The sequence below is a fragment of the Phalacrocorax carbo genome, chromosome Z (assembly GCF_963921805.1).
Source record: "Phalacrocorax carbo chromosome Z, bPhaCar2.1, whole genome shotgun sequence".
Taxonomy (NCBI): Eukaryota; Metazoa; Chordata; class Aves; order Suliformes; family Phalacrocoracidae; genus Phalacrocorax; species Phalacrocorax carbo.
The window spans coordinates 31,617,541-31,859,534 of NC_087548.1; the positions used below are offsets into that span (position 1 = coordinate 31,617,541).

The window sequence follows — 241,994 nt, forward strand, 5'->3', positions numbered from 1 at the left end:
ATCTTGCCACAGTGCGGCAGCCCCGGTGGGTTTGTGCCTCTGCGCTGCCAGTTGCTCTGCTTCCACTGCTGTAACCCCCTGCACAGGGCACTTGCCACCATCCGTGGGTCAGTATAGAGATAGAGCACTGGCCACTTTTCCCGTTCAGCGATGTCTAAGGCCAGCTGGACAGCCTTTACTTCTGCAAACTGGCTCGATTCACCTTCCCCTTCAGCAGTTTCTGCTACTTGTCGTGTAGGAGTCCACAGAGCAGCCTTCCATCTCCAATGCTTTCCCACAAGGCGACAGGACCCATCAGTGAATAGGGCATACTGCTTTTCATCTTCTGACAGTTTGTTATAGAGTGGGGCTTCTTCAGCATGTGTCACCTCCTCCTCTGGTGATAATCCAAAATCTTTGCCTTCTGGCCAATCCATAATCACATCCAAGATTCCTCTGGGACCGGGGTTTCCTACCCGAGCCCACTGGGTGATCAGTGCAACTCATTCACTCCACGTAGCATCAGTTGCATGGTGTGTAGAGGGGACGTTTCCTTTGAACATCCAGCCCAGCAGTGGCAGTTGGGGTGCCAGGAGCAACTGTGCCTCAGTACCAACCACTTCTGAAGCAGCTCAAACCCCTTCATATGCTGCCAATATCTCTTTTTCAGTTGGAGTATAGCGGGCTTCGGACCCTCTGTATCCCCGACTCCAAAACCCTACGGGTCGACCTCAGGTCTCCCCACGTGCTCTCTGCCAGAGGCTCCAGGTCGGGCCATTCTCCCCAGCTGCAGTGCAGAGCACATTTTTTAAATCTTGTCCTGCCCGGACTGACCCAAGAGCTACTGCATGAACTATTTCTCGTTTAATCTGTTCACAGGCTTGTACAGTGAAGAAAACTAACTCTATCCCAGCCAAAACCAGGTCAGCATCCACCCCTTGTTCCGTACCATTTACGTCACGCTCAGGTCCCACTCTATCCAAGAAAACCTCATTAACCACCACCTCCCTTCCCACCCTTTGATATCATGTCATACACAGATATATAATTTCCTTAGTCTATGGACCACCCCTGTAAAAAGTCTTTAAAATATCCACTGAGTTCATTCAGTCCATGACTTTGGGCTCCGTCCACCTGATGTGGTGGCCACTCAGAGCAGGAGATGTGGTGTGTTGCGTGGAGTTACTGGGCACCAACGACAGCTGAGGCTGGGTCAATGCTGCTCTTGCACTGCTTCTTGTAAGGCTTGTCCTCCGCTAGTTCAGGTGGTTCCTGCTTTAGTAATTCCCATAACATGAAATTCAAATCCCAGGTGTGGCCTAATCTCTGGAGGTGACTTAGGAATTAGACCTATGTTTTTAGAAAAGGTACAGCATGGAAGAAGCTTTCAGGGCAGAGTGCAGCTGACAGGTGAGAAATCCATTCCATGGAAGTTCCCTAGGCTCGTAACCTTAGATGTCGGCAGTGCCAGATGAACTTGTGTACTGACTCTAAGTGGATTTGTCCGGAGGGTGGAGCGGTGTGGAGACACCGTGGCCAGGCTCTGGGACCACGGAGCTGGTACATGGCACACTTGGCCAGACCCTGTGTCCATGGAGGTGGTACACGGCACACTTGGCCAGACCCTGTGATAAACGGGAACTCGAGGTACCATGGAGCTGGTACACGGCACATTTGCTACCCTGAGCCAACAGTCTGTCATGCTTTTGACAAAGTGCTGTCCTTTTTATCATTATAATACCAAAACACACCTCCACCCAAAAAGCTACCTGCCTCTAAGGTGCAACCACCCCTCACTGGACAAAGCAAGGACATTTTACACCAGTCATAATAAAGGTATGGAGTCACTCAAGCTCCACCTGAAAGATGGAAAATAGTATAAAATAGGTTAAGAGAAAAAGGATGTCAGGAAAGATACCATCACGTAGCACTCTGACTTCTGGGACCAGGCGATGGGCTGAGCCTCTCTTCCCCCACACTAGGACGCCTTTGGATAAGATTTGAGCACTTGGCTATACCAAGTGTTTCCCTGGGAAAACTTAGAAACCTCTCTATAGCTTCACTTCAAATCTCCAGTGCATTAGAGTCGCTTCATATTTGCTTAACGCACTTGTAGCCTAGCAGCGTTACTCATTTTCCTAGTGTTTGTGTGTGTCTTGTAACCAGCAATTCTATCACTGGTAATCCAAAGAGCCTGTGTAACTGTTGCTTTAATAAATTGTACTACAGATTATTGCAGCCGTGATCGTTCTCACTGAACGTGACCGGCCTGGGCAGCTGCCAGATTAGTTACTGACCACAAATACTCTGATGAGTGGTTGCATCTACAATCCGTAGAAAATAAACCGTTGACCAAGTCTGAGACTAAGACTGGACTTAGCTGCACCTAGACTCCTGTCTGAGAAGGAGTTTAGCAAGCAAGGGGGTCCTGTCTGAACCTCGTGACTCAGCGGTAGGGTCTCTCCCTGGCCACTCCTCAGACTCCCACCATTAACGCAACAGAGAATTGGCACAGTCGGCAGGATTACCATGGGTAAATTGCTGCAGAAACACAAATGTGCCCCTTCCCAGGCTGGGAAGGAGTGGGCTCAAAGATGTTGGAGGGATGAAGAGAAAGTCGCGGAACGCATTGAGCAGTGTCAGGCTGCGCAAAGGCTGGGAGCAAACAGTAAGAGCGTAATTTGTGTGGTGCTAGGAGCCCGTTGGTCTTGCGCTCAGCAAGAAGCGAAGGAATCCCCTGCCCCCCAACACATTTCAAATGCAGAATAGACAGCTTTAAAATCAGAAAATGAAGTATTAACATCATCATTGGCCTTGGAGAGGGAGACAGGCAAAAAACGAGGGACCCGAGCTGATGAACTTGCGAGTGAAAATTATCAACTTCTGAGGAAAAATAATTATGTTAAACAACAGCAGAAAAGGTTGAATGGGCTGATAGGTAAAGTGCTACCTTCCGCCCCAGTTAAGCAGACTCGCAGATTAATGCCCCGTACAGACCCTGAGACCTGGGACGGGGATATTTGGCTAGATAGCGACGATGAGGTTGCAGAAACCCCTGATCCCGAACCAGAACCAGTTCCTTTAAGACCTTTGATTAAAACGAGACCGCTGTCGGTGTCGATGACGGAACCCGCATCGCCGTGCGAACAATGCCATGGTCACCAGCGGAGTTCCTGAAAGTACAGGAGAAGTTCTCGAGGCGGCCAGGAGAATCAAAAGTCGAGTATGTGTGGCGAGTTTCTCTTCAAGGGGGAGGCCAAATTACGTTAAGCGAGGAAGAAGCTGGAATCTACTGGGGGCCAGGAGTATTCTTAACCTCCAGCCGGAAGGTGGTAGCTATTCCTTAACTGCACGGGTTGCATACTGGGCAGGTGGTGTAGACCCTCAGGAGAGAGAAGAACCGCTGGCGATTGACGGTACTGGCTTCTCCGATCTGGCTGCGTCAGTACAGGAAGCAGCCTGCATCCAGGCAATGTACGAAAGAGGCAAGTTAGGGAAATCCCTGATGCTAGCTCCTGTCGACCCGGCACGATTAACCCCTCTTATGTGCGGTCTTCCTGATAGTCTCAAACTATAGGCAGCAAACACCCAAGATCGCATATGACCTGCCCAGTGCAGGGTTAGATTCACTGGAATTGATGGTGTGTAAAAGGAATGCGCTATGGGGAAAGCTTCGCTCTGGCTGCCAGGAGAGCAAAGGCGCACCAAGGCGAGATATGAGTTGGTGCAGCACTGACTGACGTTCTGGGATTTAACATACTGCATGGACGGGTGTGGAAGCCCCCAGGCGGGCAGTGTGGATGGAGCTTTGCAGGAAATGAAATAGGGTCAGACTTAGTGAGATTAAGTTTCCTAGAAACACCTGTACCCTTACCCACCTCTCGTACCACTGATGATTGCAATACGCGTTACCAGCAGCAGCAATTACAGGGACTGGCGGGGTGGTAACAGAATTGGCGGGGAGAGGCATCATCAAAAGGACTGATTCACCTTATAACTCACCAGTGTGGCCAGTAAAGAAGCCAACTGGGCGATGGCATTTCACAGTGGATTACCGACAGTTAAATGCTAATACTGCACCTTTAACTGCCACAGCTCCAAATGTTGCTGAGATTGTGACACTGATACAGGGAGCTGCCCAGCCTTGGAGACAGCTGCCCCAAAATGAAAGCCTCTTGTGTATCTGCTAATACCATTGCCCCAAAGGTTCCTACTGAGCCGAGAGGATATCCTATGGGATTTTACACTGGGAAACAAGGCAATAATAACCCTGTCGGCTGTATACTCAGCCGAGCATGCTTCCTTTCTTTTTATATTTACAGGAATCACCGTTGGTTATGGCATAACCTGTCTGGGAAGGACTCCACCAGGACCAGTTTCCTTCTAACCAAAATTAGTACATTCCTTCTGGTCCTGAGACACGATCTTTGGAACCATGCACTTCTCACCAAATTTTGTCCCTGCAGGCCACACCAGGAGAAGAAATACAGGTGGGGTGTTGAACAGTCAATGACTGTACCCACGGCAAACCCTCTGAAATTTGCATTCTGTCTCTGGGGCAAATGTGGTGTAAGAATTATTATTTGACTTTACGATTACTGAGCGTAATATGTGGAATCCGTGTGTGACGGGGCGGCCATGGGTTGAAGCGCATGTGCTTTTCTTTAGCTTGGGCTTTCGATTCAAAATTGACCATATCCACACCCCCGACCTCCTGCTGAATTGTCTCCTCACCTCAGTAACATTGGTCCCGATGTAATTAAAAGCATAGGGCAACAGCGAGTACTCTTTAATCCGTCATACTCCCTCAGACGGGTGGAATTAGCAACGCAGACTGACTTCTCTGCAGTTAAACCTACCTGTTCACCATTCCTGGGTACATCTTACGCAGGATGGTCAGCATGGTTGCACGGACGGACCCTCGCCTCTCAAAAATGACCAGAGAGGGACGTGACCGGTGCCTTAGGGACGGGACTGGGAGTGCCCTTTACAATCTTCTCTTCCAGCTCTGGGAAACAACCAATGGCGTTTATCGGATCTGTTGCCTCAGTGGGGAAAGGTAAATGAGAAAGACCACCAGCTGATTACAGATGCACTTGGTGCTGCCCAAAATAATTCTTCTCTAGCTCTTGGTTGTATCCAGGCTCAACTGTGGAGACCATCTGTAGTCGCTGCAGTTATAAGAGAAGGTGAGGGAGGCACCCTGCCCACTGAAATGTGAAAGATAATTTGGGATAATGCAACTAAATTTGAGAAAGAATTCCAGTGCTGGTGGTATCCAGTTAATTTTACCTAGAACCCTGCTGATGGCAATGTCACAGGTTTGGTTTTGATAATATGTGATGTTTTGGTATATACCATATACCCAATCATTGTGCTGTGGTTGAACCACAATGGGGCCGTACTCTATCCATGGGAACATTGAGCATGGGCCCAATGAAGAGAAGACAAATGGGAAACCCTTGATGTTACCGCGTGTGTTGTGTGGTAGCAACAAGGATTTATTTATGAGAGCAACACCATCAAAGCCCAAGACCTTTGTCTCGGCGCTGAACAGGATGTTTGTCGTTTTGAAATACAACCTGATGAAACCTCTAAAACTGTACTTGAGTATAATGGGAAAGATTGTGCTTGTAACAGAACCCTTTGCGATTCTATACTTGTAGACAGCACCATTGTAGATATTCATAATGATTCTAGTATTTTTTTTTTTGTAACTTTACTAACATACTGGGGTGTGACTTAATTATTCAGCTCCTGTCACGTCCTACTAATTGCTACAATCTAACTCCATGTCATATCAAGACTTGTTGCCTACCCCCATTGGAATGAATCTCACATTGGTGAGAAAACTCTTGCAACACGATGATCCGAACCAGTTGCTGCAAAGAATTTCAAACAACGGAAAAGGAACTCTAATTACTGCCCATCACGATGCAGAGGAGATACACCGTGTCTTAGAAAGAGTGAAGAAGGATGAAGAACATGACTGGTGGGCCACTTTATTTCGATGGTCACTGACAGCAACAGGAATCTTCAACAAGATGCTTCACCCTGTCGAGGTTTTACTGATGCTTACCGTATCGTGTTGTATTTTAACAATTACCTTGTATGTTAAACTTTGGATTATGATGAAATGTTTGTCTCACCAAATGTCACAACAAGATATATATGTCCTTGATAATCCTCATCACAATAGTGCATGTGATACACCCAATGCCTTTCAAATCTCGTGAAGCTTGAGTGACTACAGTCACGGGGTGGATTATGTGGAATAATCTCTGGAGGTGACTTAGGAATTAGACCTATGTTTTTAGAAAAGGTACAGCATGGAAGAAGCTTTCAGGGCAGAGTGCAGCTGACAGGTGAGAAATCCATTCCATGGAAGTTCCCTAGGCTCGTAACCTTAGATGTCGGCAGTGCCAGATGAACTTGTGTACTGACTCTAAGTGGATTTGTCCGGAGGGTGGAGCGGTGTGGAGACACCGTGGCCAGGCTCTGGGACCACGGAGCTGGTACATGGCACACTTGGCCAGACCCTGTGTCCATGGAGGTGGTACACGGCACACTTGGCCAGACCCTGTGATAAACGGGAACTCGAGGTACCATGGAGCTGGTACACGGCACATTTGCTACCCTGAGCCAACAGTCTGTCATGCTTTTGACAAAGTGCTGTCCTTTTTATCATTATAATACCAAAACACACCTCCACCCAAAAAGCTACCTGCCTCTAAGGTGCAACCACCCCTCACTGGACAAAGCAAGGACATTTTACACCAGTCATAATAAAGGTATGGAGTCACTCAAGCTCCACCTGAAAGATGGAAAATAGTATAAAATAGGTTAAGAGAAAAAGGATGTCAGGAAAGATACCATCACGTAGCACTCTGACTTCTGGGACCAGGCGATGGGCTGAGCCTCTCTTCCCCCACACTAGGACGCCTTTGGATAAGATTTGAGCACTTGGCTATACCAAGTGTTTCCCTGGGAAAACTTAGAAACCTCTCTATAGCTTCACTTCAAATCTCCAGTGCATCAGAGTCGCTTCATATTTGCTTAACGCACTTGTAGCCTAGCAGCGTTACTCATTTTCCTAGTGTTAGTGTGTGTCTTGTAACCAGCAATTCTATCACCGGTAATCCAAAGAGCCTGTGTAACTGTTGCCTTAATAAATTGTACTACAGATTATTGCAGCCGTGATCGTTCTCACTGAACGCGACCGGCCTGGGCAGCTGCCAGATTAGTTACTGACCACAAATACTCTGATGAGTGGTTGCATCTACAATCCGTAGAAAATAAACCGTTGACCAAGTCTGAGACTAAGACTGGACTTAGCTGCACCTAGACTCCTGTCTGAGAAGGAGTTTAGCAAGCAAGGGGGTCCTGTCTGAACCTCGTGACTCAGCGGTAGGGTCTCTCCCTGGCCACTCCTCAGACTCCCACCATTAACGCAACAGAGAATTGGCACAGTCGGCAGGATTACCATGGGTAAATTGCTGCAGAAACACAAATGTGCCCCTTCCCAGGCTGGGAAGGAGTGGGCTCAAAGATGTTGGAGGGATGAAGAGAAAGTCGCAGAAAGCATTGAGCAGTGTCAGGCTGCGCAAAGGCTGGGAGCAAACAGTAAGAGCGTAATTTGTGTGGTGCTAGGAGCCCGTTGGTCTTGCGCTCAGCAAGAAGCGAAGGAAACCCCTGCAGCAAGAGGGCCAACCATGTCCTGGGGTGCATCAAGCACTCTGTTGTTGCCAGTCGAGGGAAGGGATTGTCCCACTCTGCTCTGCATTGGTGCAGCCTCAATTTGAGTGCTGTGGGCAGTGTTGGGCCCACGGTACATTAAGGATATACTGCAGATTTTCCTTAGAAGGGCCACAATGTGAAGGCTTTAGAGGAGTAACTGTAGAAAGAGCAGCTAAAGTCACCTGGTTTATTCAGCTTGGAAAACAGGAGGTTGAGGACAGAACTCGTGGGGGTCTGAGGCTTCCTCACAAGGGGAGGAGGAGGAGCAGGCTCTGATCTCTTTGGCAAGAAATGATAGGACATGAGGGAATGGCAGGGAGATGTGCTGGGGAAGTTTAGGTTCGATATTAGGAAAAGGTCTTCATGCAGAAGATGTTCGTACATTGGAACTGGCTCCCCAGAGAGGCAGTCACGGCTCCAAGCCTGGTGGTATTCAAGAAGCACTGGACAATGCCCTCAGAGATATGTTGTAAATTTGGGGTTGTCCTGTGCAGGGACAGTAGTTGGATCTGATGATCCATGTGTGTTCCTTCCAAGTTAGGACATTCTAGGATTCCATGAATCCACTACAGTCTGTACCCCTGGTCCCTTTGGACCAGACCATTGGGTTTAACATTGTAATGACCTCCTCCCCTTGCCCCAACTCCAGTGTATATGTTCTGCATATGGTGGTTTCTGCCTGAGAGCAAAAAGGGGCCTTTGGTTCTCTCAAATGTCAAGTTATCTTGTTGGAACAGGATGATGTGGAACTTAAAATCACTACAGCAATCAAGCCAGCAATGTTTTTAAATTCAGAAATAAGGGACTCCAAACCCTTGCGCCATGACTGTCTGCAAACGATCCAACACGTATATTCCAGCAGGCAGGATTTAAGAGATGAACCATTAACTAACCCTGATTTGGGGTTTTTTACAGATGTAGCAGCTTCGTGTGATATGGGAAATGGCTGGCCGTATTTGTGGTGGTTACAACCACACAGGTAATAGAGGCTGAGGCCCCACCTATCACTATGTTGGCTCAGAAGGCGGGTCTAGTGGCATTCAGACAAGCCTTCAGGGTAGCTGAAGGGAAAAAAGTAAATATATGGACTGATTCAAAATATGCATTTGGGATAGTCCATGCACATGGGGCTATCTGGAAAGAAAGAGGATTATTGTCAGCTCAAGGATCACCTAATAAATGCAAGGAAGAAAGTCTCCAACTTCAACAGGATATTAAAAAATCTAAGGAAGTGGCGATAATGCATTGCAAAGTACATCAGTTTGGACAAACTGCAGTAACTATGGGTAATTAATTGGCTGATAAAACTGCTAAAGAGGTGGCTGACCAAGGCATCCTTGCACTGGTACCAGTAAAACAGGTGAAGCTCCCAAGTTTGAAACCTAACTTTAGTGAGACAGACCAACAATTAGCATCATTGTTGAAAGCAACCACAGAGATAACTCCCACAGGACAAGACATTGTCACGCCACAGGTAATGAATGAAATTGTAAGGAAGGGACACGAGGAAACACACTGGGTTAGTGAGGCTATGGTTTCTACCTTCAAATTTTTATTTTATGTGCAGGGATGACCGGAATAGTAAAGTCTGTAACAGCAAAATGCCCCATTGGTTTAAAAAAATAATCCCATGAACAGGAAAAGGCCCCCCACAGGGACCACTAGGCAAGGAAATTCCCCTGGAGGTATTAGCAAGTTGATTTTTCTGAGCTATCAAAATAAAATGGTTATAGATATGGCCTGGCCTTGATTGATACTTTCTCAGGATGGCCAGAAGCTTTTCCCTGTCGCACAAGCAAAGCCTGGGAAGTAATGAAGTTATTGCTTAACTTATTATTATAATCATCTTCGTAACTTGTATATTAATGCAATGTATTTCTATGATTAGAAACTTGTGTGAATCCAAATACATAAGGTATTGAGGTCTCGCTAATGAGACAGACAAATCTCAAAAGGGGTGAACTGTTGTAAGGGGCCTTAGGCAAGAATGCACTCAAGGACATAATGGTCGCAAGTGTGATCAGCACATTCTGGAGGAATGCAAACAACCTAACAGCAGACATTAGCTGAAACCAAAATAAACGGCACTAAGGACATCTACACCTAGATAAAATTCAGAATACCTGTTGAAACTGACACCTCCTGCAACACACTGTGAATGAATATGTATGGCTATTCCTGGAAATTTAATGCATAGCTATATAACTGAGCAATACAAGCTTTGTCTGTTGCATACACACTAGGAGGCATTATCCCCTGCGCATCCAGTGCCATAATAAAGAATGCCTGCTTCTTAATACTGTATTGGTGTTAAGGAGTTTTATTCCTGATTTCAGTAACACATGCATCTTGTCTAAGACTGTTATTTTATGGCTTACATTATTTGCGGAGAAGCAGACAGTTCTGCTGTCCATGTAAATGCACTGAACAGCATGCCTTTCAGCTGGTGATCCTCTCTGTTAAGAACACCACTCTTGCACAGCCTTTCAATTCATTATCTCCCTCTACACTTCCTACAGAATAGAACTTAATTTTTTAATCTTTCCCATCATCACAGTACAGACTCCTGACCTACAGACATGGCCAAAGCCGTTTGTGTCTCTGCTGCTTTAGTTGCAGTGTGCCAAAGACCTTTTCTCGCTATCGTTTTATTTTAGGCACTGCAGGAAAGATGGTCATGAAGTTGGCCAGCAGCACTGTTATCCCAAAAAGCAGGTTCGTTCTCCCGGTGTGCAAAATGCCAAACTATGCACAGAGCGCAGGTATTTTATTCAAGTCATTTTTGTGCAAAGATTGGTGCTCGGTGATAGCCCAGAAAGCTAGCACCCCACACTGAGAAACTACAAGACATTTATACAATTAAATATGTCAATCACAGCTAATATTCACGAGCCTCAGCTAATATTTGGTCAATTTCTTTCTCGCTTGGATGTAACAGTACAGCTCACTTATAATTTACCACGCATGCTCATAGATTAAGGGACTTACTAGAGGGTGGGTGGTTCCTGGCCTGCGGGCCTGATTTTCAGTATTATCTCAAGGACAGTTCCCCTACTGGGCACTTTGTTTTAGTTCTTATCCGCATTCCAATTAGTCGTTCTTGTTGACTACATACTTTATTGCCCTGTTCTCAGCGGCTTCTGAGGTGGGATGTTTGCTTTAATCTGTCTCTCAGCTCTTCTCAAGGATATTGCAACGAAACAGGTGCTTCCTTATCTCTCAGTTTCTGTTTCTGGCCCTCAAATTCTGTTTTTCCAGGCTCGCATAGTTTGTTGTTATGGCATTAGCAGCCAATTCCAAAAATTCCATTTTCTTAAGGATATCAACACTGGGTATACTTTGCTCTAAGTATATCCAACCATTTCATAGTGGAAAAAAACCTTATTTTTTTTTCACCATCAGCTGATGTGTAGGTATAACTGCCCAAAATTTTGCTGCCCAAAAGGATCCCCAAAGATCCAGATCTAAAAACAGCCTGGAACTGGTCACTCCTGAGTGATGAGCAATGAAGAGGCCAGTTACTCCTGGCTGGTAAGGCAAAAGCTGAAAAAGTCCTTGACTAGTTGTCCTGGTTTCAGCTGAGATACAGTTAAATTTCTTCGTAGTAGCTAGTATGGGACTATGTTTTGGATTTTTGCTGGGAACAGTGGTGATAATGTGGAAATGATTTAGTTGTTCCTAAGTAGCGCTTACACTGGCCAAGGACTTTTTCAGCTCCTCGTGCTCTGCCGGGTGCACAAGAAGCTGGGAGGGGAGGGGGCACATCTGGGACAGCTGACCCCAACTGACCAATGGGATATTCCATACCATATGACATCTTGGTCAGCATATAGAGCTGGGGGAAGAAGGAAGAAGGGGGGGGGGACATTCAGAGTTACCACGTTTGTCTTCCCAAGTAACCCTTACACGTGATGGAGCCCTGCTTTCCTGGAGATGGCTGAGCACCCGCCTGCCAATGCGAAGCAGTGAATGAATTCCTTGGTTTGCTTTGCTTCTTCGTGCACCTTTTGCTTTACCTGTTAAACTGTCTTTTTCTCAACCCATGAGTTGCCTCACTTTTACTCTTCCAATTCTCTCCCCCATCCCACCAGGGGGGAGTGAGCGAGCGGCTGCGTGGTGCTGGGTTGCTGACTGGGGCTAAACCACGACAGTCCATTTTGGTGCCCAATGTGGGGCATGAAAGGTTTGAGATAACAAGATTTGACTGGCATGTGCTAGATGGAATTTATAGATGTTATTGCTGTTTAGCTATTAATTGGCAGGCTTCTGTGCTTGCTATGGGGCTTGCCTGACTTACTGCATATATGTACTCTATGCCTTTAAGTTTAGTGCTCATTAGTGGTGCTCTTTGCTTTTGCTGCTTGCTGTACTGCTGTACTGCTGATCACCTTACCCTGCTGGGCCTGGGAACATTCTGATACCAGCCATGGTGATGCGCCTGGCCCTGGTCAGGGCCCAGCTGCTGTTTCTGTGCTGCTGCACTGGACAGGCTGGAACTCCAGTGTGAACTCGAGTCAAAGGGACTGTGGCCTGTGGGTGAGTCCATGGGGGAGCAGGACACCCCAAAGCATCTGTGTCTGTGTATAAGCCTATGCCAGAGCAGGTATATCTCGAAGCATGTGTGGCCTTGGTTATGTCTGTGCCACAGCAGCTGTACCTCTCAGGCAATTGTGGCCCAAGGATAAATCCGTCTTGGAGAAGGTACACTTCAAAGTGTTTGTGGCTGTAGATATGTCCATGCTGCAGCAGGTACACCTTGAAGCATCAGTGGCTGTGCATGAGGTCATGCCAGAGCACCTCAAAGTGCGTGGCCATGGATAAGCCCACAATGGAGCAAGCTCAATTCTGGAGGGACTGCAGCTGTGGGTAAGGCCATGCTGGAGCAGGTACAGCTCTGAAAGCATTGAGGCCCATGCAGAAGGCCACACTGGAACAGGCGCGCCTCAAAGTGACTCTGGCTCTGGATAAGTCTATGCTGCAGCAGGTGTGCCCCTGGAGAGACTGTGGCTCCCGGGTAAGGCTCCACTTGGAGCAGGTACAACCCTAAAGGACTACAGCCTGTGGCTAAGCCCAAGCCAGAGCAGAGGCAAGGGGAGGAGTTCATTACAATGTTAAACCAGATAGTCTGGTCCAAACGGACCAGGGGTGGAGATTGTAATGGAAATACCTTTAAATTGTTGTAACCCAGGATTTGAGTTACATATTACGGAAATAACTGTAGCAGAAACCCCTTGTTGCTAGCCAGGCTGGGAGCAAGGGGAGGAATTCATTGCAATGTTAAAACCTATAACCTGGCCCAAAGGGGCCAGGGGTGGCAATGGTAATTGTTCTACCTTTAAATCATTGTAACCTGTGATTTGAGTTGCATGTTATGGGAATTACTACAGCAGGAACCACCAGAACCAATGGAGGACAAGCCTTTCAAGAAGCCGTGTGAGTGCAGCAGTGACCCAACCTGAGCTGGCTTTGGTGCCCAGTAATTCCACGCAACACACCACCTCTCCTGTCCTGCATGACCACAAGAACAGATGGAGACCAAAGTCATGGACTAAATGATATCTGTATATTTTATCAAAGGGTGGGAAGGCAGGGGTGTGGAGGTTAATGAGGTTGTATTGGATAGTGTGGGTCCTGAGCATGATGTAAATGGTATGGAATATGGAGTGGATACTGTCCTGGTTTCATCTGAGATAGATACAGTTAAATTTCTTCGTAGTAGCTAGTATGGGACTATGTTTTGGATTTTTGCTAGGAACAGTGGTGATAATGTGGAAATGATTTAGTTGTTCCTAAGTAGCGCTTACACTGGCCAAGGACTTTTTCAGCTCCTCGTGCTCTGCCGGGTGCACAAGAAGCTGGGAGGGGAGGGGGCACATCTGGGACAGCTGACCCCAACTGACCAATGGGATATTCCATACCATATGACATCTTGGTCAGCATATAGAGCTGGGGGAAGAAGGAAGAAGGGGGGGGGACGTTCAGAATTACTGAGCTGAGCACCCGCCTGCCGATGCGAAGCAGTGAATGAATTCCTTGTTTTGCTTTGCTTCCTCGTGCACCTTTTGCTTTACCTGCTAAACTGTCTTTTTCTCAACCCATGAGTTGCCTCACTTTTACTCTTCCAATTCCCTCCCCCATCCCACCAAGGGGGAGTGAGTGAGCAGCTGTGTGGTGCTGGGTTGCTGACTGGGGCTAAACCATGACAGTAGTGCAGGCACTGCTTACTAACAACTAAAACATCTCCACATTACCAGCACTGTTGCCAGCACAAATCTAAAACACAGCCCCATATAGCTACTAGCAAGAAAATTAACTCTATCCCTGCCAAAACCAGGACAACTTCCCACTCCTTTGTCTTTGGTTTTCTTCACTTTACTGAAAGAAACTAATGTTCCTTTTTCTTCTGTAAATCAAGGTATCTGAATTTCACTAAAATCAGCATGGGTCAAACCTGGTGAGCTGAACCTGAACAGTTAATGTCAGGTATTTAATACCTTCTGGGGCACGTACAGGAAGAAATCAATTTTTCTGCCTGCAGTCTCCCATTGAACTGCTGTCATCCATTCTACTGACTCTTCAGCTGCATCTTGACAGTGTATCTTACCCCAGTTTTAGCTATCAACTTGAATCAGTGTAGTGGTGTAAATATGTGTTTTCTAATCAAGAAGAGTGAAAACCTGTATGCCACATGCCAAGGTGTAAGGAAAAATACAATGCATGCTGTCTAGAGTCTTATTTTCCAACCTCTAAATGCCTTTCTCTTCCCCCCAGCTCTTTTTTTTTTTTTTTTTTGCATCTTGAGAAAGAAGCACAACTCATAGAAAGTTAGCTAAGCAAACCAACACCAATTCCATTGTGTTTCACTGCACTTACACCCAGATTGCTTTTGGATGTCACAGTTGTCATAAGTATTATGCAGAATGGTATCACAAAGATTTCTGTGGGTCTAGTGCACACAATGTGCAGTAAATCACTACTTCTCTTAGCAACCACTACACTAATAGTAACCACATTGAATTCCTGTACTATTCCTAAGGGCAGAATATTCTAATCATCAGTTCAGATGGGAGAACTCATCTAGACAGACATTCAAAAGGAAAGTAATTACTGCTGAAAATGCAACTCCACATGAATCGCTGTGCATATATGACTGCTTACAAAATTTTAAATGCATCTCCCTGGGGTGAAAGCAAAAGAAAATAATCATATGCAATTGCTGAAAAATAAGCTGTTAAAAGCATTTCTTACTGCTTTAACTTCTTGAAGATGAACCTTCTAAATGACCATAGATCCAAAGCAGCATAAAAATTTATAGCTCCTATGATATTCCTTGTCTTTCCTATTGTGCCTTTTGAGTCTATGGAATGCAAGACATTATGCCATTTTTCAACAGGATTAATATAGCCTCTTCAGCTGTAAATGAGGAAACACTACCGTTCGTAATGTGGTCAAATCTGTTCAAGAGTCTTACACTGTAGAACTACATCATCACTGTTTGCTCCAGCATCCCCACAGTTCTGCTTTCATTTCCCTACATTCTCTAGCATTCATTATATTGCCTTTATTTAAAAAAATCAGAAGAAAACACCAGCTTTTCTAGCAATAAAATGTGTTTATTAACTTATTGTCTAAAAATAGTTTAGAAATATATTCTCATGTTTATACATAGAAAGTCGTGTAAAGTGAAAACAGTAGGTTATAGTCTTTGAAGGTATACTCCTTTATACTTAAATCAGCAATGTTTCAAAGCAGGAAAGCAGAAAATGTTAAATGATAATAAAAATAAGACAGTCATATGACCTTATTTCAAACTGCAAATGGTACAGTATCTGATGTCAATCTTTTCTTCGGTTTTAGCACACAATCTGGAATAAGGTGAATTTGTGAAGTAGAGAGAAATACAAATACCAATCCTGGATCATCCAAATCACTTCAAAGTAGCAATCACTGTGAAATATTCTTCAAACCTCTTAGGGTGTAAGGAAACAATCTTTTCTGAACATATTGAAGGTGCAGTAATTAGATACATACACCTGTTGCTCTGTAATTAAATAAAGATACAAAACTTGACACTGCTGTCTGCTGCTGTTGTTTTTCCTCCCCTTTATTTACTTTATTCCTTAAAAATAATTCAAGTTGCTGTATCAAATTCACAATGTAAGGTTTTTCCCTGTAAAAAGTATTAGCCTTTGGTATACAGATACCTTTTTAGAAGAGGTTTGAGGCTAAAATGTGATCCAGACAGACATGCAGGTCAATAGGAGATGTTACAAATCTGTAAGCTCAATTCAGATTAAAATTTCGTATGCTGCTTTCATAATTGCTGAGGAAAACCTGCTGACCTCTAGAAAATTCTGAACTACAGCTGCATGGTATTTGGATTTGGACATTCCTGGATTTGTTTCTTTCTCTCACATAAGCATAAAACCGTCAACCACTGTACAGACTAAAGTTAGGATGGATATATACCCGACCATCAGACACTGCATCAGAAATCAAATTGCACTGCTTGTACAGGTTAGAATGCTAATTTCTGTTACCATTCTGAGAGAGCAACCTACATTAAATACTATTTTTAAAATATATATTATATATTTGTGTGGCAAAAGAGTCTTTTATTGTGCAAACTACGTTTTAATACTAAAAGTCTATCAACTGCTATAATAAATTCTACTGGAAATAACAAGGCAATCATCTTCCGACACTAACTTCGATGTTTTCATGGCCTTGGCTGTGAAGTTCATGTTACTTTTAGATGTTTCACTGTTTTAGGCATTACTTTCCAAAACCTCACAAACTATCTTTAAATAGCTGCAAATGACTGTTGACTTGGAGAAAAACCTCTGAACTACAGCTGTTTCTTAATTAATCCCAGCATGGTCCCCACCTGTTCTTTTGATCAAATGTGGCATGTAACTTCCTGAGAGAAGGTTCAGGTTTTGTGGGGGGTTTTCATTCAAACCAGCCTTCCAACAGTGGAAGACTAAAGGCTGATTATATCTTGCTAGAGGTATCACTGTAGTTATGTTTTTGGAAGTAAGATGAAGTATACATTTCTGTTTTGAGTCCAGCTCATTAATTCAGCCTAAGGCATACACTTTGAACGTCAAAAAAGACATTCTGTGAAAGTCGTTATGTGCTTTTTATGGATAACATTGCCTGTAGAGAGATCTCACTAAAATCTGTACTATAACTCTATAGACTTCTTCATTTGCTAGGTACCTAAGCCAAAAATACTTATTGATATAGCTTGGACTATCAAAACTTCTTACAGAGCTATGGAAAAAGTGAAAGTCACATGTACCCTGTAGTTCTATATCACGCTATGGTAAGAGAGAGTTACAGCTGTGTCCTGTAAATTCTATAGGCATGGGGAAATCTCAGAACATTTATGAAGTATATGCAAGATGACTTTAGGTTTATATCTCAAGATTGACCAAATTAATGAGACCATTGAGAGAAAATGGAAGTATGTAACACACTGCTCTGGTGAGCTAGATGATTAACACCAAACTTTGAAATATCTGGAAAAAAGTGCTGAATGTTTAAAGCACGGACATGACATACTGCTCAAAGATCTTTTGGTGTGTTACATATATAAACATGAGGTAGGTTTTCTTCAATAACCTAGAATATTGGTAAGACTATTATTAAAAAAAAAAAAGACCAGCGAACCAATGCAAGCTCTACTGTAAAACATCAATAGAAAGAAACAGAGAGAAATAGTTCTTGTTCTATAGTAAAAGACTTTCTGGAATGAAGTTGAGTCTGCTGCAACACAATTCTGTAAATGTGAGCACAGACTAAATTTCAATTAAAATAAGACGGCATAGAACCACAATATTCCCTTCTCATGTGACTTGCATAAGATTAGAGATAGGTACAGTTATAAATAGATTTTGCAAAACTACCAGTAGGCCAACTAAGAACTGAACTGATTTCAGTCTCACTGGTTACTCAGCTTGGTGAGAATCTCACTTCTGTTTTCAGGTGCATGTTACAATATATTCTAGGAGTACCTAAAAATGGAGAAAAGAATAAAATAGTTATAAAATACACAATTCTTTGATAGCTTACAGCAGTAGTTGAACTAAGCAAACTTACTGAATTCTAATATACCTTTTATTTTATTCTGGAGTAAAAACTACTGACAGCTTTTTGATATAGGGCTTTTATGAATTTGAAAGTGTTGTAAGCACAATACTTAGGCAATGTACATCAGATAAGTCTCATTGGAATCAGGCTAGGAAATCAGCCCCCTGTGCAGTTACGGGACTTATTAAATGCAGTGTGGTTTCAAATTTAAATTATAAGTCTTTTCATCTAGATCTGCAGCTGTGCAAGTGAGAGTAAAACACTACCAAATCCACTATAGCTTATTTTACAAAAGCAGATGGTTTCTTTTGCTCTTATATATAGCGGCTCAGGCCATTTTCTTCACAGAAATGAAAGGCTTCCCATCCCAGTCTTTTATTTTCACCTTATGCTATAGAATTAGTATGGAGTTGTTTTACATGAGCAAAAAAATGTCCAGAATTACCCCTTCCCTCCTACCCATCTTTGTGGTACAGAATCAATGACACTACGAAGCAGTGATGTAGGAGAGACCTAGACTGTATGTGTTGGCATAATGTCCCACCAGGCACAGTAATTTGCACGTCCTAGTCTAAAACCTGGGTTATATTTTAAAAACCTTACGAATGCTCACGTATATAAATAAGCATTTTTCTTTTGGGAAGTCATCTTTGCCTTTGGTTTTTCAACTCTTCCAGAATTCTAGTAATTGCTATGGGATGGCAGGGGCAGAATGGAGAAGAATCAATAAACAAAAACCACTAATGGATCCTCACAGGGGAAGCCTGCTAGATAAGGTCAGTGTGTTGTGGCAGGATTCCACAACCAAGCACTTGAAGAACTAATGTATAAAAGAACAGCAGTCTAAATTATTGAACTCAATAGCGTTATTTGGCTAGCAACCACAAAATCACAGTGACATCTTTACATTCAATTTTCAAACTAGAATACTACGTCATATAACTCAAAGTACTTGTACTTCTATATGTAACATACAACTTGACCATTTTCCCCCATGCTTTCTTGCAAACGAGTGATAGCCTTCTGAAAGTGACTTCTACATTTTATGTAAATTAAAAACTCTTAACAAAAGCTTTTGCTTCTAAATAAGTAGACTCGTATCATCTTTAAAAAGTCACACAGACTTATGCAATTGGTGCTGAGAGTAAGTATGGAGATTTTAGAAGACCAGTAAGCTTACTCCATCGTCCTCACAAAAAGCTTTTAGATTTGAAACTGGTATTGGCCAAACCAAAAACATAAGCAAGGTAGACACTGTCCATGTCAAATCTGAGGAAATCAGTCTTTTCCAATGCATGATTTTATTTATAGCTATTGCAATTCTTCCATGAACGATCTTTATTACAAAGGCATTTTTACAAATGTAGTCAAAAGTGCCCCACTCTAAAGCCAAAATGACTGATGTGCTGCACATTTGATGTGCAGGTGAAAATAAGTTAATTTTAATCAGGCACAATGGATATTTTGTTTTATAGGATTACTGTGGAATTGCCATATAGGTCTGAGTCAAAAAAATAAGAAATGGGAAACACATAATGAACAGGGGAAGCATTTTCCATGTGTACCTCTGTTAAAAATAAATTCCACCAGTTATATTTGCCTATGTTTATGCCAAATGCAGTATAAGGATGAGAACTGAACACAGCCAGCCTGTTTTTCTCGAAAATATTTTTTTTCTTTTGGAAAAATTCCCAAAATACAGTGCTGTAGCAACATCTAATGAAGGTCCCTGCTTGGTTGGAAAGGACTGCAGCAAGTAGATTTTTTTCCCTCCCCTTACATTTAATACAGAAAGGACAGGTTCTTCATGTCAAATAGTATTATCAATACAATGTACATAGCAGAGTGTATCTTGGCATATCACCGATTCCTTGAGTCACAATGATGCACATCACGGAAGAGGAAACAGCAAAAGATTTTAAGTACACATTAGTTCAAGTAGGTAAATGTCTACTATTTTGTCACAGCACTAAATCAGTATAGATCTTAAATAAAGCTTTCTTCTTTTGCTCTTTGTCACACAGCCTAAATAGAATATTACCTTATATAAGTAACTACTGCTAACAGAAAACGCTGCCCTCATATCTGTAGAAATAAACTGTAAGAGGTCAGAAACTTGTTCTTCCACAGTAGGTGTGCTTTGCTCCCTGTCTATAAGAAGTTACCACTCTAGAATGGTCAAAAGCATTTTAGTCAAAAGCATTTCTTACCTAAAAAATGGAGTCTTTAGGTCAAGAACATTGCCAGATTTAAATCCTGTCTGGTCCACCATAGCCACAATCTGAATGTCATAACTTTGTCTGCATCAGAAAGAGAAGTATAAAAAAGAGCTAATGCAACTAAAACAACTATAACATCTTGTGTCAAAAAAATACCAGTGTAGTTACTGTCTAAGTAGCAAACATATAACAAGCAAAGGAAATTTACTTGCACTGGTGTCAGAGCAAGGGCATGGTTATTTAATTATCTCTAAAGAAAAAGTTACAAAATGCTTAAGTGATTATAAGAGTCTGCATCTGAAAAAACCACAATTTTGTGCTGATACTATTCAGTAGTGAAAGGTCTTTTTCCTCCTGTGACAGAAATACTGTAAATTTCAGCATTAGTTAGTACAATCAGAGTATTAATTACAAAAAATACCTAACTGGCCAAACAGCATTAGGTCCACTCTTGTCATAATCCTGAATTTCACCAGGAAGGTTATTTTTCACAGGACTTTTTGCAAGAAAGTGAGTTTAAATAGAGAAGTAGAGGACCACCTGAGCAACTGAGAGCATACCAAAACACTGAAGCTGATCAAAGCTGGTCCTCCTGTTTGGAAGAGTAACTGCAGAGTTACCTAGAGGTGCTATGTTGATCCCGAAAGCAGAGGAGCAAGATTTGTTAGTTCAGTGCTAACACATGGTTAAAGTGCTTCTCATTCTCAGTCTGGCAAGGTCACTAGCTCAGGTGTCTCTTGAGCTAGTTGTAGCTCATATCTCCGTTGTAGATATGCCTTACGTATTGACATATTTACAGCAGTGGCCATGTAATCACTTTGTGGCATACAATGTTTCTTTCATATATTAAAATATGAATACGTTTTACATGTGATAGAGACATATCAAGATCTGTATTATTGATTTTCTCCGTAAGGAGTACCTAAGCAGAAAATCTGGAAATTTGACGAGTCCCATATCAAGTTGCTGATGTGATTAAATTGCTGAAAGTATTACTGACAGCTTTGATGTCACTGGAATCACCTGACTGGTAAGCATGTTACTCAAAAAAAAAAATAATTCACTTTCCTACACCAAGGAGGCTTTTCTTAAAACTACACATACACAATAGCAAACCAGGCTGCAACTTGCATGACTCAGTCACTTGAGGATTGTTTTCAAAGCAAAGCAAAGCGAAGCAGTGGAGTTGCCAAACATTTGACAGACAGCAGGAACAGCAGAAAAGTCTGGTGAGGAAATATGCCCTTCCAAAAGTAGTCACCTTCATCAGCCTCAGTGGAAGGACAAACAATGCATGAAAAGCGCTATTCTTAAGCAGGGGAGCACGTGCATAAGGGATTTTTTTCGGAATTAAAAATATAATGGATTTGGGATCAACCAAATCCAGGCTTCTCCTGTCTCTGCATAGGACTTGCTGAGAGACAAGGGGTGTTGGGACTTCAGGCAAACAACCAGGCTGCTGACAAAGACAATGGCCAGAGGTTACACTACCAGAACAAGGTGTGGAAAATTACTGGACGTGACCTGAAAAAATTGCTGTGTGCAAAAGACAGCAGAGTGGAAAGCTGACCAAAGCTGCAGTAGCACCATGAGGGAAGGCAGGATGTGACAGGTGGTTAAGAAGAAGGTATGTGAGAAGGAAGTCACAGGTAACTGGAGTGGAACGTGGACACCTTCTGGTGAGCAGAGTGTCACAAGGTCAACAGTGCCTGCATAACTGTATCAGTGATACTATGTAAATTGGTAATGGTACCAGAAATAACAAACGTGTGTACAAGTGTACGCAAAATTAACTGGGGTCTTTTGGGTACCTCTAACAAGAACAGCCACACTACAAAACCTACTTGGAAAGCATTCACACTTACCGCTTATTGGCAACAAGTAAGACTTTCCCTGACAGGGTTTCCCCCTCTTTAGCAAAGAGGGGCGTCTGAAGAAGGCAGCGTACTTGATACCAGTGAGTGAGAGGTTCTGTTGGAGCAGTGGACAACCAAACAGTAACCCTAAAACAAAAAAGAAAAACTTTCTCTCCCATCTTCTCCTTTTGGAAACAATTTTAAGTTCTTAGACTTTTATGTATGTGAGGCCTCAACTGCTTATAATAAACTGTAAATTGCCTTCAAGTAAGTTGGGAGACTGATTCTACCCTATGTTGAGAAATCAATCTGTTATGTCTCATTTTCTTTCTCTATCTATTCTGTGCCTGTCACCACCAGATCTGTGAACCTAAACCAATTACTGAGATTAAAAAAAAGAGACTCTTCAGACTCCTGTTTTCTCTTCTTTCCACACTGCCAGGACAGAGAATACTAATTTATCTCTCCTCGTACCACTCATGAAATTTCAACAAATTACAGGAGATGAAGGTTTGTCCTGAATGTGGCAATGTAATTCTTCACAATGGTAGCTTCACCCTTAAACAACACCCCACAAGAAGGTCCTCTACCTAGTTCTCACTTGCAAGAGATAATTTATTAATATATTTGAAGGGGCTCTAGGTGTAAAGAAAGGTATAACACAGATAATACTGTGAGCCCCATCCACTGACATTTCAAGTGCTACGACAACTACTAGAGTAGCAGAAAACCAGAGAGCTGCTGATTAAGCAGTTACCTGCTCCAAAATGGAGGCTTTCTCAGTGGAGAATTTCAGTCAGTTCCTACAAGTCTGCCCTTTTCTCTACTGTTTTAACTCATGTGGAGTTTCTGATTCCTTTTTTAAGATTAAAAATTTTACTATCAGCTGATAAAGTAAATACAAATTCACATAGGTCTATTTTCTTTCAACTGATAAACTATTCTGAATTCTTGACAATCCTCATTTCAAAGGCTAAGAAAAGGCATTTTTCTACACAAATAAACAGAAGTGCATTTTACAATTTACTGAAAAAAATCACCTCATCTAAAACTAGACCAATTTAACTGGGAAATCAACCAATCTTATCTAAGAGCTAAATATAGATAGCTGAAATCTAAGCAAATTTATCTAATTTTCACCTACTTACTATACCAGATGAATGTCCCCATTTTGAAATAAACGCCTGGTGCTGCAACAAAAAATTTTCCCAAGCCTGGTGAATTTTTCTCCGTTTCCACTTTGTTAGCTGAACTTGCAACCTGCTCTCCTTTTTGCCCACAAACAAGACCAGCCCAAATGGGAAAATCCAACTTATGTTCAAATGCTGCTGCTTTACTTATAATGCAAACCAGAAAGTTATATAATATTGCAAAGAATCAGCATTGTGTGGAACAGTGTGTTTTGACCCTCAACAGCTCCTGGAGGTGGTCTACTATAGATAATGTGCACCCCAATCAACTGGAAGCAAGAGCACCACCATCTATTCACACTGCTAGCACAAGGTTATCACACTTATTACCTCTAGAAGACATAATTTCTTTAATAGGATGGAATTACATTACAGATAAGGTCAGCACCAGATAAAGGTCTAATTCTGGCACACCTTTATGAAAGATGCAATTTTCCCCCCGTATTTATATTTCATAGGATGAAGGAAAAAGTACTTACAATGATCCTACAAATGCCACATCAAACCAGAAGGCCAGGCCATGGATTAATCCAGACCGCATCATTTTGAAAACAAATGGGATTTCCACTCTGCAGGAGAAAAAAAATATGCTGCCAAAGTAATTTCCAAAAAATATGGGATATTCCACCAGAAACTTACCTTGTACTAACTTCTGTATTTCCATTCTTATTCACCAGTTTATGTCTCCACTTTCCAAATATTTAAAAGGATATGCTCTTTTTCTTTGTGTCAATAGAATTAATCAATGGCACTGATTTAGGTGGTAGCTTTTTGTATGCCTTATTTCATAGTAGAATCAAATATGCCATCACAAAAGTGTTAATGCATCATTTGTTGTAACACTGTAGACTTATAAATACAGGGGTTCAGTCTTTCCAGTGGAAAATTTCCCATTCCCACTGAAGCACTTGGATTTAGTTTAAATACTGTTTTGAACAGGAAAAGGTTGCACTACAAATCTGACAAACAGAACTACTACTGGAACCAGAAGGAAAAATTGAGCTGCTTGAGAAAGAGCTGGAATATTTTCCCTTCCAAAAGAACTATTACTGGATAAGTAGTTGAACCCAAATCTAACCCACTCTTGCAGAAACATAATGAAATTAGTATTCAGGTATGAACATATTAGTTCTGGGAACCACTGAAGGAAGTCAATGCTAGCCAGCTGAAACTGGAAAGCAATTCTCCAGCTGTTTCCCCTTCTTAGAGCAATTCTTCTTTCTCACTAGACCATGTCATTTATATAATTAGTTGTGAGTCTTGTTGAAACAACAAGGGTTCAGAGTTTCAAAGACAGTCTGTGATATTTTCCCCTTATGACAGTGTCTTGCAAGGACTTGAAGTACTCCCTCAAATTCTCCCATATGGTACACTTTATTTCACAGATGTACTGAGAAGGAGGCTTCTCTGCTGTCATTCTGGGACACAAAGGATGCAGGCTGGTTTATATGTAAGACTTCCCAACTAAAGATTTGAAGGAGCTCTGGAAGGAAGCAAAGAGGTACTGCTGACTCCTGTTAAACTGGAAAACATTTAAAGAAAAGAGATACACAAGAGTTCAGCAATGCAGCTTGTAATGACACCATTTGACAAGGTCTTTTAGGATGTCTACACAGAAAAACAAAAATTGCCTTGTAACTAGATTTAAATGTGTCCCAACATATAACACTAAGAAGTAAACACTGCCATCCAGAGTCCATTTTACCCTTTCAGCAGCAAAATTTTGTGAAACAATCTCTGGTGTTTCACAGGCTCACAAACAAGCTTCTCTGCTAATACCAGACAAATCGTCATGCAGATGAACGCTCCTGTCTATTACAAGCGGTGTAATTATTCCGGCATGCCACCTTCCCTCCTCTGTGTCCACCACCAAAGCTTCCTCTCTCGCTAAGCACCAATAATCAACAGCCAGTTACAAAAATGTAAGATTAAGAGTAGGTTGCTGGCGTCTGCTGACCTATGGAAGTCTTCCTCAGTAGCTTCCATGAAGTTAACAGTGTACTTCACTGTGCTGGCCATCAGAATTCTCACATCAAAGGTATCCTATGGGGGTAAAATAAAATAAAACAAAATAAAACAAACAAGAGTTTCAAGTGTTAAAATTTTGTCTTGTCAGTGTATAAACTTGTTTTCTGTTTAAAAAAACTGGTAAAAAAGACAAAAATCAGCCTCCACCCCAATAAACTTATTTTACATGTTTCAGTTTTTTATCATCCCTTAGAACACTGTTAAATTTTGCAATATTAACAGGATTTAACATATTTGATTGCTTACATACCTATCAAAGCCTGTTTATTCAACCTAGAAACAATAAAATTTGTCCAAAATTGATCACTTGTAAAAAAATATGGTGGGTTTGTTTGGCTGGTTTATTTGGGGTTGTTTTGGTTTTTTTTTTTTAAACTACATGCATTTTAATGTGCTCTTCTGCACTGCAGTTGGGTAACCTGAACTAAGACAGTATGAAAATACTTGAAAATTAAATTATGAAGTACAGGAAGAAAATTACTTAATAGAGATTGCCCTCTAGAAAAAAGTTAGGAGTAGTCAGTCAGCAAATGAAAACTTCTCCCTTCATTTTTCTTTCCTTAATCACATATACTAATCCTAATTTATCACTGTTAGCAAGCTCTTTCATAAGTAAAGCAAACCCTTAACATAAAGGCTTGTATCACATGCCCCCACAGTGAACCCATCTAAGAACTAAAATCTATCTGCAGAGTAAGGGGAAGCCAAGGAGATATGTGATTTTTTTAAAGAAATAAGTTAATGTAGCTTTTATTGGGAAATGTATTTCTGATTTTCAAAGGATGAAGAACCTCAGCTGAGAAATCAAAGCCAAACATGTACTCCATACAGGATGCAAGTATGTGCCACAGTCCTAAAGATTACTCTGTTCTCTAACTGAAAACCAAAGAGACAGCACTGAGAATGACCATGCTATAGTCAAAGATATGACTGAAATTTATGACAAAAAATGAGAGCTTTCTCTTATCCGCTTCAAGTACTAAAAGCAGTCAAGTGCAGAAGGTCACATCAGTAGTCTGATGGTCCTTCCAGATTTCTGGACAGGTTGTAGGGTCTGCATGATACAGCAGCTACACTGCTATCGCCACTTAAACTAGTTAGCCTAAAGCTAGCCAAGATTTACTGCGGTCGCATTTCTGAGAGTGAACCTTTCCATTGCACTTACACTGAAGTATTATACTGGGGGAGGGTGTAGCAGGGTGAGGATGGTTTAGGTTCCATCACCAGGGAGGTGAGGATGTCTCCTGCATTCTTTCAAACTAGATACCACCTAGAATTTTACTAAAAAGAATGAAGGAGAACAGGAGGTGCTAGATCCAAGTTACCAATAAAATAAGGACATCTACATATTAAAAAAAGGCTGTTTCATAATACAGAAACCTGTTTGCCTCGCTGCTTTCTCCTTTCCTTTAATTTGTGGTTCACAAATGGGAAGGGAAAAATTGAGATCAAGACACGTGTTTAAGACTGGAAACACTCAGGGAAGCTAGTTGCATGTTAGGAAGACAGTTGTTCACATGCTGTGGCTTCCTAATGTGTGTATATCTATAGACATCTGTTATTCACAGCAAAACCAGTAACATTACATATAGCAGTTAACCTTTGACAGCAGCATTGTTCACACTCACAGCATTAGTTCCTGGCTCTCTACTCAACAGTCACAGAGCTCTGTTAAACAAGGAGGCTACTGTACCTTTAGGATTTTGTGGAGGGATTAAATAGGAAGAGGGAAAAACACAAAAAAATAACCCCCAGACATACAAACCTACCACAATAGGTTGTCGGAAATACTCATTCACCGCTGCATTGCGCATGCTGGACAGGTTGACCCCATAAAAGCATTCTTGGCACCTAGAAAGAGTAACACATAAAATGTTCAGGACAAAATGTTTTTTTTTTTTTTCCTGTATTCCAACCGGACCCAGGCACAATAACTGTAAATGGCAGGTGAAGTGCAGCTAAGCACCTCTTTCCTTTTCCCCTGTCTGCCATGAAGCCAAATTGCAGAACTCCTTTGCTTACTTTATTCTCCTCACCGACCACCTATACAGCACTGAGGTGATATGATCCCCTCAGATGGACATATAGAGACATTTCACACTATGCTTCTGAAAGAATCCATACAGCAAGCAGAGAATAGGGAGGAGGGCTGAGGCACTCTTAAGCTTCTTTTCTTAGCTTGAGCTATTCCAGAATGGGGAGTGGACCTTGTATAAATCAAAATAGTGACGAGGACACCTGCATTACAGGTCTGTTTTCCCTCTTCAATGTCAATAAAAAGGAAAAGGTCATCATATACCAACTGAATGGGAAAAGAAATAGTATTTTTTATCTTACCAATTTATGCAAATGTACATTTAATGTATATTCAGACTATTTCCAGTATGAAATTTGAAATTAAAATATACATGCTTGTGTATAACACTCTCATCAACTCATTGAAAAGTTTAATAGGTATTTTTACTTCCAGATAACATAAACAAAAGAGCATGGAAAGGGGAAACGGCAAGGAGGCTCAACTCCTTGTGATGGAAGTATCACCTAGATACAAAACCATGGTCAAGCCTTCCAAGTCTTCAGAAGAACTTAAAAAAGGAAACTTTAAATGTTTGTCCTCATTGTTACAGCATCATACAACTCCTAAACGATCATAACTTTTTACTTGGATGAGTTAGTCTAAACCAATCTGGCAATATCCCTTTAATACTGATAAATTCTGCATTATTGCTTCTGTGCTAATTGCATAAAGGGAAGATGCCCAGATGTCTCAGAAGATTATCTTTAAGGAAAGAACTCAAATAAGCACAACACAGGAAATCAGCTGACACCAGTAACTGCAAGTGATCTTTTACCCTTTTCCGTATGTTTCCTGTAGTCTATAATTGAGTTGCTTATTTATCACAGATGAGAAAGACAAAATGTGCACTATAAGTGTATGAGAAACGTAGCCTTTCCTTTGTATAGTAAACAGGCTATGCTAACTGCTGCATCTAAAGTTTGAACACACAGCATGATTTTTGCATAGGATTTTGAAGGTTTTTTAAAGTCATAGTGCCCCTACTGGATGAAAGTTTGAATTGCAAATCTATGTATTTCTTTCACTCTTTTGCTCAAGTACTATCATCCGACTTGATCCAAAACCATACCCAATCTCTAAGACCCAGGATATAGATTTAACTAAATAGGAAAGGATTTATTATACACAAAACACATCTGTCCTGACTAATAAAGCTGGTCAATGAATGAAAGCTGTTTCTTGAGGCCTGGAATTTGAAGCTTAGCAGATCAGATGCTATCACCAGTTAGTTCCTGATGGCTTACTTCTAACATCCAAGAAAGCCCTGAGGAAGCGGTTTGTCTGAAATAGGACTTTTATAGCCTGGATCTATCAGGACATCCAGACCTTTTATTTTAAGAACATGAATGTCCTAGAGTGATGCAGAATCAGAACTACTGCACTCTCACCCAGCATATTTTCTTCCCGCATTTGCTTGAAGGCATTAGAAGGACTTATTTGTTGGTCTTTAGAGAACTTAGTAACCTCAACAGCATTTAATCCTCTTGCACAATCAATGTCCTGGGTATACATCCATACAAAACTACAACTACGCAGATAGGAGGACTGATACTGTTGTCCTCTGCTCAGGAGACATCTCGAGACAGCAATAAACTATCTTGTAGGCAGACAAACTATTCTGTTTAGGAATATGCTAAACAGTACCTGATATACAAGGAGTATCATCAAGGTCAATGGTGTGGCATTTCTGTGGTTACTTTGGTTGAAACATTCTCATAAAAAATTAAAAGTAGGTAATAAAAGAACTGTCAAAACTGGGAGACAGATGGGTGGAGGGAAGACTGCAATATGTTGCCCCCTGATTGCTATCCTAATTACAAAGTATTACTACAGTCGGTGATAATAATGTTAACAGCAAAAACATTCTTGGTGCAAAGAGAAATTAGTTACTAAAGCAAACTTGAAAAATCAGATTCTCTGCTTGATGCAATTCTCTGAAAGCTTTGCAGTGGTTGACAGATAATTCAGCTTATTAAATGTATGCATGCAGACTATCTGGAATCAAATCATGCCAGCTAGATACAGATGAAGTTCTCTTTTCCCTTTTTTTGAGAATGCAGATGCTGTATTTGTGTTAACAAACTATAAGAAACTAATCTAGCTGGACTATTCAGTCCCAGCTGTAAAACTCTTAAACAACAAAAGGCATGAGATTTTTTCCCACCATTAATAACATTACCATATATGTTAGTGTGCATGGAGATATACACGCATACACTGTAACTACCCCACGGGTATTCCACAGAGGTCTTACATTTATTACAAATGAAGATGAAGCATCCCAAGCAGTGTGAAATGAAATGCTTTCAGATTGGCAGTAACATCCAGTCCTGTATAGACCTGGGGAAAAAAACCCTGTATTTCTGCTTCAAACTACTAAGTATGTATCTATTTTCTTTACTGAGTGATGAAGAGTCTTCATCGTGGTAAAACATTGTGCTTTAGTCTTGTAATTCATAGTCTACTATATATAATTGACATGTCAAGTATATAAGCAAAAGTAACATCATCTTTGGGAAGAGGGACCAGAATGACAGTTGAAATGTGAAAACTTATTGGAAGTTACTTCTACCTTCTTTTTTTCACTTTCTTAACATAAAAAATTACTGTTGCAGCTTTTGTGGTTGTAAACATACAATGCAAACATTTAATAATAGACTCAACCTACACAGTGAGACAAAAGAGCACAAACTGGCTGTATAAAGTAACATTGCCAGCAAAGGATTCAGCATGTAAATCACTCAAATTTCTCTCACTCCTTTAATCGCTACAGAAATATTAAGATTTTGTCATAGCTCTATTTCAGAGACAGACAGAAGAAACCTTTTAAGTATGAGCAGTTATACCATAACCTGGGCATGGAAGAAAATGTTGTCTTTAATCTAAGAAACCAACAAATAGGTTTGATGAAGACCACTTAGTGTTCACATTCCACATCACAAGCTGAAACAATAGGTGAAAGACTGCATTTATCATCTTCCAGATGATGTAAAAATAGTTAACCCCAGCGTTCCACAGTACCTTTTATATAAAACCTTTACATAATTATAATCTATAAATGGCTAATTTATAAAGTAACTGATCTGTATCATATGTAGGACTAGAGATGTTTAAAAATAAACCTGCCATTTGCTGAAATGGAATCACCTCAATTTCTCCTCATTAGGATATCAATGTAAATGTTTCCTCCTATATCAAGCACAGCAACAGCTCACCAGTGGGTAGTAGCAGCACACTCCAAGTCAAAAGGAGTACAACAAGAATTTAGGTGGACAGAAAGTTACTACGAAATTCAAAATTGTTCAAGACGTGGGAATTTATACTGATTCTCTGTGAAGACTGCAAGGGAATCTCTCCTGTGCTTAGGTATCTGGGACTTCAGCCAGCACAATGATCACCATCTACAGCATACTACACTTCGGTGTAGCAAAGGAAACACTAGCACCTGATTCACATTCAACTCTTTCTCCCAATGGATGCTCACTGGAGTAAATTTCTCTTTCAAAAAGAGACCGAATCAGCTCTGGCACTTCCTGAGAGAACCTTCCAACTTGCACAATGAGCAGTATGACTGTAAGCCAGAGCAGAAGTGAACACTGAAAACATAAAAGCATTCTCTTCCAAGGTTGACAGACAGTTTATACTGAATCAAAGAACTGATTTAATTTTTCACCTCTACTGAATCTTTGATAAAAATAAAATAACTTAAATAATCTTTACCAAAAATTGGCTCTGGAGTAGTGTTCCATGTAGAGCTGCTCATCAGAAAAAGGAGCCAAATAAACATCACTGAAAGTTGGGAACATCATTCCTAGTAAACAAAAGACAATATAAATTAGAAAGGCAAGTGTTCAAGAACCATTTGGACAATGCTCTTAAATACATGGTTTAATGTTAAGGTTGCAATATATGGAGTAATGAGTTGGACTTCATGATCCTTGTGAGTCCCTTCCAGCTCAGGATATTCTGTGATTCTATAGTCCGAGACAACCCTACAGGAATGTCTTCACTAGCAAGAAACCACCAGTTCAGAAGCAGCAATTTTCATACACTTCAGATATCTTAGCATTTAGTTTCATTAATGTATGGGTTACTGAAATGTGAGTATGCTAGAGCAGTTAGCACAAAAACCAACCCAGAACATCTATAAGAACAGACCAGAATACTTCATAAAGTCCTAATAATTTTATGGTTCTATATCAAATATTTGAATTATTTAGCTTCCTTCAAATGAAGTGAAATTCTTGCTGCAAAATACCTTCTCAACACTCTCCAGTGAAAATACAGCACCTTCTTTGCTTAGAGCTAACCTAATAAATATAACATCTGTGCAAGGGATTTGCATTAAAGCTCAGACTTGATCTTGAATTAAAGTGCTGCGTATGGTTTTGGTCAAATTTGGAAGAACAGATGTTAATGAATGAAGTACTTATATGCACTTCACTCTTAAGACTTTTATCCAGGAAAGATACAGCACTTTAGAGTAAATACTGAAATTTTTACAAACACAAAATTGTATACTACACCTTTTTCTTTTTTTAAACAGATGCTGAAGTTGAGGAAGAGAATTTTGTTTGCATGAAGTGGCAAATCGGTGGCAAAGCATGGAATGAAATCCTGATCTATTAGTTTGCAAGAATGCATTTTCATTAGAATCTCAAACTCTAATGGCTCAGGAAACCAGATGAATTACCTTCCATTATTTTCTATGGACAGTGCATCAGACTGCCTAGCAGCTTAAATGAAAGCCCTTGTATTCTATTGTGCATGTGTCAATGGAAGCAGGAAACAAAGCCTGTCATTTTAAACTATACTTGAGCATACTTCACCATTTTTTAATCTGGTATAAAACACAATGTACTGTGAAACAGCAAGAAGTCACAGAATAGTACAATAGCAATGGTGGCTCCATCATTATATTAATTCCCCTGGGCCCCCTAGATGGTGGTAAAGCTAGAATGTGGGTATAAAACCAGATAATTCTGGACTACCAGTTCAAGTCTTTTTCCTTCTTTCAGAAACTTATCTTCCTTTCTCTATGCAGGGGGTAATTGTGGTGACACACTCACCATTCGACTTCAACCATTTTTTGGAATGGACGTAACTTTCCAGCATCCTTTCATTGAACAGCATATAACCCATCGGTTCAGAAATGACCACATCAACACTCTCAGGCAGGGATATCTCCTCAATTTTTCCAGACAGAACTGTGATCTTATCAGAAATGTTGTTGCTTCTCACCAACAGCTGGAGGAAAACCAAAAGCACACAGAAAATGCAACTCCTTTGATTAGCACAATTTATGTCAGACATCTTTAATTAGCATTAAACCCCCTATAGTGTAAACCAACTATCTCAGTCTGTTAATTGGAATAAAATAGAAAGGTAAAATATTTTTCCTTGCCGCACAAGTATTTCTAAAGACTGGAGCTTACTGGAGCACGTTCAGAGAAATACATTGTGTGCAATCAGCAAGTGATAGTACAAGTACTGTTGTCCTGTAAGAGATAACTGTAATCAATATCTACCTGAAAAAATATCTACCAGGAAGAGGTGGATATTTTCTTTCAATACAGAAGATTAGGAAGAAAGTGTATTCATAGTTCTCCAAATTTTTTAAAAATACTGTTCTTGGGTGAGTTACATAGTCATGACAGAATGAAGAAACTCAATAGCTGAAAAGTTTGAGGTGAGTAATTCCTAAGCGTAAATGGAGCATAGTGCTATATTCACATAAACGTGTTCAAATGGGCCAGTACTTAGAGACAGGATACTGGAGATTTATCCACTTCTATGTGCATAATGAACCTTGGAGCAAAACACTGAACAGAAGAAATGGACCTAAAATTTTATGTTCACTACAGCAAGTTATTAAGGAAAAGAACAACCTTTTCAAAGCCTCTATGTATCTACACACAGATGCATATCCTATTCAGCTGTACTGTACTCAGATATATGGAGAAGTATCTAAATTCTTATGTTTAAATAATGAGTAGAATCTGGGTTCTTCTGGCACAAACTTATAACGTTAAATAGTTGCTGCTTTAATCTGAGGTGTCCGCTGGGAGATTCTATAAAATGAAGCATCCTTTGCAACAGCACAGTAGATTTGTATTGATGTCCAGAGATACCAGGAAAAGCAAGTATATACAATGCAGTAAGTAATAGAAAACACTCCCTCACAGATGTACTTGCACTCATATATAATTGTAACATCAACGGAAGTGCATAATTACTTCAGCAAACCTTTTCCAAAACAGACTGGGCTTTAGGTAACAGCGATAAAACTTATGACTCATTCTAACTAGAGAAAGAGATACTAATGTTGTTAGTAGCTAATTCACCAAAATGTGAGTATGCTAAAGCAGTTAGCACAAAAACCAACCCAGAACATCTATAAGAACAGACCAGAATACTTCATAAAGTCCTAATAATTTTATGGTTCTATATCAAATATTTGAATTATTTAGCTTCCTTCAAATGAAGTGAAATTCTTGCTGCAAAATACCTTCTCAACACTCTCCAGTGAAAATACAGCACCTTCTTTGCTTAGAGCTAACCTAATAAATATAACATCTGTGTGAAGGATTTGCATTAAAGCCTGAATGAGTGATACAATCAATGATTTTCAGCCATTACCTGCCAATATAAACTACATGTCAGAATGATAATAAAACTATTAAACTAACAAGCTATCAATTAGGCAAATAACATTGCTGCTTCTTTTACTGACAAGTGTTTGTACCCATTTCTAAGAAGAGGTTGACAGATTTTGTTTTAAAAGTTCTTCAGACCAGAGGCTCTGTGAGCAGACACATGATGTGATTTCATTTGGAAATGAAATTACCATTTTGCTCACAGGTGAATTCTGAATCTAAAAATAACTAACTAAAAAAATAACAGCTCAGCAGCAGCATGGATGTACAAAGCCTAAACAATTTCAGACCCTCACGGACTGTGACATATAACTCACATAGTTAGCTAGAGGGCAGCAGAATATTACAAAATCTCTATCTCATGCAGTGGAGAAGCTTATATTACAAAAATTTTTACTTTTACCGAAGTAGTAGCATGGAGACAAATAGAAAAGGTTTTTCATTGCTATTCTGTATTATTATTATTATTACTGGCGTTGGGGAAAAAAATCATCAATGCTTATTTGCTTTCCTACTCTTAAATACAGCAAAAACAAAACCAAAAAAATTTAGAGCAATGCTGTCAGTACTACATCCTCTCCTTCAGAGTGTAGCTGTGACTTGGGAAAGCTGAAGTTCCCTGTGCTTTTGGCCTTCTGAAGCTTAACAGATAGAATCTGCATTTTTAAAAGGAATTTAGCTGATGGCAGGTTTTGGCCACAGAGACTCAGGGAACAGAAGAAACCTCTGCTTATTCACACAAGATTCTTCTCAGTGTCAATTCACTCAGTTCAATACACTGACAGAGGTCTGAAGAATCAAGGCAATTCTGCATCTGCCAAAATCTCAGTCTGTGTACCAAGATTGTCAGGAAGACAATGAATGCCAATTTAAGCAAGAATTTTTGCATGCATATCTGAGACAGACTAGATTAAGACAATTTATTTCAGGGAGAAGATCACTTGTCCTATGGCAGATATTTTTTGGTCATTTTTACAGCTGTTTAATTAGAGTTATTTAACAGTTCATATCTAGCCAGGTTGGTGGGAATGAAAAGCTAGTTTCAAAGTTTTAAACATTTAACTTTTTAAAAATTATTTTTTAAATGCAAAGATGATTTTTCTAAAACTGAAATTTACCATGCATTGACAAACTCTGATTAGTGGTTCATTATCACATGAACAGAAGCAAAAATCAATTAATCGACATTAAATATTGGAGACCTACAGTCTCCCACAAATTCCATGCATCTCTTTGTACAAAAAGAAAATTCTACAGAAGTAACAGAAATAATTTACAAGAGATACAGAACACAAATGTATTATATCAAATGCACATAAAATACTGCTAACTCCTACTCCTAGGCAATACTAGTCCAAAACTGAGATTTAAAAATAAATTAATAAATCAATCACTTTGAGGAGCTATAAGCTAACAGCTATAAACTAACTTTTGGTCCCAACTACCTCCATCTTGTTTGAAGTTATCTTATTTTTGACAGGATTATGAAGTTAATTCACCCTCTGCAGCACTTTCATGATGTGAGGGTTTTAACTTTCTTTGCTTATTTCTGCCATCACAAGTACGACCTTGCTGCTCAGGCAGGAATATTGACCATGCCATTTAAACAAATACCTTAAACTCTTTCTTCATGTTCCATACTGAAACCCCCAACGCATATCTTCATCTTGACAGCTTGCTATTCCTACTAATCTAAATTGAAGTTCTTGTTTAGAAATTAGCAAATTTTGTGCCTTTTAAAATATATCTTATTGGCAAATTAAGAACAAGCAGCTAAGGGTGATGGCAGTAGACACTTTTGACTCAGTGCCTTTGAGAATCAGTAGCGAATCTGTGGCAAAAGGACAGTAGGTATATCTGAGTGGGTGGGTTGACAATGTTTTCACCTCCCACACAGTACTTCATAAATTCCTGCAATCACCAAGTTATGGTCAGCACAATATGTCTGAACAAAAGGAATGAAGTAGTTTCAGTATTTCATAGCTTTAATGAAGGGAAAAAAAATGGAGGAAAAAAAATAATTCCACACAGTATCTTATCATTTTGTCAATAACTGAAAGGCAGGTGTTGTTTTGAAGAGCCACGCTCCCTCGTGATTCTCCTGGATTTCAGAAGATTTTGAAAGTAGGGCAAGATTATATTGGTAAGGATAAAACCGATACCTTAAAATGAAATATAAACAGTTAAATTTGTATCTGGTATATGCACTCACTTCAAATTAATTGCATCAGTCTGTCACCAAATGTGGCCATGTTGGTGTTCTGGATATTTTTTCCTTTATCGTTTTTCCATGCAGCATTCATGAAAGTTAAAAGCTTAAAAGTCTTTGGTAAAATAGTAAGGGTTTGTTTGACAAAATACAGATCAAAACTGAACTGTGTAATACATACAGGTAAGCAGAAACTTTTCATATACATCTCTCCTCATGAAAGGTCCAGTTTTATGTCCAGACACAGCAGATCTCTCACCCAATGAAACAGAGACGCAAAAAGAGGCCCAACTGTTCCTTAAGCCTGACAATCAATGTCATGGATTATAAAAAGCTCTGAATAACTCAAGCCTTTTCCATATGAGTTCCCCCCAAAATATCAAGAAACACTATAAAATATCATAAAATGTTTTACATTTTGACATCAGGATCCATCCCTAATGAAAACCAAGAGTGTTTTCTCTGGAGAACAAACAAAACTCTGCAAAATTCCTCATGGAACAAAATAAAACCTCTGAAAACAAAGAAATTTACTCCCAGAGGACTCCCAAAGTTGGCAAACACATCGAAGTATTTCACAGAGATTTAAAAGATAAGCTGTGCTAGCACTGCTATATGAACCCTGCCAAAACTGTAAACAGCATGACAGCATCCTTAATACTGAAATACAAATAGTCAAAAGGCTTTCTACCTAATTGTGCAACTACATACTTTTTAGAGATGCCTAAGAACTACATGTTTGAATGTTCTGCTGTAATTAAACTTATTAACATCCTGAACACTGAGGGATACAGAGAAAACAGAATAAATTATTCCTATCACATAGAAGTCTCAGAGGACTCAGGTAGGGGGAAATATGTATATGTGTTAACAACATGCCATTGTGCAACACTTCAAAAAACCCAAGTAGAAATACAAAGTTAATCTGACACACACATTCTCTGCATTTTTCAAAAGTAAACAGCAAGACTGACATATGGCCCACCCAAACCCCTGAGCAAAAATGTGAAGGGGCCTTTAATTGACTGTTATCATGAATTGTCATAGACAAGAGTACAGTTATGCAGCTGCAAAGGAAAATCAGGTTAGTAGAGCTAGTCTATCAGGAAGCTTTATACAACCTCACCTGCTCAGATTTTGCACATCAGCAGCCGCATTTATCCAAGATCATAAGTCACTTTTCTGACTTTGCCTACAGGAGCTCTCAGAAGTAATTACACTTACATCACCTAAAATATAAGGCTTGATCTACACGTTAGATTTCATTTGAACTGCCAAGCCTTTTAAATACAGAAGCAAACTAAGAGTGTATGAACAAGATGTTTATTCTACACTAGTTCCAAATAATAGAAGGAATCATAGTATGGTTTGGGTTGGAAGGGAACTTTAAAGGTCATCTAATCCAACCCCCCTGCCAAGGGCAGGGACATTTTCCACTAGATCAGGTTGCTCAAAGCCCTCTCCAACCTTACCTTGAACAGATCCAGGAATGGGGCAGTCATAACTTCTCTGGGCAACCTGTTTCACCACCCTAATCGTAAAAAAAAAATAATTCTTCCTTACGTTCAATCTAAACCTACCCTCTTTCAGTTTAAAACCATGGCTCTTTGTCCTGTCACTAATACAGTGGTAATGTATGTATTACCATTGTAATTTGTAATTTTGTACTGTACCATATAAATGGTCCAGTAACACAGCCTCTGATAAAAAGTCTTTCTCCACCTTTCTTCTAAGCCCCCTTTAAGTACTGAAAGGCAGCAGTAAGGTCTTCCCAGAGCCTTCTCCTCTCCAGGCTGAGCAACCCCAACTCTCAAGGCCTTTGCTCATAGGAGAGGTGTTCCATCCCTTTGGTCACTTTTGCAGCCCTCCTCTGGACCTCCTCCAACAGGTCCATGTCTTTCCTGTGCTGAGGGCTCCAGAGCTGGACGCAGCACTGCAGGTGGGGTCTCACCAGAGCAGAGCAGAGGGGCAGAATCACCTCCCTCAATGTGCTGGCCACGCTTCTTTTGACGCAGCTCAGGATACAGTTGTCTTTCTGGGTTGTGTGTGCACGTTGCTGGCTCACGTCCAGGTTTTCATCCACCAGTATCAAGTTGTTCTCCACAGGGCTGCTCTCACCCCATTCATCTCAGTCTGTACTGATATTGAGGACTGCCCCACCCCAGGTGCAGGGCCTTGCACTTAGCCTTATTGGACCTCATTAAGTTCTCATGGGCCCACTCCTCAAGCCTGTCAAGATGTCTCTGAATGGCATCCCATCCTTCAGGCATGTCAACTGCACTTCTCAGCTTGGTGTCACCTGTGAACTTGCTGAGGGTGCACTTGATCCCACTGTCTGGGTTACTGATTAATATATTCAAGTTTGGTCCCAGTACAGACCCTTGAGAGACACTGCTCATTATTGGTATCCACTTGGACATTTAGCCATTGACTGTAACTCTTTAAACACGGCCATCCAGCCAATCCCATATCTATCTAACAGTCCATCAATCAAATCCGTATCTTTCCAATTTAGAGTTAAGAATGTTGCAAGAAAGTTCTGGACTGGAGAAATCTACATGTAAAGCTCTGTACTTCCATTATGTTGTTTCTGGTGACCATTTCACCAGATTATCAGGAGCAGCTGTTGTGTTTGTTTTTTTTTTTTTTTAAGTGACTACTTAATATTTATACATCTGTATTCAGCTTAACAGCTGACATCCACCACCCATCTTCCCTGAGAGAGAAACTGATACACTCTCAGGTTTTTACACACTTGCCTTTTGTAATGGTGACATATTGCAAATGCTTTGTTTTCCTTTTTTCAGAGTCACAGAATCATAGAAAGGTTTGGGTTGGAAGGGACCTTTAGAGGCCATCTAGTCCAACGCCGCTGCAGTGAGCAGGGACATCTTCAACTAGATCAGGTTGCTCAGAGCCCCGTCCAACCTGACCTTGAATGTTTCTAGGGATGGGGCATCTACCACCTCTCTGGGCAACCTGTGCCAGTGCTTCACCACCCTCATGGTAAAAAATGCCTTCCTTATATCTGGTCTGAATCTAGCCTCATTTAGTTTTTAGTCAGCATTATCACCTTACCATACAAACCCCACCACACAGCATCTGACACACCAGATGCGACGACAGACATTAAATTACAATTAAATTAAATACTGTTAAAGTGTTTTAATCTAAATAACAGAAAACAAAACAGGTGCAGTGTGTTTATTGCACAGAAGATAGTAAGGTGCACAGAAGATAGTAAGGTGCACAGAAGTATCACCTAAACACTACATAGCAAATAAATGCAAACATTATGGTGCTTAAGACAGAATCTCTGCAAGTGCACATCAGATGCTTTTCTAAATTCCTGCATAGTAACTCTTTCTTTCTGTTTATTGAAATGCTCTACATAGATGCTTTTTCCATTCTGTTAATGTTAATGTCTCCCCTTGGTCCTAGATAAGCTGCTTAGAATCACATTTCCTGTTTAGACAAAACTACCAGTACGAGTCATTTTCAGATTTATTTCTTCTGTTACCTACCATTTTCTTGGCAAAGTATTTACTGCAATAGTGAAATTAGCAGATGGAGAGTGCTTTCATCTCACATCTCATGCACACACCACTGAAAAGCACTGGCTACCATTCACTCTACACAGTTTTCTCCCTATTACAAACTCATTTGTGAGGCAAGATCTGTTTCAAATTCCTTTCTCTACCACAGACTGCACATGGCAGGAGCCAGCTGCCAGCAGTTTTATGTCCAAAACATGGAGTCTCAGAACAGAAGAAAAACAGGTGCAGAGTCATGGTAAAGGTTCACATGGTTTCTCTCTCCTCTGTTGAAGTTTTTGAAACAGGAAAAAAAGATAGCAGGTAAGCCTTGGGTACAAAAATGCCAGGCAGAAACTATTGTCTGTGTTAGTAAAAAAACTATATCCAACAGGTAGACCAGATTGACATGAAAGTGAACAAAAGGCGACAATAATATTCAGAATTCCTTTGAATGCTATTCTTTTCAGTATAGGGAAACAGCAAAGTACTAGAGGGGAGAAAAAATATTACAGTCCTTGGACTGTAATAACAAGTTGCATTTTAAAATAATATATATTACAAAGTAATATTCTGTTGTCATTTTTAGTTTAAATGCAAATAAAACTTGTCTAATGTAGATCTGTATGGGCTTCACTGGAATTATGTCAAACATATAGACAACCATAACCAAGAGGCTCAGATCTGTCTAGCCTTTCAAAATAGCTTAATGAGGCCATAGAACAAAACAAAAATGGAAGCATATTACAAACCAATTAAAAAGCCACCCAACTACTACACAGAACACAGTAACGTGAAATACTCTTCAGCAAATATCTAAAGGAGTGACTAAGCAACAGCGATTATGTTTGCTAATACAGCAGCTGCTATGAATTTTCCCTCCAACAAACTTTGCAGCTATTCTACCATTACACATCTGTACATAGTATACAGTTTTGAACACTGTCAAAGAGAGATCTGATTTCTGGTAACTGCATTGTAGTGCTAAAATCTTAATGTCCTTCTTTCAAAATAAACCTCCAACCATAAAGAGGAGCTTACTGTAAACTCAAGAAATCTCTCAGTAAAAAGCATTACAGCATTAATTTGCATGTTCAAATATAATTTCCCTTCAGTCAGTAGTTCATTGTATTGGTTTCAAGTATTTTGTATTAAAATAGAAAAAATAAAGAAAAAGGAACAAGACTCTTTGATCTCACGTTCAACACCACTACACATATCTGGAACAGATGAAAAATATAATAAATCCATGCAGAAATGAGAAAATAAATGGATGGAAAGTAGTACTTTGCATAATCCAGATACTTGATAAACCATACTAATGAAATCCCACTGTGGAATATTAAGAGATGACAAATAGTATACCCAAGGCTAAGCATCTTCAAAATAAACAAACTGAAATCCTTAAAACATATCATGTCTTAATAGATCAGCTGATCTGCAATATAGTTCATGAGTGAACAAGTTTTCTTAAGAAAATACAACTATAAAAGTCTATTATGTTTCTTATGAAAACCGAGTACCATTTGGGTAAGTAGAAAGAAATGACAAAAGATCTATGAATTAGCAAACTGACATTTTAGCCAATATTCCCCAGTATCTACAGCTGCTTAATGTTCTTTATTTTTCTTTATCAATCAAAGGTTCTTTACTACTCTTAATCAATCATAGTTTTAAGAAGTTTAGCCTTTCATCCACCCTAGGAGAAAAGAAATTTAGTTTCTTGTAGCTGTATGCTTCTACGGGAGAACAATGGAGGATGCTGCAGTTTCTAAACCCAATGGATTAATGCTACTTTCTAACAGTAAGTTACCAGACATATTACTCACATTTACATTGCAACCAAAAATACGCAATTTTTGATAGACTACAGATGCAGCATGTGCTGTTTCACAACTAGTGATTTTATATACTTATGGCTGGAGTCAAGTTCTAACCTGTGACTAAAAGGTTAAAAAAAAACATATACATTATACTCACTATTACAATTGTACTACTACTACTGTTTACAATATCCTGTGTGAAATAAGAACCACCTTTCACCCTTCCCCCTGAGAGATACCTTCCATATATTAACATTTTTAATGGTTTGGATAGGTCTGACAAAATTACAGGCATCAGAAAAAAATTCTTTTCAGTTACAAAGAATCCTTCTAATTATTCAAATTATAATAAGAAAACAGAAATGCTGTTTCAGTACATATATGCTAAGTTAGGCTAGTACATCCTCGCCAATTCCAAAAGTAACACACACATAATAAGAAAATATTTGTTAATGGCAACACAAATATGGTGGAAGTAGAAAATTATTATATGAAAGAACACCCTTCCTCGATATATAAGTTAATGAAAAATCTATATGGGGAGATTATGGAGTCCTATATTTGAGCTGGAATGAAAAATAAAAAGAATTCCTATATTAATAACTACCTCTATTTGGAGAGATATAAAAATGTCCAATATTCATATTTTTTTCTTTAAGACCAAGACAGATTATCTCAGTTTCCAATAGCAATGCATTTCCTTCACAATGTTACAGTTGACAACTGGTGTTTGCCAGCCTATACCAAGAGCAAGGCTGGATTGCTGCATGAGGACATGCAGAAGGAACTTTCACTGAATTGCTGCCTGCTCATTGTGTGGACTTAGAGGAACCATGGACTCCTAATATCGCTTATAAACATTTATATTCTAGACCAGTGAAGCAAAAGAAAAATTAACAAGTAGATACTGCAAACAGTATCTACACAAAAAAAATCCTCCACTTCACCACTTTTCACCCTCTTCCACATTAAAAGTATTTTTAAAGCTCAGCTAGAGGTGATCAGTGTTGAAAAAATTTATAAAAATGAGGCTCACAATTCTCACACAGTATGATGTTCACCTAAATAAGCAGAAACTGTGAGAAAAAAAACATTGAGATTTTTGCTGTTGCTACTATTTAGGACTAGTACTTTGTAGGTAGTGAACTTCTCCTAAGGCATTTAGTTACCAGTACTGCTTTGACCACTTGCTTTTTTTTAAATCATATTAGAATGCTTAGTAAAAATAACACCTGAAAAATATCTTTTAAAACTAAGCGCACTCTTTGGACATGTCATTTTTAAACCCTAAGAACACAGTTTCATAAGAAGGTTGAAAGACCTAACTGATCACATTTAGCAGGAAACTAACACAACCATCTGATCACGTAGATGCCCAGGAGTCTTAGGAAAAAAAACACCCAAATGTGTTTGCACAGAACTGACAAAAACAACATCTGGGGTTTTTTAATCACAGTTGTGACTGCTCACCATTTTTCACAGAAAGAGTAATCATATGTTTTGACACATCAGAGCATTTAGAACACCTTCAAAAATTACCTTCCCAAAAGTGTTGCCTATTAGAAACCTGATGCCTTAGATAAACCACACTTAGGCCTTCAGCATTAGCCTTTTTGAGGCAGAGTTCTAGATCTCTTAACATTTTCACTCTACACCATTCTAACACTTGGCTCAGGTGAAAAACACTTACCTCTGCATATCTCACCATTGAACTGGCTTCAACTGCATAGACTTTTCTAGCTCCAGCCTGCACTGCAAAAAATGAAAGGATTCCTGATCCGCAGCCAACATCTAGGACCACCTTGAAAACAAAAGGCAGACGAAAAGGAATAAAATTATCAAGAAGTCACTTCCTGACACCTTTTTTAAGCAACTAAATTTTCATAGCTGTACGCTGCATTAGTAAGCCTGGCATCATGCAAAAATATTCCTAATTTCACTTGAAAAAGTGAAAAGAATTGCTAAAGAAGAGTTTTAATGTCCTTAGTCTTTATTTTAGGAGCCACAGCATACTTTTAGAAGACCGTGGATTATTTTCATGTGTAAATACATTGTTACGATTTAGAGGAAACAGATTTTTGTAACAAAGTTTCTTTTGTAGAAAAAAATTGAAAGAGAGTAGTCTGAGTACACTAGGGAGGGAGGGAAGACTTGACAATAATAGTCTTTGAAGGACTACAGAAACATGTCTTTCTGAATGAAAAATCATTCTCTGATGTGGAAGTATCTCAGATAAAACCAAACTATGTATCTTTGTTCAAATATTGTTTCTGCTTGCTGACATATTAGACCTTTAATTGCACGGCTTGATGTGGTGTCTCTCAAAGGCCCTCAGTTAAATATAAATCCCAATGCCTCATCTTCTCCATCGCTCTAGGTGGCTCACTTGTTGCAAGCCAAAATGTTGACTGAAATGTTTCAAAGGGTCAAAAATTTTGCTTCAACACATATTGTAATGCAAAGCCAGAGACTTCTGCAACAATCCAGACAAGCCTGTAGTTCCTAGCTTCATTCTGTTGAACAGGTCACTCACAGCTGCAGAGGCATAAGGACAGAGAAAAAGAGGCTAACTACCAGAGAAATTATTAAGATGGTGTGACTGATGTCAACTCTGATGTGAAGTTCACTTTTATACTGCCCAACAGAATTAGGCTAATACCAGTACCGTGCTTCCCCAAAATTTTAGTAAGAAAAATCTCACAAAACAGCTCACCATGCAGGTTCCTCCTATGGGTTTGTGCTTGACTGAAAAAAAAAAAAAAACCAGTTTTCCTGTCCCTGTGGCTGGAATTCTTACTAAACTTTGGTCCAAGATACAAAATTCACAAGTTCTTTAGGTGATTTAAGCCACCTGGAAGCGGAACCTCATAAGATTTCAAAGCACTTCAACCATGAAACCAAGCTACAGTCCTGACTGAATCTCAAGAGTCAAGAGCAGAGAAGCTTAAATACAATATAGACTCAGAGTAATATTGCAGCTTAGTATACCACCAACTACCCCTGTTCTTTATTGCTTCTCTGCCTCAACTTCTCATATGATGCACATTGCTTACCAGCCTTGAAAAACACAAAGGGAAAATATTGTGTATTCAAACAGATTAGTTTTCACAGAAAATAATTTCTTAGAATGAAGGGCACATTCCATCTACAAGACATTTAGATTATGTATTAAAGAATGCAGTCTAATATATATGGCTTGAATCTGTTGTAGATTATATGAATCTGTGTTACAAAAGTACTCCACTGCAGAATAAATTAACATTGCTTCTGATATTGCACATTGTCTCAAGTTTGGTGTAGAAGCCAGAACTTTGCCTTTAATAATTTTCTTTCCTAGTAAAAGATTTTATTAGGCTCATTTTTTTTATGTCTCGGATGACAGGCTGTTACAGATCCAGTTTTGTTTCTATGCTTTGGCAGGTGTTAAAATATGCTCCTATGTCCAGAAGAACCTGCTCTCCAGAACATCAAGAGACAGTATCAGTTCCGTAAGTAGGGAGGGAGACAATGACAAGTCAAGGCCAATGAACCATAAGTCCAACAGAAGGTTTGGTGGGCTATTTCTCAATACCCAGTGGGAATCACAAATACAATAATGCTTTCTCTCTGCATATGTGGAAAGTACAAGGAAGAGTCAACTGCTCAAGTTCAACATAAAAGATCCAGTGGAGGACTATGGCTTTTGCACCAGACCTAATTCTGATGTCATTTTTTTGCACTATACCTGTGTCTACATCAGCAGGTACTACAGCTGTATTGGGACATTGTTTCTGGATGATTTACTACGACTAACCCTAGTCTGATTTTCTTCTAGCTTAGTCCAGTTCAGCTTCATCCAAAATTAATCCACCTTGCTTACTCTGAGACCACAACATGAACTGAAGCACCCTCAGTGGCTGCGATAGAAATTTACTTCAGCAGCTCACTCCTAAACCAACATTAAGATGCTAATGAAGACACAAATGAGCACAGCAAAACGAAGCAGCTGACAGAGGTAGCATTTACCCAGTAATTGGTGAAGCAAGGGGGAAAGGGGTTCACAAATCATAGGTGACACAGTGTGGGAATCGCTGGAGGCTGCACAACAAGGCATAGGCATGCCCTGTAAGACTTGCTAGATCGACAGTCCTTGACACACCAGAAACCTTGATCCAGGGCAGACTGGTAACGGAGGATGTTGCTGTGTGGCTGCTCTACTGCACAGAATGGATGATGGCTCTCCCTGAGGCTGGAATCAATGGTGACCTGTTGGGGAGGTGGACTCTGGCTGGGGAAAGCCACCAGGTATGAAGCAATGAGTGGAGAGGAGCAGACAGTGAACCACTGGGGAGGCTGAACAGGAGATAGTCAGGATCCTCATGGACAGTTTTAGAGGCAAAAGCCCTGAGCATCAATACCTGACTGTGCAGCTGGTATCACAGACAGAAATTCAGCTTTTATGAGTGCAGTACCTTCCTGAGGAATGAATACTGCTAGGGAGAGACAGGGCCATCTAAAAAAGCAGGGCAAGAGTATCTTTGCCATCAGTTTTCCAACCTAACAAGGAGGGCTGAAAAACTAGGTACTTGTTGTTGGAGGTCATCATAGTCTGAACAGAGGTAAAGGCATGAGGGAAAGTGTTCAGGAGACAGCACAATGGAGGGTCCCCATGCACCCCTTGTAAAAGCAGCACAAAGGGGAGTCATCTGAGATGCATGTACACAAGCACGCATAGCATGAGAAACAAACATGAGGAATCTGAAGTCCATGCACAGATGCACACCTTTCATTTCATAGGGATTACAGAGACGTGGTGGGGTAGCTTGCACAGCTAATGCTGTGATAGATGGCTACAGCCTGTCAGAAAGGATAGGCTGGGAAGGTCAAGTTGTACTCTATGCAAAGAATGATTCAAGAGCATGGAGCTTTGGTAGTAGTCAATGAGGTAGCTGAGAGCTTATGGGTAGGGATGAGAAGACACGGGTAGGTATACAGATATTATTGAGGTAGGCATCTGTTATAGACTACTTACTTGATCAAGAACAGGAGGGAAACAATGCCTTCTGGAGGAAGCCTCACGACCATAGGCCCCATTACTTACCAGGAAATTCGACCACCCCAATTCCTACTGGACAGGTGGTACAGTAGGGCACAAACAATCCAGGGGATTTCCAGAGTGTCTTGATAATTTCCTGTTAGTAGTGATCAATAAGCTGAGCAGGGGAGCTGTTCTACTGAATCTGCTGCTAAAAAACATACCCAGGCTCTAGTGAGGGGATGACTGCTAGAAAGCAGCTTTGTAAAAGAAGAGACCTAAAGGCCGTCCTGCTGGACAACAAGATGAATACAAGTGAGCCCTTGCAGCCAAGGCCAGCTGCATACTGGGCTGTATTAACAAGAGTGCGACCAGGAGAGGTCAGGAAAAGGCCGTTTTTAAGGTAACATTTGGGGAACTCTGCCCAGTTTCGATCTCCCCAGCACAAGACAGACACTGATTTATTGCAGCAAATCCCATGGAGGTCCACCAAGATAATTAGGGGGCTGGAGGACATGACATATGAAGAGAGGCTTGAGAGAAGTCAGTTTCCCTAGTTTTAACAAAAGGAGGCAGGCTAGTGGGAGAGCTTACTGCTGTCTTCACCTGCCTAATGATTCCTCTTGAAGGAGACAGACAGTGATAGGACAAGAGGCAATGGATACAAGTTGTTACAGAAGAAATTCCAACAGCTATAGTAAAACTTTTTCACCGTCAGGGTGGTCAGACACTGGAATAGGTTGCCTACAGAGCCTGTGGCATCTCCATCTCTGGAAACATTCAAAATATACCTGGACAGACCTTAAGCAACCTGATCTAGTTGGTCCTGCTTTCAGTAGAGCTTTGGACTAGAGATGTCCTGAGGTTCTTTCTAACCTAAATTACTTTAATCCAATGAATTTGCAACAGCACACCTTGCTCCCCAAGTGGGGAGCTGTTACAGCTGGCATCTCTTCCAGAAAGTTATGCTCCCTCTAGACAGGAAGAGCAGCCTGACTGAGCTGTAAGAGCAGTCATTAAGATGAAGTGCTGTGAAATAACAAGACATGGTACTAGTATGCTTCCTTCTGAAAAGTAGAATTTTAAAATAAATAACAGACAGATAGCTGGGTGATGATGATGTCGTGCATATTGAAAGGAAGGGTAGCAGATGGTATGTGCTTCAGTATTTATTTTGAAATGTGAATGCAGCTACTTCAGCAATTTTCAGAAATCAGAGTCAGGAATAACCTATACCCTACCCCCTTGACCACAGTTCAGTACTGCTTCTGCTTTCACCTACACAGATGAATATATTTCTTAGTGTGAACTTACTGGGAATTACTCACATGTGCAAATATGCTTGTATGCTTGAGTACTTGCACAATTAGAGTCCTGAAAAGCACTTTTGAATAAAAGGGGTGGGGGGCAGAAGTCAAACTAGGAAGAGTAACAATAGCGCACACATATAAAACTAAAATAAAAAATGTCATATATCTACAATGACACTTATAATTCAAAATTACTGTATATCAGCAAGATTGTATACAGAAAATCTCTTTTTTTAGCATGTACCTTTGACTGCACTATGTCAATGGTTAATTCGTGTGATCCTTCATCCAGGAGCACTGGAGATATGCTAGTTGCTTTGCTTTTAAGTAAACTATTCATAAATAGACTACAAACAAAAAAATTTTCAAAAGAAGTAGAAATGTATCAGCCTTTACTCAGTTTGAAACAGCATTATACATTGCTACTGTAAAATTTAGTTATGAGCCCTTTTTCTAGTATAACCAGTTAAAACACTTTGACCTCCCCTTTTTGGCTCTATAACAATTAAAAATCTAAGACAAAGTTCCACTAAAAAAACTAGTGAAAGCTCTAAGGTGACTCCTTTAAGAGCAAATATAAAGGGGTATATGCCAGTAAGAATTACCGTATTAATGTGATAAATCCAGCCTCAAACTCATTAGATTCTGAATGAGTTCTCCTTATTTTTTTAAGCTTTAACAGACATAAATCGTCAATTCAAACACTCCTCCCAGTTTGTCCTTAAAATAGCTTACCTCTGACAGACAGTGCTTGAATTTATCGCTAAGAACCCTCTCAATGGGTCCAGAATTAATTTTGTCCAGCACAACTCAGATAACCTGTTACACTTTCTCATACAGATATTTTTTTCAAAACAAAACCAAGTCAACAATAAGAAAAAAAATACTTGATCACCAGATATCCCTTCCCTATAGGCAAAAAAACCCACATTTGTATAATAAATCACTACAGAATTTAGGGAAGGAGGCAGCAAAGGTAAAGAAATATATTGGGGGGATGCAGAATAGGTAGAAAACAACAAGACAAATAGCAATTGAATAAAACATCATCCAGTAATGCAGGTCTTAAAATAATTATGTCTTTCTTGCCTTTTTCATCTCCTCATTGCCATCATTAAATGTTTCTGTCTGTCTTATAGTTTCTGGATGTAGGATAAATATAGTCAACGTGTTTCTGACACCTCCACTCTCAGCACAATGGGTTTCTCAAGTTCTCATGGGAAAGCATTTTGCCACAATGTAGATAGTTCAATTTTTTTTCTGCTACATTTATTCTAAAAATTGCCGTTTCTCAACAGAATCAGGAAAAAGAGAGATCATTTTCTAGGTGGGTGGCTAACAACACAGCCTGTAACAGTCTTACTATTAGGTATGCTGAAGAGAAGGCAAGGCACCTCTAACAGTTGTGAAAATAAATACACCAAGAGCAAAGCAAGCAAGCTGTACCACTGCACAGCAGCAAGATTTCCAACAGAGGCAAAAAATATGCAAAATCTGAATTCCTTACTGCAGGCAAAAAATTGAATGGATATGTTAGCTACAGATGTAAGTCTACCTTTTGCATTATAACAGGGGAGCATCCTATTTGGGAAGAAGCCAATGGAAAATAAAATCCTCTCTCTGTGGTTTCTTTCACCATATATTCAAGTTACATATTCCAGTACAAACTCTAATCTGTTAATGATACTGTAGCTTCAGATACCCAGACGGTTATCATCCAACATCACATGCTTTGGGATTCTGATGCCTATGGTAAAAAAAAATAATTGTAGCTTCGTTTTCTACATCATTTTTTTTTGCAGTCTGCTACACAAACATAAACAGAGCTCAACTGGTCTCAGCTGACGTTCTGAGACCTAGAAAAGATTCCTGTTAGGGTGCTAGACTGCTACTTACAAACTGCCTATTTGTATACAGAAGATTGTGTGTAGTCTAATATTTTGGCTGGGTTTTATTATTTTATTATAAGAGGTGAGCAGTGTCATAGTAAGTTATGCAGATGACACAATGTCCAGTGACTGAAGAGCAGGGAGAGCTAGTGCAGGTAGGCCACTGGACCATGCACAGATAAATTAAATTCAGTGCTGATTAATATAACTTGTGGAAAATTTGAGCTGTTCATATACCATCCAAGCTGTAAATGTCTCTGGGTTAAATTCAAAGGGGTCATCTCCAAGCAGCACCTCACAGTGGGCATCTGCTATCAACCTCCTAACCACGATGACGAAGCTGATGAAGTGATATTTGGGGCACTAAAGCAAGCTTCTGGCCAACAGAACCTGCTCCTGATGTGGGACTTCAACTACCCAGACATCTGCTGGAAAAACATAACGGTAGTGTATTGTTCCTGAAACGCATAGAGGACTGTTTCCTGATACAAATGTTAGATGTGGAAACCAGGAAGAAGGCACTTGCTGGACTTGCTATTCACAAACCAAGAAAGCCTGCTTTGTAGCATCTCAGTTAGTGATAGCCTTGGCTGCAGTGATCACAATATTGTGTGTGGAGTTCGGGATCCTGCTGAGCATGCTGAAGGTTGGTACTAAGACAAGGGTTCTGGATTTTAGAGAGCAAACTTCTGTGCACTCAAGGCTCAACTTGGAGGAATCCCATGGGAAGCTTCCATGGAAGATAAAGGAGCTAGTGAGTGCTGGGAGTTCTTCAAGAACTCCCTCTTGGAAGCACAAAAACAGTTTATCCCCTACAAAGCAAAGAAAAGTAAGCAGAGCAAGAGGGCCCCTTGGCTCAAACATGACCTCCGGGGTCTACTCAAATCCAAAAGGGAAGCATACCAGAGATGGAGAAGTGGAGGATTACCCGCTGAGAACTACAAGGGCATAGCCAGAGAGTGCAGAGATGCAGTTAGAAAAGCAAAAGCCCAGCTTGAATTGAAACTGGCCATAGATGTCAAAAATAACAAGAAAGGTTTCTTCAGACATGTCAACCACAAGCAGAAACAGAAGGAGAACACAGGCCCACTGTTAAACAGAAGAGAAGAGTCAGTCACCAACAATGCTGAAAAGGCAGAGGTTCTCAGCACTTTCTTTACCTCTGTCTTTACCAGCACTGTAGCGTCCCAGGATTTGGGAACAAAACTGCCATATGATCCAAACACCGACCCACCATTGGTGAAGGAAGAGTTAGTATATGAGCTACTACGGGAGTTTGAGCCCCCCAAATCAATGGGCGCTGATGGCATCCACGCGAGGGTGCTGAGAGAGCTTGCTGACATCATCGCAAGGCAGCTCTCCATAATCTTCGAGAAGTCTTGGAGAACAGGGGATGTCCCAGAGGACTGGAGGAAGGCAAATGTTACCCCTATCTACCAGAAGAGCTCAAGGGAGGAACCGGGTAACTATAGGCCCATCAGCCTTACTTCAATCCCTGGGAAAGTTAGGGAATGAATCCTCCTGGGGGCCATCACAAGTCAAATGAAGCAGGTGATTGGGAAAAGCCAACATGGCTTCACTAAGGGCAAATCGTGCTTGACAAACCTGGTGGCCTTCTACGACAAAGTGACTTGCCTGGTTGACATGGGCCGGGCAGTGGACATTGTCTATCTGGACTTCTCCAAGGCCTTTGATATGGTCCCCCACAGCCTCCTCCTGGAGAAATTGGTGTGTTATGGCCTAGACAAGTGGTCTGTGCAGTGGGTGGGGAACTGGCTGACAGGCTGCACCCAAAAGGCGACGGTAAATAGATCTTTTTCAAAGTGGCAACCTGTCGCTAGTGGAGTCCCCCAGGGATCGATATTGGGCCCAATGTTATTCAACATCTTTATAAGTGATCTGGATAACGGCATCGAGTGTAGCCTGATGAAGTTTGCAGATGACACCAAATTGCACAGGGAAATAGACACTCCAGAAGGGAGAGCTGCTTTGCAGGAAGATGTGGATAGGCTGGAAGAGTGGGCCAGCAAGAACCTTCTGAAGTTCAACAAGGAGAAGTGTAAGGTCATGCACCTGGGAAAACATAATCCCGGAGTGCAGGACAGACTGGAGAGCACCTGGCTGGAGCGCAGCTCTGTGGAAAGGGACCTGGGGGTCCTGGTGGTCAGGAAGCTCCACATGAGTGCACAGTGTGCTGCTGCGGCCAAGAAGGCCAACGGGATGCTGGGTTGCATCAAAAAGGGCATCGTCAGTAGAGATAGAGAAGTCATTATCCCACTCTACTGAGTGCTTGTCAGGCCACACCTGCAGTACTGTGTGCAGTTCTGGTTCCCGCTGTACAAAAAGGATGTGGACAGGCTGGAAGGAGTCCAGAGAAGGGCCACCAAGATGATCAAAGGCCTGGGAAGCTGCCATATGAGGCTAGGCTGGGAGAGCTGGGTTTGTTCAGCCTTGAGAAAAGGAGGCTCAGAGGGGATCTCATCCCCATGTACCAGTACATGGAGACTACCTTTTTGCAAGGAGTCACATGGAGAGGACGAGGGGGAATGGACACAAGTTTTTCTTGTGGAGGTTCCGACTGGACATGAGAGGAAAATTTTTCACAGTGAGGACAGTCAACGATTGGAATAATCTCCCCAGGGAAGCGGTTGACTCGGCCACCTTTAAGAGTCGTCTGGACAGGGTGCTGGACCATCTTGTCTAGCCTGTGCTCTTCCTAGAAAGGTTGGACTAGATGATCCCTGAGGTCCCTTCTAATCTGTGATTCTGAGAAGTAATAAGTCTCAATGTACTAAGTACAGTAAAGAATAACTAGGAAGTTAGAAATCTGTATTATAAATCAACTGTATGATTATGCTGCATCTCCCCAGCATATGTTTTCTTTTGGGTTTTGTTTAAGTAGCTGGTTTGGACAACGTGATAGGCAGAGAACTAGTAATAATCATTGCTGCATTCATTATAGTAGTCTTCAAGATCTATATACATGTATAAGAGGTGAGTTTGGCATCTGAAGTTCTAAGTTCCTGCATTGTTTCCAAATCTTTGCCTTGTAGAAATGGAGTCACAGCAGCTACTTATGTCCTTGCTCAGTTTGTAGTGACTGGGGGGTGCGACCTCCATGAAAGAGATGTAAACTAGAAAACCTTTGCAGGTATTTGCAAGAGGTTATATGGCACGATAGCAAATACACAGTCAACAGTTAAGGTAAGGAAGCTAATATTGTATATGAGCTCCATGATGCTAAATGGGAATATAACAGCTCAAAATGTCAAGAAAAATATACGTCTGTGTTCCCAGATTGTTCAGAGAAGACAGCAGAGGAATTTGTAGCTCATGTTTGGATCCATGTTTGGCACCATTCATCCTGAGGATGTACCATGTCATCCATGCTCTTGACAATAACATTAATAATATAAAGCACATGTGAATTAGTATATTCATGCACAAAGTCCCAGGTGAGAAAAGGCTCCAGTCTGATCAGTGTTGCTCTACAGGGCACATTGAAATTTAAAGCCTAAGCAGCATACTGGAACATTTAAGACTGTTAAAAGAACTTACCTTGTCTGTAAAATCTATGTAGTTTTGTAGGATAGCTCTGTGGTAAGTGGCTGTCCTCACAAAATCCTGCATCATATTCTGCTGCTGAGACAGATAGCCATAAAACTAAAAGGGAAGGAGGAGAGGAAAAATAGAAAAAAGATAAAGCCCACCTTGTATCAATCTTAAATTACTTGGTACTTAAATTACTAAGGTCCTCACCAACCTCTGAATAAACCTAAGGTATCTTTCTAACTTACCTGGTGACTAAGATTAAGCAAACAAAAGCAACTTAGATTTCACAACTGGCACTGAAGTTTCACTACCTGAAAATACTGAGCAGCGGATGTTTCATCTGTTCGCTCACTGAACACAGAGTCCTTCTGGCTACGGCATCTCTTCAGTGCATTTGAAAATATGTTGCATTCTGGGAAATAAAAATAGAAAAGACACATAGCAAAAACCATAAGGACAGTAAATTAACATCAACATCCAATGACAAGATAAGAACACATTCAGACACATTTGAGGGGAATGCTTCATCTGGCTTATGGTGTTCATAAATAAACAGTAAACAGTTTCAAGTTTTGTTAAACAGACAAGAGTTGTTGCAAAGATCTGGCCAGCATCGAAAGATTTTAAGAAGCACCAGGATGCATGCAACAGTGCTGTCAAGCATTGCCCACTCAGGTTAGCTAACTCCTGCAAATATCTGTGATGGTGAACTCTAACAGAGGAGTGGCTGAATGTAAGCCTCAACCTACCTTTTCAGGTTAATCTATGCTAACCCAAACTCCACACAGAGAACCACCTAGGTTATCATAAAATGCATGGATTTGAGTGAGGAGGTTTACAAAACACTCAAATTTAATTATTTAATTGGCCTAAAAGACCAGGTTGAGGACTACGTGTCCTCCTTTAGAAGCAGTCTAGCTAAAAAGCTCAGTTATAGGCCTTTGGCTCCTGTAGGCATAATCCCATCTGACATTAGATAAGTAACAGGATGTCTTGGTTTCAGCTGGGGTAGAGTTAATTTTCTTCCTAGTAGCTGGTATAGTGCAGTGTTTTGGATTTGGAATGACAATAATGTTCCTAAAGTAGTGCTTATACTAAGGTGCACAAGGCGCTGAAAGGGGGCACAGCCAGGACAGCTGACCCAAACTGGCCAAAGGGCTGTTCCATCCTTATGTCCTCATGCTCAGTATATAAACTGGGGGGAGTTGGCCAGGGGCAGCTATCACTTCTTGGGGACAGGTTGGGCATCGGTCAGCAGGTAGTGAGCAATTGCATTGTGCATTACTTGTTTTGTATATGCTATTATTATTATTTTCCCTTCTGTTGCTGTCCTAATAAAGTCTTTATCTCAACCCTTGGGTTTTACTTTTTTTTTCTCTGATTCTCTCTGCCAGGTCACTGTGGGGTGGGACGGTGAGTGAGCAACTGTGGGATACTTAATTGCTGACTGGTGTTAAATCACAACACAGGAAAAATTGTGGACCTAAAAAACAAATAACCAGTTCATGCAAGAGCGTTTGTCTCCATCTTTTAAGATCAAACCAGCCCTCTAAGCATAAAGTAATTCCTTGATGTCCAAAAGAAAGGTACATGCCAGTAAGTGGTGAAAGCATCTAGAAAAAGCACTGTAAAGAAAAATTATCAGGGAGGAAGCATAGATGACGACAATAAAATCAGGGGTGGAAGTCTTGCCTATTCTGTTCATAGAAAGGCAAGGGAAGATAGAGAAATCAGACCACACCATATTCATAATTTGTGAAACCAAAGACATAGGAAACTCCTATACCAGTTCACAGATTTTCAAATAAAAATAGCAATTGTCTGAAGCACGTAACTGTGCTCTAGGAAGTACATGCTAAGTGCTCTAATCATTTGGAGATAATTCAATAATACAATACTTTGAATGGCCTTTGAAATAAAGGGTCTGAAGATAACAGAAAGAAATAATTAATAAACTTCTCAGTACAGCAACTAAGGAGAATTTCCCTCATCATTTCAGGAAATGTTGAAATCCTCAAAACAGATTTTTGGTTGCATTGATCTTTTTCCACTGCAGAAAGCTGGCATATCCAAAAGGGAAGAGACATAAAAGATAGCAAGTGACTTTCCCTTTAGCTTTGGAAACTGGGACAAGCTCAATGTCAGGCTCTTTGGTAATAAAAACAAAGACCCGTGTTTACACAACCCAGTGTAAGCACTGTTGCTGCAAAGTTACCTTTTAATGGGCCGAAAAATATTTAAGTAAGGTCTGGAGAGAGAGATCCTCAGTTGAAAATTTTAAATTATTGGAAAAAGTGTATAATAAAGACAGCATAGAATTCAGCAAAAGCATCATAAATTGCTATTATTATTATCCAAGCTTTCTAGTCTTTATACAGCTAGAAACCACTAAAACTGGAAAACTGGATGGTAAAGCTCCATCTTTGGGGAAGTCATATATTGTTTCACTGTAGGAATTTCACACCAAAAATGTGTCAGGCAGCCATACTTCCTCAGAGAAGTCCAAATCAATTGAGGGCACAGCCCCTCAAACCTCTTAGCTATCCCACATAATGAAGTCCACTTGTAAGTGTCCAGAGTTCAAGCCATTTCTCTCAGGTGAAATTATGAGCAGTCTAATGTATGTAATGAAATAATTTTGTTGAAAGCCTGGAACAATAGCTCTAAGAAGCATCACAGCCTTTGCTGTGAATGAACAGGTCAGTTTAACCTTACTCTAGTAGAAACTGTAAGGGTGGCAGAAATGGTAAAATACAACTCATCAGCTTACTCAAATGGACTTCACCTACTGAGGAAATCTGCCAGAGAGCTGATCTGTTGCCACTCTGCAGAATATTCCCATGTAATTTCCAGGTGGGAGAAAGTCTCACTTTGTTACTTCTGGCCTGTCAGCTCCAATGGGAAGAAGACAGCACATTCAACATCTGAATTGGCAGTGATATACACATCTTAAAATAATTAAATTGTTTCAGAAATAATTGTAAATTTCCATGAAAATGTACAAATGTCATCAACATGCCCTTTTTACTTCCACACGGGGATGATGGTCAGAATAAAACAGTAAGTGACTGGATCATGACTATGAAGAGTAGCCCAAATTACAGACAATGCCAATTTTCTGCTGGAAGATGCAGAAATCAGCTTAAAACTGATCAGTCCCTCTGTTCTTTCTCTGCATGAAGGGACAACACCAGACAAAAGTCTGACACTGGACAGTGGAGATTTTTTTCCACACAATCACCCATTGTCTTACACTTCTCCCATTTTTTTGTTCTATCTGAAGGTAAGAAATGATGTTACAGATTCAGTGACATGCATGACTCCTTTCTTTTCTGGTCTCTCTTCACACATTATTTTTATACCTCTGCAGAGACTTTTTGGTAGCTCAGAACATCTTTGGTGTCTCTGGTGTCCAGGAATGAGAATGGATTTCAAAACCACAACACTAAGAAAAATTGGAAAGGCTTGCCTAGAGAGGTTATGCTGTAGAAGTTTTTATCATTGGAATTTTTCAAAACACAACGGTACAAAGCTACAAGCAACCTGGAGTTGAACCTGCTTTGCAAAGGAGGCTTGACAAGATGACCGTATGAATTCTCTTCTAATTAAATTAATCTTGATTCTATGAAAAAAAAGTATTATTTCCTTGTGATACAGTACTACTTTATACACAAATACATTTGTGCTGGAGCTCTCCAGGGTGCTGGCAAATTACAAAGCTAATACTCACTGAGTTGAAGGGTATATCAAAATAGAAAGAAAGAACAAGAGGTTCCTCCACAATCTTTCATAATGGACCTCAGGTGTCCTTAAAGTCTACCTAACAGAGTACTTTCAAGATTACAAGAGGCTCTGGTAGACTATGGAAAGGAAAATTGTCCCATTTCATTCATCAACCTCAAAAAAAAACCAAAACCCCAGAACTGAAATAATCTCTATTAGATGGCAATAAAGATTCATCAATAAAAACAGGAACAGCATTAGATCTAATACATCTCAATGTTTTCACAAACTTTAAATCCCAACTCCACATTCTACACATTCATTAGTGGCTAACACTGCGAGAAAAAACACCTGAGCATAAAAACAAAAATTTACATTTAGTTGTACACATGTATAGTGTATACCATAGTACTCACAGGAAGTGAAAAATACACTCTTGTGAAAAAAGTAACAGCTACTAAGATCACTGCTTTACAACTTATCCATGAAAACTTAATGATTCCACCTTTGAGAAATCTTCATAACCTTGTCTGATCCTGCACTGACTGAATAAATATACTGTGAAAAGTCCCCTTACAGCATGAATTTGCTCCTCTTCTTTTTCCCACCCGTTCAGTGAATGTTAGTTTATCCTCACCATGTATAAATAAAACATTCACCAAAAATCTTTTAGTTGCTTCTACTTACTATTTGAGGGAAATTATAGATAAATTGCTACAAACTAAAGATCAGGTTGCAAGGAAGGAATTACTATTGCAGATGCGAATTTGAGATTTCATTTTTCTTTTGAATGAAAACAAAGGATTCTAAAGGGAAATCTCTTAGGAAATGCAAATTGCCTAGTAATTATTCATAACAATTGCTACCAGTTTCAAATATTGTCTGAGAGTTCAGATACACATTCATTTATGTGGCAGGGCAAAGTGACAAATAATAAATCTTTAGCATCTAATATAGAAAAATGGAATTATTGTGAACACCCTGTACATGACAGAGACACAAGAAATAAACTAAAAAATAAGTCATGTTGAAGCTTTAAGAAACCCTCCCAGATAAGGACCCCCTATGTAGAGAAGAGAAACAAGTTTGTCTTTCTTTAGCATGGACAAGGAACGCCATGCTTTTGTAGGCTGTCCCAGAAGAAAGAATAGAATGTATCTCGAGTCCATTTTCTGTATCCAGCAAGTCTATTTTCTACAGCCAAAACCAATTTACAATAGCCTCTCTTCTCTCCATTTGCTTCTGCATGCAAATACACTAAGCTGTTTTCTTCCTATATTTTCTGTAAAGGAACTTCTCTTTTTATTAGCCAATACCTCATCCTGCTTGTGATATGAAACATGGCTTCACCTGCATATTGACCAAGGTTATTAAATGAAATTTAATCCTTCCTGAGAATCTGGGAACTTAATCTGTCATATGTAGAAATATATCCAGAACTGACCTTGGTTTTTATGAAAACTGGATTATCTTCTATAGTTAAAGTAAGGGTAGATCCAGAAAAGGATTGACACCAAAACCAGTTTGGCTCACTGACAGCCAGGCTAGAATACTGGCAGGTCACATGCTTTGGAACTCTTAATTTTGCAACCAGGAGTCAACCATACAGAACTGAAAGTCAGTAAAGTATTTTTCAAGAACAGACAGATTGTTTTTATTAATCCTCAGCCCTCTAATCTTCATCAAGGTTCTAGTACTCTATATATCTTATTTTTATGCTGTAAGGAATTGATTTTCTCATCTCAAATCTTCTGTCATCTTTTCAAAAGCAAACTCAACTATAATGCTTTTTTACTGAAGGGTGTTGCCTAGTAATTTGAATGTAGTGTTTTGAATGTCACCCCTTCAACAGTCATCTCTTCAGTCTTGAGAGATTCCTTCTATTACCTTGAACAAATCATGCAGACTTTTTGCCTGTTTGTTCATCTATAAAGAAAAAGGTCCTGCTTGCTTACAATATTTTCTGGGTTATCAGGGTTTATATAAAACAAAAATTAATCTATCCTGTAAAAGCCAAAATTAATGTGCTTGGGGAGAGGGAGAGCCCAAGTGCTTCTTGATGAAGTGCTTTATGCTATGCATAGCCATCTTCTTTCACCCACTAAACTCTTTCTCTTCCTTTATTCTCTGAAAAAATTGCAAATTGGTAAGATGGCCATGACTCTTCTTGAACAGTTTTGGCTGTCTTCAGAGAAATAACTTAAAATTTTCATCGACTGAAGAACAAATCCTTGTGCCCCCACCACCTCAATCACTCTAAAGTTTTCCACTAGTAGGTTGAAAAAAACCTCAAAACTTTTACAAGTGTTATAAGCATGTTCCAAGAGTGACAAATTAATGAATCGAGGTGTCCTGGTTTCAGCTGTCACAGAGTTAATTTTCTTCACAGTAGCTAGTATGGGGCTGTGTTTTGGATTTATGCTAAACACAGTGTTGATAATGCAGAGGTGTTTTTGTTCCTAAGTAGCGCTTACACTGGTCAAGCACTTTTTCAGCTCCCCGTGCTCTGCTGGGTGCACAAGAAGCTGGGAGGGGGCACAGCCAGGACAGCTGACCCCAACTGACCAATGGGATATTCCATACCATATGACATCATGCTCAGCATATAGAGCTGGGGGAAGAAGGAGGGGGCGGGGGGGTGGGGACGTTCCGAGTTACCACGTTTGTCTTCCCAAGTACCCATTACACGTGATGGAGCCCTGCTTTCCTGGAGGTGGCTGAGCACCCGCCTGCCCATGGGAAGAAGTGAATGAATTCCTTGTTTTGCTTTGCTTGTGTGCACGGCTTTTTCTTTACCTGTTAAACTGTCTTTTTCTCAACCTACGAGTTTTACTCTTCTGATTATCTCTCCCACCCCACCTGGTGGAGTGAGCAAGCAGCTCTGTAGGGCTTGGTTGCTGACTGGGGTTAAACCATAACACAAGGCTTTAAAATGTAACTCTTACAGTGCTTTTCCTCTTTCCCATGCATTGTAAGACCTCCAGGAACTACTCCAACAAGAATGACCTGATGTTCTTTAGGACAGAGGTAAGCAGACATATTTATTGCCTTTTCATCTATACCTTCTCAGTTTCTCAAACTGCCACACAACTCAAAACTCCCCTAATAAACACAGATGTTTCCCTTTCAAGGAGCCTCATCTGGATGCTTTCTAAAAATAATGGAAAATATTGAAATGAAGACCACTACGAGTATGCAGCCTAATCGAGTTTGTATTAGCTAATCTGGACACTAGTTTATTTCCAGCACAGTGGAATAGGCTGCAAAACATGCCCAAGTGCTGGGTACATATAATAGACATATAGTCACTGCAGTAAATACAACACAGCACTTAAACCTGTGCATTTTACCTGCTAAAATCAACTGGTTTTAAAACAACTGTATTTTTAACTGGATCCAAAGTCTTCCTTAAACTCTTTAATGTGAATTAAAGCTTGCGTTCTACCATCCATAAACCAGAAAAAAATGAATTCCAGCAAGTCAAACTATCTCTGTTTAAAAGTTAAAAAAGAGACGTAAAAGGATTTAAATTTGTTAGGCACTCTTCAGTAACTACTTGTGTGCAAGCTTACTCCACAAAAATTAAACCTCCTTCTAGTAAGGGATACAATTCCTAACATTTATTGTACATCATGTGATAAAAACATTCATGCAAGCACTACTAAGAAACAACAAAAAAGCCTAATTTATATTCTAGTGTACCCCATAATAAAAGCTTCTTTGGAGCACAACTCATTTTGCAGAAGGAATTATTAGCTTTTAGAATAAAAGTGTCACTTTCTCCTTTTTTTCTTAGCCATAGAGAAGGCAAGGAAAACTCTCACTTTTGTGGGCTGAAGTGGTTTCCCAAGGATGTTGTTGAGGAAATTAAAAAAAAAAATCCCCTGCAAATAACTTCAAAAAATACAAGAAGTGTAATTCACAGATATTTTCTTTGAAAGCCAAGCTTGTTAAAATTTTTATTTATCTGTGATTCCCCCCCCCCTTTTTTCCCAATTAAAATTTGAAACAGAAATTCATTTGAAAACTTCTACCTTGACAGAAAGCTGTAACTCGCTGAAAAACTGAGGAATTTGGCTGTAAAGTTTTGACTAGCTATGCAACTCAGCTAACTAACATTTGCTGTTGGACACCAAACCCATGTTAATCAATTATACAGTTTGATGACTTGTCAGTGATATTCTACATATAACTACTGTACTGGTAGCCTACAGACTGAACTGTGTGGAACCTGAATAAAGGCCAGCTAAAACTGAGTTCTGTGAACAGGAACATCTTTCCAAACAGCCCTGCTTCTGGTGTCTCTTTTGCACTACTCCCTTCCCAAGAAGGACTGCAGAAGCCCCAGGCCCCTGTAGCACTTCCTGCAGGCACATTCATACTCCATTTCTGGTTAATCGTCATTCAAATGGTTGCATTCTGCGTAAGCAGAACTGCTGTACTGATTTCTCTTTACAGAATGCTTATCCTCACAGCAGAAGACACAGACACACAAACACAAGCTATTAACATAGTACACCTCACCCATCTGCTCAAAACAGATGGAGTCTCTCACTACTCCAAAGGGAAAGAGGGTGGAGAAGGAATTTAAAAAAAAGGCTCCAGTAACAAACCTGGATGGTTGTTGGGGGAGAAAAGGAAAAAAAAAGAACACAAACTAATATACACAGAATAAGGGAAAGAAAACTCAGTAGGAAATAAAAACCCATAAACTCCACACAGCAGCAAACCAAAATAATGCTACTTTCAATAAACCACTAAATAAATATATTTTACCAACAGCTGTTAGATTTTCTGATCTAAGGAGATTAGCATAACAGCCATGGATAAGCACTATTCCCACATTATTTTGCATTACCTGCTGCAGGCTACTATTAAAATGCAGTACCTACATTAAGCAGTAAATTTAGCCTGTAACTGAAGGGAATTGTGCAGTCATAACTTCGATTACATTTGAAAAAAATGAATGGAATTAAGTCCATAACTTATCACAAGACTATATGAAATGATCAGACAGATCAGGCTGTCTCCTGTTAACAAGTGGGACAGCCTTCTATTTGGAACAGCAGAACTGCAAAATACCCAAATAATAAAATGCCTACTTTGCAAAAAAGTGAAACAAGCAGTAAAAATACAGTAAGCCATACATACAAGGCCAGATTACTATCCAAGATGTCTGAGGTTGGAGTATGATTTCCAAATGAGAAAGAAAATCTTTTTGTTTCCATTCAATTTTAAGTATTAGACTTTAGAAATTCACAGTGACACCTATTACAAGTACCCTAGTAAAATTCCAACAGCATTCATGACACAGACACAAAAGAAAAAGCTCCCAGAATTCCTTGGGTTTATAGCAGTTTGACAATATTTATCCAAAATATTTTTCTCTATTTTATACCTTTCAACCAGTTATACAGCTTTTCACTGCCATAAACTCAGATTAGACTAATAGGATTCTGTTAATTTAACAGCTCATTTACTAATAATTCAATATGTACTAGATCATTTTGTTGTAAACATTACTGAATATTAAATCACAATTTGCAGACTAGGTCACTTACCACAATGCTACCTCATAAGTGAATTTCTGCAGCCTTCTTTCAAACTTTTTTATGAGTCTGGGTTTGTGCAATGGGAATGATTTTGTTCCAAACACAATAGTGGGTGAATCATTTCAAGTGTCAGCACAGGAGAACTAGATGTTTAGAAATTCAGTCAGTAAGCACTTCATGAGCACACAGGGGACTCAATCAGTTGTGCATTTTAACAGGAAACACAACTGACGGCCTCGTGTCACAGAATCACAGAATGGTAGGGGTTGGAAGGGACCTCTGGAGATCATCTTGTCCAACCCCCCTGCTTGAGCAGGGACACCCAGAGCAGGGGACACAGGAATGCATCCAGGTGCGTTTTGAATGTCTCCGGGGAAGGAGACTCCACAGCCTCCCTGGGCAGCCTGTGCCACTGCTCTGGCACCCGCACAGTAAGTGTCATTCCACATTAGGAACTGGATGCCACATGTTCTAAATCTCATTAAGTTTCCTAAGTCATACTTTTCCCAAAGCAAAACCTTTCCTATTTTTATCACTAATAATATATGCTTTCTTTTATAAGCAGAAAGCAAAAAATCTGTGTCACCTCCAAGCTAAACATCTAAAATCGGTTTTCTTCTAATAGAATACTGCACCCATTAGTAAGTGATTCACACTGATATAAAACAAAAGTGAAGCCACATTGATAAATCAGGCAGTTATTATCAAGACTAATATTAAAGTACCTTTAATTTCAAGCTGCAACCACACTCAAAAGCAATGTGAACTAGCAGATGTGAAAGCTTCCCCCACTGTGTCAATCTCACACTAAAAATGTTACAAAAAAATAGTAATGATTTGTAAAATGGCATTATAAAGTATCTAAATATAAATGTTTTGCTTTCTTCAGGAGAGCCATTAGAGCTGTATTAGACAGAGAGAAATGGATTTTTAAGTTGTAGTCAGTTTTACATAAGGTTGTACAAATTATTGTGAAACTGCAAAACATTTGAAGTTAAACTATAGTTTGGGAACTATTAAACTAAGAAGCATTACATCCTTTCTTCTATTTTTCCTCAAAAGAATGGATGATTTTTTACATAAACAAGCTTCCTCAGAATACAAATTACACTATAATGAAGGAAGCACAACAGGATGAAATGGAAATATTGAGATGGATATGGTTGATGCAGGTATTTCACTTGTGTCTTCTAGTTTTAAATAGCCAGAATGCTGAAAGTCTTGGTGCATAAGAAGTCTAGTAGTGCTTAGAGAGAGCCTCTTCTGAACTGGTGGCCACAGATGTGCCTCACATGAACGCACTATCTGGTAGCACTGAATTAATGGCTATTAATTTTCAAAATACTGCCAATATTTTCTAAGACATACCCTCCCTCACTGGAATGAAATAATGTCTGTTTTAAACAACTATCCACACACCCACCCTCGATCTCATCCACTTTTACCAGAACATAAGGCATTATTGCTAAATGGATTTTTGAACACACTAAATGATTGGACAAATTCCCAATACAAGCACGTTGTTACCTTCAATGCAGAATTGGCACTGCCATGTTGTAATTTACAGTCAGGCAGATCTAGCAGTACTCAGATCTAGCAGATAGGAGTAAAAAAAAAAATCTAGAAATTTAGAATCTTTCATATAGTCACTTTTTCTAAAACTGTAGGAAAACTATGCTAGATTAGTCACCTATAGAAGAAAAGGAGAAAAAAAATATCAGATCATATCTGGAAAGCCAAACACTAATATTAAGTAGCAAGACAACAGCCCAGAACAATTCCAATGAAAATAAGAGAATGTTATGGGTTACTAAAAAAAATGGGGAGAACAAATTAACCTTTTCCTAGTCCCCTTTATTTTGCCTCCCAGGAATCAGAATCAATCAGTACTTTAAAATGCTAATGCTAAAGGGAGAAATGTTCAGGTAAAGCCTGGATAACAACAGGTACTGAAAAGAGTGCCATAAGTGATTAGGTCTTGATCTTCCCTTTAGATCAGACCACCTTGAACACACTCAGTGATTCAGGTCAAAACACTACAAAACTTGTGAACATCTGCCTGTGATGGAATCAAGAAAAGTAATGGCACAGAAAACCACAGAGTGAGACAATGGCAAACACAGAAGTTTCAACAGAGAAACTAATGGATATGGACACAGCAGAAGGCAAGGTCCTTTAGTTTGCATGACTGAGTGGTCTCAGTACACACTAACCTGAATCCTTCTGGATGAAATTAAATCAAAATATGCATTCCAGGAATAAACTTTGGCACTCAATGGTCATTTAGTCTATTTGATCAGACTAGATCTAGTTCAAAGTAAACACACCCTCCATTCTAACCTCTTTCCCAAATGAGTACAGTTTGCATACCAGGGCCCCAGCACCAATTGTTCTGTTCTACTAACTTGTTCCTTCTGGACTGTGTGACTTGCTAAAGCAATCATAGCTCATTAGATCCATATGCCATTACATGAAATAACAACTTTTGGGGAAAAAAACACCGTAAGACATACCATATTCCTTTGCCTTTAATGTACTTCACATATATAGAGAGATATAGAGATATCTATATATCTATATATAGATATATATTTGAAGACACACACTATATAGATATATAGCTCTATACCTATACAGATATAGATATATATATCTATACATTTTATATAAATATATTAAAAAAATCTACAGACACAAGCGCTCATATGTCTCTAGCTCAGTTCTGTATGTGGACATCCACAGGTACTATAGGCTATAAATAACTGGAAATGGTAAATAACACTTTTTTTTTCACCTGTAATGTACTTCTATGTAAGTGGCACAGCTATTAGAGCTGGCAGACAACTTTCAAGGTGATATGTGCTAATAAAACATCTACAGACACCAACTATTGGCATGTCCAATGCCTGGATGCACTGTGAAAGTGGCTGGACACCAGGGTCATGAGGTTTGAAACAGAAGAAAGGAACCTGCATTCTACCACAACCCCAAAAGAACAATTCATCCTATGCTCATGAACTAATTCTGTGCTAAATTAAGCAGGCCATTTCCACCAAGGAGTAGAGAGCTACATACCAAGTCTGCCACAGATGAGTTACTGACTGTTTGGTTGGTCTGTTACAGAGAAATGATCTTTGTTTTGGGAGAAAAGCCTGTAGGCTACTAACTTTCATTTTTATTGCCTGCTTGATCCTACTCAGATGTTTAACATATGTTCAGCAGGAAATGAAAGATACAGTCTATGATTTATGACTGTCTAAATGCTGGATCCAGGACAACAATGCTCTGTGTGGGCACAAGCAGGGCATGAATTTAGCTGTCCCTCCATTCCTCACTCTTCATCTCCCTCTACCTTCCTAAAAGACAGAGGACTTAAAAAACCTAGGACTTTTACAATACATTTTCATAACTAATGCTTTTAATGGATGAAAAAAGGAATGGCCACTCCATTTTTTAATAACAGCATTATTTTTATTATACACACACACTTGCAAATACATTAAAAAGTAACATCTACATTTGTACTCAGCAAACAACAAAAAGTTTGCTTCTGCTTTATAGCCTTTACTTCTTTGTAATAATATATAACTTTCTCAAGAGTAGGTGCTATTTGATATACCTAACATGTAGAAGAGAGTACCAGCAAGCTATTCTTATGACATGGGGAAATAATATCCTATGAGTAACTTTCAGCTTAATGCAGCACCCAACACATTCCATTTAATATCAACAGGTTTGTCATTTAATCTGAACAGACTTTACTTAGACCAACCCATTACACTCTTGTCATTTTATGAGTTGTTGCATAGACTAACAGGCCATTTCAATTTATTTTCCCCTGAGTTTTGAAGGTGGAAAAAATATAGAAAACACTCAATTTTGTCATGTTAACAAGCAATCAGTAGTAATAAATTAAGGGACTTACCTATACTGTTCTTACCTATTTCACAATATGTAGCTACATAAATAAACTAAACACAAATCATCAAGAAATACAGCTGAAAAGAGGACTGAATTTACTACTTAATCTTCAAGGCATTCCTCTCTGGAAAAACACCAACCTGTGCAGAAATTAGCTGGACCTTTTTTCAAATACTTGTTTGTAAAGGTGGGGTAAAGCACTAAGAAACTTCTTTTGCCTTGGTATCCCAAACAATCAGTGCCTTTTGGAATCAGAACCTTCCTAGGTAGGCAAGAGGTGGTAGAGAGTGCAGACCAAAGAGCACTGGAAAACTTACCTGACTCCTTAATTATTAGTTATTAATTATTAATTATCTCAGCAGTTAACTAATAAATTGCTAAACAACCTAATCTCAATTATCACTTCTGTTATGTGGGTCTCTGTTAAGAGACAATTCTGTATTGTAGTTTCAAGAGATATAAGTTAATGGAGGCACAATATTGAATTGTAACACTCAGATACATAGCTAGAAAGCCAACAGACACAGTCATTCTTAGATCACATTCATATTGTTTTAGTAAGTTAAGAGGTTGAAAATGTAAATAGTTTTTCTTGATGGATACAGATGAAAGGCTGTAACCAGGTAGGACTTCAAAGGCTACAAAGTTTTGACACGCAACTGAAAAAATCAGGTTAATCTAAAAACTATTTTCTAGTAGAGGGCAACTCGAGAGTTCATGTATTGTGTCTACATGATACACGACTAGCAACTCATTGCACAAACAAACCCATCTACATCCAAATTCTCATCCCTTAATGCTTTGAAACATGTATGTGTCTTTAAATAAGCTGCCAAAACCCAAATCTAATTGCTCTGTGTCTCAGGTTCCACACAATATAAAATGGAAAGAACTATAATGCCCCCCTGGAAATCATCAGGCCTACTGGTGTAGGCTGCTATGTAAGAACCCCTGGTTCTTGTTAAATTGTGGCCAAGCTGCACACTACTCAGAATAAATTGGCAGCTTTCTGAATTTCCTTGCATAAAAACTAAGAATGCTTTTCCAAAAGCCAATATGAGGACATGAGGATAGCACATATTAAAAAGTCTCAGCTGTTGAATTTACAAAAACACAAGTCAGGCGGAAGTATAAAAATACAGATCTCAACAGTTTACTAAAATACAGTCATGCTTCTACAGAGTTTCATTTTCAGCATCACTACACACAAAGTATCTATCCTAAGAACTGACTGTGTGTGTTAAACTACCTCAATTAACTATCTGCAAGACAATTTCTGAACAGGGAACCACTAGTGGCTGATTGCCCACAGAAAGCATTACATTTACCAGTCACTAGAGTTTATGAAGTTGTCATATGAACGTTATCTGCATTTACTGTCTTCACAAAATTAATCTGCAGGTTTTTTGCAAAAATGTTATGTCCACTATGTGAATGGTCTGTACTGCATACAAGGCTGTTGGAGTAGGTTAGAGGCAAATGAGGTTGCACAAATCATCCTAGCAAAACGTAATATTTAAATAGCCAACCTGAAACAGAGGTAGAAGACAACATATTTTAACAGAAATTTAGCAATAGAGTAGATTGGCAGGAAGGAGAAGATACTCACAAACACAAGATGTACTTACCAGCTTGTGACTTGAACTGGAGCACGGCACTGTTGTATCCCAGTGTAATTAACACAGACTGTTTTCCCACGCGACAGTATTCAGTGTCTTTATTAACTGAGCATTTAAACACACAGACTCCATCAACTGAAGGGGAAAAATATTTTAGAAAACCTTTAGCACTTAAAAACAAAACAATATAAAAAAATTAGATGTCTCTTTTGATTAACAATATACATAAGCATGTATCCGAAGTACACACCTTGGCGAAAATACATTTTCTCTAACATGTTGTTTCTTAAGCCAATTTTCCAGTGTCCTACAGTTTCCATCCCACTTACCATCCATAGTTTCTTGAAGCTGCCCTGGCCTCAGAAGAGAGTTGACTAAATTAATTTTTACCCGGATCCTAATCATGTCTTAAATTAAGATTTTTCCTACTACTTTTGCTTCCATAATCCTATGTGCCAACATCCTGATAACCTCCAGAGATGCTGCTCTGGCAAATGAAATGGCAGGGTAAAGAGTCAGGGATCAATTATGTTGACTAAATGAGGAGAAGTAAACTAGCTTTTTCTGTAAGCACACGCTACGTACCACACCATGTATGACACCTATCAATAAACCTACCATCTGAGAAAAACTAATGCAATTTTTCAGACAGTGAAGAACACACAAGTACTTTAGAGCTAGGAACAGGAGTAGCAGAGGGCAAGCCTGCGTGCTGTCCTTCTTGGGGAGGGGGATCCAGTATCAGAGGCTTAAGTGGTGCAGAACACCAGTATACACTGTCTCACTATCAGCCTTGCAGCTGCATGGAGACAACTGTGTGAGCACATCAAGCAAGGTGCACATTATCACTTTTAGAAACCTGAAGGGGGCCTGAAAAGGAGCCTCATACAAATAGCAGCTACGGACATGGGCTACAACAGGTAAAACTTTGAAATCACGTGGGCTTTGTGTTACATATATCTTCATCACCCAAGCAGCAAAGCTCCAGGACTTAATATTCCTGGGCCCTCCTTTCATGCATTTTATTCCACTTTGCCGACAACAAGTGTTCATTATGCTTCGCCCATGCATATTTTATCCCTCTGGATATAAATGACAAACCAAACAAAAAAAACTACCAGAACTAGAAGTAGTAAAATGTTTAAGGCAAAACAGAAACAAAAAAAGAACTAAAGTTCACAAATTGGCAGTAACACAGAAAAGTGATACAGTGCAATACATAAAAATCACAGACAGAACTGTATGAAAGCCAGAATGAAGGGGAAGAAAATACACACCTTGAAAAGCAAGAGACATAATAAAAAATGTATTACTAAAAGCTCAGTAGAAAGCTAATTATACACTGCTGAGCTATGTTATTCTGCTAGCAATGTTTGAAGGACTAGAGTGAGAATGCATACATATCATCATATCACACAGGCACACAGTGTATTTTTTTTAAACCTTACACTTCACAGCATCTGCTGCGATGAGAAGTGAACAGAAGAGAGAGGAAGACCATTATATGATGTTCCACATGACAAAGTTTGATCAGGCAAAAAATGTTGTCAAGAAAGTGGATATGTCCCAGCTGGGCTGGCACACTTTTACATCTGCACGCTCATTTGTTTTTGTAACCTCCCATAATTTAGGCTTGTGAACAAACTGAAGGCAGACAACTGGGCTTGCTACAATCTGTCACAACTGCCTCTTTAAAGGAAGGCATGCTTACCCTTTATACTCCCTGGGCTGAACAGACATCTCCTCTGGAATACTCCTTTTGTACGCCACATACTGCAGTTCCCGAACTATCTGGGCTTACTACAGCTTGCCAGCATCATTTCATAGACTTGCAAAGGTACTGGCACATGGACATCTGGTGTTCCAGAAGTCCCAGCTAAAGCATGCCTCTGCACATTTCACAAAATGCAAGCTTTTCTTTCTTCCACCAATAACCATCAATACCATCTTCCATATAACTTTTAAATGTGTCAGCTATTTAGATTAATGGGTACTAATTGAGTATACAATACTGTGGAGTTCAGGATACTGCTGAGTGTGCTGAAAGTCAGCGCTAAGACAAGGGTTCTGAATTTTAGAGACCAAACTTCAGTGCACTCAGGCCTCAATTGGGAGGGGTCCCATGGGAAGCTTCCATGGAAGATAAAGGAGCTAGTGAGTGCTGGGAGTTCTTCAAGAACTCCCTCTTGGAAGCACAAAAACAGTTTATCCCCTACAAAGCAAAGAAAAGTAAGCAGAGCAAGAGGGCCCCTTGGCTCAAACATGACCTCCGGGGTCTACTCAAATCCAAAAGGGAAGCATACCAGAGATGGAGAAGTGGAGGATTATCTGCTGAGAGCTACAAGGGCATTGCCAGAGCATGCAGGGATGCAGTTAGAAAAGCAAAAGCCATCTTGAATTGAAACTGGCCATAGATGTCAAAAATAACAAGAAAGGTTTCTTCAGACATGTCAACCACAAGCAGAAACAGAAGGAGAACACAGGCCCACTGTTAAACAGAAAAGGAGAATCAATCACCAATGATGCAGAAAAGGCAGAGGTCCTCAACACCTTTTTCACCTCTGTCTTTACCAGCACTGTAGCATCCCAGGATTTGGGAACAAAATTGCCGTATGATCCAAACACTGATCCACCATCAGTGAAGGAAGAGTTAGTTTATGAACTACTACAGAACCCCTATGAGGGGTCAAGCTATCCACTGGAGTGTGTTGAGAGAGCTTGCTGACATCATCACAAGGCCACTCTCCATAATCTCCGAGAAGTCGTGGAGAACAGGTCTAATATTTTTCTGATACACAAGCCACTTCATCCAAACACCTACCTCTGCCTGTAATATCACTAGTGATACCTGCTCTAAGTATTAACTGCATCATTTAAAGCCTCATTCGTAAGTAAAACTGGCACCCAGAAGGTGTAAAGAATCTCTCTGACTTGGATTGACAATGGCGATGATTTAGGACAACTGCCCTCTTGGTAACCTGACTGTCTTGGACGTAATTTGTAAGGCAGTCAGAGCTCAAGCAAGTATTCTGAAATAACTAGCATGGGAGTGTGATTTGAGGCGCAGAATAGGAAAGCGACACTAATCATACTACAGCAACCTGGAGAAAAATCAGATACTTAAAAATAATTAATATTATTTAGATAGATATTAAACTAGAAGTGTTTTGTGTCTGAGAAAATTATTTCTCAATTATACACTAGTATCTCTAAAAGTATTAAAGAATGTCATTTCTACTATAAACAGGCACAGTTTCATTAACTTCAAATCAGCAAGCATTAATCTCATCTATGGTGGTAGATCACTGCAGCTTAGAGACACTACAGCAATAGAAGACTGGGTTTTCAAGTAAGATAGGATACAAAGAACACAATGGCAGCGTATGAGCTATTTCCTTGTGCTTTTAAAGGACTTAGAGTAAAAAAAAATCAAGAATGGCATTTCATAATACCTCATACTGCTAGCTGTAAATTGATTTCACACTGCTGGTGTCTACTCAGCTTGACATTTAATGAGTCAGTGCATCTCCTCTATACAAAAACATCTTGGAGGAGAAGGGCCTGGTGTAAAGTTACCAGTTTTACAGAAAGAGAAGGCTACTGCACTTGTGTTCTTACTTCGCAACTCCTTCTCTTTTCTAATCACAAAATATATCTACTTTTACTTTATTTTTGCTAATTTTAAGTCCACACATTTCTGAAGGCATCATTACATTTCAACTATTGTTTTACATAAATAAGACAAAAAGAAGCTACCATAAAACTATCATGGCAAAGTTGTGATGATACATGGCTTTCGACCATTTGGATTTAAATTAACAAAAAAATGTGATTGAAAAGCACAATATCCTCTGGACTGAGAAGCCCAATATACTCAGCAGCAGTATTTTTTAAAGAATTGGTGAGAGCAGCACAGTAAAAAATGCCAGCAGCAATTAATCTGTACCACTTTGAGATACGAGCTTCTTTCATTCTGCACTGAGGACTAAACTAACATGTTAAGCCTAATGTCTAAATATTTAGCAGCTATGCAAAGCATCATCAAATGTATATTTAAAAAATGAAGTTTGTTTCCCCCAAAAAATAATCTTTTAATAATGAGAAAGGAAAGGACAGCAGTAAATTAAGATTCTCTTATCCATGTATAACTAAAGAGACTAGCCTTCTTTTTATGACTGACAATTTTAAAATAGGGAAATTAAGAAGTTGTAGTCACTGACCAGTACATATAAGATTCATTAAATTTTAATGAACAAGTCAGATGTGTTTTATCTTTTTAAGCAGTGGTGAAAGGGAGCAGGGAAGAAAAAAGCAAAAGATGCAGACAAATCTTCAGTCATCACTAATCTTTACTGCCTTACCTCAGTAGACTGTAATATTCAGCCATCTCCTTGTGTTGCTTCCAAAACAGCAGAAATATTTTATTACTTTCTTATGTTTTAATTATACCTGATGTATTTGAATTCACTTTCCCACTTCAGGAATACTTTTCTTTGCTTCATAAATGTTTTTAATACATTATTTGCCACACATTTAAACAGACAACAGTCTTACTTCCTTTCTATTCAGGAACGCACAGCTACTGTGCATGGTGGAGTCCCAAAGTATTAAAACCAGAACATAGTAACTAATAAAGACTGAAGAATTATAGATTTGGACAAAAAAATATGAACATCTTTCCATCAAATATTCCCTGCACATGTTTGAGCTTATTATCACTGTCTGCACCAACACTGCCTTGCACTCGTTTTGTATTGTGCTACTTTGGAAATCAAATAAGCAGACCAGCCTTTAGGAAGACTAAGTCCTTAATACAGCATTTCTGCTATAGTTTTGCAAGCCACTGTAGGGTCCAGGGCATATTTGGAACATCCCATACATGTGACAGTGTGAAATGAATGGAAAGCCTCTCTCTAAGGCACACTCTTTAGTTGCCAGAAGAACCTGGCATAAAAATAGCTGGCACCAAAATGATCAGGCCATCACGACCTCAGTGCAGATAGTTTGCTTTCCAGGTGTCTATTATTAAACAGTTGTAATTTGTTTTCTGGATAAAAAGAACCTGATCCTACAGACACATGCAGATATAATGCCACCCATGCTACTTCTAGGAATACTGCCAACTAAAGTCAATGGCAATAAATCACAGAAGCAAAATTATGAGTATACATTTTTGCAGAATAAGGATTAGTGCCTGACTCATTCGAAATTATATAGCTAAACATAAATGGATACAAGATTTTCAAGTTACACATTCAGATACAGACACCTTGATTAATTTACAGGTAGCATGCAAGATTATTGAAAGGAGAAAATAATTTATGTTTAGGTTTACTTACCTCAAGATCCAAATATATTTACACACAGATTTAGTTTCCCCTGCAGACTAAATGATTTAAAATAACAGAAAATTCAAGATAGAACAGGAAAAGATCATAAAACTGACAGAGCTAGCAATGGGACTCTTACTATGCTAACACAAACATGGGCAAGTGTCCTGTGAGAGTAGGATTACCACACTACTACTATATAGAAATCCTTCCCTGTATTAAAAAACTAGTTTGGTCACCTGTAGTACACAGAAAAAAACAGTAGTGGCTTTTGGGGTACAAGAGACAGAAATGCAAGTCCACTGCACTAAATGCATTGTTGAGTACAACTTCTGCCAGCTATGAAAACATCTCAGTGATGCCAGTTTTCAGTTGCCATTTTGCTGCCTTTACAATGATCCCTTTAATTGGCTTTAGTTGGAGAAAAGAGACAGGCAAGAGCTGATCCAGGCTGCCTTGAAGTCAGTAAAAACCTTTCCGCTAACATCAGTAGCCTTTAAATAAAACTCTCTTGGCATCTATCCGCTTTCTCTGTGCATGCAATTTCGGTAATTTGGCAAAATAATCCCATGCCCCTACAAACCTGAATTGCCCCCCTTCTCTCCCCAAAACACACCCAGAAAAGTAAACCTATTTCAGAGGGCAGTACTTTCCCCCCTTTAATTAAAAACAACCGTAACCTCAATCTAAATATTTACTGTGGCACTTAGTGGCTGACCCCTAGATTTAAAAAACTTTCTGGTAATGTCCTCCTACTTAGCTTTGTGATCTAAAAAACAAAGATGATTCGTCTTTCTTTCTTCTCGTATTCATCTCTATGCTCTGAAAATCCTCTGGGAACTCCCCTGGGAACTCCTTAAGAAACCACCGCTTTATTAAAAATACCTGGGCAGCACTGCAAGACACTTAAAAGCAAACAAGTTTAAGCAGCAATTTTCATTGATGTATGTTGCCTACATAGAAAGTAAATGAGGGAAAAAAGCATACAAAAATGGAAAATTGTGCATAGTTTTCCATTGTACCTATTTCCATCCACACTATCTCTTCTTGACATAAGCACTGAATGTTCAAAGTCCTAATTTAGTACAGATCAAGTTGCAGCAGAAGTAACAAAATCCAAAAGCACCCCTATTCAGCAAGGCATTGAATGTTTTCTGGTTCATTTATTCATTCTGATTCATTTATTATCTGATTCTTAATTTATTGCTGTGAAAAGAAAATTTCCAGCAGTTTCATTTTACTAGCACATATTTAGGGTTGAGAATTTTTACACTCTTTCTTCAAGGCCCTGATTCAAAGTTTAAGTTCAGAAAGAGCTGGAGTCATTTTACAAACTCACTCAAGAAGTCTTTAAACCTTTGCAAACCAGTCAAAGAAAACTGTGGAAATTCTTCCTAGAAAGCTGTATTACCAGTAATAGTAAAAGGGCCATCAAACTGCACCTTAAAACTTCAAGTTAATTTGTAAAAGAGATGCAATTTGTTCAAAGGACAAAGACAGGGAAAGGATGATAAGCCCAGGCAAATCATAAAGTCATAGAACGATTAGGGTTGGAAGGGACCTTTAAGATCATCTAGTCCAATCTTTCTGCTATGAGGATGCACATCTTCGACTAGATCAGGTTGCTCAGAGCCCCCTCCAATCTGACCTTGAATGTTTCTGGGGATGGGGCATCTACCACTTCTCTGGGCAACCTGTTCCAGTGTTTCACCACCCTCACCATAAAAAGTGTGTTCCTTATACATAGTCTGAATATAAACTAGGTTTTTAGTTTAAAACCATTACCTCTTGCCCTATTGCAACAGGCCCTACTAATAAGTCAGTCCCAGTCTTTCTTATATGCCCCATTGAAAGGTCACAATAAGGTCTCCCTGCAGCCTTCTCTTCTCTAGGCCAAACAACCCCAACTCTCTCAGCCTTTCTTCATAGCAGAGGTGTTCCATCCCTTGGATCATTTTTGGTCCCTCCTCTGGACCTCCTCCAACAGGTCTTTCCTGTGCTGAGGACCTCAGAGCTAGACGCAGTACTCCTAATGGGGTCTCACCAGACCGGAGTAGGGGGGCAGAATCACCTCCCTCGACCTACTGGCCACGCTTCTTTTGATGCAGCCCAGGATGTGGTTGGCTTTCTGGGCTGCAAGTGCACATTTCTGGCTCATGTCCAGGTTTTCATCCACTAGCACCCCTAAGTCCTTCTCTGCAGCCGGGCTGCTCTCAATCCTTTCATCCCCCAGCCTGTATTGATACTGGGGGTTGCCCCAACCCAGGTGCAGGACCTTGCACTTGGCCTTGTTGAACCTTATGAAGTTCACACAGGCCCACCTCTCCAGCTTGTCCAGGTTCCTCTGGATGGCATCCCTTCCCTCAGACATGTTAACTGCACCACTCATCTTGGTGTCATCCACAAACTTGCTGAGGGTGCACTTGGTCCCACTGCCTATCATTGATGAATACATTAAACAGTACTGGTCCCAGTATGGGCTCCTGAGGGATACCACTCATCACTGGTCTCCACCTGGACATTGAGCTGTTGACCACTACTTTCTGGATGAGATCATCCAGCCAATTCCTTGTTCACCCATCAAATCCATACCTCTCCAATTTAGAGAGAAGGATGCTGTGGGGGACTGTGTCAAAGGCTTTATAGAAGAAGTCCAGATAAATGATGTCTGTAGCTCTTACCTTGCCCACTGAAGAGGTCACTCCATCATAGAAGGCCATTAGTTTGGTCAGGCAAAGCCATGCTGGCTGTCTTGAATCACCTCCCTGTCTTCCACATGCCTTAACATAGCTTGCAGGAGGAAGATCCAGGAGGAGATCATGTTCCATGATCTTCCCCAGCACAGAGGTGAGGCTGACATGTCAGTAGTCCCCAGGGCCCTCCTTTCTACCCTTTTTAAAAATGGGTGCAATGTTTCCCTTTTTCCAGTCACAGGAACTTCATCTGACTGCCATGACTTTTCAAGTATCATGGAGAGTAGATTGGCAACTACATCAGACAATTCTCCCAGGGCTCAGGATCATCAGGGATGCATCTCGTCACATCCCACAGACTTACATATCTCCCATATCCCATATCTTACATATCCCACAGACTTACATATCTTACAGGTCTCAAACATGATCTTCCCTTACAGTGGGAGGGACTTTGCTTCACTAGACCTTACCTTGTGGTCCATCCTCTCGAGAGGTGTGAGAAGAGAGGTTGCCAGTGAAGACTGAGGCAAAAGAGTTGTTGAGTATCTCAGCCTTCTCCTCACCTGTTGTCACCAGTTTGCCAGTCATGTTCCTCACAGGGGGTACACTTTCTTTGACCTTCCTTTTCTGGTTGACATACCTCTAGAAGCCCTTCTTATTATTCTTTGCCTCCCTTGCCAGGTTTAGCTCCAGCTGCACCTTGGCCTTCCTGACGCCATCCCTACGCAACCAGGCAGCATCCCTATACTATTCCCAGGACACCATTGCCTCTGCAGTTCATTCTTGCCCTTTAGTTTGACCAACAGGTCTTGATTCATCCATGCTGGTCTCTTGCCATCCTTTCCTGATTTCTTACACCTGGAGATCAAAAGCTCTTGTGCTCTATGGAAAGTGTCCTTAAAGATCTGCCATCTCTGTTCTGCTCCGTTGTCCCTGAGGGCAGTTTCTCATGGGGTCCTATTGACTAACTCCTTCAAGAGCTGGAAGCTTGCTTTCCTAAAATTCAGGGTCCCGACTTTACTCCACCAGTGCATGACCACTGCTGTCTCCAATTTTGACATCACCGCTTTGCTCACTTGCGTAAACCAACCCTCCCCTGCCACCACCAAAACCAAAGCAAGCCACCCAGCATACACTGTCATCTCTTTCAGGCTAGTTACTGAACTTCCTGATTCAGTCTTTAAATTATTATCTCTACATATATTAATCTGCCTACCCATATAAACTCATATATGTGTGGACATATACTTACACCTCTCTATAAAAAATGAATGCTAATTACCAAACAATAAATGTGATGCATGCTCCTACTGCAAAACCTGCACTTCTGCTTTACTTGCTTGCTCTTCCAGGGTAACAAAAAGCAGCGGCTGTTTAGCAAACTACTTACATATTGCAAAAGTTCTTCTTGGAAGAAAAAAAACTAGTACTTGGGATATAATTAAAAAAAGACCCTTGTGAAATGTAAGTTTAAGAATTTACCTACTCAACTAACCACTGGAATACTTAGTACTATGACATGAAACAGTTAAAAGCAGATTTCAGGACTGCTGTTTCTATTCATACCTCCTTCAACCACATTACTATTCCTTCACACAAACTATTCTGCCTTAAGAATTGTCTGACCTGCAATTTCCTCTCAGAATAAAATAAGAAAAAGACAGTAAGTGCTTTGTTTATTCCCCCCGACAACCTTTGTTCTGCCCTAAAGGTGTAGAAAGAAGTCAGAAAGGACAGCTAAAAGCCTCCATGTCACCTGCGTGTCAGAGGTGACATGCATTATATGTTTAAAATATTAACTATGTTGTCTGCTCAAACTTCCTCTAGCAACTGATTTTTCCTCACTAGGAAAATGAAGATTTTCACAGCAAAAAAGAAATGGTGAATAACATCAGTTCTGTTGTTTAGAACTATTGGCAGTGATTGCCCTCCACCAGCACACCAAGGCTGCTGATGGTAGTACTATCTGTGCAATGCACATGAAGGTACAGTATTAGAACATAAGCATTCATACTACTAATACATTTTCCACCACATCCAATTCTGATACTTTTGAATTTCAGCAAGTAAGTGATTTATTTTACTTTCTAAATCTCCTAACATTTTAGGATTTAAAACTGGTCTTAGTATGGGATAGGAAAAAAATGACGCAATTATATCCGTTTGCAAAGTACTGCATGGGGGGGGAGGGTTAAGGGGAACTAAGCAAGGGCTAAGTAAAACGATGTGGAGTTTGTTATGGTTAATGGTTGGTATCCAGTCCAGCTCAATAGTGTCTGAAGCTGACTACCACGAATGTTTTGTTACCACTGAATTGGTGGATCTGGACTAGCAGTGATGAATTTTCCAAGCTGTAATGTTCTAACTAGTACCCTTGCTCTCGAGCACAAATAGAACACATTCTCCTTGAGTCTAACAATGCAGCATACCTTCTCTTTGATGTAATTTAAAAAATGCTAAATATATGACCTATAATACCAGTACTCAATAAGACAAAAGGCAGCAGGGATTCTCTACAGCTATCATATCCTGTGGGAGCTGGTACTTCTCACTGCCCATCCAGTTCATCTGCACTTCGTTTTCTGTCAAGCTGGGACATGAAAAGTGTATCTGAAGTCAGTATGAATTTTCCTCCTGCTTCTGGTGGCACAGAACTACCTCCTGAAGAGTAGGTGACATCTTTAAACAAAAAATAGGATTTTGTTAACAACTCGATCAAAAATTGGGTATAATGTCTCCTAGAGTTCAAAAGTTGGAACTCTGAGAGGCAACTCTTAAGGAAGATGTGAAAGATCTTAAACAAATATAAATAGTGATGCAAAAATGTGGTAAAATACAATAGACTTTCCTTGGGGCTTTCACTTATTGTACTGATTCTTCCAAAATTCACAGCCATCCATAGAAGCTCAAACTTTCTGATCAGCAATAATTAAACAGTAGTTAAAAAAAAAAAGCGTGAGTGAAAAAACTGTAACAACAATCTAAAAGGATAGCATATACCATGTAGTCTTTCCTGTGCGTGTAGTGCTCTAGTTTTTCTTCTATTTTTTTCACTTCACCTACCACATGTAAAGAACAAACCACAAATTTATTACAGACTTACTAACTAACCCATGGAAAAACAAATTAATGAGTGAAGAGATGGTATAATATGTGTTCCTACAGAACTTGCACTTTCATGCAGAAGAACATGTTGCTGAAGCTGTTAGCTGCCAGGTTCCTGTTCTCAGCTTTAATAGCTCTAAACCTCATTTCATATTAAAAGCACCATGACCAAGCACAATGTTATCTACTTCTGTTAGGAAAAGGCAAGTTGGATGTGTTTAGTTCTTTGGAAGCTCAAATCCTGGCTGTGTTTATATCCCTGATACCTGTAAGGGGAAAAAAAGAAGTACAGTAACACAGCAACAGAAGGAACCAAAATCAATACATGATTCCAAGGTTTTTATAGTATTTTTTAAAGTATTCAAGGAACTTTCTTTTAATGGTCTAAAGAGCTGTCATATGAAGCGGGGAAAAATATTTCAGAGAAAGAGTAGCTATTGATCTCTCAGAGCAAGTAAACAAGAATATAACAGAATTAAAGTAGAGCTTCTGTGGTTATGCAAAACCTCCAGATATTGCCAGATTTTGAAGCCTTCAATTAGAACTTCACTGGCCTCAGTTTAAGATCACCACCTGTTTACAAACCAATTATCACAGAAAAGGGAATCCGAAACACCTCTCCCAGCCCTGGAGAAGCGACCCCACTGCTACATTTGCATCTTATGACACTTGGACATCTGCTTTTAAGCTTCCTTTGATCCAAGTAAGCTGCAGCCCTGGATTTTTCTCTCTGTCTCCTGGGACCATTTCCTAGACACAAATTTTCTACTTTCTTTCCAGAAGTTCTCATTATTTATAACACAACTTTTGCAATTCTGTTATGATTACTCCATAAATCAGCTACAAATTACATTTTGAATATCCAAACCTTCCAAAGCAATGCACTATGTCAGCCAACAAAATTTCTCCTTCTGTTCAGCACCCTGAAAAATATTTTGAGCCAAGGTCAGACTTCTCTCAGCAGCAGCAGGCTACCTTTCAAGAGTAGTTTCACAGACATTTTCATTTCCAAATCAGTGGTTAAGAACTGTCAGAGAAAATACGTAGGGCCCAGTGATCACCTATCTTACTGACAACACCTTTACTCCACAAGAGGCATAAGCCTCCAGCTCTCCTTGGGTGCACAGCTCACCAAAAACCACTGCCTCCCTGATGGACACTTCTCCCAAATGGTTGTAGCTCCAGCTCAGCTCTGGCCCCACTGCACAGCACTCAGAAGTATACTCACCTGCTACCTTTGGCACCTGTACTTTAGAAAGCCCAGTGTTTCTTCCCACTCTACATATACCAACACTGCATTGTAGAGATTCTTGCTTTCTCCTGTCCCACAGCTAAAACAGATCCATTGCCTGATACAGCATAATCCTTTAATCTTCCTTGTTTTAACGTCATGTATTTATTTGTCAGTTTCTGCATCTCTCAGGATCATAACCAGTTGTTATGGAGAACATGGAGAAGTTCTACTGCTTCACGCTCCTTTCTGGGGAACAGAGTGTTCGTATTGATATTCCTTGACTTTAGACACTGTATTGCCCCAACATGGATCCACTTGAGGGGGAAATTTTAAAACTTGAGTGTAAGCTTTACTGGCTTACACTGTTAGTAAGGAGTGTGAACTCCAGGAGCTGATCAACCACAGCTCACACCTGTGCCTTTAAAATGACTCTCAGTGCCAGCAATACACTATATACTATACGTTATGCTATGCAATGTAGCCTACATGCTTATCTAGCTCTATACTCAAATACTATTATTACATAACAGACATACAAGAATAGAACAGGTGCAGACAAATTCAGCAGTGATAGGTGAAGTATAAAAACTACAGAAAAACTGAATGCTACAAGGGTAAGAATGCAGTCTTGATGGACAGCCTAATCACAGATCTGCAGAGTAATTTTTGAACAGGCAGTTTGACCAAAGGTATTTTATCACTTCAAAGTGCACATAAAAAGTGCATCCTTCAGTCTCTAGAAGAGTACTTCCTGAACAAATAATCCCTTACCAGTGAAGAAAGTAGACGGTATCCTAAACTAGAACTGGAGTTGTTTGTTGCTGTTGTTTTGGGGTTGTGTGTTGGTTGTTTTTTTTTTTTAAGTAGTCAGAAAAGAAACAGCAACCCCCCTTGAAGATGTGTTTAAAGAATCACAATAACTACAACCAAATTATTTTTTCCAAATATACCAAATACATAGCTTGTGGAGATGTATTCAGGTAGAAAGTTTGAAAAGAAAGTAGTTTTCATCACTTCAGTGTGAAGTATTGAGGAAAAAAAAAAGTAAACACTTCAAACTATGCCAATGTATTTTAATGCTTAAATAACCTGTGTCTTACCACCAATGCCAAAAGGCACCACAGTGTGATCCATTCTATTCAAGATTTGTAAGAAACGGATTTTTCTTTTCACAGCAAAATTGGCTATCCTAGGTGACAAAACATCAATAATGGTAAGATCATTCAAATGAGAAGATACTAATGCTAGAAGAACACACTGCATTGGCAGTAGTAATAATAGGGTATGTCATCCAGCTGTTTCCAGACTTTTTCTCTCACCTAATACACAACGTATTCAAGCATCAAGTTACTGAACTCCCAGGTACCACTAAAAAGATTTGTGTTATGCATAGGGTCTGATAGGCACAGCTTGAACATCTTCATATGAAAGGAAAAAGATGAAAGAAGACAGCTTCCACCTCAAATCAAGTTTGCAAAGTTCCCCTCTCTTAGCAACAATACACTCATGCCCACTGATGCACTCTCATCCAAAACTTACCAAACAAGTCTTTAGTAAACTATGCTCTAGTGTTATTGGGCATTTTTAATATATATATATGTAACTCCCCTCTATATCTTCAAAGTTGTCTGTTGTGTCCCATGTGAGCCCTTCTAATAAAAAAAAAACAACCCACAAACTAAACGAAAAAAAAACCCCACTGCTAACTTTGAATTTCACTCTGCTTCCAGCCGGTCTTTCATTCACATGCATTCAAGAATGAGCATGTAGGAAATGAAAGACCAAGAGAACAGTAACTACAGGCCAGTCTTCAAATTAATACAATGTAAGACAGAAGCAGGCTCAGCTGTCATTAGTGGTCAGGTTTTGTTACTCTTGCTTCTTTAAACGACATGTTAAATGACTGATAGCACAAGCAAATACCCAGTATCAGCTGGCATGTCAACTGATTTATTTACACTGCTGAACAAAAACCAAATATGGCTGTAATCCATCTATTCCAGAAGTCCTTTCAGAAGTTACTGAGATCACTTTTGAAATATCAAAGCTACGACAGTTACTGTGTGTCTAGACCTGCTTAGGGTTGGTCTCATACCCACCCACCTCAGTGAGGGCATTTCTAGTTAACTTTCTATACCTATGGCAATTTCATTTTCCCAGTCTTCCCACCACCCAGATTCCAGAAGTTTGTTTTATTTTAGAATGCCAGCTCTGCTACCCTGTAAAGACACAAGTCCGAAAGAAGTATTACTTTTGGGGAAGTCAGTAAAGTATGTGCATGCAGACGTCACCTGTGCATCTTAACACAGACTATGTCTAAGTAGCAGAGCCAGAGAGAATTACTTCAGGGCTAAGCGCTGCCCTTCTAGACTGGTTTGGATTTTTCTCAGCAGCACAGCACATCCCGAGACACTGCTGTGTTCTGCTGCCCTCTCTGCACAGCTGCCCAACTGGCAGCAGCAGAAGAAAAGCAAACATAGTTCTGTTGATGCAACTCGAGTGGCTCCTTTATCTCCTTCGCCTTCCAGCTCTGTTGTTTTGCATCTTGCAGTTGGCTCCGTAGGAAGAAACCAGGACCTTATCTTATCCTTCAGCTAAGAGAGGAGGACCTCTTCTATCCATCACTGGCTAAAGTTACAAAAACTGAACAACAACGAAGAACAGATAATAAAAACAACCTTGACATGCCAGTTTGCACCCTCCCACCGAGGAGCAGCTGGACATCGACAACCTTGTAACAACAGCGGGGGAAGCTGTAGAAAGGGCAGCGCCTTGCGGGGCCGCGGTCTGCAGTGCGGGGCCGCGCAGACGAGACCGGTTCCCGCCGGCCGCTTCCCTTACCCCCGTCCGGAGCTCAGGCTGCCCCCTCACCAGCCGTTTTGTTACTGTTCCGTTCCCACCCTCCACCCCACAGCCCGGCACGGCCGAGGAAAGCACCTCCAACGGCCACCTGCCCCAAGGGCTGCTGCCGCCGAGCCCGGCGCCCACCGGGGCCGCTGCCCTCCCCCCGCCGACCCACACCGGGACGAGCGCGCCCGCACCTCCTCCACCCCGCACCTCGCCCTGGCCCCTAACGGTCCCCAGCGTCTGCTACCGGCCCGGGACGCGCCGCCCGCCCGTTGCCGACACCTGGGCCCCGCACAACCCCGCCCCGCCCCGGGGTTGCTTTCGGCGCTGACAGCCGGGCGGGCCACGGAGCCTCTCCCCCCTCCCCGAGCCCACAACGAGAAGCGCCGGGCCCCCTCCGGGGCCAGGCGCTTCCCGGCGGACCCGGTGTCCCCTCGCGAGTAGGAAGCCGAGCGGGGCGGCCGGCAGTGGCGCGGCGGGGCTCGATACTTCACCGTCTCTCACGGTCACGTCCGCGTCCTGCTCTCCCAGCTGCATCTCCAGCCGCAGGATGTTCTGGATGGGGCTGGCGATCTGCAGCCCCGCTAGCAGCTCCTCTCTGGCGAGGAACAGCTTGACGCCGCACCGCAGCATCTCCCGTGCGTGCGAAGACGAGGCGGCCATGCTCCTGCTACCCCCCGCTCTCTGCCGATTAGCGCCTGCCGCCCGATGAGCCGAGTACCGGAGGACCCGCTGCTGCGGCGGAGAGAGACCCGCTAAGGAGACTTCGCGGCTTCCAAAACGACGGAGCGCTTCCACGCCTACTGAGACACAGGCACCTGCACCTGCACCTCAGCCTCGCGCCCGCCTCCGGAAAGCTCCTCAGCCAATCAGCCGCTCCCGGGCGGGGCGCAGGGCGGGCCCCGGCGGGCCGCGACGCCTCCCGAGCGCGGCGCGGCCCCGCCGGCGGCCGTGCACTGGGCGCCCCCTGGCGTCCGCGCCGCGGCAGCGGGCCGGGCGCGGCGGGGCGGCGGGGCGCCGTGGCTCCCGCCCTGCTGCCGGCCCGCGGCGGCTGGCGGAGGGCAGGGGGCCCGGCACGGCTGCTGGGGAAGGGCCCTGCCGGTGCGCTGACCGGCGGCGCTCGCCTGGGCGTAGGGGCCAGAAGCCTGTAACAGTGGTTTAAGGAGGGGCTTCAGTGGCACCCGGATAGTTCGGCTTTTCCCGCCCTGGTGTTTCCCCTGACACTCACTCTAAGAGCGTAAGGGTCTAACTGTAATACGAAGCTGTAAGCGTCGGTACTTCGCTATAAACGTTTTCTCTGCTGGTATTGTTTGTTTGTTCATTGTGCTTCTTTCGTTGGGGTTGGGGTTTTTTGGGGGGGTTTTGGTTTTTTTTTTTGGTGTGCGTCTGTGTCCGCAGTGAAAGGAAAAACAAAAATTCACCCCATCAGTTACTTTGTATGCCCCTGTGTCAAAGAGGCATGGCGAATTAATGAATTTTTGAGAAGTGGTCTGAGTTTAAAAGTATTGTATGAAGTTTAAACGGGCCTCAGCCTCAGCTCATTGGTTTCCAGACATTCTGTAACATGTCAGTAATATTCTCTGGACCCAAATGGTGACTTGGGCTATCCTTTCTAGCTGGCTGGGAAGGAAGCGAATGCACCCACCTTTACTGTGTTAAAAGGACTGTCTTGTTCAAAGAGGCGATCTCCCAACTACCCAGAGACTTGTTCCTCCGAGCCACATAAGCCACAAATGTACCGAAGTGGTGCGCATGTTGCTGAACCTGTGTTTGCACTAATGACCAGGATGGTGTGCCAGTAAAGGCAAAACAATTCTGTCACTGCAATAGCACAGTTCTCTGCTTGGATTTAATTACCCCTTCGGAGAACGAAAATGAGGTATTGCCTCTTGATTCTTCTGTGAAGGAATTTTATTTTATTTACCCCTGTCTGAAGGAGGAATAAGGCACTCTGCATTTGCCATCGGGTGTTTATGCACAGCTCACTGGATGCAGTAGGTGCTTTGGCACTCAGCTGGATTACTTATACCCAAAGCCAACTCCACAGCCACTTAACTAACCTCTAGGCCAAAGAAGCAAGACTGCATTTGTTGAGTCCAGAAGAAAGGATCTATAGGTAGCTGAAATATAGGGCAAATTCCAGAATAAGAGCTGTAGAAGTCCAGTGGATAAGCAGGGCAGTGTAATGCAGATAGATTCTCCCTTTCTAGATGTGAGAGCCTGATGATACACCAGTCCTAAAATGCAGCAAGAGGCAGGATGCTGCTGTTGTTCACAATGCTCTAAAAAAGAAAGTGGCAAAGGTAGTTTGGAGGACTAAATTTTTTCACATGTAGAAGGAGACAGAGAAGTATCTGTTTTTTATACCAGTATATTTTTTATACCACTGCCCCAACCAGGAATGAAGCACTGCTGGACTTGTTGTTCACAAACCGAGAAAAACTGCTTTGTAGTATCTTGGTTAGTGATAGCCTTGGCTGCAGTGGTGAAAATATTGTGGAGTTTGGGATCCTGCTGAGCATGCTGAAGGTCACCTCTAAGACAATGGTTCTGTTTTTTAGGAGAGTAAACTTCAGTGCACTCAGGCCTCAGCTGGGAGGAATCCCGTGGGAAGTTTCCATGGAAGATAAAGGAGCTAGTGAGTGCTGGGAGTTCTTCAAGAACTCCCTCTTGGAAGCACAAAAACAGTTTATCCCCTACAAAGCAAAGAGAAGTAAGCAGAGCAAGAGGCCCCCTTGGCTCAAACATGACCTCCTGGGTCTACTCAAATCTAAAAGGGAAGCATACCAGAGATGGAGAAGTGGAGGATTATCTGCTGAGAGCTACAAGGGCATTGCCAGAGCATGCAGAGATGCAGTTAGAAAAGCAAAAGCCCAGCTTGAATTGAAACTGGCCATAGATGTCAAAAATAACAAGAAAGGTTTCTTCAGACATGTCAACCACAAGCAGAAACAGAAGGAAAACACAGGCCCACTGTTAAACAGAAGAGAAGAGTCAGTCACCAACAATGCTGAAAAGGCAGAGGTTCTCAGCACTTTCTTTACCTCTGTCTTTTCCAGCACTGTCAGGTCCCAGGCTTTGGGAACAAAACTGCCGTATGATCCAAACACTGACCCACCATCAGTGAAGGAAGAGTTAGTTTATGAACTACTACAGAACCCCTATGAGGTTCACACACACCGGAGTGTGTTGAGAGAGCTTGCTGACATCATCACAAGGCCACTCTCCATAATCTTTGAGAAGTCTTGGAGAACAGGAGATGTCCCAGAGGACTGGAGGAAGGCAAATATTACCCCTATCTACCAGAAGAGCTCGAGGGAGGATCCAGGTAACTATAGGCCCATCAGCCCCTGGAATAATCTCTGGAGGTGACTTAGAAATTAAACTTATGTTTTTAGAAAAGGTACGGCATTGAAGAAGCTTTCAAGGTGGAGTGCAGCTGATGAGCGAGGAATCCATTCCGTGCAAGTTCTCTAGTAACCTTAGATGTCGGCAATGCCAGGAGAACTTGGTGTACTTGACTCTAAGAGGAGTCATCTGGAGGGTGGAGCGGTGTGGAGGCATTGCAGCCAGGCTCTGTGATAAATGGGAACTTGAGGTACCATGGAGCTGGTACATGGCACATTTGCTACCTTGGGCCTACAGTCTGTCATACTTTGGACAAAATGCTGTCCTTTTGGTGAACTTTGCTTGTTATAATATCATTATAATACCAAAACACTCCTGCATCCCAAAAGTGATCCACCTCTAAGGTGCTACCACCCCTCACTGGGCATGTGCTTTGAATTTCTTAAAAGTAAAGCGAGGAAATTTTACACCAATCATAATGAAGGTATGTATGACTAGAGTCACTCAAGCTCCACCTGAAAGATGAAAAATAGTATAAAATAGGTTAAGAGAAAAGGGGTGTTAGGGAAGATACCATCACGTAGCACTCTCACTTCTGGGACCAGGCGATGGGCTGAGCCTCTCTTCCCCCACATTAGGACACCTTTGGATAAGATTTGAGCACTTGGCTATACCAAGTGTTTCCCTGGGAAAACTTAGAAACCTCTCTATAGCTTCACTTCAAATCTCCAGTGCATTAGAGTCGCTTCATATTTGCTTAACGCACTTGTAGCCTAGCAGCGTTACTCATTTTCCTAGTGTTTGTGTGTGTCTTGTAACCAGCAATTCTATCACCGGTAATCCAAAGAGCCTGTGTAACTGTTGCTTTAATAAATTGTACTACAGATTATTGCAGCCGTGATCGTTCTCACTGAACGCGACCAGCCTGGGCAGCTGCCAAATTAGTTACTGACCACAAATACTCTGATGAGTGGTTACATCTACAATCCTTAGAAAATAAACCGTTGACCAAGTCTGAGACTAAGACTGGACTTAGCTGCACCTAGACTCCTGTCTGAGAAGGAGTTTAGCAAGCAAGGGGGTCCTGTCTGAACCTCATGACTCAATGGTAGGGTCTCTCCCTGGCCACTCCTCAGACTCCCACTATTAACGCAACACAGGCTTACTTCAGTCCCTGGGAAAGTTATGGAATGAATCCTCCTGGTGACGAAGCATCTAACTGGGAAAAGCCAACATGGCTTCACTAAGGGCAGATCGTGCTTGACAAACCTGGTGGCCTTCTATGACAAAGTGACTTGCCTGGTTGACATGGGGCGGGCGGTGGACATTGTCTACCTGGACTTCTCCAAGGCCTTTGATATGGTCCCCCACAGCCTCCTCCTGGAGAAATTGGTGTGTTATAGCCTAGACAAGTGGTCTGTGCAGCGGGTGGGGAACTGGCTGACAGGCTGCACCCAAAAGGCGACGGTAAATAGATCTTTTTCAAAGTGGCAACCTGTCGCTAGTGGAGTCCCCCAGGGATCGATATTGGGCCCAATGTTATTCAACATCTTTATAAGTGATCTGGATAATGGCATCGAGTGTAGCCTGATGAAGTTTGCAGATGACACCAAATTGCACAGGGAAGTAGACACTCCAGAAGGGAGAGCTGCTTTGCAGGAAGATGTGGATAGGCTGGAAGAGTGGGCCAGCAAGAATCTTCTGAAGTTCAACAAGGAGAAGTGTAAGGTCATGCACCTGGAAAAACATAATCTGGGAGTGCAGCACAGACTGGGATGCACCTGGCTGGAGAGCAGCTCTGTGGAAAGGGACCTGGGGGTCCTGGTGGTCAGGAAGCTCAACATGAGCGAACAGTGGCTGCTGCGGCCAAGAAGGCCAATGGGATGCTGGTTTGCATCAAAAAGGGCATCACCAGCAGAGAGAAAAAAGTCGTTATCCCACTCTACTGAGTGCTTGTCAGGCCACACCTGCAGTACTGTGTGCAGTTCTGGTCCCTGCTCTACAAAAACGATGTGGACAGGCTGGAAGGAGTCCAGAGAAGGGCCACTAAGACGATCAAAGGCCTGGGAAGCCTGCCATATGAGGATAGGCTGGGAGAAGTGGGTTTGTTCAGCCTTGAGAAAAGGAGGCTCAGAGGGGATCTCATCACCACGTACCAGTACACGGAGACTACCTTTTTGCAAGGAATCACATGGAGAGGACAAGCGGGAATGGACACAAATTGCTCTTGGGGAGATTCCAATTGGACATGAGAAGGAAATTTTTCACAGCGAGGACAGTCAATGATTGGAATAATCTCCCCAGGGAAGTGGTTGACTTGGCCATGTTGGGCACCTTTAAGAGTCGTCTGGACAGGGTGCTGGGCCATCTTGTCTAGATTGCGCTTTTTCTAGAATGGTTGGACTAGATGATCCCTGAGGTTCTTTCCAACCTGTGATTCTGTGATTTTATTAGTTTTTCCTTATGATCCTCCTCATGGCTTAAGCCAAAGTACCACTCTCCTTGATCAGGCACAACTTCAAGGGGTCCATAAACTACCCAAACCATGAAAGTTCAACAGAAAAGCTCAAATGATTTTTAAGGGCCAGCTTGCACCTGAGGAAATACCCTTGTAGAAGCTGTAACTTCAAAGCATAACAATTTCTCTTTGCTTATTTATACCCTGGTGATCCACACCAGCATCATCCCCCCCAGCCCTACATATTTCGTTGTGTTTCAGAATGAATGAAAAAAGGATGACAGCAACAACAGAACAACATCAGGAAACAAATATTGCTAGCCTTTTCAGCTGTGGACAGGCAAAAGAAGATGACACTCTAGTTTCTGTAGAGCCATTCAAAAAAGGTCTATAGAGAGCCTTTTTTGTCACTCAAGTGTCACAAAGAGAGATCTGAACAAAAAATACACACCTTGACAAATTGGAAATGCTAAAAGAAAATCAGGTATCGCTTCTCAGCAAATAAACGTTCTGACTTCCTCAGAGTGTCTGCCTATCTCTTTCCTTGAGACGATAGCTGGATGAATCATAGAATCATAGAATATCTCAAGGGACCCATAGGATCAAGTCCAACTCCCAGCTCCTTGCAGAACTACCTAAAACTAAATCATATGACTAAAAGCATATTCCAGACATTCCTTGACTCTGACAAGCTGTGATCACTTCCCTGGGGAGCCTGTTCCAGTGACTGACTACCCTCTCAGTGAAGAGCCTTTTCCTAATGCCCAATCTGAACTTCCCCTGACACAGCTTCATTTCATCTCTTCATGTCCTATTGCTGGTCACCAGAGAGAGAAGAGCAGCACCTCCCCCTCCATTGTCCCCCCTTGAGGAAGTTGTAGACTGTGATGAGGTCACCGCTCAGTCTTCTCCAAGCTGAGCAAATCAAGTGACCTCAGCCACTCCTCATAATCTTGCCCTCGAAACCTTTCACCACATCGATTGCTCTCCTCTGGACACACTCTTAATAGTTTGAAGTCTTTTTTACAACGAGGTGTCCAGAACTGCACACAGTACTTGAGGTGGGGACACAGCAGTGCAGAGTAGGGTGGGACAACCACCTCCCTTGACCAATACCTACACTGTGTTTGACCCTCCCCAGGACACAGTTGACCCTTTTGGCTGCCAGGGCACATTGTTGACTCATATTCAACTTGCCATCAACCCAAACCTACAAATGTCTTTCCATGGGGCTGCTCTCCAGCCCCAATTTGTACATATAACCAGGATTACCCCATCCCAGGTGGAGAATCTGGCACTTGCTCTTGTTAAATTTCATACGGTTGGCGATTGCCCAGCTCTCTAGTCTATCCAGATCTCCCTGTAAGGCCACTCTACCCTTAAGGGAGTCCACAGCTTCTCCTAGTTTACTATCATTGGCAGACTTCCTTATGTACATTCCAAATAATTTATAAAAACATTAAAGAGCACTGGCCCTGAAATCAAGCCCTGGAGAAACCCATTAGTGACTGACAGTGAGCCTGATGTAACCCCATTTACTACAACTCTTTGAGTTGACTTGTCAGCCAGTTGCTCACCCACAGTATTATGGACTTGTCTAGCTGTGTGCTGGATGTTTTGTCCAGAAGGATACTGTGAGAGACAGTATTGAAAGCTTTGCTAAAATGAAAATGATCCACATCTACTTGCTTCCCTTGGTCAGCTAGGTGGGTGTCCTTGTTATAAAATGAAATGAAGTTAGTTAAACAGGACTTTCCCTTCATGAACCCACACTGGCTATGACCAATGACTGCATTGCTTCTCAAATGTTTTTTATTAATTCCCAGAACAGTCTTCTCCACAATTTTATTGAGCACAGAAATGAGACAGGCCTGTCATTACCAGGGTCTTCCTTCTTTCCCTTCTTGAAAATTGGGACAACCTTTGCCAGCTTCCAGTAGACTGGGACCTCTCCAGTCTCCCAAGACCTTTGAAAAATAATAGTGAGAGGTACCACCATGACATCAGCCCGTTCTTTCAGTACCCTAGGATTAATCCCATTGGGCCTCATAGATTCATGTGCAACTGTAATGCAGTTGGTGTAGTAGAAGCATGAATTTTATTTGGATTTGCCAAAATAAGTGGAAGGAGGCAAAGTGTACAGATAGAAGGATCTACTTTCCAAAGACACACCAAATGGACCCTCTACCAGAAGTCCACAGGAAAGGATTGGTATCTTTTATGTGGTGATGATTAGCTATATTTATGGATAAAATGGTTTTGTATTTCACACATACAGCCAAAGGAACTTCAGAACTATTCAGCTTTTCTTTCCTGTGGAAAAAAAAGCACCTTTGAAAGCTTTGAGGGTACATATGGTTGCAAAAGCTATTGTGTGTCACATCTGTTACCATAATACTTACACACTCCCAAAGTTCTTTCAGACAATTCTGCTTTGATACCATAGCAAGGAGACAGCTGCACCAATGTGAGATAAAGCATCAGGCAGCTCTGAGCTCTAAAACGAGTAGCATTTGGGGATGTCTCTTTCATGCAGAGATGAGATCCATGAGTTAGGTGGGAGCCTTATTCCAACAGTTGAGCAACATCAAAGTGACAGCTTTCCTACTTGCTAGCCATGCTATCAACCTGAAACAACGGATATCATGCTGGTCACTGGCAGATGCCAGAGAGAAGTCTTTCTTCTGTGACCCTGAAGCCCATGAAAAGATCCATCAAGAACTGGGGAGCATGCCATGCTACTTCTGCTCCAGTCCCCCCTTTGTTGGTGAAAGTGGGCTTTCCAGGCTTGGGCTGTCCCATTTCCTTGCTATGTTACTACACCTTTTGATTTTGGCTGTTTGGCTTCCTCGGATGACACTGGAGGAAGAAGTGGAGTCTAAACTTTTCATTAGAAACCGCTGAAAACTAGGGAGATAAAAGGATAAAGTGATTGCTACTATTCTTAGCAAAAGTCACCTTGTCACTCACATGGGCCACTGAATTCAATGCCTGGGTTGCAATTACATTATCCTTTGTGACCCTAACTTCAGTTGATGTGCTGCTATAGCAGCTTCTTCAGGTGTTTCTGCAGTCTTTCAATATTGGTGGAAAAGAATACAACCTCAAATTACAGCTTCTACAAAGGACAAGTTTGCAAATCCTTCTTCTAAGGTGCATACCAAGGGGTATTCAGGTATTCCTGTTCACAATAATACTACTACTTAAACTGTGCTTTAACAACCCAAGTATTGTAAATATACTTCTGCCAGTAATACTTCATGAAAGAAGATAAAGAATCTGAGCACTCTTGTGCTTTTGGCAAGTTGTCAGGGCTTTTTAACCAACAAATGTCTCCAGCAGTGGAGACATTAGTACGGACCACTTTTAGCAGCAGTTCAAGCAAAGGTGGCTAAACCAGAACTGTGCCATCTGTTAGCGTGGCTTCATCGTGCGGAAAGGTAACATCCACCTGCAAAGAGAGAACAGCTTGAAGCAGCAAATTTTTTATACCACTTCTAGCTAGATCTCCAAAAGTACATCTCATTTACTAACTACTAGTTACTAAACAAGTACTGACATACTATGTCTGCCCTAAACTCTGACAGTGAAAGTAGCAGCAGATTTTTGTGCATTGTGCCCGTGGAAAATATCTGTATACAGAGTGATTCTTACTAGAACAGTTCTGCTTATAAAATTGCTTAGAATAAACCGTCAGCAGCAGCACATTGTGGTCAAGGAGGAGTTGTTTTTCGAATAGAAAAGGACTACTGGTTAGGTTAATTCAGGTATTGGGGAAGAACATATACAACAGGATTTAGCAAAATTTGGAACGAGATCAGCAGAATCAAGTCAGAATAAAAACTGTCTGTAGCATACTGTTAACAGTGCAAAAATGGATCAAGGTTTCTTCCTTGCTTTGGTCAGATGCCTTTGTGGAAAAATAACTGGGTTATATTTCAGGTGGCTTTTGACATAGGCCTTGATATGGAACTAAACAACTGGTGCACACTGGATTGCTGCAGACTGTGTGTCATTCTACATAATTGAAGTGAGTGCTTTAGGTAAGTCAAATTAAATGCACTTAAAATGAGTTATTTATCAAGTGATATAGAATGTATCTTGCTTACTTGACATCATTAACATTGTGCAGAAAATGACCTTACAGAAGTAATAAAAATAAGCTTTACTTACAGCCCTTTTTACACTTGGGTTTTCTTACAGTACCCAGTATTTCCAAATTCCTCCTTCATTTCAGCTATGCTTCATGCTTTGAAGTCTGGATCATAGGACTTTGGGATGCTGAACTAAACTTCTGTAGGTTAACTAATTAAACCACTTTAATTAACATCAACAGCAGCAGAGGCTGAATTCTGCAGGGTCCTTCTGGTGACACTGTCAGTGGAAAAGAACTGAGTAATGTTGCCCGTTGGCTAGATCAACTGGTAGTTGGTCTGAGATCCCTCTAGAGGGAGATGTCCCTCTACAGATAGTTCTCTTGTGCACGTGTGCTGGGGTAAGACCTATTCAGCCTCAGCAAGGCACCAGTTAGGCAATTAAGTCTTAGTCTTGATTAGCAAACCAATCAGGAGTATTCTGTAAACATAGGTGTGGCTGGTCACTGTTGTAGAAAATTTATAATTCTGTTTGGCAGGATGCGTTGCAGGAACCAGTATGCTAAGCTTTTGGTCTTTACTTGAAATTGAATGATAGGCAATGAATGACTGGACCGTAACTTACAGCTAAACTTCCCGAGAAAAATGAGCTTTAGGATGCAGCTTTTCTATCTTTACCACAGTTTTGTGCGAACTACCTGTTTTAATCTCGGTAGCCAATGGTCATTTTGATATTCTAGCATCTATTGGTGGTGCTCTTAGAGGGTCCTCCCCAGTTAAAATAACATTCTGCATTTCTTTATTGAAAACAGTGCCTGCAACACGTACTAAAGACCCTTAAGATACATGACCCGATAAGATTAGGCCTTTGTCTATGTTTTGTGAAATTGCCAAACATGCAATGCATTAGCATACTGCAGAATATTTATAGAAAAACTTGCAGAAGTAGGTTCTGCTGGTAATGAATTGACACCACTAATTCCTGGAGGCCTAAGTCTGCATGTCCCTTTGCTGAGAGCTGTAATGCGAATCTGTAATGGGAATGTAATCTGTAATGGAAATTATTGCTAATATTGAAATTAATAAGTATATGACTATCTTTACTTACTGGGAATGTGACAGCTACTTAATTGAATTGACACTTCATAAATATTAGTTTCTTTTGCAGTCCGAGACACACTTGGTACCTAGCTCTGCTGCTGCTAAATAAAAAATTGTGGTCTTACTTAAAAGCCATAAGTTGAAATAATTTTTCTCTCAAAATCAATAGTACCACAATCCAAAATATCCGGATATATAAAAACTGAAGCAATTCAGATATGTTTGTAACAAGAAAACAAATTTATTGATTTTAAAAGACAAGACACAATTTTGTTTTGAAAAACACAAGAAAGCTAGCCTGAGTTCAAGTCTGAAATATTCAGAAAAATCCTACTGTCTTTAGTATGTTCCAGTCATTTTTTTAAACAACACACTAAAAGTTAATATATATTTTTATAATTATAAAAGTTCCCCAGTTATTGTACAGTACACAATACAAATTGCCCACAAACTATTATTTAGCTCCTGCCAGTTTTGAGAGGACATGATATACTAAAAGATTTAGCATTTCTCACAAAAATCACATCAGGAAATACCTATTTACAAAATCAAATACATTATACAAAAAAACCATCACGTTATTCTGTAAGATGTCTTCTTTAAATAATCAAAAAGTATACTCAACTGTAGTCCAAAAACTGGAAAAGAACATTACATTATCTCACACATACAATCTACAAAAAGTTGCTTACCTCATTTACATAATATATGCAGTCAACAGGAAAATAAAAGTTTGAATATGTCCTAGTGTTATGTTTCTGTGCTGTGGGACTGAATAATGTAATATGCCACTTACTAAGTGAAATTTAAATGATGGCACTTAAAAAAAAAGACAGTATAAAATAAATGCAACAAAGGAAGTTTCCTAGAAGGTAAGAAAGCCCTGAGTGATGATAGAATTACTGATTGGTAGCTCTAGAATTAACCTAATTAAAGTTTACCACCTCAGGCACAATTTTCCAAGTTTTTCAAAGGCACTCAAAGTTTCTTTAACAGCCTCATTGGTTATTAACTGTAAATCCAAATTTTCAGTGAAGACGAGTGGAGATGGGCAACTTGCTTTGGTACAAAGTGGTATTTTCCTAGTGTATTTTAAGTTGCTTAATTGGGTTATTTTTTAAGATGGATATTTAGTATTTAAATACAAGGCAATTGCTTTAATAGTGTGTTGAAGGAAACTTTACTTGGGGAACCCCTTAAGTGTTCTTTGCGTAAAAAGCTCTTGCTGGTATAGTGAGTCAAAAAGAATTGAACTGAGTTCCTGGTAAATACCAATCCATGCAAGGTTGTTCCTCTGAAGTCTGAATTCCTCTTACCAAGACATTTATTATTTCAGAGTAAAACTCATCCAGAACTGAAAACTCCTTTAAGATGTTTGCACCATAATCAAGAAATTGCTTAAGAATATACAAAGAACATGTTCCTGATTTAGATTTAAGTGAGGCTCATTTGATGCTCATAGGCGTGTTCTGGGCCTTCTTTTCTGCAGTGAATTTCAGCCTTAATGAGCAATCTACAAGAACAATTCTTGCCAAATATTTAACTACTCAGGGCTTCCAGTCTCAAAATGCTGATTTATTTTTTCAACAGTAAAAGAAAAAAAATCAGAATAAAACAACAGTTAAAATGATCTTTTTCAAACTAAGGCATTTTTTTTACTTCAAACAAACACTAGGCAGTTGCTTTGTAAGTGGCTTTTACTATTTCTCAGTTAAACTGGTAAATTAAACTCAGGTCTACTGGCACATAAAATCACTAGCAGCAATGATCAAGGCATGCAAACTCAGAAGCATTTACAGGAAATTATGAATAAAAAAAGTTGTTAAATTAAAACCCTTTGAGTATTGCATTTATGTTAAGTAATTATGCATGAATTTGCATTAACTGACTAAAAATGTTTACAACTTACTTGCACTATACTACTGATGTAATTCAACTAAACTTAAAATTAGACCCCCTTTTTTTTTTTCCCTCAGTTAGACTTAAGTAAGTACAGCTGCACCTAGTGTTTGCTGACCAACTGATATTGCAAGAAACAGGTAGAAAATGTTTTGTACTCTCACTTAGTAAGGTGGCATTTCTATCTGTAAGTTCAAAGAATCTCTACTTGCTACTACACTGTTCCTTTGTTCTTGTAAGCAGTATTTGTAAGAACAAAGGGGCTTTTTAAAATGGCAAAAGGCTTGTGCAATTTCTAGGTTGCTTTTAAAATTCTGACATACAATCAGGGCCACCCAAACTGTAGCCCTGTAGACTAATATAAATAGAATACCTTGATATTTTAGCTAGTCATTATTGCAGTGAGTGATTTTTAAAAGGAATATCAATATAATTGTTTACTTTTTGTTCATGTTTATCAAAAACATTGCCAAAAATTTCAATGCAAACACATCAAATATTCTGCAAAATTTACTCTTCACTAAGCCTTCTTTTAATCCTAAAAATTCTCTTTTACAGTACTGGAATATTGCAATACTATCCTACCTCAGGAGATTTTCAAAATAGTCTGAACATATTTTCTAAACCTTTATCTTCTAAAGGCATCTTAAAGTAGAGAACTTAAGATCTGTAGAAACGTAGTTTGATTTTCTGTAAATATTTATGCAATTATGAAAACAAGGGAGCTGAAGTACTGTTTTCTATTACACAGTACACATCAATGGCAGTGAATATTTTGTCTACATGTACTGAGCCTCCTATAACAAAACCATTCCTGTATAGTATGCAAGTATTAACTTTAGACATAATTAAAAAAAATTCTACAACACTATCAGCTATTTCAAAGTATATGATCAATGAACTAATTAAATTATCTAAAAAGCTTTGTTCCCATCATGTTACTTACAATGCTCAAAGGGTTAATGCAAGGCATTATATCAAATTAATTTTCTAATACTAGATCTAGCACTGTGTGTTTATGCTTCTATTCCAGTTTTTATTGTATTAAATCACCAAACATATTAGCAGAGATACTAGAATTCTATTTATTCATTTGTTTTAAACCATATACAAAGAGAATGTCAGAGAGACAAGGGCCCAATTTTCAGAAATTCATACTGCTCTCAAATGAATGTTTTAAACTCTGAAATTATTGTTGTATACTTATATTACTAATAAATCTATTTTTTGTCAGCACTTTTATGGCTATCAATGGTTAGTTTTATTTTGTAAAAACATTCTGAATTAAATCGGATTGCAGTGCATCTCTAATATAAAATTATTTCTAAACGGTGCAGATGTCAATTGGTGAGAAATGACAAAGATTACCAGATCATTTCTCCTAGGGAAAACAAGGTGAACGGAAGAAGTGTTATAGATATTTAAAAATACCTCGCTTTAAATTAAATTTGTATATAGACCTATACATTCCTGCATGACAGAACATTATCTATTTTCTTATTTTGAACTAAAGGCAGTAATGCTGTAAATCATCATTTTATAGGTAAATAATTTTAAATCTATTTTCCAGATTTTTATGGAACTTTTTTTTTTAAAAGAAGGTGCTTAGAGCATGCTACAGTACAAGAACGAAACACAGAAATAATAATTGAAAACAGGAAAAAAAAAGCGCTTAAAATTGATTTACCATGAGAAAGATGAAAATGTACCAACAGATTTTAATAAATATAAAACTTTTGAAAATTGGGCCCCGTGTTTTAAAAGGTAGTTCAACAATACCCATTTGCCCACACTGTTCACTGCACTATTTGTGCTAATGGGGGAAATGCCTCTAAAGTAAGTATTTTGGATTCCATGTCAAGACTAGATAAAACACATAAACCATATCACTGCTCATAATGTCTACCCTGTGGATACCTGCTATACCTCTCCAGAGCACTAGACTTCAGAGCTGCTGTGGCAATGCAACCGCATGCTACACATTACAGAATATGGACTGAGGTATTTGTATCTCTGTAGTTTAATGATTACTAAAACCCAACTATTAAATAGCAAGAATGTGCAAAATGTTTTATCTAAGTGTTTGATTAAAATTTCAGTAAATGTAAAAACAAAAGAGAACATCCCCCAAACCTATAAGTATACAATGCAGCTTACAGTAACATAATCCTTCTAAAAAAATCTGGTAAAGTCTTCAGAATTTAAGCATAAGAATACAGACTCCATTCAGTTTTCTGAACCTGGGATAGTTCCAATTTGTTTTGATAACTCATTGTTTTTAGAAGCTATGAAATACATTCCATTTTTGTATTCAAGATTTTTGCTTAGTGTTTTTTTGCACTTTGTGAACAGTGAACAACTGAGTGGAGTGGGGAGCTCAATAATGGAAGATACTCAGGTCCCACCTTTCTTAGCAATCTAGATTTACCTATTACAATCGTACTCTTCTCAGCAACAACAAATCCAACATTAAACCAAGAAAGGACGATAATAAGAAAACATTGTAGATCCACCAACACAAAAATTGAAACAAGTCTTACAGTATTAAAAAAAGCTGAAAATGAAAAAAAAAAAAAGGTTGAATTATTTGACTTTATTTTACTTGTAAACATCTTATAATGCACAATGAAGGGGAGTAAATATTTATCACAGCTTAGTTTTAGCATTTTTGGTGAAGGGTACAGATGTGCTGATTTCCAAGGAAAAATCAGGACACACTGAGCAATACATGTGAGAACAAAATCTATAATGAAATTCAGTGCATTTATGAGTTTAGAAATAATGAATATAAACCTCACTCTAAATTTTACTGAGGCAAAAGCCATCTACTGACATTAGTAGGAATTATGCCTACATAGAACGAGCAGGATGGGTTTACCTCCGAATTCTGCAAAGGAATTAAAATTTAACTTTATACACCAATAATGTTAGGACACTGTAGTTGATGTGCAGCTGTATTTGGAGCATATGTAAACTCTAGCAACAAACTTGTTTGCTATAAATACGCTGTTCATTTTACATGCTCTTCTCCCATTTGGTACGTATGACTTTAAAGTCATTTTCACGCACTCCAGATAAACCAAAATAAAAGAATCCCTAATTTTCTTACACAGTCTTTTCTGTAAAGTTGATCTTTTTGTGCTCTCCTTCACTTTTTGGCTTTTTTTGCTTATTTAATTCCACTATTTTAGTGTAGCAAATTCATGTGTCTGCATAATGAAATGTTTAAGAAGAAAAATTTGAGTTGTTTAATGTCAATTAGTATGGTCTCTATAAACTGTCATTACTTAACCATTAAAATGTAATATCTGGCTGATACCCCACAAAATATAGAAATCGAAAACATGCACTGCATTATGTACCTGCTCTTTTATTTCTTTTTCATTTTTAAAATTAAAAGTAGACAAGGGTTTAGAAAATATATAATCATGCTTGGGGCTATGGTCAATCTATTTTGACATTTGAAGTTGGTATTAAAGCTAGTTTTGCTTTCCAAATTCCCAAGCAAATTTTATTTGTAATAAAGTGAAATCCAGCTAGAAAGAAGAAAAAATAGGTTTATTGTCATTCTAAGAGGGATATTAAAATCATTTAATAATAAAAAAATCCTTTTATTTTTTTGAAGGCTATGTAACCTGTCCTTACTTCTTAGGGAATTTGAAAATGACAGGCACACCTTGTTGAATTAATTTAAGAGTTAAGAATAACAAAAAGTAATAAGTCTTAGCTTCAGTTCTGTTTAAGGCACCATGTAATAGCCGAGGTACAATGATCCCTGATGTACATTCTTAAATGGCAATGGTCCATCTAGCCACCTATTCAAATTCTACACAACTGGGAGTAAGTACAAGTGAGGTGTGCCAGTTACACTGCCTTATCTAATTTTTGTAAAAATTTAAATCCACTTTAACAACAAGGAAATATTTTTTGAAAGGAAAATGATGCAGGTTGCTACATTCCTTGCATTCTATAAATCATCTTTTCTAAGAGCAGCAGATTGAACCACTAGTAGGAAAAGACCTGGAATAGAAGGAAGTCTTCCAAATGGAATGTTTTCCTGTATGTCCAGTTCAGCATAAGTAGCACGTACACTTAAAATTAATAATAATAAAGTCACTTCTTTTTTAGCTTCAGTTTCTAACAACTACAGTACCACTCGACAGCCGAAAGCACCTGTTTAGTGGCCCCACATATATAGAATCAGTAGTCTTCAAAACAGAGGAACTGGTATGCAAATAATATCTGGAACTGTTGATTTTAAAGGAAGCTTGCATTGTTTATATGATGGTCAGATAATGAGGTACGTTTGTGACGTACACATTACCACATTCTGTCACAATTCTGTCATTTAAACTCGCTTCTTGCTCACAGAAAGAAACCAGGAGATCTTCCCAACCCTCCAGCATTATTTAAAAAATCCCCCTGAATGCTCACAATTTTATCAAAATAGTGTCTTCTTCTTGTCCAATGAAAAGCACCTTTTATAACAAATTTGATACATCTGCTGTCAAATAAGTATGCCTCCAGTGTAAATCAAAGAAAATAGTTCTTTTGATATTTCACAGAAGTGCATCTAATTAAAAACCTATCTATATTAAATCATCATCATAACTAATAATTAACATTAAAAATTTTTTTAAAAACTATGAAAAAATTTAAATTATTATAAGAGGACAAAACCATTAACATTAAGCTTTGCAAAAATCTTCCTTGCATTTGATACTAAGAAAACTCTTCATATTGAGTGGCCAATGTAAAATGATTCTGTTTACAAAAAAACTCTTTTTTTTTTTTTTTTTTTTTTTAAACAGATCTGGCAAAATACATACACCCATTCCATTTAACAACTCCAATAAAATAATGTTCAGCACAGCTAAAATTTGACAACAGTCGACCTTCGGACTTAATTATCTTTATTTTTTTTTTTATATTAAACCCAAAGGGCTAACATAATGGGGGGTGTGTCGGGAGGAGGAGGAGGTTTCATATTACACCGCAGTATATGTATTTCCAGTAGCACTGCATTGTCTAATAGTCTGAGTAGTTGCAACAATGTGCTCGTTATGAATTGGGTTCAGGAGGTTCTGCTGTACTCCACTCTCAAGCACTGGCTGCATGCAGCCCACCTGGAATGCCTGGTTTAGCTCTGTTTTCTCCCTCTTGGCTTGTGGCTCTCCATTTTCATCCAGCTCTTCATCTATTTCACTTTCAACTTCGCTGCCCTCATCTGCACAAACAAACCACCATGAAACTAGCACAAAGGAAAAAAATTCTAATACAAGGGCCTTTATTTTACAAATAATAGTTGAAATACAAAAATACAGGGAAGACTAGCAATCTGATAAAGCACAAACTGAAAATTTAAAATTTTAATGGAAAAAGTAGATTATCTCAAATAGGTAAACAGACTCAGCTTTGATCACCTGAGTTACATTCTGTTGATTACAGCATGTGGAAAAAAACAAATGCAATCTTGAAAACAATCTTTAAACAACTGTGTTAACTTCATACTGCAAAATGTCTCTTATCTCTAAGAAATGATGAACAAGAGCGTTGTTACTCTCAGTTACAGATAGGGAAACTGAGGTGAAGAGATTTGGGATTACTTGACCTTAAATTTTGACATATATTCAGATAGTCACTAGTTGAGTTATCTGGGGTCAAGTCACCCTGAAGCGCTCAACTAGTCAGTATAAGAATGTATGCCAAAATATAGAATGAAGAGGTTATAAGGAACTAATTTCTTTCTATCCTTTCACTGGCAAGTTATGACAACTACCTGCATGCAATGCTGCCTTCTTCACTTCACAAAACTTTTACTACAGATAGACATACATAAGCATACTCCTGTCCTTCTTCCCACAGCTATTACCCTCCTCTGTCCTATCAGAAACAACTACATTCTGCGTAAAAAATGGGAATATTTCTTGTGTTAATAATAAACATCTTTAAAATATACTCTTATTTTAAAACAAGCCTACAATACTGTAGTCATTACTATAAGCTGCATATTATGCAGATAGCTTATTGTATCTATATATTAATGTATCTGTATAACATATACATGCACTTTAAAGCATAATATAGCTCTGAATTCTGTTTTACTGTATTTTTAAAACATAAGGACTTACTTTGCTCAAAGAGACACATTAGCTCTATTCAGACATATACCGGAGACATTAAAATGCTTACCTTTGTCCATATTTCCAGGGGACACAGCATTTAAATCACCAAACTGCAAAATAAACAATACAAAAACTGGACACGGTCTTAAGCAAATGTGAACTTGAGAGTATCTGTGATGGAGCAGATTTGTGCTCCCCTGGTTTGAGGCCAGCATTCAAACACATGAGTTTGGCTGCAGCTACATCTGTAGTATAGCAATTAATTTTCCATTCCATCCTAGTCTTGTGCTTATTAAGACAATTATCACTAAGTAAACCCTCAAAAATTAAAATGGGGAAGTACAAACTATTTAAGATTACTTCATCAGGGCCTTTGTTGCTTGAAGTGAGCTACTTCAGTGTTGTATAGTGCATAAATTATGATGGATATACATTCTAAGCTGCCAATATCTTAACAAAAAGCTCTTTTAAAAATTTCCCAGAGACAACTTTAATTGTGCTGGAACAAAAATGAAGGTGTGTCACAGTGTTGCAAATCTACCTGTAAAGTAGATGAAAGGCACTGCTGAGAACGGGTTTACAATCTGGTAACAAATTTATTTAGATCATAAAAGACCTTTTCAAAAAAGTTGTTCACAAGCTAGATGTACAACCTTCACAGAATCACAGGATGGTAGGGGTTGGAAGGGACCTCTGGAGATCATCTTGTCCAACCCCCCTGCTTGAGCAGGGACACCCAGAGCAGGGGCACAGGAACGCATCCAGGCGTGTTTTGAATGTCTCTGGGGAAGGAGACTCCACAGCCTCCCTTCCTCCCTTTCCTTCCCTGAATCCTCTGTCTTAAATAAGAATTGGCAGAGTGAAATGTCATCAATGAATCTCAAATGAAAGGAGTCCATTATTTAGATGAATACATTTCTAACCATAAATGATGACACCAGTCTTTTGCAGAAGAATTTTGCCAATACCTGTGTCCAAAGCTGGGAGAAGAGGAAGGGAGAAAACTGAGAATGCTTTTCTCAGCCATAACACCAGTTTATACTGTCTTACGGTGTTTGTCAGACCATAGTCTTACAGACCATAGTCTTAGACTTCCTCATTTTATTTCAGTCATAGTCATTAAACATACAGAAACATGGAAAGACGTGCATTCAATGAATATTTACTACTACTATTCTGCCCCTCACCTCCAAAAGTTTTGGGTTACTTACTTCCTCATAATATCTCCACCTTCAGTCTACATAAACTTTTTAGAAGACCCTGCACTCCATTTATGCCTAACACACACAATGTCTGTTAAGAAGACAAGAATGTAGTAACCGTATACTTGTGTAGTACCTTACTGCAAATATAGGCCAGAGATTAAGCAAATACACTATTGGTGGGTCACTAAGCAGAAACCTTGTTATTTAGTTTTCCTGAAACATGTTATGCCACATGAAATAAAATAATTTGACAAATAAAGCCGAGATATTTCCAATTTCTCTTGAAAGTATAGCATCTATTTATAGTATTTAGTGAGCCTATCAGTATATCTTGAGGGAGGAATGATACCTGATGCCAAATCAACTCACAAAATGACTTGCAATTTATTGGTAAGACGGAATACAACACAGTGACTCCTGAGTGTAAAAATATAACAAATCTGTCCCATTAACTATCTGGCATATTTTCAAATATATCCATTTTCCAGTACTTTTGAAGAGCAATTCTTTGATGACAATTCATGCATTCCTCACCATGTCACTCAAAAGGCTAGATGGAACTATTGGGGAAAAAAAGGGATGAGGTAAACTTTGCCTTGCAGATGCCACAGACGAGTTTAAAAAATTGGTTATGAATCGAGACTCTTCTTCTGTTTTTTAAACCAATAATCTTTAAAACACATGTATGAAAATCAACTGTGTTGCAAACCTCTATGTATGTCTACGCTGGTTTTATCACACACATGTGAACAGTACTGTACAAGCCAAAATTCTGCATGTAAGCCATCTTTCTCAAGTCAAGGCAGGTAGCCAGCTCACTTGTGCTAACATTTGTGTGGGAATTAAAAATGTGTGCAAATACATGTAAAGAGCTCCAGGAAAGCAGCTTTCTTACTACTCTGTTCTTTTTTTATTTTCACATAAAATAGTCAGTTCTCAAAAACTGGAAAAATGTTGTATGCTGATCAATATTTTTCAAACTGTGCGCATGAATCTGTATGCAGGTTTGTAAAGGGGCAAGCTCATTTGGAAATCATTGGTTGTTAGAATTCAGTGTGATTTTATTACTCAGTTTAACGCTGTTGTATGTATTTCTAACCCAGTCTATTGTTATATTGCAAAAGATCCTACAGCTCCACATAGATGTTTAAAAAATTTGCAAAGACACATACCCAAATTCATCACTAAATCTATCAAGTCTTGTCTCTTACGTATTATCTTACCTCTCCCATAACTGCAATAGGTGTCTCTCCTGTTGCCTGAGCAACACGATGTTCTACTAAGTAAAACATGTATTCATCGTAAAGCAAGCGGATCAGATGAAAAGAGCCAAAGCTAGCAGCACTGCGCAAGGTTAAATCTCGAATCACCATTGAGCTATTCAAAAATAGAAAAATATATATATTTATGTATTATATGTCATAGTAATTTTAACACTTATCCATGTAGACATTTCACCTCATAACCAATATTCTCAAAAGTAATGCTATCCACAAGTGTCTGATTTATGGCATCTTCGGAAAGAAATGTCCAGAAAAGGCAATCCTTTGCTGCTTTCCCTTCTCTGAAGGTATTGTTGGACACCACATTACATATGAAATAACCAGATTGTTCTGTTTTCAATTTTTTCTTTGTTTTGATATATGCATAACTAGCAGAACCTAACTTGAAAGAAAACTTTGTTGAAAACACAAACAACTAAAATGGTAAGAAAAAAATTCTATTTTAAACAAACTAATTCTTAAGTAGTGTCTGTTGTGTCCATCTTCCCAGTACAAAGGTTTTAAAAGCCACAATTTTAAAACTTTGAAACCCAAAATTACAAAAAGATATGTTTGCCTGTAGATATTGTAACAACAAATTCCAATACCTTCAGCAAGGAGTTGCTACAGTCCTTTTCAAAGGACAAGGTTTACTCTGATAACTGTTTCAATAAGCAGCTAACATGGAATGCTTGGTTTTTTTACACATTAAAACCAGCTTTTATCTCCCTTATCTAATAAACATAGATACCACAGTGTTTTACTAAATAATATTAAAAATAGCCACTTAATAATTTCTAGTTACTCAACCCCAAAATTTCATATTAAGTTTCTAACTCAGGACAAAATTCCACCTGCATCCATTTGCACATGGCCTTTAAAACAATAAACACGGATCATTTAAGGCCCTGCTGATTTGCGAGTAGCCCTGAGTTTAAGGTTAACAACAATAATTTTCAGAAAAAAAAATCCAGATTTTTCATGACTTAGTGAGCCACTGTGTGATATTACATCTCTCAACTTCATTGCAGTGAACACTTCAGCAAATAATAGAATAGTTACAATATTTTAGAATTCTGTTACATACTACCTGTAGAAAGACCATTTCAACAGAAATTGCCGTGCTGCTTTAGGAAAGCTGGGTCTTCCTTCATATGGTTTCAACGCTTGCATCATTACATTATCAAGCCAGGCAGCCCACTGCTCCAGAGTGCTCTGCTGTTGAAGAGTCATCTTGAAATCTGTTTCTAGTCTCTGAACCATGTTGTCATCACACTGGCACACCCAGGAAGCCTGCTCCTGTTACAGCACATGGCAACTTTTGAATTAACCATACGTAAGACAAAGCACAGAATGTAACTCCTTCTGAAAGATTAAGCAATTCAATAGATGAAAAGGACAAAATCCACTTACTAGACAAACTAAGAAGCAGTTAGTATTTTTGTATTTTTATGTCTATTATTATTTGTTGAAAGCAAATGTGTGGGAAAAATGTAACAAGGAAGAGGAGGCATTAAATAAAGAAATGAGAACAAACAATGGAAACGACAGAAGTATGTTGTAGTTTTTCCACATTAATTTTCAAAAAAAGGCTTCTACTTTCCTCATTTGTGATTATTCTACTGGAACAATCAGGACTTGTCAGATTTTTTGGGAATATAGGCAGGGCAAGAAGGAAGAACAGTTAAATGGAAGGCTAAAGTAATAAAAGAAGCAGCAAGAAACCAACTGCAAAGTTCCTTTCGTTCTGAAGAAGTTAAGCTTAAAGACAATTTCTGTTATATTGTAAAATAAAGGTTTGTATGTAAACACTTTATATGACTGGATTGTTTTGTTTGCTAACCATAGACAGTAATAGCTTACACATTACTTGAAATACAACATAAACTGGATGCAAATGAAAAAACACACCCTGCATAAAATAATAAGCAATTTAGTCAATGTTATCAAGTTTACATAAGTCTAGCTGGTCAATTCAGAAACTAAGAGACAAAACTGAAGACTTGCTAACTGGCAGCCATGCCCTTAAACTCTAGTTATCATGTGCCAAGTTAACACCTCATTCACAGACTCTGTATCTCTGCTAACATATTACAACACTTAATCTACTCTATCTTTGGTCAAGTACTCTTGATTGCCTTTTGTTAGGATTATTAACACATATATTAAACCACTCATTCACAAGGAAAAGAGATAAACATAGAACTACCGGTAATTCTGGAACGTTTCACTTTGCTGGGCAAAAGGAAGAAAATTCTTTTCCTCAGAGGAGCAGAAACGTGGAGAAATTAAGCTTAGCGAAAATACAAACTTACATTCTGTAGCTAACTGGAAACTAGTTCTAATCTGCACTTATCTAATCAATTACTCAGGGCATCTTGTAAATTTAAGCATAGGCACTTAGATAATGTATACTAATGGTATTGTCTTTGAAATAATGAAACAGTCTCTACTAAAAACAATGCTGTGCATTTAATAGCTTTTAGAGACATGCAGAAGCTACACTACTGAGATCTAATTCGAAGATATCATTTATGCTAATACTAAGACATCATTCATGGTACCCATTCTAAGAATGTATTTGCTCTATATTTGCATAGAAGTTGGAAGAATATGTGCACTTCAAGACAGTAAACAGAAACATTACCCAGTTCTGATCTCTTACTTTCCTCAAGTGTAAGCTGTCACATTTGAACTGAATCACTGTACATACGAACCAGCAAAATATTCTCACTTCACTTTCTTGATAGAATAATGACAACTAACAATAAAGTTTAAAATCATAGAAGAAATGACTGTTGTGTTTTTTTTTTTAAAAAAGCCTCTTATTTAAAGCTACATTTTACCTGAACATTGGCAAAATCAACACGGTTAAGATCATTGAGCATCTGGTTGATTTGAGAAGTATTCTGAAGCACAGCCCGAGCTGCTTGAGCCAGGTGATTAAGAGATGTGTATCTTCGCAGAGTCTGGGCAAAGGCACTTACAGCGGCAACCTGTGAAGAAATTAATTTATTTTAAAATATTGTACTCTTTATCTGTAGATCAATTCTACAGATTGAGTCTACCTTAATTTTAATACTCTATATTAATGAGTCCTCACATGTGAATTACATCCTTGTAGCAGATCAGATAATGTCTTCCTTATAATTTTTTGACAAAGCTAAGTTATTTCCTCTCACATTATTTGATGCTTGAGGCTAAACATGAAATTTAGCACTGAAGTTAAAATGCTACTGCTTTTAGATGCTACTGCCCACTTGGTTTGCCATTGCAACAATAATACTGCAGCAGTTTTGTCTACCTTGGTTTGTATCATCCTCTGTGGAATATTGTTCATGGCATTTGAAAGCCAACCTTCAAGGCTTTTTGCAAAATTGCGAATGGCTTGGGTCAAGGCACCTGTGTATTAAAGAATAAAAACAGAATGAAAAGAAAGCAATGTTCCTGTCTTGAAATGTTTTTCACCCTCAGTATTTATGTACCCAGTGTCCAGTTCCGCTGTTTTTACTTACTAAAAGACAAATCCAGTCTAGGTTCAAAATGCCTCATTCAGATATAATTATGCAATAATGACTTCAGTTTGGGTTTAATAAACAGTTCTGACTTCCTCACCTAACAATCCTTCAAGAAGTTTGTGACCAGCAGTATTGTTTTGGGCACTTGTTTACAAGAACATCAGTAATTGCAGCAGTTGTTGTGATAGGAATTTCCATCACAAACTTTCTGCTTTCCATTTCATATAAGCACCTCTTTTAAAGAGCAAAACTCTGGAAAAAATTCCAGTTATTGGAATACTGCAGTTTTCTCAAACAAGCTGAAAGTAATCTTAATCCATCTCACGGTGCTGCTTACTTCAGTTTTAGGGAACAAAATCCAATATGCAGTGCTTAAGGATATCATCAATAAGCAAGATATAGGTGTGTCTTTCATGGACAGAAAGTGGGATTATTCAAATGGCTGTGGAATCTGTGTGCATTTTTGTTTCTTTAGTAAGGCACCCACAAAACTGCTGAGTGGCTGACAGAGATTTGGAGAGAAAGTGAAGAAGTCCTTACAGCACTCTGCACTGCTGAAAAATACAAGTTTTAGTTTTTCAAAGGAGAAGGACAGGAATTATTTTCCCAAGTAACTGCACCTGGAAGAAAGAAAATCGTATCTCCTGAGTAGTACAAACCTTGCTTTCCCATACCTACCACTTGCTCATTGACATAACAGCATCCACTCAAAGGGCTGCAAAAAGGAGGAGACAAAAAGGAAAAACTACAGGTTTCTAAAGACTAGTAGAGAATGAACACAGCTGCAGAAGTGAAGAGGAAAAAACTAGAAAAAGGAAATGATACTTATTTTCAAACAGTTTTAGCTATACATGAGAAGAAACTGTCCAAGTAAACACTGACTGGATTCTGTTTATAAGGCTGAATATTCCAGTAAAGTAAGAAATTAATGCTGATATAACTTATCTTTGAGAAATATTTTTTTACAATTTGAATTACTGATGATCCTTTTTTTAATAAAGCTTTCTACTAGCAAAGAAAATTTACGAAAAGAAAAAAAGTATTATTCCTGGCTTGTTTTTCACATCTCTTTAAATTTGCAGTGGAATCTGTATCAGTAATTTATATAACTCACCACACATTTGGACACTTAGCTGAACATAATTTCATCTTATGAAGTATCTGTATTAGCTGAACATTCTATGGTAACTGGTTTTTTTTCCCCCTTGAGGTTTCCACATGAAGAACAAGCTTTTTTCTTCAATCCTGTCAATCACCTAGCTCACTAGTGAGGCTTTGTAAATTATCTCTGTGCTCTTACTAATTAACTATGTATTCACTCACATTTTCCTACCTATAGAAAAAGAAAGTGCAAGTGGAAGAAATTGTAAATACTATATGAATGATACTTAGCTGTTTAAGGAAAATATTACTGCTTTTTCACTTCTAATTTGCTTATTAATTATTACTCTTTTCCAACTACATATTGCAAAATTATTTGCATCACTGTAATGCTCATCTCCATTAAAAATATGGAAAAGCAGCTCAGGCCTTAAGAAAGGCCTTTAACTAGGAAGAAAGAGGGGCAAATGAAAGGAATTCTAAGTTCTGAAGAAATAAAATAGCTAAAGTAGATAGATAATCAGGCATCAGCATTGTATAGAACAACCATGAGCTTCTCATGAGCTCTAGAGGTATCATATTAAACACAAAATTTTTCTCATACTCCATCCTTAGCCATTACCAAAACCTTAAGTACCTACATCCTCAAAACCTTTTAAGTTCATCTGCCATAGAAGAACAACAAAACCGTTTCAGAGAATTACATGATGAGTATGGTGCAAAGTAAATGGCCTGGGATAGTTACATGTTACCGGACACACACTAAATGATGTTGCAATGGCAGTTACCAATAGAAAGTTTGATTTGGTTAAGCACCTTAAAAGCTTGAGTTCTCAGCTGAAAACCCTCTGACATGCAAATCTCAAAAAAAAGTAAATTTTTGTCTGCCTGGAATAGTGTAATACAGTGTGGAAATATGTATAGCATAAATCTCCACCTATGATAGAAACTAACTCAGACAAGTTTTGTACTGTCCATTCTGTCACTTGTAAAGGTACAAAAAGTCCATTCTAAAACATAATAGCTCTGGTCTATTGCCAAGGACGTTAGATAATTACGGTCTTTATTCCTGACTCAAATGGACAGCATTTAACTTTTCTTGGAAAAGGAATTTTGCTGTTTTATACACAGCTATTCTTCATTCATTCTGTGGGTGCTAAATATTTTAGCTGGTAGATTTAACATAGAGGTTAAAAATAAAACATTTTTTTCCTTAATGTTTTTTTTTTCCTACTCCAGTACTATGTATCACACAGCTGAGTAGTAGAGTAATACTTTTCTAAAAGAAAAACACTGAAAACCTACACCTGAAAAAAGATAACCTTACAAAATCATACTTTCTTCAAGCACTTTCCAAATTAATACTTTTTTTTCCTATTTTGACCATCTGCTCTCTATATCTATCCATTTATTAAAGAAAAACATCATAAACATGCCTTTGATAAAGCATGTATAGTCCCCTTAACCTCTATGGAGTCCAAACTTTCCTATAAATGTCTATTTTCCCACAGAAGATGATGAATTTGTCTACTTCACCCAGCTCCATTATTGTCATAGTCAACCATTAAGCACAACCTTCAGCCTTCTTCTTGGTCTCTTGTAATGGCTGGAAATATTTTTAATTCAAAAGCAGGAGTTAAAAAACTAATAATATTTTAAATATTTAACAGTGAAGAGAGAACTTGTACGGACCACCATTAAAGGAAAGCTGACTAGAAAAAGCCCTTTAGTTAGCTGGTCCTAAAGATAAAAAGAAAAAAATACATTAGCTGTCTTCCAAAGGTAGCTCAGTGGGTGGACTTCTGAGCAGAAAACCACTGGACTGTCACAAGATAGAAGTCCCTTGGGATGAGTTTGGCCTGGGATCAGATGATGTGTTTGCATCAAGAAGTCTGATAATCATCCCCAAAACAGGAATGTCAAACACAGTAGGTATCAATTATTCAAATATGACTGGAAATTCTAGAAAGAAAGAAATAGCATGAAAAGGACCTGATGTTATTGATGTTAAATTATTGTCTCATTTTCTTGAAACCAAGCACTGGCAATGCCCAATGCATCTTATGAAACAAGGCAGGAAGACACCACATGCTAGGAAGCTATCATATGAAAACTTCTTTAGAGAATGACAGACTGCAGTAAAAGCAAGTGAAAAGCAAGGCACAGAGCAGGTTTAATTAAAAAACATGCCTGCACCACCTTTTTATTCAGAAAAGAACGTGCTTTTGGAAGAGAGGCTTTTAATTCAACCTATTACATTTGTGGGTTTATTTATCATTGCCTATTATATATATTATATATAATATATATAATATAATATAATATATATAATATTATATATTATATAGTGGTAGACTATATAACTCTAAAATTAATATCCCACCTACCTGCATTATCATTAGACAGAAAAGTAAAGCATCAAATATAAACCAATGCAAAATGATTTATGCAAGTAATGGTTGTCAATAATTGCATATATTTGAGAAAACATTTTCCTTTATTCTGCTCATAGACGAAAAGATAAATTATATCAATATCTACCAAGAACTCACTCTTTCCTTAAGAAAAAAGGTATAACTGCCTTTGTAAATGGCTGATCTTCAGCTTCCATACATTTCAAGTTCCAAAAATTTTTTGGATCATACATAACACCTAATTTTATTTCACTAACAAACAAAAAGTCAAGAAAACTTTTCTGCAAGGCAGTACCTGCAAGTATTCTTATGGAGTGCTTATTACTGCTGATGTCACTACAGCAGAATAGGTGTTCACAGCATGAAAAAATAGCTTTGCTAGCTGCACAACTAGATAAGTCCCTAATTAAAAAAAAATATTAAACCAACTTTATAAAGTGACAAATGTTTTTTAATAGAAAGGATGTAATATAGAGCAGTTATAAGGTATGTAGTGGGTTGCTAAAATGAATTTTTTAAAATATTTAGGACAGCATATCACAGAATCACAGAATCCCAAGTTGGAAGGAACCTCAGGGATCATCTAGTTCAACCTTTCTAGAAAAAGCACAGTCTAGACAAGACGGTCCAGCACCCTGTCCAGACGACTCTTAAAGGTGTCCAACGTGGCAAAGTCAACCACTTCCCTGGGGAGATTATTCCAATCATTGACTGTCCTCGCTGTGAAAAATTTTCCTCTCATGTCCAAATGGAATCTCAACAAGAGCAACTTGTGTCCATTCCCCCTTGTCCTCTCCATGTGACTCCTTGCAAAAAGGTAGTCTCCATCTTCTTTGTAGCTACCCCTTAAGTACTGGTACATGGTGATGAGATCCCCTCTGAGCCTCCTTTTCTCAAGGCTGAACAAACCCAGCTCTCCCAGCCTATCCTCATATGACAGGCTTCCCAGGCCTTTGATCATCTTGGTGGCCCTTCTCTGGACTCCTTCCAGCCTGTCCACATCATTTTTGTAGAGCAGGGACCAGAACTGCACACAGTACTGCAGGTGTGGCCTGACAAGCACTCAGTAGAGTGGGATAACGACTTTTTTCTCTCTGCTGGTGATGCCCTTTTTGATGCAACCCAGCATCCCGTTGGCCTTCTTCGCTGCAACAGCACACTGTTCGCTCATGTTGAGCTTCCTGACCACCAGGACCCCCAGGTCCCTTTCCACAGAGCTGCTCTCCAGCCAGGTGCTCTCCAGTCTGTCCTGCACTCCGGGATTATGTTTTCCCAGGTGCATGACCTTACACTTCTCCTTGTTGAACTTCAGAAGATTCTTGCTGGCCCACTCTTCCAGCCTATCCACATCTTCCTGCAAAGCAGCTCTCCCTTCTGGAGTGTCTACTTCCCTGTGCAATTTGGTGTCATCTGCAAACTTCATCAGGCTACACTCGATGCCGTTACCCAGATCACTTATAAAGATGTTGAATAACATTGGGCCCAATATCGATCCCTGCGGGACTCCACTAGTGACAGGTTGCCACTTTGAAAAAGATCTATTTACCGTCGCCTTTTGGGCGCGGCCTGTCAGCCAGTTCCCCACCCGCTGCACAGACCACTTGTCTAGGCCATAACACACCAATTTCTCCAGGAGGAGGCTGTGAGGGACCATATCAAAGGCCTTGGAGAAGTCCAGGTAGACAGTGTCCACTGCCCACCCTGTGTCAAGCAGGCAAGCCACTTTGTCACAGAAGGCCACCAGGTTTGTCAAGCACGATCTGCCCTTAGTGAAGCCATGTTGGCTTTTCCCAGTCACCTGCTTCAATTGACTTGTGATGGCCCCCAGGAGGATTCATTCCCTAACTTTCCCAGGGATTGAAGTAAGACTGATGGGCCTATAGTTACCCGGATCCTCCCTCGAGCTCTTCTGGTAGATAGGGGTAACATTTGCCTTCCTCCAGTCCTCTGGGACATCCCCTGTTCTCCAAGACTTCTCGAAGATTATGGAGAGCTGCCTTGCGATGATGTCAGCAAGCTCTCTCAACACACTCCAGTGGATAGCTTGACCCCTCATAGGGGTTCTGTAGTAGTTCATAAACTAACTCTTCCTTCACTGATGGTGGATCAGTGTTTGGATCATACGGCAGTTTTGTTCCCAAAGCCTGGGACCTGACAGTGCTGGAAAAGATAGAGGTAAAGAAAGTGCTGAGAACCTCTGCCTTTTCAGCATTGTTGGTGACTGACTCTTCTCTTCTGTTTAACAGTGGGCCTGTGTTTTCCTTCTGTTTCTGCTTGTGGTTGACATGTCTGAAGAAACCTTTCTTGTTATTTTTGACATCTATGGCCAGTTTCAATTCAAGCTGGGCTTTTGCTTTTCTAACTGCATCCCTGCATGCTCTGGCAATGCCCTTGTAGCTCTCAGCGGATAATCCTCCACTTCTCCATCTCTGGTATGCTTCCCTTTTAGATTCGAGTAGACCCAGGAGGTCATGTTTGAGCCAAGGGGGCCTCTTGCTCTGTTTACTTCGCTTTCCTTTGTACAGGATAAAAAAGAGAGTTCTTGAAGAACTCGCAGCACTCACTAGTTCCTTTGTCTTCCATGGAAGCATCCCATGGGATTCCTCCCAGCTGAAGCCTGAGTGAGCTGAAGTTTACTCTGCTAAAATCCAGAACCCTTGTCTTACTACTGACCTTCAGGATGCTCAGCAGGTTCCCGACCTCCAAAAATATGTGAGAGAATAAATGCTTTATAAAGGAGTTCAACTGTCTTCACATAAATTCATCTTCTATCAAAAAGAGCCATAAAAAACCACTGCTGGAGCAACGACGGATTCTAGTAAAATTAACTGTGAAAGAAAGCTGTAGTCCTGGCAATGGTTATTGACTTCTTTATACAGGATGTATGACAAAAAGAACAGTAGACTGGAATAATAAATTGGACTAAAAATTTCTGAGTTAATTGTTCATTGCCTTAATTTTCATTAAAATTTATTTCAGCAGGAAAGGAACAAAGACTGACTGTCTAAAAACAGAATCACAAAGATTATACATTTTTTTTTCAGACTAATCTAAGATTATATGTAGTGTTTAAATTAAAAACTATTGAGTTTAGTGGAAGGACTGAATGACATTAGTGTACATTGGCTGAAGGCCATAGAACTTATGTCTAAGTCTATCAGGTAGTCTAGATCTAGGATAAAAGGAAAACAGTTTTATCTGAAAATACAATACACAGAGAAAGAGGTACCTTTAATATGAAACTGTACCTTGAAAACTAGATCTACCAACTGCACTAAAATCCCCAGTTAATTTTAAAATAGAAAGCACACATCAACTCCTAGCACAACTTCCTATACAACAAAATTAAGGATAAATGATACGCAATACTTCCTTAACTTTCAAACTTATTCCTAAAGCTGCCCTGTGAGGCACAAGACACCATCACCATATACATGCATGCACAAAAATCCTTACAAAGTGTTTCAGGTGTTCAACTTACTAGGAATAGGTCTAAGGACATCAGGAATGAGAATCTCCACCAAAGCCTGGTACATCACATGGTCGCAGTTACACATCCATTTCAGAATAGACTCGTTCTTGCACAGAGTAATCAGCTTTGCCTTTGGAAGTCGACTTTCTATTTCACTCAGATTGCTGGTGTGAAAAGCATAGCAAATGAATGAATGATAATGCATTTACAGCAGGTAAAAACCTGCAATATGTGTTGAAGTGTATTATTTTATAAAGATGTCATAGATGACTCAACTACACCCAACAGACCTTCTTTACTCGTTGTGTCACATGGGAATGGATTTTAAAAATGCCTCCATAGTTCTGCTACAGCTCCTAAATTATGCAGAGGTATGAATGATCCTTTTGGCTTAAAAGAACTGGATAGAATGCTGGGAAAAGACACATTTAGTGTAGTTTTCCAAGCAAAGAAAAAAAAAAAAAGGATGACATGATCATTTCAAGACTGCACTTTGGCATACATTCAGTCTATACATAAATTTAATTTGAAAAATTAACATGTGAAAAAAAATATTACTTTGCAGGTAAAACCAGTATGATTTTTTTTATTTGACACTTGCATTATATTATCATGAGAAGCAGTAAATAAAGACAAACATTTACTGACCTTGGTTCAGTAATAGTAGTGCCATCAGGTGGAGCAGAGGGAGAATAGCGCCAGAAAGTTTGCCACAATTTTTCTATCAGGCTGAATTGAAGATTCACAACCACATCCAGTATTGCCTGAGAAAATAAAACTCAAGTACAGACTGTCTTCTACCCAGCTTCCCCCCACTCCCAACTCCAGGTAGATCTATAGCTTTTTGCCTTCATCACATAGTGGAGTAAAGGTACTTCTCAAGTTACCAACATCCATAAATTATCCAGCACTATAAACTTGTGTGCACATAGACCTGAGTAAGGCCAACTGCACATGCATGGAAGCCTCCAGAAATGAGCATGGCCTATGTAAACATATCAGAGGTATTCAACTAATGAAAATATTTAGTGCGACTGCAAACACAAAGGAAACCTGCCATTTTATTAATTTTCGTAATTCGGTATAGGTTTGAAAGCACCTTCAAAAATTACTTTAAAAAACATATTGTCCAATATCACATGTGGCTTAAATGTCTCAATGTTTCTTTAACATGAGAAAAAACTTACTGATTTTAATGTAAAAATAAAGAAATTATAATTTAATCTGATTTACTTTTCCTGTTGCCTAAACCGAAGACCTGTATGTACAATCTGAAGTCTAGTTTCTCTAACATTCTGCTAACACACACAACTACATTCTCAGCATCTACTAAATATTACTTTTTTCCCCCTGTAGAGGGGACCCTCCAGAAAAATCTTTCTTTTCTTCTAATGTCCTTTCCAATGAAATAAGCAAAATATCCTGGGGAAAAGTCACATACCACTAACATGGCTGCAATATATTTAGTATTACTGCCTTGTACTGGCCTTCACTAGAAGTCACAAACTTTAAAAAATAAATGGTTTACAGGAAATACCTCACAGTGCTCTCGATAAAGACTCTGCAGTGATTTGATGTCCTCAAAGGTAGTACCATCTGGTAGAGAAGATATTTCAACTTCTCCGAACTCTGGAAGTACTCGAGATGCATCTGTTTCCATGACAACATAATGAAAGAGGGCTATTGTGAACAGTGCCAGTTACAGTATGATTAAGAAAAAATTTAAGAATGATATGAAGTATATTCCAAAACGTCATAACGTTCAAAGAGAGAAGTCTTTCATACCCATTTTAGGTTAAAATTGTAAACAAATTTAGCCAGCATTTTTTAATAAAAAAGAAATATAAAATTATTCTTGAAGACATTAAAAAGACATCACGTACCTACTACATGTATATAGACAAGCTAACACACATTTTCAGAGTATTACAGGATGATTACAGGATGAAGAAAAATATAAATGTATGAAGGACTAATCCTTGAATAGTTTTTTTTCTTGTTCAGGTGAAGAGTTTCTATGTAGCTAGGTATGATGGGGCTTAGTAGACTCAATATGCATTTTTATTTGAAATTTACTAGACCTAAGTAGAGCCAATGTGTGCTTTTACTACTTGTCACAAATGTTTCCAAGAGCAAAGTGTTGGACTGAAAGGTACCTGGAAAGGAAGATTCAAAACATTTTAGTGCTATCCTTATATTCCCCATTATTTCAATAATACTGAAATTAGGCCAGAGGATTTGGTGCTTGAAAATCCCAAACAAATAAGCCTACACTGTCTGTAATAACACAGCCAGAGTCTTTCTACGTAAACAAATAACTAAATCACCATTTGTTTCCATTACTGAGAATACATGCTCAGCTAGTTGAATGAATCCACAACTTGGACATTTTTAAACACGAACTTTGGGGTTCTAGTTGAAACTATTTGGTTCTTTCCACTTATAACACCACAGCCCACTTTCAAAACAGCCCACTGGATGGCTAACCTGCAATAGCAATGCCCCCCCTTGTATGAAATAAAATGCACAGTAATGCACATGCAGGGAACACCTTTCAACACAGGAATTTCAATATGCATGTCTAATATAACTTGGCACAGCACCTGCATTGTGATATGTATAATATTAAATATATCACACAAATACAGAATTTGCATATTTTTTCCTTTTATACTTACACGATACATATTAAATATTACATAAAGCTTACAACATAGAACATGTAATTTAAGTGCTTTTTTTTCCTGTTGTGAGAATTTTAAAGCAGGCATGAAAACTTTAGAAGCAAATACTGTGCTAGTGTGACTTGATATTCACAGTGATAAAAAAGTCCATCTTACTTATTTACACAGCAGTATAAAACCTGCTTTCATACCTAAAAACTGTTGATGATGTTGACTTTGGGCAATTACAGTTTGTTCAACAGATGTGCCTGTCTGTTGACCACTTCCTGTGAAGCCATCTGCAACTCCATCCACTTTCTGCATAGGCTTATACCTACAAAAACATCAAGTACAAAGTTATCCCTTCTGTTCACTTCTTCATAAATAAGATCATACAAACTATGTTCCCTTTGATTTCTCATCCCAAAATAAAATTTTGAGGAAAAGTAACAAAACGATTTACACATTTTCATTTGTTTTGTAAATAGCAGAAGAAACAATTACTAAGGGAAGCTAGAGCATTAATAATGCATTATAGAATTAATAAAGGTGATATTACAGCACCACTACCAGTTTCTTGTGGAATTTAGCTTAGGAACAGCATACCATAAGACCAGCTAATTTACAGCAAAAGAATCCAATCTTTCCCTTTCCAAATAGCTTGACTTCCCAATAACTATGTAATTCAAAATTAATGTTTCACTACCTTAAGGAAAAACAAGTACTGTCTGAGGATAGTGAAAGACTTCAAAGTCCAACAGACTCCCCTCCTAAGCTTAGAAGGCCTGAGATGCTACTTGGAAACCTAAACTCTTCATTAGTCAATTCTCAGCATCTTTTATAAAGGACAAAAATCACAACGATACAAATGGGAATTCTGGCTTGGATGGTCAAGTGTTGTCTGAACAATCAGTCCCACAGGCTGAAGATCATGCCTGTCACTTCCACCACAACTGAGAATTTACTCTGTCCCAGGTCTTAATGGTAACATCCTGGACTCTTTGGACTTTTGAAAAAGAATTGCAGCCACTGGAAAAGAAAATGAGAGAAACCCCAAAGCTAAATAAAGTGTGTTTTAATGATCATTCAGATTGGAATTGTTGTGCAGACTGTAGAACTCCATGCTAACTTCAGAAATCTGACAATAAATTCCACTCTCAATGCATTACTTTGAGAAGCAGTTTAATCAGTTGGGAGCATTTCATTTTGTTTCCATTAAACATAAACCAGCATTGTCTCATGTAATTACTGAGATTTTCTTTAAAAGGAAGTTCCCATAAAAAACACCCGTTCAATATCCTCAGCATTCCTGACATGAATCTAAATATACAATAACAAAAGACAGACAGAAAGTACACTTTTCAACAGAAAGACTGCTGGCCTGATTAACAAATAGATTTATAACGTTAGGAATTTCAATGCTTGGGAAAAAAAGATGACACTTATAGCTATCCTGTCTCTAGGACATTTATATCAAGTTTCACTTTCTGCAATGGTTCAATAGCATCTTATACCTGTTGAAGACAATAGTGAAACTCTAGTCAACTTTAATAAAGAATAAAATTTCATCTCTGTTATCACAGTAGCACTGAACTCTTCTGGATAAGCTTGTTATTACTTGATAAATCTACCTGCAATCCAGGCAGTTCATCTGGGAAGAATTCTTAACTTCTCTCTCATTATACATTATAATTACAAATACCAGGCAGAAGATCAACTTCAGGATATATTTGTAAATCTAAACCTAGACCTTAAGACAGTTCCATTACATTCTGCAAAATGTATTCTTTTACTGACCCTTCACGTCATGAAACAGGATTCAAAATGTTTGAATGCATAAAAATAACACTCATTTAAGAGTTCTTCAGTTATGCAAAAAAGCTTTTAATTAAAGTATAAAAGCCAACTTAATCCTTTGGTGCAGGGAATCAGAATTATCCACCTACTTACTCCACCGTGCTTTATATAAAATATGCTCGGCAAATTCTTAATTCTGGTACTGTGGCAGGTAACTCATCACAGGAAGTAACCAGCTGCAATAGCATTAGCAAATCACTTGCAAAATGAAACCAAAGAATGAAAAAAATTTAAAAAACACTTTTTCAGGAGCTTCAGATGAAACAGAAGCAGTCATTAGTTAATAATTTTAGATCTGCTGTCTTTTATGTACAAGTAGAGCTTTAACAGTTTACATCTAACAGCGCTCCATAATTGTTCAGTTAAATTCAAGCCATTTTTGGTGCATGGAAAAAATAGTTACAATTTTCTAACTGGTAAGAGAGTTAATTTTTCTGAAATTATCCAGCCTTTTACTCTGTTTCCCTGCTTTATGCAATATTCAGTATTTCTCTACTTTACTCAATACCTTATTTCATCTTTTATCCTTTTATTTTGTTTTAAATTACTAGGTGCTAGGAGACTGGGAACAGAAAATAATAACTGACCTTACATGACTACTACAGCTTTCTAATGACACTTGACCCAGAAAGGACACCATTTGAATTTTATGTAGGTTAGCATAAACACAGTAAAAGTTTGCAAATTGTTTCGTTAACAACAGACATCATCTCAACTTGTGCAAAACTACGAAAATTAAAAAAAACCAAACAACCTAACCCACTGAAATCAGGACGTGGAGTCAGGTAATTCAGAAATAATACTGAATAATACGCTGGTCCCACTTTGTAGTTAATTTAGAATACAATTTCATTGACTTCCATAGTCTAACTGACATAACTTCGTTAACAGAAACATCGTCTCTCTCTGCAGAACAGATTAATAACTTCCTGACTAAAATTTATGTGCAGCAAATCATCCATATTCATTAATAAGATAAAGCATAAAGGAGAAATATAATAAAATGCCTGCTTGGTTTGAAATGCACATATGAAATTGGTAGGGAGAAGAAACAAGCTGAAAACTATCAAAACTATGAGAAGCCAAAGTGGATTGACTAAGTCACAAGATGGCCAAAAAACAGACAGCAGCTTCTTCAGTTAATTTTTCTGCAGATTTTGTTGTTTGCTTGTACTGTTGCCATGCTGCCACTATTTGGATTTTATTCTAAGCCTTAGAATTTAGTATTTTCCTGAAAATTCCAAGTCATGCTCTTATGCAATTTATAATATTCTCTTTTTTCTTAAAAACAAAGGTTTCTATCCTTCTGGCTTGCTAAAAAAGAAACTGTAGGGGTTCTAGAACAAAACAAAAGTAATCTCTAAGGATTCACTTTTATTTTTATTTTTATTTTAAATCTATTATTGTGATTTATTACTAGGAATTCACTGACATCTGTGTGAAGTGAGTTAGTGTAATGTATGTGTAATGTATGTTAAAGCATTTTACTACTGTATGCAAATAAAATGTTGCCATTGATGCTACAGGGAGGGGGGTGGAAATCAGTGTTTAAAATTAGCAGAAAGCAAAAGTTAATCCAACGTTTGCAACACCACAGGCAATACATACTAAACCTGTTAACTATAGGAAAATTGAGGAAACTCATAAGCTTTTAAAAATCACTGAGGATGCAAAACCCGCAAGTAACAAAGAAATACCTAAGAAGCATTTGGATGCTATCAGGAAGTTTTGGTGCATAGATCAAGTTTGTATTTGTTGCTTTCTAGTGTTTGAAGAAAAAAAAACCACTTCCAAGTATACTGTTGTGCATACATCATAAGGCCTCAAAAATAATGTAGAGGCAGTATTTCAATAAAAGCATGGTTATCTGAAATCCAATACAGTAAAACTGTGAAGAAATCTATGGAATGCAAATTTCATGTGTGTGCTTTTAAAATCTCTCTCCTCGGCCTTGTTGAGATATGTCTAATCTATAAGCCTACGTAGAACTTTCTAGTTTTTCAGAACCACAATCACCTCAGCATCATAACCATACTACACACAAAATACCTGTGCTTGTTCAAAAGAAAGACTGTGATTTTTTACTTGATGTTTGGACTCAGAGTGGCGTGGTTTAAAGGTAATGTTTGACTGAATTGTACCCAGGAAACACAAGAATACAGGAAAGAGAACAGCAGAAGAATACAGATTATTTTCTACATGAAATAAATACACAGGGTAAACAACATTTATAGGAAGCACTGATTAATGATTTCTGGTTTGAAAAATAATATGTGTTAGATGAATGTCATAATGTACAGAAGAAAACAATACAGTTACTGTATTCATTAAAAAAATCTTAGCTGAATGTTCAGCTCCTGTAAATGAAAGAAGGTATAATCATGTGCAAGAACTGAAAGACAGATTGGAAGACAAGTTGGAAAGCTGGAGGTTTACACTGTTTTTAATGCCCTGAGAAAAGACAAGCATACCTGTATCAATATCCCTAGACTAAGCCATGCAGATAATTCAGCTTCTAAGCCACATACTTCTACTCATGAAGAGCTAAAAATGCAACTAACAGCATTACATACTATCTGATATTTATGTCTGATAAATCTCAGACCCTTGAATTCAAGCCCAGAACAAACTCTGAACATGAACGTACAAGAACACTTTGGGATATTCAAGGTATGCAAATAGAAAAGATGCATGACCCTCAAGTTAAGAAAAGGAACAAAGGAAAATTATCTGTTGCATACAGTCAGTCTACTGTCTTTGCCAAAAAGGACTAGAAGTGTTTATCCAAATTGATGCGTCTGATAGAGGGGGTAGAATTGGTGTAACTACACAGAAAATGTATGTTGACTGCAATTTACCACTGATCTAAAGGACAAAAGAAACATTAGAAATTTTAATAAAGCTCAAGAAAGAGCAATGTTACCCTAATTATGTAATTTATAATATTCAGTCCTTTAGTTATCTCTTAATAAATCCTGCCACAAATCTTCAGTACTCTAGGATAACGGTGATAAAATACATACAGATATATATCATACACTGAAATCAGATACTATGCATGTTCTGTACATGTGGAAGAAATCTTACTTCAAAAATAAACAATCACTTTTGAATTGTGCACTGAAAGTTTTAAGTCAAGCCATTTTTATATTTAGCATTTCTTTTTTTTGCCCAAAATGCCGGCTTCTGAGGGCTATAAAATGCAAGCATATCACAGTTTCCATTAAAATTAGTCATGCAAAATATACAGACATTTTTATTTCAAGAATGTGGTATAAAGCTTGACATGTCGTGACCAAAGACTACCCTAAAATTAAAAAGTAAGGCTACAAAGAAAGAAGAATGGACCAAAGGTCATGGTTGCTTATACCAGAGAGTGGCTGTAATTAAGTACACCGGCTAAACTGTGGAATAATTTAATATATTTGTTAAATCTTTCTCTAAAATGACTATTATAATCAGCACATCCCAGTGAAACAGAATTGTTCTGCAATCATACCTGGCTTTAAAAATCCCCATTTCTATTAGAAAATTCTGCAGTTTTCTGGTTTAGACAAGAATAAGTAAGTTCAAGTAACAGTGGTTCATGAGTTTCCACTTTTGAGTGAAAATTTCCTCTATTTCATTCGAAAAACATCTTCATTCTATATCCTGTTCAGTATTGCTAGTATGTCTGATGGTAGGCAGAGGAGAGACAATATACATTTTTCACAGTGCAACTGCCTAAGTCTGGCTAGCTCCTTGGTCTCTGCACTTTATTTATTTAGGATGCTGAGATTTTGGAAAGACAGAAAATATTTTACTGAGGTCTGTGTACCCTGAACAAAGATCCTCAGAACTACTGTGTATGAAGAGTGCACCAGCAGGACTAGGTGAAAAATGCTTCTATTTCTAGGGTATCTAACTGGACATCACAAGATTTCAAGAGTATAAAGAGATCAGTGTGCATTTTGTCTTGAAAGTCAAGAAGGTAAGTAATGTAAGTTCCTGAGCAAAGAGATATAGCTTCATCTAGGAAGGTATACTGGGACAGCTGCTTTTAAGGATTTAATAACGAAGCCACTGTTATTATTAAGATATAATAACATGGTGGTCTTTTCTGCAGTCAGTATTGCAGAGAGGTGACAGAAGCTTCCACTTCTCTCCTTTTCCTGTTCTCTGCCATCTTATTGCTAGCCTCAGTGGAAAATAATGCGTAACTTTTCTACTACAGGACAGTATTTTTCATGTAGCAACAACCTTTTCAGCATAATTATCCAGTGCTTTGTAGATACCGATGTCCATTTTTTTCCTAAAATTTTCTGTTCAAGATAGTTTTTCATATGCATAGTCACATATCCTTTCACTACCAGCTATCCCTTTTGTGGTCACTGTGCCACTGCTTTCAAATACTTCTAAGCTTTCACAGGATCCTCAGGAACAACAGATGTTGAGGGAAAAGACTCAGATCAACTTACGGGCAAACTGTTACACTCACATTACTTCTTTGCAGGGAGAGGAAATAAACACCAAACTGAATTTAATCATAAGCTTTCTTATAAGCAGCTTATATGTATAATGATATAGTAATGGAAACAAACAGCAAAATTTGAAATTGAAGCTCTTACTGCTTTTCTTCAGCTTGCGGGATAAGAACTCAAGACAGTTAAGAAGAGTCTGTTCATATCATATCTCACTTTATCATTATTACTTTTTGTAAATTTATGACAATTTCTAGGTGAATATTCTCTCTTGTTGACTGACACCTAACTTCAGTGACATGAGCCGAATATCTAGCAAACTTTTATTTTTCACAGCAGAAAAGCTGAATGGAAGTTGCATTAGAACTCCAACTTTTCCATGTAAGGAAAAGTAGGGCTTTATGAACTAGAAATATTACTAAGTACTCATGTTCATTTCACACTTTACCTCTGTTTCTGCTGCATGGGCTGTTGTCTCATTGCCATATATTGCATGTCCTCTTGTAGTCGATTAAGAGGAGAGTCTGGCTTGACACGAATCCCATAGTAATGATATTTGGAGTTCCCCCTTTGTGAAAGACCAAGAATTAAAAAACCAGTAACACTAGTTTTATGCATTTACATTACATTTACTTTACAATTTACATTGACTGGAAAATAATGCCCACAAATCAGGCCTGACCCTCCTGTCATATCTGTTTTATATGGGTGTCATTTTACTACCTCTGGGAGAGTAATTCACCCTCTCTGATCAAGCATTTTACTTGTAATTCTTTTGAGTAATAAAAATAAAATGCAAATATATACAATCTATCTAGTTATGGAGAAACACAATTCTTAGTAATTTCCAAACAACAAGCTATATTTTATTTGTACTGAAAAAAGTCTGCAGTGTATTTATCAAAATGTAAACATAAACAGTCAGAAACAGAAGTAAAAGTGTAACAACATCTGGAAAAGCGTAAAACTGTTTAAGAGTAAGAGACATAACTGACAGAAAATGACTGTAATATTTAAATACAGGGGTTTTTTATTTTTTTGACTAGCAGACAAGTTTCTTACTCATTACTTGCATTTTCTACTAGAGTTCAGGGTTTCATTAACACAAACCTAGTTCCAAGTCGTCTGGTCCGTAATCCCATGAAAATTGACCGTATGAGTTTTCCAAAGGAGGCAGCATTTACTGGATCCAACTTGTGTTCCTGACAATGTCGTAAGTAATGGTTGTAAAGGGTACTTCTCGGAAGGCTCACTCCTTCTGCAGTTTCATAGTTGTCTAAAAGCCACTGAAGCTATATCACATACAAAACAAAACAAAAAAAAAAAATCATTATTACTTCACTAAAAATATGTTAGCCATACAACATTAACCGAAGACTCTTGAAAACACTCTTCAGGTCTACTAAACAATTACTTCCTTCTTCAGAGATTCCTTAAATGCTAGCTGTACCATAGCACTTCAGGATCTTCAGAATTACCAGGAAATAGCAGAACTCATTGCACTTGTGACCTCAGATAAATGTGCACTTCTTAAAATATTTTTGATTCAGTATCACACACCAATACTTGATAAAGATGTCTATGCTTTGGAGACAAACTGTTAGTACTGCAAAGAAATGAAGTAATCATGAATATAATTCACATAAATTGCAGAAACCAAACTCCTTGGACTAACAGCAGCTAGTTAATGTATTTGTATACCTGGAATATTATACTGTATTTCTTTGCCTAATGCTAAAAAATATTGTGACACCTAACTGAGTAGGATATTTTTTACTGTCAGATACATAAATGGAAAAAGCTTTTGCATGTAAGTTCAAGAGAAACCTAGATAATGTTGAAAATAACTGGTACATCTATAAAACTGTAGAGATACAATCCCTTTCAGTTGTAGCCTGTTTGTCTTTGACTTCCAGGAGGTACAGAATGAGATTCTTGGAAATATATTAAACTTTTCATGTCATTGTAATAGGTAATTTTAGACACATGCAAGGAAAGATGTTTTATGTAACATCATTGGACTTTCCAAGTAGCACACACTTAAGAAACACCTCCAGCTGTCACTAGTACACAAAAAAGTAAGAACAACAATTTAATACTCCTAGACTTAACATTATATAATGACAAAATAGATCAAAAATAACATAGGTTGAGGACACATTTAAATTCCAGCATTTTAGTTTTTTGATACACTAACATTTTCCTTATCTTTCCCCAGTTCTTGCCATGGTTTCAGTTCCCTGAAATTTTCCTTTAGATTCCTTTCCTTGAATGATTCACAAATTTAATTTTCTTTTTAAATTTTATTTCTGTTTTCCTAAATATTTATACTAAAATAATACAGTGTGAATATTCAAGCTTGATAACATCAGAGATCTTACCAAAACTCTGGATTTAATTTGATTATCCAGTGAAAAGGCAAACTGAGGACGTTGTGTCTTCAAGACTTGCCACAAACTTTTACTCTGATGAGCTAGATATTCACACAAATGTGTAAAAATTTTCAATTTTATCCAGCAAAGCAGTAACTAGTATAGCCAAAACAGAAGTTATTAAGCAACAATAAAAGATATACATGGTCTATGTGTTATTCCTTTGCAGAATTACTTTCTGCTAGAGCTGTACACAAATTCTGTTCCATCAACGTTCAGTGTAACTTATCACACAAAGAACGTGAATATTTTAGTGTGCAATAGCCATGAAATGTTTTACTCCCCTGACCTTTTATCACAAAACTGTTATGTACTGAAATACACATGAAAACAAATATATTTAATTTATAGCTATGTTTTAGTCACAGTGTGAAAATCACCAATACAAATGCAAAAACGTTACTATAAAATTTACTCTAGACCATTCAATCACCACTTCCGTATTTGCTTTTTTTTTTGAAAACACGCTCATAACTTTTCCATGTTTCTTAAACATAAGGTCTAGAAAAATATACAGAAGTAAGATGTAAATGTTGCCAAGATATAAAGTTTTTAGTTCAGTTGCAGGTAATTTGGCATTTCAAATAGACAAAATTAATAACTACAGTTCATTATCTTTATATCAGTTATCATATAATTATTTTAGAAGTCTTAATATTCACAAGTGCTTCCAAACTGAGCACATTATTGAAGTAAAGCTTTAGAAAAAGTATCATTATAAACAATAAATTTTATCTGAGTGTTTAAACTTATTTCACTAAAGACGTGATATAAGCCTGCCTGGGCTTAGAAACAAAGGTATTTTTATCTTTCAACTGTTGCATTTTGTCTATATCTTAAAATCTATTACTACATCTGTATTTACACTTAGATAGCATTTGGCATACATTATTAAATCTCTAATTTAATCAAACAGATATGGAATGTGAAGTACTTCTGTTTTTCCCAAAGGGAAAAACTGTCAATCCCAAAAGACTGACAAAAAATAATTACTCTCCAATTACATCCTGTATGTAGCTTCAAAGATATTTTCCTCCAGCTGGCTTCCAGCCTATTACGAATCACCTTAAGTGCACTTTATTAATGATATGAGTTTCTAACACGTTATTTCAACCATAACTTGCATTGTTCAACACACAAAAAAAAAATCAAAAGGGAAGTGTAATATAAGAATTTTTGCTCCTGGGTGAAGTGACTGATTAGTAAAGGCCTAAAGTCATTACTCGCTTGATTATAGTCTGGAAGAAAAAGTGCAGTTAATATATGATTTTAAAAGGAAAATTTGGTATGAATTAAAAAAAAAAATCTACCAAGATGAAATATAATTCCAAAACTGAGCTGTGCCTGTTTGAATCCTGGATTTTTACCACATAGTACTGACCATACTGTATGGGTAAGATGGGTAAAGGTATGAAATATTTACAGAGTCAGACCTGTTATATTGACTACAATTAGGCTGCAATATTTATAAAACATTCAACTATCAATTAATCAAGTTAAGTCAATCTCATGCAGAAATAAATCAGGAAAGAAAACAGAAGAAACGGCAAAGTCATTAAAATGAGCACACATTAATTCAGTAAAAAACCGAAAACAAACAAACAAAAAAACCAAAAAAAACAAAACCCAAACAACCAACCTAGAAAACCTGATAAAGGTATCATAGCGAGAAAATCCCAATCCCAAAACTACTGTTTTCCCACAAATTAGTAACATCTGCAAAGTGAAAGTTATACAACTTAGAATTCTATTTTAACACCTATCAAACCCAATTATTTCAATAAATGCCAAACCATTAAAGTAAAAATCAAGATCACTTCAAAGAGACAAAGAGTAAATCTATACTTAAAATTCCTCTATACTGTCCTTAATGAGTTTAAAGACAATAAGCATTGCTTTAAAATTAGGCAAAATATCAGTAAGTTCGATCTTGATTGTTAACTTTTTCCAAAATGACCAGGGCTAGGGAAGATTGCCACAAAAATATGTACCAGGATTTTTTTTTTTCACCACCCAAGTCAAAGATATATCCCTATAGAATAATTTTGAAAAAGCCATCACAGTCAAGAAAGAAATATCATTATAAGACTTAACAGTTGGATGTGAATTGCATGATTAGGAACACATTGTGAACAGTGCATAGGACCAGGCATGAGTGGAACATAGTTTACTGGGGCGTGGCAGCTTATCTTGTAATTCTTCTTTGTTTTATACCAACATTCTGGACTTCATAACAGAACTGAACACAAATTTCTCAACAGTTCAAGTGTTCCAAGTCTTAACATAAATTTCTGACACTTTTCCAAAAAAGTTATTGTTTCTTTAAAAATGGCATTTAAATAATAATTTTGATATTATCTGTCTAATACTATATATTATTATTTAAATAATAATTCTGATATGGTCTTATCTTCAAAACAATTATTTTTGAACATCCAAGGTAGAATCTAAAAGTCCTTCCATACAACATTTTGTATAACTTTCTGTAATATGATTTTCCTCTTTCAATTCTGACATTTTCTAAAGAAAAAAAAAAGTTTGCTTAAATTTCCCACAAAACAATTCTAGTTTTGACTTTGAAATCACCAGACCCATACAGAAAAAATCCAAGCCCCAACCTGCTAAAACATACATTTTTAATTTCATTTCTGAGGGGCAGGTTCTGACACCATATTCTTACATTAAGACCACAAACCTTCTTCTGTAAATCAATAAATGAATTTGAATTTATATCATTAGTAAAGCTGAGAAGGAAAAAAGAGGCGAGATGAATACAAATAATCAACATGGCAAAAATACAAAATACAAAACCAAATACCAACAGAAAAAAAATCCAAAACATTTCAAGAAAGACTAACAACTTACAAAGCAATATTACTATTTATATAATAAGTTTAAAAATAACTTTGGGCCTTCTTCCTTTATTTTCAAGTTACTTATAAAGGATTTATCGCTATATTTGGAGATCATGTTTTTACCCAAATATCTGTTAGCTTTGTATATGGAAAGTTCTGAACTGTAAGATTTGCAGAGTAAGAACAAAGCAAAAGGCAGCTGAATAAGACAATTTTCTGTACTTCAAATTAAGATAATGCTTTCATTTTTTTTCCAGGTCGTTGTAAGGAACTTTAGGACTCTTAAATCAGTCATTTAATAATAAACTCTCTATTCAAAATAAATGACGAAACACCTAAAAATAATCCAAAGATATTTAGGCATGTTGTTTGTTTCTTCTCTTCCTCTTCACATGTCCCAAAATTAATATAGGGTACACAGACTCTGCTTTGCAGACAACTTTATTTAAAATGTAAAAAGCCATCTAATTTAGAATTATTTGAACTTTATCTTGACATTTACACTATAATCCGCAAAACACTCAAATGTGTTAACTTGTCTTAACACAGGTGTAGAGCATAGGAAACAGGTAACACTCTGCAATACAGCATAAAGACATTTCATCTGACAAAATAAAGCCATGGGAGATGTAGCAGAAGTTTACAAGCAACTAATATAAGAAGATTAAGAGCAAAAAGTAGTAATAAAATAAAACAAACATTTAGAAGCAGTCTAAGCATGCAGAACAAGCAAGAGAGAGTGTATGTGAAGAAGAGACAACTTACATGGCTGTTGAGAAGAGAGCTTCTGTGAGTGGACAGACCATCAGACTTTTGCAGTGTCTCAATCGCCATTTCAATCTGATAATAGATGTCATTAAAAAAAGGACTCAAGACCAGATAGTAAAAATGCCTGATCAGAGAAGTTTTGACAGACTGCTTACATTTCAACAGAAATGACTGCTTTATTCTTGGCTGGGGCATATGTTCTACTAAAAGGCCTCATTCCAGAGTCCAAGCTAACACAAACTTCCCCAATGAGGTCAGAAAGGCATTTTGCTTGCATGTATACTGCAAGATCACAGCCTCAAAGTCCATTTTACCTTCCAACTTGCTCAGGAAATTAAATGAGTAGATGTATGGATGAGTTGCACTGAAACAAAAATAACCCTGATTGAACAAAAATATAATTAATAAAACTAAAAAAAAAACCAAACAACCCCTCTACAGAATTTTAAGAAAGGCCTCCATATGTTTTCCTTCCAGCTATATCAGAAAGAGACATGCACAGCTTGCAATAAGAATTGAATTAGAAACAAAATTTCAGTTCTCTGGAATCACAGAATCAAATCCCAAACCCAAACAATTCAAATAGGTTTTCCACCAATAGCTTCAATGGGACAGGGCATCACCCTTACTGCTGCCAGCACCCTTTGAGTATCCCCAGCTGTCAAAGTAAATGGAAAGTCAGGAGTTATACAGACTGCAGGATCCAGCCTTTGGAAAAGCATATTTGTTCACCATAATTTTGCCTTTTAAAATGAGAAGAAAACACAGCACTACTAAAATACAAAGTAGTATTTCTTCAAATGCAAATGTATGAATACTCTTACATCCATTCCCATTCTTTTTTAATATTAATGGATATTTTGATCAGTTTGATAACAAGAACATTAAAGAAAAAAAATTAGAACCTAATGTAATTTAGCTGGGCAACTAGAATAACAAAAAAAAAAACCAACAATGAAAATGACTCAGACAATGGGATGTGCAGTAAGAAAAGGCATGCAATTAATTAGCTACATTAAATGGCCAAAATGAAAGCAATGGAAACCAGCACTCATACTTTCAAAAACAATTATCATTCTCCATGTAGACATTTTTTAATGAGCCCTCCCTACCCTACTTCAAATATCACAGTACTATCCATAATTTTAGTGGCATAATTCACTCTCTGTATAGGAGAAACTGAAAAATACTACAGTTTATATTTGAATTTAATGTACATATAAAATAAGCTTTTCCCTTTTTTACAGAGCAGCTGACAAGTATTTTATTGTAATAATTGTGAGGAATCACTTTTTGTTTCTTGCAACTCTTTAATATTAGCTATACAAGCCTTTTTATAAAAGTATATTGCTAAGAATACACGATTACTATGTAAGAGAACACACTCTTACATGGCAATAACGTTTTTTTTAATATTCTGATTTCTTCTTGCTTCAGTGGAAAATACTAAGGAATCAAAGTATTCAATCACACAGGAAAGATCAAATTTTAAAAGCAAGCCGCATGATAAAACCAACAAGCTTAAAACATCATCATAGTAAGTCATAATTAACTTACTGTACACTGCAGCCATAGAATTTCCCTTAACATAATGCTACAATCAATGAAGACCATATATACATTTAAATCCTAATTCTGAATCTTAGGTTACTTGTTCCACAATGCTTTGTCCACAGCAGTTACACCTCCTGCTGCTCATTCCCACTACTGCACTGCTCTCCTTTTATTGCTGCAACTTGCAGCCTTGTTTGGTCAGAGAACCAATCTGTTAATAAGTAGTAGTAATAGGACTTAAAAAGAAAAATGGAATTACAGATGACACTCATTCCTCGCGGCCATATTGCTTCAATGCTTTTTGGTACTATGCAATGAGCCAAATAAACAGTTTCTTTTTTTGTCATTTGTGGAATTGTTGCTAAAGTTTCTTTTATAAATGAATTTCACCAGTATGGCCCTTAAAGGCAATGAACCTGTGTTCCCTTCTACTGCATAGCATAAGCCAAGCAGTGTTGGTCACCACTAAAACATATTCATTACTTCATCAACCTCAGAAAGATATGTGATCTATATTCAAAATGAGTCTTTATCATATTCTACCAGGGCAAGCTTCCCAGGAGAAACTGTTCTCACTACTAATTATTTCATCCTTTATTTCTAGCCTAAATTTTGATAAGATGAACTTTCACCTTTACCTGACAGATACCTATCTCTTTAATGGCAGAAACCTTCTTCCTATGCATGCTATACAATCAATTCTTAATTATTTTTGAGCATAAAATACGTTTGATGTGAAGACAGATTTTCTAGATACTAAAAAATTCATCTTGCCCTTTCTGAAAACTTCTGGCTACTTCTTGTTTTCCTCTACTGGTGTTCCTCAGGGCTTAATTATAGGGCCAGTTCTGTTCAATATTTTTATCAATGATCTGGATGCAAGAGTTGAATGCATCACTAGCAAGTTTGCTGATGATGCGAAACTCAGAGGTGCTGTTGACTCTCTTGAGGGACAAGAGGCCTTGCAGAGGCATCTGGGTAGAATGGAGCATTGGGCAGTCATCAATGACATCAGATTTAACAAGAACACATGCCAGATTCTGCACCTGGGACAGAGAAATACCAGGCACAAGTGCAAACTGGGAGAGGAGTTGCTGGAAAGCAGCCCTGCAGAAAGGGATCTAGGGATGCTGGTTGACAAGCAGGCTCATATGAGGCAGCAGTGTGCCCTGGCAGCCAAGAGGGCAAACCTCATCCTGGGGTGCGTCAAACACAGCATAACCAGACGTCAAAAGAGGTGATTATCCCATTGTATTCAGCGTTGGTGCGGCCTCACCTGGAGTACTGTGTGCAGTTCCGGGCCCCACCATTCATGAAGATGTGAAGGTCCTTGAATGCGTCCAGAGGAGGGCAACAAAGCTGGTGAAAGGGCTGGAGGCCTCTCCTGTGAGAAGTGACTAAGGACTTCGGGCTTGTCTAGTTTGGAGAAAAGGAGGCTGAGGGGTGACCTCATTTCTCTCTGCAGCTTCCTGAGGAGGGGAAGTGGAAAGGGAGGTGCTGAGCTCTTCTCCCTGGGACCCAGTGACAGGATGTGTGGGAATGGTTCAAAGCTGCACCAGGGGAGGTTCAGACTTGACAACAGGAAGCATTTCTTTACCGAAGGGTGGTCAAACAGACTACTGCGTGTATAGGGAGTTAACAGCTACCTGAGTAAAAAGTTGTTTATGTGGAGGATCTGTTCCTTCAAGCTTTTAAGTTCTAAGTTTTAGCCAGGGACTTTTATTTATGTTCTAGACAAACAACATAATTTTACCTCTATTCAAAACAGAATTTAAGCACATACAGAGGTTAATTACATAGGTAATGCAGTGGTTTTTATCACGATAATTTGTGGAAAGAATATAAAAATAATTTTAACATTTAAAATTGTATTCTCCACAAATACAAAAGGAAGACTGACACCGTTCCATTTTTAGCAATAAGCAGTGAGAGGTTCCAGACACAACTAACTACATATACATCTGAAATGCTAAATGACAAGAAGAATTACACATTCATTTATTTGAATATATGATCAGTCATACATTTGTCCTATTCCTTTCTTAACAAGACTAAAAACATTATTTACTAAAACATGCTGAATGATAACTGAGATGTACACTATCCCTTGCACTGCAACTCCAACTAAACCATGTTAAATGTTACACTACTGGTTGGAATGATAATCAGTTTGTATGTTAACATAAACATGGGCAGACACTAAATTAGAGCATGATAGCTATGAAAACTATGACTATAAACTTCTTCAATTTACTTTGTTTGACAACTAAAATACTGCCTTATACTCTGACACAGTTTTTAATGATTAAGATATTTCCCTGGGATTAAAAAATTCAACAGTTTGACCCCATTATATGCATCCAGAATCCTACAATGTTCAGTCTTTATGTGACCTACTGATTTGGACGTTATTAACTGTTCTTGCTAGTTTATGTCATTGTGTTCATTAGCATATTACTAGACAAACAAATTATGCATAATAGTCTCAGATGTCTATAGCACAGACATAGCAAATACCTATTTCAAACCCACTTTGAAAAAAACTCTTCCTCTTAGGAAGAAGAATGAAAGAGTACTTTTTCATGATTCAACTAATTAACTAACAAGTCAACTAATTAACACAAAATATTTATAGGAAGTTGTTCTGAGGAGGTCAGGACATAAAGAAAACAATCTGCAGAAGTTTAAGCCCTGAGGTTTTGCCATTAATCTGGGTATCCTACAATTTATTTTCTTAATGTGTTTGCAAACCACCCTCCACCAGCAGAAAAGCAGGCAACTGTAGGTGGTATTCTAAAACTCAATACATTGTTGCATCATGTTCAGAACAGTTCCTGCCTCTCTACAGGCAGCTCCCATTCACAATGACTTCTTTCTACTTCCAAATGTTTGGCCTTTTAGCCTTCAAAGGAAGTGAAATTCTAAAGGAGTTTCATCACATGCTCCATTATGAAGGAATTACTAATTCATCATATGTGTACAAGAAAGATTTACTTGGTACAGTTAGCTAAATTCTGGGTACTTGTGACAACTGTGCTTACCTAAATAAGGTGTATACACATCACGAACTAACCTGAAGCTACAGGATAACCAGACACAAGGCTTTTGAAAATGTGACACTTCAACATTTTCAGGATGCCAAAACCATGCATTATTTACGGTGGCTTTCAGTTCTGTTTCAGGACAGAGAATTTGTGTATGTCATACTGTTTCCTGAAACTTATGCCAGAGGGTTGTGTTAGGCAGACAAGCTTGCCCAGCTTGCAAGCTTGCAAATGAAATAGAATTGACCACACTAAGAGAACTCTGGTCTAGCCTTTACAGTTGGAAGAATTTCGTTTAAAAGATTTGCATTCCTCATAAGAGACAAAGGTGTAGCAGCACCTGTAAATATGTTCTATAAAATTTTGGTCAAGAGAATGAAATAGTACAATGAAGATAGAAAGAAAGATGCTTTTTTAAGTCTGTTGGAATGAAAAAACTGTAAATATGCAGAGAAGAACACAAAAAGATGTTAAATAAGCATGGTATTTTACATATGCTGACCATAAAAGAATGCTGATAAACCTTAAAAACTTAGAAAAAAAAGCTTTTTGCCTAAAGTTGATTGATCTGTAAATGTAACATCCAAGTTTAATACCCATAACAGATACTAGTCAAAATACCTGCTGCAAATACGCACCTCCACTAGTCTGCACGTACATAAGGTGTGCATACTGACTAATGAACATATGTTCTCTTAACTATTACAAAAGAACATATGGAGCCAATACAGGGGGGAAAACACACCTAACAGCTGTAGGCTGGAAAAATAAAATACGTTTGGAGTTCAGGTCAGATTTCTTTCTCCATCCCAGTCCTTCAGATGACATGTTGCTGCCCATGTTTATCTACCTTGCTGGAAGTTCTGAAACATATGGTCAAACTGACCAATTCACCATCTCTCCCCTGGATCGTTCAGTTATTTGTATACCTCATCTCCATTACATATATCTTCAGAGAGATTCTAACTTTTTTTCTTTGTGGTAGTTTTTGCCATAGTTGGTAAAAACACTTAAAGAAAAAAAAAATCCCTTGTCAATTTGTTTATAAGGACTTCTAGAACATACACTTTCCACCTAACACTGAAAAACACATGGAAACAAATCTACTCATACCAGAAAATCACAACTGAGAAAATGAAAGGAAAGTTTAGTTCAGATTATTATTAAAACCAAATGTGAAAACACTTATGGCAAGACAGCCTTGGAGAGAGGTAAAGTGGCCATTTTAGATCAAATGTTTATTTAATCAGAAACAAAAAAATTCAGTCCTTTAGAAAGGTGATGGCTCCATGCCCTTTATAATCAGACTGCTATAAGAACATCAGTGGCATCTTGCATCAAGATTATGCATTTTCAAATAAAAGGAATTAATAGAAATTCTTTTCACAGATTCCAGGATACCTATTTTTAAAATCTTATGATAAAAAACCCATTGTGTTTCTTACAATATTTTTTAATCAGTAATTGGAATGCTACACTGGAATAAACTGAGTTTCCAAGAACACTACATCTTGATTTTTCACACACAAATACCAGAATAAATATTAAATTGCCAAAACTGGAAACAACCTATGAGATGCTACAGGGCTTTTATGCAGAAAACACACAAAAAGCCAATGACTGAGAGCTGAAGTCACACTGTATCAAAAGAGAAGCAAGGAGTACACATAGGTGAAGCCAGAACGCAGACAGGGTATACGTGGCTGACTCCTTTTCCCTCATTATGTGTTTTGTGAGAAGGGGACAGTCTCAACCCTAGACATTAAAGTGGAGCAGCAAGGCACTCAAAGGGGCGGAGAAAAAAGTAAGTTATTTTCGCTACATTGCTAGACTGAAACCTGTGGAAGACAGAGGGAGAAGCCATGATGCTCCACTTCTCTGAAGGAGAAACCAAAACAGGAGGAAGTCTTGGAGGCAGAGGTTTATAAAGACAGAAGATCCAGAAATCCTCTAAATGTCCCAAGCCTCCAGTTAATTCATAGCACATAAACCTTTTTGTTTGTTTGGGTTTCTCTGACTTCTTTTATCTGGAAATGGATGCCACCTTTCACAAAAGATGTCACTGTGCTCCACTGAAGTTAAGGATGATAATCCTTTGTAGCCTAAAAATCGGTGCATCTTCGACTTGATCAGAAATGGTTTGTTTTATGCTAAGATGGATCGAGCTAAATAAAAATTACCAGAAAAGTTGGGGAATGGAGGAGGAAACAGTTCTTCTACCAAGAAAGAGATTAACAACAAAAAGATATAATCTCAAACTCTTTTACAAATTATAACCCCTCCACCTTCAATGGACCATTTAAACATTTTGTTACTTTATATTCTTAAAATAATTATAATACTTCCACTAAAATGATATTATCAGGATATTATATTTACACTGGACCTTCTTACTTCTTGTTCTTGTTGTTCTCCCTCCATTAATTATGACACATTTTGGGTAGGTAACCTCCTTCCTTTAAAGTTAAGAGCAAATTTTGCTTACTTACTTACTTTGCTTAACTGTGCTTACTACCAGAAATAATAATTTTTGGTGAGAAATTATATCTGTATTAATTTTGCTTTTATTTTCATGCATATTTAGATTTGCATTCAAATCGGATAAATTTCTGCAACAGCATGAGTGGAGACCTACGGTTGGTGATGACTGATGAATGGCAACTGTAATTGCAGACCAGTCATAAAGTTTGTTAGAAAACAAGACTAATAGATGGGAGCCTCTCAATGGCTGACAAACATAACAACACATTACTAGAAACTCTATGAATTTTTTAACCTTCTGATATTATGAAATATGTTGATTACATCATTCTGTTATATCACAAGAATAGTCCTTAAACATTTACATATGGAAAGAGAAATGGAAGGTGATTTAGATTTCATTATTAACATGGCAATTCAATTTTCTAGTTAGTCTCTTAAATATGCTGCCCCTTCTTTAATGATAGCTGCCAATAAATCAAATAGATGACTCTTTCATACAGGTTTCAACATGCAGATTCATTTCAAATAGACATCCTGCTAGGGTAAATTACTTCTTGGTTCAATGTAATCACAACCTATTATTGAGCAATCCACATATATTCACAGAAAAATGGCCATTTTGGAAACCTGTTTATTCCACCTAATATCTAATGTAGAAGGTCTTATAACCTGAATGCCTTTCTGTTTTAGGGAAAAAATCCTTTTTAGAAGGTAGAGAAGTAGTTTAGTAGGCCAGCAAAGGATATAATGGGAAGAAGCAATGAAATCAATGGAAATGAAATGAGTAAAGAACATATTAAGAAATATTCTTTATGTGTACTAACATAAACCACTACTGTATATCTATTGGAATAGTACTGATCATGCACAATTCTTAATATTTTGGCTATAAACCCACTGCTATTGCCTGCTATAGCTTAAGCAGGACAGCTTTCTTGTATGAATGTTTGACTGAAATTAAAAAGAATTAAATGTTACAAACGAAATATTAGCTCTTTACTAAACCCAAAGCAGAACTCAGAATTATTAAGCCATAAAGAAAATAAAGTGAAGATAGACTTAAACTAAAAAGTCTCTGAGTTTCTTTTATTGAATTATGTATAAGCCAAATAGCATACCTGGTGAAAAGTAAAGTAGATTTTTAAGTTTCATTCATCTAAGACACGGTTAATAAAATGGACTTATTTTATACATTTGACTTTTATTCCAAAACTAGTTTGTTTCCTTTAACTTAAACTAGATGTATAAGAAACAGATAACATCAATAATACAATTCATTTACACAAGGTAATGATTTGATCAATGAGGGTGAATAACAACAACAACAAAAATGAAGTTATCAGTTAAAAAGAGTAAACACAATTAGTACCTCTATGATAAAAGTAAAGAGAGCTTGTGATGACCACATGTGTTAGTAAGTAATTTCTTATTAATTTCTATATCCTTTTCCTCCATATGGAAATTCTCCAAACTAATTCAAAATTGGGAAATATTTTCTGAGTATTATACTAGCAAACCAGCCTGGACACATGTTATTTGATGACTCCAATGAATTTTTTACAAAGGAATGAAAAAAGTTATGATGTTAAAGATCAAATCAGGATCACAAGTGAAACAAGCTCTACCTATCCAAGGTGCAATCCAAATAAAATATTGCATTGCTCTATTTTGCATAGTTTAATTATGCCCTCTAGTAAAACTAAAACAGACTTGGTACTTTAAACTGACAGTTTAAGCTGAACCTTTTGTGTTTCAATTGACTCTTGAATATTTCAGCTGAATCATACACACGAAGAGTCTAGAATTTTAAAACCTAAAATCATGCTGTGTCCCACTTCCTTAGCAAGAAATGTACTTCTTACATATTCTAATGTCTCATACTTACAGAACTATACTCTACAAAATAAATAGCACCTTAAAAAAGAGGGAACTATTTTAGGGTTAAAAATTTCATAATTGCCATTTAATTAGCAGTACTTTTTTCTATTCTTAAAGGCAAGCTGATGCAGCAGTATAGAAGTTACTTGAAGCTGTTTTATTGACACATGAAGCAAGAGAAAAATGTTGCTGAAGGTATGAACCTTAGATTTTCTCAAATTTGAGCAAAAAATCAAAACTTTTTAATTCACAAAATGTAGCATGGAGTTTTGATATCATTCAAATAATTCTAGGACATCCAACTTCAAAATAAGTCTACTACTCTTCATTTGTATTTACGGGATGCATTTAAGCCTCACTTGATTTCAGGTTCAATTAAGCATTTCCACTGACTGAATTCTGTTGTCAGGGAATAAAACAAAACTTACAGCTTAACATGCAAAACACAAAAACACATTTGTTTTTATTTGAATAAGGAGAAAACTACCATGATCTCTGAAGAGGCTATATTTGTGTTCAACTGTAGAACAATTTAAAACAACTAGGGAAACACTGGAATATCATTGTCATTTAAGTATTTAAAGAAACATCACTTTTAAAATTTCATTCCACCTAGAAGACTTATTCCTTACTGATGCCTACAGAAAACTATTTCTTTTGCCTGTGCTTGCCAATCGTAAAGCCAGGTGAAAAATTCTATGAAGTACCTTCCAAATAAGTAAAAGGAGAGAGTACTTTAAAAGAAAAAAGAAAACTGTCAAGTTAAAGTCTTTATTTTATTAAACAAATCTGAAAGAGGAATGCTCCTTTTTCAAAACTGTTTTTCTAAAGTCATGTAAAATACAGGCAAATGTTAATACATATTCTTTTATTTTGTAACTCAGTTATAGAATTCTCTCTTGCTAGCTGAAAGCACCCACTATATTACTGATATTTATACTATTAATGAATTATGACTCTTTAGAATATTGGAATGCAAAAATTTAACCTAAGAAACGTAAATGTTTGCAAGCTGTCAAGGGACAGGTCTGCTTTCATGTTTAAGTTTTCACAGTATTCTTATTCCTGTATCTCACTTTATATACACTTATTACTTATTTTAGAAAAAGTACTATGTAGTACTTATTCTGACAACATAATATTGCTATACATCCTGTCACAAACACCTCGTCAGTCTGGAAGATCATCTGAGTGACAGAAGAAGAATAGAGAAGAAACTCAAGGACCTAGTCTCAAGGATTTTGCATCAGTCTGAAATACTTACTGTTGCTGGAGAGGCCCGTGTTGTATGAGTCACTGAATGACCAGAATTTTCCATTGAATTGCCAATCAGATAGGTCCCTCCTGAGCTGCTAATGAGCTGTCCTCCTGTGACACCCATCTGAATCCCTCCAGTGCCCACCATGCTATGAGACGAGACCACTGTTGTCACCTGTGCAGAACTTCCTTGAGTATCAAAATAATTTCCCCCAGTGTTTTGGCTGTACATCTGGGTTTCTGTGTAAGGATAAGTTGTTGATCGGCTTCAAGAGAAGAAAAGAGAAGGAAAAGAAATTACTTGTGTTGTTCATTTAGCCAAGGGAAATGTTATAATTCTAGAAATGTATGTACAATAGCTATAACCAAATTAAGTAAGACTGTCAAACAATCCCTGCCTCCCCCGAGAATAACATTTAATTCAAAGTCAAAGCACTAAATAACTAATTCAGTGACAATGTTAAACTAAGCATCCACCAAACCTTACGGAAAAATTTGTCAGTTTTACCTGAAGATGAAGATAGAACAGAACTATGACAAAAATTGAGGAGGCAAGCAGAAAGAGCTCATCTAATTATTAATATATTGCAAAGCAATTTAACTTCTTTTAACCCCACAATAAAATTTTTAATTTTAGTCAGGTATTACGTATTTTGTATACTGTGCATGTTGCAAAACTGTGAACAATTCATACAAATGTCAGCCAAGAGAGTCTAATGTTCAAGAATCCTATGTTATCCTTTGTTTTTAAATACATTAAAGCTCTTGGCTGAAGCTTGAAATTCCAAGTTCACTGGTATTTTGGGAAATGCAGTTATTTTTATAGGGTGAATTCAAAATTGGACATGAAGTCATGTTATGACAAGAAACTGCATCTAAGAAATAAAACCAAAACAGACCTATGACTTGTAGAAAGGTCACAAAGATGAAAGAAGTTAAAGGTATGCAATGGTAACATTTTAAAAATCTCTTTCAGCTATGAAACATTCATGCATTATTAGCCAGTTTACCCAAACAAACTATTCAGCTACTTAAACCTTCTATCCTGTTTCACATTCTTAATCAGTTATCTTAATAACTCCTCATAGGTTATAATCTATTTATAGTTTTTGTATGCATATTTGTTCCCATATACTAAATTCCATCTTCAAAACCTGTTTCAAAACTGTTAAGTTAATAGCATTCATTATTTCAAAGGCTAGATTCCTGATTTTGGAAAAGTCTATTAAGAAATTTTATCTTGTTTCGTGACTGCTAAGCTTTGTGTCTTGGCAAGCATGATAATACAAAGGTCAAAAGGTAAAAACCAGTCAGTTTACCCAAGCATTAATTTTCTTATTTAAGCATAAAAATCTGTAAGCATCTAATCAACAGGCAACACCATTCTGAAATTCAAAGTTCTCTGTTAACTTGGAGTTGCATATGTTGAGATGCACTTAGTCCAAGTAAATAAATTTTAAAAGTATCATGGTTCAGAGAAAACAGATGCCCAATCTCTGCATAAGTCTTCAATTCATTTAGTATGATCAAACAAAATACAAAATCACATACCACCATGCAACTGAGTTAAAAAAAAAAAAATTCAGACACTTTTGTCCGAAAACAAAACAAAAGGAGGAAGCAGTATCTACATTTTATGCAGTAAGATGGTGATTAATACACCTAACAAGGAACTTTAAGTCAGGCTTGTTTTTTTCCCTTTATTTGGACAGGGATTAGTTTCTTATCAAGATATAGAAAAGGTCATAGCATTTTACTGTTTGTTGTTATGGTTTTTTAATTATGAAAACTTACACAAGATTAATTAGTAAACAATGGACTCAGAGATAATGATTTCTTCTTTAGCTTCAGAAAATCATTACTTTTAAATAACTGAAGAACATATGGCACCTTAACAACAACCAAGGTCAGAGCTTTTGCTGTATTAACTATGGCCACAACAGATTCTCCCTTCCTCTTCAGAGACTTTAAGAAACTCCAAAACTTTAGTTTCAAAATCCTAAATGTTTCATAAGCCTCATACTACATTATTTCCTCTCACCCTTCCTTAAACATTTTCTTTTTTATTTTGAGTGTTTCCAAAGCCTCAAGATCAGGTACAAGAAATTAATCTAAAAGAAATGCCTTGCAGTCTACTGAAAACAAAGAAAAATAGTTCATTTAGGGACTAATGCTCAAGCAGACAGTTAATCTATTAACATTTCTTTCACAGAGTTAAAGTCAGTTGATCTTAGCATTGTAATAACCTATGTATGTGTTTAGGTACTGTGCAGGTACCGATTAATCTGTTTTATCAAGCCAAGGTATCATTATGATATCTTGCGATTCTGTTGTGATATCGTTTATCTTGTGATAAGCAAGATAACTGCTAGCAGATCTGCTGCTGTGTCTGTCTCAGAATCACACCATTTACAGTGTGAACAGTGCTGTGCAGCTGAGGACAATTTAGGAAAATGTAGTGATGGAAGCTCAGGGGAAATGGTTCAAGCAAATGACTGTTAAGGGACTGAATGATGTAATTTCTCCCAAAAGAAAATAAAAACTTGGTATCAGCATCAGGTATCAGTAAGGAAAGGAGCAAAAGGACAAAGCCATTGTTGCCAGGAGAACAAATCTCACTTGCAGAAGTGGAATTGAAGAGGCAGTTCTTTGAAGCAATGCAAACCCTAGAGAATGCCCAAAATTTCACAAGAAAATTAAGTCACAGACTTGGTGTGGAATAGGGAGAGAAAATGAAATGCTTGTTTGCTTTTACCTTGTTTAGATATGTATATCACATATAGTATTTAAGTAAGGACTGAATGTATCAGAACATCTACATCTGCTTATAACAGTACTCCATACCAATGGATCAAAAGCAATCACTGGGGTACACCAAAGGGTAACACTCCAAAATAAATACACTATTCCCTTTGTTCCAACAATCAGCAGGTTCTTCTGGAACACCTGATTATTGGAGATGATTAAGCAAACTTTTAGCAATAGAGATCAACAGCGTATTTAAAAGTGTGATAAAACCATTATTATTACATGCAATAATAATTTCAACTTTGCAAAGAGCCTTTTAACTTAACCAAAATACAAACTAATTCACACGGAAACTAAAAATGCAGCTGGATGAGATGTTGTTTTGGAAAGCAGTGACTCAAAGGTTTTAAGATCATTACATAGGATAACACGACCCTTCAACATAAAACTGTAGCAAAGAAAAAAATACAACGTTATATCCTTTAGACACCCCCCCAAAAGGATAACTTAATAAGGAAGTGGTCTTCTATTTCTCCATAGCACTTGTAGCACAGTCATTCAATACTTTCTAAAATAATCTGACACACAGCATATAGTCAGTTCTTTCCCATTGCACAGCTTGTAAAAGTACTCCTAGCTCTTCTTTTCTTCAGTAGCTGCATATAATATAGCTGCATATAATATATAATAGCTGCATCTAGGGACTAATAGTGTAACTAGTCTTTTGGGTCTTTATGAGAACACCTTGGTGATATACTGTGGCTTAAGATACAAGGTAGGCAACAGAATCTAATAGTTCCTCCCATCAAAACTCTGTGAAATTCAGTGTTTAGTAGAATGTGGCATTACAAAGTTCATCAGAGTTAGTAATAAGTTTGAACTCTAAGTAGTTACGCTGCAGAATCCTAGCTTCAAGAACGCTATGCAAACGAGATGATGTTTACCCTGAGAGCAAGTCACACAAAATGAATTCACACAATGTGTGAATTCAAATTAGCAAGCCCAGAACACGTGCCCAATGTTGAGATCCCACACTGGAAATTAATGAGACCAGCATGAGTTGGACTAGAATTGCAAGGTACAGCAGTTCAAGGCATTACCTATCATGCCTTATTGCTTACATACATTTTATAATGTTTTGCAAAATATAATGCTAGAAATAAAACACATGGAGTTGTGGTAGAAAGCGTTAATAAAATTGTATTTTTTGTCACATGAAAACAGAAAATGAAAACAGAAAATAACTAATTTCTAAGTTCAGTATGCCTCAGCATTACCACACAAATTAAGTGCAATATCTTGCACTATATTACAGACACTAACATAATGTTATTTAAAAAATTATATTCTCAGGAGCTTTAAGTTAGATAAGGGAACCTCAGTTACAAAGCTCTAAATGAAGTGCTGCAGACCTATAGTCCAAGAAATATGGTATTGCCACTCTTCGGAACACATTACAGGGTTCGTACTATATCTGCAAGACTCAAGACTTGCCCTTGTCAGGCTTCCTAGACTTGTCTGTGCTAGTCCAGAGCCTTGTTCTAGCTTAACTGTAACAGTAATTGTTGAACAGATAGATGTTACGTAATCTGTTTCAATTTTCACTTAACTTCTTACAACTGTGTAGTATAAAACCTATTGTCAAAATGTTGATGCATCGCTCTAGCTAATAGGCAATAATATGAAATAGCTATTCTGTGTAGAATAAACAATCCATGACCCTAGATTAAAAATGTAGCAAAGAGGATCATGAGCATTGGATGACAGTATCCAAGAAGTATCCAGCAAATGTAAAACAGTCCATATATAGTGAATTCACATGTAATACAGAGATAGAAACCAATGAAGAACAAATTAGGTGTAGACTGTGCTAGAAAGCATATTAAAAATAGCTGCAAGTGGACCCAGTAGGAGTGGAGCACCCCCCCACCATAATTCTCCAGGCATAACACCTGTGATGGTGGTAACTTGCTGTAAGCCTTTCTCAGATGGAAGCCATTGACCTTAGTAGGCAGAGGCGTAGTAAAAGGGTAAGCATAATGCCAGAGAAAAATGTATGGATACTAGGAATATAACAACTTTAACTGTATTAATAATAGTTCTTCTAAATAGGTTTGACAGTTAAGATTTCAATTAGAGTAATAGTAAATTCTTGGTTTTGCATACAAGGTGTGTTTTGCCCACATAAACCACACAAATTGTAGTACAACAAATTGGTGAAGAATGTGGTTTGGATGCAACAGCAATAGCAATTCTTGGACAATCCCAGCAGTTAAACCCCTCTTTGCCACATCAGAATTATCAGGTATATGACTATATTTGATTAATACATTACAATTTATGTAAGGCTGAAGCTCATGTCTAGTATAGGGGACTCAATTGGCTCCTTAATGTAGGCGGAGCCATAATATTACTTATCTATTCTAAACTGCCAGGTAAGCCTGTACATGTCATAACAAAAACAATGCATTTTTCTTTCAGGATAGAGTGACATGCATGACAAGCAAAATTGTTATTAACCAGACACAAAGGTAGATAACATAATTCAAATATTCTCATATTATCCAACACATATGACAAGTTGTTGGTTACATCCCTTGTATTACCATTATGCCTCCAATTTTAATAAAAGCCACATAACTTTTAAGGGTAAAAAAATCATGACAAAGTGTGTGGGAAGAATTGTGCTATGAGAATACAACAGTTATACTTGACAGACTGTGAAACCTGACAAACTTCTTGCCTTTCGAATCAAAAGAATCAGGCAACTCTTCCCTCATATATATGCTAAATGCATTCTTCATTGCTATCATATATAGACTTAAACCAGTGCTAGTTTGCAAGTGCTTTATTTTGAAATAAAGCATAATTCTTTCATCAGAAATGCTGTAACATTTACTCCAGAGGTACCTGTATACTGAATTAATGTCTTCACCCTAACTATGGGTTACAGACTTCTTTTTCCATTGCTAGAGCAGTGCTGTCACTCTATAGATTACAGAAATGTCCTATATCTGATTTTGAGTTAGAATTAAGATTTTGATTTAGCGTAGTCATAAAATAAGTCAAACTTACAATCATAGGAAGACAACCCAAAAGACAAACCAGTGATCACTCTCATCAATCGCATAATTTACAAACCCACTCCTGTTTTCTGAAACTGTAACAGACAATTTCTGGAGTGGGAGTAACTGGACAAACTGGCTGTAACATGCTTCTGTGAATCTCTCAGTATCCACAGGCTCATCTTTCACAGACTTCAGTATGAAGAACAGGAAGAGATGAACTGCAATCTGAACACTTGCCTAAATATTTAACACAAGAGAGGCTGGCCTCTGTGTTTTCTGTCACAGCAGCACTCGAAACAGTCTATGCCAGATTTGTTTCTGGATAAGATGAGCTTTTTGTTCACTTCTGAAAATTCCAAAATGTCACTCCCACATTGCTTCTACACTAGCTCTGATCAAGCTAATCCAGTGGCAAACAAGAAGAGGAGAAACAAATATATATTTTTTTAACCATAAAACTTAGGCAACAATAAAAACAGCAAATAGAAAAATGATTCTCCAATCTCTGAAGGAATCTCTGAAGGAAGCTAGCCGACAGCAACTAGAGCCCTGTTCTCCACCTATCAAATAAATAGCATTCTAATATGTAATAAGTATATTCAATAACTTTAATGAACATAAATTTCATTTTTCTATTCTTAACTGGACTATAAAAGCATAAAAGAAAACATGTTTCACAATATATAGTCTTTAAAAATTCTGAGTAGTAACACAGACTGGTCCCGTTCTCCATGAATGAAACCATAATCTTTAGAAAGGTTAATGTTCCTAAAAGTATTGAACAACAAACTAGCTGGTCACAATGTTGTAGTTCACAACAACTTGAGTAAATTCTTCTTCTGTAGGAGGGAAAGATAATCTGGATTAGACTCACCTGCTAAAGAGAGTTTTCTTATTGCGTTAAGGAAGTCTTTTATATCCCATTGGCTGATTTTGCGGAAACTGACAAAGGGATTCTGACACAGAAAGACAATAAAATAATGGAAACCTGAAGGCTTGTACAAAGCAGTTAGTAACATCCAGTTCTGTTCTTTTCAAGGACTGTAAGCAGTCACATGGTACACATCATACACTGCCAAATGTGCATGCACGAACAGCTCACATAACAACTTAAAAGGGAGACATGAAAGGAGAAACGTGAACAATAGCTTATTTAAGAATGACCTCTTTTGTGATAGTGGACTATCGCGGTTTTAATGAAGTCACTCCACCAAGCGCTGCTGTATGGGACACGCTAGAACTTCGATACAAACTGCAGTCAAAGGCAGACAAGTGGTACACCTCAATCGCTAATGCTAATACGTTTTGCTCAATCCCTCTGGCAGCAGAGTGCAGGCCACAGTTTGCTTTCACTTGGAGGGTGTCCAGTACACCTGGAATCGACTGCCCCAGGGGTGGAAACATATCCCTAATATTTGCCATGTTCCCTTTGATATTGTACATGTTAAAGACCAGTTTTGCTTTTGCAGTTACAAAAATCAAGTAATGAATACTATGTCCTGGCACAAAAGGGCCCTGCCTCTGGCCAGGTGGAGGAAAGGGACCACTGGGTTTACTGGACTGTGAGGCTTTGGTGGCTTGGCACATTAGTCCCATGGGAGATAGCTCATGCCATAGCACTTGGGTCAGTCTGAAGAGGAAAAGATGTGAAAAACTATGCTTCACACCACAGCTAGGGATAACAGTCCCACGCTGGGTGCCAAAAAAGACTGTCGTGATTTAACCCCAGCTGGCAACTAAGTCCTTACAGCCACTTGCTTGCTCCTCCTCTGGTGGGATGGGGGGAAAATCAGATGGGTAAAAGTGAGAAAACTCATGCACAGAGGTAGACAGTTTAGTAATTAAAGCAAAAGCCGTGCACACAAGCAAAGCAAAACAATTAATTCATTCACTGCTTCCCATGGGCAGGCAGGTGTTCAGCCATCTCCAGGAAAGCAGGGCTCCATCACGCGTTAACAGTTACTTGGGAAGACTAACACCATCACTCCAAACATCCCCCACTTCCTTCTTCTTGATCAGTTGGGGTCAGCTGTCCCAGCTGTGTCCCCTCCAAACTTCTTGTGCACCCTCAGCCTCTCGCTGATGGGGTGGAGTGAGAAGGAGAAAAGGCCCTGACCCTGTGTAAGTCCTGCTCAGCAGTAACTAAAACATCCCTGTGTTATCAACATCATTTGTAGCACAAGTCCAAAACATAGCCCCATACCAGCTACTACGAAGGAAAATGAACTCTATCCCAGCCAAAACGAGTACAACAGGGAAATCTAATGCATATAAGATGCATTGTTTAGGATTTACCGGTGAGAAGAAAACAGACAAGACAGTATCTGAAAAGTGAATTAAGCAAAATATGCTAGTAGAGATGACCAGTGTTAACATCAGAAGTCTCTGATCCAAATAATATTCCTCTTTTGAATCACTTTTGGATTACCACCAACAATTGTCTGTACCTGCAGAAAATAAAGCTTTCTAAATCTTATTTTTTCCTGAAGCCAGTAACAGCAAAAATGGCAAGAGATAGGTAAATGAAAAGAAAAGGCAGAGAAACTCCTTCCCAAGCAACACAGTCTTATGTTGATGTCTGAGACAACTTCAAAGCTGGTGCTTCTCCAAGTCAGGGATTAGACTAGGTAACCTCCAGAGGTCCTATCAAACCTAGATCATTCTTTCTATGTTTCTAAGCTTGTGTATTGGAGAAAGGAACTTGATGATGGAAAAGCATGTTCAGGGAAACAGGAAATGCACAAAAATTTGCAGAAAAGAGGGTAAACGAGCAGCAAAAGGAGACAATGTTACTCTCCGTCCTCTGCTTCTCCTCATTCCTTGGGAAAAAAATACTTATCTAGTTTTATTAAACACATGAATGAAATGTCATTACTTTCTTTAAATAATAACTACAGCTGCTGCACCTTTCCATGCATTTGCCACGAGGATCGCAGCCAGAAGGCCCTGCTTTCTGTCTTGAGGACAGAAGTTACAATATGTCCTATGGACAGAACTTACCCAATAAACCCAAAGGTGCTTTTTCAAGCAACACTATGTTGTATATGTAACTTCATGTAAGTCCAACTAAAACAATCACAAGAACTCTATTTACACAAAAATTATGCCTTAATAAAAACAGCGTGAATTCAGCTTTTCACCCAAAAAACTATTTTGGCAATAAAAGAACTTTGATTTAATCACTTTTTTTCCAACTTATAATACACTAGTTGGTAGAATCTAACTTAAAATATATATTTAACTTCACATCTTAATAAACATTCAAATTCCAATAATCTGCAACTTACATAGCTCCATTAGTGTAGACTGTGTCACCTCCCTCCACATACTGAACCTGGGCTGGGTAGACATGCTGTACCTGTTGCACAGTCTGCACTTGCTGTACCTGAAACAAGAACACCAGAAATTTGGGATATTGTAAAGAAGGACCGATGCTTCAGTGCACCTAATGGCTTCTGAACAATATGGGATATCTCTGTTCTCGTAATTATTTAAGGTATGTCACAGCCATAGCAAAGGAAGTTACTGTTCTTACAGAGTATTTGTGCTGTAAGTCTGGTAAATGGAACCCTAACATTGAAGATGCATGCTCATGGAGCATACATATCTTCAGTGCCAAAATCAGAACTAACTGGAAAGCATAATAAGGATGACTATGCTTTGCACCAAGCTGAAGAATTACATTTGCTATGGAAGAAAGTATCGTTTGGCTATATGTATGCCTTGTCTTATTTCATTTCAGTCCTGAGTAGTACAAGCCTTAAAATCATAGCTCAAATGTGTTGCAGTAAGTTTACAAATAAAGGGTCACATTAAGATGGTTCAGCTCTTGACTGGAGTTAAACTACAGTGAATCAAGCTTTTTCTCCCAGCAATGCATCGATTCAAGGTACAATTGTGGATCAAAACCCCCAATCTGAGTAACCCCTTTCCCAGAATATCATCAGCCGTAACAAACTCCGACAAAGCCTGGTTTTATATCAGTGAGCTAAACAACAAAAGGCAGTAAGGCATGGATTATCTTCACATATATTGCTGGGATGGCAGGCCTGCTTTGTAAAAGTACACAAATCAATTCCTTTGATTCATATACTACATAGGGAAGCTCTAGGCTATGCAATTTCCTCCCCAGACTTATTTTTTTGTCTTCTGCCACAGTAAAAAATTCCATATTTCACACCTGCCATCACTTAGAGAAGCCATATTTTGGCTCAAGAGCAGTCAGAATCTAAAAGATGTGAAAGGACTTAGAGGCTTCACAGACAGGTACAATTTGACCCAATGAACTGAATCAATAAAGTGACAATGCATTTAACATAAACTACTTTTAAGTGACTGTTATTTGTCTCAGATATTTTGTTATGAGGCAACTTCAGCCTGATCCAGTTGGACCTAAGGATTGCAAACACCGTAATCCCAGACAAATCTGGGTTTCTTGCATTGAATGGATCATCTCTAAAAGCTCTTTGAGAATACTCTAGTGTAAGACCTTCAACTCTGCTGTATTTTAAAAAGTTCTGTAAATAAACATATTTTTCCTAGTCTTTTATAGTATTGATTCAGACTGTGAAAGGAAAATTTAGATTTTCACAGAAACCTTCTCTTAGGTTGACATTAAAACCTGAATTCTGAAAAAAACTGAACACCCAAGGTTTTGAATGCAGCTATACTAGCATGATAGAAAATCAGAAAACAGAAAACTGCTGTCCATCAACAGCAATGAGACACAACATGATAGTTACAATTTCTATCAAAATCCAGTTTTCTGATTTCCCACACAAATTTTTACATAATTTGACAAAGATACCTAAAATACAAGTTTTCAACTTCAAAAAATGCACCTTAATGATGTTTTCTAATTATTAAGGTAAGGAACAGCTGTGTACACTTCCTCTCCTAATAATGTTTAGTTATTTAACAGAAAGATACAGTTCTCAAAGTCAACACAAAAACCTGATCCAAATTATGCATGTTACTAGGCTTTACAACAATTTTTTAAAATAAAACCATAAATAGCTGTGTTGTTCAAACATCTTTTCAAAGAATTGAACTACTCTTATTTCTACCACCTTTGACTTCATAATTTAAATTAATTCCAATCATAATTTCATGGGATAGCCTTGATCCAAGTCCACTATAAGAAGGTTATGCCTGTAAGCTTGCTATTAAATAGTACCTCTCAATATTCAAATTTGCCGATCTGTGACAAAACCATCTAATCATGCAATAATTGTCTAAAACGTATATGTGCTTTACTGGGAAACATATATTATGATAGTTTTAAGTTTGACTCTGAAGTATGTCTTATGCTTGGGTGATTCAAATTCTGCAAACTTTAAGCAATGGCAGAAGGGGCGTCATTGTTTATCAGTCTGTTACAGAGCACCAAACTGATCTCTTTAACCTATACAGTCAGAAAACACCTTGAAAGCAGGCTTTGTGATTAAAACCAGTAATTTGTCACCTGCCATGTAATGGATATGCTCTATTTTCTGTCCCAGTAGTACAGCTGGGGAAACACTGTGGAAATTACACCGTTATCAGTATGAACTCCATGTTCTTGTCAATGTTTTTCCAGTACAGTAATAAAAAAAGCCTATATTAAAAAGTTATTTTGCTTCAGCTTCTCTGAAACTCAGTACTGCTACAGTTAAGTTGATTATGATGCTCACCACATTGCATTGCAATGTACATAACAACCTTAAGGTAGAGAAGTTAGATGTAAATATTTTTCCTGTCAAGAAATGACAAATAAAATAAGTAAGTGGCCTTTAGGATGGCCTTGTATATGAAAATTCTGCCATGCTGAAGATCTTTGTTATATGATGTCTCCAATACTAATTTTATTTCCTATTTTACTTCATTTTGGAGAAAATGTTTTCATGAGAATTAAATCTAGTGCCTCTGGATTTTCTTTTTAAACTCCACTGACAGGAAGAAATGAAATGCATATATCTACATTCTATGAGCACAAAATTATTTGATAAGTTGGTTACGAGAAGAAAAAACACCACCAAAAACAAAACAAAATTTTTTTTTATGGAAATTGTAAAAAAAATTTATTTCCTTCTGTTTTATCATTTTCCTTGCACCTTATATTAAGCTGTTAAAGGAATTGTATCAGCTATGTTCTTTAGTTTTTGGGGCAGAGCAGAAACTAGAGATCACAGACAGAACATTCAACAGAGATCTAAACCTAAATGGCCTTCTTGTATTAAAAAATACTCCAAGTATTAAATGATTCAGACTGAAAACAGAAAACACAATGAAATATTTTTTTAAAAGTGGCAGTATACTAGTTCAAAAATTGTATGTTCTGGGGTGGACTAGTGACCTAGTCATGGTAATTATTATTGTCTGGCTGGAAAACAGAAAATTAATTTACTTGTATAGGAAATAATTAGTTAAGTAGGGTCAGACAGAAGATCTCTCATCCCTCTTGCTTCATGATTCTGTCCTGAAATAAATAACTAGAACAGGATTAGAAGTAAGCAGCTGAAATGTTCCAGGAGAACAAGAGGCGAATGAAAACTTGTTTCAATACATATGTGTAACTATAATTACTAGTTGAAGAAAAAAAAAAAGGAAAATTAATTATATTCTTAATTATACTACCTCAGAGGAATAAATTATGAACTCAGTTATACTGTATCTATGAGAATTTGTCAATAAAAATAAAGTGCATAAAAGCATACTGGAATGCAGAAATTACATTGAAGCATAAAAACAAAATTTAAGAGAGAATTTTGATTTCCAATAAAAAGTGCTTATGTTCAAAGTACTAATAAGCAAAGAGTAGAACAATAGGGCAAAATATATAAGAATATCTAAACTCCATTTAAAAGAGAGCATAAAATTATCCACAATGCCTATGCAAACAACTTGGATGTGTATCATTTTCTGTTCTTAGAGATAAAAATAATTTTTCTATCTTCATTAGTCCAGATTACTTCTGGCAAGCAACATATAAATAGCACATGCTGTAATATTCTAAGCACATTCATATTTATGTAATGGCTAATGTCAGCTCATGATTATGTTTTTCATATGCTAAACATGATTTTGCATTAAGAGCAATTTTGATTAACTGGAGATGCAGACTTCTGCTAATGTTACAATGCTTTGTGAACATGATGGCCATCGTGTATGGCGAATATGAAGAAATGCTTTGCTCAACTTATGATGCATGGATATACTTTTATAAAATATATTATATGACTATTTTTAGTTTTATTTCTCCAATCCTTCCATATTGCATAGCATAAGCTAGAAAGTAAGGTGAATTCTGAATCCTTAGAAACTCATTGCACTGTGCTAAAGAATGCCTGTTGAAAAAGCAATGATATATTAGTGAAAAACCCCTGCATCTGAGGAAACAAAAGACAAAGAAAATTCCTCAGCCTACTAAAATGGAATTTACTTACATTCCCACCTTTTTGGTGTTTCTCTTGTTGCTTTCTGCTTATGTGTGGACATGTTTGTCCCCTTACCAGTCCCCTCTATCTCATCTCAATAGGGACACTTTCACCAGAGGGAAAGCCCTGGTTTTCATTAATGGTACGTTTTTTTCCCTATTTTTGGAGCATCACAGCAGACTATTATGACCTCAATCTTATACTAGCTATATGCAAATTAGGGATTTGTTTTAGTTGAATATATCAGAAGTTATTCTTTCACTATTTGCTCAGAAGAAGGATGCCTCAGTACAAATACAGCTGTAGGAAAAAGGCTCTTAGTCCACCCTTGCATTTATTCAGCTTGCTCTTATTCAGGGAAAAAAATGTTCTATTTTGAAAAAGATATCATACATTTTGTGAGCATAAATAAAACACTGATGCCATGAAAACAACCCCAAATTAATGAATGCATGAGATGCCATTTAAGTATGGTGTATATACGGGAATTAAAACATGGGAAACAAAGACCTGCCTAGGAAAAATGAAATGGTATAGACTGCTTTAATATTAAGAAAACCAAATTAATCTAAAATGGCTTTATTCACTAAAAAGTACTAATAAATTACTGTAAATATGAGAACTCCGAAGTTTCAGCTTACACCAAGTTGTTGCATATACACACTTACGTTACAGTATCTTTGAATTTAACAAAAATTAAGAAGTGCCCTATTGTTTTAGTGAACTATAGTCACAAGATAATATAATCCAAATGTAAATATTCGCATGTATTTTGGATACAGCTGACATTAGTATGTCTTTTAGAAACAACAAGAAAAAACAAAAGAATATCTTATATATTATGCACCCAAAACCTTCCCTCCAACTTTCAACACTGTTAACTTTGAACATGCAGAAATAACAAGCCCTTCTCCTGCCATCTAAATAATGACTTTCTGAAATTAGTACTTTTTCTCCTGATTTTTTTTAGGCAAATTAGCCAATTCCTATCAATGTACATAAAGCTCATATTAACCTTAGGCAAATGCAACCTACACAAAGATAATTCCTCATGGCAGATCATACCTACAATCTCCTCAGCACAGTGCTTGTTTCCATATTTGATATTCCTTCTTCTTTTTTTAACCCTACAACTGAAATTACCTATCCCACCTACATCCTTCATCACATTTCCTGCTGGCATACCACATTCACATCTTCGCTCTTCCTTTTCTCCTCACCCCACATCCACTTCCATAATCTATCCTCTCTCTCTACACAAATCTCCCACACATACTGTGTTTTAATCACTGCAATACCGTCTGCATTGTATTTCCCAGCATTCTTACTGCATCTTCAATCCCTGTAAAATTTTGAAGAAACTACCCTTCCTTGGCTGGGTTGATCCTTTAGTTCTCCTTTCTGAAATACCATGCTGATTCCTACAGTCACTGTTAAGAGTTAACCAGAAAAATATAATCTAATATCCCCACAGGTAAAAATAACCCAAAATAATGATGGAGTACTCTATGAAGGGGAATGCTCAGAAGCAGCAGTACTAAATGAGATGCATGTAAGGTTGATCAGGGACAGTTTTATATACTCAGTGCAACAAAAAAAAATCGGTTTCTGGTTCTCATTAAGGTATAATCAAGAAAGAAAAAAACCCAATATACCCCTGGGCTTCTGTGTTTTGACACGAGCATTACATTAATAAAGGACAACTGGAATAACTGCAGAAAAGATATAGACAGTTGGTGACAAAGATAAATGCATTGTTTATGTGGGGAAAAAAAGGAGCCAATTCTATCCTAGTTTTCAGAAAGGTAGAAACTTTGCACAAGCAAAGCCCTGCTCATTCTTCATTTGCTTGTGACAAAAAAAAGAACAGAAATGCATAGATGATCCTATCCTTAGAGTTCAATCAATCCAATGATTAGAAATACGATACTATAAAATATCCTTTATGCCACTAACTGGTTACCAATCTTCAATCCCTCACACTGATCAGTACTTCACATGGATAAAATTCAGTATGTAATGTTAGACCATCGTACATATATCCCATTTGCTTAAAGCAAGCAACTGTGTAGCACTACCAAATTGCCTTCTTTTATCTGAAAAGCTGAAATACAGGAATAACAAAGAACAAATCACATAACCTACATATATTAAACATCTGTCATCATGAAAGAACATAAAATCAGGCAAATTAACTAGATCATATTTCAAAAAGAAAAGAAGTCCTGCACTTCACAAACCTTACAAAATATTTAATCAGACAAAATCTCCTACAACGGTTAGCTAAGTGCAAGCATCACGGAAGCTTCAATTAAAACCTAAAGTAGTATTCGAAAGCCTCTATCCTAATAACATTCAAGTAAAGAGTGTGACACTGTTTAATGGTCTGAACTCAGGAGAAAATATTTCAAACAATTCCTGATTCACTAGTGGTGAATACTATGAAAATACAGAAAGACAAGCATTAAAATAAAATTTTACATGTCCAAATCGAATGTTTTTCTGAATCAGTTTTTTTAAAAACAAGCTTGCATCCTAAAAGATACAGGAAGATATAAGCAGAAACTATAGTAATGAAACTATCACAGAATCACACAGAATCACAGGTTGGAAGGGACCTCAGGGATCATCTAGTCCAACTATGAGACATTATAAACTGAGTCTGTACCTCAGGAAAACAATGCTAGTGAAATATGTGAGGCTGTGGAAGACATAAATTGGAACGCACCACCTGGAATACTAGGACTAAACAAATGCTGAGGAATTTAGTTTAGGTAAAAGTGCTCCACTGGAACAGAAACAAATTACACTATTTAATAAACTATGTCCAGTTCTTATACTATTGATTCTGAATCTGTGAAGTCAATTTTTGATGAAAAACCAGATCAGATGTCACTCAGAGTACCTGTCACATGGACAGCTAGCTTCTGTGTATTCCTGAAAAGTCCTGGACAGCACGCCATGTGACATGATGGCTTCACATTCAGTACCTGTTTTCTACCTCCATACTTTTCTTTTTTTCCTCCTCATTTTCTTCAGTCACCACTCCTTCCAAAGCCTGTGGGTATGGCATAGTTGAGTGACCATCTCATGTAACAGAGGTGTGCACTGTGCTGGCTGCTACAAAAGTCGTCTTACTTTCCTGGCAAATGCACATCATGGATTACCTATTGTCACACCACAAATACTTTCACAACATTGTGCAAAGATCTGCAGGGATTCAAGCCTAAAGATGCAAAGGATAGTGCTTTTCATTTTTACATTTGTATTGCACTTACTTGGATGTCCAAATGAAAGGAGAAATTATATAGCCAATAACATCAGAAACATAATCATTATTTAAAAGAAAAAATGTAAATATTCAGTAACATAAATTAAACTTCTATGAGCTATTACATGAATTCCATAATAATGTACAGTTAGAATCATGTATGTGTACTACTGGTGCTTGTCAGATGCTTTAGTTAGCAGATCCTGAAAACAGCTTGCCTTTCTCTGCCTATTATAATGCAGCAAAATGAAGTTGATAAAAGCAGAGCAAAAGAGTTCACTTAGCAGCCTTGTACAAAATAAATTTCTTCACTACATTGTGAAGAACTATCCTTCCTGATTTTTTTTTTAAACTTCCCAAAACTAACAGCCACCTACCTGCTGCTGTACTGGTACTTGCTGTACTACCTGTGTGGGCACTGCTGCCTGGCCAGCCACAGATGTCTGTAAAGTCACAGTTGAACCTGTATCCGACCCAGTCTCTGATGTCTGCATCGTGATCTCTGAATAAAATTAAGATGCAAAATTAGAAGGTTAGTGCATTAATGTCTTTATTTTGTCACATATTAGCACACTAATTTCTTGCTTATCTCTATTTGGACCTTAAAATTAGCTAATACCAATCTTGTACAAACAGATTTTTATGTTACTTATATTCAAAATACTTTTATTTGCATGTGCAGAAACACATATGACTTCTCTGGGTTTTGTCACTTTAGCAATAGCTCAGAAAAACCAGCAGCAAATATTCTCTTAGCTTATAAACAACTGGTCATCACCTGAAACTGATTTTTGTCTAGCTTACTGAATTACTAAATTAGATTACTAAAAACTCTATACATTCAAATTCAAAGTCAAAATTCTAGCAGACCACAGAATGAAGGGCTGTAATCTGGAAAGCAAACTCTGAAAAGCATTTCATGAGTCACAGTGAAAAAGCAATTTAAATAACGTTATTCAGTAGAAAGCATTAAAGGCACCGCAATACTTAAAATCTCAGAAGAAAAATTTTGACACTAAAACCACGCAGAAATACACATATGGTAGAGAAGTGCTTAAGATTGTGGCCCTGACATTTGCTGTTCACTGAAAACACAAAGTGTAACCAACTGAAAATAAGCTTACTTGTGCCAAGTTGTAGTGGTTTAGCTGGCAGCTCAGCCCCACACAGTCGCTCGCTCACTCCCCCACCAGTAGATGGGGGAGAGAATCAGAAGGGTAACGCTCGTGGGTTGGGATAAGAACAGTTTAATAATTAAAATTAAAAGAAACAACAACAGAAATGCAACGTAAAGGAGAACAACGAGAGGCGCAAAGCCCCGGGGGAGGGGGAAGGGAGGGGAGAAGGGGAACGAACCACCGAAACAAACCACACACGACGCAGCCGCTCACCACCCGACGCCGCGCCGCTCCCGAGCTGCAACTGCCCCCCGTTAATACACTGGTCATGGTGTCACATGGTATGGAATGAACCTGCCACTGGCCAGTCGGGGTCAGCCGCCCCCACCATGGCCCCGCCCCTCCCAGCCCCCCGCCACGCGGCACAGCGCGGGAAGCTGGAAAGGTTGCCGACCCCCACAGTGAGGAGAATTAACCCCTTTCTCAGCCAAAACCAGCACATTCTCCACCCCTTATTCCATACCATTTACACCATGCCCGTGTCCCATACGATGCAATACAACCGTACCAACCACCACCCCTCCCCTTCCCGTCCTTTAACGTCATACACAGACATCATTCCCTTAGTTCATGGACCTTCCCTGTAAAATGTCCATTAAAACGTCCATTGAGTTCACCCAGTCCGTGACTCTGGGCTCCATGCGCCGAATCAGTCTTTCAGGGTAAGAGAGGTGGTGTGTGTGGCGTTGGGTTGCTGCATGCCGAGTCAGTCATCGTTCCGTCGCTGCTGCACGGCTTGTTTCACAGTTTATCTTCCATGGGTTGGGAGGCTCGTACTCTGATATCATTGATACAACACAGAGCTGACACACAATATTATATAGCAGTTTGCATTGTGCCGTTCAGTTCATTGACTGTTTTTGCCCAAAATCAAATCCCCTTGAGGCACACATAGGACTTCTCCATCCTCCCACATCGCCCACCAAGTGCACCCAAGTCCTCGAGCAAAAGCAGTCCCACGAATGGGTTTGCCTTTGCCGGAGGCAGGAAGAACCCAGTCTGTTTTGCCCAGCATACTTTTTGCATGCACTACAGGGACTCTGTCCCCTTCCACAGTATGTAGGATTTCTGACTGGGCAGGGCCAGCTCGATTGGCAGGTCCCCTCGTGTTGACTCACCAGGTGGCTTTTGCTGAACGTGTATCCCAGTGCTTGAATGTCCCACCCCCCATTGCTCTCAGTGTAGTTTTTAACAGTCCATTGTACCGTTCAATTTTCCCAGAGGCTGGTGCGTGATAGGGGATGTGATACACCCACTCAATGCCCTGCTCTTTGGCCCAGGTGTCTATGAGGTTATTTCGGAAGTGAGTCCCATTGTCTGACTCAGTTCTCTCTGGGGTGCCATGTCGCCACAGGACTTGTCTTTTGAGACCCAGGATAGTGTTCTGGGCAGTGGCGTGGGGGACAGGATATGTTTCCAGCCAGCCAGTCGTTGTTTCTACCACTGTAAGCACATGGCACTTGCCTTGGCGGGTCTGGGGGAGTGTGCTATAGTCAATCTGCCAGGCCTCCCCATACTTATATTTCAGCCATCGTGCCCCATACCACAGAGGCTTTACCCGCTTCGCTTGCTTGATTGCAGTGCATGTTTCACATTCGTGGATAACCTGCGCAATAACATCCATGGTCAAGTCCCCCCTTTGATCACGAGCCCACTTGTATGTTGCATCTCTCCCTTGATGGCCTGAGGTGTCATGGGCCCACCGAGCTGGAATTAATTCACTCTTATGCTGCCAGTCCAGACCCACCCGAGCCGCCTCAGCCTTAGCAGCCTGATCTGCCTGCTGGTTGTTCCGATGTTCATCAGTGGCCCGACTCTCGGGGACGTGAGCATCCACGTGACGTACTTTCACAACCAGGTTCTCTACCCGGGCAGCAATATCTTGCCACAGTGCGGCAGCCCCGGTGGGTTTGTGCCTCTGCGCTGCCAGTTGCTCTGCTTCCACTGCTGTAACCCCCTGCACAGGGCACTTGCCACCATCCGTGAGTCAGTATAGAGATAGAGCACTGGCCACTTTTCCCGTTCAGCGATGTCTAAGGCCACCTGGACGGCCTTTACCTCTGCAAACTGGCTCGATTCTCCTTCCCCTTCAGCAGTTTCTGCTACTTGTCGTGTAGGACTCCATACAGCAGCCTTCCATCTCCAATGCTTTCCCACAAGGCAACAGGACCCATCAGTGAACAGGGCATACTGCTTTTCATCTTCTGACAGTTTGTTATAGAGTGGGGTTTCTTCAGCACGTGTCACCTCCTCCTCTGGTGATAATCCAAAATCTTTGCCTTCTGACCAGTCCATAATCACTTCCTACTCGAGCCCACTGGGTGATCAGTGCAACTCATTTACTCTATGTAGCATCCAGTCTCCATTAGAATTCCGCACTTGCCATATGGGATGGTTAGAGGGTGAGTGGCCACAGTGCCAGTCACTTTGCATTTCAATCCAGAGACCGTCTCTTCTTCCCCCTGTGTGCACTGAATACTGTTGAGCAGGGCTCGGTATGCATGGGCCAGGCCCCAGCTCGTTGCAGTTATCTGTGTCTCTCTGGAGTTTTCAGCGTAACAACATACTTTCTCCAAAGATTCTACTAGGTTTTCAGGATTCTGCACTTGTTCGGGGGTGAAACTCCAAAACACTGGGGGTGCCCACTGCCCTAGGTATTTGCCCGTGCTATCCCACATGCCCTGCCACTCATAACTATCAAGCCTTGGGGCAGATTTCTGGGTAATATTCTTAATTTGCTTAGTCAAAACCAAAACAACATGCCCAAAAACTAACAATAAGTATACGTTAATTACCAAGGATGTTCAAGATATAAAGAGGTGGTTGTAATAAAGGTGGAGACATCATAGAACAAAGTTGCAAAGATACCATTCTGTATTTTCTCCCTATAAAATCTCTCAGAGGAGGAGGTATAATTGCTAATCGCCTCAACAAGGTGGTATCCAAAGTACAGTAATGGTTTCAGCAAAAACCCCAAATACCAGATAAAGCTGAAAACTAGTGTTTACATAACAAATCTCGTAGGCAAAACGTTACTAATCACAGCAGAACACAGCAGACTAAACAAACGAACACCAATCTTTAACACCAACTGCAAAAAGGACAACATGGTGCTGTGACCAGCAGCTGTTATTATCTCCCACCCTTGAGCCCCAAGTTGGGTGCCAAAAAGACTGTCACGGTTTAGCCGGCAGCTTAGCCCCACACAGTCGCTCACTCACTCCCCCACCAGTGGGACGGGGGAGAGAATCAGAAGGGTAACGCTCGTGGGTTAAGAAAGAACAGTTTAATAATTAAAATTTAAAAACAAAACAAAACAAAAACAAACCAAAAAAACACAACAAAAATGCAATGAAAAGGAAAACAACGACAGGCACGACACACGGGGGGGTGTGTGGAATGAACCACCAAAACAAACCGCACACGCCGCAGCCGCTCTCCGCCCGCCGACGCGCCTCCTCAAGCCGCAACTGCCCCCCCTTAATATACTGGTCATGGTGTCACGTGGTATGGAATGAACGTGCCATTGGCCAGTTGGGGTCAGCTGCCCCGGCCATGGCCCCGCCCCCTGCCACAGCATGGGAAGCTGGAAAGGTCCCCGACCACCACAGGCACCACAGTGAAGAGAATTAACCCCTTCTCAGCCAAAAACAGCACAGCTACAGAATACTTTGGCAACCTGAGGATCAATGTCAATAAAAATCAGTAGCATTATCATGCATAATAAAAGAGGTTTATATGGAAAAAAAATCCAAAAATACTTAGAAAGCCCGATCCAGGTGATTTTTAATTTAACTGAACAGACCGAGACAGCTGACAGGGAAGAAACTAGGCGTTAGTCTTCACTCCCACCCCATCCTCCAAACAAATAACAACCTGCCCTGCAAAAAAAACCCTACAATATTTTTTGAGGCAAAGCCGTAATGAAAAATATGTCTATTCAGGGGCATAACAATATATAGTAGGAGGAATTCACTACTGTACAAAAAAAACTTCAGAGCCCCTCAGAAAATTCAATATTCTCCTTGCTCGACAAGTGAACCAGCTGCAACAACAGGCCTTCCTTGCAAGGCTGTGTTCTACAGCAGTTTAAGCTGACTTCTGCAGTCCTTCCCTCCAACTACCTCTAACTCACTTTGCATTCAGACGTAGTAAGTGCAAAGCAGGAAACATGCATATAAATTTGGGATGGGGGCAGGGGATAGGGGCACAACCTTGCCAACTATGGCCATCATTGGTTTAAATCCATGGAACTATGCCTACGGTACTTGACAGACTGATAAAACCTATCTGAGATTCATCAACAGATTCTCAGAGTTATCATACTGATTGAACCCTCTACTTCTTTCCAGCATGCCTGACAAAAATTAGGATACAAAATGAAAAGAAAAAAAAGAATACAGCTTCACAGATGACTATTGAAACATTGAAAATGGATGCCCACAGGAAAAAAATGGAAGAGTTGGAAGCCATCATGCTCCTAGAAGGCTATGACCTAGCTGCCATTACTGAAAGTTGGTGGGATGAATCCCATGACTGGAGTGTGGCTGTTGATGGCTACAGGCAGTTCAGAAGGGACAGGCAAGGACAGAGGGGTGGAGGGGTTGCCCTCTACATCAAAAGATGGATAGATTGTGAATATCTGTCTCTGAAGAATAGCCATTAGCAGGTTGAAAGCTTATGGGTAAGAATTAGAGACCGAGACAACAAAAAGAACCTTGTGGTTGGTGTCTACCACAGGCCACCTGATCAAGGGGGACCTACTGACGAAGCCTTCTTAGTTCAGCTACAGGAGGCATTGTGCTTGCAGGATCTTATCCTGCTGGGGCACTTCAACAACCCCAACATCTGCTGGAAAAGTAGCACGGCAAGGTGTAGGCAATCCAGGAGACTCCTGGAATGCATTGAGGATAGCTTCTTAAGCCAGGTAACAGACATAGACCAACCAAAGGGGATGCGATAGTGGACCTGATGGTCACAAATGCAAGTGAGCTAATCAATGATGTCAAGACTGGAGGCAGCGTGGCCTGCAGTGATCATGCATTGGTGGAGTTCACAGTCCTAGGGGACATGGGTCAGGCGAAGAGTAAACTCAGGACCCTGAATTTTAGGAAAGCAAACTTCCAGCTGTTCAAGGACTTAGTCAATAGGACCCCCGGGAAACTGCCCTCAGGGACAAGGGAGCAGAACAGAGATGGCAGATCTTTAAGGACACTTTCCACAGAGTGCAAGAGCTCTCAATCCCCAGGTGTCAGACATCAGGGAAGGATGGCAAGAGACTGGCATGGATGAGTTGAGACCTGTTGGTCAAACTAAAGGGCAAGAAGGAAGGTGGTGGAAGCAGGTAACATCTTTCCTAAGAAAAAAGCCTGAGAGAGTTGGGGTTGTTCTACCTTGAGAAGAGAAGGCTCCAGGAGACCTTATCGTGTCCTTTCAGTACTTAAATTGGGGTGTATAAGAAAGACAGGGGCAGACTTTTTAGTAGGACCTGTTGCAATAGGACAAGGGGTAATGGTTTTAAACAAAAAACCTATAACTACATATAAGGAACACTTGACAGTGGTGAAACACTGGAACAGGCTGCCCAGAGAGGTGGTAGATGCCCCATCTCCAGAAACATTCAAGGTCAGGTTGGATGGGGCTCTAAGCAACCTGATCTAGTTGAAGATGTCACTCCTCTCTGCAGGGGTTTTGGACCAGATGACCTTTAAAGCTCCCTTCTAACCCAAACTATTCTATGACTCTCTGATTCTATGTTTACTGGAAAACAGTAAATTTCATATCCTTTTTTGCCCACAGAATATGCTGTATAAAATCCAGAATAAAGTTATTTAATTCTAAAATCAGTGCCACAGTTCCAATATTAGTCCACTCTAACTGAAAACCAATAAGTTTTTTCCTTAATTCCAATATTAGCAAGAACATTCAACTTCCACTAATAACATCCAGAAAGAAAATGTTCTTCACCTTCCAATGTGCAATCATCTTAAAGCTTCTGCAGATAAACTAACAAGACATTGTGCCATATAAGACATCCTTAAGCACACTAGACCAAACATAACAAGTACACAGACAATGACAACATTCCTAATGGAATGAGTCAAGTATTTTAGTTTCATACTTAAACACTGTAAACTTTTTCTAAACTTGAGTAATTCAGGTTTTACTCAGTCCTTGAGCAGCACAAAGTGACTGCTAACAAAAAAGAACTTAAGTTGTAAAAAGATCAGCATTCTTAAAGGAAGACATGCAATGCAACTGGCTTTTAAGGGAAACTATGAACTTCAAACTACATTTAACTTGTAAATGATCTTTCACTTAATGAAGACAGATATTTTCATAAATAATTATTCTTCCTTTTTAGAAAGCAAAGCCAACTATTATTTAACAAAGGCTAATTTAGTTGTCTTGAACTTATTTAGAAAACAATCTCTTTTTGTAATTGCTATTTTCCACAATCATACATAAAAGTCATTGGGCATTGTTTTATGCACATATATTGAAAAATAAAGTGAAGTAAAAAATGTGTAGTGTAGACACAGTCCCGTTTGGTCAAAATAACAGTTCTCCCAATCAAGAATTTAAAATTTTTCAAAAGCATCAGAATAATCCTATGGATATGTCTACTCACTTAGGGAGTGAGTAGACATTAAACATTAACTCTTAACTCTTTAATCATTTGTTCTTTTTTCTCAGCCTATTACCTTTCACTTGGAAAATTCCTTCAAAATTGAGGCAAAAAAAAGCGCCAGCTTTTCTGAGCAAGCTTCCACTCGCTTTTATATGTAACCCAGACAAAAACATTAGCAAGCTGGCAGAACAGTGGAAATCAAAAGGTAAACACTGAGTAACTTCCTAATCCACCCCTCTGCTACAAAACCACTTCCAATCAGTTTTAGAGCACAATTAAAGTGAACAGTTTAAGCCACTAATTCTAACAAATGATCATTTAAGATAACACAGCTCCAATGTGAAGCAAAAGTGAACAGTTGAAGAGAATTAAGAGCCATTCTTCTATACCAGCCCTCAGCTTTACTTGACTATATGTTGGTTTTGTGATTACAGTGTACAAACATGTCAATCACTACAAGGGAGGAGGAATGCTACTACAGTCAAATACAGTTTTGACTGGTGAGAGACTGTTCCGTATTGCCATGTATCTGTTAATTGCTAAGTCACATCTCAGGAAGTACTTGACCATTACAGCTGCAATTCAAGATGCTCAAGAAACCAGAGCCAGGTACTCTCATCTAAGTGAGGAACATAATGCATTAATTTCCTCATGGCAGTTGTCATGGATTGTGCCTGGCTGACGTTAGAGCTAGCCCTTTAGGAAAAGGGACCACCTTCATCATAAGAACAGAAGATGCTTTGGTTCTAAATCAGCTGTCAGTCACTGCAGAAAAGCTTTGTGATGGGCCGACTACAAGAGCCAGTGCCAGCTGAGAGTCTGCTCTTAGGTGCTGAGGGATGCTGAGCTGCGATAGTCAACAATCAGGTATTCTCTGCCCAGTCATGGAAGTGACAATGTCCAGAGACGTCTCAGGACACGAGGCAGAATCCAGGGTTAGGTGGAAGAGAATCCCCAGAGAGAACTGTAGAGACCCCAGAGGATTCCATGGCCCAGCCTAGAGATATCCACTGTATAGCTGGTGCTGCTACACTGACCTACCAAACTTCAGACTATGCTGCCCCATCCCCAGAATCCCATTCCTATTGCATGGGAAACCATGTAATCTGAAAACTGCACATATATTTTTGATTAAAGTGTTTTGGTGACTGAGTCCATTTTATCTTCACATTGGCAATTTGGTGACAACCCTATATATTTAAGTATACAATCTGATGTGCTTCTGTACCTCAGAACTGCAACACACTTTTATTAATAATCTGATAGACAGGTTTACTGCTTGCTCTGTAAACTTATTTATCAGTAGGTAAACTAAGATCGCTAAAGCATGGTTGTGGAATATAAACTTTGCCATCCGATGTGCCTAAGCAGAAATAAACCTAATGATTAATAATCAATTATTCGAAAGTGTTCAGGTTGCTTCCCTTATTCTGCTCTAAGTCTCTATCCTAAATGCAATTCGTTACTATTTTACTATAGCTCACTACACAGTATAGATTTTTCCTTGTAGATGCTGTACAATATGTTTGACAGTCAACCTTTTTAGCCGCCTTATTCACTGGAAGATTTTTTAGCACCATGTTAGTGAGGCAGCCAGTGCAATTCTTTCACACTGCATCCATATTAAGCAGTTACATGAACACATTTTTATAATCTAAATGAAGTCTCTCTGTTCTTCACTAATACTGCATATAAGTAAAGGAACTGCATTTTACAGCAGAAAAGAAGTCGTCCTTGCCCAGCGAGACTGTTACGTGTATCGCAAGCAACAGATAGTGAGAGTTTGACGAAGATCCTTTTTGTACTAGTTAATAAAGTAGTTGGACACACCCAACTGTTAATGGTTTTGCTTTGCGCAGCCACTGCTTGTTGCAAAATGTGAACATAAGCTAAACAGGCCACATTCTGCAAGAAGGCTAATCAGCCCCTCCAAGTGGGAAAAAGATATGGTCCAAGCCCAGCTCCTGAATGTGACAAGATTAGTATTTCTTCAGTCTAATGGGCAGAATTCTGGCAAAGATACTATTCTGAAAATTAGACCTTTCCTGTATATTCTGTGCAATTTCATGTTGCCTGTTAAGTTCCCTAAAGATTTTTTAATACACTCAAATTCCCAGTTGGAATCCTTCTGTTTCTAGACTTGAAATATGAAGACTGAATGGTTTAAGAATTTAACTTGATCAATTACTTATCAAATGCAATTGTTAAAATGTGTCAGATTAATGATTACTGTTTGTTTTGTTCCTGGACTACTTCAACCTGAACTAATGTACTTTTTGTAAGCTACAAGAGTTTGCAAAAATTTTGTTCAGCTACACATGCTTTATTGTCTAGATCAAATAATGTAGCAGGCTTTAATTCAATGCAGAAAATTAAACCCTGTAATTAATTTTCAAGTGCAGTAGGAAATTTCTTTTTTCTCCTCTAGAAGGCTAGATAAAACATCACGGAAGGTAAAGTGAACTAGATCTCAAAGTCTCATGCAGTAATGGCAGGCTTTTAATGGTCAGAATAAAAGGCTGGTCTTAAGATCTTATCTATTTATAATGATGAATCACCAATATACTCATTAAGAATTTCTGGCAACATAACGTATTTCACGATAAAGAAAAACTTCTCAGAACATAGTTTCAACAACTAATACAGAATGCTTCATTCCTGAAAAACAGTATAACAAGTGTCAGTAATACACTAGAGTTTTAGATAAGCATTCCTTTTCAATTTATGTGTAAACAACAATTTTATGAATAATTGCCCTCAAACAAGCAATGTTATGAATTCAAAGGAACCATTTATGTATGTTAGCAGTAAAGGAGAAGGCAGTTTATACATGCTATTCACAGGGAAAAAAAAAAGAATACTAGAAAATATTTTTAGATACTAATGTATTTTCAAGCTAGAACACCAGTTTCTTACTAAGCACTACCTGATTGTTTGTCCTCTCCCAAAGTGCTTAGGGATATCAAAGCAGGCATCAGGACTCTGCTGATATAAGGACTAGTTGCTAAATATTTCAGTTAGCAACGTGAATTTTATTACTCTTTTTCAGCTTTTCACACATTTAGGGGAGTAATAATGGTTAGCTGACACAGAATGAAGTATACAAGCTGATTCTCTGGATTCACATATAGTTTCCAGTAGTAAAACACAAGGGGGAAGTACAGAGAGATACACACTGAAAGGGACCAATGCAAGTGGTAACTCCTGGTAAGTCCTTCAAAAAAACTTCATAAGATCAAAGAGCAATGTCTTGACAGTCAGATTATTAAGTACCTAAGAATAATACTAGTCAACAATTGACATAAAGAAATTCCAGATTTCTAGCAGATCACAGACAGCACATGGATGCTTGGACTGAATGACTACTTCATTACTCTCTCACTTTGACCTACCTACAAATTTTACCTGCAAAAACTCCAAAATTGTATTTACTTTTGGTGGACAATGTATCAGTATTACACATCAGCCCTATATATCAATATACATCAGCAACAAGTTTATATTCACAAACAACAGGACAAAACAAAACCTCTGAAGAGTTTTTGTTGTCCAAGACTAGCAACTACAACTGTTAGAAGAAACAAAACTAGTCAATCATCGATTACATTTATGCCATTCTAAGGCATTAGTTTGTCCCCTGGAGATTCTGTGAGTAGAAAAGTGCAGGTGACATTCTCCTTCATCTGGGGTGACAGGGTATGAGGAGGAGGGGACCCTAATAATGCATGTCAACAACTGGTTGTTGAACTGGCAACAGTACTTTGATTGTTATGACCATAGGACCCTCTTTGAGGATAATGTCTGCTTAGGAGAGAGGGGATCCACCTCATTAAGTGGGGCAGAGGTATCTTTGCCAGCAGGACAGCTGACCTGGTAAGAAGGGATTTAAACCAGGAACGATGTGGGGAGGGAAAGAGTTACCAGCAGCCGTGTGAAGGAGTGGTGGACAGGACTGAGAAGCAAAGGGCCTAGGGTGACGTGAATGAAAAGGAACACATAATCAACAAAATGAGGCTTAAGCAAGGATGCAAGGAAACAACAACTCAGACCCTCTCTGAGAAATTAATATGCTGAGGTGCCTCTCTGAAGCACTCATACACTCAAACACAAGGATTTAGAGACCTATGTGCATTTGCAGGGCTATGATCTTGTTGGGATCACAGAGATGTGGTGGGATGGCTCCCATGACTGGAGTGCAGCAGTGGAGGGATACAAGCTATCTGACTTTACAGTTTGTTTCTTTTAGAAATGAAAATGTCTCTAGGAAACAATCTTCACCAGGAAGTTCATGGAACTTCCTTGTTGGGATGAGTACTTTGTTGTGTTTAACCAAAACCAAGTTTTGATAAAAGAATTAATTACAGAGCATTTCTCTAAGTTTAGTGTGCTTTCTAAGTTAATGTTTACACTACTGTCATGGTTTATCCCTGGCCAGCAATGAAACACCACACAGCCACTTGCTCCTCCCCCCTGCCCCTGGTGGGATGTGGGAGAGGCTCTGAAGAGCAAAAGTGAGAAAACTTGTGGGCTGAGATAGGAGCAGTTTAAGGGGAGGTTCGGGGGGAGCACTGACTGATGCCCAGCCTATACCCAAGCAGCAATCATTCAGCTTATATCAAGCAGCCAACTACCCCCAGCTTATATCATGACATCACACAGTATGTCATGGCATATCCCTTTGGCCAGTTTGGATCAGCTGTCCTGGCTGTGCCCCCTTCCCTCCCGGCTTCTTGTGCACCTGGCAGAGCATGGGAAGCTGGAAAGTCCTTGACTAGTGTAAGCACTTCTTAGCAACCACTAATACATCAGTGTGTTATCAACATTATTCTCATGCTTAATGCAAACCACAGCACTGTACCAGCTACTAGGAAGAAAACTAACTCTATCCCAGCTGAAACCAGGACAACTGCTAAGTTGAGTGCACTAACTTTTCCTATTCTGAGGAATGTTTTTCATATATTAACATAACTTACATGGGCTGGGCTAAGCATGTCATGATCTCCCATAAATACCACTATGCAGAATGATAGTTACAATATCAAATAGAACTTCTAGCTTGAGCCAAGATCTTACTCTGCTGCACCACTGATATTAGCAGAATTACGAAGTCTAACGTGTATAATGCTACTTCTTCACACTTCCCAAAATACGAGACAACAAAATGTAGTTTTATGAAATTTTATCCTTGTTTTTGCCTGTTGGTCCACAATGTGGGAACAGGACATAAATGTAATACTTCAAGCACTGATGATCACCACTCAAGGGACTTTGCCTAACAGTGCTTTCTGAGGAAGAATGTGAAAGCAGGAGCACTACCTGTACAAAACACTTTCTGCCACCTCTGCATCAATTATACAGTTCTGTAGATGGATTTAGGTTTTGCTTCAGAAGTGAGTTCTGGAGTGTTTTTTCCCCCTAATGTGATATTGTGCTGCAGTCCTTTCATCAAAAGAATGAGTATGAAGCTGTTACTAACAAAACAAAGGGAGAAAAACTGATGTGAAAATGGAGGTGGTATTTTTTCTCATCACTCAATAGATCAAAACATAAAATTAAAAAGTGAAAACGTTATAGCTGGAGACATCTACTTTATTAACAGAATAAGCAATATTTATAGGAAATAGATTCTGTTCTCTGTGTGTTACCTCTATCTTACAGATTTTCTATTTGCGATGCTTCTTGTGTTACTTCCACTGAATCACTCCAGAGGCTGGAAAGGATCTGCTGAAGCAGGGCTACCTATAGCCTTCTACCCAGGACCATGTCCAGACAGCTTTTGAATATAGCCAATAACTGGGACTCCACAACCTCTCTGGACAACCTGTGCCGTGCCCATCCTTGGTCACCCCCACAGTCAAAATGTTTTTGCTTATGTTCAGAGGGAACCTCCTGTGTTTCAGCTTGCTGCCTCTTATCCTGTCACTGGGCACCACAGGAAAGAGTCAGCTCAGCTTTAACCCATGTCAAAACTAACCTGCAAATATACTATGACAGTTATTAATGAAACTGCCATTATTATTATTATTGCTTATTTACATTGTGATTACCCCTAGAAGCCACCTAACACTTCATGCTTAAAAGTTATGAAATTAGTAATAAACTATGACATCTTCCAAATGCTTCACTTAGCCATTTTCTCACCAGGTACAAAGAGAAGAAAATACTTCATGCCTGGATTATTGCCCCAGTGACTGTGTTGTTAACTCTCTTCCTTTACCCATCACCTCAGCAGTAGTAGAAAAACAGACAACAGGACAGGTGACAACCCAGGGTTCCCCTATGAGAAGGGATGGGGCAAGTCAAAATACAGAAATCAGAATGGTACAAGTAGAAAAAGAAACACATTTCACCAACTAACGACCTCACCACACCAGATTCAGGGTCTCATCAATACCACTTGCTAAACTACAATTTATAATCACTGAATAGTAAAGAGGGCTTAGAAGGATAAAAACTGACGAAAGTTTTTAAAGGGCTCTAAGCACAGCTATTTGGAGCTTGCAAGAGACTAAAAGTGGTCAAATATTAAAGCATTTCCTCTAAATTTCAGAACATCTACAGAATGAAAGGCTGAATAAAAAACATCATGTTACTGCGATGCTACATCAAATTAGAGAACAACAGTTCTAATATTAAATTCTGCATCTGAGGGAAAAAGAAAAGGAAGAGAGCCACCTTTCCCTTTGTTCTGAACTACATAAAGATTACTTTAAAGTCCATCCGTCATAAAATTATCAGATTCCTCAGGCTAAAGCTTTGGCTTGTTTTAATTAGGGATGCATAAATCTCAATACTTCTTAATCTTCTGAGAAGTTGAAGCAGTCAAAACATTGGAATTAGTGTTACAGGCTCACACATAGTTCACATGATTTTCACGCAGACAGCATTGATATTGATATTATAATCCTAATCCATAAAACATTTAATTGAAGTACCTAATGGATATACTAAAGTAACTGCAAAACTATGTGATGGCACCCTATGTATGCAATACCTTCAAAGTAAGTGAAATTCTATATTCCTTTTTTGCCATCTTTCCTGGAAGAATTGCATTACAATACAATGGAAATTTTATATTCTTTAAAAAATTAGTGTTTTGGTAGTTAGCAACCAACAAAGCTAAGTATGCTACAATATTTCACTAATGTGTCTATGTCAAATAGGAGCGTTTAAAGAAAAAGGTATCATATCTTCTGACAGTTGGATTTTGGACGCGTTTGAATGTTTCCTCTCCACTGCTCCTATTTTTACTACAGGATACTCTTCTCCTGACTTACCAAGGTAAAGAACACCACTCTGAGATTTGAGAATCTTAGATATAAACACTGTTGACAAACCAGAAGATTTTTGGAGAAGAATGTTCTAAACATATCAGGGTTAGGGTCTGGAAAACATGCAACAGAAAAGATGAAGAATTATGCAAAATCCACTCAGTTACTGAGCACAAAAGGTACAGATTCCTTTTATCTACGGAAATATCAAGGAAGGAGATTCCATAAGGAATGCAATAACACTGACACCAGTAAATAAAAATGTTGGCTTAAAAAAAACATGCAAGCTAAAGCAAATAATTTCCCTATTGAACTGGGTGACATGTAAATAGGCTTACAACTGGGATATCTCTATGCTCACTGCAGGGATAACTACATGTAATCTGCTTAAACAATGAATGGACTGGATAAAATCTCACCAGTTTCTCCCATTCCTATCTTCCTCAATCTGCAATGTTATTTTGTGAGAGAAGGATGTATGTCATGCAGGTCAGAAGAAGAGTTGGTGATTATTTTACCCTGCTAAAGATAGAAGGAGTGGATATATCTTTCACTGGAGCTTTCCTTCCTTGTAGTATGAAGGCCTATTTGTAAAACAAATCCTTTTATTCTTACTCCCAGAGGTAACACTGTTTGCTTTAAAACAGAAAAACGAAAAAAAGAAAAACTTGTTTGCATTACACCCAGACACCTAAAAAGACTGTTTGAGTTAGAATCAAAAGTACAGTATTTTGTCATATTTGCTTGCTCAGCACAGTCTGCAACTATTTAAAAGAAACAGATGACTGGAAAGCAGCCTGCAAACAGGTAATACCCCTTTGAAGAAACCAGAATAGACCATCACCCATGAGGATGCCTTTGGATGAGATTGGTCTTGGCCTACTGAGAAGTGTTTAAATGCCAGTGATTCCCAGTGGAGCCTGAGGAAGAAATAAAAATGCCCAATTTCATTCCAGTTTTCTGTGTCAAAGAGATCACAAGCCTGGTCATCCTGACCTCAGAGACTAAGAACCATCAAACACTACAGCCACCACAGCAACAATGACCATCAGACATTTGGTATTGTAAACCTGTGGCTTAACAAATATATTTGATTAATGCTTGATTCTTAGCTTTTAACAGACTATTTGGCTAGTAGTTGAGCATAAATAAATGCTTGCCTGAAATCTAGAAATTTGGCTAGTGTCTCTCAGAATATTCCCATTACAGCAGTCTCTAATTACCCAGAAATAATGGCAGAAACAATTCACACCAGAGCTGCACCTAGAAATGTACTTGGTATGGTGCCAACTCACCGCAAAATGGAAAGGAAAGCACTGGGAATGCAAGATAATTCTCAACTACAGTGCAACTAAAACAGACTTACGATGTCAACGGGCAGGGAGTGTGGAAGGGGACAAGGACACAGAGTTAATTGTGTCCACATGTAACTTTCATCATACTCACCTACACCTTCTGTCATTCTGCACCTGACAGGTGTCTAGCCAAACAAGCCTTGCTTATCATTATACCTTCCTCCTAATTTACCCTTATATCCTAACTTACCCTTACCCTTGCTTATGTTTCTGCTGAAAGAGTATATGAAAAAAAGAAAAGATGTCAAAGTTATGTAATACTTAAAAAGTATTCCAAAGGGTAGAAGTGCATTCTGCTCAGAAACATTGACTAGAACAGAAACAAGGTAGAAATTATCTCAGATGAGGTACAGAATAAGCCAAAGTTTTGTGAATTGAAATCACTTCAGTTCAAAGCTTCTTTACTGATCACATTGAGACATGAATTATCTGGAATGCTCTGGGCAGGGCATGTGAACACCTCCTTGGCACCAGAGTAAGAGTATTTAATTCAGCCTTGGAGCTTCAGTCACCCCTGAACACTGACACAGCCTGCTCATCTCTGCACTGTGTCATGTAGAGGCATCCTCTGAATTACCATAATTGAAAAGCATTTTTTGAACTATTTAAAGGAAACAAAAACTTTCTGGTGTAGAGAGCTGACCAAATAATTCACATGAAGGTCTGGAACCCAAAAGTATGGAACTTAAAATAGAAGAATTTTTAAAATTAGTGTTTTGAATAACTTCAGGTCCTAAACCAACCACAAATTTGTGGCTTAGGACTTCTTACTTATCAGGAGGCTTGTATGTTTTTAAGCCATAATCTGATACACCTTATGTATCAATGGATGGCGTCCCTCTCTCTTCTTAAGACTACCTAAGACTGTCCCTGGCTTGACAGCATTTAATATAGTAGAACATTTGTCCCTCAAGATACTTTGAAAGCTTTATTTTATATTGCAAGAGAATTTGCAAGGACTGAACTGTTTAATGGATTGACAGTGGAATATCTGTTGATTTATTTAAAAGGTACAAATCTCAGCATATTATATGCTGTCTATTCTAACGAAAATCACAGAAAAAAAGATTCTCATATGCTTTATTTGTGCTGGTAGTTGTAATTATGCACGACATTAACTTGCTTCACTGAAACACATACACGCTGAAGTCTTTCTCATCCTCCTAAACAATGTCATTGTAATATATATTAAGTGTTGACATGTTAAAAACTACTAAGTATTTAGATACAACTAGCACTCTGTAAAGAAAATAGGAAGTTAAAAGATAGATATAACCTTGTACCAAGAAAGACCGATACCAGCCTTAACTGTACTAGGAAGGGTGTCGCCAGCAAGCACCCCAGTTCTACAACTGAGACCACATCTGGAACACTCCATACAGTTTTGGACTCCCCAGTTAAAAAAAAAACAAACAACCACAATAAACTCTACCTGAGGGTCACCAAGATGGACAGGGGCCAAGAATACTTATGCAGGAGGAAAGGTTGAGCAAAGTCAATTTGTTCAGCCTTGAGAAAAGAAGTCTACATATACAATTTCCTGAAGAAAAGATGCACAGGTAAATTGCTTGCCTCCTAAATTTCATTACATACATTTATAACTTCAGAAAAGGTGCATCAAAGTACTTTGAGTGGTAAATAAAATTATTTTCTGGTTACCAGAGCTTCTCTGACATAGAATCCCCACACAGTCTTAAAAAGCACCAATTTCCAGATGGCACGTATTCTAAATGCTGAAGATAATGCTTATGCTGTAGCACAGTGACTCTAATTCTCAAATACATTAGTTATCCAGTAGTTTTGCTAAGACAACCTAGACCTTGATGAAAAAAAGGCAGAGACACTTAAGCATAGTGCCTGTATTTCTTAATCCAACCTAAAAAATGCTAACAACATTCTTTCCGTAACTCATTTATCTCTTCTTAATTCATCTAATATCTTGGGGAAAAAACAAGTAGAGCAGTAGCTACTGAACAATAGATTAAACTATACTCAGGTTAACTAGCCACTCTGATGCTTAGCCATTGCTATTTTCTAGGCATCAAAATAGTGGAGATTTTATCAGAAATTCTGGAATGTTTAGTGTCTTACAGATAGCTTTACCTACTTTTAAGAAGTCAGTACATAGAAAGTGAAAAAAACATATGGCTGGCTGCAGCAGTTGACAAGATTGGTTAAGGAGAGAATAATCCACTCAAAATCAAAATAAGAGAAGTTACAGATTCTAGCGGGCTTTAAGAGTGAAAAGAGTTTGTCTGCACCTGATGCACTGTTGCTGTACACAAAAGAATAGCAGGACAAAAAATGATGCAAGTAGACTGGAAGGTTAAGTTTGAAACACTACTCATAAAAAGAAAAACATGTAAATTTTTTAAGTAAGAAAATTTCCAATAAAAAGTGAGTTTGGATTTGTACAACATCCTTACAAATAAAAGATTAAAAGAGAGCTCTTAGGTAAAGACAGAAAGATGTCTCAAATTTCTCCACCATCTGACAAGTGGAAATAATAAGAGCTAGTTCAAAAGAAGTTGGTAAGGTGTAAAAATAACTTAGTGTAGTTCCCAGTTCATGTAACTTTGCCTTATTATTATGTTCACCATCCAATACATTTTCATTCACCTTCCTTGGATTATAGCATGATACCTTCCTGTCTCCATCTAGAAGAGACATGAGAATTGTTTGTTCTTTCACTGTTCAGAACCTTGCTGCATTACAGCAGCAAACCAGTTGTCCTTGCCGAAAACAACTGTTTCATTCCCACTGCAATTCTTCTCAAAACTCTTGTTCCATAGAAGGCTTCATCCCTTATTTTGAGTCTTCCCTACTTTCCAAAAGACACTCATGCTACTACACCAATTTCTTTTCACACAGAAAGATAACAAAGACCCTGATGCCAACATTAGGAACTTGCACTGTATAGATGAATGCATATGGACTTCCAGAACAAAAAACAGTTTTATCATTACAAAGCTAATATTCCAAGTCTCCAATTTCACCCCTATTTCAGAGAGCAAGCTACTTCCCTTTCCTAGAGACAGCAAACAGTTCTTACTTTACCTGCAACACAAATCGATATGGATTTTTTTTTTTTATAACTTTAGGAGGACAACTGTAACATGAAGAGCTGAAAGCCACAACGGCTCTCAACTGTTTGTTTATTTAGCATATACAGAGATAAACAATACAGGCAGATCTACTAGGGTTCAACAAAACATGCAAAAACTGTCAATCATTATATGCAGAGTTCCTTGACTGCAAAAGAAAACTTGCTTGTCAGACCTCACATAATTAGCTATGTTCTTTAAACAAGTTTGCTGAAGTGTTACTGCTTACAATGTATATGCCAATACAACTATTACATTTACATTTTAATATCCAAGATCAATTGACAGGTAGAACACTGACTACATCATGCCTAGAAAAGTGCTGATTTTTTATTTCTGGTGAAGAGCAGCTTTCCTTTAATTCTGTGGATTGTGATTCAAGTTTCTACTACAAAGTAGAATAAAGTGCCAAGCTACTGCAAGATTTATTTTCAGCTTAAGTGAGTCAACATTGATTTGCTATGTTGTATTGTGTTATTCTGAGGTAAACACTACCTCCATACCAAATACTTATTTTGTCTTTGTTAAAATTTTCCAAGTGAAAAACTAAACAGCTCCCTGTATTATGATAATGTCAAGCAAACAGAATTCCCTTTTCTATTCCAAGAAAAAAAAAAACAAACAAAAAAACCCACAGAACTCTGCAACGATAATTAAAATACTCATAGTCAGTTAAAATGTCAGAATCTAATATGTTCCCAAGTGATTCTCCATTTCTGGTGAGTCAAGGTAATGACACAACCACCTTAACTGCTTTGAGAAGGCAGGGGAAAGTAATGTAGTTCAGCTGACACCAAATATAAAATAAGCTCAGTGACAGTACTTAATAGGAGTGGACAGATTCACACCCTGGTTCCTGCTGTATCCATTATATATTCATAATGAATTTATTTGCAAATAAGCCATATCTAAATGGTTTATTCACATTTAAAATGTCAGGGCTGCTTATTAATCAAAGCAGCAGCCAGTCACATCTGCTTCATTTTCAATTACTATATTTCAGCACTTCAGGCAAAACAGAAATTTCCTTATGAAGTGCAAATTACACAAATATAGAACACCAGGATGAACTGCACACTTATCACACACTGCAAGAAAATACAATAACACATTACTAATGAAAATTTCTTCCCTTCTTTTAGTTTATTTACTAGGAGATACATGGTGCATCTCCTAGAATAAGAGGAAGTCACAATAATATCCTGATCTGAGTTTTGTAATATTTTCAAGAATCTATGTTTTTCTCTTTTTTATTCCTTCCTACCTCTCCTCACATCTTCCCAAGATTCTCAAGTGCCTGGACAGAAGTCCTCTACCCTGCAGAAGACTACCTGCACATTACTTCTATATAACTCAAACCTTTAAAAATACAGTACTTTTGCACTCTAAAAAAAATCCACTCTATATTTTCCCTCTTGCTATCTGAAATATGTCTGAAATGTGCCACCTCTTATATCAACACAGATAATTCAGCATTTGTACAGTCTCCATTTACAGACAATGCACACAAAGAAACTGTTATGCAATTATCACCTAACCAGCTACAGCACATTACAATGAAAGAAGGTGTCTGAAGTACCCAGTGCAAGCTGTACGTGATAGTTAAAGGCTTTCTCTCAGGCTTTGCTATAGGACCACAAAGTTGCTTTAAAACATAAAGAAATTGCATCTATTTTACATACCATAAATATAATCAGCTGTTACACAGAATGCTAAAATATTTAAAAACAACATTGAGTTCTGTGCAGAAAAAATAAAAATATGCTCCTGAACATATAGGACAGAAAAAATAAACATGAACGTTTATATACATGTTACCATATAACCTAAAAAAATGTACATTTATAAAGTTTTTTTAAAGTTGCCTCTTCCAACTATGTTAAAACAAATTCTAAGATAATCCAGATATTCCCAACAGAACCATCTCCATCTATAGAACACTGAATATTTAAACTTAATATTGTCAGAGGTGGATGCCACATAATCTGGTCTCTTAGTATACAAAACAAACACTTCCATGTTTAAACTACTGACATGCAAGTGCATATGCACCACAGAGTCTATCCTGAATTTCCGAAACACCTCCAGTGCAGGCTCTCTCTAAAGAAACCAGCTTGTATCTTGTAATAAAAATCCTCAGCTGCATTACACAAAGTATTGAAGACAGGTTGAGAGGGATGATCCTTGCCCTCTGCTAGCACTGGTGAGGCTACACTTGGAGTCCTGCACCCAGTTCTGGGCTCCTGTATTAGGTTTGCATGGCAAGGTTTTGGTAGCCAGGGTGCTACAAGGGTGGCTTCTGTGAGGAGATGCCAGAAGGTGTCCCCATGTCAGACAGAGCCACTTCCAGTTGGCTCCAAGACAGACCCACTGCTGGCCAAAGCTGAGCTAATCAGTAATGGTAGTACAACCTCTACAATAACATAATCAAGAAAGGGTAAAAAGAAAATCTATGCAACAGCAGCTTGAGAGAGAGGAGTGAGAAAACATGAGAGGAACAAACTCTGCAGACACCAAGATCAGTGAAGAAGGAGGGGGAAGGAGGTGCTCCAGGCACCGGAAGAGAGGTTCCCCTGCAGCCCATGGATGATGAAAGTTGTCCCCCGGCGCAACCTCCAGCAGGACCGTGGGCTTCCACTTGGGGTGCTGCTTTGGGCAGAGACTTGGCTGGTGTGGTGCTGTGGGTCCCGCACAGCAGCTGTCCCAGGCCTGTGAGCTTTGGGAGGGGGTAGGGGCCCTTGGCACCACTGAAGGCTCCCGGCCAGTTCCTCCACCTTCCCAGACCACCTCCGGCAGGTACCCTGTGCTAGCTTGAGCCATGCTGGCTGTCAGGGGTGGGGATGACGACTGCAGGGGGTGGGGGGTCCTGGACTGGGGGGCAGCATGCTTGGAGGGAGACAAAGGGGGCAGACACAGGTGGAAGGCAGCCCCTGGGGCTCGCTGCCCACTTCTTAGCCTACATGGAGACCCTTCCGAAGGCTCTCACCTCCCCTCTCTCACCACTTTATGAGGGGCTTTCTTTGCTGTTCTGTTCCTGGTGCCAGAAAAGATCACACTTTGCATGTCTCTTGGCAGGGCATGGCATCAGGTGCCGAGGAGGCTCTGCAGGACAGCAGCTCTGCCACGACGGCTGGCACAAGCCAGCTGCAGCAGGCAGGGCGGCAGGAGGCAGCAGCAGATGGCCTGTGCCCCATCTGCCTAGACTATGTGGACAATGCAGCCTACACCGACGTCTGCTTCCACACCTTCTGCTTTGACTGCATCCGGCAGTGGGCTGCCTCGAGAGCTGCGTGCCCACTCTGCAGGCGGCCTTTCAACAACATCCTGCACACAGTGAGCATGGAAGACCGCTCATCCACCTGCCGGCAGAGGACCGCAGCCAGGCAGGGGGTGCACAGCAGATCCCCGCAGCGGCACTACCACCTGTGCCCAAGGCCCGCCAACAACGAGCCCGCTGCTGGGAGGAGGAGGCGGCCTGCGGGGAGGGATGGAGCGGCGTGGGGGAATGCAGCTCCAGGGACCTCCAACACCTCCACCCAGCAGGCTGCAGGGGAGCGACTCGCCAGCCCTGCCAATGGATCTGTTTTCCGCTTCAATATGCTGGTGCTGCAAGCTCAGATTATTGGCTCATGGACATTGAATAAAGATCCAGAAGCTTGTCAGAGCATACGTCTTTCAGAACCACTTGTATGTGGATGTGAATACACTAAACTGGTTCTGGCAGGAGGCGTAATTTTGTCTCTTCCTTTTAAGGTAACAGTTGGATTTGCGCTACGTAAACCATTAAATAAATAAAAGCTGTTGTTTCCTATGCCAAGAGAGACAGACTGCAAAAAGCTCACCTGATATGTAACTCTGCAACTTTTAAAATGAGTCATAAAGAGCAGAATCTACACATGTAACAGTCCTTACACTTGTAACACAGCAATCTTCTGAGATCCAGTACACTCTGCAAGCTCCATACACTCTATTGTTTATATTTTTCTATTTGAATGGTAAGTTTACAACAAAGCTGATACATAAAATAAACCACGTTTACAAATATACCCATTTAACCAGTGAAATTAGTTATTATAATGACTCACAATAGCCATTTGTCTCAGAATGGCAGTGTGCAATAAAATACCTTTGAATCAATAAAACATCCCACAGCTTCAGCCTGCCTCCTGCACATAGCAGCTATGTGGGTAAGAAAGGCAAGACAACAAACTCCCCTTCAGGGGGTCAGCAAAGTGCTGAAGCACAACTGCAGAACGTGGTACCCCAAGAGCAAGAACGACAGCCAGCACCTTGCAGTGTTCTGAAAGCTCAGGGAAGGAAAAGGATGCAGGTGGGTTAGACAGCCATATACAAAAGGTAAAAGGACACCGCTTATTCTGGATCGGACACACTGCTCCTCAGCACCCAAAGGGAGATCTGCCACCTGTCACCACCACCACTTGCCCCAAACTCCCTCACCTTCTGTCCATGTCAGTGGTTTGCCCCCTCCAACCCCTTGGTTTTTGCCCCTGGGAGCCAACATTTTGAACATTTTGAATCCCTACATGTGCACAGAGTGCCCCGGGACTGGCTAGAGTAGCCGCCCCCAACACTCTGCCCAAAGCCCCTTTAAGCTTTGGAATACCTAAAGACTGGAATATTTTTACCAACTGCCTTGCTGTGGTGAATGTCCCATCTTCTGCCACAAGTAATGCAGCAAACCAAGATGTCTTGGAACAATTAAAGTCGAATGAGGAGAACTGAGCAGCACATAGGTACCATGTTAGAAAAGAAAGATACCTAAAAAGCCCAGTGCCTCACCCTCTAGTATTTACTGTAATATGTAAATAATCAAAAAACTTTCAACTTTGATGTCTATATTTCCCATTTTTAAAAAAATCAATAACTGGGGGAATAGTTAAAGAACACACACACAAACTTTTGGTTGGGTTCTGTGTTTTGTTTTACTCAATAAATTTATGAATAGCATTGCAAGAGATAGAAGTAAGGATCTTCATCCACTTCACACTGTTTTCTTTATGACAGGATCACAGGCTAGGGCAACAGCTGGAGAGCCAATGGCTGAAGCTCCATTGTGTGCATTAGTAAGAGGGTTTGTACATTCCATCAACACTGTGAGGGATGGTAATAATAGGATTTCTGCAAAGTATACGGCCGTGTGTTACCCCACCATGCCTTATCTCGCTATTTTAAAGGTGCTTTCTTCATTGAGGTTATTCCTTCTGTGCAGGTATTCTATTTTTGCCAACCTTACCAAGTCTATCAAGTCGATCTTCACTATCAAGTGAAGACAGTGATGTTTTGTGGGAAAATTCTGGTGCTGGGATTGCTGGGTAGCGTAAGGGAGAAACTGCCATGTGTCCTCCTTATTCTACCCAGCCTTGAACTCCAGTCACTACATGTCCTGGACTTGGCCTGCTATTTCTTTCTTAATTTTCACTTTTGCAGCAATGATTTTGTCAGTTTTGTAGATTCTGTCCTCACTGGGATTCACTTGTTGAAATTATTCAGGGTAAAATGTCCCCTCCATTTCTTCATGAGCATATTCTATTAAACTGCATGGGTGGGTACCTGCCCACTTCCCAAAGTTCCAAGTATCAAGATTTCACTCATGAACATCTGATTATAATAAAAAGATATTTGAGAAAGGTTATCAACACTGTGATATGGTCAGCCTTTTTGAGCAAAGGCACATATTCTTTAATTTTAAAATCAATCCTCGGGTTTGATTTTCCAGACCCTCACAGAGTTTAAAGGGATCACATCCACAGTCCTGGCTCTGATAGCTCTATGGAAGCTACAGTTATAGTCCTTCATAAAACCTAATAACACATCAATGTAGCAAAAAGCATTGCACACTGAAGTATCTCCACATCTTAGTTTTAAGCAACCTGTTAAAACACTCTGCAGTGGAGGCTTTTGATTTGTTGCTAGTAACAAGATGGTGAACATTAAACAAACCATCAAAGCAGTATAAACGCTGGTTTAAAAAAAGTCTTTCCCCCATCAGGCTGTCATTTTTGACATGTGCACCGCCTGCTAAAAATGGCTTTAAAAACACCAGCTATATCAGAACCCTTTTGCCTTTTAGGCCAATAACAGAGACATGCTGTGTAATATGTCTAGCACCGTACTTAAGCTGTACTTGACAGTAGTGTTGTGTTTGGAAAACTAATGCACATCCACCAGGTCTGCTGATATTGAGCATCCACCTCTGCCACAACCACCTTGTTTTTCTTAAAGCGCTTTCTTGGTAACCTGTGTAAGGTCCAGGTATCCTGGTCTGCAAGCTAAGTTGCCGCTTGGCTCTAGTTCATATGAACAGTTGCGCTTTTAATAGCTTCTAAAAACGTATTTATATCCCCCAAGCTTCTCAACTCCCCAGGAGCATAGCAAATGCCTTTAAAGAGAAGTAGCAGCATGGACATCTCTCTTGACATGCCATTACTACACACACGTAAGAAATGATACTGCTCACAATGATTTTAATTCAGAACCAGTTAATAAATTATATCTGTGCATGATGGGTGCCAGTCATTGGTCAGGCTTTTCCAAGGTTTTGTTGGGATTTTTTCCACTCTCCCATGAAAGCCACTGTCCATTCTCTACCCATTCTTTAACTGAAGCAGGCCCAGATAGGAACCTTTCTGTCTTCTGCCTCCTCAGCTAGTCAGCTGGAACTTTTTAAAATGTTCTAGAAGGACATCGACCTAAGTATAATGAAACAGATATACCACAAGCCTGTACCTCACAGAGAAGATAAAAGGAACTGCAAGGTTCCCCCAAAGCAGTGGGCAAAGGCAGCTCCCACCAGCCCTTGCCCTTTCTGTGAAACTTACCTGGAAATTGCTTCCTGATTCATGGACCTGCCAGATGGCTCCCCTGCTTCATACGGTCATTTTTCAGAAGTTCTGCTGGGGCTTGTCCTTATTTTCTGCAGACCCATGTTCTTCTGAAGTTGGCCTTTTGTTCTGGATTTCCACTTTTGCACAGCAATGTCTGTGCCTTGCTACACAGTGTAAAGCCTCAAAGCTGCCGCAGTGATAAACAGTGCATGGCCATCCTGGCGGGCAGTTTGGTGCCAGATGTGAAGCTCCAAGATTAGTCTCCTCTTTGGACATGGCAGGGGATGCACAGGGGTCCCTTGGTGGGCCATCTCTGAGGACAGGCCAATAGCCCCCAGTCACATTCCCACTTGATCACACCCTCCTTCCCATCTGCCCTCCTCATACACCTCCTTGTCCTCTTGTACCTCCCTCCACCCTAAACATGTCAGGATTTTTTCATGAGACTTGTGAAGTAGGGGGTCTCTGTAAGGAGGCAACTTGTCTCAACACTGTTGGCAGAACAGTTTAACCACCAAAACCTCATTGCCACAGCAACCGAGTAAGTTCTACCCAACAGGAACATATATACATCCTGTTCTCTTGGAACACACAGCCCCAGTCCTCTGCGCCTGCACCCAGGCCCAGGGTTGACTGACAACATATGGGAGGCTCAGACCCTCTATAACTTTCAAGGACCCTCTAGTGACAATACTGGGCACGTGCCCCACTGCCAAATGGGAGGCATGGGTAGGCAAAACAGTTACGAGAACTTATTGACTATGCAATAGGACAATGCTATAAAAGGCAAAACTAGCAGAGACCAGTCGGAACGTTCTCCCACCAGACTTGAAGTTACATCACACTGACCGGCACCACAGATCTGTGGTGGTAGCTATCGCAACATTCTCTCCTTTTCTCACTCTTTTCTCTCTGTCTCTCCTCCTCTCTTGCATATTTGTTGCTGGCCAAATAAATTGACTTGGCACTTCACTTCATTTTGAGTCTTAATTCTGTTCCCGAGAATACAAAAAACCTGGTCACAATAAAACGACTAATTGAACATCACTCAAAAGTTAAGCCCAGCCGCCCCTAGCCACCCAGGATTATCTGAGGCTGGTTGGAAAGTAAGGGGGTTTAACCTCTGCCAAATTGATCAACCCAAGAGTGGATCGTGACAGGCTCCAACCTACTTTATGGTGTTACTTTCCATTCACATTTAAACTTTAATTAATTCGTTTCATTAGCTCTTTCTAACAAACGTTTTTTCCACATAGTATGCATACACTTTCATGTGGAGATATATATAGAGTATATAATACTCCTATAAAGCTATATATAAGGTACATGAAAGTATGAATAAAACATATATTTTTACATCTTTGGAAAGCATTTAAGATCTAGATTTACTATGAATATAAATACATATAAATGGACATATATCTGGGAGCTTTCTGGTCGAAAGGAAATAAGCAGCCAGACAGACAGTGTGGTGAGGTCACATGCCTCTGATGCTTTCAGCACTGGCGATCAGTTGCAAGACAATACGTAAGCATGTGTGTTATGAGACGGCCAGACATGATGGCTTTCTGCCATGACATGACAGCTGAAGCAAAGTGGTGGCCTTGATTCTGTAGTGGCAGGGGACCTCCAGTTCCACCCTGCTTTGGGCAAGTCACTGGGGACAGCCGCTCCAGCCAGTCCCAGAGCACTCTGTGCACATGTGGGGAGAGAGTGATGACAAAATGGTGGCTCCCAGGGGCAACAAGGAGGGGTGGGGTAAAAGAGTATGATAATTTTTAGAGGGCATGTTAATCTTTGGTAAGAACTTCTGCCTGCCTTCTGAAAAAAAACTACTTCTCATGGACTTCAGATACTGAAACAAATTGCACTTAAATGACAATCCTTTTTTTTTTAAAAAAAAAATAAAATCACAACCTAAATGTTCCTTCACTTGTATTACATTATTGTACGCAGATAAATGACACTGTTTAAAAAGCAGTCAGATGGATTTTGTTGTGTTCTGTTTTAGCAAGTTTCCAACAAATGCTAAAAAGTTTCTAGGTATACCTAAGCACGGAGGAAAAAAAAAAACCAACCAAAGAAATCAGTAAGGAAGTGGGGGATTTTAACAGGAAGCACACAAGTAGCATGCAGTATGCAAAACTACAATCTGACCTCAAGCAAATAGGGGTATACTTCCTTTAGCAAGCTATCGTAAATTAAATTAAATGGTTACTGTTATCACAGTCTGCAGTAAACATCAGATAAAAATACTTTCAGGAGTTAATATGCTACACCAAAGACTCAATGTATTAACAATTTATCATTTCAAAATTTTTGAGAGTTATTGTCTAACTCGTTTAAAGATCAAAGTATCTTTATGAAAATCAAATTATTAAAAACTTCTGGTGTGTATTAGTTTATGATAAGCAGTATATTGGTTGAAGTATTACTGTAATAGAGCCAGAAAGCAGACAGGGAATGGCAGGGGAAGGTAAATAACTAAAACCAAACACAGACTCTGAAACGGGCAAGGAGGAACTGTATCCTCTGCAGTGTGGCTCAGGTTCTAGAGAACATTAACACATTCATTGAGACTGGGCTCTCTTCAAAGCTCGGATCCCATCTGAATTTGCAATTCATTCCAACATGATGTAGTAAGAGCTTCAAAATAAGAAATAAGGAAAGAAGGTTGAGAAAGACTTATGGAACTCATTCATAATTTCCAACTAAATGAGAAAATTAGCCAATAAATTAATAAAAGAATTAAAAGCAAATGGAAGAATACTACTACTGATGAGAGCATAAGCAAGGAAAGCGAAAGTTAATAAAAGGATTGCATCTAATCTGATTAGGAAATTGATTTTGATAACTACAATCTTGTGTGTCAAAAGATCAAACATTTAAGACCTTCCCCTCCTTTCCTGCCCAAAAATGAAACAGAGTTACTTTGGTGAAACACCTGAAACTTGGTACCACCGTGTCATTAGAAAAACCGTAGCATAGCCATCATTACAGGAAAAGAAAAAAAAAGAGAGTACTAAAATATGAGATTTGAAAAAAAGAGAGCAATAAAGATTATAAAGCTGTTTCAACAATTGTGTTGCATAGATAAAAGAAAATTGTTTGGATCAAAAGCATGACAGGTTAAGAACTGGTATGAATAAAGAAAATAATAGAATCACGGAATCGTTTATGTTGGAAAAGACCTTTAAGACCATCAAGTCCACCTTTAACCTAGTGTTGCGAAGTCTACCACTGAGGCATTTAAGAGCCAAGTATTGGTGGAGAAGTTTATGATAAAAGTAGACTAGTTTTTGAGTTATAGCTCAGAAACTTTTATTACAAATTACAGGTAAGGTTCAGGTATTAATGGATATCATAACTGGCATGTTTCTTTACTAAGCAGTCCTAAATCTGCTTGAAGCACCTCATGCTACAGCCCATAATGATTGTGCAGTATACTGGTTTATGCCACTGGACGCTAAAAGGATTTCATTAGCAGAATCAGCCTAACACATGTTGTATGAATTTGATAAGAGATGCCTGTCTTGCAATCCTTATGAACCAGCTCCTGAACCAGGACATACACACCTTCACATACACACCTGTGAGTGACAGGCATTTTGTATAGGCATACAGATGCAACAGTAAGGCCTGAGGGAGAATCCTGCACCACTAATGAGCTCTTAGGATTAGAAAGTGTGCTTCTTCAAGTCTGCAAAGTTCTGAAAGATGTATTTGGTGGTACACATCCTTCAAAAGAAGAGCTCTGAATGGGTTTTAACAACAAGAGGGTTGTCATCAGTGGCACAAAGTCCAGCTGGAATCCAGTCGTTAGTGGAGCACCCACAAGGATGGATACAGGGTACAGTACCGTTTAACGTCTTCATTAATGACATAGATGGTGGAACAGAGAGCACCTCAGCAAGCTTGAGAGTGATACAAAACTGCAAGGACTCATTAGAGAGAGCGGTGGGTAGTGACTAAAAGCCATGATACAACCAATCTGCTTTTGAATGCCTTTAAATTTACCTTCTTGCATTGACAAACAATGATGAGGAACAATCTTTTTGAAATAAATGGGTAAGATTAAAAGAACACTGATACTTAAGTTCCAAAACACTTTTGGAGACTAATATATATGCTAAACAGTTTTAACCCTCAATTTAGCCTCATTTCTTCTCTGTTGATTTAGATATTGTCAATTTTGTACCAATATATAATTTTCCTGAAATCAAATCTCTTCAATCTGATTGGAGAAAAACCCATGGAATTAGTACTGAAGAAAAAAGATGGTGATCCAAAACTCATATCTCTTAAATCCTAGCCATTTCCTTTTAAATTCAGCAACATATGAGATGCTAAATTACAATATGACACCATGCCACGTATATTGACAAACTTAAATACCCCCACACTTCTGGGGAAAAAAAAATAAACTAATACTTAAAAACTCTGACTAAGGATTAGCTAAGAGGAATTAGGTTCCTATATACCTTTGGGTATGCAGACCTAAACAATTTTTCTAGTCAACACACAGAGAATCACCAACACAGGGAACAGACTGCAAGTTTCTAGACTAACACCTTTATTTCTGGATCTTCTTTCACCTTCAACTAGTCATGACACATACTAGAGCTAAGCTTACAGTTTACAAAAATACATTAATGTACATCTGTCATGGTTTTAGCTGGGTAGAGTCAATTTTATTCACCATAGCTGCCATAGTGCTGTGGTTTGAACTTAGTATGAAAATAATGTTGATAACACACTTGATGTATTCGTGGTTGCTAAGAAGCGCTTACACTAGTCAAGGACATTTCCAGCCTCCCATGCTCTGCTAGGTGCACAGGAAGCCGGGAGCGGAGGGGGCACAGCCAAGAGAGTGGATCCAAATTGGCCAAAAGGGATATTCTGTATCACATGTCATCATGCCCAGTATGTTAAATGGGAGGAGCTGGGTGGGGGTGGGGGGAGGCAGCAATCACGGCCCAGGGCCGAGCAGCATTTGTCAGTGGATGGTGACCAGTCGCTGTGGGTTGGGTTTTTTTTTTTCCTTTTTATTATATTATTATTATTATCATAATCATTACTATCATCACTACTTTATTTTAATTATTAAACTGTTCTTATCTCAACCCACAAATTTTCTTGCTTTTGCTCTCCTGATTCTCTCCCCCATCCCACAGGGGTGAAGGGAGTGAGCAAGCAGCGTGATGTTTAGTTGCTGACTGGGGCTGAAGCACGACAAAATCTTAATTACCTCTCACCAAATAAAACCACAAGTACTAAATTATTTCATATCAAAACAGTATGTTTCCAAAATAACAGTTGATGTCCCTATGCGTTTCAGAATACATAGTTGGATAAGTTTTGATATTGTTATTTGGTTTCTATCAAATGGGTTAAGAATGTTATTTCAGAGTATAAAGTACATATTCTTTCCTCTGTAATTTCCATTACTGAGAGAGCTGATAAAAGCAACCAAAATGCTAATCAATTTTCAAAATTAACTTCTGAAAGTCTGAAGTGTTAAGGATTAAACATTTAGGACATTTCTTAGGCTCAGCAACACAGCTTTTTCTTGTAGCGAGGAATGTAGCTGCCAATCATTCCTTCTCTTACAACACAAATATGCTTTGCAGCTTATACTTGTCACTCCCATTACATGTAACGTAGGCAGCTTAGCACTAAAACAATCCAAGAAACTGCAGAAGTTAAATACATAAGTTGTTATTATTATGAAGACAGAAAAGGCAATTAATGTCTTGCAGCTCCACTTCCTTTCTTAAGGAAGAAAAAGCTAATTCTCTGCAGCTGGCAACATAAACACCTAGACCTATTTAAGTCAACACAAGCCTTGGACAAGCTAAAATATTTTTCACATTTAAACTCAATTTTTCCTGGAAAGCAGGATTTTATTATAAAACAATAAGTATCTACTGAAGAGTGAACAAGACAAATCAGGCATAAGTATTTCACTTTCCACAAACAAAATCCAATATTATTTTAAATATGTATATATCATATAGTATGAGAATATTCATTTTTTCATTATCACATCTAGAATTTTGACAGCTATAAAGAATCTCCATTTATATAATAAATTAATCTAAAATTTACAGAAAAAGCTATGGTTACAAATTTAAACTTTATGTGGCATTGTTCAATTTTTACACCAGAAGGGTTGGCTGTCTCACAAAAATGGAAAATATTTTATTTATACTTGAATTCAAACTTCAAAGAGAAACCTGAAGTCTTGTTAAACTATGAAATGCATGTAGAATACTTCCTTTACCAAGTTTTAAGGACACTCACCCAAGGTGTGGGCTTTTAAAACTCTTTCTTCTACAACTATTTCTTGTCCAGCAAAGTATACGAAAGGGGGAAAAGAAGGAAAGGGGAGAAAGGAAGTGGGGCGGAAGGAAAGGGTGGAAGACAACAGGACAAAAAGTATACTTTCTGTCCTCACTTTTCTGACTGGCTAAACTACAGAAGTTGATGTATCTAGACCTTTCAGGAAACCTTATTCATTTTTTCCTACACATTCGTCAAAACCAAAGAATTACTATATTTCATAAGAAGTAATCTATGCTACAGTTCTCAGACTTCTCCTCCCTACTCTTATACCGAATGTCTTGATCCTTTTCTTTTTTCATCTATAGCACACACTTATCAAAACATGCTTTCTTAATTCTCCATGCTGTATTCAAAGTCTGACCAACTAGCCCTGCCATTCCTTGTGTCTGCTTCCAAACACTCATTGATACCTTTCTATAAAACTTGATTTTCTGACAAGATCTTCCCTTTTCAAACCACTGTCACAGTCAGTCAAGTATCCACAGAGGAGGTTGTCCAAGCACAGGACAATAAATAGACAGACCACTTTGTCAGACAATCTTCTGAAAATTAAACACTTGGCCACTTTTAAATCTTGATTCTTAAACTGATGCCATTTGCTACTAGGTTAGCTGAAGAAAAAACGTATTGCTAGAATCCTTTGAAATTCCAGTCATTAACACTTTCATGTTATTTCAGATCACAGAATGGTAGGGGTTGGAAGGGACCTCTGGAGATCATCTTATCCAATCCCTCTGCTTGAGCAGGGACACCCAGAGCAGAGGGCACAGGAACGCATCCAGGCACATTTTGAACGTCTCCAGGGAAGAAGACTCCACAACCTCCCTGGGCAGCCTGTTCCACTGCTCTGGCACCCACACTGTAAAGAAGGTTTTTTCCTCATACTGAGGTGAAACTTCCTGTGTTCCAACTTGTGCCCATTGCCCCTTGTCCTGCCATTGGGCACTATTGAAAAGAGCCTAGTCCCATCATCCTGACACCCACCCTTCAGAGATTTACAGGTATTGATGAAATCCCCACTCAGTCTTCTCTTCTCAGACTTGGGCTAAACAAACCCAAGTCTCTCAGGCTTTCCTCATACGGGAGATGCTCGTCCGCTGATCATCTTCCTAGCTCTCCGCTAGACTTGCTCAAGCAGTTCCCTGTCCTTCCTGAAGTGGAAGGCCCAAAACTGGACACAGCACTCCAAATGTGGTCTCACTTGGGCAGAGCAGAGGGGGAGGATAACCTCCCTTGACCTGCTGGCCACAATCCTTTTAATAAAGCCCAGGTTACCATTGGCCGCCTTGGCCACAAGGGCACACTGCTGGCTCAGGGTCAGCTTGCTGCCCACCAGCACTCCCAGGCCCTTCTCAGCAGAGCCGCTTTCCAGTAGTTCAGCCCCCAGCCTGTACTGGTGCATGGGGTTGTTCCTCCCCAGGTGCAGGACCTTGCACTTGCTCTTGCTGAATTTCATGAGGTTCCCCTCAGCCCAGCTCTCCAGCCTGTCCAGGTCTCCTTTGATGGCAGCACAGCCTTCTGGTGTATCAGCCACTCCTCCCAGCTTGGTATCATCAGCAAACTTGCTGAGGTTACACTCTATCCCATCATCCAGGTCATTGATGAATATGTTGAACAGGACTGGACCCAGCAAAGACCCCTGGGGAACACCGCTAGTGACGGGCCGCCAACCAGACTCTGCTCCATTGATCACAACCCTCTGAGTTCTGTTGTTGAGCCAGTTCTCTCTCCACCTCACTGTCCACTCATCCAACCCACACTTCCTTAGCTTGCCTGTGAGGATGCTGTGGGAGACAGTGTCGAATGCCTTACTGAAGTCAAGCTAGACAGCATCCACTGCTCTTCTTTCATTGACCCAGCCAGTCACACCATCACAGAAGGCTATCAGGTTGGTCAAGCATGATCATGAATCCATGTTGACTGTTTCTGATAACCTTCTTGTCCTATACATGCCTGGAAATGACCTCCAGGATGAACTGCTCCATCACCTTTCCAGGGATGGAGGTGAGGCTGACTGGCCTGTGGTTTCCTAGGTTCTCCTTCTTGCCCTCTTTGAAGATTGGAGTGACATTTGTTGTCCTCCAGCCCTTGGGCACCTATCCTGTCCTCCACGACCTTTCAAAGATGATGGAGAGTCGTTCAGCAAGAACATCCACCAGCTCCCTCAACACTCATGGGTGCATCCCATTGGGGGCCATGGATTTGTGAGGATCCAGTTTTAATAGGTGATCTCTGAATATAAGCAAACATGGCATGAACAAAAAATTCAGCAAACTTCCTTAATTCTGTCTTTAACATGATCTCTTCTGGCAATCATGTGTCTTACCACAGTCAAGGAAGACTGACTACAGAAATGCCTTTTGCTTGACACTTCTGTGCTAAAACATTCATTATTTACTTCTATACGTTTGTCAGCCAGCTCAGCGGCAAGACAGTCCAGAAAGCTCATAGATTAGAGTGAACTGTCCTTCCAATGGCATGCACATTTAGACGTCAAATTCAAAGCAATTTTAAACACAAAGTATGTGAAGAATTCTTCTGATTTCCATAAATAAATTCATTAAAATCTTTATATTCCTAGCGGGGGAAAAAAAAAAAAGGAGGATCTAAAATTAACCACTAAGATGATTATTAAATATACTGTAGATTAGTTTACGTCAGTAGATAGAGAGCAGATTAACGTGCATCAAATGCAAATGTAATAGAGTCAGGAGTCCCACTGGAACATATACTGAAATAAAACTTCAGTGCTTTTGCAGGACAGTGACTTGATTGGAGAACAGATAGCTGAAAATAAACACCCATGTTTTTTCACCTTCTAAAATTACATATGTACTTTAAACTGACTGGATTAATTCCTGCTGGAACACTCAGTCTTTATGGGAATCAAGAGGAACACATACTAAAATGTTTAACTCTACAGGGGATGAAAGGAAAGCAAATGGTATAAGCAAAATAAGGTTTTTTTCTTATCCAAGAATTTTATGACTACAGAATATTTCCAGTCAGAAGTCAAAATTCATTCCTGTATTATGTCTACAGGTAAAACTTGTATACTACTCAAAGATTTCTGCTTGGTTTGCTTTATAGGAAGAAGTCAAAGTAACACTATTATAATAAATGAATTGAACTACATACATCCTGCTATCTTGAAGCATATATTTTAAGAATAGTAATTACAAATTATGTCTTTTCCTCTTGTTCATCTGCTTACAAAAATTCAGAAAAAAAAAAGCATAGAGATGAGGCTATTAAAATTGAATTGATCAAGACAGTTAATGCAAGATTTAAAATACTAGGAGCAGTTCTGCTAAACTTCAGCTCTGAAAACAGAAATGAGTAGATAACAAGGGCAGAAAAACCCATGTAAGAGAAAATGTAACTATTGTTTTCCAGGAAATAGAGGAAGAATCCATTCTAGAAAGCAAATAAATTGGCCCACAGGGGGGCAGAAAAGAGACACGCACATACCGGGGGGGTGGGGGGGTGTGTGTGCGTGTGTGCGTGTGTGAGAGAGAATCCAAGACAAATTCCTGAGTTGTATTACAATAAAGATATCTAGCTTTAGTAGCATTTCATCTAGCAGCCTGACAGAAGATTGTTAGGAATAAAAATGAGGAAAGGTACCAATTTATTCCTTTGGCTTACTTACACATTCATTCTAGTGTGGAAAACTAGGTAGGTAGAATATTAGAACGTAGTAACCACACCATTTTAAGAATACTTCCTATACAGCTTCTACATAGAGTAGTATCTAGACATGCAGTTTAGAAAGCACAGCTGTTTCCAAGAGGCATGTTCTGTCTTACCCTCAAAATAAAAACAAGCATTCCTAAACTCTAGGGTTTCTGATGAATCTTTATTACAGTGAATGCTGTAGAGTTTTAGTTCAGACTAAAAAAGAATAATTAAAACTGGGGTCTAAACATTTTCAAGCAAAGTAAAACAAAAAACAAAAGATAACATAGAACTTAACATTTCCTAACTAAAATGACCATCATCACTATCCTCACAGTATCTAAATAATATAACTACAGAAGCAGCACAAAGAAAGCAAAACAGTTATTCAGACAAGCATCCCAAAACAGTTAATAGCATAGTAGCTCAAAATAAGTCTTTAAACTCCCTGGAACCTTAACCACCAAGCTCACAAAAAATAATAGGCTAGTGCAGAGATATTTCACTTGAAGAGTTGATATACCAACCCTTATCTCTAAGACTAGCACTTGTTAGAAAAACTACACACACCTAGTAGTATTTAATCCCAAATGCATACCTGTACAAAATGTACTAAACATTTCATTTCTTTCCCACTTTCTTGTGATTACGGATAGAGACAGATTCATATCTACAGAGAATTTGAAGCCGTATGGAAAATACTTCTTTAACTTGGATTGTTTAATTGGTTTTTCTTGTGGCAGTATGCAGAAATGTCTTTAAAACATGAAACACATTAAGGAAATATTAATAGTAATTAATGAAAATATTAATAAAATTGACATTTAATTTTAAAATAATCATCACTGATATGCTCTTTCTTACCTATATATAATTTTAAATGCTTTTGAGTAGATACCTCTCTCAGACTAGATCACACTGAAAAATCAGTTATCTGGCCACCAAGAAAAACTACGACATTAAATGTTCCCCTACAGTGACTAAGCATGTGAAACTTCTTTCTTAAAATTCAGTTAATGAATATGTTAATAGGTCAACTCCAATAGTGTCACTGAAGACAAGTTGATAAACCAATTTAGCTCTTCCTATGTTACGATCATAAACAAAGATAATTTCAAAAAATTTCATTAATTATGTCAGCTTCTGAAATTTAATTATGAACATATAAATTACACAGACCTAAATACACTAAGAATGTAGCTAAGCTGCAGCTAATCCTGGAAGTTCTAGTCCATGGAAACCATATTTTGGCTGCTTACTGACTTGATTTTAGGACAAGGTGTGGTGGCTATTGTGCTGTTTTCAGTAGTTTTGCTGTTTTAGACAACTGCAAGATTACACAAGGGGCGCACTGTGCAACATGATAAAAATAAATACTTAAATCATTAATAAAGATTTACATTATTTTAACCAATTTATTTAGAATGCAACTGGTGTACTAACCCCCTTGCTTTTCTCATCATTTTTAGAAAGTCATTTTTTAGAAAGTTTATAACTCAACCCTCTAATGGGTGATACAAAGGAGATTATATTCACCTTATCAGAGGGTTGAATTCTGAACTAAAAGCAGAAGGGAGTCCCTTCAGCTCTAGGCTCTAATAATATACACAACAATGAACATCTATCTCCATAATTCATGTAATGGTTTACATGATGTTATATATTCCACTCACTTAAGGGTAGAAAAGGAATTTTACATATCTCGTAGACAATATATTTCATTCTCTACATCGCCTTTAGGCTAGAAAGACCAAAATAACTCAGGAGAGTCCTGGTCTATGCAGTGAATACCCTTGCCTAAGAGTTGGGATCTTTAAATTCAGTACCCTGCATTGCCACATTCCTCTTCGTGATCTTCGGTACAACACTTTGCCTGTCTGAGTTTCAACCTTCCCATCTCTGAAATGGAGAAAGCTCCACTGAGATCCAGTATTAAAGAAATGGCAATATACAGCATGAAGTAGCTTATTCTCAAATTTCCAGGACTGAAACTGTTGACTACAACTACTGAGTGCTGGCAGACATTTCCTATCAAAATACATACCGGTTAACGGTCATGACTGATAAATCAATTCCCAAGTACCTTGTCATTTAAATTCAAATAGCCCCAGATGGATACAAGACACTGATAGCAATTATATAATCTGTAAAACTTAGATTTCCACTTTAAAAGCAATCAGCAAGAGGAATAAGCTTATTGCTGAACAGTAGATCACTTACTAAGGTATGCAGTGACTAAGCCTCAAGTACTTTGACAAGTTCAGTGATCTTTTTCATCAAAACAGCACAAATGAAAACCAAGAAATTGTTCTACATAACTTACTTTTATCTAGACTATCATTGTGCTCTGCTTTGACTCCAGCATTTAATCAGATTTAGCTCAACAGGTTTTAAAATTAAGTTATTTAACTGACTATACTAATGAAATCCAACCCACTGTGGACAATTCTATTGCTTTGTTTACTTCCTTATATTAGCCTTTTACTAGCAGAGTCTAAACTGTCAAAAAGCAGCTTTAATAAATGAGAACCAAATAGCAAAACAACTTTGAAAGCATTCTAGTTCATATCATGTTGCATTCAGAATGAATCTCAATTTTCTGAAACTCTGATAACTGAATAGCTCAATTATCCAATGCTAGAAGAGCATGGGAGAAAATGAAACAAAGTCATGATTACCAGTACCTGTCTTTAGTCAGTATGGTACCAGAAAAGTAAATATGATGCTAAGCAAAAGTGAACACCAGATAACATCTATTAATCAGGAAAAAAAAGTTTAGTAAAATGCAGTAAGACATGTAGAAGAAGGTGTAGTTATTTTTAATGAGAATATACACAAATCAATTATGTCTCTGTGATAATCGAACACTAACAGCAGCATAGATAAAAAATGCAGTTAAAACACATACCCCCATTCCCACACTGCATGTTTTGTGAACTGACCAACCTGAAGATGCAGACAAAATGGTAAGTTAGTGTTTTATACCACCTGCAGGTGTTTGACATTATATACCTAAACCAATCACATAGGCAGGACTCTTAGATTCAATAAAGAGTATGCTCCAAAACTATACTTTTCATTTATAAAAACCTCTCTCAGTTTTCAACATTATGAAGGTAATTTTGCAATGTGAAAAACTGCAAATTAATCAAAGAGATGACATTCAGAGTTTGACAGAGATTTGAAATGTTAGGACCCAGTTCAACTATTTCCCAGATGAATTCATCACTTAACTGTGGCTGTGTAGTTGCCTTCACTTCCCACACCACTCCCCGGCCTTCAGGCCATACCAAGATTTCTTCCAAATGCCTCATGCTTTCTCACTGGATGGTAATGAGATGTGCTGGGCTGTTCAACCGTCCAAACATCAGGGAAGTCTAGACTGCAACAAAACCAGTGTACTTAAACTTACTGTCAGTAAGCAGGTGGACAAAAAGTGTAGACTTTTGTTGATCTTGACTTATTAATGAATCAGCCAGAATAGGCAATGAAATTGACTAGAAATTCTCATTTTCCCTTGTATATAAAAGGAAGAATATACTGAGCCAGCTGCAAGAACACACCCAATGTGCAAGCTAGCTGGAGAACACCTAGAGAGAAACAGTATCCAAAACAGACTTCTAAAAATTACCAATACTGAATGCTCGGATACTATGTTATTTCACCAATGTCCCAGAGGACTGGAGGAAGGCAAATGTTACCCCTGTCCACAAGAAGGGCTCGAGGGAGGATCTGGGTAATTATAGGCCCATCAGCCTTACTTCAATCCCTGGGAAAGCTATGGAACGAATCCTCCTGGGGGCCATCACAAGTCAATTGAAGCAGGTGACTGGGAAAAGCCAACATGGCTTCACTAAGGGCAGATCGTGCTTGACAAACCTGGTGGCCTTCTGTGACAAAGTGGCTTGCCTGCTTGACACAGGGTGGGCAGTGGACACTGTCTACCTGGACTTCTCCAAGGCCTTTGATATGGTCCCCCACAGCCTCCTCCTGGAGAAATTGGTGTGTTATGGCCTAGACAAGTGGTCTGTGCAGCGGGTGGGGAACTGGCTGACAGGCCGCGCCCAAAGGCTGACGGTAAATAGCTCTTTTTCAAAGCGGCAACCTGTCAGTAGTGGAGTCCCCCAGGGATCGATATTGGGCCCAATGTTATTCAACATCTTTATAAGTGATCTGGATAACGGCATCGAGTGTAGCCTGATGAAGTTTGCAGATGACACCAAATTGCACAGGGAAATAGACACTCCAGAAGGGAGAGCTGCTTTGCAGGAAGATGTGGATAGGCTGGAAGAGTGGGCCAGCAAGAACCTTCTGAAGTTCAACAAGGAGAAGTGTAAGGTCATGCACCTGGAAAAACATAATCTGGGAGTGCAGCACAGACTGGGATGCACCTGGCTGGAGAGCAGCTCTGTGGAAAGGGACCTGGGGGTCCTGGTGGTCAGAAAGCTCAACATGAGCGAACAGTGGCTGCTGTGGCCAAGAAGGCCAACAGGATGCTTGGTTGCATCAAAAAGGGCATCGCCAGCAGAGAGAAAGAAGTCATCATCCCACTCTACTGAGTGCTTGTCAGGCCACACCTGCAGTACTGTGTGCAGTTCTGGTCCCTGCTCTACAAAAAGGATGTGGACAGGCTGGAAGGAGTCCAGAGAAGGGCCACCAAGACGATCAAAGGATTGGGAAGCCTGTCATATGAGGATAGGCTGGGAGAACTGGGTTTGTTCAGCCTTGAGAAAAGGAGGCTCCAAGGGGATCTCATCACCATGTACCAGTACTTAAGGGGTAGCTACAAAGAAGATGGAGACTCCCTTTTTACACGGAGCCAAATGGAGAGGACAAGGGGGAATGGGCAAAAGTTGCTCTTGGGGAGATTCCGATTGGACACGAGAGGAAAATTTTTCACAGTGAGGACAGTCAATGATTGGAATAATCTCCCCAGGGAAGTGGTTGACTCGGCCACGTTGGACACCTTTAAGAGTCGTCTGGACAGGGTGCTGGGCCATCTTGCCTAGCCCGTGATCTTCCTGGAAAGGTTGAACTAGATGATCCCTGAGGTCCCTTCCAACCTGTGATTCTGTGATCTAGGACTATCTGTAGAGGTGGCAGAAATGGAAGAACTACCTTACAACTATATCTCAAAGAACCAATCTCCAAAACATAGTGTTGACTTACATCAGTTGCATGATGGGTAAATTATGCCTTTTGTTTTCTGTAAATGACCTCATGCAACATCATGCAGTTCACATAATGAACCAATGCCCAATTTCACCAAAATGCTCCCTCGGTCCTTTTGCCAACTGAAATGCAAGTACTTCAAGGCTGTAATGGAGACTGTTAAGACTATGGAATGATATAAACAGCACATTGCCAAGGAGAAATTACTGTAAAATAACTACAGGGGTTTTTTTGGATCACTGCATGTATTTACTCATTCAGAAGCCTCAAAAGTGCTCCTACTGAAAAAGATCAATATGAAGCCTCAAATCACTGGAAATTAAAGAACAGCATCTGTCCTAGAGCTTTGTCTATACAGCAGTTTTTATGGAGAAAAGCCTGAAAGTTAAGCAGCAGATCTACATACCTTTCAGAATGTCCTATTTCTAAGAGGCCTCCAAGGCTTCTGGAACCACAGCCTGACAAGATTCAATGAAGTCTGAAATATTGAGAAAGCCATATTGGTAACATTTGAAGGGGGAATGTTTTCCCTTTAACTCTTTCCTTATACAACCCATATATCTTCAAAACTGTCTGAAAGATATTTACTTCTTAAAAAAATACAATATTACCCTCACATTAGAACACCAGGTCATCTCCAGTGAAGAAGTTACAGCTACAAACACAAAAGTTTTTGCAGTAAGATATGAAATAGACCATAAGAAACTAGACAAGAGTTTCTGTCTCACCAGGCAAAGACCACTAAAAACCTTCAAAGTAAGTAAAAATATAAAACATTACCACATTGCTTAAAAGATCCTGACAAGTATGAAAAGGCTATAAAACTGATATGATGTTCCATTGCTGAAGAATGTTCTGATCTGGAATGAATTTAAGACACAAAGTCTCTCTGGGCTGAGTAACTCAACACTGCCTTTACTGGTAATGGCAGACTCTATACCGATGAAGACAACAAATTCAAGTTTTTGGAGAGCGTACCACAGTCTCGCAATTACAAAGTGTTCATTTAAGAAAATATTAACATGCGTATTATCTTCAAGGAACTTTAGGATAAAACTCAGGATGGTTCTAAGAAAAATGAATTATTCTATTCTCCACTTACCACCAAAAAAAAAAAAAAAAAAAAAAAGTCTTTCACTCTCTTCTCTTTAACGGAGCAGTAAGAAGTCTTACCCCTTTTGCAGGTCCAGGAATCAGCACTGTCTGCCAAATGACAGTGGACCTGTAGAGCCTAGCACAGCTTCAGAGGAAACAAATCTAGGAAATATTTTAAAGAAAAATTACCTTGTATACACATACATACATATTACGAATGCACACAGACGTAACAGCTTTCTGCATAATACCGCCTAAAATTCCCCAAAAGTTTATAATTTTAAAACAGAAAAGAAGTTTATTTATCCTTATACAACAATGAAGTATCAGTAATTAACTGCAAGAAAGATCTGCTTTCAAAAGAATAGTCACATCTGGCTTAAGTTTGTATATGTTCCTTCATAACAGTCTAGAGTGAGATTTAAGATGAACAGGGACAGTTGGCTGCCCTATTCTAAGTAATTTATTCTCCCTCTCCCTCCATCTTGTTCAACCTTTGTCAGGAAAGAGGCAAAAACAAACTACCCACTCCAAAGACAACAGTCCAAAAAGAAAGTGGCTAATATAAACACCAGCTCTGGATATAGTAACAGTCTGTGAACAATGTCAGAAAAAGAAAAGATGTATCATGGGAGCAAATCCAAGCACTACCAGCAGATTTCAGTCTCCAGGTACTCTTCCCCTCTCTTCAAAAGAGCAGCTCAGAGAATCACAAACCTCTGGAATTCATCAGTCCAACCACCTTGCAAATAGTAGTGCCAACCAGAGCAGATTGCCTATGATGACATACAGGCAGGTTTTTAATATATCTGGTGTTATATTATACATATATGTCATATGATAATGTTGTATGTCATATGATATATGATAAACACCAAGGATGGAGACTCCACAATCTCTCTATTCAACCTGTTTCAGTGTTCTATCTGGTTTGTAGTAAGAAAATGGTTTTCTTATATTCAGATGAGATTTCTTGTAAATCAAGTCTTGTATTTCAAATATTCATGCCCAATTCTGTGTCACTGGACACCACTGAAAAGAGTCTGGCTCCCTCTTCTTTATGCACTCCCATCAGGTATTTATGCACACTCCTGAGCCTTCTCTTCCTCAGGCTGAGCAGTCCCAGCTCTCTCAGCATTTCACAGGGGAGATGCTCCAGTCCACCATCTCCACGGCCCTTTGCTGGACTCCCTCCAGTATGTCCATGTGTTTCTTGTCCTGGGGAGCCAAGGACTGCACTCAGCACTATATATGTGTCTCACAAGAGATAAGGAGAAAGGAAGGATCACCTCCCTCCACCCACTGGCAATGACTTTTCCTAAAGGAGCCTAGGAGGCTGCTGGCTTTCTTTGCTACAAAGGCACATTGTTGGCTTGTGGTTAGCTCATTGTCCACCAGGACCCCCAGCTCCTTTTTGGCAAAGCTGCTTTCCAGCCAGTCAGTCCCCAGCACATTCTGTTGCACAGGGTTACTCCTTCCCAGGTACTGGACTTGGCATTTCTTTTTGTTGAACTTCATGACATTCCTGTCAGCCCATTTCTCCAGTCTGCCAAGGTCCCTGTGAATGACAATGTACCTATCTCATCTACCTATCACTCCTCTCGGTTTTGTATTGCCCAAAAAACTTGCTAAGTGTGCACTATGTCCCACTATCTCTAGGTCTTTAATGAAGATGTTTATCAATCCCTGTGGCACACTGCTGGTGACTGGCTTCAAAGCTGGCCTTTGTGCCACTGATTACAACCCTGTGAGCCTAGCAGTTCAGTCAGTTTCCAGTTCTCCTCAGTGTCCACTTACCCAACTCATACTTCATCAACTTGTCTACGAGGATGTTATGGAACAGTGTTGAAAGCCTTCCTAAAGTCAAAAACAAACAAGATCCTCTGCTCTCCCCTAATCTACCAAGTCAGTAATTCCATTGTAGGAGGCTATCAGGTTGGTCAGATACAAGTATTTGGTTGGCCAGATATAATTACTGATATAATCAGGTTAGATATATTTACTTCCCAGTGACTTGCTTTACCTTTTCACAGTTTGGAAGTTATTTCCAGGATTATTTGCTCCATCACCTTCTCTATGATTAAGGTGAGGATACTCTGTCTGTAGTTCCCTGGATCTTCCTCTTGAAGATGGGGGACCTTAGCTTCCACCCAGTCCTCAAGGACCTCCCCTGATCACCATGACCTTTTCAAACATTATCAACAGTGACATCGGCCAGCTCCCTCAGCATTCCCGTGTGCATTCTACCAGGTCCAATGGACCTGAGTATGCCCTATTTGTTTAAATAGTCATAACGTGATCCTCCTGCACACAGAGCAAGCCTTCCTTCATCAACGCTTTTCCACTGGTCTCATGAAGGCAGGTCTTGCCAATAAAGACCAAGGTGAAGAAGGAATTGGGTTTGGGTAGCTTGGCCTTTTCCACCAGATCTGCCCCAAATAGCACCCACAGAATTTATTTTCAGTTACTATTTGGACATTCCATTCCCTCTTCTTCCTTCCACACATTTCAATATTTAAGTAGTCCCTGAAGAGAGTGTTTAAGGCAACTTATTTCTTACAGTGATCTGCTGTTCCCTTGTGATCAAACTCATTGCAGGGTATGTAGGATCGTGACATCACAATTATTTGAGTCATACAGCTACAGTTTGATATTTTGCTTATTCAACTCAAAATTAAACAACTCACTTTACCCATTACACATTTGTCTCATGTACTGAAGAAGTAGTACAGAATGAAGTGACAAGTGCAGGAAAGAACTGTAGTGTGCAGCCAGAAGTGACTAACAGTACAAATTGGGAGCCAAACACCACACATTTAGGGCACCATTACCTGGTAAAAGATATTTTTTTTAACACTACAATGGTTCATTTCAGATATTAAAAACAACAATAACAAGAAAGCTGAAATAGTATTGGGTTTTTTTCCCAAATAAGTTCCAAACTCAAACACATGGCACAACTGACATGTTAATAAATTTTGATACAATAACTTCGCCAAACAATTTAAGGGAGCAGAAGTTGTTTACAAGTTGTTATGTACGTCTGAACCTACAACACTATTTTTTTTTAACTGAGCATTACTGAGTTATAAAATAACATTATTTTGAAATAATAACAGCAGATACTTCCTATGTTCACCACTTTTTGTAAGAGCACTGGCATGCCAACTTATTAGTCAAAGGAACTACACTGATTTTAATATCACATTTGTCATATCAGTGCAACCTTCAAGCTCAAAACATATTGTATCCTCTATAGAAAAGGAAAAAACAGCCCTAGCTACTGAGTTTTCAATTAATTACAATATTATTTATCTAATGATTGCAGGTTTGATTTTTTTTAATTTCAACCATGTAAATGACTGTAAGGTGGCATCACTGCTATTCTCATACACACATAAGAATTGAATGGCGTATTTTCTCAAGGTATTAATTACTTTGTGTTACTGACTGTGCTTTTGGCTTTGTAGTTACATTTCACGATCAACTAAAATAAATTTAAAATAAAGTTTGCCTTATAGGTCAGCACCTTCAGTCACCGTATCAGGAAATTTCTGTGCTTCTAAAAAGATTTACAAATTACCCAAGTTCCAAACACAGGACTTTTAGTTCTAGTATGCTTCAAGAATCAAATCTTGAGAGACAGCAATTCACATGCTATATCTGGAAAATTCTTGAAAGATAACTACTTAACAACAATTTTCTCATCAATAAACTAATACAAAATAGGTAGCAGCAAAAATTATTTTGCCCTGAGAGTTATGTTTAACATTGTATCACCATGGTCAGCATTTTCAGAATAGTTAAAAATTCTATTAAAAATATCATTAAAAATGAAACACAATTAGTACAAGAAAGAATGAATGTGAATCTATATGAAATATTTAGCAATGTTATTTAGATATCTTATTTATTACAGTATTCTTTGGCCATTTTGCTTCCAAATGTCTTTAACATTTTCCTTCTCTGAAGCTAAAGATTCTCAGTTGCCAGCATTATAGGTAGAGACCAAAGCAAATCTATAAAGCTTGGGCACCTCAGAATTTTCCAGTACCGAAAACCCTTGTAATAAAAGTAAAACATGCACATTCTCAATAAATACTTTCCAGAAATCCCACGGTGATGCCTTTCAAAACACAAGAATTTAAGGGAAGGGAATCCAACCACAATAATTTATTATGAGCAAATAATCATACACTACCTTATCGGCGGGCACTGCCGAAAGTACCTGAATGAGTGAGAAGAAAGCAGGAAAGAACAAGCACAAGCACATGTGCAAGTAAATGCAGATACCCCTCCTCAGCACAAAAACTCAAGGAAGCAGTTGCATGAAGATGGCAACTACTCCTTTAAAGCAGCTGCTCTCGCCTACTTTAGACTTACACTGCCAAAGGCCTAAACAAGGACTATTCATCCAACAGAAGCCACAACTCCTTCCTGTAACTGCAATGCACACCAGGGAAGTTAGTCTATCCAACCAGGCATTGCACAGTGGACCATGCAATTTTTGGTGCCCAGAAGAAACTTAGTCAAGAATTCAGTTAAGTTTTTGTTGGCTTCCAGTACAACATACACACCTAAGACTTTTTGACAAGCGTTTTAATATCTGAATAAATACCATTCACAATCAAACTTTACAACACTCACTCAAAGTTGACCACTGGTTCCTCAAACTAAAGGGAAATCAAAGGAAAGCCTTTAACTTTTGGGTACACATCAATCTTCACGTACACCTTTGAACTCTTGTCCATCTCTACCCTAATTTCTGCTTGTGCGCACAGCCAAATCCTTGTGAGGCTACTGTTGCAATTACTATTTCTCTTTCAGATAATACAAGTGAAATACAAAACTACCACATCTCCTTCCAAGGTCGGTACTATAAATACACAGTGTTAAATATTAACCCACATTATACTTGATGATTCTTTATACTTCTTTTATGAATATCATAATCTCCAACAAAACTTTTTGGCTTTGAAATATGTGGTCACCTCTTAGCAATTAAGAAGCTAAAAACATTAAGAAGATTATTTTCCAGACAATTGGAAAGCAGGCACACAATCATACTTAACCGTTCTTGCAATTAAATAAAAGTCACTTTTCTAATCAGAAAGTGCTGTCCTGGACTTGAACCTAACAATGACCTGGCATCTCCCTTAGTAGAGAAAACAGAAGTGCTCACATAACATTCATATTTCATTAAGTCAAGAGAGATTCACCCATTCAATGGAGTTTTCTTCTTTGAAGTTTAAAAAGTAAAACTAAAATAATTTCACAAATAATTTTTCAAATAGTTCCCTGGTTGCACAAGTATCCAATGGTGTTCTGAAAATTCTGCATCCTTTCTGTACTTGTCCCAGGTTCACAGGGGAACTCATTTTGCTATGCCTATTTTCTGAAACTTTATCATTTTCGAATTAGCAGACAAGAATCTACCGACTTGAAAATTCTACCTACCACTTAAAAAGGTCATCAGCAAAGATTCTTTTTGTACACCTTTGTCCTCTCTAGATAAAAGCAGGGCTGATTCACAATAATACTGCATTGTAGCTTCCTACACCTACCCTTCCAAGTAATTTTAAAATCTTCAAGGGCATATCAAGAAGAGAGATAGTGACATACACAAATATAGCTTCAATGCACAGACAGCATTCTGTACTTATATCTGATTAAATGCTACGTTTATGTGATGTAGGCCTATTAAGTTGGGTCTTACGTATTTAATTAAGCAGAAAAACAGCTCATTTACGTTCTTCACTCTTCTTGGTAGATAATTGTGCCATAAATACAGTATATGATCCCACAGTGAATACTGTATATTAGTAAATTCATTCAAAAGGAATATCATACATGCCTTAGTAGTATATAAATAGCAGCTGGGTCCCAGAAAATTAATTACACCTCGTAATCATTCACACAAGCACATTTAATGCCAATATAGGTTTGTGCTGAAAACGTTCAGTACTTAAAACTCTTTACCCATTAAAAAAAAAAAAAAAAACCCACACAAAAAGAAAAACAAAACCACCACCAAACCTGTATTTTTAAACATCTCAATTTCATACAGCATTTCACTAACTCTACATAAACTAACATTATTGTTTGTATTTGTTATTTTAGTCATGGTTAGAGTATGGAAAAAGGAAGACAGCACTACAAAAATTAAACAGAAAGCAGATTAAAAGTTTGTTTCAGAATTGACTGCTTACTTCAAACTATGCTTTTCAACATACCGACATTAAATAAAAAAAGATAATTATTTCAACCTCAGTGCAACTGTTCTTACACTCAATCAGTATGAGAATAAAACCAGCTTATATTAAATGAAAAATTCTGGAAATAAATTTGCATATCAACAGCAGTAATTAAAAAAGAAATTAAGACTAAGCACATAATGCGATGCCACAACACACTAAACTGTATGGAAATTCAGTTGGAGGGATAGACGCACAGGTGAACAGACTACACAAATTTTTTTGCCAACTTCTTGTTTTCTATTGTCCTTTGAACTTTAGTGGTCTGCTTCCTCCCAGCCTATTTTTCTACATTTTCAAACACTTAAATGAATATCCTCAACTCACATATTGTTATATGGATAATTAACTACCTAAATAAAATAAGGAATAAGCCTATTTTATTTTCTCTTTTGCTTACCTTCCTTTTTGTTCTTCAGTCCCCAGGATTTTCCATTGTTATGTGCTACAACACTCTACACAAAACTGTTTTTCTGTCCTCTCAGTTTTTACTTATTACCTTAAATATTGAATTTTATTTATTTCACATTTTATAAAAACAGTCAAGTTCTAAGAAATGCAAAGTATCCTTTCAGATGCAATTTTCACTTGAACTCCACTGAAAACACAGGAAGCAATTAAATACTCATTACTATTATATTTGGCACAGTGCATAATCTAACCTCTGCTTTTTTGTTTTGAATGGGAAGGTGGTTTGGTTGGGTTTGTTTTTTTTTAAAGCATGAAGAAGGCAGCCCAACAGGTTAGGTGGGTGCAGTCAAAGCATTAACCTGCAAATACAGTTATTTGGTTTGTCCAGTAAGAAAAATACTAGGAAGTAACTCTCTACAAAACATCATCTGAACTAGAAATAAAGATCAGCAATGATACAATATATAGAAAATCTGCTTTTTAGGAGAAGGGGTATGGGAAGTTGAACGAAGATAATGACTGCAGATCTGGAAAGTAAATTATATCTTTACAGAAATTCTGAAAGTAATCTACATGATTTGGGAATACGTATTTGCCATAATAAATACTGGATACTAGTTCTTATAATGTAAGGTTAACATGTTTCAGCCTCCTCTGAAAATGTCACAACTGTATGATACAAAACAACTCTTAGTAAAAGCACATTTTAAAAAGTATCTATCTATGAATCTGAACACTGTAAAAGGTATGACCTTGGTTTTTTAGAGTTCTGATTTTTTATTAGCTAAAATTTCATTATCATTGTCGTGGTTTAGCCCCAGTCAGCAACCCAGCACCACACAGCCACTCGCTCACTCCCCCCCGGTGGGATGGGGGAGAGAATCGGAAGAGTAAAAGTGAGGCAACTCATGGGTTGAGAAAAAGACAGTTTAACAGGTAGAGCGAAAGCTGCACACACAAGCAAAGCAAAACAAGGAATTCATTCACTGCTTCCCATGGGCAGGCAGGTGCTCAGCCATCTCCAGGAAAGCAGGGCTCCATCACGTGTAAGGGTTACTTGGGAAGACAAACGCCATCACTCTGAATGTTGTCCCCTTCCTTCTTCTTCCCCCAGCTCTATATGCTGACCAAGATGTCATATGGTATGGGGTATCCCTTCGGTCAGTTTGGGTCAGTTGTCCTGGCTGTATCCCCTCCCAGATCCTTGTGCACCTGGCAGAGCACAGGGAGCTGAAGAAATCCTTGACCAGTGTAAGCACTACTTAGCACATGTAAACAACTAAAACATATCTGCATTATCAACACTGTTTCCAGCACAAATCCAAAACACAGCCCCATATTAGCTCCTGTGAAGAAAATTTACTTTATCCCAGCTAAAACCAAGACATCATATTTTAACCTCTTTGTAAATTATAAACCTCTAGTTTTCCTAAATCTCTCAAACTCTTCTATCTCTCCAGCTACCTCTGTAATGCACAAAATTAGTCAGCAATCCACAAATGCTACTGAAACACTTTTGAGTACATATCATACTCAGACTAGATCACACTGCTAAATCAGTTTTTAAAATTTTAAAATTCCAGAGTCTAAATGAGTTGATACTCTAAATTATGAATACCATACAAATTCACAATGTTGTTCAGACTAGCGCTTAACTTACATTGAAACTAGCAGAACTCACATATCTGAAACTTAGCAGCAGCTGAGCACTTTGCCTGAAGACTGTGCAGGTGAACCAAACTACCTTTTAAAGTATTTCTTCTAGTTTTGGATTATATATGCCACATTTCAATATAATTTTCAAACACAATCATATAAAGCCACCTTCTTTCATTGAATATATCAAAAATATCTGTCACCATACTAATACCCTTTCCAGTGAGGATTCCAGTGTTCAATGACGGAGAGGAAGAACATTCTGAGATGAACAGTTAAGCTGGAGGATACTATCTACACAGTCAGACATAGGAGGCCCATTTAAAAGAAAAACTTTGTTCAGAATTCAATTTTTTAAATTCCTGTGATAAAAGAAAACACTATTGATCAACATATGAATCTACTGAAACAGTGGAATTCACTGAAACATCTCAAGTCTGTAACACATAGTTGTTTACATTTTATAATTTTCTTCTACACTGTGTAGCCCCTAAGGTTGCCCCTTTTATCAGTAACTGAAGATGTAAGCTTTATACTCTTAGAACAGCTTTCACCTATTCAGAAAAAAATGGTGCCATCTTAATGGAATATAACAGGTGACAAATAACTAACCTGGGCTTTCTGTTAAAGTAACTGGCCTTTACCATAGTGACACTTCAATCACCATTCCCAAAAGCAGACACAGGAACTGAAGATGGGTGTTTATCTAGTGCAGATCTTTACTCAACAACCAGTGTTTCAGTCCTCAGCTCAGTTAGCCAGGTCAAAACATTAAATTCAAATGCAATCATCCAGAATGACATCTATTACTATTTTGTGAGATGATTTCTATCTCTCATCACAAATCACCTGTTTACCCTTGAGGGGGATAGAAAATGTATTTCTACCTTTCACACATAAGTTCTTGAAAACATGAAATACTGAGACATGGGTATGACATAAAAGAAACTTGCCTGGCGGTTACTCACTTTTATTCACAACCCCTTTTTACAGAATATTCAAAAGATATTTCCAAACTTTTCTAAATAACATGGTAGAATTCTAAGGACTTAAAATAACCTATTTTCTTGTGCATCTTACAAAACCAGATCTTTGTATATGGATTTTTATATAAACATATGTGTCCAAAAATGAGAACTGCCATGTACTATCTGATAGCTGAATCAAGAGAAGATAACAGAGCAAATACTAACTTCAGAAAAGCCTGACTATGACTAGCAACCACTCTCCAGCTGTGGCTGATGCCATATGCTCCAAAGAGAGACACTGTGAATCCAAATAGTAGGCAATTACAGAATAAAGCCTTTCAGTCAGTCTCTTTTCAACCTCATTAATTCAAGTGTGACTGACCATATTCCTCCCCTAATATGAATCTACCTGTACAGCTAGGGACTTCTATGAAGTTCCAGTACAGGTCAATTTATAAAAGAATTGAGATTTACAAGCCATTTAAAATGCATATTAGATACCCTCTTTCCTTGATAACTCATTCAATGTTTCTTTGTTTTCTCCTATGTTTCAAACTACTAGACTTCAAAGTCACTTATTCTAAGCAATTTTGTCAGGGTTTCGGTACCGCAACTTTGCAATGAAAGGTTCGCCACTTTGAGAAACAGAATATCCTTATATTCAGACTAGTTTATTATGAAAAGAAAACCATGACAACTGTTTGTACTCTTGCTTTATTATTACATCCGGCTGGTCACTATTGGAAATTCAATCTATTATGTTGCTAGGAGCCTGTTGCTATGCAACCTAAAAGGGTTATGCAGCGCTTTCGGGCTGAGAAGCATTGAAAACACTGCAGGCCTCCTCCTATGGCTCTAACCAATTTATTTAAATAGATTAACGCTGTCCCTCAGTCAAGCCCCAACTCCAGGCATACCCTTACAAAAAGTTAAATGACAGATTTGAACAACATAAACAAACATGAAAACAGAAAAGTTACACAAAAGCAATATATCTGATCTCTACTGCTGGCTACAGAAAAGTAAACAGCGATATTTCCTCTAATTCATCATTCAAGTTTGGAAAGATAAAATCCATAAACTTCAAAACCTTTCAAAGTTTAACTTTCAACAGCTAGTATAATGGAGCTGCACAATATGCTTTGCACAGATATATTATAAACTTTGACAGAACAGTACATTAAGTTTCATACACTGGATCATAAAGCAGGACCAAAAAAACCAAAAAAGCCCTAAAAATAACTTTAAAATGGCAGAATAATACTTAGTATTTATTTTCCATAGCAAAAACTGTGCAACAGAGGCCTAAGTTGATTTTAAGACTTCGCAGTTAAACTGAGTTCTGCCTTTGTGCGTCTTTGTCACCTTTACAGATTATGCAAGCCAAATTAGACATCTGTGTACATCTCTGCAGATTCATTTCTTTCAGCAATATTTTCGCAAATCTGCTGGAGAATGGCTAAGAAACTGCATGCAGATGAGCCAAATATTGTGGCTTTTCTCCGCACTTTCTAATAATCTGAGGCTGTTCCAGCCTGCACCAAAAAACAAGTTGTTCTACAGCACCAGAATTAAGAAAGCCACATTTCCTCCAGCTTGGTCCTTTAAATGGACCCACACACCAATACACTAGCACAGGTTGTGAGTGTTCACTGACTGATTCAACAGGATGCTGAAAGCATAAAAGGAGTTGTAACTGCCTTTTCCTCAGCGGTAGTACACATTTTCGCTTACCTTCCCAAAGTAATTATTTTGTTGGTATCTGTTTTTCTGAAATTCCTATCCGTCTTTTGAATAAGATGTACAGCCATATCAGAAACACACCATCCCAAAAGATACTAGAAATGCTAAGATTAATTGTCTGTACAATAGCCCTAACAGCCAGCACCACAAAATGGATTCCAGAAGTCAGATGAGGAAATGCTAGGGTTTGTCCTTCCTATAATGCTTTATATTACTTAGTGGCTGATGTTATCTAGAGGAACCTTGAAAACAGTAATGTATATGGAGACTGTTACGAAAACAAAAATCTCAAGAGGGTTGGGGGTAAGACAGCAAACATCATCAGAATGCACTCACGAATACAAACTCTTCTAACTAGAACTTTGCTTCCACTCCAGAATTTGTAAGCTTGCAGAATCTTTTTCTAAAGCAAAGCCAGACTTCTCACCTACGTTAGGATAAGACTCATACCACAAAGAAGTTGTCTTATCCTCTATACTTGGGGGATTTAGCCTAGTAAAGATGACAGTCACTAGTCTAATAGAGCCTACAACCAAATACCACAATCAAGCACGTTCCATCAATTTCTACAGCCAAAACCATAAAACTAGAGACTTACTAAATATGACCACCATTGCTAGTTTACTTTTTACAATTTTGTAATTAAAAGATCACTGTAATGTTAAGTCACCCTAGTGGCTGTGGCCTCAAATATGACAGGCGGCTTGGAAAACATCAACAGAGATATAGCTGGAAAAATCTAAGCACGTTATGCTGTAAAACTACCTATTGTAGTTTTATTATACTACGCCTTTTACTAGTTTACTAACTAAAAACTAGCTATTGACTACCTGAACTAAGTTTTAGAGTCAACATTTTGTTAGAGCTTGTTAAGTGCTTCTGTGTTGCCCATGGATTTATTAGAAACAGGAAGGAATTTGACAAAGAGAGCAGAGACCCAAAGCTATGTCCATCTACCGTTTTTCCTTAAATGACTTTTCATAAGTATGACATCCCCTTCAATGTCACTGAAGCAAATTAAGCTTGCAGACATTAAGCTTTCATTTACACAAAAGCGAATAGGGCCTTGATTTATTAAAACTGGTGAGACACACTGGTTGTCTTCACTGACAGCTCAATAAAAGAAATTTGACCAGAATCTGGCCATAATGAGCTTAAGGCCTAGCCTAGCATTCCTCCATCCTTTATTATAGAAGATATTTCACCTGTAGGACTGGCCATTCAAGGACACTGTGCAACCTGAATGTTCTAGGAAAAATTTCTTCACTGAAAGGGTTGTCAGGCATTGGAACAGGCTGCCCAGGGAGATGGTGGAGTCTCTACCCCTGGAGGTATTTAAAAGAAGGGTAGACATGGTGCTTGAGGATATAGTTTAGTGGTGGACTTGGCAGTGATACGTTAGCGGTTGGACTCCATGATCTTAACAGTCTTTTCCAACCTCAATGATTCTATGATTCTAAGTAGCAAATTAGGTCTAAGAGACAATTCCACATTACCAAGCTGACTGAAGAAGTTAACGTTGTCTCCCGTAACTCTAGAATCCCTATATTCTTAGGATATAATTCACTACCACCACAATTATACCAGAGAAAATGCACACACAACTGCTCCCCTATGTTTCCTATTCAGAAGAAAAATACTTAATGATGTGGCCACTGCTACAAGCAAAAAAACCTGGATTATTTAAGGTGCTTAGAAAGGTTGTTTCAGCTGTCAGAAACAGTGCATGGGGGAAGGATCCTGCAGAAAGTCTTTCCCACTAGTTTCTTCTAGACATCAAATCACTTCATGTAGATGGACTACATTTCGTTCTACATATTCTCTATATACATAAACAGGAGATATAAACATACATGCTGTCACTCAGCATATACATATACTGTATGTGCAAATATATATACACATATCTATACGTACAGACAGCTACTTCATGCATATAAAACATACATACATCCAGTGATCCAAACTAAGTGGCATGTATACTTCAGTTTTTGAACATTTTCCATTCTACCCTTGTTTCAATTTCATTGTATCTTTAAAAAAAAATTCATACTTAGTTCCTCTCACCCCTAAGTAGTTTCAGAAGATTAAAGTTCTCAGCAATGCTGAATAAGGTATGAGAAAACAAAAGTTATCTGCCTGTATATATTTAAACACATACATATTTTATGATACTTAAAACTCAGCCACTTCAGTGCTAAGTTTTACTAAATGTAAAAATTCCTATAGTAATTTAAATGTGGCATAGCCATGAAACTTCACTACCAGAAACCGGCAATATCAGGCTTTTAGCTGTGACAGCTAAACTGCTAAATTTCTCTGGAGATACTGTTTAACAATGCACAAATTGCTCACATAATCATCTTCCACATACAGACTACTGACGCCATACCCTAAGATCAGTAAACATGCCACTAACTGAAGCTATGATTTTCTCCCAAACTGCTTTCCTACAAATAGCCCTAAAGATTGAGAAATATCCCCAACAATCCCACAGCTAATACAGAAGCAGCATGAAGGAGAAGTGGAAGACAAAGAAAAGAGCGAAGGCAGGATGAGTAATTGTAAAAGGCCAAGCACACAAGAGAGTGATCAGGAGAAGAGATGTAAAGTATATGTAGAGGAGCATCCATTAGCTGAGAATCAGGTGAAAGCTAGTAGTGAAAAGCAGGGAAGCTAGTTGGAATTAATGCATATAAATTAATGGTTCTCAGCTTTGTGAAAATCTCACCTTTCCTGCTTTAAAGCTAAAAAGAAGCAAAAACACTTTTAAAGATGATGTCCATATATCCTCAGAATGACTGTAAAATCAGTGCAGTGTACACAAGAAAAAAAACAAAAGACAAAAGTTTCATTATCCCTAATACAGAGAATACAATGCCCATACAAAAAGGTCAGATATGTACAAAATTTATACTAATAAAACTATTTCACTTAAAAATAAGACTAGATATGTTTCAGTAAATTGTTGATAATTCTTACTGAGATGTAATACATTCTCAATAGCTTCATTTATCAAAACTGCATTATTATGCGCAATCACATCACTTACCATTTTACAATAGGTATTAAATTTTCAGGGCCATGAGAGCAAAAAAGTCCTTATTCAGAAATAACAGACTTAAGAGGACATAAGACCAAGTGCTACAGGAACAGTGACCACAGTGAAATAAAAATTATGCCCTATTTACTCTGTATATACGTAGGGCTCTAAATATAATGTATTCTGGCAAAATTATTAAGTTTTGGCAAAATTTAAATTACAAAGGTTTTTCAATATTATAACCAATTCCATGAAAGTAGACGGTGTCCATTTTACATCTCCAAACATAAAAGGAGGGCCTTGAATAAGACTTGTATATTCTATAAACCATCAATAAGAAAGAAATTTTAATTTGTTATAGTTCCAGTGAAAACTTGAATTTGTCATTACAGTAATGGAAGTCGTAGACTAAATTATCAACATAATAATGTTATCAAAATAACATACTGCGACATGAAATGAAAATTATTGTAGATTACAAAATCTTTATACCTCTGTGTATGGATAACGCACTTAAAAATTTTAATCTATGTTTTCATCTATCACATATAAAGGATATAAAGGATTATGAATCACAGAATCTCAGAACGGTAGGGATTGGAAGGGACCTCTGGAGATCATCTTGTCCAACCCCCCCTGCTTGAGCAGGGACACCCAGAGCAGGGGCACAGGAATGCGTCCAGGTGGGTTTTGAATGTCTCCAGGGAAGGAGACTCCACAGCCTCCCTGGGCAGCCTGTGCCACTGCTCTGTCACCCGCACAGTAAAGAAGTTTTTCCTCTTATTCAGGTGGAACTTCCTGTGGTTCAACTTGTGCCCATTGCCCCTTGTCCTGCTATTGGGCACTACTGAAAAGAATGAATATGTATATGACTATATGAATATAAATGATTGAGAGAATCCGGAACAGCTTTTAAAGAAACCTGGATCTCTGAACACACAACTTCTGATCCCATTATAAAAGAATTCCAAACTGAAACAGAATTACCCAATCGGAACACTTCAAATACAAAAGCTCAGATTTTCCTGAACTAAGCAACACCAAGCTAGTACCTTAAAGCTCATCAGTATGGTTAGACTTAAATATTTTAAAACTACTGTGGATGAACTGTACAAAACTTTGACAAGGAAAACACTATGTGTGGAAGAGTATAGAAAATTATTACTGTAAAGAAAATAATAAACAATGATACCTTTGGATTAGCAACACAAATTGTTCAAAAGTTGCCTTGGAGGATTGTACATATGTTTTCCAGGACAGATTCTGACAAACCCAAGCAAGCAAGCAGCAACAGCAGCTCCTTGGTCAGCCCTACCAGGTGTGGGAACTTGGCATTGTCATTCCACAAAGGTGGCAGGTTTCAATAGACTCTGCAGAAAATCTTAGCATGTGTCAAGTGAGCCCACTTTCATAAGTTCAAAGTGATTTAAAAAAAAAAAAAAAAAAACAACCAAAAAAAAAAAAACCAACCCACCACCACACAACCAAACACCACCACCCCACCCTAAACAACTGAATACTTCCCACTCCTCAATATGATTTTTTCCCCAAAGTTTGGAGATTTACCTATTCTCAGATTGCTGGTGAAAGAATCAGATTCCAAACTTCAAGATATTCTTTCCAATTCTTTCCATTTATATAAAATTGGCTACAAGAACGTTCCTCAGAATATGTTTTTTAAGTGTCAATATTTTGTACATTGACATGAAGCAGGCTAAAGCACCCTGAGAGAAAGCTAGAGATTAGCAAGAAAGCAAAGTGGCTGCTGGCAAAGAATGAATCATGGAGTCCCTGGAAGCAGAGATCAGTAGCTTTAGGCTATCCCTACAACCCAGCCAGATATATGCCAGCAATGTGTGATGCTTAGCAGCCTTGTCACACCCCACTATCTCAGGTACACTGTTAAATATTAAACCATGTGCAAGCATGGCATACAACAAGGAACAGGAAAAAACAGTGGATACTGAACTGCAGAGCTTAATAAATAAAAATAAGTGCAAAAAAATATGGGAAATATAATTGTAATTGCAAAATATACATAAACAGATATCAGTGCCATCAATGATAATCTAGTAAGGCAGCAAAAAAAACCCCTAAATCATAAACTCCAAAGGAAGAAAAAAATGTTGACACAAAGGAAGATTTCAAGAGTGGTGTACACCTTAATTTCATGTCTAGGAAAAAAAGAAAAAAAGTAAAAGAAAGCAAGCAAGCAATATTTAAGTATATATACAAACAAAACTTTCAAACAAGCATTCAGAGAAGAAATTACAGAGTAGGCTCCACATTTAGAAAAAGCTACCTTATTTTAAAATACTGCTTTGTGTCCTAAAGATATCCCTCACCCTGCCCATCACCTGAATTTTAAGTATCTCCTAAAAAAATCTACCACTTTGCTTTGTATCCATATATTTAAAGTACTGTAATTGTAAAATTAAATTATCATTTTCCTAATACTGTATTGAAGGCAGCTCAAAAGGAAATCAAACAATCTCATTCTGCTTTGGTAAAAGAATATGGAAAAAAACAAAGACAGATGGTAACTGATGATAAAAGTATCCACGTCCTTTGCCATCTGAGTATAGTTGTATGAGGTGATTAATATGTCACTGTGTTTATCATGAGGGGTTTTTTGTTTGTTTGTTTTTAAGAAACAGATAGTCAAGTTAAGAGCAAAACCAGAAACTCTAATTCTATAGGAAATACACAAGAAATGTATTAAGTTGGAAGCAATGACAAAGAAGTACTCTCACTTTAAGAATATTATTTTACCAAACATGCTTGAAATTCAATATCACACTGGGCACCATTAAGATATTCATTTTAACCTTGTTTGCTTTCTCAAGTGACTTTTCCTGATACGTTAGCTTTCACAAGCACATATTTACTCACAAGACACTGTTATTACCATAAATGTTTCAAAAATAAAGCTTGATTCTGGTGTCTCACAAAATTATTAAATATTTTTAATGTAAAAATAAACAAAAAATCATGCACATAAAAATAAGCCAAAGCCCTCCATAAGCCAAACATGCGAATAAACTCCCATACGGTACAGTAAGAGACACTCAGTTCCAAACAGTGAGTTCTGTTTTGCTTTTCCAACGTAACAGTACTCAGCACCTTAAAATATAGTGATATTAACAAGTCTCAGCTTATTTTTCCTAGAGAGATATCAGTATTTTTATTTCTGTTCCATGTGTGACTTAAAACCAACCACTTCAAAGTTTGTTTTTGGATTACAGGTATATATTTATAAACAATATCCTAAAATTATTGAATTGTCCTTACTTACCACTGCGCTTCTCTCAGAGAAACAGTTCTCTAAGCTCTTAGCCAAGACCGACCCTAGAAAGCGTGTGAAAACATGGAATTGTGGAAAAAACATGCGTAATGGTTCTTATTAGCAAGGGTTATCTAGTACAGCTCTTTTCCCCCTCAAAAGAAAAGCCACTGAGATAGAAAAAACAGGAACTACAGTGTAAAACCTGAATGATGTAATGAACACTGAACAACATACTGGCACACAAAAAAGAAGCAGCAAAATTAGGGGAAATCCATTAATTAAAAAAGAAAAGAATGTCATTAACTAAGCTAGTACTGTACAATAGCAAATAGTTAACAAATCTCTATGTTTGCAGTGATTTTATTTCCAATAAAAATGGAATATTGAAATTGCACAACTGGATCGAAAACATGTTTGTTTGTTTTCTGGCTTCTAAGGTTACATTTCTAACAGAAATTTTCATATTATCTCACAAAAAGCTTGATGCTCAGGTCATGTAAATACTATTACTTTCAAAAGGTGGTTTAATGGAAGGTAATGTTAATTGATTTTTAAAATTGTTTAGTAAGATTGTTTTATTAGGCTCCATCCTACTGCACATACAGAATCAGAAGACAATTCAAATGTAAAGAATATTCAGTGACAATACTTCTTAAAGGTATATGTCATGAACAGCAGAAACTTATTTTGACTTCTAAGTCTTAAAATAAAAACATAAGACTATGTAACACATCATTCCATTTTTCCATGGTTCTTCATGGTTTAATGTAATTTATAATAATAAAAAATATTTTTCATAATTGCCAAGTAACAGTAAAATAACATTATCAAATAGATGCCATTAGCTATCTCATTTATAGTATGGGAACATAAAAATCTAAACTAGGACACGTGTAACACCAAGACTGAATACTACTTATATAACTTTTGATAAGCTAAAGACTATTCAATTTGTTTTTCTTATTGAAGCTCTTCATTTTGCTTAGCAAGATTTATATCACTTTAATTTTCTTAGTGTTCATTTTGATCACTGACTTGTAAAAATCAGACATGTAACCTTACTTGACAGGAACGTTCTTAGACAAGCACAGTAGAACACAGGTACTTGAAAAAAGTACTGACTATGTTATGACTATGTTAGATCTTCTAGGACATTTCAAGTTTCACTGTGCACGCAGTTATTCAGTTCAACCGGAAAAAGTATTTCTGCCAGGAAAAAATGCATTGCAAACACTTTATGGAAATCTTATGTTCCTCTTCCACCAAAACTCTCAAATTTGAGCGAGCTAAGATTAACAGCTTCTGAATAAAATAAAAATGGAGGTTCTGAATAATCTATTTGCATGTTTATGCTGTAAGCAATGAATTTCATTCAGCTAACAATGAAACATCTGCATTTAAATAAAGGGATTACTTTCCAATATTGCCTTGATTACCAAGACTATATTTATCACAATTAGTAATATGTACATATGTCTTTGCTTATCCCTTAAGCAGTGTTGAACAAGAGTAAGAGATACATTAATTTTGCTATGAACTTCAGCATGTGAATGTCACACAATGATCAAACCCCAGCCAGAACAAACACAAAAATCCCAAACAGAGCCCCTTCAATCAACAGAAGCATTGATTTTGAAACTATTTTTCTGATTCCACCAGTAGTACTTACTGCCATACAAACTTCCTTAGGCCATTGCTCTTCATCCCCATCACTGCTATTCTTTTTATATTTGCAGCTAAATGATAAAACAAACATTTTCTCTGAACAAATACATCTTTACAGACAGTCAGAAGTGATCATCCTCACTTCCCAAATGCTTTTTTTGGACACACTCCAGTTCTTATTGAAATTAACAGGAATACAGGTGAGCTACAGGAAAATATTTTAGATACCATCACACACACACAAAACCAAAAAAAGAACCAACACACAACCCAAAAAAAAACCCCACCTTTTCAGATTCCTGGCTATTATATTTGTTGAATTCCACTTAGAAATCACCAGGCAGTTAGCCAAATATAGAATGTTTCATCAATGCCCCTGAACTGATCTCACCAAAGCAAGGAATTTATTTTAAAATTGTAAATAATTTCCAATAACAATTTGAAGTTTGCTGGTTTTCCTCTTTTCCTTTTTCGCTGCAACAAAAGAATTAAGAACTGCAAATTAAGACCCTCATAAATACACACAAATAAAAGACCACAGAAATCAACAACAGGGGTTTAGTTTTGCCATCTATTCAACTAAGATCTTTCCTTCTTCTTTTTTAAATCCCTTTGTTCATAGTTGCCTTCACCTGAAGAGACCTAACAAATTTGTTTTCCTTCTATTCCAGTCTTCTCAATTGCTGTTATTTTTGCCTCTGCAGGGCTCCAGTGAAAATTCTCAAGGTTTCATTGTAAAATATTTTATAAATAAATGCACAGAATCCAGCCTATCCAGTTTGTGAAACCCAGAGAATAAAGTGATGGAAGAAAAAGGAATACAAGAGGTTCTGTGTTTTTAGGGAGAGAGTTTCTCGGGCACCCAAACTATGCCTTTGTAATATATCTCAAAACAACTACTTTGTGATTTTAGCTCTAGACACTATCCCTTCTCTTCTACCTCCAGAGGTGAAAATTCAATTTTAGTCCTAAGAAATGGAACTGGCCAACAAGAAAAAGAAGACTAACTAGATCACAGTCCAGGAACTTCTGCTGTAGAGCAAGAGTCACAAGTAAAACCATAGTATAGTTCAGGCTGCCAGGGATTTCAGGAGCTCTCAAGTCCAACTTCCTTCCCAGAGGAGGCTCAGACTTGGCATCAGACCAGCTCCTCAGGTCTTGGTCCAGTCAGGGCTTGAAAATCACCAAGGACAGAGGTGGCAAAATCTTGTTTGGCCCCAGCTGTGTTGCTGGGCTGTGCTCAAAAGATTTTCCTTATCTCCAGTCTAAACCTCTCATTTCAGCTTACGAACATTGTCTCTCATCCTTCCACCATGCACTGCTGTGGAAGTTTGTTTTCTTCAAACCAGCCAACTGCCTGGCTCCATCTTCTCAGTGACCTCTTGTAGGTATTAGGGAAGGCTGCTATTAGGATCCCTGAAACTATCTCTTCTCCATCCTTGAGAAGCCCAGGTCCCTGTGTCTCCTCATAAACATGTGTGCTTCAGCTCCTGACTGTCTTAGTGGCCTGCTGCTAAACTTACTCCAGTTTACCAATGTCTTTCCCATAATGGGCGATGACCATAATGATAGGGGACACATGTAGATGTTGCCTAATTAGTGCGGAGAGGGGTGGAATAATCACTTTCCTCAAATTCCTGCCTAAACCCTTGCTCATACAGCCCAAGAGATACTATTGATCTTTTTTACTACTAAGGGGCACTGCTGGCTCATGTTCCGCTGCCAACCAGGGACCCCAGGGCCTCCTCCACAGCCCTGCTTCCCAGGGACTCTGTCCCCACTATTAGCACCCAATTACATCTTCAAGCCATTTTTAATGGCCAAACGCTGCTATGTTGCCCTTCCTATACAACACACTTCAGAACAAGTACTTCAGCATTTCTGATCAGAACTTCCTCCACACACACACGTTCCTTTATCATAGATGACCAAAACATAATTTCCAATTTCCTATCTGCCAAATACATCTGGTTTTCTGCCTTGGATATTATGCCTTTCCCCATGTTATAAAATGTAGGAAGTAAATCTTATACTTTATTAAAACATTAGTTATTTTCAGTACAGGAAAAAAAATGAACTGCTGGCTCCAGCTTAACCTTGTCTCAGTAGGGTACAGATAGTCAGCCTGCCCATGTTGAGCTTTCAAGAAATTCAGCTGTGTCTGAAGTTACCATTCTTGGATTGTAACATGTAACCAACACAACCATGCTGACACAAAGAATTTTTGAGTATCCCAAACTTATGACTGTGCTCAGGACACAAGCCACTAAGAGCTGCTGAGATTTACAGCACCAAGTTGTTCCAGGTCCCAACCATATAACCTAGTATGTAATCCTGAAATCAAGCAGCTGGAACCCTTAAAAGACATTCTTCGACATGCAAAGGGATCTTAAAACTCCCCTTCACCTAAGTTGCCTGAAGTATGTTTGTGATACACAACTTGTGACTTAAGGCCACAAGAATAATATATCTTCAGTAGGTCATAAAAGTTGGTCGCTGCACTCAAGTCATAATCCTGTGTCTAGCTCTTCCCTTAAGCCAAGAAATGTCAGTTTTTTCAGAATTCAATCAGGAGAAATATATACTGAAGTAAGAGCAAGCTGTGAAGACACCAAACACCTTGAAGCTCTGTTAAAGACAGGAAACTTGACTCAGTGGCTTGTATCAGGATCATGGCAGGTAATTTGAGTATCTCAACTTTAAATATTAGTAAGACCTCCCCAAACAACTATTGATATGGTAACTGGAATCTGAATATCCCAGACCGCACAAATTCATAAGGCTATACCATTTGGCCACTGACCATCTGGATGGCTTGAAACATCATTTTAAAAAACCACACAAAACAGCTGTAAATGAACCAGCATAAAAACACAACTTTTAAAGTACTAGGAGAAGCTCTGTTCCATAAACCAGAATCACTACTTGCATGATAAATTATGCTATTGCTTTGTAGGACCAACTCTAATTCTCACTCTTTGCAAATAAACCTTCCCTTGTTTTGGTGTAAGTTTGCTAGTGAAATGTACTTCAGTCACAAAACTGGCATTCTTTCAACCAGCCTGAGGTTTGAAAAGTCCCTCTCATCTCCACATAACTACAGACCCAATACACCAAAACCTTTACAAATCTACCTGCCCACTATCATTCCTTGAAATGCCCTGTCAGGACTATGCTCCTTACAGTACAAAGGAGAAAAACAGTGCAATTCTAGACAACCTTCAGTCACCTGGTCTGGTTCAGTCAACCTTCAAAGCACCCAGAAAGCTGGAAAGAGACAATATCAGGAAGAGTTATGCTTTCATCTTAGCTCATTCACACTTGCCTCACTTCGAACCGCAGAATCTGAGCACAACAGGATTTCCACACAATAAAGGAATGGAGCCTTGTTTCTGTGCTACATACCTCCATTCTAAAGCTAAGCATGTTTTACTCCCTAAAACAATCATGAGGATGGTATAAGCTCACAGAACAGCTTTCACACCTTTCAGAAAGCCCAAAGAATAATATTCCTTTAAGTTATAGGGAATTGCTACTACTGTTACACAGAATTAACTCTGAGGAGTCAAAAACTTACTGGATTCTACATTTTCCCATTTACTAAATCTGAAAGAAAACAATAAAATTAATATGGAAAATTAATTATCAACCCTTCTGCAAGTTACAACTCAGGTGCAGTGGTTTAACATGGACCAAATAAAATAGGAGAGAACTAAATACTAAACAGAAACCCACACCTTGACATGACTTCAGGTACAACATGCTCAACAAACTAGCATGTCAATTTCACCTCATGGCAAACAGTTAATTTGGTAAGTCAGCTAATATGCAGGTAGTTCAACTGCTCCTCACTAGCCAAGGTTAATGTAACTTTGAATACAGCCAGATGTTTCTGCAGAAGTAATCTAGTTTTCATAAACCATATATTAATTTCATAAATGGGTGTAACAGTCTGTAGAGTTATAGAGATTTAGTTAAACATTAACTTTCTATAACTTAACTAACTGTAAAACGTGTATGATCTGATCATTAAATTATTTTAGATTTAACTTAACTAGAAATACAAATTAACACTGCTTTGTGTACAGGCACATGTCCTTCCTAATGGAAGGACTCCAACACACATCTCATCAACAAGAATGTGGAGTAGGAAACATTCTTCCTTCACTAAACTGTAACTCTGTTGTCTCTCCTGCTTATGTCAAGCTACAGAACAATGGAGAGGTAAGAATACAGCACGCATCTTATTGAAAAAAAAGCAGGGCTCTAGATGGAGAATCATGAAAACCTTTTGCAGTAGTTAAATAGAGGGTGAATCTTCACATTTATGAGACATTTAACATAAGACAGAAATACTGACATTCACCTCTCCTTCCAATGGCATGAGAACTACAATTTATTTTGTTATTTTTGCTTTCACCTACCTACAATGAATATTAGTCCTCCTTAGTTACTTTATATAGTTCAACTCATCTAAGACTTGCACTATCAAACTGTACTCACAGCTGTTTGCTACCAAGAGATAAGGAAGAGAAAACTCAGGTGATGTTATCTCATTTTGTTTAGATGAGGCTTCACAGACCAATAGCAACTTTTGTAAATGCTTTGTGGATAATGTGCAACAGGTCACACTGAAAGACGTTTGCTCAAATTCACAATCCTGGTCATGTAACCCACCAGCAAGCAAACCCTTCAGGTAGCCTACAAACATCCAATATCATTGTCAGATTAAGGAAGCTACGTAAGCAAGTCTGCTCTCCCTTCTACCCCTGCCCCCCACCCAGGATTTAGGTACACTGTGCAAGGGAAAGTACAATATACAATGCATCACCTGAAAATTCAGCAGACATGAACTAGCTCATTGGAGGTAAAAATGTATTTTTGAAATTTAGCTCCTCAGGAGCATAATAGCTATCTATAACCAGAGTAATTGTGTTGTAAGTAGTTCTGGCTCAGAATCCTATTACACTTTTCAAATTCTTTTTAAGGGAAGTATACTTAACAACACAATAAAAGAAGAATCACAGAATCACAGAATCACAGGTTGGAAGGGACCCCAGGGATCATCTAGTTCAACCTTTCTAGGAAGAGCACGGGCTAGGCAAGATGGCCCAGCACCCTGTCCAGACGACTCTTAAAGGTGTCCAACGTGGCCGAGTCAACCACTTCCCTGGGGAGATTATTCCAATCATTGACTGTCCTCACTGTGAAAAATTTTCCTCTCGTGTCCAATCAGAATCTCCCCAAGAGCAACCTTTGCCCATTCCCCCTTGTCCTCTCCATTTGGCTCCGTGTAAAAAGGGAGTCTCCATCTTCTTTGTAGCTACCCCTTAAGTACTGGTACATGGTGATGAGATCCCCTTGGAGCCTCCTTTTCTCAAGGCTGAACAAACCCAGTTCTCCCAGCCTATCCTCATATGACAGGCTTCCCAATCCTTTGATCGTCTTGGTGGCCCTTCTCTGGACCCCTTCCAGCCTGTCCACATCCTTTTTGTAGAGCAGGGACCAGAACTGTACACAGTACTCCAAGTGTGGCCTGACAAGCACTCAGTAGAGTGGGATGATGACTTCTTTCTCTCTGCTGGCGATGCCCTTTTTGATGCAACCCAGCACCCCGTTGGCCTTCTTGGCTGCAGCAGCACACTGTTCGCTCATGTTGAGCTTCCTGACCACCAGGACCCCCAGGTCCCTTTCCACAGAGCTGCTCTCCAGCCAGGTGCATCCCAGTCTGTGCTGCACTCCCAGATTATGTTTTTCCAGGTGTATGACCTTACACATCTCCTTGTTGAACTTCAGAAGGTTCTTGCTGGCCCACTCTTCCAGTCTATCCACATCTTCCTGCAAAGCAGCTCTCCCTTCTGCAGTGTCTATTTCCCTGTGCAATTTGGTGTCATCTGCAAACTTCATCAGGCTACACTCGATGCCGTTATCCAGATCACTTATAAAGATGTTGAATAACATTGGGCCCAATATCGATCCCTGGGGGACTCCACTACTGACAGGTTGCCGCTTTGAAAAAGAGCTATTTACCGTCAGCCTTTGGGCGCGGCCTGTCAGCCAGTTCCCCACCCGCTGCACAGACCACTTGTCTAGGCCATAACACACCAATTTCTCCAGGAGGAGGCTGTGGGGGACCATATCAAAGGCCTTGGAGAAGTCCAAGTAGGCAATGTCCACTGCCCGTTCCATGTCAAGCAGGCAAGCCACTTTGTCACAGAAGGCCACCAGGTTTGTCAAGCACGATCTGCCCTTAGTGAAGCCATGTTGGCTTTTCCCAGTCACCTGCTTCAATTGACTTGTGATGGCCCCCAGGAGGATTCGTTCCATAGCTTTCCCAGGGATTGAAGTAAGGCTGATGGGCCTACAGTTACCCGGATCCTCTCTCGAGCCCTTCTTGTAGATAGGGATAACATTTGCCTTCCTCCAGTCCTCTGGGACATCCCCCGTTCTCAAAGATTATGGAGAGCGGCCTTGTGATGATGTCAGCAAGCTCTCTCAACACCCTCGCGTGGATGGCTTCAGGGCCCATTAGCCAAAGTAGAATAAACTGACTCAATGGCACCTGCAAAGTGACATACTGCACCTCCTAACAGATTTGCTTGTTTCTATTTCTACTCGGCAATGTTGCATGATTTAACTACATTGAGTTTAATTGTTTAGAAAACATCCCTGAGGTGGTATGTAAGAGATAACACAGTTCAATTAATTATTATGAGGTAATAAAACAGAAGAGAGAAGCCATTTACTTGGCAGATAAACTGTAATCGTGGCTTTGAGTCATTGGTTGTAGTGGCAGCATCCAAAGCCTGAACAAAATCTCAAGACATGGTTCTTGCCTTAAAGACCTTATAAATTTATTTGAAATAAGACTTCAATAAGAAGAAAGTGAAACAACTAAAGAAATTGTTTACCCTGAGAAGGTCTAAGAAGCTGAGATATGCTCAATGTACCGGGTCCATGGGTGGATGAAATGACCTTTAGAAATAGCTAGCACTATTTTTACCTCTCATTAATGAATGAATGAAAGTCACAAATGTTACACGTACACTCAAATTTATTGGTTAATACACAATCTTCTGCATTCCCATAGCATGGTTATAGAAGTCACGTAAGATTTTAATCAAGTAAAACAGACTAGAAGTAAGTTGGCAATTTACAGAGGAAGTTTGAATTGCTAGAATTTAAACGTCCAAGCATCATTAAATTTATATTGTAGAACAGGAAATTCCTTTATTAAACACAACTTAGAATATAGTCCATCCACCACCTCTTGATTTTGGGCCACTAAATATGAAGTTAGGGGACCAAAGGCAAACAACTTACCATTATGGATCAGGCAAAACAACTAAAGGTAGTGTGCAAAACCAAGCAATTTAAGGTGTACTATCACAGCTCCAGCCTGTACCTTTTCACATGCTTCTAAAGGGAAACTACACTGAACTAGACAACGTTACCTAGTCACACATACTCAAAAGCATTGCCTTATTAATCTTAGTGTGTGGAAAAACAATAGGTATTAAACTACAAAAGTTACAACAATGAAATTCTCATCTGTTGGGTTCATATATCCATAGAGAAATTTTGGAAATGAAACATAGTGGTACCCATAAATATGTAGAGATACTACTTTCATACTGGGGTTTTTTTATTTTGTTTTGGGGTCTTGGGGCAGGGTTTTTAGTGATTGATGGAGAAAGATATCTATCCTAATCAACTAAAGCTCCCTGTCTTGTTTGCTATTCAGAAATAAACAGGTAAGCTTCAATCTCAATTTCATCCAGGACAAATCTCACGGGGTTGGGGGGGGTGTTAAGAAATCCACATTCAGCAATGCATTTTTTTAAAAGAATTCAGCTATAAATGAACAGGTTACATAAAATGTGAATATAGACTTATAAATGAAAAATATAACATACAATAAATGTCACTCCAAAAACGCATGCACCTCTCAGGTAAGTTCATCTAGCTTTTCAGATGAGCAATAATTTACTTCAGTAAGAATGAACTGTTTCAGCTATATGCCATACAGACTTGATTTACATATAAATAATTGTTCTCTTTCAGTGAACAGAGATTGTGTGTTAACTGTGTGTGTATATATACACACATTTATACATACACAGACATACTCAGAGATGGAACAGATTACTTCTTCCATGTTTTTTTTGCATAATATTGCCAAAATAGTAAATTAGCTATATTGCAATGTACAGAAAAAAAAAACAGAAAAAATTCAGTAAGATTTATTCAAATCCCATATACATTACCAGTGTATTTCAATGAAATAATTTTTAGAACTTTAAAATTTTTCCTTTTTATATTTCAAATACCATAGCACCCTCTGGTGCATCTACTAGAAAGAAAATAACTAAGAATAAATATCAGTCATTGTTATAAAAAAAGGCAACATTAAAAAAAAGGAACCCTTAGACACAAAAAAGCCTAAGAAATGTTAAAAAACAAATGAAAGATTTTAATAAGAAAGAACGAAATCTAACTAAATTATAACTTATGAAGAATAAAATTTTTAAAAAAGAGAGAGAACTGCAGGTGTATAATACAGAAGCGTACCAGAAAAAAGAAAGACACAATTTTGAAACTAATCCTGTGTTCTTAATAGTAGGTTTAAAAAATACTCATAAGTAAAATATTCTTTAAGAAAAGAAGTAAAAGATAAATACTTTAGTGAAGCAAAATGTTACATCAAGCAATATAGCTGCTCCTCGTCTTGCAAGAATGAAAATTATTATGACTACAGCTGTCCACACAGTGGATATCCATATATCCATAAACTGCTAAATTTCACACCCAAATAGTCACATCTCCTTTAGAAGTCCAATGAGAAAGAATTTTAAAAATAACGATTGCACTATATTGAACACTTCAGACTCTGACATGACATGTTAACTATTAAAACTCACCTAGTCACTGGGAAAATAATTTCCTACAAAAGTACACTTTGCTATTCATAAAAGCAGACATCGCCACCTGCTTTAGGCAGCTCTTTTGTAAACCTCTAGAAGTCTCAACACAATACACAAGAAATGAAAGTGACACCTGTTTAAACCAGCCATCTGTCCCTAGCAAACTAGATTTAGCCAAACAAGTATTTGTACTGCTCCTTAAATTTCCAAAATATGGGTATACATAGAATCTGTGAGAAAAGGGAAGTCTTGTTATGACTAACAACCAACTTTACCAGGAATACGTAAATAATAAACTTGTGGCTAACAGAAAAACATAATCTTAAACATTAGCCTATTAATTTTAAAAGCCTCATTAATTTTTCAGCCCTCATTCTTAGTGGAAAGAAATGAGTAGTTTCATTCATAATTTAAAAACATACTGCTTTTGGTATTCTAATACATCCATTTGGCAGAGTTTGATTTAGAAATGGATCTCCAAATACAAGGACACTACAGTACCACGGAAAGCTTATTTTTTATTCTGTCTGTATTTGTAATGCATTCATAACATATCGTTTCAACCGAAAATAATTTTTAAAAAGGACTTCAAAAGTCTTATATTTTTAAAAGCCTATTCCTTTTTAAAGCTTAACATGACAATACCTGCAGCTGGTAAGCTTTTGGAGACTGCAGGTAAAAATACAACTAATATGGAATATTTTAAGAGTGAAGGAAGCCTTTCATATGAGGACAAAGCAAAGCATGAAAACCAGAAACACTGTCTAGAACACCAAAAGCAACCGCAATGATGAAAGATTATTGCATTTTATGAACTTGTTTGCATTTCAAGAAAGAAGAGAGGAAACCAGTAACAGCGTTCCCTCTCCATGTAAAGTTTAGTAAACTAAAAGAAACAGCAACATTTACTTCTGTAGACAGTTCCGTGATTAAAGGCAGGAACAAGAAATGGGATAGTGCTAACAAAGCCGAACCTAATTATCAAATAAAGCACCCTGATTTTAAATCTTTAACAGCATTGTACCTTTGATTCCCATCTCATTTACCTACACTACATTACTGAAAGGGTTTTTCCTCAGTAGCACAACGTAGGTTAGCTCACTAACAACACAACACAGCCTGTGATCCAGATGGGATCTCATTAGGATACGCTGAAAGACCATTAGATAGCTACACAGTCTAAGTCATGAAAACCAATGAATTAAAAAAAAAAAAACACCCCACAAAACAAACACAAGCCACCCTACTTTCAAACACTTGTTAGCACCACAAACACCAACTACTTTGATAGCTGCAGGCATTAGGGAATCAGAACGCATGATGCAGATCTCATCTGTGATCGTCACAGTATTTCAGAGAGAATAGAGAGTCAATACTTTTCTCAATAAAGTCCATAAAATTAAAAGAAGTTATTATGGCTGCATTAGTATTTTGCAAATTGCAGTTACTGCCTAAAGCAAATGTGGCTAAATAGTGCTAAGAAGGTCTTTGTTTTTACACAAAATCATGTACTTTGAATCTGATTTTTAAGAAACATCTGTACCCATGATGTTTCATGTCACTTTAACTCTTCACAGAGGTAAAACACAAAGTTTGACTCACAGACTATGTGCACACTTCTCTTTGCTACCAGGGGTCTGGATACATGTTCTGCAAAGACAGATTTCAACACCTGGTAAAGATCCCATCCTGAGTACTACTCTGTACCACTGTAAGAGGGCTACACAAGATAAGGCATGGTGCAGAATTGACATCTCGTCTTTTCAACAGTAACAGATGCCAGGAATGATTGACAACCAATGAATCGCATAAACTACCCAATAAAACTAATAACAAATAGATTAAGATTTCAATGTGCCATATAACTGATACAGTAGTGTAACTCACACTGTAAACTCTTAATGTCTTTAGAACTTATCTGACAGCAGGATCTAGAAAACTAGCACTCAATGTTTTCATCTTGAGTAAAATAATAAAAAGACGACAACACAGAGACCTTTAGTCATTACTCAAAATAATCTACTTTCTCTTGTTGGCCCATGAAATATACATTTAAAAAAAAAGTAATATGCCTTAGCTCAAGAAATACGAATATCAACAATGCACTAACTACTTAGCACATTTTGTAGTTGATATCTGCTTGGAAAAGTTGCCTCCGTCACATTCATTGGTAGTTCCAATGCGAGACAAACTAATACATTTTTGTTGAAATTGTAATGAGAAACGCCACATTTTACACAGGGTTCTACAGATATAAAAACAGAAAAAGTGTATATACAATTAGTGTAGATTTTAGATTAAAAACAAGATCCTTTTTCCTAACTTTTTTACTAAATAAAGCAATAAGGAAATAAACAAGTCATCACTTCAAAAAGAAAAAAGCTTGCCACAATGAGACATGATTTGACAAGTCAAAGAGTAGAGTGCAGCTGGGTATGGAGATGTTAAAAGAGAATTTCATTGCCATAATAGATGCCAAAAATTCACTTTATCCAAAAGAATTTTTAAAAGTATATAAAGTATGATTTGACAACACTGACAACACAAATCTTTAGATCTTAATAAGCAATCACAAAAAGGATGAAGAAAACAAGCATTTTGGGCTGAAAAAATGCAAAACATCCTCATTAATAACACAATTTCTACAAGAGCTCCTCGAGAGGTAAAAAGCTGCCTCTTCCCTCTTTCCCAAACATCCCATTGTAATACAGTAGTAATAACAAAATCACACTTTTTTTTTTAACACTATTTCTTGTTTTCTCCTTTCTTTGCTGCTCAGCACAGAAACTCACCATCAATATCTCGAATTTCCTTCACTGTGGAGTGTTTAAGGAAAATGAAATGGATTCTCTCCATGCAAACATAACTCACTGTGCATAAACTAGATATACACATGCACTGTTCCACACTATACTGGCAATATAAAAGCATCATTCGAAAAATAATCCCCTGCAGAAGGAGCGCGAGAAAAAAACCTCTGTTATTCTACGTGTGTATGGGTGGGGGTATTGAATAAACAAAAAAACACTTCACAATACAAAGAAAATACAGCTTGCACTAAAATAAGCAGCCACATTAACCATGAATAAAAGAAAAAATTACATGGCTACATAAAGCACAGAAAAGCGATCGAATTATCGATAGCACGAGGGTATCATTAAAAGGTATAGCAAGTTCACAAAAATCTGCAACATTTAGCAGTCGCATCAAACCAGAACAAGGCCCCTAAAAGTGAATGGGGAAAAACACCCCCTGCTCTCGGTGAGCTACAGGATCCGTCGCTGGCTGCATCTTCCCTCCCATCCACACGGGGTTATTTTTTCGGGTTCAAATAAGTAACCTTAGACCGTGGCCGGAGCCATGTCCCTCGATTTCTACATTCCCCCCATCCGTGCGAACGCGAGACCGAGTGAGATGCATACCCACCGCATCCAAGCGATTGTCCCGGAGGTCCCAGAAGCGTGCCTCCGTCCCCACCATCGCCGAGCCGCTCTTCCTCCTCACTTCGCGCCGCGGCCGGCTCCCCTCCCCGCCCGACAGCTGCCCCATCCCCGCCGCCCCCCCGAGGGACGCGCTCCCCGCCCGACCCCACAGTGCACCCAGGGGCGGCGGGGCCGGGGCGGGGGGGGATCGGGAAGGAGGGGGAAAAGGGACGGGGAGGGGGGAAAAAGCGGGCGGAATCCGGGAGGGCGACCCCGTCCCCCCCGCTCCGCCGCAACCGACGGCGCAGCCCGAGGGAGCAGCCCCGGCCCAGATGCTGCGAGGAGGGGGGGAGGCAGCGGCCGGGGGAGGGAGGGAGAGCGGAGGGAGGGAAGGAGGGAGGGAGGCAGGGCCGGCGTCCGCCCGACGAGCGCATTCACCTGGGCTGCGGCGGGCTGTGGTGCTGTTCCCGCTGTCGTTGCTGCTGGAGGTGGCGGCTGTTGTTGATGTTGTTGTTGTTGTTGTTGTTGTTGCGGGTGACGATGAGGAAGGGGGTGAGGAGCAGCAGCAGGAGGAGGAGCAGGCGAGGAGCGGTTGTTGTTGATGGGTAACAGTCGCCAGGACTACGGTGACTATGGCGCTTGATTCACAAGGCAACGGTTGCTATAACTCACAAAAGGGAGAGCGAGCGAGGGAGGAGGAGGCGGCGGCCCAGCCGGAAAGGCCCGGAAGAGGCGGGGCCTGCCCTAAAGGACGGCGCCGGGGCGGGCAGGGGGAGCTCCCCGAGCCGGGCAGGGCACCGTCTGGGCCCGTGGGCCGCGCCGGGGCCGCCGTGCGGGGGATGGGGGCAGCGGGGCGGGCGGCGGAGGCGGCGGCTGGCGGCACGGGGCCCGCGGCGAGGGGCCCGCGGCGAGGGGCGTGGCTGCGCGGGGGCTGTCTGGGCCGGAGCCGCTGCCGTCTGACGCCACTTCCGGCGGGCGGGGTGGAGCGGAGCCGAGTGGCGGGGGCTCGGTTGCGGCGCGGTGGCCGGCGAGCCGCGGGGGACGCTCAGTGCCCGATGGCGGGCGAGGGAGCCGCCGCCAAGTGAGACAGTCGGGAAGTCAGGACTGCCGGCGGCTGCTCCTCTCCCCCTCCCAGCGCCGCCTGTCACAGGCGCCCCACGCCTCCTCCCCTCGGAAAATGGCACCGAGGAGCCGCTGGCGGTGGGGGAGCTGCCGGCCTGCCGCCATCTTAAGGCGGGAGGAAGGGCCGCCGCCGAGGCTCGCAACCCTGTGGCGCAGCAGTGGCCATGCCAGCCCCGGGCCCCTCCAGCGGGGAGGCGTAAGGCCGCGCTGCGGCCGAGCCAAGGCTTTGGGGCGCCGGGCGGTTGCCCTGGGTCCGATTGGCCTCGCAGCGCCGGCGGGCTTGGGCCCCTGTGCAGGCAGTGGGGCCGTGGGTGCGGTGCTGACACGCAGCTGTGAAAACCGGGTGCTCTCGTCCCGGCAGTTTTTCCCCCTGGTCGTTCCACGCATGTAGTCGAGGGACAGGGGACACGGAAGTGTATGAGGTTTTCTGGCTGCATACAATGCCAACCCGTGTAATGGTTATGGTGGCAGTGCATACCCACCTGCAGCGCTTCACTATACTGCAGAGTATCTCTGCAGTTCTATATGTAGCTGCTGCTGTCTGCATAGCCAGTAATGCTTGCCTGTCATCTATGCAAACCGTTAATTCCCTCATGACTGTTTCCCATGTAGTGATCTGTATCCTCACATGTTCTGTTACCAACGCAAGGTTTAACAATCTTAACATCTCTCTGATACCTGTTGCTATAGGCACCTGACATTTGCCTCACATGCCCTACCACCACTCTGCCTGTCCCTACTGGAACAGATCAAAATTGCTCTTACATACTACAGAAGCATTTTTCAAAACATTGATAGATTTACCATGGTTTTCAGGGCCCCATGTAACTGTCATAGCCTAAGAACTACTTACAAAACATACTGAGAAATCTGTAAGTATATAAAAATAAAACCTCAACCAACTGAGGTTTAAGTCTATAACAAAACAATGTTGAATCAAAACTGTGCACCTCTACAGCTGAAGCTATGTCTTACTGCTTCCTACGGTGGAACCTAATCTTGAGATGCTAAACTAGTAACTGGTCTGCTGGGATTTTCAACCTCAGTGGATGTCTGGGTGTTTTAATTGCTCACACTCACTCACTTGCAACATTAGCCTTCTCAGTCAGAAACACTAAGATAAGACACAACCATAAACAATCTAATTTAGTAACAATACATAGCAATGCATTTAAGCAGTCAATTCATTTGAAGGTAAAAGATATTTTAATAAGCATCTTTCATTCTATCTATTCAGCAAATGCAGGTAGTTTTATTTAGCAGGTAGTACGTAGAAAGGCTTGAGGACTGGTGTTTTCATTGATTTTTAGATTTCATGGGATCAATGTAAAGGACAAAAAGGGGTGTTGGATACTAAGTAGTTTTACCAGAGAATAGTTGCGAGAGCAATGTGACTCAGTTCCATGGTAAAGATTTAGCAACGTTCATCTCATCCATGTTGCTAAAGAAAGTGTTGATCTTAGGTTTTTTTGCTTCTTGATACTGTACTGTCTCTTCTGTTGTGTTGTCACTTGTATGTGTATTTGCTTGGCAAGAGGAACAGGGTGACCTGTGGTAAATGTTATAAAGTTGAAGGAAAAAAACACTGGTCTGTTGATTTGTGTTCTCAGATCATGGAACTTTAAGCGTCTGTCTTTGTGGAAAGAACAAATCAAACCTAATTCAGGCCTTGGCAGAAATTTAAAATATACACATATAAATATCACTATACTTCTTTCCTTGAGCCAGTATATTTGTAGAATATTTTAGTCTATACCAACATTTCAGTCCACAAATACATGATCACTTGCTGTGTCAGAAAAAGGGTAGTATCTACTTTTGTTATATGGAAATCATTTAATCACGTCAGTGTTCTGATGCTTCCATCTATGAAATTAATTTGCAGAGTGTTGTGGTTTAACCCCAGGTGGCAACCAAGCCCCACAGAGCTGGTTGCTCACTCCCCCTTGGTGGGATGGGGGAGAGAATGGGAAGGGGAAAACTGAGAAAACTCATGGTTTGAGAAAAAGACAGTTTAATAGATAAAGCAAAAGCTGCGCGCGGAAGCAAAGCAAAACAAGGAATTCATTCTCTGCTTCCCATGGGCAGGCGGGTGCTCAGCCATCTCCAGGAAAGCAGGGCTCCATCACGCATAACGGTTACTTGGGAAGACAAATGCCGTAACTCCAAACATCCCCCACTTCCTTCTTCTTCCCCCAGCTCTATATGCTGACCAAGATGTCATATGGTATGGGGTATCCCTTCGGTCGGTTGGGGTCAGCTGTCCCGGATGTGCCCCCTCCCAGCTTCTTGTGCGCCCCCAGCCTCCTCACTGGTGGGGTGGTGTGAGGAGCAGAAAAGGCTTGACTCTGTGTAAGCGCTGCCCAGCAAGAAGTAAAACATTCCTGTGTCATCAACACTGTTTTCACACAAATCCAAAACACAGTCCCATACTACTTCATCTCTTCATACTACTATGAAGAAAAGGAGCTCTGTCCCAGCCAAAACCAGCACACAGAGGTACACACTTAGATCAGTCAGGCCCTAATGGAAACCGAAGTTCTGTTTCAAATAATTTCAAACAGATTTCTACAAATTTTTGTCTCAAAATTTTATCAATTTGATCTTTATCAAAGAACACATATCAATTTTTGAAGAGATTATCTTGTTTTTTATGTTGTTGACAGTTACTCATTGCAAGATAATAAATAAAAACATTCAGTCACTTCACAGAACTTCTGTAACTAATCACAGCATTAAACAACCTGCCAAATTGAAATATGAAAGCGCTATTGATTAAAAGTGGTTGTATTGTTAAAAGCCTTGTATTTTATATTTAGATGCAGAATATACTGTATATCTCAAAATAATGTTATGCCTTCTTATGTGGATAAGGAATAGTCAGAATATAATAAGTTTTTCATGAGTGAACTAAAACAGAGCTGGACAGAAATTGCTAATGTACTTTGAAAAGTATCACTTTTTTATTGTTAGAATCAAAACTTTTAACACCTCTGAAAAAGAATTTGTTTCATATGCAGGAATTTATACTGCAATTTCGTATGTTGAGAATGGTAATGGAAGAAAGGCTATTCCTATGAACTACTTTTTTTCTGATACGAGATTTGTAATGCTTTCAGGTTTTGATCTTCAACGGGATTACATACATATCCCTCAGGACTTTTCCACAATACAGACTCTTATGGAGTTTGGATGTTGCTTATAAGGGTCATAATTAGCCTGTCTAGTAATCTCATACTACATAGCCCATTTTTGGTTAAGTCTGCTTCATAGGTTGTTTGCATTTCCAAATGCTTTTCAGATGCAGTCTGTCATTTGTAGCATATCTGAAACATACAATAAGGCATTCCTAGTAGCTATGTTGTGCAGAACACAATATCTATATATCTTACGAAACAGTACAAAGACTAAAATACAAAATACTTAAGTGTATAAGAGCAAACTGGTTGATACCATGGGTACATACAATCCAGTATTCTTATTGGCCCCGTTGGTGTAAGTTAATGCCTAGAGAAGTGCAAGAACAAGCAAGTATATATGTGCATTTCACTTGTTAACTTTGCCACCCTATGACCAGTTTCTGCTCAGGGATTTTCTGAACCCTGCATGATTTATATGTTTTATAACCCTCAGAAAATCTTTTCCAATAATTTGTTCAGTCTCCCCTTAAACTCATCTATAAGCCTTGCATTCGCAACACCTTTTGTCAAGAAGAGCCAACTGTTTGGCAACTGTTATATGAAGAAACAAGCCTTTTTGCTTTCTCTGAAGTCTAGTCCTATTGATTTCTGTCTTTTCCATTCTTCTGAGTGCTCATGATGAAGGGGAGAAAGCAAAAAAGGTATGTATAGACATTGATGTTAAGGGATAGGCAACTTAGTGCAGATCTAGAGGCTACACTGCCTCACTACTTGTCATGGTTCTTTTGGATACTGTAGTAAACACACAGACCACCACACAATTCTGCTTAAGGAAATTAGTTATATATTACTTATCTAATTGGTAAATACAAGTACACATAACAATCTTACACATATGCTATGTGACAGCCATAACAAGACATTCATTGGTCTCTTGAGTATTTTCTACCTATCTCTCTCATAATGTGGACATCCCCTCTTGCTTTGTGTAGTCCAGCTATGTGTGATACACATTCTCCAAATGCCTACTAATGTGTTGGTTTCTTCTAGGGTTAGATGAGTTTGGCTTGGACCATAGGGGTCGGTCCCTTCCTGTTTGCATGAACAGTATGTGCTTTATTTAATGCTGGCTTTTCTTTTTCAGTTAGCATCCTGGAGTGCCATAGAATCACAGAGTCATAGAATAGTTTGGGTTGGAAGGGACCTGTAAAGGTCATCTGGTCCACCCTCCCTGCAGTGAGCAGGAACATCTTCAACTTGATCAGGTTGCTCAGAGCCCCGTCCAACCTGACCTTGAACACTTCCAGGGATAGGGCATCTACCACCTCTCTGGACAACCTGTTCCAGTGTCTCATCATCCTCATCATAAAAAATGTCTTCTTTTTATCTAGTCTGAATCTACCCTCCTTTAGTTTAAAACCATTACCCTTGTCCTATCACAACAGGCCTGCTAAAATGTTTGTCCCCATCTTCTTTACAAGCCCCCTTTAAGTATTGAAAGGCCACAATAAGGTCTTCCCAGAGCCTTCTCTTCTCCAGGCTGAACCACCGCAACTCTTTTAGCCGTTCCTCATAGGAGAGGTGCTCCAGCCCTTGGATCATTTTTGTGGCCCTCCTCTGGACCTGCTCCAACAGGTCCATGTCTTTCCTGTGCTGAGAAGGATGCAGTACTCCAGGTGGAGTCTCACCAGAGCAGAGCTGAGTAGAGGGGCAAAATCACATCCCTCGACCCGCTGGCCCAATGTCCTTGCTGTTCATTCAGGAACACCAGGATTCTGCTATCAGCCTGTACCAGATAGTTGAGGAACTGTGACTCCTTTTTCTCTACTGACTCAGCTACATGTTTGACGTTGCAGGTGGAATAGATGGCCACATTGCTTTGCTGGGCAGGAGGCTCAGCACCCACCTCATTGTTGCCTAGGCTCTTTATTATGTGGACAGTACTGCCATGCTGCTCTGGAAGTCCTGGGTTCTGATGAAGATAAATTTCTATCCTTTCCATGTAGAAATTCCATCATCATCTTAGATTATATTTTACCCTAGCTGCTGGTCTCTCATCAGTGGTTGATGTGGCGACGACTGGCAGACCATCAGTTTGTATCCTCCTGGTACTGTGAGCTTTCTGTCCACACAGTTTTACAGGAAGTGCGCTTTCCTGGATTCCCTGTAGTTTCCCATGTGCCACCCTGTTGACAATTCTGAGACACAGAACACATGGACAATACCATCATTTGCAGGGATGAGGAAGGAACAAGATGAAGAACTGACTGTAAAGGCTGACTGTAAAGAGCAAATTTAAAACTGGTGACACCTGGCCTTTTATGTGCATGAAAAGCACTTCAGGATATGGCATAAGCTGTATATACTGAGAGCTTTCTGCTGCTACCTCTGTGCTTACTATACGCTGGAGGACTTAAAGGGAGTGCAGCCCACCCACTGAGTTGCGGCTTTTGCATCCATATTAGCAGCGGAAACATATTATGTGAACTTGTGGAATTCATCTCCAGTTTGGTTGCATTGGAAAGGTGCCTTGAAAAGGCATGTGAAGTTTGGATGGACCAAGATTGCATCATGAAGAGAATCAAAGCACAATAAGTGGGGGTGATAACTGCCTTGACAATGCACTCTTGATATAAACTAAAATGCTGCAGTAGGCATATCTGTAGTTAATTTAGAAGCTTGACATGTTAATCAGTATTTGAAGTCTCTTACAGTTTGGTTACACTGGGTTTGTAATAAACCAGTATCATACACAGAAGCATCAGTAATGATTTTTAAAATTACATTGAGGTATATTCCTAGAGCACCTTTACCTATATAATGAGTAAAAATAATCCAGTGTAAAAGAAATTAATCATTCTTCGCTATCTGATGTAACAAATATACAAAACACTGAGTAGGCACATGTTAAGCCATGTTGTATCTTAAATAAACAAATACAGATTTGATTGGTTGCCATGCAAAATCTAAGATTATACCAGCCACTGAGAATCCACTTTTCTTTAGGAAAATGACTAAAATCTCCAGCCCTTTGATTACTGAATTCGGGGTTTGTAGTTGTTCAACCAGAGTTAGGATAGTCATTTAAACAATCTCTACAAAAATCATTTTGCTCCAACTTTCTAACGTCAGGGAACGGTGCCAAATTGATGACATTTGTAGGTGTGGTAATGCCAGTGCAAGCACTGGCTTTTGTACAGATACCAGAGAAGGTGTTCAGCTGCCTGGCCACTCATGAGGCTTTAAAATGTCTCCCTTATGCTCAAAGACCATGCCAGAAAAGTCTGTGGCTTGGAATTGTCCCCTTGTTCTGTTCTGATTAAATCAATCCACTCCAGACAGTGACAAAGGATAAAGTAATTAATTGTCACTTTCTGCACTGTGGTGTCCTGTGGAGTTAGTGCAAGTCCTTGCCTTCACCAGACTGTGGCTGGACTTTGTAAATGGTGTGAAGGCCAAGTAAGCATTGCCCTTTCTAGAAAAAACAGCTCAGACAGCTGAAGTAGTAAATGAATATTTTTGAGAATGCAACACACAGTACTCTTTGCGAGAACTGTACTACCTACTCCATGAGTGGGTAATTTTGCAGATGAATTTTAAAAATCTAATAGCTTCCCTAATAAACTATCCACCCTCGAGAACATATGCCCAGTAGATCTTAATTTAAATTCAGCATACAATTATAAACCAAATCATCCACTTATTTGCATAGACTTGGCTGCTTTGTTGAAGTCAAACAGGGATATTTCATTACTAGGCTGGGCTAGAGTAGACCAGTCTAGGGTCTTTTGGTAGGCTTGACATTTGTAAATAACAGCCTTTGTTTGTGATATAATGCTTTGCATATTGCATCAGTTAGCCAAAAACATACAACGTTATGAAAAAAACAAATTTTCAGTGGGAGTTGTGGTATACAATCAAGGGCATTGTGGCCTGCTTTTAGTATAAATATGTACAGTTTTGCATGACACTTTTTTCCCCAATTGCAGTGAGCCTAGGGAAAACATTTATTCAAGCCTCTTATGTGTATTTTCATTTCTTTCCTAATTTGTACAATCAAATCTGTCAAACTCAAAACCTGTTACATACTAAAGCTTAAAATCTGTTGCTATTTTGGGATTTATTTTTTCTTTTTGGTAGCATCCAAACTTACAAGCATGTGAAAGACTCAAAAGTGTATGGCCTTTTCTGCACAGGCAGAGTCCTATTTACTTGACTGAGGCTCTGTGGAGTTCCTAAGCTCATTTTCACTGTCCTGTGATACCCCTCCTGGAGGTTGATCCTACACAGTACTCATAACTAGCACGACTGCTTTGTGTCCAAACGACAGGCTTGTAGGCTGCCTTGCAAATACTTGGGTTACAACACCCTGCCTGACGTGATGGTGGCTTTGGGCACATCAGTCTTTGTGGAAGCCCTTTCTGCTCCTTGCTGACTCTGAGCTGCACTCCAGCAAGCCAGGCATAGGTTTGTTTGTGAAGGTGGGGAGCAGGTGAAGATGCTGGCTGTGCTCATTGATGGTGACTACAGGGCTGTGAAATGGAGGCAGACATGTCTGTCCTGTCAACAGTGGTTAAGCAAGGTGGGCTGTGACTGCCTGAAAGGGCTGTCTCAGGAGGCTGACTTGGGCTGCTGGACTGCAGCAAACCTGGTTCTTGTTTAAAGCAGGAGGAGGCAGGAAGAGCAGAAGCAATATTTCTTCGTGCTTGATAATCAGGGCAAGTGCTGGTGCTGCCAGCAGGCTGCTCCATAACCTTGGCTCATCACCCTAGGGGTGAAGCAGGCTCCAGTGCTTTGACAAACATGAGTGTGAGCTCCTTCCCCACCGAGAGCATTGCATGAGTTTCCTCAGCAAGGGACCCCAGCAGTGGGGGCATACCTTAGGGCCAGGGTAAGCAGGGGCATCATGGATGTGCAGAGCCCCCTCACCCAGCTGCTGGCCATGGGAATGCAGGCAGGAACATGAGGTGGCAGCACAGCAGACAAGCCAGCACAGGGGAGGCCTGCACACCATGTCCCCTGCCACAGCAACTAGTAAAGACAAAGGCCAAAACTCAAGGCAAAAAGTGAATGGTCAAGAGAAGTGGCTCAGACTGCTGTTGGAAGACAGAGGCAGAAAGAAATTTTGGCCTTGTCCCTCTTCGGGCTAAACCCTTTATTTTTCTCCAAGTGCTATATGAGTTTGAGCAAAGCACATGATGCATAAAATGAAAGAATACAGATCTCTATTCCACATGCTCCTGATGTTTTTTAAATAAAAATTTCAGATCCTGTTCCTCCTTGTTAAGGCCATTCTGGCAGCATTAGAGTGTGGCCAGTTCTTGTTCCTGCAACTGCGCTGAGGTATCATTGGGACTCACTGAGGTTCCAACCACAGAATTGCAGAAGTGTCAAGGCTGGCTGGTACCTCTAGAGAGTGCCCAGTCCCACCCCTGCTCAGAACAGGTCAGCCGGGACAGGTTGCTCAGCGCTGTATCCAGTGAAGTTTGAGTATTTCCAGGGATGGAGACCTCACAGCTTCTCTGAGCAACCTGTTCCAGTGTTCAACCACACTCAGAGTAAAAAAAGTTTCTTTTTATGTTTAAATGAAATTTTGTGTATTTTGATTTGTGCCCACTGCTGCTTCTCCTATCACTGGGGACCACTGAGTCTGGGTCCATCTTCTTTACTCTGCCCATCAGGTATTCATACACAGTGATAAGATTTCCCTAATCCTTCTCTTCTCCAGGCTAAGGACTCCCAGATCTCTCAGCCTTTCCTTGTATGAGAGATGCTTCAGTCTCTTAATCACCTTTGTGGCCCTTTGCTGTACTCAATCCAATGTGTACATGTCTCTCTTGCACTGGAGAGCCCATGACTGCACAGAGTACTCCACATATCTCTCACCAGGGCTGAGCAGAGAGGAAGGATGACATCCCCCCACTTGCTGGCCACGCTTTTCCTAATCCAGCCCAGGAGGCTGTTGGCCTTTGCTGCAAGGCTCATTACTAGCTCATTGTCTAATCATCCTCCAGGACCTCCAGGCCTTTTTTGTCAAAGCTGCATTTCAGATGGTCAGACCTCAGCCTGTGCTAGTGTGGGAGGTTATTTCTCCCCAAGTACAGGACTTGGCATTTTCTTTTCCTGAATGTCATGATGTTCCTGTTGGCCCATTTCTCCAGCCTGTCCAGGTCTCTCTGAACAGCAGCACTCCTCTCAGTTTTGTATCATCTGCAAATTTGCTAAGGTTGCACGCTTGTCCCACCATCTCTAGGCCTTTAGTGAAATTGTTACGTAGTACTGGACTCAGTCTCAATCCCTGTAGCATACCAGTAGTGACCACCCCACACCAGCTGGACTTTGTGCCAGTGACCACAACCTTTGAGCCTGGTAGTACAGCCAGTTTTCAATCCATCTCCATCTTTGTAGTCCAAGCTTCATCAGTTTGTCTGAGGTGACAGTGTCCAAACCATTGCTGAAGTTGAGATAAACAGCAGCCACTACTTTCCACCCATCCACCAAGCCGACATTTCATTACAGGAGGTTATCAGGTTGGTTGTGCATGATTTAGCTTCCATAAAGCCATGCTGACTTCTCCCAGTCACCTCCTTTTCCTCAGAATGTCTGGAAATGGTGTTCTGCATTATTTGCTCCCAGTTGCCTTCTCTGGGATTGTAATGAGGGTAATCAGGCTGTAGTTTTCTGGGCCCTTCTTGAAGATAGGAATGACATTTTCTTTGTCCCAGTCTTCAGCAACCTTAC

At 39.0% G+C, this 241,994-nt stretch overlaps 2 protein-coding genes across 5 annotated transcripts; both read right to left on the reverse strand.

Moving 5' to 3' along the window:
* Positions 1 to 20,017: 20,017 nt before the first annotated feature.
* On the reverse strand, positions 20,018 to 68,318 carry LOC104046015 (histone-arginine methyltransferase CARM1). Its single transcript, XM_064439544.1, has 12 exons — positions 68,312 to 68,318; positions 67,992 to 68,117; positions 53,479 to 53,579; positions 53,174 to 53,278; positions 43,093 to 43,203; positions 32,251 to 32,428; positions 30,902 to 30,992; positions 26,874 to 26,955; positions 25,034 to 25,119; positions 23,556 to 23,645; positions 21,896 to 22,033; positions 20,018 to 20,111 (listed from the first exon to the last, which is right to left on the reverse strand). Exons 1-12 carry the CDS (start codon positions 68,316 to 68,318, stop codon positions 20,018 to 20,020), a joined length of 1,209 nt encoding a protein of 402 aa, XP_064295614.1.
* A 26,100-nt stretch (positions 68,319 to 94,418) lies between these two features.
* RFX3 (regulatory factor X3) lies at positions 94,419 to 231,669 on the reverse strand. 4 transcript variants are annotated; one of them, XM_064438067.1, is made up of 17 exons: positions 231,430 to 231,669; positions 157,323 to 157,447; positions 149,547 to 149,644; positions 140,451 to 140,709; positions 130,224 to 130,298; positions 125,282 to 125,463; positions 124,620 to 124,739; positions 118,067 to 118,188; positions 116,729 to 116,841; positions 115,840 to 115,955; positions 115,201 to 115,355; positions 107,991 to 108,088; positions 107,533 to 107,682; positions 105,777 to 105,985; positions 104,648 to 104,801; positions 102,287 to 102,329; positions 94,419 to 101,321 (listed from the first exon to the last, which is right to left on the reverse strand). In XM_064438067.1, the coding sequence occupies exons 2-17, from the start codon at positions 157,437 to 157,439 to the stop codon at positions 101,083 to 101,085; spliced, it is 2,250 nt and encodes a 749-aa protein (XP_064294137.1). In that variant the 5' UTR covers positions 157,440 to 157,447; positions 231,430 to 231,669; the 3' UTR covers positions 94,419 to 101,082. The 4 variants fall into 4 exon arrangements, with proteins under 4 accessions (XP_064294137.1, XP_064294139.1, XP_064294140.1 ...); XM_064438069.1 differs by lacking the exon at positions 231,430 to 231,669 and adding an exon at positions 158,070 to 159,078; XM_064438070.1 differs by lacking the exon at positions 130,224 to 130,298.
* Between the last annotated feature and the right edge of the window lie 10,325 nt (positions 231,670 to 241,994).

Bases quoted from the DNA above. Each gene is read 5' to 3' on its own strand.
- LOC104046015 (XM_064439544.1), bottom strand. The intron at 53,279-53,478 runs GTAGTGAAACTT...CTTCCCTTTTAG, and splicing joins CCGCTGCTCAGTATTTTCAG to TTTTATGGCTATCTGTCTCA. The intron at 30,993-32,250 runs GTGAGTGTGTCA...TTTGTTTACTAG, and splicing joins AAAATGGTTGAAGTCGAATG to GAATGATGTTCCCAACTTTC.
- RFX3 (XM_064438067.1), bottom strand. From the start codon at position 157,439: ATGCAGACATCAGAGACTGGGTCGGATACAGGTTCAACTGTGACTTTA. The intron at 140,710-149,546 runs GTAAGTTGCAGA...CTTCTCTTGAAG, and splicing joins GTCTACACTAATGGAGCTAT to CCGATCAACAACTTATCCTT. The intron at 124,740-125,281 runs GTTTGTGTTAAT...TCTTTCACAAAG, and splicing joins ACCAGACGACTTGGAACTAG to GGGGAACTCCAAATATCATT.